The sequence below is a fragment of the Dendrobates tinctorius genome, unplaced genomic scaffold, assembly GCF_039654945.1.
Source record: "Dendrobates tinctorius isolate UK_male_01 unplaced genomic scaffold, ASM3965494v1 ptg000223l, whole genome shotgun sequence".
Taxonomy (NCBI): Eukaryota; Metazoa; Chordata; class Amphibia; order Anura; family Dendrobatidae; genus Dendrobates; species Dendrobates tinctorius.
Window position 1 is genome coordinate 1,738,394 of NW_027361890.1, and position 205,311 is coordinate 1,943,704.

General features: G+C 45.4%; 1 protein-coding gene across 2 annotated transcripts; it reads right to left on the minus strand.

Annotated features, from left to right (window-relative positions):
- Window positions 1–31,060: 31,060 nt before the first annotated feature.
- On the minus strand, window positions 31,061–178,132 carry LOC141059042 (protein-glutamine gamma-glutamyltransferase E-like). Of its 2 annotated transcripts, XM_073555251.1 has the most exons (14): window positions 178,044–178,132; window positions 160,254–160,442; window positions 153,766–153,972; window positions 150,128–150,246; window positions 144,436–144,564; window positions 95,624–95,798; window positions 85,507–85,642; window positions 83,224–83,327; window positions 79,460–79,702; window positions 78,409–78,723; window positions 53,303–53,365; window positions 37,917–38,074; window positions 36,087–36,220; window positions 31,061–31,395 (listed from the first exon to the last, which is right to left on the minus strand). In XM_073555251.1, the coding sequence occupies exons 1-14, from the start codon at window positions 178,048–178,050 to the stop codon at window positions 31,242–31,244; spliced, it is 2,133 nt and encodes a 710-aa protein (XP_073411352.1). In that variant the 5' UTR covers window positions 178,051–178,132; the 3' UTR covers window positions 31,061–31,241. The 2 variants fall into 2 exon arrangements, with proteins under 2 accessions (XP_073411352.1, XP_073411353.1); XM_073555252.1 differs by lacking the exon at window positions 53,303–53,365.
- Between the last annotated feature and the right edge of the window lie 27,179 nt (window positions 178,133–205,311).

Consider the following 205,311-nt stretch of genomic DNA (forward strand, 5'->3'; position numbering starts at 1 on the left):
GCATCTGTTAGATTTGTCTCAGGGCTCAGATACGGGTGGGAAGGCAAGCAATGACAGCTAAAATGTAAGCATGTTGGATGCAAGACATTCTTATGCAAAAGAACAGCATACCCAAAACATAAAATAATCATCATGAATGCCTGTCATTGTATCATTTCTGTTACACTGTTATGGAATCAGTTTGCCTTTTAAAAGTTTGTCCTGTCTGTCTCCCTGTAGCCCAGCTCTGATGTCAGTAACCCCTCCCTTCTCTCTCCTGTATTCAGTCTATGTCAGCCATCTTCATTCAGTGGGGAAAATAAGTATTTGATACACTATCGATTTTTCAAGTTTTCCCACCTACAAAGAATGGAGAGGTCTGTAATTTTTGTTGTAGGTGCACTTCAACTGTAAGAGACTAAAAATAAAAAACAGAAAATCACATAGTATGATTTTTTAATAATTAAATTGCATTTTATTGCATGATATAAGTATTTGATCAGCTACCAACTATCAAGAATTCTGGCTCTCACAGACCTGTTAAGTTTTATTTAAGGAGCCCTCCTACTCTGCACTCATCACCTATATAACAGACACCTGTCCACACACTCAGTCAATCACACTCCAACCTCTTCACTATGGCCAAGATCAAAGCGCTATCTAATGATACCAGGGACAAAAGAATAAACCTGCGCAAGGCTGGGATGCTCCAAGGCAATAAGCAAGCAGCTTGCTGAGAAGGCAACAACCGTTGGCACAATTTTTAGAAAATGGAAGGTACACAAGATGCCTATCTTCTTTCTTCAGTCTGGGGTTCCATGCAAGATCTTACCTCGTGGGGTAAGGATGATTCTGAGAATGGTCAGGAATTGGCACAGAACTGCATGGGAGGAACTGGTCAATGACTTGAAGAGAGCTGGGACCACAGTCTCAAACATTACTGTTAGCAACATACTATGCCGTCATGAATTAAAATCTTGCAGGGCATGCAAGGGCCCCCTACTCATGCCAGCACATTTCCAGGCCCTTTTGAAGTTTGCCAGTTATCATATGGATGATCCAGAGGAGTCATGGGCAAAGGTCATGTGGTCAGATGAGACCAAGACCAAAATAGAACTTTTTGATATCAACTCCACTCACCATGCATGGAGGAAGATGAGTACAACCCCAAGAACACCATCCCATCCGTGAAGCATAGTGGGGTAAACATCATACTTTGAGGGAGCTTTTCTGCAAAGTGGACAGGATGACTGCACTGTATTGAAAGGAGGATTGATGGGGCCTTGCATTGAGATATTTTGGCCAACAACCTCCTTCCCTCAGTAAGAGCATTGAAGATGCGTCGAGGCTGGGCATTCCAGCAAGACAATAATCCAAAACACAGCCAGGGCTACTAAGGAGTTGCTCTGTAAGAAGCATTTCCATGTCCTGAACCCAATAGAAAATCTGATCTGAAACTCAATGTTGCTGAGTGACATCCGCGAAATCACACAGGAAACGTCTGACCTCTGTAATTGCAAACATAGGTTTCTGGAAATGAAGATGATTCTCAATGTTGCCCAGTGACAGTGCCGAGACCTGAAAGATCTAGAGAAGATCTGTATGGATGAGTGGGCCAAAATCCCTGCTGCAGTGTGTGCAAATTTGGTCAAGATCTAAAGAAAACGTCTGACACCTGTAATTGCAAACAAATGTTTCTGTACCAAATATTAAGTTCTGTTTTTCTATTGTATCAAATACTTATTTCACACAATAAAATGCAAATTATTTATGTAAAAATCATTCAATGTGTTTTTCTGGATTTTTTTTAAAGACTGTCTCTCACAGTTATTTTTCCTATCGTGTGCGATTCATATCTACATATCTCTGATTCAGAATTGTCTTTTTACCTTCTGCTACTGCATCTACTGCAACTACTACTGCTGGTGCTTTTTATATATTGTGCATAATACAAGAATTTAGCATAAAAATAAACTTCTTCTAGAATCTACATACTTGAATCTGAAGTCAACTTAAATCTATGTGATGAAATCACTTTATATGAGTACAGGCTAATACTGTGTCTTGAGAGGCCCACACTCTCAGACTAGTTATGGAGTCGCATATGCCACAATGCCTACTTTTCTGTGTATGGGAACCAAGGACGTTGTGGTCACAGGGGAGCACTGGGAGAATGGTCTCAAGGAGTTTAAGCAGAAAGGGGTCCACCTCAGCTCCAGCCGTGCACCTCCAAGGGAGGACAAATACAATGGTAAATAAAATTGCGGTCAGTTGCCACCTGATGAAGACGGTGTTACCGTCGAAACGCGCTGTGGACTGAAGAAAAACTACATTGTCTTTGTGTTCCTGGTGCTCCTCTGACCGCGATTTTATTTACCATTACTTTTCTGTGTAGACATCCATACACATTGACAATGATTAGCTGACAGCAGAACGATGCTCCGGCAGATCGTTTGTCCGACAACAATCTCATCAGACTCGACCATAAACAGGACCACGTGCTCAGCAAGGCACTCCTGTGTTCTCTGTGAGAAATCCAACTTATCTCATGGAGAACAATGCTATCAACATATATCCCAGTCACCAGTTGACCACCTCCTGCAATACACATTAGAGAATTGGCCAAATCCATTGATATCAGCAGGCTCATCTGACATTAGTCTAACGTGTATGGGGGCCTTTAACTGGTTACTTGTGGAATCTGATTATGACCACATGTCCCCTATGAATCCTCTGATGCGACTGCATATCATCGCAAGATAAAACATGGTGTGACTTTTGTATAAATTGTGGAGAGACTGAAATTGGAAGCTGCATTAAAATGTAGGCCTTTTTGGGGTGAAAACCCTTAAGTAGTAAGTCCAGTCATTTTACAGTTTATTTCAAGTGCCGTAAGTATGTCCCGGAATACAGAGGTGACCTTGAAAGCAGGCAGGCACCATTATTTTTGTGTTTACTAATATGCGAATATTTGCGACAAGTTTAACATATTTATATATATATAACATGAACTGGCTTGTATATTTCACTTTTAAATTCAAGTAAAAGTTATGCTTTAAAAATTGACAACTGGACTTTAGCTGACATGAAATAAGTAAAAAATAAGACACACATACTTTATGTTGTATAATTTTATTTATATCCATTCTTCACATTTCATTGGTACATTGCAATGGCTTATCACTTATTATAGCCTTTCCTTTCCATTCCTTCATTCCTTTTTTAGTAAAGGTGCTTTCACATTGCAATGCAGCACTCGTTCGGTGTCAGTTTAGGTGGACAGCCATGTCTTGGTGGGTTTGCAATTGTGCCATACGCCTTACATTTTAGATATTGGATTGAACAGAGCACCATGTGATGTTCAAAGCTTGGGCTTTTTTTTTATAACATTACCATGCTTTATTCTTCTCCACAACGTTATCCCTGACTTGTCTGGTGTGTTCCTTGGTTTTCATGATGCTATTTGATCCCTAATTTTCTAAAAATAAAAAAACTAGTAGACCATCTCAAAACAGCTGTAGTTATACTGAAATCGACTTAATTTATTAACTATGTGACCTTTGAAGACAACTGTTCACTCAGGATATTATTTACAGATATCAGAGTACAGAGGGTTGAATACAAATGCACATCACATTTTTCAGACTTATATTTTTAAAATAATTAGAAAACCATTTGTCATTTCAATTACACTTCACAAATACTTGCAACGTTGTGTTGGTATATCACATAAAATCCCAATAAAATAAATTTAAGTTTGTGGATGTAACATGAAAAAAAGTTGAAAAGTTTACGGGGTATGAATACTTTTTCCATGCACTGTGTATATGTAAGCTGGACAACTTTACAACCGGCAAATTTGCTGTTGAAAATTTTGCAATCATCTGATTAATTTGAATAGTGCTGGCTGCACACTCATCCCTATTTACATTTATCTACTATATCCGCCTCCAATATGCATATACGCCCAAAAATTATGCACAGCAGATCGCACGTTTGCTCTGTCAGCATCGTTATAGTCTATGGCCCGTTGGAGTGTATGTGCAAATCCCGTTTTGCAGGGGGTTCAGACGTAATCCCCAATGTGGGTCAGAATGGATGCCTAAATGCATTTTAAAAGCACCTTTATCACAAAAGGGGACTGATGTCATATTGACAAAAAGATGGCTTTTCAGTCTTTTCCCTGTAAAATTTTTTTTACCCTTTTGTTTCAGTCGATGTTGGGTCTGTCTTTGTCAGTGGGCTTCATATCGAAGACGTGTATGTATGTGTTCTAAAATCTTAGCACTCTTCTTATCCAGAGATCAGTGCTAATAGAACAAGCTCCATTAGGTAAATGCAGCTTTAGATGGACAGATTTGGTAATTTAGCACTTTCTGTTTAACATTTATATTAATCTAAGGTTTGATTTCGTTTTCGGCTTAAGGCAGACCGACTTTCCTAAGCTTCTTGCGTTCTCTTTTTTTGTAATTTCCGCCCAACTTTCACTCAGGGTATGGGAATTGATCTCTTTATACCAAAATTATGTTTCAGTCTTCCTTGACTCAGCTTAAACCCCTGCTATAAGCCCAGCTATAAGACAATGATATAGATTTTTGTCTTCTCAGGTTTTGCAAAGTGGGCCTGTATTGTCTAGATCTCTATACTGTACATGCCTTATTGTCCACTTCTAATTATTGCCTTCTGTTCTAAATTCTGTCTACTTATTTTAGCCTGACAAAAATGTTGTATCTGAACTTTTTTATCCCACTGAGATAACTGATTGTTCTGGTCAATCTGGAAGAGCAGCAGAAATCCATAATTCAGGTGGGAGAATCTGCCCACAGGACAAATTTTAGCGTGCAGACAGATGGGTGTATTTCTCATACAAAGATCGCATTGCAGTTCATGGACTGGCACAGCACCTTGCCAGACCTGAGCATGATAGCATGAAGTATTTTTATGCAGCTGTCACTCTCAGGTCAGGAAAGCTGATGGTCTGTAAAAAGATCACAATGCGATTCCTGCGCAAGAAATACGGCCTTCTGTCTGCCCCTTTAGTCGTATATTGTACTATACAAATCTGGTCTCTATGGAAGAGTGGGAGGAAAAAAGCTATTTTGGAAAGGAAGTCATAAGTTTGCAAAAAGCCATATAAGGGACACAGCTAGCAGAAGTTTCTGGGCTAAATGCAAAGCGCTATTTGCGGTGGAAAGCTTATACTGAACATCACCCTGAAAACACCATCCCACCATTAAACAAGGTGGTGGCCGCATCACGCTGTTGGGATACATTTCAACAGGGACAGGGAAGCTGGTCAGAGTTGATGGGAAGAAGGATGGCGCAAAATACATGGCAGTCCTGGAGGAAAATACGTTAAAGCCAAAACCAGGAGTGGAACAGTCAGATGAAATGTATAATAGAAACATGTGCACCAGTTCTGCATATTTTACCCACTTCTGGTTTTGGTTTACAAATACTGAGGTAAAAAACTTGTCAAATACTCAATGTGTGCACGTGGACTTAGAGGCTGCAAAAGACTTGAGATTGGGAAATAGGTTCACTTTACAGCAGGACAACCCTAAACATAATGCTAGAGCTTAAATGGAATGGTTTAGATCTATGAATATTCATGTGTTTGAATGCAACAGTCAAAGTCCAGACCTAAATGTCATTGGTAATCTGTGACAAGACTTGAAAATTGCAGTTCACAGATGCCTCCAGCCATTCTCACTGAGCTAAAGCTTGTCGGCAAAGAAGAATGGGCAAACATTTCATCCTCTAGATATGCAAGGCTGGTAGAGACATATCCCAAAAGACTTGTAGAGATAATTGAAGCTAAAGGTAGTCCTACAAGTATTGACTTAAGGGGGGCTGAATACAAATGTGTGTCAACATTTTCAGATTTATATTTTTAATATTTAGAAAGCCATGTATTATTTCCTTTACACTTCACAAATACTTGCTACTTTATATTGGTATGTCAAATAAAATCCCAATAAAATACATTTAAGTTTGGAAAATGTGGAAAAGTTCATGGGTATGAACCGTTTTTCAAGGCACTGTATATTATGCATAATTTATGTTTCTATCAAAAGCATGGTAGCCAATCAAATTGCAGCATTTTTCTTTCCACAGCAGGTTTTGAAAGTTGGAGCAGTGATGTGATTACTGGATGTTTTTGTTAGAACAGTTTTTATTCACAAGGTTCAATGTTTTGTCCAAATAAGGCACAGAATAGACAGTTGACATTGGACTTCATAAGTCAGATTAACTTTTATTTACAGTCGGGAAAATAAGTACTTGAAACACTGACTATTTTGCCAGTATTTCCACCTTCAAAGAATGGAGAGGTCTGTAATTGTTATCATAGGTACACTTCAAGTGAGTCAGAATCTAAAAAAAATCCAGAAAATCACATTGTATTATTTTTAAATAATTAATTTGCATTTTATTGCATGATGTAAGTATTTGATACATTAGAAAAACAGAACTGAATATTTGGTACAGAAAGCTTTGCTTGCAATTACAGAGGTCAGATGTTTCTTTTGTGGGTAAAATTGAGTTTCAGATCCCTCCAAAGATTTTCTATTGGGTACAAGTCTGGAGACTGTCTAGGCCACTCTACATGGAAATGTATCTTACAGTGCCACTCCTTAGCAGTCTTGGCTGTATGTTTTACTGGTCATTGTCATGCTGGAAGTCCCAGACACGAACCATCTTCAATGCTGTTACAGAGGGAAGTAGATTGTTGGCCAAAATCTCAAGATACATGACCCCATCCATCCACCCTTCAATATGGTGCAGTCATCCTGTCCACTATGAAGAAAAGCACCTGAAAGTATGATGTTTACCCCACAATGCTTCACATTTGGGATAGTGTTCTAGGGGTTGTACTAATTCTTCTTCTTCCTCCAAACACACCGAGTGGAGTTGATATAAAAAAGTTAAATTTTGGTCTCATATTATCACACAACCTTCTCCCATGCCTCTGGATCAGCCAGATAGTCATCAGCAAACTTCAAACGGGCCTGGACATGTGCTGGCATGAGCAGGGGGTCCTTGCATGCTCTGTAGGATTTTAATTCATGACAGCGTAGTGTTACTAATGGTAATATTTGATACTGTGGTCCCAGCTCTCTTCAGGTCATGGACCAAGTCCTCCCATGTAGTTCTGGGCAGATTCCTGACCTTCTCAGAATCATCGTTACCGCACAATGTGAGATCTTGCATGGGGCCCCAGACAGAGGAAGATTGACAGTCATCTTGTGTTTCTTCCATTTTCTAATAATTGTGCCAACAGTTGTTGCCGTCTCACCAAGCTGCTTGCCTATTGTCCTGAAGCCCATCTCAGCCGTGTGCCGGTCTAAGATTTTGTCCCTGGAGTCCTAAGACAGATCTTTGGTCTTGATTATGGTGGAGAAGTTGGAGTGTGAATGATTGAGTGTGTGGACAGGTGTTTTATACAGGTAACAAGTTCAAACAGGTGCAATTAATACAGGTAATGAGTGCAGAGTAGAGGAGGATTTCTTAAAGAAGAACTAACAAGTCTGTGAGAGCCAGAATTCTTGTTGGTTGGTAGTTGGTCAAATACTTATTTCATGTAATGAAATGCAATTTAATTATTTACAAATTTACAAAAATCATATAATGTGATTCTTCAGTTTTTTACTTTTAGATTCTGTGTCTCACAATTGAAGTGTACCTGTGAAGCCTTTAACAGCTTTCTTCATAATTGTTTATTTATTGTCCTTCTGTGATTTCTTATGCTTGTCATTTATAATGCAACATCGCCACCTACTGGCTGTCTGTACAAACAGCTTTGGAGTTCATTCTAGTCTACTTCTCTTGTTTGATCTATCCGGCCACCGTAGTCTCTACCTTTGACCCCTGGGAGACATCATATAACCTTATTCTCCAGGAGCCATTTTAGTTTTTCATTCCATGTGGTACTGAAGCATCTCTCTGCCTCCCGGCTTACAGAAGCACTGTTGGTAAGGAGATTCAGGTTTTGACTTAGGACTATCTATACGTCAGCACTTTTGTGTTTCTCCTTTGTAGTCAGCATTAGTTAGATCTCGTTTCCGTTTAAATAGGAATTACTTATGTACATATCTGTGATTTCAGTTCATGTATTACTTTACTATGTATGTACCATGTACTAAATGCTCCTATTGTTGTTTCACAGTTTCACTCTGCTTCATTGCAATAAAAGTTGAATACGGAAACTTCTCCAATCAATGAGTTGCGTGAAGGGAGTTAGCTTTATGTCGATTTATGTACGCCTTACACATAAAGAGGACAGAACAGTGAAACGACGCTTCTAGAAGCTACGCAGTGCACCGAACCCAATCAGTACTATAGATCAGTGACGTTAGAACCAACATGTCAGCAGCAGAGGGAAGCCAATGTGAGACACGGTCACACGTCTCTGTCAACTCCGGAAGCTCGACTAGGTCAGTGACCAGCTCCGCAGTCGCCAGAGCTCGCGCGAGAGTCGAAGCCGCAAAGGCACGAGCGACCTTTTCAGAAGAGGAAAGACGATTGAAATTAGAAAAAGCACATCTAGAAATGGCATTAGACAAACTAGCAGCCGAGAAAGAAGTTGCAGCCGCCATTGCTGAAGCAGAGGCCTTACAAGAGGCCGCAGATGCGTCAGAGAAAGAACGTGACAGCATATCCTGTCACTCACAGCGCGTTCTAGACTATGTAACGCAACACGTTAAGATAGACGACAACTTGCACCCAAGAACTACACCAATTCCTGCCGATGAATTCACACAGAAACCTATTGCACTGAACGCAACCCTTATGACCCAAACTCCTTATATGGACCAATATGATCATCCCGTATACCGTGAACCCGCAATGCGGACGTCACCTAGATCAACAAACTTCCACAACATGAGCACAGGTTTCGAGAAAGAGAAAGATGATGTTTACTATGCAGATGAATGTAAAGATTACTACGGTCGACCAGCCCCGACAAATGACAACTCAATGAGTAGAGATCAAGGTATGCCTGACTTTCTTAAGTTTTACGCACAACGAGAGCTTATAACCAAGAGCCTCCTAAAATTTGACGACCGTCCAGAAGGTTATAGAGCTTGGCGTTCTTCATTTAAGAACGCTATCAGAGATCTCGAGCTGTCAGCAAGTGAAGAAGTTGATCTCCTAATCAAATGGCTAGGTAAAGACTCCGCAGAGCACGCAAAGCGAATTAGAGACATTTGCATCAACCACCCTAGTAGAGGGCGAGCCCTTATATGGGAAAGACTCGATGAATGTTTTGGATCACCAGAAGTGATAGAGAACACTCTCTTCAAAAGGGTTGAAGACTTCCCTAAGATTTCTAACAAAGGGTACCAGAAGCTGAGAGAACTAGGGGACCTGTTAATGGAGCTCCAAGTCGCCAAATCTGAAGGTGACCTACCAGGTCTCACGCTGTTAGACACTTCACGTGGGGTCAACCTCCTAGTGCAAAAGTTACCTTATAATTTACAGGAGAGGTGGATCACCCAAGGCTCAAAGTACAAACAACGACATGGTGTTTTGTTTCCCCCCTTTGCCTTCTTCGTAGAGTTTGTGAATCAACAGGCAAAAACCCGAAACGATCCTAGCTTTGATCTGTCTCCGCTTGACGCTGCTTGTCTTAAAGTAGGTAAACCCACATTACTTCGCAGCGGGAAAGGCATGCCAATAGCTGTCCACAAAACTAGTGTATCCTCATCAGACTCTTTACACAATCCTCTACCCTTAGAGGACCCAGAGAAGCCCCATGCAAGAGACTTAAGCAAAGAGTGCCCTCTACACAACAAACCCCACTCACTACTAAAGTGCCGAGGATTCAGGAGCAAACCCCTGAAAGACCGCAAGATATTTCTTAGAGAAAATCGCATTTGCTTCAGGTGCTGTATAACAACTGCTCATTTGGCAAAGGACTGTACAACAGAAGTCAAGTGTGCCGAATGTGATAGCAGAGAGCACAACACAGTATTACATCCAGGATCAGCTCCTAAGTTCCTTACTCCTCTAGACCAGGCTACGGACCACGGCGGGGAGGAAGACGCCACAGCATCTCCCGAAGTGATGCCCCAATGTACCCAGGTTTGTGGAGAAGGCCTCAGTAACAAATCATGCTCCAAGATCTGTCTTGCTGTAGTCTATCCCGTTGGACAGAGAGAAAAAGCGGTAAGAATATACGTCATCCTCGATGATCAGAGCAACAGGTCTCTTGCTAGCTCAGCTTTCTTCGACATGATCAAAGTTGAAGGAAACACCTTTACGTATCTGCTCAAGACGTGCACAGGTGTGAGTGAGATGGCGGGGAGAAGAGCAACAGGCTATCAAATTGAATCTATAGATGGAGAACTATCTCTACCTCTGCCTACGCTGATTGAGTGCAATCAAATCCCAAACAACAGAGAAGAGATCCCTACTCCTGAGGCGGCATTACATCACAGACACCTGAGAGCCATAGCCGACCACATTCCTGCACTATACCCAAAGGCTCAGATTATGCTTCTGCTAGGAAGAGACATTATAAGATTACACAAGGTGAGGCAGCAAGTAAACGGCCCTCATAATTCGCCATATGCGCAGAAGCTCGACCTAGGCTGGGTCATTATAGGCGACGTCTGCCTAAGGGATTTTCACAAACCAACCACCGTGAGCTCTCTGTACACAAACTCGCTAGAGAGTGGACGCCCATCCTTTTTGCCACCCTGCCCTAACAAGTTCCTATTTAAAGAGAATCTTAGTGGCCCTGTGCATCTTACCTTTAACGAGCGAGAAGACTACTCTGGTGGTACAGTCAACGACCATCTAGGATGTACAGTCTTCCACAGAACAAAGGAAGATAACAAGATAGCCCCTTCAATCGAGGATAAAGCCTTCCTAAAGATAATGGAGCATTAGTTTCTCCAGGATGAGACAGGAAGCTGGGTCGCACCACTCCCTTTCAAGACACAAAGGCGTCGCCTCCCTGACAACAAGAGTCAAGCACTAAAACGCTTTACTTCTCTCAGACACAACTTTCAGAGGAGACCAGACATGAAAGAACATTTTTTACTGTTCATGAAAAATATATTTGAGAGAGGGCATGCAGAAGTAGCTCCACCTTTAAAGGAAAAGGAAGAATGCTGGTACCTACCAATCTTCGGAGTCTACCACCCTAAGAAACCAGGACAGATTCGGGTAGTCTTTAATTCTAGTTCCCGTTATGAAGGCGTCTGCCTTAATGATGTTCTCTTAACGGGGCCAGATCTTAACAACACCCTCCTTGGGGTCCTCATCCGATTCCGTAAAGAAGCATTTGCCGTCGTCGCCGACATACAGCAGATGTTCCATTGTTTCTTAGTGAAATCAGAGCATCGGAACTTCCTAAAATTCTTCTGGTTCCGAGAGAACGATCCTACCAAAGACGTCATAGAGCATCGTATGAAAGTACATGTTTTCGGCAACAGCCATTCCCCTTCAGTTGCTATTTATGGACTCAAACTGTCTGCACAGAAAGGAGGGGAAGACGTCAGGCGCTTCGTAGAAAGAGACTTTTACGTGGACGATGCCCTAAAGTCTTTTCCATCAGCAGAAGCCGCTATCAATTTGCTCAAAAGGACCCAGGACGTGTTAGCCCATTCAAATCTCAGACTACATAAGATTGCTTCAAATAGCGAAATTGTTGTGCAAGCTTTCCCCAAGCAAGATTGCGCTAACGATCTGAAAGATCTAGACTTGCCTACAGATTCCATCCCTGTTCAACGGAGTCTGGGGCTCAATTGGGACCTCAATACTGACACCTTTATTTTTCAGGTTGTCCGTGATCAAAAACCATTCACAAGACGCGGCGTCTTATCCATGATAAACAGCTTATACGATCCGCTTGGGTTTGCAGCACCAGTGACGATCCAAGGTAAGGCTCTGCTCAGAGAGCTAATTACAGATACGTGTGACTGGGACACTCCACTCCCTCTTGAAAAGGAACTGTTGTGGACAGTGTGGAGAGATTCTCTAGAGGTATTGTCAAGCTTACGCATACCCAGACCATACGCACTTGTCCCTCTTGATGAGGTCCAGTCTAAGAGACTAACATCTTCTGCGATGCTTCCGAAAAAGCAATTGCTGCAGTAGGTTACCTCAAAACTACAGACATTGGAAATCGAGCTCATATCGGCTTTGTAATGGGCAAGATGAAGTTGGCACCACGTCTGGAACTCACGATACCGAGACAAGAGCTTTGTGCTGCCGTCCTTGCAGTAGAACTATCTGAACTGATTGCAGCAGAAATAGACGTAGATCTCGAAGATACAATGTTTTATACAGACAGTAAAGTAGTGTTAGGCTACATTCACAATGAGACCAGGAGGTTTTACATCTACGTAAGTAATAGGGTCCAGAGGATCAGAAAGTCAACACAACCTACCCAGTGGCACTATGTGTCAACTAACCTAAACCCAGCAGACTGCGCCACGAGAGGTGTAGCAGCGTCTCGCCTCAGAGACACTATGTGGCTCACAGGACCAGTATCGTTATACGAGACAAAACCTGAAACTCTGGAAAGAAATTCATTTGAGTTGCTAGAACCAGAATCTGACATAGAAATTCGTCCTCGAGTCTCTACACTTAATACTAGAGTTGAGCGAAACGGGTCGAAAAAATTCAAAAGTCGCCGACTTTTGGCAAAGCCGGGTTTCATGAAACGAAACCCGACCCTAGGATGAGGTCGGCCACGAGGTCGGCGACTTACGCACCAAAGTCGCGTTTCAAAAGTTTGTTTTGCGCTCTTTTTCAGCCAATCAGGATCCACGGACACTGTGGGCAACGTGATGACATAGGCACGGGTCACCACCATCTTTCAGAAGGGCATGCAAGTGATTGGCTTGCTTTGGTGGGCGTCACAGGGGGTATAAAAGGGCGTGCACGCCGACCGCCATCTTACTTCTGCCGATCTTAGTATAGGGAGAGGTTGCTGCTGATTCTGTAGGGAGAGTGTTAGGCAGGGAAGAAGACAAAAAAACTGCTTCTGCTGCTAGCGATTTGGCCTGCACAACACACCAGTCACTGTGTGTGCAGTGCAAGGGGAGGCTATATAGTGGTGTATCAGTGGTGTCGGTTGTTGGGCTGCCTTCTAAGGCTTCCTGACATTCCTGCATTGCTGTTTACCCACTGCTCCGCAAACTGCTTTTTTAAAAGCAATCCCAATTTTTTTTTTTTTGTCCTGCTGAGAAGAAAAAAAAACTGCTTCTGCTGCTAGCAATTTGGCCTGCACAACACACCAGTCACTGTGTGTGCAGTGCAAGGGGAGGCTATATAGTGGTGTATCAGTGGTGTTGGTTGTTGGGCTGCCTTCTAAGGCTTCCTGACATTCCTGCATTGCTGTTTACCCACTGCTCCGCAAACTGCTTTTTTAAAAGCAATCCAATCTCCCTTATCCTCTAGTCACTTTTGTCACAGCTGTGACATCGAGCCTGTCACATAGCGCTCAGATATTCATTGGGCCTCACACAATCCAAAAGTGTCCAGTGTCCAAAAGTGTGTGCAGAGATTCAAAATCTCCCTTATCCTCTAGTCACTTTGGTCACAGCTGTGCCATCGAGCCTGTCACATAGCGCTCAGATATCAGTGGGCCTCACACAATCCAAAAGTGTCCATCCAGTGTCCAAAAGTGTGTGCAGAGATTCAAAATCTCCCTTATCCTCTAGTCACTTTGGTCACAGCTGTGCCATCGAGCCTGTCACATAGCGCTCAGTTATCAGTGGGCCTCACACAATCCAAAAGTGTCCATCCAGTGTCCAAAAGTGTGTGCAGAGATTCAAAATCTCCCTTATCCTCTAGTCACTTTGGTCACAGCTGTGCCATCGAGCCTGTCACATAGCGCTCAGATATCAGTGGGCCTCACACAATCCAAAAGTGTCCATCCAGTGTCCAAAAGTGTGTGCAGAGATGCAAAATCTCAATTATCCTCTAGTCACTTTGGTCACAGCTGTGCCATCGAGCCTGTCACATAGCGCTCAGATATCAGTGGGCCTCACACAATCCAAAAGTGTCCAGTGTCCAAAAGTGTGTGCAGAGATTCAAAATCTCCCTTATCCTCTAGTCACTTTGGTCACAGCTGTGCCATCGAGCCTGTCACATAGCGCTCAGATATCAGTGGGCCTCACACAATCCAAAAGTGTCCATCCAGTGTCCAAAAGTGTGTGCAGAGATTCAAAATCTCCCTTATCCTCTAGTCACTTTGGTCACAGCTGTGCCATCGAGCCTGTCACATAGCGCTCAGATATCAGTGGGCCTCACACAATCCTAAAGTGTCCATCCAGTGTCCAAAAGTGTGTGCAGAGATTCAAAATCTCCCTTATCCTCTAGTCACTTTGGTCACAGCTGTGCCATCGAGCCTGTCACATAGCGCTCAGATATCAGTGGGCCTCACACAATCCAAAAGTGTCCATCCAGTGTCCAAAAGTTTGTGCAGAGATTCAAAATCTCCCTTATCCTCTAGTCACTTTGGTCACAGCTGTGCCATCGAGCCTGTCACATAGCGCTCAGATATCAGTGGGCCTCACACAATCCAAAAGTGTCCATCCAGTGTCCAAAAGTTTGTGCAGAGATTCAAAATCTCCCTTATCCTCTAGTCACTTTGGTCACAGCTGTGCCATCGAGCCTGTCACATAGCGCTCAGATATCAGTGGGCCTCACACAATCCAAAAGTGTCCAGTTTCCAAAAGTGTGTGCAGAGATTCAAAATCTCCCTTATCCTCTAGTCACTTTGGTCACAGCTGTGCCATCGAGCCTGTCACATAGCGCTCAGATATCAGTGGGCCTCACACAATCCAAAAGTGTCCAGTGTCCAAAAGTGTGTGCAGAGATTCAAAATCTCCCTTATCCTCTAGTCACTTTGGTCACAGCTGTGCCATCGAGCCTGTCACATAGCGCTCAGATATCAGTGGGCCTCACACAATCCAAAAGTGTCCAGTGTCCAAAAGTGTGTGCAGAGATTCAAAATCTCCCTTATCCTCTAGTCACTTTGGTCACAGCTGTGCCATCGAGCCTGTCACATAGCGCTCAGATATCAGTGGGCCTCACACAATCCAAAAGTGTCCATCCAGTGTCCAAAAGTGTGTGCAGAGATTCAAAATCTCCCTTATCCTCTAGTCACTTTGGTCACAGCTGTGCCATCGAGCCTGTCACATAGCGCTCAGATATCAGTGGGCCTCACACAATCCAAAAGTGTCCAGTGTCCAAAAGTGTGTGCAGAGATTCAAAATCTCCCTTATCCTCTAGTCACTTTGGTCACAGCTGTGCCATCGAGCCTGTCACATAGCGCTCAGATATCAGTGGGCCTCACACAATCCAAAAGTGTCCATCCAGTGTCCAAAAGTGTGTGCAGAGATTCAAAATCTCCCTTATCCTCTAGTCACTTTGGTCACAGCTGTGCCATCGAGCCTGTCACATAGCGCTCAGATATCAGTGGGCCTCACACAATCCAAAAGTGTCCATCCAGTGTCCAAAAGTGTGTGCAGAGATTCAAAATCTCCCTTATCCTCTAGTCACTTAGGTCACAGCTGTGCCATCGAGCCTTTCACATAGCGCTCAGATATCAGTGGGCCTCACACAATCCAAAAGTGTCTAGTGTCCAAAAGTGTGTGCAGAGATTCAAAATCTCCCTTATCCTCTAGTCACTTTGGTCACAGCTGTGCCATCGAGCCTGTCACATAGCGCTCAGATATCAGTGGGCCTCACACAATCCAAAAGTGTCCATCCAGTGTCCAAAAGTGTGTGCAGAGATTCAAAATCTCCCTTATCCTCTAGTCACTTTGGTCACAGCTGTGCCATCGAGCCTGTCACATAGCGCTCAGATATCAGTGGGCCTCACACAATCCAAAAGTGTCCAGTGTCCAAAAGTGTGTGCAGAGATTCAAAATCTCCCTTATCCTCTAGTCACTTTGGTCACAGCTGTGCCATCGAGCCTGTCACATAGCGCTCAGATATCAGTGGGCCTCACACAATCCAAAAGTGTCCATCCAGTGTCCAAAAGTGTGTGCAGAGATTCAAAATCTCCCTTATCCTCTAGTCACTTTGGTCACAGCTGTGCCATCGAGCCTGTCACATAGCGCTCAGGTATCAGTGGGCCTCACACAATCCAAAAGTGTCCAGTGTCCAAAAGTGTGTGCAGAGATTCAAAATCTCCCTTATCCTCTAGTCACTTTGGTCACAGCTGTGCCATCGAGCCTGTCACATAGCGCTCAGATATCAGTGGGCCTCACACAATCCAAAAGTGTCCATCCAGTGTCCAAAAGTGTGTGCAGAGATTCAAAATCTCCCTTATCCTCTAGTCACTTTGGTCACAGCTGTGCCATCGAGCCTGTCACATAGCGCTCAGATATCAGTGGGCCTCACACAATCCAAAAGTTTCCATCCAGTGTCCAAAAGTGTGTGCAGAGATTCAAAATCTCCCTTATCCTCTAGTCACTTTGGTCACAGCTGTGCCATCAAGCCTGTCACATAGCGCTCAGATATCAGTGGGCCTCACACAATCCAAAAGTGTCCATCCAGTGTCCAAAAGTGTGTGCAGAGATTCAAAATCTCCCTTATCCTCTAGTCACTTTGGTCACAGCTGTGCCATCAAGCCTGTCACATAGCGCTCAGATATCAGTGGGCCTCACACAATCCAAAAGTGTCCAGTGTCCAAAAGTGTGTGCAGAGATTCAAAATCTCCCTTATCCTCTAGTCACTTTGGTCACAGCTGTGCCATCGAGCCTGTCACATAGCGCTCAGATATCAGTGGGCCTCACACAATCCAAAAGTGTCCAGTGTCCAAAAGTGTGTGCAGAGATTCAAAATCTCCTTTATCCTCTAGTCACTTTGGTCACAGCTGTGCCATCGAGCCTGTCACATAGCGCTCAGATATCAGTGGGCCTCACACAATCCAAAAGTGTCCATCCAGTGTCCAAAAGTGTGTGCAGAGATGCAAAATCTCCCTTATCCTCTAGTCACTTTGGTCACAGCTGTGCCATCGAGCCTGTCACATAGCGCTCAGATATCAGTGGGCCTCACACAATCCAAAAGTGTCCAGTGTCCAAAAGTGTGTGCAGAGATTCAAAATCTCCCTTATCCTCTAGTCACTTTGGTCACAGTTGTGCCATCGAGCCTGTCACATAGCGCTCAGATATCAGTGGGCCTCACACAATCCAAAAGTGTCCATCCAGTGTCCAAAAGTGTGTGCAGAGATTCAAAATCTCCCTTATCCTCTAGTCACTTTGGTCACAGCTGTGCCATCGAGCCTGTCACATAGCGCTCAGATATCAGTGGGCCTCACACAATCCAAAAGTGTCCAGTGTCCAAAAGTGTGTGCAGAGATTCAAAATCTCCCTTATCCTCTAGTCACTTTGGTCACAGCTGTGCCATCGAGCCTGTCACATAGCGCTCAGATATCAGTGGGCCTCACACAATCCAAAAGTGTCTAGTGTCCAAAAGTGTGTGCAGAGATTCAAAATTTCCCTTATCCTCTAGTCACTTTGGTCACAGCTGTGCCATCGAGCCTGTCACATAGCGCTCAGATATCAGTGGGCCTCACACAATCCAAAAGTGTCCATCCAGTGTCCAAAAGTGTGTGCAGAGATTCAAAATCTCCCTTATCCTCTAGTCACTTTGGTCACAGCTGTGCCATCGAGCCTGTCACATAGCGCTCAGATATCAGTGGGCCTCACACAATCCAAAAGTGTCCAGTGTCCAAAAGTGTGTGCAGAGATTCAAAATCTCCCTTATCCTCTAGTCACTTTGGTCACAGCTGTGCCATCGAGCCTGTCACATAGCGCTCAGATATCAGTGGGCCTCACACAATCCAAAAGTGTCCATCCAGTGTCCAAAAGTGTGTGCAGAGATTCAAAATCTCCCTTATCCTCTAGTCACTTTGGTCACAGCTGTGCCATCGAGCCTGTCACATAGCGCTCAGATATCAGTGGGCCTCACACAATCCAAAAGTGTCCATCCAGTGTCCAAAAGTGTGTGCAGAGATTCAAAATCTCCCTTATCCTCTAGTCACTTTGGTCACAGCTGTGCCATCGAGCCTGTCACATAGCGCTCAGGTATCAGTGGGCCTCACACAATCCAAAAGTGTCCAGTGTCCAAAAGTGTGTGCAGAGATTCAAAATCTCCCTTATCCTCTAGTCACTTTGGTCACAGCTGTGCCATCGAGCCTGTCACATAGCGCTCAGATATCAGTGGGCCTCACACAATCCAAAAGTGTCCATCCAGTGTCCAAAAGTGTGTGCAGAGATTCAAAATCTCCCTTATCCTCTAGTCACTTTGGTCACAGCTGTGCCATCAAGCCTGTCACATAGCGCTCAGATATCAGTGGGCTTCACACAATCCAAAAGTGTCCAGTGTCCAAAAGTGTGTGCAGAGATTCAAAATCTCCCTTATCCTCTAGTCACTTTGGTCACAGCTGTGCCATCGAGCCTGTCACATAGCGCTCAGATATCAGTGGGCCTCACACAATCCAAAAGTGTCCAGTGTCCAAAAGTGTGTGCAGAGATTCAAAATCTCCCTTATCCTCTAGTCACTTTGGTCACAGCTGTGCCATCGAGCCTGTCACATAGCGCTCAGATATCAGTGGGCCTCACACAATCCAAAAGTGTCCAGTGTCCAAAAGTGTGTGCAGAGATTCAAAATCTCCCTTATCCTCTAGTCACTTTGGTCACAGCTGTGCCATCGAGCCTGTCACATAGCGCTCAGATATCAGTGGGCCTCACACAATCCAAAAGTGTCCAGTGTCCAAAAGTGTGTGCAGAGATTCAAAATCTCCCTTATCCTCTAGTCACTTTGGTCACAGCTGTGCCATCGAGCCTGTCACATAGCGCTCAGATATCAGTGGGCCTCACACAATCCAAAAGTGTCCATCCAGTGTCCAAAAGTGTGTGCAGAGATGCAAAATCTCCCTTATCCTCTAGTCACTTTGGTCACAGCTGTGCCATCGAGCCTGTCACATAGCGCTCAGATATCAGTGGGCCTCACACAATCCAAAAGTGTCCAGTGTCCAAAAGTGTGTGCAGAGATTCAAAATCTCCCTTATCCTCTAGTCACTTTGGTCACAGTTGTGCCATCGAGCCTGTCACATAGCGCTCAGATATCAGTGGGCCTCACACAATCCAAAAGTGTCCATCCAGTGTCCAAAAGTGTGTGCAGAGATTCAAAATCTCCCTTATCCTCTAGTCACTTTGGTCACAGCTGTGCCATCGAGCCTGTCACATAGCGCTCAGATATCAGTGGGCCTCACACAATCCAAAAGTGTCCATCCAGTGTCCAAAAGTGTGTGCAGAGATTCAAAATCTCCCTTATCCTCTAGTCACTTTGGTCACAGCTGTGCCATCGAGCCTGTCACATAGCGCTCAGATATCAGTGGGCCTCACACAATCCAATAGTGTCCATCCAGTGTCCAAAAGTGTGTGCAGAGATTCAAAATCTCCCTTATCCTCTAGTCACTTTGGTCACAGCTGTGCCATCGAGCCTGTCACATAGCGCTCAGATATCAGTGGGCCTCACACAATCCAAAAGTGTCCAGTGTCCACAAGTGTCTGCAGAAATTCAAAATCTCCCCTGTCCTATAGACACCTTGTACCTTGTTTTACATTACTATATAGTTTGTTGGATTTTGTCTACATTTCTACCAAAAATGAGGAAGGCTGGTGGAAGAGGCCGTGGAATTGGGCGGGGGTTGGCAGCTGGTAATGATGGTGTTGGTGGTGGATCTGATGGTAGTGGCAAGAGCAAAATAGGACCGAATGCAGGAGGTGCTGACCCTGCATCATCGTCTGGCTACATAAGGCCTCGAACGCTTAGTTTTCTAGGAGTTGGCAAACCGCTTTTAAAGCCAGAGCATCAGGAAAAAGTTTTGTCTTACATTGCTGACTCAGCCTCCAGCTCTATCGCCTCCTCTTCTTCAGTTGTAAAAAGTAAAAGCACCTAGTCGTCATTGGAGGCTCATGTTCATGAACCACACCTTTCCTTGTGTCCTTCACCCCAACCAAGATTGAAGGATGATGCAGGCCATACTACTGATTACTCAATGGAGCTGTTTTCACATACCATGCCTGGATTATCAAGTCAAATGGTGAATTACCCAGGCCAAGATGAATCTGACATGGAGTGCACTGATGCACAGTCGCTGATGGATGATTCTGCTGGTACATTCACTCAGAGCACTACATTGTCCTCGCAGTGTACAGAGCCAGATTCTGACCCTGATGAGACTCAGGTGCCCCTTCCCGCACACTATACCACCATACACGGTGACACAGAGGAAGGTGCACATGACATAGAAGAGGAGGTGATGGATGACCCAGTTGTTGACCCAGATTGGCATCCATTGGGGGAAGAGGGTGCTGCTTCCAATAGCTCAGATGAGGAGCATCCACAGCAGACATCGACATCGCAACAGCTGTTATCTGGCAGGCCCGGAGCACTCCAAAGACAGGTTCCAAACATCAAAAGAGTTGCTGGACAACTTGTCCAGAGGGTCAAAAGATCACAGCGTGCTAGGCCGCAAAATGTCTGCCAAAGTAGGAAGAGTGCAGTGTGGCACTTTTTTGAACAAAATCCTCATGATCAGGCCAAGGTTATCTGTAAGAAGTGCGCATTGACCTTTAGCCGAGGGAAAAATCTGAAAAATTTGAATACCAGTTGCATGCTTAGACATTTAACCAGCATGCACTTGCAAGCGTGGACACAACACCAAACCTCAAGTGCCACATGTGCAACTGATCACAACGAAGGTAGTCAGCAACGCTACATTGTTTCCCCCACTGTAAGCCCACCGGTTAGCACAGCAGCAAATGTTGAGGTGTCGTTGCAAGACCACAGCAGTCAGGGAATCCCACTGTTATATCAACGAAAGACTGATTCTAGGCCATCAGAAAGAACACCAACTCCATCACCATCATTAACCCTCTCTCAGTCCGCCCTGTCCACCGCTACTTCCACCATATGCAGCTCTCAAGTCCAGCTCACCCTCCCAGACACTTTGAGTAGGTCAAGAAAGTACTCAGTCTCTCATCCGCGTACACTGGGTTTGAACGCCCACATTGCCAAACTAATCTCGTTTGAGATGATGCCCTTTCGGTTGGTGGAAAGCACAGCTTTCCGCGAACTCATGGCCTATGCAGTACCACGCTATGACCTACCCAGTCGCCACTTCTTCTCTCGCAAAGCCATCCCAGCCCTCCACCATCATGTGAAAGACCGCATTGTCCATGCACTCAAGCAGTCAGTGAGCGGAAAGGTGCACCTCACAACTGATGCATGGTCCAGTCGGCATGGCCAGGGCCGTTACGTGTCCATCACTGCGCACTGGGTTAATGTGGTGGATGCAGGGTCCACAGGGGACAGCGGTGGTGAGACAGTGCTGCCTAGCCCACGGTATAGGAAACAGTTGGCTGTAGGCGTTCGACCCTCCTCCTCCTCCTCCAGAAGCGAAAGCTCGTCCACAGAGCGCAGTCGTACGAGCACTCCATCTGCAGCTGCCACTGTTGCACACGATGTGTCCCCCTATCGAGCAGCTAGTGGAAAGCGTCAGCAGGCTGTGTTGCAGATGATGTGTTTGGGCGACAGACACACCGCCGAGGTGCTGGCCGAGTACTTGAAGCGACAAACTGAGTCATGGCTGGGCAGTGTACATCTTGAGGCAGGCAAGGTAGTTAGTGATAACGGCCGTAATTTTGTGGCAGCCATAGCCCTTTCAAAACTCAGCCACATACCTTGCTTGGCTCACACCTTGAACCTGGTGGTGCAGTGCTTCCTCAAAAATTATCCGGAGTTAACAGCCCTGCTCCAGAAGGTGCGAAGACTGTGCGCGCACATCCGCCGGTCGCCTGTACACTCCATTCGTATGCAGAAGCTGCAGCGATTGCTCCACCTTCCCAACCACCGCCTCATTATCGACATTGCAACAAGGTGGAACTCCACCCTGCACATGGTGGAGCGGCTGTGCGAGCAGAGGCAGGCCATAATGCATTTGTGGGAGGATACACGGCCAGGCACTTTGAGAGCAGACATGGAGTTGACAGGTGTGCAGTGGTCGAAGCTGAAAGACCTTTGTAAAGTCCTTCAGTGTTTTGAGGAATGCACACGGCTGGTAAGCGCAGACGACGCCATCCTAAGCATGAGCATCCCACTTATGCGTCTGCTCATGCAAACTTTGACGCACCTTAAGGAGCAGGCGTCTGCAGCCAATGTTGATGAGGAGGAAGAGGAGGAGGGAATCCTTGATGACATTCAGCCATTGTCTGCTCAGGGACCTCTCCTGGACGAGGTGGAGGAAGAAGAGGAGGAGGAGGATGATGATGGGGATGATTACTTAGGGGAGGAGGATGCATCTTGTGGGGCAAGTGAAAATGTTGGCGTGGCAAGGTCTGGTACAGGGTTTGTGCGTGACTGGAGGGATGTGGATTTGCCAGAAAGTGCTCCTCCACCCAGCACTCGCAGTGCATCATTGACACCGGGAACATTGGCCCACATGTCAGATTATGCCTTGCGGATCCTAAAAAGGGACCCCCGCATTGCCAAAATGATGAACGATGACGACTACTGGTTGGCCAGCATCCTGGATCCACGCTATAAAGGCAAATTACAAAACATCATGCCACAGGAGAACCTTGACCTAATATTGGCTAATAAACAAGCAACTCTGGTAAATCGGTTGCTTGAGGCATTCCCAACACACAGCAGCGGTGATGGTTCTCACACGAGCCGTACGGGCCGGGGGCAGCTTGGCAGAGGTGTTCGTGGTGCACACAGCAGAAGTGGCGTTGGAGACAGGGGTTTCATGACAATGTTGTGGACTGATTTTTCAAATACTGCTCACACAACTGGTAATACTGCATCGATGGAAAGTGACAGGAGACAGCAGTTGTCAATTCTGGTTACAAACTACTTTTCCTCCCATATCGATGTTCTCCCACACAGGTCATTCCCCTTTGACTATTGGGCCGCTAAACTGGACACCTGGCCTGAATTGGCCCAATATGCATTACAGGAGCTCGCTTGCCCAGCTGCAAGTGTGCTATCGGAAAGAGTCTTCAGTGCAGCTGGATCAATCCTGACAGAAAAAAGGACCAGTCTGTCAACCCAAAATGTGGATGATCTAACCTTCATTAAAATGAACCACGCATGGGTTTCCAAGGATTTTGTCCCACCTTCCCCTGATGACACATAGGGTGACAGAAAAATGGCTTGCTTTGGTCCACCTCTTCCTGGTACTTCACCTATTTCACCTTTTGCATCAGCTGAATGTCCAACATCAACATATGCCACTTTCTAAAACTCCCTAACTGTGCTGCCTCCCCCCCATGGCCGGGGTCACCACCTAGCGCACGACACCGTGCGAGTGCCGTTGCCATGGACAGGTGGGTAGGCCGACTCTTGGGCGCGGGCACTGGCACAGGGTCCCTCATAGTGCAATCAAGTGTCTCTGACGGTGGTGGTGCACACCCGCCGTCAGACACACCGCTGTACTATGAGGGGCCCAGTGCCAGTACCGACGCCCACGAGTGGGCCCCCCTTGCTTGGGCAGGACCCCAGCATTTGCAATCTTTACCTCTCCCTGCTCCTCCGCTGTGTAATCTGGGCCGTCAAATCCATACTGTGCCTGACACCGTCTGAGCCTGCCTCCTGATGTATAGACATATATTTTGAATGTGTACGCTATCCATACATGTTATCCGGGGATACGGTACCCTTTCTAACCTTTGTGCAATCACGTGCAATCCATACTGGGCCTAACACCGTCTGAGCCTGCCTCCTGAGACATATATTTTGAATGTGTACGCTATCCATACATGTTATCTGGGGATACGGTACCCTTTCTAACCTTTGTGCAATCACGTGCAATCCATACTGGGCCTAACACCGTCTGAGCCTGCCTCCTGAGACATATATTTTGAATGTGTACGCTATCCATACATGTTATCTGGGGATACGGTACCCTTTCTAACCTTTGTGCAATCACGTGCAATCCATACTGGGCCTAACACCGTCTGAGCCTGCCTCCTGAGACATATATTTTGAATGTGTACGCTATCCATACATGTTATCTGGGGATACGGTACCCTTTCTAACCTTTGTGCAATCACGTGCAATCCATACTGGGCCTAACACCATCTGAGCCTGCCTCCTGAGACATATATTTTGAATGTGTATGCTATCCATACATGTTATCCGGGGATACGGTACCCTTTCTAACCTTTGTGCAATCACGTGCAATCCATACTGGGCCTAACACCGTCTGAGCCTGCCTCCTGAGACATATATTTTGAATGGGTACGCTATCCATACATGTTATCCGGAGATACGGTACCCTTTCTAACCTTTGTGCAATCACGTGCAATCCATACTGGGCCTAACACCGTCTGAGCCTGCCTCCTGAGACATATATTTTGAATGTGTACGCTATCCATACATGTTATCCGGAGATACGGTACCCTTTCTAACCTTTGTGCAATCACGTGCAATCCATACTGGGCCTAACACCGTCTGAGCCTGCCTCCTGAGACATATATTTTGAATGGGTACGCTATCCATACATGTTATCCGGAGATACGGTACCCTTTCTAACCTTTGTGCAATCACGTGCAATCCATACTGGGCCTAACACCGTCTGAGCCTGCCTCCTGAGACATATATTTTGAATGTGTACGCTATCCATACATGTTATCCGGAGATACGGTACCCTTTCTAACCTTTGTGCAATCACGTGCAATCCATACTGGGCCTAACACCGTCTGAGCCTGCCTCCTGAGACATATATTTTGAATGTGTACGCTATCCATACATGTTATCCGGGGATACGGTACCCTTTCTAACCTTTGTACAATCACGTGCAATCCATACTGGGCCTAACACCGTCTGAGCCTGCCTCCTGAGACATATATTTTGAATGTGTACGCTATCCATACATGTTATCTGGGGATACGGTACCCTTTCTAACCTTTGTGCAATCACGTGCAATCCATACTGGGCCTAATACCGTCTGAGCCTGCCTCCTGAGACATATATTTTGAATGTGTACGCTATCCATACATGTTATCTGGGGATACGGTACCCTTTCTAACCTTTGTGCAATCACGTGCAATCCATACTGGGCCTAACACCATCTGAGCCTGCCTCCTGAGACATATATTTTGAATGTGTACGCTATCCATACATGTTATCTGGGGATACGGTACCCTTTCTAACCTTTGTGCAATCACGTGCAATCCATACTGGGCCTAACACCGTCTGAGCCTGCCTCCTGAGACATATATTTTGAATGGGTACGCTATCCATACATGTTATCTGGGGATACGGTACCCTTTCTAACCTTTGTGCAATCACGTGCAATCCATACTAGGCCTAACACCGTCTGAGCCTGCCTCCTGATGTATAGACATATATTTTGAATGTGTACACTATCCATACATGTTATCTGGGGATACGGTACCCTTTCTCACCTTTGTGCAATCATGTGCAATCCATACTGGGCCTAACACCGTCTAAGAATGATAGATGGGGCCCACCATACACTGGAACATTCCAAAGGTGGACATCAGACACTGGAGCAGCATTTACAGGGCCCATTATACACTAGAGCATTAGAAATGGGGCCCATTATGTTTGGAGCATTATTTGGGCCCATAAGACAGTAGAGCTTCATCCATGGGGACCAACATATACTGTAGCATTATGTGGAGCTCATCATATACTGTTTCAAACATTATATGGGACCAATGATTCTGTATGGAGAAATAGATGGGCCTCGTCATGAGATGTAAAAAGTGAGGTATTTTTCATTGTACTATACCGCTATTTCTCTGCCGTATCGGAGCATGATGAGTTGTGGTATGTGTTAAAGGGGCGCTCTTTCACCCAGGGCACATGAAAACCTGGAGCCAGCCCTCCCCCCCCACAGTCTGTAGCCAAATAACCCCCATTTTTCAGTGCGTAACTTGTATTATGAAGTTAATTAAGGTTGACAAGCTTAAGTAAGAAGAATTGATGCTTTTGGCATTCAAATGGGCACTGTTGGTGTGTTTCCTGTCCTCCTCTCACTGCCGACTTTTATTCCCCATTGACTTACATTGGGTTTCGTGTTTCGGGACGACCCCGACTTTTCCCTATAATCGGACGATCTTGCTCGACCCGACTTTTGGAAAAGTCGGGTTTCACGAAACGAAACGCGACCCTAAAAAACCAAAAGTCGCTCAACTCTACTTAATACAGTTGTTTCAGACAAGCAACTCGGTATTGGACGTTTCAACAAGTTTTCTACCTGGCGGTCATTGTGTAGAGCTATAACCCATCTACGTCACATAGCTAGATCCTTTAAAGCTGAATCACCACAGTCAGAACATTGCAAAGGTTGGCATTGCTACCGCAGACCTTGTACCTCAGATGAACTCTCACAAACTCAGGACTTTATTATACAATGTGTTCAACGAGAAGCTTACGCGCAAGAGTTTGAATGTTTAATGAACCAAAGATGTGTCTCCAAAGACAGCCATCTTAGGAGACTCGACCCATTCTTGGATAAAAACGGATCGCTTAGAGTGGGAGGTCGCATTTCAAATGCAAGGATAGAGAGCAACCAAAGCTACCCATTAATACTCCCGAGTAATCATATTGCGTCCTTACTTGTGCAACACTACCACGAGCAAGTTAAACATCAAGGTCGTCTGTTCACCGAGGGAGCTTTACGCACTGCAGGCTTCTGGATAGTGGGAGCAAAAAGACTCGTGAGTAGTGTAATCTTCAAATGTGTCACTTGCAGGAAGCTTCGTGGTACATTCCAGTCTCAGAAGATGGCTAATCTTCCAAGGGATCGATTGAGTACAGAACCTCCATTCACAAACGTCAGTCTAGATGTGTTTGGCCCTTGGTCTGTCATCGCACGGCGCACCAGAGGAGGTCATGCCACCACCAAACGCTGGGCGGTTATATTTACTTGTATGAGCATTAGAGCCGTGCACATAGAGGTGATTGAATCATTGGACACCTCTAGCTTCATAAACTGTCTTAGACGTTTTATTTCCATTCGGGGACCAGTAAAACTTATCCGTTCTGATAGAGGAACCAATTTTGTCGGAGCCTGCAGAGAACTGAAGATCCCTTCAAACATTGACGATGAATGTGTAGGAAGATATCTCGCAGATCAAGGTTGCAGGTGGATGTTCAACCAGCCACACTCCTCTCATATGGGGGGCTCATGGGAACGCATGATTGGCATAGCCAGAAGAATCTTAGACTCAATGTTCTTACAATTAGGGACTTTGACTATCACACACGATACCCTCATAACATTCATGGCTGAAGTGGTAGCTATTATGAACGCCAGACCCTTGACCTTGATATCCAATGATCCAGAAGATCCTCTTTTGCTCACTCCTGCTACTCTGCTCACCCAAAAGGTTGGTACAGTTGCTGCACCTACTGATGAGTTTCCTTCAAAAGACCTATACAGGTGCCAGTGGAAGAAAGTACAAACTCTTTCTAATACCTTCTGGGAGAAATGGAAAAAACAGTACATTTCTGTTCTCCAGCCACGAGACAAATGGCAGGTTGACAAACCTAACATGCAGGTTGAAAGTGTTGTCTTAATCAAAGACCCTCAATCAAAGAGAAACCAATGGCCTCTAGGACTGGTCACCAAAGTGTTCCCGAGCGAAGATGGAAAAGTTAGGAAAGTAGAAGTGAGAGTTTGGAAGCAAGGTCACTCAAAACTTTTCTTGAGACCCGTTACTGAATTGATCCTGTTAGTTTCCCCTAAAGTGTGTTGAAGTGATATCTTCAAGACATCAGACGGGGAGTGTGAAGCCTTTAACAGCTTTCTTCATAATTGTTTATTTATTGTCCTTCTGTGATTTCTTATGCTTGTCATTTATAATGCAACAGCGCCACCTACTGGCTGTCTGTACAAACAGCTTTGGAGTTCATTCTAGTCTACTTCTCTTGTTTGATCTATCCGGCCACCGTAGTCTCTACCTTTGACCCCTGGGAGACATCATATAACCTTATTCTCCAGGAGCCATTTTAGTTTTTCATTCCATGTGGTACTGAAGCATCTCTCTGCCTCCCGGCTTACAGAAGCACTGTCGGTAAGGAGATTCAGGTTTTGACTTAGGACTATCTATACGTCAGCACTTTTGTGTTTCTCCTTTGTAGTCAGCATTAGTTAGATCTCATTTCCGTTTAAATAGGAACTACTTATGTACATATCTGTGATTTCAGTTCATGTATTACTTTACTATGTATGTACCATGTACTAAATGCTCCTATTGTTGTTTCACAGTTTCACTCTGCTTCATTGCAATAAAAGTTGAATACGGAAACTTCTCCAATCAATGAGTTGCGTGAAGGGAGTTAGCTTTATGTCGATTTATGTACGCCTTACACATAAAGAGGACAGAACAGTACCTATGGGAAAAATTACAGACCTCTTCATTCTTTGTAGGTGGGAAAACTTGCAAAATTGTCTGTGTATCAAATACTTCCCACATTGTAACATAAACTGTCTGTATAGTGGACAATGTATGTAAGCAAAGAGCTTAAGAAATAAAGGACATGTAGGAGGCTATAGGCATCAAATCCTAGGTCCACGTGCCTATGGCATTTACAGAATTTAGAAAAAAAAAAACCTAATTTTGTACTAAAAAACATACACTGTGTACAGTACAGTACATACTTGTTAAAAATCCCATGTCTTAGCTTTTTGCTGATGCAGTTACTGTATATTCTTGTTGCTCACCATATTGATTCCTGTAACAACCGAATAAAAGAAGAAACTGGCTTACCCCCTCCCCTCTTCCCCATTCTTATCACCCCCTTCCCAGTGTCATTATAGATGTCATTTTCCCAGCACTTTTACTTTTCACTTTCATAGTTTGCAAGTAGAATTTAGCGCAAAACACATCTCTGAAGAGTTTACTCACTATAGTTATCTGTCAGGTGGAGCTGAGTTGTTGGGAAGTTTGCATTTGTGTGACAAAAATAAGCAGCATCATGAGGGCTAACTTGACTGAAAATTAAAATAATAACTTTACTGAAACTAGGAGAGCCATAGACATTGCCCCTTACAACCTGTACTTTAGTGTCTTGGTAGGTGGCTTCCTCACCAGGGGTTTAGTAACATGGTAACATAGTTAGCAAGGCTGAAAAAAGTCATTTGCCCATCCAGTTCAGCCTATTTTCTGTCAGAATAAATCCCCATATATACGTCCTTCTGAAGAACCTAATCACTGTAAGGTACAATATTGTTATGCTCCAGGAAGACATCCAGGCCTCTCTTGAGCCCCTCGACTGAGTTCGCCATCACCACCTCCTCAGGCAAGGAATTCCAGATTCTCACAGCACTAACAGTAAAGAATACTCTTCTATGTTGGTGGAAAAACCTTTTCTCCTCTAGACGCAGAGAATGTCCCCTTGTGACAGTCACCTTCCTTGGTATAAACAGATCCTCGGAGAGATATTTGTATTGTCCCCTTATATACTTATACATGGTTATTAGATCGCCCCTCAGTCATCTTTTTTCTAGACTAAATAATCCTAATTTTGCTAATCTCTCTGGGTATTGTAGTTCTCCCATCCTCTTTATTAATTTTGTTGCCGTCCTTTGTACTTGCTCTAGTTCCATTATATCCTTCCTGAGCACCGGTGCCCAAAACTGTGCTCAGTACTTCATGTGCGGTCTAACCAGAGATTTGTACAGAGGCAGTATAATGCTCTCATCATGTGTATCCAGACCTCTTTTAATGCACCCCATGATCAAGTTTGCCTTGGCAGCCGCTGCCTGGCACTGGCTGCTCCAGGTAAGTTTATCATTAACTAGGATCCCCAAGGTCTTCTCCATGTCAGATTTACCCAGTGGTTTCCCATTCAGTGTGTAATGGTGATAATGATTCCTTCTTCCAATGTGTATAACCTTACATTTATCATTGTTAAACCGCATCTGCCACCTTTCGGCCCAAGTTTCCAACTTTATCCAGATCCATCTGTAGCAGAATACTATCTTCTCTTGTATTGACTGCTTTACATAGTTTTGTATCATCTGCAAATATCAATATTTTACTGTGTAAACCTTCTACCATATCGCTAATAAATATGTTGAAGAGAATAGGTCCCAACAACGACCCCTGCGGTACCCCACTGGTCACAGCGACCCAGTTAGAAAATATACCATTTATAACGACCCTCTACTTTCTATCACTAAGCCCATTACTTACCCATTTACACACATTTTCCCCCAGACCCAGCATTCTCATTTTGTGTACCAACCTCTTGTGTGGCACGGTATCAAACGCTTTGGAAAAATCAAAATATACCACATCCAATGACCTTGGTCCAGTCTATAGCTTACCTCTTCTTAAAAACTGATTAGATTGGTTTGACATGAGCGATTCCTCATAAACCCATGCTCATATGGCATTAAACAGTTATTCTCATTGAGATAATCCAGAATAACATTCCTCAGAAACCCTTCAAATATTTTACCAACAATAGAGGTTAGACTTTACTGGCCTATAATTTCCAGGTTCACTTTTAGAGCCCTTTTTGAATATTGGTACCACATTTGCTATGCGCCAGTCCTGTGGAAGAGACCCCGTCGCTATAGAGTCTCTAAATATAAGAAATAATGGTTTGTCTATTACAAAGAGGCCTGAGTTTACATAACAGGTTTGGGCCCCTTCTTTGAGCCATGATGAAAAAGAAATCTTGCCAACTAGAATATTAAATTAATGTTACTGAAATTCAAAGCACAAATTAGCAGAACTGAAATCATTTATAGTGATATAGCACTGTGTTAGTGGAGGACTAAAGATAAACCTTCTGAGCTGCAAGTTCAATGTCACACTTATGGTGCCATAGTGTACTGTAAGATGTCTGTTTGGCTCTGTACAGTTTCTATGTATGTCGTTTTGACCCATTTCCTTAGAAATTATGGCCATGAGTCTTTTTCATGGCATGACTACCAAGATGGGAATGTTACCACCGCCATCTATTCTTCCACAATCAATTTTCATCTTAAAATCCAGTTTGGGAATGAATGCTCTAGTTATGCATGATATCAATGAATCCAGTAAACAAATAGTTTTTCAATTTTTATTGCAGTAAATTAATATTTATAAAAACCATAACCTCTGTAAAAACAGCAGTAGGAATTCATGTGATTTCTTAAACTTTATAGGAACAATTTTATGACTGTGCAGCAAGATGCAAATTTGGCCCAGGATAAGATATGAGAACATAACATCTAAGGGAAGTTACTATTAGGAGTTCTCAGTCACATTTATGGATAGGAAACCCTTGACATCAACAAGCTTATCAGATGTGAAGTTCAACAGCAGCTTCTTTACTCCAGACACGAAAGGGTTAATGTCTAAAGTAACCTTCATTGTCTTATCAGGCTCCAGGATGTCAAAACTAGAGAAATGGAAAAATATATATTTTTCATTGGGTCAACATCAATCATCTTGGCTAAACATGCATATTATTTCAGCCGAGGAGAGTAGCCTTCAGACACTTCTGGTGTTATATCCAAAAGGAACATAAGACTTTGACATGAAAAATTGCTCCTCGCAACAGTCTCTGGGTTAACATTTTTGCCAGGTCCAATAAATATATAAATATTAAAAATTACAGGTTGAAAAACTAGACCAAGGCCTTCTGCATAACCCCTCTTGTAAGAAGACAAAATTTTATTGGAACAATAATAAAATTACCATAAAAACAGATTACAAAAAATGGAGACACAATGCACAAAAAATGCCACCTAAATAAGGTAAGCAGGCTAAAGCATGTGAGAGAAGCCCATAGGAAAATGTTTAAATGGTCTGTGGGAAAAATAACTTCAATCAGATATACAAACAGCCGGCTCAATCAGCAAGAGTATTGTATGTAACAGCCTTCCATGATATAAATAAGTCCCAAAATATAAATGCACAGCAGTATAGGCTAGAATAAATATAGCTCAAATGAGCAGCAATTAACAGAAATAGTCTGGGAGAAAACCAGCCAAAAAATGTGTGACAAATTGGGAGAACTGAAATAAATTATAGAGGAAAAGTGTTGCCTACATTACCTCAGATGGTGGCGGTACACCGACACGCGTTTCGCTAGGTGCTTTTTCACTCCCCTTGAAAAAGCACCTAGCGAAACGCATGTGGAGATACCTGAGGTTGTATGTCTGAGGTTATTTTTCCCACAGACCATGTAAACATTTTCCTATGGGCTTCTCTCGCATGCTTTAGCCTACTTACCTTATTTAGGTGGCCTTTTTTGTGCACTGTGTCTCCATTTTCTGTAATCTGTTTTTATGGTAATTTCATTATTGTTCCAATAAAATTTTGTCTTTTTATACCTTTATGTCACATAGCTTCTCTCTTTTCCTTTGATTTATGCTTAATTTTTGAAGCTGCCGCTAGGCATTTATCCTTTTTGGGGCCTCTTGTAAGCAGAGTTATCTTTGAGAGATTAGTTCATCATACAGTAACATTATGCCATGTGGTCATCCTATTTGAATACCCTATACTCTATGAAGTAAGTGTCACATCGCCGTCAGACACAGGGACTGCTGTCCCTGCCTCGGCCACTGGGAGGCGCCGGACTGTCATGTCGCCGTCAGACACAGGGACTGCGGTTCCTGCTTCGGCCACTGGGAGGCACCGGACTGTTTCGTCGACGTCAGACTCGGGGACGCCTGTTCCTGCCTCGACCACTAGGAGGCGCTGTGGTTCCCCCGTGGGTGGTGGTGACAGAGAATGGGCTCCTGCGCAGGCATCTGGTGGGCGCAGGCTCCGCTCCTCTGTCAGTCATGAAGGGATTGGTGCATCACCATCTGGCCTGGTCCGGGGGCTGTCAAAATGACGTAATCAGACTGTGAGCCTGTGAGGGATAGCCTGATCCTTCAAATACCTGCGTCTGTCCAACGTACTGACCTGATGTCACTTGAACTGTACCACAGTATGACTGGAAGCAATGGGAAAGCTAAAAAGAGGGTAGCTTATATCCAGTTAGAGAGCAACTTGAGGGTTCACCATACTGTGGGGTGTGACACAGACTCGGGGGGTGACTGTAACTCTATGAAGCAAAGGGAGTGCAGTAAGGAAGGGCCCAACAAGGATGGCAAATCCTCCCATCACCAAAGAAGCAAGAGCCAAAAAAAAGTGAAGTGTCATTGCCAGTAGCAACAGCTGGGGCTGAGACAGATATGGTGCTATCACAGGAACTGACACAGTGTAATGCCAATGCTCCACAAGACGAGGTTATGGAGATGGAGCCAGCCAAGCAGATGGTGTGGGTGTCCTCTACGGGTTCTAAGCTAGCAGCTGATGGTCGGTCAGTGGATGGCGCTATAGGAGAAGAAATCCTGGAAAGCACTGATGGAGCAGGAGTCCACAATGCTCAGGGAAAGCAAACCAATAGTAGATCCACCTCTAGGGAGCCTGGAAACGAAAATAGCGCCATGGGTGAAGAAGTGGAGAAGACAGTGAGTGAAAAGTTGGAGGGAGTGAAAACCTTGGAAGGTGACACTGCTGAGTCCCAAGAGAGGGTTGAAGGTGACACAACTGAGACCCATGAGAAAGCTGAAGCTGCCATTGCTAAAACCCAGGTGAAGACCAAGGGTGCAGAAGTGCAGAAAATCACCAAAGAAGTGGGGCCTAAAGCAGGTACCTGTTTGAGTGATAGAAGCTCAACCAGTACAGAGGATGGAAGAAGCGAGCTAAGGAGGATCAAGGAGACTATACAAGCCCATTTGAAGCTGGAGAAGCTTCGGAGACAGGCTGCTGAGGGCCGACTGAGTGCGTTGGAACTAGAGACTAGAGGTGTCCGAGCTGAAAGGCTGCCTGTCAGAAAGCCAGGCGATGAATACGTCAGCCCTGAAGAAAATGGAGCGGCAAGTGTCTGTTCTGGCCAACCGACTCGAAGAGTTGGAAGTCCGGAGAGAGCAGATGCCGGAAACTGACCCAGATGATTATCTCAGTGCAGTGGAGAAGAGTGAGACTCCCTTGTGCAAGTTCTTTGCATAGGTTCCGGAAGACCTGAGAGAAGAGTGTGCCAGAGAGTCAGTGCATGACAACTTTAAGAAGGCTGTGGAAGCCTGTAGGGTGTACTGGTCCCCAGAAGCTAAACAGCTGGAGATCTGAAGTCACAGTGGATCGAGTGGCTATCCCGAGGGACATGCACTGAAGGTGTGTTCGCATGAAGCGGTTGATCAGGTGGAAGAATGAAGAAGCCGCTAGGCGGCTGCAGCTTATGAGGGAAGCTCAGCATTTATTACAAGATATTGTCCAGGTGCCTAGTACTATGCTGAGAGAAGTCATCGGAACAAATGAACCACTCTTGCAGGAGATGGTAGATAAGTCCGGAGTGACCAGATACCCAGGGAAGTGGGTATGGTTCTGTTCCTCATGGAGGGGATAGGGCAGAGTCTTGGTAATATGCGAATTCTCCTCAAGTATACGGTGGCTCACCTCAAAGAAGTACAGCAGTTAAGGCTGGAAAGAGCGAGGATCGAGAGACAGTGTCGCTCCCAAAGATGGAAGCCATCTTTAAAGCATGGTATCCAATGACGTGGAGGTCCTCCCAGTAAAAGAAGGGCCACAGCAGAAGCTAGAGACAGGTGGTGCAATGGGTCTGTAGGCGATGGAGGAAAACGCCATGTGAGAGCTTTCCTGAGGATATTGGGCATACTACGTTGAGGCATAAGGAATTCCCTGTTAAGCCCATGCTGAGGGTATTAGACAAGAAACCTGATAGTATATGCGACAATACCGAGTCAGTCCTGACCATAAAGATGGAGTGAAGTGAATCACATTACTATAATGATCGCCGGTGGCAGGGAAGGTCTAACCAAGTCACGACTCGGGATTGTGAGATGACAGAATCTGGTGCCACATTTGTTGCAAAAAGGAAGTTGTGACAGTGACGGATGGTAGCTCTCTAAAGAATCGGGTGATGATGACGGATCAGGTTCCAAGAGAGAATGCTAATAGTAGATAGAGGAGATCCCCTCGAGTGGTAGCTCGAGACAACAGGAACATCTTTTCTCGGTTTTTCTGGTTTGAACAGAGGGGGAGGGTATATGATGTACCAGCTAGTGGTATACTGAAAGACAGGTGTGTATCGCACAAACAGAAGTCTGCTGCGATCTGAATCCAGGACAGGTTGCTAGGTCATGTAGTCCCAAAAACCTGTATGTTAGTAAAGGGCTGGATTTAAGGGTTAACCAGAAGTGATGGGTGGGTCTGGTTAACCAAACACCTCCCAGGGGGTGTGCTCCTGTGACATCAGGAAGGTCCTATATGTGTTTCCTGTTTGGAGCACATGGGATAACCATGTGTGAGACTGGAGCTGGCTGGAGCTCCTGAAAGTCTGGACTACTGACAGGAGCTATATGAAGCCAGGCTGGGAAACCTGAGAATCTGTTAAGCAGGTAACTCAGAGCCTGAGGAATTGTGACCTGACACTGACAGGCACACCTGAAATGGACTGTATGTCGGTACTGTGTTGTTCAACTGCCGATAGTGGTTTATGATTATATAATAAACCAAGACTGGACTGAGGAAAAGGCTACTGTGCGTTTGAATATCGCTGACATGTGAGTGTTCCCCAACCCACTGAGTGATCGCTACATCACATTTGCTACAAGCAATCTCTTGATATTGAGGGTGAAACAGCTATTTTTCTGCTAAGTCAAGTGAATATTTGACTAGCAATTATGGTAGCTGCTATGGCCGTATGCCACGTCTCGGCCACCACTTCTGACATTATCAGTATAACATCCTGTTACAAAGTTCTTATTTTAAGAGACTAAATTGGAATTTTTATTTTTTCATTTTGGATGTAAAACAGATGTCATATTGATGTAAAAAATATACATGTAAATGACATACAGGCCTGAACGGACATACAGAACACCAATCGCGATGAAACGTCATCTATTTTTTTAAGATGAAAAATGAAAGGTTTTTGCTATGCTGGTTTGATTTTATCCTAATGCCTTACATGCAACACAACCATAGATAATCACTGAACCTATAAATGCCACAACATTTAGTTGGCATAGTTTAATAATTATAGTAACTTGGTACCACTAATAGAACAGTACTCACCTCTTCTGTACTTCATTTTTTATTAAGCCACTGCCCTCTGCTGTAAGCACACAGTTCTTCAAAGGAGTAGGTAATGGGTTGGTAAGTTTGACCTCAACAGTCACTGGTTTACCCAACACAGCTGTCCCCAAAGCCTAAAAGGAGAGGAATGCTTGTGAAATTGTTGTACATCTTGTCCATACATTAATTTAGCATTTGGAGTGGTATATCTTCACCAGAAAAAAAAATAGGCCCAAAGACCAGGATAACTTCAAATGGTGCTGTCCTCTACTGAACATCATGGCTCCTCATATCTGGGCCTTGTTAGTGTGTCAGAACTTGAGTCCAGCAGATGATCACAAGTGTTAGTTCAACACTATATATAAGAACTTGTCCTGTTGAAAATGGTATCCGATTTGCAGGCAGGAGGTCAAAGAGCAAGAGAAGCTGATCAGAGTGATACATGTTTTTGTGGGAAAAGTTTCCCTAAAACTTCCATTTTATTCACCGAAATCCATGATGTTTGAGTGAGTAGGACCGCCCTTTGGACTCATAAGCACTCATAGGCAACAAACACCTGATATTCCAGTGAATAAAATACAATTTGTATTGAATCTTTTCCAATAAGACAATGCAATATATCATTCTTCTTCTCTATTATCCCTTGCTGTCCACAGATCGGACTGCATGTAGAATGTGACAGTTTCCGTTAAATGCTCTTACTATATAAGCTTATTTTCTTTTTTTTAAGGTACTGTCTTAGCTAAACTCCATGTAATAACTACAAGTCATCTGATTTTACATGAGAACAGGTTTACGAGGATTCAAATCACCCCAGTCTATAGGATACTATTAGGGTCCCGTCACACCAACCGATGCACCAGAGATCCCGACAACGATATGACCTGGTCAGGATTGCTGGTGCATCGCTACATGATCGCTGGTGAGCTGGCAAACAGGCAGACATACCAGCGAGCAAGACCAATGAGGACGCTGGTATTTAAGGTAAATATCGGGTAACTAACCGCGTGCGTCGCTTAGTTACCCGCTGTGTACCTTGGATACCAGTGTGCTTGCGCTGAGAGCTGGTATCCAAGGTAAATATTGGTAACTAAAGGGGGTTTTACACTAAGCGATATCGCTAGCAATATCGCTAAAACGTCACTGGTTTTGTGACGTTATAGCGATATTGCTAGCGATATCGCTATGTGTGATACTTACCAGCGACCGGCTCCCCCGCTGCTCATCGCTGATCGCGTGAGAATGTCCGGCTCCATTTCTCGTCGGGCGCTTCCTGCTGTGACGTCCAGCGACGCGTGGAGGCGGGCGGGAGGACGTCTTCATCGCTGTGTGTGAAAGGTAAGTATCGTGCGCTGCGTCGCTGCTGCATCGCTGTGAGATCTTTCTGTATGAAAGCTCACTAGCGATCATTTAGCGATGCACCAGCGATCCTGACCGGGTCGGATCGCTGGTTGGATCGCTGGTGCATCGCTAAATGTAAAAGGGCCTTAAGTGCTGCGCGCTTAGTTACCCAATATTTACCTTGGATACCAGCTCCCAGCATCTGCTTACAGCGCTGGGAGCTCGCTGATCGTTGGTCTCCCGATGCCACACACAGCGATGCGTGCTGGCAAGCGAGAGACCAACGATCAAAAAATGGCTCAGGACATGCCTGCATGATCAGCGATACCCGGCAGGGGGGTCGGTCGCTGATGCGTGCCACACACAGCGAGATCGCTGATGCGTCACAAAATCAGTGATCTCGCTAGAGATCTCGCTATGTGTGACGGGCCCCTTACAAATGCAAAGAGCTCCTGCAGAGAGCCTTAGGTATGAGAGCAGGTATTGTACCTTAGTTTCAAGCGGTGGTTTCTTCAAAACAATGTTATTTTCTACAAACAGATCACCCCAGTTTTCGATCTGACATACAGCTGTCACATTAATCGCACTATCTGTAGTTAATGCATCTTCATATTGGGAATATGCAATGTTTATAGGAATTTCCTTCTCTGTAAAAAAAAAGTTTTATTATTTTTCAATATGTTATCACTTTGGTTTCCATAAATGTGTTAAAAGTTAATTATTCTTACAGTGATATTACATTATTACATATGTTAGCATACTGACAAACAGATTTAAAGGGCTTGTCCACTACTAGGAAAACCCCTTCTTGAGCTAAATATTTGGCCCCAATAAAATAAAAAAAAAAATAGAAAAGCCTGTTCCAGTGGTGTCAGCACAGTTCCGGGTCTCTTTTGCGGTTGTTATGACACGTGAGCCTAGCGCCCAATCAGCGCTGGTGACGCTGTCTCCGCCTTTTGTCGAACTGAACATGAAGATTAAGTCAGGGCTACCACTGAGCTCTGACTTCCTCTTCTTGTTCAATTTGACAGACAGCGAGGACAGTGACGCCAGCACTGATAAGACACTGGGCTCCCGTGTCACAACAACAGAACAGGAGCCCTGGGAAGAACGAGTTCCAACCCCACGGCAACGGCGCTAGCATGCGAGGTGAGTATAAGCTTTTTTATCTTATTGGGGCCAAGTGTGGGGTATTAGAAGGGGTGTCCAAGTAATGGACAACTTCTTTAAGCCTCACTATAATACTACTGAATCTTATACAGAGTGATAAGGGCTACCACAGAGGTACATGAGAACTTGACTTTGCCAAAGAATTGCCCCATCTTCACATACATTTGATAGAAAATTAATTTTTGAATACTTCATCAAACTGCTTCATTGGGTCTTATAAATTGTCAGATTACTAATATAAAACACAAAGTTGCAAAAAAAATGTATGATTTTTGGCATTTTCACAACAGTTTTGGCCAAAGTGGGCAGAGATGGGGCATTACAGGGTGCGGCACAATCAATTATTGAAAAGTAACATTCTCCTGCACGTCCATCTTTAAGACTCGTGTAAGGTTTTACTCACTCTGCTGCAGGTTGAGGAAAGCACAAGAAGCGATTTTCATAAAAATGTCTGTCAGGTTTATTTTCTCCATAAACCTGCTTAAGTTTAACCAAACAAAAGATGGCCTTCTGTGGCACAAAATGGAAACAAACAGAAAAACAAACAGTTCATATAGCACAGTGAGTACGCCCACTCAGGTCAGTGTCTCAGCAAAACACACACTGGAAGCCTCCATGTCTCCAGTCACAGACCATGTGACAAACAACAGCATCCATTAAATAGGTTGTAACCACACCCAGAGGTGAGGTATGTGGGTAGCCAGACCTGCCCATCTCTCATAGCTACCCTCAACCCAGACACAGGTAAAACAAGCAAACCTCTTAATGCTTTCATGCACTAGAGAAAAATACTCCCGGTTACATCACAGAGACAAGCCATCTCTGTGACACATTCCTCCCATCGACTATGCGACCAATAGCCACACTACATACCTCCCCCTCTTCCTAAAGCCGTGGTGCTTGTCAATTTCTCCTATCAGACAAGGGATTCTCGAGAGGGCATCGGCATTAACATGTAGCTTCTCTGCTCTATGTTCTACATGGAAGTTGAAATCTTGCAGGGCTAAGAACCAGTGGGTGATCCTAGCACTTTTACCCTTTGTTTCTCTCATTCATCTAAGTTGGGCATGGTTGAATACCAATCTAAACTTACGTCCTACCAGAAAGTACCATAATGTGTCCTTCGCCCACTTTATGGCCAAGCACTCCTTCTCTATGACTGAATAATTCCTCTCACATGAGGATCGCTTCTAACTCAGGTAGAGAACAGGGTGCTCCTCCCTGTATATCTCCCGGGAAAGGACTGCTCCTTCCCCAATATCTGAGGTGTCTGTTTGGAGTATGAACTCTTTCTTAAAGTCAGGGGCCACCATAACCGATTGCTTACACAGAGCCCCTTTCATTTCTTGAAAGGCCATCTCTGCCTCTTCAGACCATTTTACCATTACTGATTTTGTCCCTGTAAAGAGGTCAGTCAGGGGTGCGCCATCACAGCGAAGTTCGGGATGAACCTCTTGTAGTATCCCACAATCCCCAGGAAGGCTCTAATTTGTTTTTTGGACATGTTTGAATTGCCTCCACTTTACTGATTTGGGGTTTGATCTTGCCTCGACCCACTACATATCCCAGGTACTTGGCTTCTTTTTTCCCCAAGGCACACTTCTTCGGGTTTATTGAAAACCCTGCCTTCCTTAGAACATCAAACACCACCTGGACCTTTTCCAGATGACTCTTACAGTCTGGGCTAAAGATAACAATATCTTCCAGGTATGCAGCGGCGTATTGCTTATGGGGTGCAAGGATTTTATCCATAGCACTCTGGAAGGTCGCCGGAGCCCCCTGCAGTCCAAAAGGCATCCGTACATACTGGAAGCATCCGTCCGGGGTAGAAAATGTCTTCTCCTTGGCTTCCTGTGCCAAGGGGATCTTCCAATAACCCTTCGTTAAATCCAAGGTGGTTATGTACCTTGCAGGCCCAAGTCTCTCGATAAGCTCATCGACACGTGGCATGGGATATGCGTCAAACTTAGAGACCTCATTTAACTTCCGATAGTCATTGCAGAACCTCCATTCACCATCAGGTTTTGGGACCAGGACAATCGGGCTCAACCAACCACTCTTGGACTCCTCAATGACTCCATGTTTTAACATACGCTCCACCTTCTTGAAGATAACTTCTTGACTTGCACATGTGGCTCCAACAGAAGTTTGTGTTCTACGACGCTTGTGCACCCTGGTAATGCCAAGACTAGGTCCTTGTTCCTCTAGAGCAATTCCCCACACTGCTGTTTCTGGGCCTTCGACAGCATCTCTGCTATAGCGACACCTCCAACCTCGCCTTCTGACTTTCCCAGCAAGCACGGAATTTCAGTTGGCTCTCTGTCTTGCCATGGTTTGATGAGGTTGACATGGTAGATCTGATATGGTTTCCATCTCCCTGGTTGGTGAATCTTATAATTTACCTCACCAAGCTTCTCCAAAACATCATAAGGTCCTTGCCATTTGGCCAAGAACTTGCTTTCCACAGTAGGAATCAGCACAAGAATTCGGTCTCCCGGAAGAAACTGCCTCACTCTGGCTAACCGGTTGTAGACCCTGGCCTGAGCTTCTTGTGCTTGGAGGAGATGTCCTTTTACGATGGGCATCACCTTTGCAATCATCTGCTGCATCAGTGCCACGTGCTCAATGATGCTTCTGTGGGGCATGACTTCGGCTTCCCAGGTTTCCTTGGATATATCCAGGAGACCTCGCGGATGTCGGCCATACAAAAGTTTGAAGTGCGAGACCACCATAGAGGCCTGTGGAGCCTCACAGATGGAAAACAGCAGATACAGTAATAGATAGTCCCAGTCTCTACCGTCTTTTTCTATGGCTTTCCTCAGCATGTATTAAACCTCTCAACAAGGCCATCTGTCTGAGGATGGTACACTGAAGTCTTCAACTGGGAGATTTGCAGGACCTTGCATAACTCCCTCATCACCTTACTCATAAAAGGTGTTCCCTGGTCGGTCATGATTTCATTCAGTAAACCTGTCTGGGATAATCACATGGACCAATTTGCGGGCTATACTCTTCGTGGAGGAGTTTCTCAAGGGAATTGCTTCAAGATAGAGTGTGGCATAGTCCATGATGACCAATATATACTGAAGACCTTGAGCAGATTTAACCAAGGGACAGACCAAGTCCATGGCAATTCTCTAAAATAATGGGCAATGGCACGAGGGAACTCCAAAAGTGAGAGGTGGGGGCAGTCAACTGACTTGTGGGGCAGGACCTTGCAATAGTTTAATATTTCCCGGTGCCACTCAGGCCAATAGAAACTCTGCATGTTGTCCCCCCAAGATGTGTGACTAAGCCATGTCCAACACCATCCGTCTATAGGGGCCTGGCACTATTAACTGTTCCACCAGCTCCCCCTTCACTTTCATGACCCGATATAACCCCCCACTCATCATAAAATAGGGAAAACTTGTGTCAGCCCCCAGCTCCTGTGCAATCCCTTTTATGATGGCAACAATATTAAATGCTTCCATCAGAGCTGGGACCCTATGTTGGACAGTCCCAAAATTGTCACTGGTCACCCCTAACTCTGGAATGTCAGAAACAGGGGACACCTGCTCCTCATCCTCCACAAAAGGGAAAACCATCTGCCTCTGGGTATGGTAATACCTTATTAGAGCTCACTGGTTTCCAAATCGCGCTAATGAACTCAAAACCCTTCCCCCACAGATCCCAAAATAAAAAATAGTCACGCCTATAATAATAGGGTGCAACAAGTCCAGAACAACGTCGACCTCGCTGGCCATTTTAATGTCCACTCTGGCCATAGGGTATTCCTTGGCGTCACCATGTATGCACCGAACGCCATCTTTTTTCCCTGGGATCAGTTGGAGAGGAAACGTGGTCCTCACAAGGGTCACCAGACTCCCGGAGTCTAACAGTGTCGTTACCTCCCTCCCGTTCACCTTCACGGGCCACGCTTGAGGCCCTTTGTTGGGTGGAGAGTTTACACTGCAGGTCGGATATGCACAATATGAACAGCAATATCCTATGCTGCAGTTCATCTGCTCAGAGGTCAGGGGACAACAGGCGGCTATATGGCCTGGACCATGGCAACTCCATCAAATATCACCTGTAGAGACCTTGGGCACCACCTTCCCTGCCATTTTGGACCTTGGACACCCCACCCCCTTTTGAGCCTTTGCCTCCTGTTGGGACCCCCAGTATGGAGTGTACTGCTTTCCCACGGAACTTCAAACCCCTGGTATCTATCGACCAGTCCATCGGCATTCTTGGGATCACCCTGGGCAACCGCAACTAAAGTCTGCATAGGTCTCGGCAGGGAGTGCACAAACTGGTCCATCACCACCCGTTCTACCATCTGCGCAGGCATAGAGGACTCTGGCTGCAGCCACTTCTGGACCAGGTGCAACAGGTCAAACATTTGAGACCGCAGTGGTTTGTCCCGGTGATACGCCCAGCGGTGAACCCGCTGCGCCCTGAGAGTCATTGATACCCTCAAGCGTGCAAGAATCTGTTTTTAGCTTGCCATACTCTTTGGTGTACTGCAAAGCTAAATCATAGTACACCTTCTGGGGTCCTCCTGTCAAGTATGGCACCAGTACCTCTGCCCACTGCTTTGGCGGGAGTTTCTCCCTCTCGGCGACCCTTTCAAACACTATAAGGAAGGCCTCAACATCATCCCCGGGAGTCATTTTCTGCAAAGCCCGCCTTCCAGACATGGGAGACATCAGCTGGACCTGCGGTTTGGTGCTCGTCCTGCCCTGGATGGCGGTTGCCAGAAGCTGCATCTGCTGCCATTTGTCCTGCTGGCTCTGCTGGATCTACTGTAATAACAGCCTGTTGGTCTCTTTCTGTTGCTGCTGCGACTGGACTACGTTTTTCAGCAGGTCCTCCATTTTGTCTGGCGATGCTTGCTGGCTTGCAACAGACTTAACCCAGGACATGCAGTTCTTCGTGTAGCAGTTGCATGTCTCTGCTGGATTGCTACCCGCATGTCTAACACCACTTGTAAAGTTTTACTCACTCGACTGCGGGTTGAGGTAAGCACAGGAAGTGGTTTTCATAAAAATGTCCCTCAGGGTTATTTGCTCCATAAACCTGTTCAAGTTTAACCAACAAAAGATGGCCTTCTGTGGCACAAAATGGAAACAAACAGAAAAAACAAACAGTTCATAAAGCACAGCAGGTCTGCCCGCTCAGGTCAGTGTCACAGCAAAACGCACAGTGGAAGCCGCCATGCCTCCATGTGACAAAGAACAGCCTCCACTAAATAGGCTGTAACCACACCCAGAGGTAAGGTATGTGGGTAGCCAGAGCCGCCCATCTCTCATAGCTATCTACAACTCAGACCAAGGTGAAACAAATGAACCTCTTAGTGCTGATATTTTTCTATCTACTGGCTAACACGGTACAAAGATATACATCTTCCCTCTTAGTGCTGTCATGCAATACAGAAGAATACTCTGGGTTACATCACAGAGACAAGCCATCTCTGTGACATGTACCTCCCATCGAATATGCGACCATTAGTCACACTACACTGGCATAAGATTAGGAATTGTTACTCTAGTCAAAGACTGGAGCAACATTTCTGGTGAGGCACATGGAAGTGCATGGAAGTGCATGCCAGTGATAAGATGCACCATATACATAAAGTGGCATAGATGTCTTAATGAGGATTTTTACAGGATGAAAAGATTGAAGTGGCCAATAATGATATTGAGAAAACCGAACTTTTAAATTTCTATTTTGCATCTGTGTTCTCAAAGAAAACAATTGTAACATCAACTGATCTTGACTGTGCTATCAAGAGAATAAAAGAATCCACATTATCTATAAATAGATGGTGAGGGAACACAACTAATTTAGATGAATGAAAAGCTCCTGGTTCAGATGAATTACTTCCTAGGGTACTGAAAGAGTTAGCAGGGGAAATTGTGGAACCACTAGCCAAATTCTTTGAAAAATCCTAGCGATCAGGAGAAGTCACAGAAGATTGGAGAATGTTGTCTCTGTCTTGAAAAAAGGAAAGAAGATGGAGCCAGGAAATTACAGGCCAATGAGCCTTACTTCTATACCAGAAAAGATCTTTGAAAAAATTATTAAACAGCATGTATGTTAGTACTTGGATAAGATTACAGTAATTTACCAGAGCCAGCATGGGTTTGTTTAAAACAAGTCATGACAGACTAATCTAATTTCCTTCTATGATGGAATCACTGACTGAGTGGACCAGGGAAATGCGGTATAGTATATCTCGACTTCAGCAAAGCATTTGATAAAGTATCTCATACTATCCTTATTGAAAAAAATGACCAAGTATGTGACTGACAGGGTTATGGTTAGATGGATTCATAACTGGCTCAGTGATCGTACTGAAAGCGTAGTAATAAATGGTTGCACATCCAATTGGAAGAGTGTTTCAAGTGGAGCACCACAAAGCTCTGTCCTGGCCCCAGTGTTGTTCCACATTTTTACAACTGATCTAGATAAGGGAACTGAAGGTAAACTAATCAAATTTTCAGATGATGCAAAGCTAGGAAGGATAGCTAACACTAGAAAGGGAAGGGAAAGGATTAAGTAGGATCTAGATAAGTTTGAATAGTGGGGAGTGGCAAATAGAATGATATTTAACAGAGAGAAATGCAAAATTCCACATATGGGCAAGAAATACAAAAATTATATCTACAGAATGGGAGGAATAGAACAAAGCAACAGCACATGTGAAAAAGACTTGGGTATACTGATAGATCACAGACTGGACATGAGTCAACAGCATAATGCAGCACCAAAAATGCAAACACAGTTCTAGGTAAAAAAAAAAAAGCATAGTCTAGATCATGTGAAGTAATTATTCCCCTCTACTCTGGTCAGGCCTCATCTGGAATACTGTGTCCAGTTCTGGGCACCACATTTTAAAAAAGATATTGAAAACCTGGAGAAAATTCAAAGAAGAGCTACCAGGATAGTGAGCGGATTGCAATGTATGTCCTACGAGGAACGGTTAAAGGATCTGGGAATGTTTAATTTGCAAAAAAGAAGGCCAAGAGGAGACTTAATAGCTGTCTACAAATATCTGAAAGGATGTCACAAAGTAGCTGGATTATCCTTATTTTCATTTGCTCATGGAAATACAAGAAGCAATGGAATGAAACTGAAAGGGAAAAGATACCGATTAGATATTAGAAAAAAACTTTTTGACAGTGAGGGTAATCAATAAGTGAAACAGGCTGCCACGAGAGGTGGTGAGTTCTCATTCAATGGAAGTCTTCAAACAATGGCTGGACAGACATCTGTCTGAGATAGTTTAGTGAATCCTGCATTGAGCAGGGGGGTGGACATGACGACCCTAGAGGTCCCTTCCAACTCTAACATTCTATGATTCTATTCTGATGACACCCAATTACACACCTCTTCTACTGACATCACCCCTAGCTTAATACAAAATAAAAGGATTGTCTGTCCATTATCTCCAAAATTGAACTTCTCTTGTTTCTTCCCTCTACTAACTTACTTATGTCAGATATTGCAATTGTCTTGGATGGTTCAACCATAACTCCCAAGCGACACACTCACTGTCTTGGGGTCATATTTGAAACAAAACTTTCCATTATTTCCTTTATGCAATCTCTCACTCACTTGAGTTACCTGCATCTTAAAACATCTCCAGAATCCATCCTTTTCTCACATTTAAAACTGCAAAAACTCTCACTGTCACTATTCTTCATTCTCGCCTGTGCTATTACAACTGTGTACTGATCAGTCTCCCTCTAACCAAACTCTGTCCTCTCCAATCCTTCCTGACTTATGGATATGGGACGGACCCCTACTCCATCTTAAAACCACCATAACTACAGTAAACCTAGGCACTAGAATAAATACACAACACATTATTTTGGTTGTCAAAATGGCCACAGCTTTATTTAAATCACAGGATTAAAACAATCACAGTAGGAGTCAGGTGAAGTGCTAGTACATTGGGATTCACAAGTACTGTGATATCCCCAGCTGTCTGACATACAGAACCAGGACAGACAGCCATAAAGGGGCGGCATGCACTGGCTTGCCATTCAAGCAGAGCCAGTAAACTTTCAGGGCACCAATGACCCTATTATCCTCACTCCTGTGCTTAACCACTGTGCCCGCCCCTGATTGAAGTTACCATTACAATGTCCTTGAGGCTGGCCACCAAAGCCGAGCCTGTTCACCACCATGAGGTTTTACATCCTCTATTAGTTAAAATGAGTCCACCTTAACTTGTCTGCAACTTCCACCTGACTCCTAAACCGCCACCAGAGAGGCCATTTGACACCTTAAATGGACTCGACCCCCATCAACCATGCCTAATAAAGCCATCAACCATTTCTACATGCTATGGAAAGACTGTGCACACAAGTAATAAAAAATAAAATTCCAGAGCTCCGACAGATTAATTTTATCAATGCCATGCTACCAAGTTATGATCGATAATACGGTAGCTACAGCAAAATAACAGTTGCTAAACATCCTGCAATGAGGATCCCATAATGGGGAATGTGGAAAGTAAACCATAATTAAGGTCGTAGCTACAATCTGAATACCTGTATAATGACATCTGTCATGCCTCAAAAAACTATTATACTGCATGCATTGTAGCCAGCTCTAATAATTCACCAATTCACAGATTTTAGTTCTAGAAACCAACCATTATTTACAGTAGCTGTGCAGTAAAATTTCTTAAACCCACTTACTATCACTACCCGAAAAGTGCTGAACATATCAATAGAAAGAAATTATAAATAGGGAGTAATTAAAAACTATACACAATATAACATCAACATTATAACCGACCATAAAATAACATTCAGAATATCTGGAAGTAGTAATTTAAATAAACCTAAAGCAGAAAAAGTCTACAAAGGCATTATTAATAACCCTGCCACGCCATTGTTAATTGTTTTTCATGCACTTGATAACATTTACTGTTGACCTCTCCAACTGGGTCAAAGGCATTGGGAATAGGCATATTGCCCTTCGTGTTAATGCACTTGATTACTTTACCCTTAGCCGCTCCCACTGGCTCAAGGGCACCGGGAGTAGGCATACTGCCCTTTGTGTTAATGCACTAGATTATACCCTTAGCCACTCCCACCAGCTCAAGGGCATCAGGAATAGGCATACTGCCCTTTGTGTTAATGCACTAGATTATAACTTTAGCCGCTCCCACCAGATCAAGGGCATCGGGAATAGGCATATTGCCCTTCATGTTAATGCACTTGATTACTTTACCCTTAGTCACTCCCACTGACTCAAGGGCACACAAATTAGGTACATTGCTCTTCAGTTTCATGCACTAGATAACTGCATTGTCCAGACGACAACCTTGAAAGAAACATGGAAAGAAGCATGGCTTGGTCAATATAAACAGTCAAAAACCGTGCCTCGGCATTCTCAAGTCACATGAAAAAAGAGAGAGGGTCCTTGAAGCTATAGATTGTATTGAAAAGCATGCCTACCTTGTTTTCTTCTCCCCTCCAGCCGCTGTTCCTGGCTCAGAAGAGCCAATTTATTCTGTAGGCATGCAAAATATGATTGCCAGGACCCCTGGGACTTTACCCTAACAGGGTCTTATAAAATATAAATGCTTCTGGAGACCAGGGGGCCATACCGTGATGGTCACCCCTCCATACCAGGGGGCCATACCCGAGATGGTTACCCCCTCCACACCAGGGGGCCATAGATGAGATGGTTACCCTCCACACCAGGGGGTCATACCTAAGATGATTACACCTCAAAACCAGGGTGCCATACCTGAAATGGTTACCCTTCCAAACCCAGGGGGGTCATACTGTGATGAACACCCCCCCAAACCAGAGGTCCATACTTAATATGGTTACCCCTACTGACCAATTTATAAATAACTTCAAGGACCCACTAAAAGGAAAACAAATAACTGTTTTTTTTTGTTTGTTTTTGTTTTTTAAATTTTTAATTCATGTTCTTATTAAAATAAACATAAAATAAACATCAAATCATGAATAACATTAATACGCTGGGGGGAGTCCTTGAAGCTCCCAAATCTGGTGATTACCAAATATAAAATGTACCAGCAATTACTCCCAGCCATTACCCCACTAGCTTGGGCGCACCATAGCCACAAGGGTTCCAATGTTCACTTGAACTTCCTGGGGATCCGACAAACCCTTGCCGAAACTCCCCTCCACCTTTCACCAGGTCCAGAACCATATTAACTTCCAAAAAGAGGAATCCATATCCCAATGGATCCCCCAGACCAATTTCTAACCAACTTCAAGGATCCCCCCCCCAACCACCAGGCTCCAGGTAATCCACTCAGGTCTGTGCTATCCGCCATCTTAAGTAACATAAAATAAGCACTTGGTGGGTATACACCGATCCCTTTTTTAAAAAAAAATTATTATTCAAGCCTTTATTAAAACAAACATACAATAAAACATCAAAGCATAAATAATATTAACACGCTGGTAGGAGTCCTTGAAGCTCCCAAAATCTGGTGATTACCAAACATAAAGTGAACATAAACTGTACAATTACTCCCAGCCGTTACTCCAATTGCTCGGGAGCACCATAACCACAAGAGTTCCAATGTTCACTTGAATTTCCAGGGGATCCGACAAACCCTTGCCGAAACGCCCCTCCACCTTTCACCAGATCCAGAACCGTACTAAATTCCAAAAGGAGGAAACCATATCCCATTGGATCCCCCAGACCATATTTAACCAATTTCAAGGACCCCTCCAACCGCACAAGATGTGGGATAAGTGAGGGTGAAAACCATGCAGGTTTACAACCAAGGTATACAACAGGTTAATAATGGGAAATATCCCATTGTAAGGTCCGAAATAGACAGAGATGGGCAACTCTGTGTTATATGCTGTAACAATAAATGAGAAGCCGCCTGCTCCTCTACAGCAGTTACAGACAGACTCTAATCACCAGCTGCGCATAAATGGTAAGAAATATAATATGTAGGTCTAATATAAGCTGCCTGCAGCCATAGGTGTGTGAGCAGAAAACTGCAAGTTCTGTATCCCAGTCAGTCACTCTACTACATACACTTACAATAGATGAGAGACAGGGCTGAAAACTAGGCCCATGATGTGTCCTCCAGAGCAATGTGCAGCCTCACACTAGGAGTGCCCACTCACTGCCCGCCATGTGCTGAGTTATTAGTGCCCACTCAAATGTGCCGAGTTACTCCCCGATTATTTATTTTACACATGATAAAACATAATCCATTCTGGCCTGTGCTATCCACCATCTTAGGTAATATAAAATAAGCTCTTGGTAGGTACACTCTGATCATGCAACATACGAGGGGGAGGACTAAAGGCAGCAATAGCTACAGAGATCAAGCACTAAGCTGAAAGTCATGTCCAGATTATATGTACAGCCAGGAAAATAACCTGGAGACACAGGATGTCTATACCCAGCACGATCCGTATATAGCAGAGTGAGGAGTGATATCATGTATACAGACCTGTGGTACAGGCTAAGTATACAGCACAGGAATAGAGCCTTTACACATATACCACATCGTGAGTAACCTAGTTACACTGGATCTGTACACCCAGCCTCACAGTATGTAACAGAGATGAGGTCACATACAGATCATCAGACTCCATAACTGGGAAGGGGGGATAATCAGCACACAGCAGGATCAGTATACAGTGCACTAACATGAAGTGCAGCCTCTCATCATCATACATATACCATCCCCCGACTGCTCCTCTCTCACTCTCACCAGTGTCTCTAATACAGGTGATTGCCCAGCTCCACCATTGTAATGGCAGACACTGCTCTGTCCTATCATACATAAACCCAGAACTCATGAAGACTCTGTATAATACAGCAGTAATGTGGTATATATCAGAAATGTCTGCAGGGAGGTCACACAAAAGCTACCTCTGCAATAAGTGAGGGAACATGGCAGCTAAGTGAATTTCTGAGGTAATCTTGATCCCAGATATGATGTAGGTGCTGATATTACCCTGGTACACACTACACCATGTCTGAGGTGAATGCAGAGTAGTATATCAAACATGTCTGCAGGGAGGTCACACGGAAGCTCACAGTCTGTGAGGAAAATGTAGCAGGCACATGAGGGACATGGCAGCTACATGAATGTCTGAGGTAATCTTGATCCCAGATATGATGTAGGAGCTGATACTACCCTGGTACACACTACACAATGTCTGAGGTGAATGCAGAGTAGTATATCAAACATGTCTGCAGGGAGGTCACACGGAAGCTCACAGTCTGTGAGGAAAATGTAGCAGGCACATGAGGGACATGGCAGCTACATGAATTGCTGAGGTAATAATGATCCCATACATAATGTAGGTGCTGATACTACACTAGTAAATGATGTCCGAGGTGAATGTGCTCCTATCATCTGTCGTGTGAGGTGATAACCCCAGTATTATACTCCATGAAACTGCAGACATGCGTCCTCCTGTTCATCCTGTGCATGAAAGAGGGAGAGACACAGATTTCCTGTTCTATATAAGCCCCACCCTCCTAACAGTAACCCCCCAGACACAGACATACTGGGCTTCTTACTCTGAAAGCAACATCACTCGTGCTTAAAATCTATACCACTATAACAAAAAAAGCTGCAGGAGTAAAGGTCCACCCATCCCCAAGTCATGTCCTCCTCTGCCTATGACTCCAGTGGTTTCTTGAATGCAGCAGCCAGGGTCATGTTTCTGTCCAGTTGCTATACCGATGCCTCCACCTTGTGTCAGTGATTGCATTGGTTGCCCATTCGCTCAAAAATACAATACAAATTTATCTCTCTAATCCACAAAGCTCTCCACAGATCTGCCGCACCAGATATCTCTTCCCTAATTTCTGTCTACCACCTTACCCTCATTCTCCGTTCTGCAATTGATCTAGAACCAACATCCTCCATAATCCGAATCTAGCACCTCCATCGCCAAGACTTTTCTCATTATGCTCCAATTTTCAGGAAAGCACTACCCCAAACAATCCAACTATTATCTAGTTCCCATATTTTTAAGCATGCTTAAAAACCACATCCCTTTAGACAAGTCTCACTTCACTAATCTAACTTTGCCTTCTTCCAAATTCTAAATATTCCTCAGAATATGGTCCCTCTTATTGATCTGTCTCCACATCCTCCATGCACCCAATAGCACTTGGTAACTCTACTTAGACAGATACTGGCTGATGATTGTATTATACAGCTTATTTCAAATGTCCTATTAATTATGATTGCTGGACCAAGAGCAGCTGCTATAAGCCCACGCCAGCACTTTGATTGACAGCTTGCTCTGCACACGCATTGCACAGTGACCTGTCAATCAAAGTGCTGGGGCATGCTTACCGCCACTGCTCATAATATAATGAGCAGTGATTGTTGTCATTCCTTGCATGTCCTGATCACCGAACGCTAGCAGATGCCAAGAGGAAAAAAGATAATTTTTTCCTGTTAGCGCAATTTTTAGTGATGCGTACGGCCAACATTGGAATGCTGTTAACCTCCAGCTTACCAGAGCTTGTGGCTTAGTAACTTAACCTCCTGCCTGTAATGTTAAGGTTGTGGGTTCAAATCCTTGGGATATTCAGACTAAAGAAAACATAACCAGAGCTTGTGGCTTAGTAACTTAACCTCCTGCCTGTAATGTTAAGGGTTGAGTTCAAATCCTTGGGATACCCAACCTCCAGGTTAAGCCTATATCTGCAGGTTAGCAACATTTGGGTATATGACAGATTCAATTTAACACATATTCATGGTTTGTTTCACATGTGCTTCTTTACTATTTGTTTTCCTATGCGTACTTTTGTGATCTTGCTGCCTAGGGCCCCATCACACTAAGCGACTCACCAGCGATCCCGACAACAATATCACCTTGTCAGGATTGCTGGTGTGTCGCTACATGATTGCTGGTGAGCTGCCAAACAGGCAGCTTCACCAGCGATCAGGACCAGCGACACGCGGATTTTGAAAAATGTATTATGTATTGTTATAACTATATGTCCCGGAGTCAATAGTCCCTTGTTGTGCTCTAATTTTTGCCCATGTACTGTCTATGGTCATCTTTTGACTCTAATCTCACTGTGTCCTATATCTTGATTGTCTTTAATAAAACCATTTTGTATTTTTGTAAATTTTGGTATTGGACTTTTTTTCGCTGTTTTTTCTTTATATCTTATATATAAGGTGATATCATTGTTGGGATCGCTGGTTAGTGGCTATGTGTGATGGGGCCCTTAAGCTACACCATACAGCCCTGGAAGTTAGCTCAATATACTGTAGCTGTGTGTCTATTATCTAAGCTATTTTATTGTTATCTCTTGTTACAATATTTGCATAGAGATAAAGATAATTATACAAGAAAATACTACTACATATGTAGTCTAATGGCAAATCCTTTCAAAGTCATCTTCTATGATAGCAATAGAAATTCCAAGCAGGTAGACAGTTGCAGTCTTTGAAGGACACTAATCACCTGAATCCTCTGATACAACACTGTTGAAGAACAATGTATTTTGCCATTAAGGCCCCTTGAAAAATGACTGATTAGAACAGTGGGTATAAATGGAGAAGTAATTAATAGCATTTGGTTCATTTATTCGACTCATCTTATGCCATATCTTCTATTTTGGATGGAAATGTGTTTTCAGTTTTCATTTCCCAAGTAATTTATTAATTAAGTTAGTTTATACAAAAATGCAAAACAACATGTAAAAATACTTACCAAACTTTTTTTTCCGTTTGCTTGGAATACAAGATATACAAGCTGGTACTGCCTGCCCATTACCTATTGCATGATAAGGAGGTTAATTACCTGAAATAACTTATTATACCAAGTGTTATGTTTTTAATGTGATTTCAATGACAAAAAACAGTACAATAACAGATTCTCAGAACATATTTTCATATTTTAATAAGGCAATATCTGTGCTGCCTTCTGACCAAAGGAAGTGAAAATTTCAGGAAATGTTATATTTTCTGATTCCTTAATGTCTACAGGCAGCAGTTACAAGTAGAGTTTAGTTACTCAGAGTCCTGTTGCCGAATCTTGCTTAGCATGTGTTGCACACCCTGAGATTTTGTTGCTTTTTATCTTTGATTTGGATTCCATAGACAAATGGTAAAGAATTTTTGAAGAAAATGTTCTCTTTTGTCAGAGCTGTAAATCTTTGTCCATTGATTGCTAACATCTTGAGTTGATGCTTTAAACAGGAATAAAGTTATTTTCTTCCACCTAATGGAAACTTATCCAAGTCTGCATAATTAGCATCTTAAATGAGTTAGAAATCATACAGTGCTTCTTGTCATGCAGTTTCGAAAAGCCAAGATCAAAATCAAGTGTCATCTTTCAGAGAAGCAAGATGCTATGTTTCCAAATTATCCAAACTTTTCAAAAGCACCAAAAAAAATCAAGACTTGATATTGAAATCTCAGATAGCGTATATTTGACCTTTTCTTCATCTTCTTTTGTTTCATTAGTTCTCTCTCTCTTCATTGATTTTCCAAATTTCACAAAAATGTAGCATGTCTGCAAAACTATCAATTTGTCCCACCTTGAACTTCTAAGGCACCAATATACATTAGATTAGCATCAGCTTAAGCACACCAATTTTGGAGCACTCGGCTGACAATTTTTAAGTGCATGGAGGTCTATCAACTCTCCTCCAATAGGTGATGTCAGATGATATAGGATCCATCTTTTCCATATTTTTCTTGGCAACATAAACTGCCATCTCCGGTACTCTGGCAGTGGCTTTCTCATAAAGAATACAGGAGCTTTCAGCAGTGCGAACGCTCCAATGTGTGGAGGATTTTGAACTGTGCTCCTGTGTATGGAACAGTTATTGTTTATGAGGACCCTAAGCCTAATTTATCACTGTTGAGCTGAAACACGATATCAAAAGACATAAAAGCTAAATTAACAATTATAGGTCCTCAAGGCATATAATTTTTGTTCCTCTACACTGGCCATACAAAAGAGATCAAAGCCAAGAAACAACATGATTTAGGCAAGTTGAAGTATGTAGTGTCAGCCCCACAATTTCCTTTTAGTAGATAATGATGGAAAATAATATTAACGCTCATACTGCTTTGTTCCTTTGTACTTGTCATTTTTATTCCAATCATTTAGAAACACCTTAATAAAAAAGAGAAAGCAGAGGCTGGCCTTTGTCTCTTGGCTCTTGCTCTCCTGCCTGTCAATCTGAAACGAGGCATAACAGAGCAGTGGCTTTCACTTCAAACCAGGCAAACCATTGAACAACTGCTGGAGAAGTACATGCAGGAATATGAGGGATTGAAAATCCAATACCTATTGCCCTTGCAGAATGCTGACAAAGAGCTGCTGGCACATTACAGCTTCTGGACATTTTTATCTGAAATTGGCACCAAAAGCAATTTTAGGTTGTTCAAAATGAAGATGCAAGATCAAGTTTTTCTACAGGTTGTAGGCGAAATCACACTTAAGCTTCACGATTGAAATCAGCTCAGGTGTTTTGTAGCATCTTATTCATCACTTCGTACTGAAATAAAAAAGTATTCATAGCTGAGTGTGAGTGTAGATGTTCATGGAAAAATGGGAAGAGATTGTTGTTGGATGAAAAAGACTTCCAGTAAGCTATTATATGCAACCACCTTAAAGCTTGACAGATTCATTGGTCACACCTATAGTATTTAATCACAATTTGTACATTTCTTTGTTGTATTCTAGAGAGAAATATTGTGTGGCTACCTGCCATATGATGTATCTTCAGCAAAAATAATTATGTATGCTGCCAGGCTTGGCCTGGCCCACAGGCTAACATGTGAATCCTCTGGTAGGCCCCTGTACAGGAGTAAGCCACTTATCCCCTTAATATAAGCAGTAGTTGGCCCAATACATTTGATTAACTATGTACAGACGAAAGCAGCTGTTCATCATGCATTTAACAAACTACCCATCTTACTATTATATAGAAGAATAGGTAAATTAGTGAATGAAGTTAATGTAATGTTTGCATATAGACAAACAGTGAGCCCCAGAGTCAATAATACTGGTAGGCCCTTGCCACCAAAGTCTGATACTATATGCTGCATTAACCCCTTCCCGACCTTTGATGCCACATAGGCATCATGAAAATCTGTGCCAATACGACCCATGACGCCTATGTGGCGTCATGAATTGATTGCCCCCCTGCTGGTCGGGTGACCGGGGTCACTGAACGGTCACCCGACCCACAGGTATGGTGGGCTTTGTACTTCACCACAGGGGGAGGTGGCTTAGCCCCCATTTGGCTACGATCACTCTGATTGGCAGTTAAAAGTGAAAAAGCCAATCAGAGTGATTGTAATATTTCACCAATGAAATTTGGTGAAATATTACAATCCAGCCATGGACGATGCTGCTATAGCATCTACCATGGCTGGAGACACCGATAAGACCCCCCCACCGACTGACGGCGCCGATCGGCCGCCGCCACTGACTGACGGTGCCGATCGGCCGCTGCTGTCATGATCTGCTCCCCCCACCTTCCCTCTGCTCCCCCCACCTTCCAATCACCCCCCTCACACTGCACGATGCCTCCAAAGTCCCTCTGGCTGTCCCGGTGTCCCGCTGTCCCGGATCATGGGCGCCGCCATCTTGGAAAATGGCGGCGCATGCGCAGTGCACCCGCCAGAATCTGCAAAGCTGCAGATTCATTTGTTTATTTTGATCACTGTGATAAACGCTCACAGTGATCAAAATGAAAAAAAAGTAAATCACCATCCCCCTTATCACCCAAATAGGTAGGGACAAATAATAAAATAAAGAACATATTTTTATTTTTTCATTAGGGTTAGAATTTGGGTTAGGGTTGGAATTAGTGTTAGGGTTGGAATTAGGCTTAGGGTTAGAAATAGGGTTAGGGTTAGAATTAGGGTTAGGGTTGGAATTAGGGTTAGTGTTAGAATTAGGGTTAGGGTTGGAATTAGGGTTGGGATTAGGGTTAGGGTTGTAATTAGGGTTATGGTTGGAATTAGGGTTAAGATTAGGGTTAGGGGTGGGTTGGGGTTGGGATTAGGGTTAGGATTTTGGTTAGGGTTAGAGTTGGGATTAGGGTTAGCGGTGTGCTGGGGTTAGGGTTGTGGTTAGGGTTATGATTAGGGTTGGGATTAGGGTTAGGGGTGTGTTGGGGTTAGGGTTGGAGATAGAATTGAGGGGTTTCCACTATTTAGGCACATCACGGGGTCTCCAAACGCGACATGGCGCCACCATTTATTCCAGCCAATTTTGTGTTCAAAAAGTCAAACAGTGCTCCCTCCATTCCGAGCCCCAACATGTGCCAAAACATTGTATTATCCCCACATATGGGGTATCAGCGTACTCAGGAATAATTGCACAACAACTGTGGGGTTCTACTTTCTCCTGTTATGCTTGGGAAAATGAAAAAATTGGGGGCTAAAAAAATTATTTTTGTGGAAAAAAAATTATTTTTTATTTTCACGGCTCTGCGTTATAAACTTCTGTGAAGCACTTGGGGGTTCAAAGTGCTCACCACACATCTAGATTAGTTCCTTGGGTGGTCTAGTTTCCAAAATGTGGTCACTTGTTGGGGGTTTCCACTGTTTAGGTACATCAGGTGCTCTGCAAACGTAGCATGACGCCCGCAGACCATTCCATCAAGTCAGCATTTCAAAATGTCACTACTTCCCTTCCGAGCCTTGATGTGTGCCCAAACAGTGGTTCCCCTCACATATGGGGTACCACCCTATCAGGACAAACAGGACAACAATTTTTGGGGTCCAATTTATCCTGTTACCCTTGTGAAAATAAAAAAATAGTGGGCTAAAAATCATTTTTTGAGGAAAAAAAATATTTTTTATTTTCACGGCTTGCATTATAAACTTCTGTGAAGCACTTGGGGGTTCAAAGTGCTCACTATGCATCTAGATAAGTTCCTTAGGGGGTCTAGTTTCCAAAATGGGGTCATTTGTGCGGGAGCTCCAAAGTTTAGGCACACAGGGGCTCTCCAAACACGACATGGTGTCTGCTAACGATTGGAGCTAATTTTCCATTCAAAAAGTCAAATGACGATCCTTCCCTTCTGAGCCCTGCCATGCGCCCAAACAGTGGTTCCCCCCATATATGGGGTACCAGTGTACTCAGGACAAACTGGACAACAACTTTTGTGGTCCAATTTATCCGGCCACCCTTGGGAAAATAAAAAATAGCGGGCTAAAAAATCATTATCGAGGAAAAAAATATATTTTTTTATTATCATGACTCTGCGTTTATAAACTTCTCTTTAGCACTTGGGGGTTCAAAGTGCTCACTACACATCTAGTTAAGCTCCTTGGGGGTTCTAGTTTTCCAAAATGGAGTCACTTGTGGGGGTTTCTACTGTTTAGGCACATCAGGGGCTCTGCAAATGCAACATGACACCCGCAGAACATTCCATCAAAGTCTGCATTCCAAAATGGCGCTCCTTCCCTTCTGAGCTCTCCCATGCTCCCAAACAGTGGTTCCCCCCCACATATGGGGCATCAGTGTACTCAGGACAAATTGCACAACAACTATTGTCGTACAATTTCTCCTGTTAGCCTTTTGAAAATAAAAAATAGCTGGCTAAAAAATCATTTTTGAGGAAAAAAAAGGATTTTTTATTTTCACTGCTCTGCGTTATAAACTTCAGTGAAGCACTTGGGGGTTCAAAGTGCTCACCACACATCTAGATCAGTCCCCCGAAGGAACTTGTTTCCAAAATGGAGTCACTTGTGGGGGAGCTCCAATGTTTACGCACACAGGGGCTCTCCAAACGTGACATGGTGTCCGCTAACGATTGGAGCAAGTTTTCCAATCAAAAAGTCAAATGGCGCTTCTTCCCTTCCAGGCCCTGACGTGCTCCCAAACAGTGGTTTATGACCACATATGAGATATCAGTGTACTCAGGAGAAATTGGCCAACAAATTTTAGGATCCATTTTATCCTATTGCCCATGTGAAAATGAAAAAACTGAAGTTAAATAAAATTTTTGTGAATAAAAGTACTTTTTTTTTTACGGATCGATTTGTGAAGCACTTGGGGGTTCAAAGTGCTCACTATGCATCTAGATAAGTTCCTTGGAGGACCCATTTTATCCTGTTACCCATGTGAAAATGAAAAAATTGATGCTAAAAGAATATTTTTGTTGGAAAAATTAAAATGTCAATTTTTTCCTTCCACGTTGCTTTAGTTCCTGTGAAGCACCTGAAGGGTTAATAATCTTCTTGAATGTAGTTTTGAGTAGCTTGAGGGAAGCAGTTTTTAGAACGGTGTCACTTTTGGGTATTTTCTGCCATATAGACCCCTCAAAGTGACTTCAAATGTGAGGCGGTCCCTAAAAAAATGGTTTTGTAAATTTTGTTGTAAAAATGAGAAATCGCTGGTCAACTTTTAACCCTTATAACTTCCTAACAAAAAAGTTTTGTTTCCAAAATTGTGCTGATGTAAAGTAGACATTTGCGAAATGTTATTTATTAACTATTTTGTGTCACATAACTCTCTGGTTTAACAGAATAAAAACTCAAAATTTGAAAATTGCAAAATTTTCGCCAAATTTCCATTTTTTTTCACAAATAAACGCAAAAATTATCAACCTAAATTTACCACTAACATGAAGCCCAATATGTCATGAAAAAACAATCTCGGAATCGCTAGGATGCGTTGAAGCGTTCCTGAGTTATTACCTCATAAAGGGACACTGGTCAGAATTGCAAAAAATGGACTGGTCATTACGGTCAAAATAGGCTGGGTCATGAAGGGGTTAACAGAGAAAGGAACTCTCCCCTTAACCATAGGTTTGAAAATTCACAAGGTTTTAGGTACAGGGGTTGTAGAGGGACAGAAGTGCTTTAAGACGATACTACTTCCTTCGGGGACATGTTTCAGATTTCCATTGAGTCCCTGAATTTGAATTCATACCTTTTCGATGTCATTCACTTATACATCAATTAATATGTCTGGTCTATAAAGAATTCAACTCTAAATGTGAAAGATATTTAATGGTCCAAAAGGAAACCAAGTGTACAGAAAAAATTGAGATTATGATGCCCACCACACATTTGCTTGAATGAATAATTTCCTCCATATCAGACTGATTGTCGAATAGTTTGCCATGAGATGAAATCGTCCAGAAGATATCCACTGGTTTTCTACTCTTCATTGTGAAAGGTTTGAGAAGGATTACTACCACAGGGACATAGTATAAAAACTACCTGGTACACCTATCTGTTGTTTAAGATCCAAGCAAGGCTATCATATTCAGAGCATCCTTCAGTCTCCAGAAACTCCTTATTTTGTCCAGTGTGTCCAAATGTCTTTTCCACACTTATGATAGTAATGTAAAAATGTATGCAGAAGTACTGTTTCTCATATTTATTCCTGTCTACCACTTTTAGTTCCCAATTTTAGGCCAGATAAGGCTTAGCTCACTTCTAATGCAGGAGGCTACTAATGGAAAATTTTCCTCTGTCTTCGGGTTACATAAAATTTTTGGCCCTGTCACCAGCATTGCAGCTTGGAAGAAAATGGTGCACATTATAAAAGGTGTTCTCGTCTACTCTAAGAGCTAGGCGAATAATGTTGGAATGGGATTTTTTGGGTATGAGACATAGCAATGGCAACACCGTTTCTAGACTTGTATGCACTGTCTTAAGACATTAAGGAAACAACTTGCTTTTTTTCCAAGGTTCAGAAGGGCATATTAGATGTCTTACCTTTTAGATTTTAATACTGTTAAATCTGCTGATGCAATATTTCCATTAATATAGAATAGATTATGAAAAAGAGCCTGCTTAAAACAAACACAAACATAAACCTTGAGCATGATTTCTAAAAAGACACAAATGCACTGTATCCTTCTTTCTGTTCTGTAAATGTACAGGGTGGGCCATTTATATGGATACACCTAGATAAAATGGGAATGGTTGGTGATATCAACTTCCTGTTTGTGGCACAATACTATATGGGAAGGGGGAACTTTTCAAGATGGGTGGTGACCATGGTGGCCATTTTGAAGTCGGCCATTTTGGATCCAACTTTATTTTTTCAATGGGAAGAGGGTCATGTGACACATCAAACTTATTGAGAATTTCACAAGAAAAACATTGGTGTGCTTGGTTTTAACGTAACTTTATTCTTTCATGAGTTATTTACAAGTTTATGACAACTCATAAAATATGTTCAAAGTGCTGCCCATTGTGTTGGATTGTCAATGCAACCCTCTTCTTCAACGCTTGACACATTGATAGCAACACCGCAGAAGAAATGCTAGTCTAAGAGGGTCAAATTCCCTGTAGGAATGCTCGGACCTGACACTCATAATGTGGTGGAGCACCATCTTGCTGGAAAACTCAGGGAACGTGCCATCTTCAGTGCATAAAGAGGGCGACACATCATCATGTAGCAATTTCAGATATCCAGCGGCATTGAGGTTTCCATTGATGAAGAATTGCCCCACTATCTTTGTACCCCATATACCACACCATACCATCAATTATGGATGCCAGGTCCGAGCATTCCTACATGAACAGTTTCCTGGAAAGTGGATTGGTCATTGTGGGCCAGTTGAATGGCCACCAAGGTCTCCCGATCTGACCCCCTTAGACTTTTATCTTTGGGGTCATCTGAAGGCAATTGTCTACGCTGTGAAGATACGAGCTGTGCAGCATACGAGCTGTGCAGCATCTGAAACAATGGATACTGGAAGCCTGTGCTAGCATTTCTTCTGCGGTGTTGCTATCAGTGTGTAAAGAGTGGGAGAAGAGGGTTACATTGACAATCCAACACAATGGGCAGCACTTTGAACACATTTTATAAGTGGTCATAAACTTGTAAATAACTCATGAAAGAATAAAGTTACATTAAAACCAAGTGCATTATTGTTTTTCTTGTGAAATTCTCAATAAGATTCATGTGTCACATGACCCTCTTCCCATTGAAAAAATAATGTTGGATCCAAAATGGCCGACTTCAAAATGGCCACCATGGTCACCACCCAACTTGAAAAGTTTCCCCCCTCCCATATAATAATGTGCCACAAACAGGAAGTTGATATTGCCAATCATTTCCATTTTATTATGGTGTATCCACATAAATGACCCACCCTGTATTTAGTGTATAAAACCCAGTCTGGGCTGCCCATACTACATATACTAAGTTTATGGTAATATTAATAGAGATTAGTAAATACAACCAATCAAAAGGGACAATTATTGCCTGTAAAAAAGCTGAAGCAAGTAATGCAGCAACCTTTTTGTGGTGAATCTGGAAGGTGGGAGTACACCACAACTCACAGCATAGCTATGGAGACAGGTAGATACATCTTTAAAACACCAAAGAAACTGTACAGACAATGTGTGACATACAACAGTGAAGATGAGTGTATGAAGAAAATAAAATAGCACCAATGTAATTGATGAGAGATATAGGAAAGAAATAGGAGCTATTTATTATGAGGTTACTTTGTCACTACTAAGGTTGTGTTTGCAATAAAGAGTTTGAAAGGCATTGGATAAGTCATAGGAGACCTCAGAGTGTTATATACATCATTTCATGGAAATTGGAGCTTTTACAGGACTTTCAAACTGCTGTGAATTGATTTGACGACAATTATATTTACAAAAAAATTCAGAGAAGCTGACAAATTCAATTTTCAAAAGATTCAGTCATTTCAAAATACAAACCTTTACCAATTACAAACAATTAACCACAATATTCACTATACATGCCACAGGCTTGTATAGTGGTTTGAATGGTTTAATGAAATACCATAGATTCCATTTTCAATGCAATCATCTAATGGTAAAGGAGTGTTTTTGGCCCACTTTAAAACCTTGATTCCCCAGTGACTCTTAAGTAGTTGATTTTTTTTTACATGATATAGAGGAGTTAATGGTTTGCTTTTAAATCCCTTTAAATGCCTTTAAGACTTCAATTGCCTTTTGCCTAATATTGCTATGTATTATTCTTATGTAGACTGCTAGTCTCTGTCTTCAAGGAAACTATACTTGTTATCATATTTGTTCTCAACAACATGTTCTGGGTACATTGTAAACAAGGTATGACCCTGAGTTGATGGTGGGGGCCAAATGAGCTCCATAGAGTCACATATTGTTGTAAATGGTATAAAAATATTGCCTTTTGCTGCATTACGTCAGATAAAGTGATTTGACCACGGCTTGTGTGTTGAAGTCTCTTTGTCTCCAAGCGCTTGCAACAGAAAGGGCGAAAAACCTCACAATTCGGACTCACTGGTGATCTGGCAGAACTGACTTTGGTCAGAACGAAAACAGCTACGACATACAAAATTCAATTGGTTAGAATTATGTGTGCCATTGAAATGGTATCAAAAATTGAAAGTCCACCTATCTATTTGCAGTGTGATTTTTTAATATACTTCAGAGACTACTGCGGCAAACTTACCAATCAAATTCCCACCCCAACTACCTCTAGTTGTCCTAACAAGTTACATCGGATTCATTCCAAAATAGAATGGATTGTCTGGCATAGAAAACATTTTTTTTTTAAATAAAACATTAAAAATGTTAAGTTATTACTTTCAAGAAAGATGGAAGGATAAAGGGTTACTGCAAAAAGGTAAGTAGTTAGGTAAACCTGTTCATACATTGATTTAAGTCAAGGGTACACACACTATCTGCAGCCCCCAACATCTGATCACAGACATGCTTGTTTGGCAGCTGCTTACATGTATTATCCATGTCATACAAGAATAATTAGAAAAAGCACGCACTACAAAGTACTGACTTTAGGGGGGTGAATAGTTATGTACACTTGTAGTGGGGGAAATAAGTATTTGATCCCTTGTTGATTTTGTAACTTTGCACACTGATAAAAACATGAATAGTCTATAATTTTAAGGGTAGGTTAATTTTAACATTGAGAGATAGAATATCAAAAATAAAATCCAGAAAATTACTTTGTATAAGTTATATAAATTTATTTGCATTTTGAAGTGACAAATAAGTATTTGATCCCTCTGGCAAACAAGACTTAATACTTGGTGGCAAAACTCTTGTTGGAAAGAACAGCAGTCAGACTTTTTTGTAGTTGATGAGGTTTGCGCACATGTCAGGAGTAATTTTGGTCCACTCCTCATGCAGATCATCTCTAAATCATTAATATTTTGAGGCTGTCACTTGACAACTCGGAGCTTCAACTCCCTCCATAAGTTTTCTATGGGATTAACCCTTTTACCCCCAATGGTGGTTTGCATGTTCATGACCAGGCCAATTTTTGCAATTCTGACCACTGTCCCTTTATGAGGTAATATGTTGTGAATTCGCTTTCTGGCCTACCTCTGGTTACTAGTGAAGGTAGTGGAGCTGGTTGTATTGACAGAGGGGTCACGAGTTCTCTTTCCGGGCTCCCTCTGGTGGTTACTGGTGGTAATGGAGCTGATCTAATTAACAGAGGCCTGCCACCTGATAATGAGGAGGATGACTGGAGATCTGGAGTTTCTGACTGGATTTAAGACAGCCGATTCCCTCTATCCCTGCTGGTGATTTTTTCCTGCCTCCTGAGGTCTTAGTTTCCAGCTCAGTCCCTGCATGCTCAGCTAAGTGTTCTTTTGCTATTGTTCACATTTGATCTGGTTTTGTCGATTTCAGTTTTGTGTGTTCAGCCAGCTCCGGCTGTGGCTGTGCTGAATTTCCATTCTTATGTTACTGCTTGTGCCAGTTTGTTTTTGTCCCTTATTAGATTGGCCTCTTTTTGCTCTGCTTTCAGAATATACCAGTGTGCTGATATAGTAGGCGAAGTCTAGTGACTTCAGTATTTTTCTATCAGACGTGTTGGGCATTTTTTGAACCAGGTTTTTTGCGTGATTACAGAGTCTTTCCATTCCTGTCCTGTCTAGTTAGTGTGGGCCCCATCATTTGCTCAGTCTATTTTCCTACCTGCGTTTGTGTTTTCATCTTGTCTCACCGACAATATATGTTTGGGGGCTATCTATTCCTTTGGGGTCTGCTCTGGGGCAATTTAGATTTCCCCATTTTTGCTTTAGGCTTATTTAGTTCTCCGGCTGTGATGAGGCGTCTAGGATCATCGTAGGTACGCTCCACGGCTACTGTTAGTTGTGTAGATAGGATCAGGGGTCTGCAATCCACTTAGTTACCAACCTCTCTGGTTTTCTGTGGCTTAGCTTGGTCTTGCTTTCCTCCTCGGTGAACCAATCATAACAGTAATAACTCTGGAACGCTTTCATGGATCCCGGTAATTCTGACATTGTTTTCTCGTGACATATTGTACTTCATGTTAGTGGTAAAATTTCATTCATATAACTTGCATTTATTTGTGACAAAAATGGAAATTCGGCGAAAATTTTGCAATTTTCCAACTATGCCCTTAAATCACAGACATATGGCACACAAAAAACTTAATAAATAACATTTCCCACATGTTTACTTTACATCAGCACAATTTGGAAACCAAAATTTTTTTGTTAGGAAGTTATAAGGGTTAAAATTTGACCAGCGATTTCTCATTTTTACAACACCATTTTATTTTTAGGGACCACATCATATTTGAAGTCACTTTGAGGAGTCTATATGATAGAAAATACCCAAAAGTGACACCATTCCAAAAACTACTACACCCCTCAAGGTGCTCAAAACCACATTCAAGAAGTTTATTAACCCTTCAGGTGCTTCACAGGAATTTTTCGAAGGTTTAAAAAAATGAACATTTAACTTTTTTTCACAAAAAAATTACTTCAGGTCCAATTTTGTTTATTTTACCAAGAGTAACAGGAGAAATTGGACTTCAAAAGTTATTGTGCAATTTGTCCTGAGTACGCTGATACCTGATATGTGGGGGGAACCACTGTTTCGACGCATGGCTCAGAAGGGAAGGAGCGCCGTTTGACTTTTTCAACCCAAAATTGGCTGGAATTCAGATCGGACGCCATGTCGCATTTGGAGAGCCCCTGATGTGCCTAACAGTGGAAACCCCCACAAGTGACCACATTTTGGATACTAGACCCCCTAAGGAACTTATCTAGATATTTGTGAGAACTTTGAACCCCCAAGGGCTTCACAGAAGTTTATAACGTACAGCAGTACAATTAAAAAAACATTTTTTCCACAAAAATGATCTTTTCACCCCCAATTTTTATTTTCCCAAGGGTAACAGGAAACAAAAAGTTATTGTGCAATTTGTCCTGAGTACGCTGATGCTCTATATGTGGGGGTAAACGACTATTTGTGCACATGGCAGAGCTCGGAAGGAAAGCAGCGCCATTTGACTTTTTTGGCTGGAATTGAGATTGGACGTCATGTTGCGTTTGGAAAGCCCCTGATGTTCCTAAACAGTGGAAACCCCCCACAAATGACCCCATTTTGGAAACTAGACCCCCCAAGGAACTTATCTAGATGTGTGGTGAGAACTTTGAACCCCCAAGGGCTTCACAGAAGTTTATAATGTACAGTTGTAAAATTAAAAAATCATATTTTTTCCACGTAAAATGATCTTTTCACCTCAAATTTTTATTTTCCCAAGGGTAACAGGACCCCAAAAGTTATTGGGCAATTTGTCTTGAGTATGCTGATACCCCACATGTGGGGGTAAACCACTATTTAGGCGCATGACAGAGCTCGGAAGGGAAGCAGCGCCATTTGACTTTTTTGGCTGGAATTGAGATCAGATGCCATGCCGCGTTTGGAAAGCCCCTGATGTGCCTAAACAGTGGAAACCCACCACAAATGACACTATTTTGGAAACTAGACCCCCCAAGAAACTTATCTAGATGTGTGGTGAGCACTTTGAACCCCCAAGGGCTTCACAGAGGTTTATAACATCTGGGCATGAAAATAAAAAAATCATATTTTTTCCACAAACATGATCTTTTAGTCCCCAATTTTTTTATTTTCCCAAGGGTAACAGGAGAAGTTGGACCCCAAAAGTTGTTGTCCAATTTGTCCTGAGTACGCTGATATCCCATATGTGCATGAAAACTACTGTATGGGCACGTGTCGGGGCTTGGAAGGGAAGTAGTGACATTTTGGAATGCAGACTTTGATGGAACGGTCTGCGGGTGTCGTGTTACCTTTGCAGAGCCTCTGATGTGCCTAAACTGTTGAAACCCCCACAAGTGACCCCATTTTGGAAACTAGACCCCCCAAGGAATTTATCTAGATGTGTGGTGAGCACTTTGAACCCCAAAGTGCTTCACAGAAGCTTATAACATAGAGCCATAAAAATAAAGAAACCAATTTTTTTTCCACAAAAATGATATTTTTGCCCCCAATTTTTTTATATTCCCAAGGGAAATAGGAGAAATTGGACCACAAAAGTTGTTGTGCAATTGGTCCTTAGTAGGGGTAAACCACTGTTTGGGCACATGGCATAGCTTGGAAGGGAAGGAGCACTGTTTGACTTTCAATGCAGAATTGGCTGGAATTGAGATCAAACGCCATGTTGCATTTGGAGAGCACCTGATGTGCCCAAGCAGTGGAAACACCCCCCAATTCTAACTCCAACCCTAACCCCAACACACCCCTAACCAAAATCTCAGCCCTAACCCTAGCCCTAACCCTAATTCTAACCCTAGCCCTAACCATAGCCCTAGCCCTAACCTACCCTAAAAGACGCTTTTTATTGTAAAATAGTTTTTGCATCACATTTTGAGAGCTATAATTATTCCATATTTTGACCGACCGAGTCATGTGAGGTCTTTTTTTTGCGTGACGAGTTGACATTTTTATTGGTTCCATGTTCGGGCATGTGACATTTTTTTGATCACTTTTTATTCCAATTTTTGGGGCACAGAATGAGCAAAAACCAGCGTTTCATAAATTTCGTTTGGGGGGTGCGTTTACACCATTCCGCGAGTGGTAAAATTGATAAAGTGGTTTTATTCTTCAGGTCAGTATGATTACAGCGATACCTCATTTATGTCTTTTTTTATGTTTTGGCGCTTTTATGCAATGAAAACAATTTTATATAAAAAAAATATATATTTTTGCATCGCTTTATTCTGCAAGCTATAACTTTTTTATTTTTCACTGATGATGCTGTATGGTGGCTCATTTTTTGCGGGACAAGATGATGTTTTCAGCGGTACCATGGTTATTTACATCCGTTTTTTTATTGCGCATTATTGCACTTTTTGTTCAGTGGTATTATGATAAAGCATTGTTTTTTGCTTTGTTTTTTATTTTTATTTTTTAAGGGGTTCACTGAAGGGGTCAACTAGTGGGACAGTTTTATAGGGCAGGTCGTTACAGATGCGGAGATACTAAATATGTGTACTTTTATTGATTTGTTTTTTTTTTAATTTCCAAAAAATGTATTTATTAGGGAATATTTTTTTCAATTTATTTTTTTAGGGATTTGTTATAAATAATTTTTACACATATTTTTTTTCTTTATTTTATTGTCCCGGGGGGGGACATCACTATCTAGTGTCAGATCGCTGATCTGACAGTCTGCACAGCACTCTGTCAGATCAGCGATCTGACAGGCGCTTCTTCAGGCTTTCTTAGTGCCCTCTCTCATCAGGCACTGAGGAAGCCGCCTCCTTGCAGGCCCCGCCCCCGCGGTCATCTTGGATTCGGGGGCCTGCAGGGAAGGAGACCCTGGGAGCAGCGCAGCACATTGCGCTTCTCCGGGAGTCTCAGGGAAGCACGCAGGGAGCGCCCTCCCTGCCGATGCTTCCCTAATCCCCTGTACACTGCGGTCATGTTTGATCACAGTGTGCCAGGGGTTAATGTGCCGGGGTGGTCCGTGACCACCCCTGGCATATAGTGCCGGGTGTCAGCAGTGATAATCAGCTGACACCAGGCCGCGATCAGCAGCACCCCCACACCCAGGAGCAGCACTGATCGCTTAGACGTACTATCCGTCCCTGGTCATATGGGCCCAGGTACTGTGGACGGGATAGTACATCTGATGTCAGAAAGGGGTTAATGTCTGGAGACTGGCTACGCCACTTCATGACCTTAATGTGCTTCTTTTTGAGCCACTCCTTTGTTGGCTTGGCTGTAAGTTTTGGGTCATTGTCTTGCTGGAAGACCCAGCCACGTCCCATTTTTAATGTCCTGGCGAAGGGAAGGAGGTTGTCACTCGGGATTTAACGGTATATAGCTCCATCCATTCTCCCACTGATGCGGTGAAGTAGTCCTGTGCCCTTAGCAGAGAAACACTCCCAAATATAATCTTTTCACCTCCATGCTTGACAGTGGGGACAGTGTTCTTTGGGTCATAGGCAGCATTTCTCTTCCTCCAAACAAGGCGAGTTGAGTTAATGCCAAATGGCTCAATTTTTGTCTGATATGACCACGGCAACTTCTCCCAATCACTCACAAAATCATCCAGGTGTTCATTGGCATATATCAGACGGGACTGCAAATGTGCCTTCTTGAGCAGGGGGACCTTGCAAACACAGCAGGATTTAAAAGCTTCACAGTGTAATGTGTTACCAATGATTTTCTTCATGACTGTGGTCCCATCTGCCTTGAGATCATTATCAAGTTCCCCCTGTAGTTTTATGCTGATATCTCACCTTTCTCATGATCAAGGATACCCCATGAGGTGAGATTTTGCATGATGCTCCAGACTGTTGTCGATTGACAGTCATTTTGTATTTCTTACATTTTCTTATTATTGCACCAACAGTTGTCTCCTTCTCACCCAGCATTTTACGTATGGTTTTGTAGCCCATTCCAGCTTTGTGCAGGTCTATGATCTTGTCCCTGACAGCCTTAGAAAGCTCTTTGGTCTTGACCATGCTGTAGAGGTTAGAGTCTGACTGATTAATTGAGTTTGTGGACAGGAGTCTTTTATAAAGGTGACTATGTAAGACAGCTGTCTTTAATGCAGGAAAGTTGATTAGGAGCGTCTAACTGGTCTGTAGGAGCTAGAACTCTTAATGGTTGGTAGGGGATAAAATACTTATTTCTCACTGCAAAATGCAAATAAATGTACGGTATATAATTTATATAATGTGATTTTCTGGATTTTATTTTTGATATTCTATGTCTCAATGTTAAAATTAACCTACCCTTAAAATTATTGACTGTTCCTGTCTTTGTCAGTGGGAAAACTTAGAAAATCAGCAAGGGATCAAATACTTATTTCCCCCACTGTAAATTTTTTTCACTTCAGTTCACTAACTTAGACTATTTAGTGCTGATGTGTCACAAATCGGATTACAAAAATATTTAAACACAAGTTGTAATGTAATAAAACAGTTAAAAAGACAAAGGGGAGGAATACTTTCACAAGCCACTTTAGACAAGTTAGGACTCTCCTACTCCTTTCTGGAGTGCCATACAGTGGTTGATATGAGAGGCCAAACATACATGAGTGCTGTTCTCTTCATAGAAGTTTTTTCCAGTTTTATTCACATTAAATTTGTAGGTCATCGATGTCAGATTATGCTCAGACGTCAGACACCTCCACCAATTAGTTGTTTGCAGGTCTTGTGAAGGACAAAAGTAGAGTATGTAAGGAGAAGCACCGGACCGCGAGTACCTGCACTGTGTCGGGTCCGGAACTGCTGAGGTTGTGTCCCTTGTTGTCCGGGGAAAGGCTTAAAAACTCAGAAAGAACCCCTGACCTGGCAGCAGGGGGCGTGCCCAAAGAAAAGCTTGAGCGGCAGTAGTTAGCTTTGGCGCGGGCAGACATCGCGCTGCAGGCTGAGCAGTGTGCTTCTTCCCCTGAGCACCCGTGCTGCATCACTCTGCGCCCGTCCATCACCCGAGTGACTAGGAGAGACTGAGCAGTTGGGTGTCCTGCCTTCACCCGACTGAGAGCTGCCGTGTCCTCCGCAGCTGTGAGCAGAGTGCCTGGGCCGCTGAAAGAGAGCCATGCACCAGATAGACTTTTGTGGCCTGACCAGCCAATCCTTGTGGATCATCCTACGCTGGACCCTGTAAGTGATGTGGCCCTGTTTGCCTCGGCCACGCCAACCTATGGACTAGGGGCTCAGCGGAAGCTACCAGAGACCGACCGCTTCCACCACAAGAAGCACTGTTGCGTGAAAGACCCCACTGGAACCACACCACTCCATCTGCTGCTGGTGCCATTGTCTCCCAAGCTTCAGCTAAGGACTGAGAGGCCTTTGATATGATAAGTAATTTCAGGAACTGCCATGGTTACTTTTACTGCTCACTTTTGTTGCTTCTTATCTGCCATGGTACTGTTTAACTTCCATTTAACTGTTTATCTTCCTACAAGGATTTTAACCCATGTTATATTAAATCTATTCAAGTTGTTAACCCTTGCTCTTCCTCTCTCGCTTCACTGCATCCTGCAATCTGCTGACACTTGGCATAGTCAGGAGGATGCAGTTTTCAAGCGCAGAGACAGCAGTCAAAGTGGCCGGGGGTGCCCCAAGGGCCAGCTTGCCATTGGGGAGCCATGCTCAGCAATCTCCCAAAATTTGCCCGGAGTAATTCATTGTTGTGGGACTGGACCGAGTGTGTCAATGAATGCTGAGAATGCACCCTATGATACCTGCTATGCAAGCAGAAACTGCTGTGATGGCCCTTGATGGAGAAGCCAGATGTTCTGTGATGTTTCGGCCCCCACATGAGCAAAACACTTTTACTATGGTGTTGCAGATCCTGGATGAGATGGTTTGTGATCCTACAAACATTGGAGAATTGTGCATGCGCCTGTTCAACTATGAACAGAGTGAGGGGGGAGCCTATGATCCAATATATGAACGCTTTGCAGAATATACATGCAGCAATTGCTAAGCGGGATGATGTGGGAGTGGGGTCCCCTGATGTGATCTTGAGGGACCTGCTGAAAGCCAGACTCAGAATCCCATTGCTTAAACAGGCCTTGCGAGAGTCCTTGCGCATTAATCTCTGCATGTGTTTTCTAGAAGTAGGGGCAGAGGCACACACGCGCGAGCAGTGTGCTTCTTCCCCTGAGCACCCGTGCTGCATCACTCTGCTATGACAGCCTAGGCAGGGAAGGTCCGGAGTGGGGAGGTACCTGCTTCATCAGAAGCTAAGCCAGGATTGGTCAGAGAGATCAGGAAGGAAATCCAAGGAATGCGAGAAGAGTGGTCTGATATCAGAAAGATCCCTCCTGTAGCACTAGATCCAACCAAAGACAGAACTGGCCCTGAGTCCCATTTGCCTGTTGCACCACGTTAGGATCTGAGACAGCCTAAGACAGAGTAGCAGGCGATCTGCTTCAGGTGTGGAGATGTTAGACATTATCATAAAATTATCGTAGGCATCCCATAGAATGTAAGTCTGCAAGGACAGGGTCCCCTTCCCTCTGTACCAGTCTGTCATTGTAAATTTGTTTACTGTTAACGATATCTATAACTTTGTATGTAACCCCCTTCTCATGTACAGCACCATGGAATTAATGGCGCTATATAAATAAATAAATAAATAATAATAATAATAATAATTATGCCCGCGGGTGTGCGAAGCATGGAAGGCGGCTCACGCGTCAGCCGTTAAACTAGTGGGCTCCGTGGCTGGGGGGATGACAGCTGGAGCCAGAACAGCCAAGAAGGAGATAAGGTAGTCCCAAAAGTTTAGTTTCCCTGAGCCCTCTTGTATAGGCCAAATTGAAAGGTCAGGCCGTCTCTGTTTAGTTGACACCAGTTCCCAGGTCACAACCATGCCCAAAGCATACTTCAGACATCATTTTTCAGGGGCTATACGGCCCGAGTGGGGCCCTGTAATTAAGCTGAGGGTGGCTAACCAGTTATCCATCCCAGTCGCAGGGGTGGTCTGTATGCAAGCGACAGTATGCGGCATAGATGTGGGCCGAAAAGGGATAGTGCTACTGGCCAGTGGCTCCGATGACGGTCCTCAGTGACCTTGATGTGTTGACCAGTGATGAATGTGTTGAAAGAACTTGGAACCCTGCTAATCAGTAGGCCACCTTTCTAGACAGTTGGAGCCCCCAAACCCCTCAGAGGAAGGTATTCCAGCAATTGATGCGAGTCGCCCAGGCACAAGAAGCATTCCATGACGGGAAGGTCCTAGGGAAGGTAGTAGTCCCTGCAGCCGCCAAACTTGTCCTACCAGTGCTTACGCTGCCCGTACGAGCCTGCACACCACTTGAAGGAGTGGAAGTTCAGATTGAGCCAACTGCAACAGACAAGATACCCAGGTACTCCTTGTTGCTCGAACCTTGGCCAGTGTTCGCGACGGTAACGTAGTGGTGCGGTGTGTCAACCTTGGGGAAGAAAGTCTGACTCTCTCGTCTAGAAGTGAGGTGGCAGAGGTACTGGGAATGCCCAAAGAATTAGTACCACCAGAGGCTGTGCAGTTAGCAGTGAAACTGGGAGACCTGTGGACTGTAGCTGTCACTATGACCCCAGAACAGCCACCTGGGAGTTTGAGAGAGGGATGCTGGATCTTGAAGCAGATGTGGATCGAGTTGTCGAAACTCTCCCCACAGCAAGTACAACAGGCGGAGAACATGCTGAAGCGCTACCAGGATGCTTTCACCAGTCATGAGGAGGGCTTCGGGTGCACTACTGCAGTAATTCATGAGATCCCTACAGGGAGTGCCACCTCTAACCGAGAGAGATACCGTCAAATTCCACCTCAAATGTACCAAGAGGTTAACGATGTGCAGGCCTTTCTAGGGCTCACGGGATATTACTGGAGGTTCATAAAAGACTTCACTCACATCTCCAACCTGTTGCTAGAACTACTCAAAGGAGTGCCATCTGGAGTGAAGAATCAAACTATCCAGTGGGGAAGCAGTCAGGAGGAAGCCTTCCCGGCTTTAAAGATGGCTTTGGTGGAAACTCCAATACTGGCCTATGCTGATTTCTCACAACTGTTCATCTTGCACACTGACGGAAGTCTACATGGACTGGGGTCCATGCTCACCCAAGTACAAGATGGAAAAAACGAGTGATTGCCTACGCGAGCCGATATCTCCACAACTCGGAGTGGAACCCTGACAACTACAGTTCTTTAAAATTGGAGCTGCTGGTGCTGGTATGGGTGATGACGGAAGTTTGCTGAATACCTGTCGTGGTCCGAAGTTTTAGTGAGAACTGACAACAACCCGCTGGCTCACCTAGAAAACGCCAAACTGGAAGGCCTTGGAACAGCGATGGGTGGCCCGCATGGCGAAATACTGGTATAAGATTGTGGGTCGCCCTCCCAGGGCTGTGGGGTACTCGGTACCGGGCCGGTATTAGCGGGATGTGTCACAGCAGTGGGGACCCGGTCCGTGGCCCTGGGCGCCCAAGTAATGGGGGAATGTAATGATTTGAATGAATAGTTCGTGACGCCACCTGTGGTGTTCGGCAAGTGAGATGTTAGGCTGACGCTGCATGCAGATCCTCTGGGGCTGGTGGTGTGTTGCAGCCAAGATGGTGAAGCTCCCCACAGGTGGAGCTGTAGCCCCAGGGCAGTGTAGATGTGGGGGAAGAGGAGAGGCACACGCGGTGTAGAAGCTGGTACCCAGATGTAGCGGGGCTGGATGCGTGGGCGCAAGAATGAATGGAGGACACCAGGGCTTGCAGTTCCAAAGCTTTACTCACAGTCTGTAGTATACACAGGTGCCTGCCTCCGTGCCGTGTCCTCCGGGTCAGGGACTCAGTCAACCTCCAGGCAAGATGGAATGCTCCCTTCCAACGCTCCGCCAACATGTGCCTTTCTGAACGTCTCCTCTATAGTGCCTTTAAGTGTGAAGTACTCCCAGTACTGAGTTACACTGGAGTGCCTCCTGACAGATCTTCCCAAGAACTCTACTTGTACGGCAGACAGCTGTAACCTGCTTCGGGGACTCCTTACTCCTGAATCCTGGCTCACTATCAATGTTGCTGTTGTGCCCCCAAGTCTTAGATGGGAGTAGTGCATTTACAGCCCACTACTCCAACGGTGTCTGCTGTAGAACCATTAGTGTCCATACAACCTCAGGGACCGGGCCCCGGCCTTGCGCTTAGAACTTCTAGGCAGGGTTCTTCCTCTAACCCACGTCCTCTCAGTTCCCTTTTACTTCTTCATTCCGTTCTAATCTCTCTCTCTTATGGAAGATCAGGTTTCAGTTCAATGTCTTTCTCCTTCTTTCCTTTCCCGTGCCAGCAGACCCAGGTCACTCAGGTCTGCTGCAGCACCTCCTTCCTCCATCCCTCTCTCAGGGATCTTCTTTCCTCACTCCTCTCTGAGTGGCTTCCTCTCTCAGACTGACCTGTAATTCTAAACCTTCCCGCTCTTTTATGTATTCTCAACTCCACCCGCCTCCCAGCATGTTTCGTGTTCCAAGCAGGGAGCCACCAAAGGTGCTCTGCTACTCTCTAAGCAAGGAGCCACAATGTGGCTTTGCTGAACTACCATGTGGTGTGGGATGCGAGTGTTAGAGCGTGGTCAGGAGCCTCCAACTTACCTGGATGGTGTGGTACCACACCTCAGGAGGAGGTGCGGTACCTCTGTGGCGACTGAAGCCTCAGGGGCGCCACAATTGCATATCAGAAAGAAGCTGAAAACACTCCTGCTGATGCCTTATCCAGAGTGAACCACAAGCATTCAGGCCGAGATCTAGATGAAGAATTGGAGGCAGAAGAGTTTCCGAGCTTCCAGGACTTCTCCCGGTCACTGGCAACGACACAGGGACAGATCGGCGAGGCATCCGAGGAACAGGTGCTCGGGCGACCTCGAGATGATTGGGTACAACTACAGCAGGAGAACAAAGAACTTGCTCAGCGGGTGGCAATGAAGCAGCTCTCCAGTTGAGAAGAAAGACGTGCTCTATCTCCAGGGGCTCTACAGATTCTCAGACAATGGGAAAGGCTCCAGCTGAAAGACCAAGTGCAGTTGGTGCGTGAGTTGGGGGTCGCTTGGCAGGTGGTATTCCGTGAGAAGTTGATCAGCATAGTGGCCATGGAGGCTCATGAGAGGGATGCTCACTTCAGCACCGAAAAAACATTTCAGTGGTTGCAGAAGTTGGTCTACCATCCTCGACTGAAAACTGCAGTAGAGGAGGCCTGTCAGCGATGCCGAAGCTGTGAATTGGCAAAAACCCCAGAACAAAGGGCTCCCACTCAGACCATCTACTCCTCTGGAGTTGATGATGATCGACTACTTGACTGTGGGTCCTGCTCACCTCGGCTATGAACATTGTCTGGTCATGACTGACCACTTCACCAAGTTCGCAGTGGTTACCCCAACTCGGCATCAGACTGCTGAGTAAGCTGCGCATGCTACCTGTTGAGACTTCATCCGAGTATACGGCTGCCCAAAGCGAATCCATTCTGATCAAGGTGCTTGTTTCTAAGGCCGAGTGTTGGAAGAATTGCACAGTATATACCAAATCGAGAAGTCAAGAACAACACTCTATCACCCTCAAGGAAATGGAGCCTGTGAGCATTTTAACCAGACACTGATTCAGATGCTGAGAACTCTGGAGGAAGAACGGAAGGCCCGTTGGCCTGAATATTTGCCTGAATTGGTCTGGGTGTAGAATAACCGGGTGCACTGCAGAACAGGATACACTCCGTACACCTTCCTGTTCAGGCGGAAGGGTTGAGAGATCACAGAGTTGGGGCTGGATCCAGAAGAAGACTACCCACGGACGGGGGTGTCTTCCTGGGTCAGAGAGCACAGACATTGGCTGCAGACTCTTAATCAGCTGGTCCAAATCAAGATCCGAGAGCTTGAACATCGTGAATCACCTCCCCTCTGTGGATCAGCTCTTAAAGTGGGAGACCGACTGTTGGTTCGGGACAAGAGGCCATGGGGCAAGCTGGAATACTGGTGGGAGATAACTCCATACTGGGTGAAATGCTGGGTTGACAATGCTGGCCCGGTATATGAGATTTAACCTGAAGGCAAGGAAGAGGCGCCTACTCGAATAGCTCACTGCAACAGGTTGCGTTCCTGCCTGTCATGGGACCCTGTGGAGGAAGAGAGAGAAATCGACCTTCCCAAGGCTCCTGACTATGAAGAAGAGGAACCTCTTACCCCTTCTTCAGACTTAGGAGGAGCCCAGGCTGCCAGTCCAGGGGAAATAGGGCGACCAGAAACTCCGAAAATGGCTGTTCCCGAGGAACCGAGCTCCCCCTCATCTTCCATTACTCAAACTGACTCCACCACCCAACTTAACTTACGCCGCACTGAATGAACCACGGTGGGCATACCCCCTACTTGCTATGACCAGGATCAATTTATTTGGCAATGGATCATTCAAGAAATAGAAGAGTGCCAGTGCTTACTGCAAGAACACTCGCCTGCGGAATGGCGAGCTAAAGGAGAGGGGGAGTGTAAGGAGAATCACAGACACCTCGGGTATCTGCACTGCACCGGGTGCAGAACTGCTGAGGTTGCATCCCTTGTTGTCAGGGGGAAGGCTTTAAAGACCAGACAGAACCCCTGACCTGGCAGCAGGGGGCGTGCCCAAAGAAAAGCGTGCATGGCAACTTTGGCGCAGGCAGACAGCGTGCAGCAGTCTGAGGAGTGTGTTCCTTCCCCTAACCACCCGCGCTGCGTCACTCTGCACCTTCCAGTCTCTGCCATCACTTGAGTGTCTAGGAAAGACCGAGTAGTTAGGTGTCCTGCCTTCACCTGACTGAGAGATGTCGTGTGCTCCGCAGCTGTGAGCACAGTGTCTGGGCCACTGAGAGAGAGCCGTGCACCAGATAGACTTTTGTGGCCTGACCAGCCTATCCTTGTGGATCATCCTACGCCGGACCCTGTAAGTGCTGCGGCCCTGTTTGACTTGGCCGCAACAACCTATGGACTACGGGCTCAGCGGAAGGTACTGGAGACCAACCACTACCGCCAGAAGATGGACTGTTGCATTAAAGACCTCACTGGAACCACACCGTACCATTTGCTTCTGGCGCCATTGTCTCCCAACTTCAGCTAAGGACTGAGAGGCCTTTGATACAATAAGTGATTTCAGGAACTGCCATTATTATGTTTACTGCTCACTTTTGTTGCTTATTATCTACCACTGTACTGTTTAACCTCCCTTTAGCTGTTTATCTCCGTGCGAGGAGTTTAACCCCTGTTATATTAAATCTGTTCAAGTTGTTAACCCTTGCTCTGCTTCTCTCGCGTCACTGCATCCCGCAACCTGCTTACAAGTGTGCAGAGTGTGGACTCCACATCTCTGTATACTGTATATTGGCTGTTCTCAGGTATCAAAGCTCAACTCTTATTGAAGTGAATGGGAACTGAGCTGCAGTGCAGAAAAATGGCCACTACAGTGTACAGATTCTGCTCCCTATACTATTTATTTCCAGACTCTGCTGGTCCTGAAAACAGCTGACTGATGAAATTTTCAGGTATTATTTTCCACTAATATTGATAACCTATCCTCTGAATACTTTATTCTCGGTCAACCCCTTTAACTGTAATGGAGAGAGCTGCATTCAGGATCTCATTCCTCTCTGGAGTACAAGAAAGGGAGAAGGTGAACCCTCAATTTCTCTACGGCTGGAAGTTTTGGACATTTAGGCATATATTTTCAATAGGGCTGGGGTCACACTTGCGAGAAACTCACACATGTCTCGCACTTCAACACCCGGCACTGCCACCGGCACTCAGACCGGAGCGTTTAGCTGCATAGAAATACATGCAGCCGCACTCTCAGTTCCCGAGTGCCTGCGGCAGTGTCGGGTATTGAGGTGTGAGGCACGTGCGAGTTTCTCGCTAGTGTGACCCCGGCCTAAGTCATAAATGTCTAGTTTTAATACCCCTTTACGGTTGATTGCAGTCCTTGAAATTGGTTCAGTCTGGCAATGTGGCCCTTAGCTGAAAAGGTTATACACCCTGATTTAACTATCACTATGCATTTCACACACAAAATTATAATTTATAAATCCGAAAACTTTTTTACTTTTTCAATTAAAAGATATTATAGAAATACAGTACCTTCATTTGGGCCTAGAGTCACAGTCACAGATTGACTAAAGACCTTCCGTCTCACAGCCTTGTTGTAAACAATGGCAGCTGCACTGATATTGACACTGACATTTGTGGGTTTTGCTGTTAAGTTCTTGAGGTTCAGTATTGCTTCAATGTCATCTCCAACCTTGGGGGACCCAGCAAATGATATCTCTCCAGAAACCTCAACTTCACGGCTTGGGGCTGACCTAGGACGTCCATCTGCAGAGAATGCTACAAATCCTGGAGTCAAACCAATCAACCGCAGAGCTTTATTGTATGTTTGCCTCTCTTCAGATGAACCTGGAGGTAGAAGGGATATTAGTACTTCCTTATTCTACATTATTGATATCCAGCCTGTGACTTTTCAATTTGTGGGAATGTAGAATTATACTAGCATGCTGGGAGTTGTAGTTTCCCAAAAGCTGTATAGCCACATTGTCACTCTGCAGCGATACAGGTAGATGCAAGGTCCACTAGATAGGAATAGAGTGAATGGAGGAGTGCACAAAGCAAGAGCAGACCAGCAGTGCAGCAGCGAGGCTACCACCAGGTGGCAGCAGAATAGTGAAACAAGCCGGGTCGATATTAATCTGTAGCGCAGTACCAAAGGAATAAGCAAGCACAAAGTCAGAAACAAAACAAGTGGCTCAATACAGGTCAGGAGCAGATATTCCAAAGAAAATAGACAAACAGCAGGTCTGGGTCCAAGCCAAGTCAAATACCAGGGAGTCAACACACGAGAAGGGGAACATAGACTTGGGATGGGAAGAGGGAAATAAACAGACACGGGTACAGTCTGCAAAAGCAGCTGGACAAATCAGTGCAAGCAGAGTCAGCTACACACGCCGTAGGCAGAAATTATAACTGACATCACCTGCAGGATGCAGTGGAGAGAAATAGCTGGCCTGAAGCCAGAGTGAGGCAGAGAAAAGTTAACCCTTGACATTATCAGACCGGGAAAGAGATAGGATGCAAAACCTGGCTTGGATCAAGACACACATGATTGGTCTTGTTATACATAGTAATATTGCAGTACCTTCAGCATTCTTGTATTCACTTGTGATATTGACGTAACTATCACTTCCCACAGCCTTTGTGCAAATGAGTTGACCAACTTTTGTACGATTTGTTCCACCCAAGGTTTTTCTATTATCCCGCTGTACAATTACTTTAATCACATCTGCATTTGTTTCCGAAAACACAAAGCGAGTATCATATGGCTTATCCACATCGCCTTCTTTTACTGCACGTTGAGATGTAGGACCTAGTTGGAAAATGCCTATAAACAGAAATTTGAATCTTATAAAAAAGTTGCCATTCATAGAAATTGATATTAAGCAAGCATCTTCAAAGATACATAGTATCTGTAATATATCAAAGCCTTGTTAGGTATTTCCCAACTAAACTTAATGGCAACCTGTCAGCAGGATTGTGCACAGTAACCTACACACAGTGTCAGGTTGGCGCCGTTATACTGATTAAAATGATACCTTGGTTGATGAAATCTGTCTTGTGGTTATTTTTGAATCTTTATTTTCAGTTTTGCTTTATTTTTTAATCTTTATTTTCAGTTGTGCATTAATGATATGCTCGTGCCCCGAGGCGGCCTGTGGATGGGGCTTCGTGTGGTGCTCTAATTAGGTATTTATAATGCAGACTGCTGACAGGTCACCGATCCCCCTAGTTTACATAATGAATATATGTACATACTGAAAAAAACGCTTCTGCAGGCAGACACTGACCATAGCACCTGCACTGCAGCATAATCGCATGTTTACTGTGTTGTTAATAAATGTGCTTGAAGTTATCATGAGGAGTATAAAAAAAATTAATTTTAAAATGGTGCCCGCCACGCCTGCGCAGTAGTACCTATCTGAGAATCTGAAACATTATAAGAAGGGCTGTGCAGAAAATTATACAAGCATAAATTACAACTCTATCAGCGATCGCTACTGTGCAGGTGCGGGCGGCGCCATCTTGGAGGAGGAAATTTTGTTTTCTTCTCTAGCAAGATGGTGCCACATGCGCAATAGCAGCTATTGAATCACCTCTATATACACAAATAGCTGCTACCGCGCAGGCGTGGCGGGTGCCATTTTAAAATTGATTTTTTTAATATACTATCAGGATAACCTCAAGCACATTTATTATTAACACAGTACGCATGCGATTATGCCCCAGTGCAGTGGCCACGGATGGCACCTGCCTGCTTTTTTTTTATAATGTACATATGTTCATTATGTAAACTAGGAGGCAGGTCAATGAGGGATCGGTGACATATCAGCAGTCTTCAGTATGAATACCTAAATCAGAGCACCACATGAAGACCCCCTCCACAGGCCGCCTGAGGGCACGAGCATATCTTTAAGGCCGGGATCACATTGCGTTATGGCAGTCCGCTAGACGGACTGCGCTACACAGTGGCATAACGCGGTGTAATGCAGTCCGTTAATGCTGCCATTGACCCCCATTGTCGGGCGCATCGCGCGATATGCCATCATTCAGTGACGGAGCCTCGGACGTGGGCTGCAGCGTCTGAGGCTCCGTCACCGCTAGCGCAGATGAATCATCTGCGCTAGCGGGTATAGCATAAATCGATTGCGTTATGCTATACAGTTAACGCAGCCCGTCAACGCTATGCGTTGAACGGGCTGGGTTAACGCAATGTGAACCTGGCCTAATTCAAAACTGAAAATAAAGATTAAACAACAACCACAAGACGGTTTCCATCACCAGGTATCATTTCAATCAGTATAACGGCACCAACCTGACACTGTGTGTAGGTTACTGTGCACAATCCTGCTGACAGGTTCCCTTTAAGAATGACTCATTTCCTAGACATATTAAAGAATGAACGCTTTCAACCTCTTCATAGGAATACCATCCCAGACACACCATGTGTTATATACTGCTCAAAAAAAATAAAGGGAACACTATAACATAGGATGTGGTATTTTAGTGTTCCCTTTATTTCTTTTGAGCAGTATACATCGTAGCTCTAATTCTATCAAAAATATAACTGCTCCAAGTAAGCTAAAACAACAGACACACAAAAAAATGTCCAATAGGATTTCTCTTTTCCCGCTGATAAGAGGAAACTTTAGAAGTGGTATCCATAAATAGAAATGTTGTAACTATATAGTACACCGAGGATCCACTTTTACTAGTACAAGCAAAGGTGACATTTTTGATATTTCTACTTTTATGACTTGTTCATCGTCATTTATTATTTATTTAATGAAGTGTTCATGTAGTTTACAGTAAAAGTACGTGGGGTGGAAAACCCATCTCCATACCAGGATCATTTTGCGAACAGGATGCCTTACTCGCTTATGCGTAGCATATGCATTCTCACAGGGACAAGCAATACGTTGTTGTTCTTTCAGTTGCGCGACAGCATGGGATCAATTTGCTACTCCTGTAAGATGTTTTAATAATTTATTTCAGTTGTCACGGTAATTTAAATGTTGATGTTTTATTCAAATAATGTATTGTGGGAGTGGCCTGTGTATCCATTTCCTTTGTGTTTGCGTCTTTATGTAAATAGCAGATGACCCTTTATGTCTCTATCTTTGTCAATTGAAAAAAGAGTGCTTGAGCCCAGAAACCTGTTGCACTCTGAGATTTTAATAAAGAAGTTTTTAATCACCTTGCCCCAGGTCTGTTTCGGAGTTTATTTGGAAATTACCCAAAACACACTTGGATACTTTGTTGTTACCACTTGGCTTTGTTCTTTGACAAGCTCAGCCATGGAACCAAGACAGAGGCTGCATAACTATTCCTGCATTTATTTTCTCTTAGCACAACCTCCCAAGGTGAACAATTTTAATTTATTTATTTGTTGCCAGTACTTAATCACCCTGTGTGTGCTCCTTGTTTGTTTTGACTTTTTGCCTATGTCTCCTGTCTCCTGATTATTTGCAATGTGTAACTCCCGCCTTAAATTTGGACACAATAGCTCCCTCTAGAGGACTGGAGAGGTACTTGATTAATGAATATATTCTAGCTCTGGTTATGCTACCTCTCCTGCTGCAGCTGAAACCTAAGGACAGTATAGACTTGTTGGATGGGGAAGCCTGCAGATGAATATGCTTATCATGGCCATAAGTGTCACAAAAAAAGAGCAAAGGAACTCACTGGCAAGTGCCCGTGCATCTGCCATGGCACTATACATTTCCTGAGATGGTTGCCATCACTTTAGTGCTGATTTGTGTGCTGCAATAATTGAATGCATATGGTGGTAGTTATTGTATATTTTTATTTATTCTGAGTACCAAGCTTCCTAGTTTCAAAAGTCCAACATTCAGATTCGAGACCTCGTAGTGATGCCCTGACCTGAACCAACTTTCTCATATATGCCTAGGAGAGTGTTGAGTTCAGGTTAGGAGAACTATAGACAGTCTGGACATCGTGTCTGTACTTGGACTGTGAATGGCAGACAGGTAATACCAATCATAGAATTTTTACTAAACCACAGCAGCATGGAGTCCTGCTACTAGGTAATGCAAAGAGTGAGCAATCATTTCCCAAACTTTTGTGTAGCCCACAATGGGTTAGAATCCAGATTTGGGTAGAGGAAATTGTATAGAGAGCATTACCATCCGTAAAATTTCTAATTTTGGGCTCAGTGTATCCATAGAAACCGATATGTCTTAGATTGGTATTAAACTAAGAGAAGGGAAAAGCAAGCTGGCCATTTCTCAGTCCATGTGTTCTTCTATCTCTCAGTAAGACATGAAAATACATTAGGTAGACAACCCGTTTAAGGGCACTTAAGGTGCTTCAGTGTTTTTATTTTACCGTCACTCATTTCTTGTGGTGTTGAATCAAAGATTTGCCATCCACTATAATAGGCACCTAAATCAGGCCGGTTCATCCAACCTTCATCCCAGCAATGGAAATTCCTAGAAAAGATCATTTTTGTCATTATCTCTGGAAAGAGAGTGCATTGGTCAGCTTCGTTTAAACGTTATTGTATGTTAGCAAAGTTATGACTGTGTCCAAATATGACAAATTTAAAATATATTTCTTAGGGTCATGAACAAAACTGCAGGTGGTATTGCACAAATAGCATGTCAGAATGTGTTATGAGCAATTGCAGAGAAACCTACCAAGACTGGCACCAAACCAGCAAAGGCGAGACTCCAGACACACTTAACACAAGCTGGCCCCGCTAGGTGAGCCTTAAAGGGCTGGGATAGTTTTAACCCAGCTACTAGAAAATAGGAGGGGGACATTACCAAGCTTGCTGTTGCCAGACAGGTGACATGGCCGGAGCCTAGTCGAGAACAGGTAGGTGCCTCTGCTACAAACCCTAGGAGTGTAGCGCATAGAGAAAAGGAAGTGAACTTTTGTTAGGCGTCAGGTTCCTGCAACTGCACAGCAGGAATCCAGAGCCTTGCATTCAGCAGTCTCCCATTCTCCTCAGACCGCTCAGGAGCCTGCACAGCAATCTTGGCATTCCAGACGCTCTGCTCAGACCAGCTCTGTGGGTCTGGTTGTTGCTGCCACCTCTGGGCCAGCAATTGTAGCGCAGTCTGCTCTGCAGCAAGCCACTCCAGAGGCTAAGTCCTCCCGTCGCGCTACTGGGCATGGTCACGAGACGATCTCCCACTGGAGATCGGGAGTCACGTGCTCAGGCCCTTCTAGAGATCTCATTGGTCTGTCCCAGAGATCTGGAAGCTTCCGGAAGGTCCCGGCTATAAAAGGGTCGCATGGCCGCTCGGCCATGCGCTAGTATAGACTCTAATTGCTACTGTGTGAATGTTGATGGATGTATGGACTGCAAATGACTCATTAAGATTCCCCTGCCTCTGATATTACGAGTGTGTATAGGGATCTAGTAATAGAGTCAGCGCCAGTCAGTGGCAAGCTATAGGCCACAGTACTCATCCACCACAGTACTAGCGTCCGACAGTGTGCCTGCTTCCGGGCATTGTCGTATAGCGGCAGTGTCTGTCGCCGCGCTGCAGCTAGCAGCTTCTCTTGGCGTGCGCGGTTGCGATGCTGCACGCACGGTAGGTCTAGACGGACGCTGACCCTGAGTCTGGGCCTACTCTTGTGACCATATACCGTGCGTGCACACTGCTGAGACCTGTGAGGTCAACAGGCTCAGCATTTATGTTTATGCCTTAGGCGCTTCTGTGATTATAACAGAGCTCGCCAGCAATCGCAGGTGATGTTCAACCCGTGTGTGCCATACCGCCATATTGTGCGTCTGCCATTATATAGCAGCAGTTTAACACCTCTGCACGGTGGATCCCGGGCGGCGAACGCACTTTCTGTTATTTAATATTTAGTGCGTTCCGCCGTCCCTAACAACCTTAAGGCAAACCCTGAAGGAAAGTGACCAAAACTGCAAGCACCACTCCACCACAACTTTTATAAAATGCAATAAATAGCAAAGACCTGAGCTGGGAACCGGGATAAATAGCCTGCCTGATGCTGAAGGAAACAATTATGTGTTGAATACTTCCCAAATACCCCCAGTTAACCAATCACTGCTAACTTAGACAGCAGGATAAACACAATCCCACCACTGCCTAGTACTAAACACAGCAGTGTCCTGCGTTGCCTGGCAACCTGGTAAACATAGCATCCCATGTTCCCTGGGTAGTGAAATTCGTGGGAGATACGGTTTCCCTTGTCCCCACAAATCCAACTTCTCCAGAATGCAAAGCTCCATAAGAATGGGACCATCTCCTTGCACGCATAGTAGTTCTACCTACAGGGTGAATAGACCCCTTCCTGATAATCAGGGAAGGCAGGTAGTGAACCCTCTCAGGGTCAGCAGGACAATATAGCAGGACAATAGCGGTGCTTGCGACTGGAGATGCGTAGTACCAGACCCAATCCATTCCCAGGTGGGAGGACAGAAGCACAATTCCTAACAGTATGGAGGCATAAACGAGTAGGACTCCTCCATTCAGGACCTGGGACCTTTTCTATTCACCATAAAAAAAATAGATGCTATGGCTCCTACTGTTAACCTACAGTATATGGGAGCTTCTGAAAAGTGACATGTAAATTCATTAACTCTCATTTTGTAAAGAATGGTATACTACAAAGTAATACCGCACTTACCATATACTATCTTCACTTTCTTCCACGGGATCACCATACACATCATAGTATTCCTCAATACTTAAGTTACCGTTTGAGTCATGGGCAGAACTATAGTTTGTAATTATTCGACAGGGTAACCCAAGTGCCCTGCTGACTGTAGAGAAAGACAATTATAAGATGAGAGCATAACAACTGTTCAGGATGTAAATCTTAGGGTATACAATAAAATATATGTTTTGTCTATCTAAAAGTGTGCCATATGTAGAGAATGATCTGGACCAAAAGGGTATTATGATACTAGACATATATTGTTACAGGTATCACATGTTTGGGCATTATTATGTAGCATGCCATTGGATAGTCTAACCTTGTTGAAAGTACATAATCACGCTATTTATACTTACAGATTGTAAGGTAAGGGGCAGAGTTTGTGTGTACCAAGACTACCACCCTGAAGACGCCAATTTGCTTGAACGTCTTCAAAAGGCAAATACAGATGCTTGGGCGAAACGATTGCATTAGGGTGGTAGCCTTGGTGCACACAGACTCTGCAGACTACTATCTGTAGGTAAAAATATTGCGCAAACATGCGACACCTATCTAAAAGGGTGGTTAGATGTCTTAAATGTCCTTAATATCTAATTGCACCCCCACCAGAATTTTTGGAATTTGATATATTATAAACTATTATACATCTCTCCAGGCCCGGATTTAGGGGGGGGGGCCCAAGGGGCCCGGGCCCTGGACCACCCAGCAAGCGGGGGCCTCCCACCAATATAGGGATAAATATCTCAAATCTTGTAATCTGTGATTGGAAACATTCACAAGAACGTATAAAAAGTCATGAGCAGTCAGCGGAACATCTGAACTCTACAATTGCTTTCAATATGAGGTTAAAAGTGATTGGGCGAATTGATACGGAGCTAACACAATTGGTCGAGGCTCAGGAGCATTATTGGAGGTCAGGATTGAAACGAGTAGTAAATGTTATTCAGTTTATTGCCGAGCATGGCTTAGCATTTAGAGGAGATAATGAATTGGTGGATCACCAAGAAATGGAAACTTTCTGGGCATTCTTGAACTCATCACCCAGTACGACGACTTTCTTGCACAGCATAACAAAACTCAAGCCAATCGCGGCAAGGGTCATACAAACTACATGTCATCTACAATTATGGAAGAAATTATCAATGTAATGGGTGAACAAGTCCTCAGAGAAATTATTTCTTGAGTCAACAAATCAAAATACTACTCCATCTCTTTGGACTCCACACCCGATGCAGCTCACATTGACCAACTAACCCTTATATTGAGGTATATGGAGAAAGATGGTCCTGTGGAACATTCATGGCAAATAAAGGCCATGGCACTCAAGACATGTTCAGTGCCTTGTTGGAATGTTTGAAGAGACATGACCTAGACCTGGGAAATTGCCGCTGTCAAAGTTATGACAATGCATCTGCAATGAGTGGCAAATACAACGGCCTGCAAGCCAAAGTGAGAGAGAGAAGAACAATCTTGCATCCTGGATTCCATGTATGGCACACTCTTTAAATCTGGTTGCTAAAAATGCTGTAGAAAGTTGCTCGAGTGCTGTACATTTTTTTGACTTCCTTGAAAAACTGTTCCTCTTCTTCACAGTTTCAATGCATCGGCATCAGCTCCTGACTGAGGCTTTGAAAAATATTGACTCAGCAACAGCATTGACTCGCAAACGTGTCACAACAACATGTTGGTCCTGCAGAGCTGATGCTACTAAGGCCCTTAAGCATGACTAAAGCATGATTAAAGATGTACTTAAACAGATTGCTGATGACTTTGAAGAAAAAAGCTGTGTATGGTGTGAAGCAAAAGGACTGTTAAGACAAATGAATCAGCTTGAAATTGGTATTAACACCACCTTCTGGAATGATATCCTGCAAAGAACAGATGCTACCAGTAAAAATCTACAACATGCAAAACTTGATCTAAACACTTCTGTGGTGTCACTGACTAGCTTAAAAAACTATGTTGCATCAAAGCGTGACTCCTTCAAAATTTATGAGAAGCAAAGCTAAGAGCTGTCTGGTTCACCTGAGTATGTTCAGAAGATAACTCGACACAGGCGCTGAAACATGTGTGTCACGCCGCCTCCGCATACTCAGTCGGCCTCTGCTCCCACGCTGCAGCTCCCCGCCGCCCGACAGCCACAGCAGTCCCTTCTGACAGGCTCTTGGCCGACGGGGTCTCTGCATGCAATGCGCATGCACCATAGGCCGCGGCCGCGCCTCCCTCCTGTTAATTGTGCTCCGGCAATGCCCTGACCCGGAAGCACCTACGGACCAATGACAGACGTGACAGGGCCATATCAGGCCGCTCCCCCCTGAGGGAGGCGCCTGATCATTGTGTTTGCTAGCACACTGGGCCCTGTTTCCTCCTGTGCTCTCTGCAGTCTTGCAGTCCTGCCTTCTGTGGTCCCTGCAGTAGCCCTCAGTCTGGTGCTCCACGGGTCCAGCTATCTACAATCCAGTCCTGCCTCCGGTGTTCCTGCTCCACCCTGCTATCCTCACTCCAGTCCTTCAGTCCTACTCCAGTCCTGCCTCCGGTGTTCCTGCTCCACCCTGCTATCCACATTCCAGTCCTACAGTCCTACTCCAGTCCTGCCTCCCGTGTTCCTGCTCCATCCTGTTGTCTGTGCTCCAGTCCTGCAGTCCTACTCCGGTCTAGTCTCCAGTGATCCCGCTCTGTTGTCTACGCTTCAGTCCCACACTCCTACTACAGTCCGTGCTGAGCCGTCCCTCTCAGTATTGGCTATCGTGGTACCCAAACCCCTGGGCCTGCTCCTAACGATCCCTGTATAGGGGTCGGCTCCACCTGGCAGCTTGCCTGGGGCCCCTCGGTGCCACAGTCCAGAGGGTCCACTCCTGGAGATTTGTCTCCTGACCAGCCATGGTAATAGTACGATCAGGTCATGGACTCCGCCGCTACTACTGCTGCTACCCAGAAGGAGTTGCTCTTTTTGCGGGAGAATCAGGGATGCGTCATGTCTGTCATGGAAGTCTATGGACACCCATTTGTCTGCCCTGCAGGTGGCTGATCCTGGAAATGCCACTCAACTGGCCAGTCTTCAACAGGAGCTGGGTCAGCAACGAGATACTCAAGCCCATATTCTGAGTTACATGGCCTCTTTTGATAGCCGCTTGTTGGTCCTCCAGTCTGCCACCGTGATCCCGACTCCTCCCCCCGTGTCTACAGCTCTCCCGGCGCCCCGCCTCGCCAAGCCGCCGCGGTTTACTGGTGATCCCAAACTCTGCAGGGGGTTCTTAAATCAGTGTAGCCTCCATTTTGAATGGTTGCCTCAGCAATATCCCTCTGATCGGGCCAAAGTGGCCTTTATTATGTCCCATCTGGAGGGAGAGGCCCTGTCTTGGCTGAATCTTCTCTGGGAACGTGACGATCCCGTTGTCTCGAGTCTTCCGGTCTTCTTGGATACTTTTCGCAGGGTTTTCGACAAGCCTGGTTGGTTAGCCTCTCTCACCGAGTCTCTTTTTAACCTACATCAGGGTTCTCTCACGGTCGGGCATTATGCGATCCGCTTTCGCACTCTCGCCTCTGAGCTCGGCTGGAACAACGCGGCTTTGGTAGGGGCATTCTGGTGCGGCCTTTCGAGCAGAATAAAGGATGAACTCACGGGCCGGGATACCCCGACCACCTAGGAGGACCTTATCTTGCTGGCCACCCACATTGACCTACACTTCCAGGAGCATGCCCGGGAGTCAGTGAGAGACAGGAGGTCCACCAGGCCAGCGTCCTTTTCCATCCGGTCTGTCAGTTCCCGTCCTGCTGGGTCCTCGTCTCCCTCCTCGGTCAAATCCATGCAGGTAGATCGCCTCAAGTTGGCCGAGTTGCGTCGGAGAGAGACGGGCACAAGGCCTATGCCTCTATTGCGGAGGCTCGTCACACTTTGTCTGTACCTGTCCTGAGAAACAGGGAATCTCCTCCACCTAGGTCAGGTAAGAGAGGCCTCTCTAGCTGCTAATGATTCCTCTCAACCTCTTACTATATCTGTTATTTTGGTTTCAGGGGAGAGACGTGGGTCCGAGGTGGCCTATGTGGATTCGGGCTCGGCAGGTAACTTCATCCGGCGTGAAGAGGTGGACAAATACCAGATTCCCGTGGTTACCCTATGTAATCCTCACCTGATTGCCGCAGTGGATGGCAAACCGCTACAGGAGACCGTCACCTTGGTCACTGAGGAAGTGGAGTTGCAAGCCGGAGCCTTAGATCAAAAGAAGATAGCCTTTTACGTTCTGCCCAAGCTCTCCCATGCGATTCTATTCGGTCTTCCATGGTTAAGGACTCATCAGCCTGCCCTCGACTGGTCTTCAGGGGAGATACTCCACTGGGGGCACCCATGCCAAGCTCGCTATCTGACTCCTGTCCGTCTAGCAGATGCTACTCGGCCACCCCCAGACCTTCCGGGCCTTCATTCAGCCTACAGTTCCTATGCTGATGTCTTTGATGAGAAGGAAGCAGAGGTTCTTCCTCCACACTGGCCTTTTGACTGCCCAATTGAACTAGTCCCCGGTTCAACCCCGCCAAGGGGCAGAATCTACCCCCTGTCTCCCGCAGAGACGGTAGCCATGTCCGAGTACGTCCGGGAGAACCTCACCAAAGGCTTTATACGGAGGTCCTCCTCGCCTGCTGGAGCCGGGTTTTTCTTCATCAAGAAAAAGGATGGATCTCTATGGCCGTGCATTGACTATAGGGGCTTGAACGAGATTACCATCAAGAACAGGTATCCTCTTTCACTCATTCCGGAGCTGTTTGACTGCCTCAGAGGGGCTCGGGTCTTCTACAAGCTAGACCTCAGGGGAGCCTATAATCTGGTCCGTATCTGCGTATGTGACAAGTGGAAGACAGCTTTCAACACTCGAGACAGCCATTACGAGTACCTGGTCATGCTCTTTGGTCTCTGTAATGCTCCTGCGGTGTTTCAAGAGTTCATCAATGAGATCTTCCGGGACCTCTTGTACTCCTGTGTGGTCATGTACTTGGACGACATCCTCGTCTCCCCTCTGGATCTCTCGTCCCACAGAAAGAGAGTCCGTCGGGTGTTACAGTGTCTTCGAGAGAATCACCTGTATGCTAAGATAGAGAAATGTCTCTTTGAACAGACCTCTCTGCCGTTTCTGGGATACATAATCTCTGACGCTGGATTAAAGATGGATCCCGAGAAGCTAACTGCCATTCTCAAATGGCCTCGCCCCGTCGAAGTAAGGGCGATACAACGGTTTCTCGGATTCGCCAATTATTACCGGCAATTCATCTTTCACTTTTCTGCAATAACAAGACCTATTTCTGCTCTCACCCGTAAAGGGACTACTCCCAATGATTGGACTCCTGAGGCGGAGGAGGCCCTTCAGACCCTAAAATGGACTTTCTCAACGGCCCCGGTGCTGCATCATCCCGAGAGCAACCGACCCTTTGAACTCGAAGTGGACGCTTCCTCGACAGGTGCCGGGGCAGTATTGTCCCAGAGATCCGCCTCCGGTTGTCTGCACCCCTGTGGTTTCTTCTCTAAGGCCTTCTCTCCATCCGAGTGTAACTACTCAATCGGCGACTGGGAACTCCTGGCCATAAAGTTGGCCTTAGAAGAATGGCGTCATCTCCTGGAGGGGGCTGTCCATCCCCTTGTAATCTTCTCGGATCACAAGAATCTGGCCTATCTTCAGTCTGCCAAGAGACACAACCCTCATCAGGCCAGATGGTCCTTATTTTTTGCCGGATTTGACTTCGAGCTCCGTTTTCGCCCCGGCAACAAGAATACCAAAGCCGACGCTCTGTCCAGGGTCTTCCAGCCACACGAAACAGTGGAGGAACCTTCGCATATCCTTGACCCCACTAGAATCATCACAGTGGTTCCAGTGAACTGGCTTCCTCCACCTCCTGGCAAGACTCTTGTGCCCGAAAACCTCAAGCTAAAAGGTCCTTCTATGGGGGCACTCCTCCAGACTGGCCGGCCATGCCGGAACTAAGAAGACCCTTGCCCTTATCACGCATCACTACTGGTGGCCCACGCTTCGCCAAGATGTGCTCGATTTCGTTGCCTCTTGTCTCTACTGTGCAAAAAACAAAGTGCCACGACGACCTCCGTCTGGCTTGTTGCTTCCGTTGCCCGTCCCTGCGGTTCCTTGGGAAAACATTGCCATGGATTTCATCACTGACCTACACCGTTCTTCTGGCTGTACAGTCATCTTGGTGGTGGTGGATCATTTCTCCAAGATGGCCCACTTCTTCCCTGTGCCCGGTCTCCCCTCGGCTCCTGAGTTTGCCAAGGTTTTCATTCATCAGCTCTTCAGACTCCATGGACTACCTCAACGCATTGTGTCTGACTGAGGGGTTCAGTTCACCTCCAAGTTCTGGCGGGCACTTTGTAAGCTCATGAACATTTCCCTCGACTTCTCCTCTGCCTACCATCCACAGTCCAATGGGAAGGTGGAGCGTACCAACCAAACGTTGACTGGGTACCTACGTCATTTCTCCAACGCCCAGCAGAACGGCTTGGTTGACTTACTCCCCTGGGCAGAGTTCACCAATAACAATTATGCTGGCAAGTCCTCGGCCAAGTCGCCGTTTTTTAATTTGTGTGGGCAGACATCCTGGTGTTCCCCTTCCGATAACCCCTGCCTCCGAGGTACCAGCGGCCAACGCCTTGTCCTCTGAATTTTCCAAGATCTGGGCTGAGACCAACACGTCACTCAAGAGGGCCGCTGATCGGATGAAGAATTATGCCGACATGAAGACATTGGATTCCCCCCGTATCATGTCAGGGACAAAGTCTGGCTCTCGTCCAAATTTATCCGGTTGAAACTGCCTTCTTACAAGTTGGGTCCACGCTACATTGGTCCGTTTGAAATTCTGGGACGTATCAACGAAGTCGCCTACAAATTGAGGTTGCCTGCTTCGCTCCGGGTCCTGAACACCTTCCACGTCTCTCTCCTGAAACCTGTGATACTGAATCACTTCCATTCCATGTCTGATCCTGGTTCTCAGCTGGTTGGTGCCGATGATGTCTTTGAGGTGGAGGACATCATCGCCATGAAGAAGGTTAGAGGTAGGACTCTTTTTCTTATTGACTGGAAGGGCTTTGGTCCTGAGGCGAGATCCTGGGAACCTCAGGAGAATATCAATGCTCCCTGTTATGATGGAGTCACCTTAGGAGGCAGACACAAAAATAGAAGCTACGTCCAGAAAACCAGAGAAGTTGGCAACTATCAGATTGCAGACCCCTGAACCTATCAACACAACTAGCAGTAGCCGTGGGGGGTTCCTACGGAGCCCTAGACCCCTCGATCACAGCCGGAGAATTAAATAGCCTAAAGACAGAAAAGGAAATCTAAACTGCCCCAGAGCAGACCCCAAAGTAAAAGACAGCCCCCAACATATAATGACGGTGAAGCAAGATGAAAAAACACTCACACAGATAGAAAGATAGGCTGAGCAAACGATGGGGCTCAAGCTAACTAAACAGAACAGGAAAGGAAGGTTGCTGTCTGCAATCTGCCAAAACCCTATCAAAGACATAAGCCAACTGGCTGATATGGAAAAAGACCCTGAAGCAGCTAGGCTTCAAAAACTATATCAGCACTCAGGTATTTTCTGAAGACAGAGCTAAAGGAATTCAGCTCACCCCAGCAGGGAATGGCAGAAATCCAGAAAAACAAAGCAAAACAAAGTCAAAGCACAAATGCAAAAAGCTGAGCAGAAAACTTAGCTTTAGAAGAGCAGGAATTCAGACTGGTCTCCAAGGATCCCTCAGAGAAATCACCCGCAGGGCAGAAGGGCGTAGGCGGCCTTATATCCAGTCAGTAACTCCACTCAGCCAGTCATCATCATTAGTCTCAGGTGCATGATAATCAGGCTCACTACCTTTCTTTTGCCAGAAGAGGGAGTTCATCGGGCCTCAGTGGTGGAGGGGAAAATGAACTCACAACAGCTCCCCATATCCTCAAGAGATTTTTTGCTAATCAGCCATGGCGGTCCCTTCTGACAGGCTCGCGGCCGACGGGGTCTCTGGTACCCGAACCCCTGGGCCTGCTGTTAACGATCCCTGTATAGGGGTCGGCTCCACCTGGCAGCTCACCCGGGGCCCCTCGGTGCCACGGTGAAGAGGGTCCACTCCTGGAGATTTGTCTCCTAACCAGCCGTGGTAACAGTGTGTCTCAATCCATTGAATTATGGCCATATGGAAGAAGTACAACTCAGCCCTTCTGAAAAATGCAGAACAGAAACTTTCTTCATTGATCAGTTTATCGCTTCTCTTGACCAATGCCTTCAAGAATATAAAGATATATTAAGCAAATTTAGCTTTTTTAGCCATCTGAAAGAACTGTCTTCAGACGAGCTTAAGGCCACAGCAGAGCAACTCGTTAGGTCTTATTCAGATGACTTGGACATTAAATTTATCAATGAACTTGTCAGTTTGTGACATCTGCCAATTTATTCACAGAAGAGGAGCCAAAAGATATCAGCACTGAACTTTTCATGTACAAGTTTATCATGGAAAAGGGTGTGAGGGACACTTTCCCAAATATTGAGATAGCTCTAAGGATGTATTTAATTTTGATGTTAACAAACTGCAGTGGTGAGCGGTCCTTCTCAAAACTCCAATTAGTTGAAAACCGATTAAGGACATCCATGAAGCAGAAACAAATTGTAAATTTGGCTATCATGAGCATCGAATCAGATATACTGCATGAATTGGACTTTAGTGGCATCATTAGTGATTTTGCAGCACAAAAATCAAGGAAAGAGCCTGGATTGTAAAAAATGACTAATTTTACCTGAATTACTCTGCGTAAATGATTTTTGTAAATAAACTTGCGTTCGTTTCATTTTGTGTTTTTGCAATACATATTGCAACACCTTGAAAAATGGGCCTCCCTCCAAAATGGGCCCCAGGCCACCCACCTCTTAAATCCAGCCCTGCATCTCTCCCTAGATTTTTATTTTAATTTAAATTTCAATGACATTTCGTTTGAGAGGAGTTTCACAAGAGTCACCATCAGGAGTCTGGGTCTGCACTCTATCACCCTGCTGAGAAGAGGACGTCATCATTGGATGATGCAGTGGTCACTTACCATAGTTTCTTTCATCACCACCCTCTGAAGTGGGAAAAACGCGATGGATCTAAAAGTGTGACTGACTGTCAGAGAGACATGACAGGGTGAACAGGTGTCTAGCAAGTTGTAATTTCTGAGATTGATAGTTGACAGGCAGCTACTTTCAGATATTAGATAAAATGATATTCTGATGCAGAGATTAAACTGAGAAATAAACTGCATATAGGTTTCTCTTTTCTAGTTGGAAAAGAACAACAAGTCAGGGACAGCAATATATCTTCATTTATATGGATGAGCACATCCGAGTGGCCAAGTTACCCCTTTAGAAAGCTATGGTTTTACCCTAGTTGGTGAAAGACATATTACATGGTCAAACTTGCTAAACTTTTTTATTCAAGTGAGATTTGAGGAAAAGAGGAGTCCTTAGCCCCCGAAATGCGTTACAAGGACTTTTATTGTAATTTCATATGTCTAATAAATTTACTTTAAAAGTAGTGTATATTGTACGGGGAGTATTAATGGAGGAGCACCAAGGATCCAAAGGTGGACAAACAACTTAAGCATGGATACCATAGCTATTTGATCCTGAGGATGATGAGCGATCCAGGAAAGGAGTTAGTTGAGTTGTGTTACTACCCCTACAGTAGGGTAAGTCACCCTTGAACCCATCTAGTTTTTATGATACTTTATGGTAGTTTTACTTTGTCTTTTTGCGCTGGATATTGTCCTACTTATCCAATTATCCAGGCACTTACCGTCCACAACAAGTATCTGTTGGAATTGGATCTATACCAGTTATAGTTATCTCCAGTTTGGATGTTCTTTGGAGAATGATAGTATTGGATTGTTGAAAGCTAACCTGGCCCTTATGTAATAATCAATGTCCAGTGACCATGGAGCTTCCTCTTTACATCAGGTAAGTGTAAATTTACCCCATTGGATTATAACTATCAACACTCTGGGAGCGCTGTTTCAATTTTTACATTTTCAATCAAGATGTGATTTCTCTCCTCTTTGTAGAGTGTAATTACCTGTGCAGAGAACGCCAGCAAACACCCAGCATTGCCCATATCTAACTGGCTGTTTTTTCTGATACCAAGACTTCAGTATACTGGTACTGCCATTCCAAGCACCAGGGTTTGTTCCATCAGAGTATTCTCCACTCCAATTTCCCTGTACTACACCATTATCATCTTTACTGTTCACCTGGAAGGAATAAAGATTTGATTGTTTGAGTTCACTGTAGACCAGTTAGACGTTCCTGTCACCAGATAGCCCTTACCTTTTATTGTCAAATAGAACAAAAATTACACTTAAATACATTTTATTCAGAGGTCTTAACAGACAAGATACAGCAAAAGAAAACCCTGCCCAAACCAGCTTTTAATGTAGGTTTATTGTGTATGCATCACATAATTAGATGAAGCTAAACCATGCAATATATTTATATAGCTAGCAGAAATGAAATGAGCACAATAGAAAGCCATTCTGGGAAGCCTTGTAAATGTAACCCACCATTGTGATCAACTAATATATTCACAGGAAAATGTGTGGAAAAAGTAGCATTAAATTGCGCTCTTTAAACTCAACTCCAAGAAGTATAATTTCTCCATGCGGAGAATGACATGCTAAGCATGCCGAGATGAGGAGACTTAAAGCTGCCATGCTCCTCTGGGAAATATGCAAATTGTCTCTTCAGAGAGGGAGATGACTAGAACTCTAGTGCCACCAATTGGAAGTAGCAATCCTAAAAGTCAATATCGACTCTTTAACGAGCCTTAGTTACATGTCATGTAACTAAGGCTCGTTAAAGGGTCGACATTGACTTTTAGGATTGCTACTTCCAATGTGTGGCACTAGAGTTCTAGTCCTCTTTCTCTCTGAAGAGACAATTTAAATTCAACTGTAATTCATGACCCTATAGTCCTTTAGAGGCAAGAGTGTTACTTTCTATGTAAATTTCTATTTAATATCTTCCTACAAAAGATGTACCTTCCTTTATATATTAATTGTGCTTTTCTAACAGCAGTAGGACCTACTGTAGCTCAGAAATTGTGATCACTCCGAGCCCAGTTGTGACAGATGCACTTCTACAGTAATGGTTGTTTAATACTTTTGATGTTGCTATCAATACATAGTGCATCTAAGGCTGGGTTCCATCCAATGTTGTCATATTCATCCAGCAATAACAAAAATGATGGATAGAAACTGATAGAGAAACACATCCTACAGTTTGCAACGATATTGTAACCACTTGTCTACCACATCACTTTTTACTCTAAACAGGTTCAGGCATCTAATCACAATGTGTCATGTAATGATGGGATCCAGACTAGGACAAGAGTATAGGGGTAAAAGATAAAAAAGCCTAAAAACAGCTGATACATTTTTGCACCAGTTTTGTGCCGTTGAGTTACACAAGGCTTAAAAAATTTAGTCTGATGCAACAGATATATGTTGCTAGGCGTCAGATTCCTGGCACTGCACAGCGGGAATCCAGAGCCAGCCATCCTGCGGTCTCCCATTCTTCCTCAACCGCTCCAGGTGTTGCTCAGCAAACACGGCGAGCCAGGCTTGCTGCTCAGACTCACTCTGACAGCCTGGATGTTGCTGCCACCTCTGGTGCAGCAGTGGCAGCGCAACCTGCTTTGCAGGGAACCGCTCCTGAGGCTAAGTCCTCATGCCGTGCTACTGGGCATGCCCGCAACTTGACCTCTCACTGGAGAGCAGGGGTCACATGCTCAGGTCCTGCGTCGGATCTGATTGGTCCTTCCCAAGCTAATGGAAGGTTCCGGAAGCGCATCGCTATAAAAAGCCCGCAGGGCGGCTCGGCGATGCGCTAGTGTAGACTTTTCTTGCTATGTGTGTGAATGGTGACGGATGCATGGACTGGTGGCTGACTCATTATGAAACCCCTTCCCTCGGATAATACGATTGGTGACAGAGTGTGTTCTTAGGTCAGCACCAGGTAGAGGCAAGCTACGCCACAGTGCTCCTTCGCCTACACTAGCATCCGTCGGTGCCCGGTCCTCGGCGCCGACACTTGCGGCTATAGTTGCTGCTGCGCTGCATTAACAGCAGCTATTGGTGTTCGCGGCTGCGACGCCACACGCTAACTCCTGTGATGATAACAGGGCCAGTACCTTTGTATATATTTCTGGCAAGCGACTCTGTGTCTGAACAGAGCCGCTCCTAGCGTTCGGGTGACGTTAACCCGTGCGCACTACGTCACCTTCTGGTGCATCTGCCATTGCCCAGCAGCGGTCTTACCAACTACCGCACGGTGGACCCCGGGTGGCGAACGCACCTCTTATTATTTTATATCTGGTGCGTTCCACCGACCATAACATTACACTAACGCCAAGGTCTGGCTGGCAATGGCAGACGTGCAGCAGCTGCAGCGCTACATTCGGCAGCTGGAGAGCAGGTTGGCGGCTATCGAGAGCACCAACTCAGCTGCAAATGCTGCGCTAGCTGCCGCCCAGACGGTCGCTGAGGCCGTCTCACGTGTACCCACACTCTTGCCCTCGCCGACAATCTCTTCCCTCCCGCTCCCCGATAAGTTTTCGGGTGAAAGCGCCACCTGTAGGGGATTCGTCAGTCAGTGCTCCATTCACCTGGAGTTGCTGGCTGCACGGTTTCCTACAGAGCGGGCTAAGGTGGGCTTCATTGTCTCCTTATTGTCTGGCCGGGCATTGCAGTGGGCCACGCCATTGTGGGAACGTGATGATCCTGTGGTTCAGGGGCCTGCTCAGTTCCTCGCGGCTCTGAAGCAGGTCTTCTTAGGACCACGGGTCACGCACGATACGGCTCTCCAACTGTTGTCGTTAACACAAGGGTCACTCTCGGTTAGCCATTATGCTGTCCGGTTTCGGACATTGGCTTCCGAACTGGAGTTGCCGGACAAAGTATTAGTCCCAGTGTTCTGGAGAAGCCTAGCTGAGCACGTCAAGGATGCTCTAGCTACCCGAGATATTCCCACAACTCTGGAGGAATTGATCGCCGTCTCCACCCGTATTGATCTCCGGTTCACGGAGCGCGGGTTGGAGAGGACTCAATCCAGACGTAAAATTAACCTGGCTCCCACCTTTACCGAACCGCTGAGCCATTCCGCACAGGAGTCTCCCTCCACCGAGCCCATGGAGGTATCTCGCACCGGCACTAAGCCACGTCAGGTGCGGGGCTCCGTGTGCTGTTATCACTGCCAACACTTTGGCCACTCGGCTGGCACATGTCCTCAGCGGCCAAAGGGACGACCCCGTTCCATGGTTGTAGGTGGTGGCCAGTCCCAGATGGAGTCCTTTTCGCCTAAGCCGGTATTCCGGGGTACCCTAGATAACGGTTCCTCCACCTGGGAGGCAGAGGTCACTCTGGATTCCGGGGCCGAGGGGAACTTTATGTCCTCGAGTTTTGCCCAGAGTCACACTATCCCTCTGGTATTACTCCCACAACCTCTGACCATCAGGGTGGTGGATGGGGCACCATTGCCGTCTCGAGTGACCCATCAGACGGTCCCACTCGGTCTCGCCATGTCCCCCGCACATCGGGAGACCCTGTCCTTGCTTATTATGCCTCATGGCATCGATCAGGTACTCCTTGGGGTTCCCTGGCTTCGTTGTCACTCCCCTCACATTGATTGGGCTTCGGGGAGAATATTGGGCTGGAGCAAGGACTGCGAGGGTAGGTGTCTCAGGGACAGTCTTCAGGTAGCGTCTACGGAGCTGCCTACAGACCTCTCCACGCTCCCTGAACCTTACCATCAATATGCGGACGTCTTCTCTAAGAAGTCTGCGGAGACACTCCCGCCGCACCGTCCCTATGACTGCCCGATTGACCTCCTGCCAGGCACAGAACCTCCTCGAGGTTGTGTTTGCCTCCGTCTCCGGGAGAGATAATGGGTAATGTCCCAATACATCCGGGAGAACCTGGCACGGGGCTTTATCAGGAAGTCGGTGTCACTGGCCGGGGCAGGCTTCTTCTTCGTTCAGAAGAAGAGCGGAGAGTTACGCCCTTGCATCGACTACCGGGGTCTCAATGCCATCACAGTAAAGAATAAGTACCCTCTCCCGTTGATCTCCGAGTTGTTCGACAGGTTGCGTGGGGCGCGACTCTTTACTAAGCTAGACCTACGAAGGGCATACAACCTGATCCGTATTCGCGAGGGAGACGAGTGGAAGACAGCTTTTAATACTCGGGATGGCCATTATGAATATCTGGTCATGCCCTTCAGCCTTTGTAATGCGCCCGCTGTCTTCCAGGACTTCGTCAACGACGTCTTCCGTGACATGCTTTCTACCTCGGTGGTGGTCTATCTGGATGACATCCTCATCTTTTCGCCAGATTCGCCCACACACCGGAAAGATGTCTGCAGGGTATTTGACCGCCTACGGGCGAATTCCCTGTTCGCCAAGCTGGAGAAGTGTCAGTTCGAGCAGGAGTCCTTGCCATTTCTGGGCTACGTCATCTCGGCCCAGGGGTTGGCTATGGATCCGGCCAAACTGCAAGTGGTTATGGACTGGCAGGAACCCCATTCTCTTAAAGTGGTGCAGCGCTTTTTAGGGTTCGTTAACTATTATCGCCAGTTTATACCCCACTTTTCCACCCTGGTAGCTCCTTTGGTTGCTCTCACGAAAAAAGGAGCTAATCCTAAGGCGTGGACCGAACAGGTTTCTAAGGCTTTTTCCTCCATAAAGTCCCACTTTGCAGGCGCTCCTATTTTACACCGTCCCGATGTGGATAAGCCGTTTATCCTTGAGGTAAACGCTTCTTCCGTCGGTGCAGGAGCAGTCCTTTACCAAAAGGATGCTCAAGGTTCGGAAGCATCCCTGCTTCTTCTATTCTAAGACCTTCTCACCGGCGGAGAAAAATTACTCCATCGGCGACAGGGAGCTGCTGGCCATGAAATTGGCTTTTTCCGAGTGGAGACATCTCCTGGAGGGAGCCCGGTTCCCCTTTCAGGTCTTCATGGACCATAAAAACCTGGTCTATCTTCAGACGGCCCAACGCCTGAATTCCCGTCAGGCCAGGTGGTCGCTCTTCTTTTCTCGCTTCCGCTTCACCCTACACTACCTCTCCGGGGAGAAGAACGTCCAAGCAGATGCCCTCTCACGCTCGGTGGTCTCAGCGGAGGAGGGAGAAGTGGAGCCTCGGTTAATTCTCCCTCCGGAGAGTTTTACGACTGTGGCTCCTATCGCTCTCGAGTCGGTACCGCCAGGCAAGACCTTAGTGCCCCCTTGGCTACGGCCAGAGGTTCTTGCCTGGGCACATGCCTCCAGGCTAGGTGGCCATTTTGGTAATAAACGGACCACCGAACTCCTGGCAAGGTCATATTGGTGGCCGCATATGGCTCGAGACGTCAAGGCATACGTGAAAGCATGCGTCTCGTGTGCCCGGAACAGGCCCTCTAGACAGAGGCCGGCGGGGCTCTTGTTTCCCCTGCCAGTAGCGGATAGACCATGGGAAATGGTGGGCATGGACTTTATAGTTGGCCTGCCCAAGTCCAGTGGCAGTACGGTCATCTGGGTGGTTACCGACCATTTTTCCAAAATGGTACATCTGGTGCCACTCGCACGCCTACCCTCCGCCCGAGGTCTGGCCGTCCTGTTCATTAAGCATGTATTCCGTTTACATGGTATGCCGGACAAAATCGTAAGTGACCGAGGTCCCCAGTTTGCGTCTCGTTTTTGGAGGGAGCTCTGCAGCTTACTCAGCATCGAGCTAAATCTGTCTTCCGCCTACCATCTCGAGACGAATGGCTTGGTTGAAAGGGCCAATCAGACCTTGGTCACCTATCTACGACATTTTGTCTCTGCCAGGCAGGATAACTGGGCATCCTTGCTGCCTTGGGCTGAGTTTGCCCTAAACAATGCGGTGGCCGATTCCACTGGTCAGACGCCCTTTCTCCTAAATTATGGTCAACACCCTCGCGTCCCTGTCCCAATGCCGGTGTCCTCCGCTGACTCCAAGGTGGCAGGCTGGGCAGTGGAGGCCCGGGACATTTGGGATCACACGCAGGATGCTATCCGGGCATCTAAAGAAAGGATGAGGGCGTCCGCCGACACGCATCGGCGACCCGCACCAAGCTTCTCCCCTGGCAACATGGTGTGGCTCTCCACCCGGAATATCAAACTGCGGGTCGAGTCTCCCAAATTCGCACCACGTTATATTGGACCGTTCAAGGTCCTCGAGCAACTTAGCTCAGTGGTCTACCGCCTGGCTCTTCCTCCACATTTGGCCATATCGGACGTGTTTCATGTGTCCCTCCTCAAACCAGTTCACATGGTCCGGTTTTCTGAACCATCCACCGGGTCATCAGACTTATCGTCTGACGAGTTTGAGGTTAACGCCATCGTGGGGCGCAGGTTTGTCCGTGGCAAAAAGTTTTATTTGGTGGACTGGAAGGGTCATGGTCCCGAGGCTCGGACCTGTGAGCCAGTGGAGAACATTCATGCACCGCTCCTGATCGCGGCTTTTGAGCACAGTGAGGCTCAGAGGGAGGGTAATGTTAGGCGTCGGATTCCTGGCACTGCACAGCGGGAATCCAGAGCCAGCCATCCTGCGGTCTCCCATTCTTCCTCAACCGCTCCAGGTGTTGCTCAGCAAACACAGCGAGCCAGGCTTGCTGCTCAGACTCGCTCTGACAGCCTGGATGTTGCTGCCACCTCTGGTGCAGCAATGGCAGCGCAACCTGCTTTGCAGGGAACCGCTCCTGAGGCTAAGTCCTCATGCCGTGCTACTGGGCATGCCCGCAACTTGACCTCTCACTGGAGAGCAGGGGTCACATGCTCAGGTCCTGCGTCGGATCTGATTGGTCCTTCCCAAGCTAATAGAAGGTTCCGGAAGCGCATCGCTATAAAAAGCCTGCAGGGCAGCTCGGCGATGCGCTAGTGTAGACTTTTCTTGCTATGTGTGTGAATGGTGACGGATGCATGGACTGGTGGCTGACTCATTATGAAACCCCTTCCCTTGGATAATACGATTGGTGACAGAGTGTGTTCTTAGGTCAGCACCAGGTAGAGGCAAGCTACTCCACAGTGCTCCTTCGCCTACACTAGCGTCTGTCGGTGCCCGGTCCTCGGTGCCGACGCTTGCGGCTATAGTTGCCGCTGCGCTGCATTAACAGCAGCTATTGGTGTTCGCGGCTGCGACGCCACACGCTGACTCCTGTGACGATAACAGGGCCAGTACCTTTGTATATATTTCTGGCAAGCGACTCTGTGTCTGAACAGAGCCGCTCCTAGCGTTCGGGTGACGTTAACCCGTGCGCACTACGTCACCTTCTGGTGCATCTGCCATTGCCCAGCAGCGGTCTTACCAACTACCGCATGGTGGACCCCGGGCGGCGAACGCACCTCTTATTATTTTATATCTGGTGCGTTCCGCCGACCATAACATATGTGAACCCAGTATAAGGAGTATAAACAGATATTGCAAAGAGAAGTGTTAAATAGTGTTGAGCGATACCATCCGATGTAGAGAAATATCGGATCGGATTGGATCGGACCGATACAAAAAAGTATCGGGAATTGCCGCTTCTGATACCGGAAGTCCCATTCAAGTCAATGGGACAGAAATATCAGACTGAAAAAAAACCCCCTTTCTTTCCTTGCACATCCAGTTTGGGAGGGGGAAGAGTGTGGGCGGTGCGTGGGTGGACACTGTGCGTGTCTGTGTGTGCGGGCGGGGTCTGTGCGGGCTGTCGGTGGTCTGTACGGGCCTCTCGGGGGCCTGTGCCAGCTCTCGGTGGTCTGTGCCGGCTGCCGGGGGCCTGTGCCGGCTGCCGGTGGTCTGTACGGGCCTCTCGGGGGCCTGTGCCGGCAGTCGGTGGTCTGTACTGGCCTCTCGGGGGACTGTGCCGGCAGTCGGTGGTCTGTGCCGGCTGCCGGTGGTCTGTACGGGCCTCTCTGGGGTCTGTGCCAGCTGCCCGGGCCCTGTGCCGGCTGCCGGTGGTCTGTACGGGCCTCTCGGAGGCCTGTGCCGGCTGTCGGTGGTCTGTGCCGGCTGCCGGGGGCCTGTGCCGGCTGTCGGTGGCCGGTATGGGCCTCTCGGGGGCCTGTGACGGCTGTCGGTGGTCTGTGTGGGCCTGCTGTGGGTCTTGTATGTGTGCAGGCATCGTCTGATGGGACTACAAGTCCCATCGGGCAATGCCTGCTACACTGACAGTGATTGACACATTAGCTAATGATGGGACAGTAGTAGTCCCATCATGCGGCTAATTTGTTGAATGTAAAAAAAAAATATATATATACATACTACATACATACTACATATATACAACATTCATACAACATACATACATACTACATACTACATACATACTACATACATACTACATACATACTACATACATACTACATACATACAACATACATGCAAACTACATACTGCATACATGCTACATATATACTACATTCATACTACATACATATATACTACATACATACTACATACATACTATATATATACTACATACATACAACATACATAAAAACTACATACTACATACATGCTACATATATACTACATTCATACAACATACATATATACTACATACATGCTACATATATACTACATTCATACAACATACATATATACTACATACATGCAACATATATACTACATTCATACAACATACATATACACTACATACTACATACATGCTACATATATACTACATTCATACAACATACTACATACATGCTACATATATACTACATTCATGCAACATACATATATACTACATTCATACAACATACATACATACTACATACATGCTACATATATACTACATTCATACAACATACATATATACTACATACTACATACATGCTACATATATACTACATTCATACAACATATATATATATATATATATATTACATACTACATACAGTACATGCTACTAGGGTTGAGCGATACCATCCGATATTCAAAAGTATCGGATCGGAATGGATCGGCCCGATACACAAAAAAGTACCGGGTATCGCCGATTCCGATACCGGAAGTCCCATTAAAGTCAATGGGACAGAAATATCGGAATTAAAATTACCCCTTTCGGGAGGGGGGGAGAGTGTGGGCGGTGCGTGGGCGGACACTGTGCGTGTCTGTGTGTGCGCGTGGGGTCTGTGCGGGCTGTCGGTGTTCTGTACGGGCCTGCCGGGGGACTGTGCTGGCGGTCTGTACTGGCCTCTCAGGGGCCTGTGCCGGCTGTCGGGGGTCTGTGCCGGCTGCCGGGGGCCTGTGCCGGCTGCCGGTGGTCTGTGCGGGTCTCTCGGGGGCCTATTCCGGCTGTTGGTGGTCTGTGCCGGCTGCCGGGGGCCTGTTCCCGGGGGCCTGGGAACTTTCTCACACAGCTTTTGCCATAAAGTGAGACTAGGGACTATTTTTTTACAGTGGCGGAGGAATACAGTGCGGAAGGATACCTACTTTCCGTCATTGGATTATTGAAGCCCCTAGAGAGCGGTTGCATCAGCTGATGCTGCTGTTCTCCACGGGAAATCGGCATGGGACCCTCGTGGATTTCTGCGGATCAGAGAGTATATTGCTTGTTTGTTATTTTCTAATTTCTTTCATAGATGACACTGGCTTCGGGGATCAAAGTGACAAGTGATGGTGAGTATGAACTCTATGTTATATGTACTGTATGTCTATATGTATGTATTGTATGAATGTATGAATGTATTGTATGCAGTATGTATGTAGTATATATGTATGTTGTATGAATGTAGTATATATGTAGCATGTATGTAGTATATATGTATGTTGTATGAATGTAGTATATATGTAGCATGTATGTTGTAAGAATGTAGTATATATGTAGTATGTATGTTGTAAGAATGTAGTATATATGTAGTATGTATGTTGTATGAATGTAGTATATATGTAGTATGTATGTAGTATGTATATATTTTTTTTTTTTTACATTCAACACATTAGCCGGATGATGGGACCACTACTGTCCCATCATTGGCTAATGTGTCAATCACTGTCAGTGTAGCAGTCATCGCCCGATGGGACATGTAGTCCCATCGGACGATGCCTGCACACACACAAGAACCCTGGCAGGCCCGCACAGACCACCGACAGCCGGCACAGGCCCCCGAGAGCCCCGTACAGACCACCGGCAGCCGGCACAGGCCCCGGGCAGCCGGCACAGACCACCGACAGCCGGCACAGGCCCCCGAGAGGCCCATACAGACCACCGGCAGCTGGCACAGGCCCTCGGCAGCCGGCACAGACCACCAACAGCCGACACAGGCCCCCAAGAGGCCCATACAGACCACCGGCAGCCGGCACAGACCACCGACAGCTGGCACAGGCCCCAGAGAGGCCCGTACAGACCACCGGCAGCCGGCACAGGCCCCCGGCAGGTCTGTACAGACCACCGACAGCCTGCACAGGCCCCGCCCGCACACACAGACACGCGCAGTGTCCGCCCACGCACCGCCCACACTCTTCCCCCCTCCCGAAAGGGATTTTTTTTAATTCCGATATTTCTGTCCCATTGACTTTAATGGGACTTCCGGTATTGGAATCGGAATCGGCGATACCCTATACTTTTTTGTGTATCGGGCCGATCCATTCCGATCCGATACTTTTGAATATCGGATGGTATTGCTCAACCCTAGTAGCATGTATGTAGTATATATATATATGTTGTATGAATGTAGTTTATATGTAGTATGTATGTAGTACGTAGTATATATGTATGTTGTATGAATGTAGTATATATGTACCATGTATGTACCATGTATGTAGTATATATGTATGTTGTATGAATGTAGTATATATGTAGCATGTATGTAGTATGTATGTATGTTGTATGAATGTAGTATATATGCAGCATGTATGCCCCTCTTATTCCCCAGCACTGAAATGGCTGCTTGCACATTTCTCTATGCTTTGTGCAGGCGCCGATTCCATTATTGCCCTTACAGCGCTCCCCTTTCAAAAATGGCCGCGGTCACTTCCGCTTGCATTGCGCATGCGCTGATTGCGTCACGGACCACGTGACATTTCCCCTCCTCCCTCCCGACCACCGTCTGACGTTTGACTATGCGGGGCCCCGTGATTTGTCAGCGTCAGCGGTGTTTGCCATGCTGGGATGGGTGGGTGTGTCTAGTGCTCCCGGGCGTGATTGGTGCTTTCATTTTCATTTCCCCCCCGTGATTTGCCAGAGCCAGCGGTGACTGCCACGCTGGGATGGGTGGGTGTGTCTAGTGGTCCTGGGCGTGATTGGTGCTTTTATTTCCACTTCCCCTATATAATGGGCCCATACCAGCATTAACACATGCCCCCTGAGGAAGGCACAATTGCCGAAACGCGCGTTGGGGTACGGCCGTGGTCCCTTTTGCTGCTCCTTCATTGTGTAAGTGTTCCCCAGATTACTGTTTTTTACGCTTCTGTTTGACATTATTTTGTTAGGGACTTTTCCCTTTATTACATGGTCACGTCCATGGGTGAACACTACCTATGTCTAGATAATGAGGCACTTTACAATGATGATGTATTTTTCATGATTATTTATTTGGAGCAGCCATTGTCACCCGGCCTGTCGTTTCTTGCCAATGTCACTTTTTAGCCATGTTCTGCTTTTTTCACCCTTCAATAAAACCTATTTTGCACTTTACCATGCGATATTAGAATTCTTTCACTGCTTTTCGTTTAGTTGTTATATTTAATATGCAGTGTGTTCTGCACTGTCCATTTATGTGCTGGAATCTTGGTTGTGATTACCAGCACATCTAGATCATTATGATTTTGATAAACCACTCCAGCACATTTTGCTGTCTTTCGCTTTTACGATTTACTCTTACTGTGTTATGCACAGGTTTCTTGGTCAGCAACATGGATTTTCGAGCCAGAGAACAAACCTGGCTGTCCCAAATGGATCGGGTGTTCAGCGGCAACACGGCTGATTCATTACAGACTCCGGATTTAGGATTGGAGGACAAATTTTCTGTGATTAAAAACATGCTCCTCAAGAGGTCTAAACTTTGGTGGAATAGGATTTTTTTGGACAAATATGTAACCAATAAAATGATCCCCAGAGGCCTGAGGGTCAAAATTATTCCGTCCTTCCCCATAGATGATGAGAATCTCATCACCAAATGGGAGGAAACATGTAATGCATGTTCGGTATCTCTGATGAGGTTTCTTATTGAACATAATACATCAGTGATTAACAGTCTTGATACCACAATTGATACGTCTTTAAATGAATTCCGTATCTTATGTCCATCTGATAAAATGCTCAAATTTGAGACAGATTTAGATAAGACTATGGACTCCCTTGTTAAAAAGATTCAGGATTCCCAAGTTTCCAAATTTAACAGGGATTCTAAAGACTATTCATCCAAGAGGGTTTACTTATGGAGACAGAGTGTCATTCAGCCTTCCTCACGTAAGGCTTCATCTGCTTTAGCTATTTCCTCCATGAGTGGGCGGTCCGATTTATCCTCTACCTCTTCAGTATCTGCTTCCAACAATGAGATGGCGAGATTACGGGACCACACGTTTCATCCCTATAAGCGGAATCTGGTCTCCTCCGGACATGACAACAAGGTGATTAATCTTAGTGGCGCTTTGCTTTCTGCGGCCGATCTGCGGCTCCTCAGTAGGGGACTCTCTTTCTCTCCAGCTTCTGGATTCGATCTATTTGATACCATAAAGGATCTCCACATATTTGCGCGATCGTTGCTATTTAAGAGATATTTTCATTCCAATAACATGCAATCCCTGTTTCCCACAGAGGAGGAACAGGTGGCGTTAACCATACTGGAGGAGTTGGCATCTGGAAATGAGAATGATGGAGGTAAGATTCCCCCGTCTATTCGACCAAAATCCAAGAAGTTCCCCCCATTATCCTCTTGTGCCACCACTGACATGTTCGTACGGGTGGTCACAGAGGAGTTCTATAATATTCCTCGGTTTGTCACCAATGACAACATTTCTCATGAGGAGAGATGTAGGCTGAGATCACTTCAAAATATACCTGGGGTTCTTATTAAACCAGCTGACAAGGGTGGTAATGTCGTCCTGTGGCCGGTAGATATGTATGAGAAGGAGGCATTTAGACAACTTAACAACACTGTCTGCTATAAAAAATTAACGTATAATCCTCTCTCTGCATACTCCGCTATGCTGGAGACCATTCTCAAAGATGCCACACAGGACGGCATTATCACCAATGAGCTATATAATGCACTAATTGTTCCTGAACCCAAAGTCTCTACCCTATATCTTCTCCCCAAAATACACAAGAGCTCCTCTGTGCCACCCGGGCGGCCCATTGTCTCGGGACGGGGGAACTTCTTGGAAAATATTAATAAATGGATCGATTTCCACCTACAACCCCTTGTCACCAGCCTTCCCTCTTTTCTTCGGGACACAGGTGATTTGTTGCGCAGGGTCGACGGGCTGTGCCTTGGGGGTGATACTCTTTTGGTCTCGGCAGATGTGGAGTCCCTGTATACTAACATCAAACATATTGATGGCCTTAGGGCTGTCAAATACTTTTTAAGTACTTCCAGCCTATGTTTAGGCATAAGGGACCTCCTGCTGAGACTACTTGAGTTCACCCTCACACACAATTTCTTTGTGTATAAGGGGTTCTTCTACCTGCAGCTCCAGGGGACCGCGATGGGTGCGGCCTATGCGCCCTCCTATGCGGGTCTGTTCCTGGGGCTGTGGGAGAGGGACCTCTTTATGTCAGATGAGGGTCTCTCAATGTGCCGTGTCCCCTTTTGGACACGGTACATTGATGACATTTTCTTCGTCTGGCATGGCACACCCGTCGACCTTGAACAACTCATTACTCTCTTGAATGGCAACGATCTGAATATTCATCTAATGTTCTCCTATAGTGGGGAATCTCTGGACTTTTTAGATGTTACTATTAAGAGGGACCATGCTGGGGTCCTGCAGACGGACATTTTCAGGAAGGTAACCGCCACTAACTCTTTGTTACATGCCAGTTCTAGTCACCCCAAGCATATCATCGGTGCCGTCCCCGTGGGGCAGTTCCTGCGACTTTGTAGGATCTGCTCCACGGACGATGACTTCTTTCGGCAAGCCGAAATCTTGCGTCAACGGTTTCTGGTACGTGGCTGTAGCCACAGGTCCATTAAGCGGGCCTTTAATAGGGCTAAGTATGCTTCCCGTCATGACCTTCTATATCGTCCAGAGTCTGTCCAGCATCAAAAAACAGACGGGACTATTAGGTTTGTTACCACGTTTAGTTCTAGGTCTAACCAGGTACGTATGGCATTACAGAGAGCTTGGCCGATTCTTCGGGTTGACCCAGTAATCAACCAGTTTTTATCACAAAGACCATCCATGTCCTTCAGGCGCTCTAAGAATCTTAGAGATTATTTGGTTTCCAGTCATTATATTATCCGTAAACCATTGACTTTTTTGGATAATTTTGTTTCTGGGGGTGGCTGTGTCCCGTGTGGTGGCTGTGTGGCATGTCCCAACATAATACGCGGTAATTCTTTCTGTGACTCTAGTGGGACCAATATGTATGACATTCGTCAGAGAATAACTTGTACCACTAGATATGTCATATACCATGCTACCTGTCCTTGTGGCCTGATCTATATTGGCCTTACAACACGTCAGCTTAAGGTAAGAGTGAGGGAGCATGTGCTGGGGATTCTAGCGGCACGCACACACGAGGATCCTGCCACCCTTAGAACTATACCATGTCATTTTTTAGATCACCATGATTATGATGCTACCTCATTGAAGGTTAAAGGCATCGATGCGCTTAAAATCGATATTCGAGGCGGGGGTCTATCAAAAAGACTCAGCCAGCTTGAAACCAGGTGGATCTGGCAACTTAAGACTGTTCATCCACATGGCCTCAATGAGAGCCTTTCTTTTGCTCCTTTCCTTTAATCCAGTTATGTGATATTGGTCTGTGGTTTTAGCATGTTTTTAATTTGTTTCTTATTTTCATTATAGTAACTTCGTGTTTTTGCTGTTCTTCGGCCCTTCATGTGAATGAATACTCCAGCTCTTTTGATATGGGGATGCGGCGCTTAAGGACCCTTTCTATACACCCCACCTTTATTTACTGGATATTTTCATTGGACTACTTCTTTTTTTTTGGCTCTATACTTGGGCCATCAAATATGTCTCTTATATATGTTCTTTTTTTCTTATGTTGGCACATTTCTCTTTTATGTATATTTGTTCTATGTGGAGCTAGGATCCAATATTGATATATGGACATTTCTTATCCCTATTTTTATTTTTTTATTTTTATATATATTAGCTATTTATCTATATGGATTATATACTGATATGTATATTAATTATTCATTGTCCATCTTGTTCATGTTATTGTTCTTTTGTTGGTCTGCATTTATTATCCATTGTCCATTTTTTTCATTCTTTTTTTCTCTATAATTCCATTTATTTGTATTGGATGGCATTTACCCTGTCTCTGCCCCTCTTATTCCCCAGCACTGAAATGGCTGCTTGCACATTTCTCTATGCTTTGTGCAGGCGCCGATTCCATTATTGCCCTTACAGCGCTCCCCTTTCAAAAATGGCCGCGGTCACTTCCGCTTGCATTGCGCATGCGCTGATTGCGTCACGGACCACGTGACATTTCCCCTCCTCCCTCCCGACCACCGTCTGACGTTTGACTACGCGGGGCCCCGTGATTTGTCAGCGTCAGCGGTGTTTGCCATGCTGGGATGGGTGGGTGTGTCTAGTGCTCCCGGCTAGTGTTGAGCATTCCGATACCGCAAGTATCGGGTATCGGCCGATATCAGCGGTATCGGAATTCCGATACTTAATTCCGATACTTTTTTCATATCGGATTCCGGGATCGGAATCGGAATAGGAAGTTCCCATCATGCTATGAGCCTGCTTGCTTTGATTAAGCCAATGGGAATCCTCCGAAGTGTGGGCACATCCTGTTAGGCATGTAGGCATGTTAACTATTGGCATGGCTGTGATTGGCTGCCGAAATGATGTCATGATGCACTATAAAAGCCACCGCAGCCGCCATTTCTGGTCACTCTGCTGTGAATTCAGTTAGGGACAGGCTGCTGTAGAAGACTGTGAGGGACAGTTAGAAATAGCGATTCTAAAAACAATATTGTGCTTTATCCAGGCTACATAAACCACCACTGTAGCTTGCTTTTCCCTAGCAGCGCTGTTTTCACAGCTGTCTGCAAGGGCTGTGTGAGTGCAGCTCACGCTGTGGAGTGGGTCCTGCAGCCACGTCAGGCTGTAGGCCACCCAGTGTGATCACTGCTGCCTCATACATCTTTTATTTTTTGAGCTGCATTTTTTAAATAATTTCAATCTAGTGTGCTTCCATCCGTATCCATATACGTTGGTTGCAAACACTAGTAGTAGACAGCGGAGCCTTTCTGCAGCCTTTCAGTGCTAGTGTCCACTTTGCTGCACTGTTCACGGCTGTCTGAGAGGTCTCTGACTGTGTGTGAGTGCAGCTCATGCTGAGTAGTGTGTCCTGCAGCTACGTCTGGCTGTAGGACGCTCAGCGTGCGTCACTGCCTCACACATATTTTTATTTGAGTGCAGCTCATTTTTTCTTCTATTAGTGTGCATCCATCCGTCTCCATCTACGGTGGTTGCAAACACTATATAGGAGTACACAGCGGAGCCTTTCTGCAGCCTGTCAGTGCCAGTGCCCACTTAGCTGCACTGTTGACGGCTGTCTGAGAGGTCTCTGACTGTGTGTGAGTGCAGCTCACGCTGAGTAGAGTGTCCTGCAGCTACGTCTGGTTGTAGGACGCTCAACGTGCGTCACTGCCTCACACATATTTGTCTCTGAGTGCAGCTCATTTTTTCTTCTCCTATTAGTGTGCATCCATCCGTATCCATCAACATTGGTTGGTTGCAAACACTATATAGGAGTAGATAGAGGAGCCTTTTTTTCTGGCTTGTGCCCTGCCGGCGCAGCCAGATTAGTATTACCCAATTTTTTTGGAGCCTCATCTTTTGCATTGTAGGTTACCTGCCTGCATTGTAATAGCTCCAAAAAGTTGGTGATACTATCAGTTTCAATTCTTTGTTCTCATACTTTGAGTTTGTTTCAAACAAAGAAACCACATAAAAAGTTCACCAAACACTACATTTTGAACTTGTGTAGGCCACATCAGCTCCTATTAAAGTCTAGTCCACACACACACACTTCATAAAATTAGTGTTTCTTGTACCTGTAACCAGCTGTTCAGGAATAAGCACACTAAGGCCCCCCTTTGTCCTTTTTTGCCTATCTTAAGCAGTCTTGCAAGATGAAGAAGGCAGGGAGTAAGGCGCGGGGGCGTGGGCGTGGGCGTGGAGTTTCAGCAGGGAGAGGACGTGGGGATTCTGCAGGGAGAGGACGTGGGGATTCTACAGGTAGAGGACGTGGGGATTCTGGGCCTGCTGCGGGCACCAGTGGATCAGCATCCCCCAGTTTTAGCAGGCAACAGTCCTTTATGCGCAGCTTTGTAGGACCTCAACGTACCCCACTGCTGCGGGAGGAACAAATTGAAGCCGTTGTCGGATGGATGGCAGCTAACGCATCGACTTCAATTACTTCCGCATCCTCTCAGGGTCAGAGCACCGAAGAGCAACCATCTGTCTCTTCACCACCTGCCAAAGTGCCCAGGCAGTCAGAGAGACATGGACAGGAGCCATCACAATCTCTACTTCTGTTCTCGGAATCTGTTGGCTTGGAAAGAGGGGGCCAGCCAAGCAGCATTCCTGAATGTGAAGAAGAGGGAGTATGCAGTGATGCGCAACTTCTTTGTCCCTCTGAATCTGAAGAGGCGAGTGGGCCAGTGCCTATGGTCAGCACACCTCAGTACGCATCAGATGATGACGAGACTCAGTTGCCACTTTCTGGTGCGTACGGTGCTGGCGAGACAACCCCGGAGAAGCAGCTGTTTGAAGAGGGGAGGGAAGATGATGAGGTCCTTGACCCATCATGGCGTGAGCAACAGGAAGGTGGTGGGAGCAGCTCGGAGGAAGAGATTCCCCTACCGGCCAAAACAGGAGGCAGAGGGAGGGGGAAGACTTGGTTGCCTGTACCCTCCACTTCGGCACCCGTTAGGAGCATTCCTCCTTCCAAAGGCAAACCGGGCGCTCACAAGAGTTGCAGTGCGTGGTCCTTTTTTGACACAGTTGCAGATGACATTTGCTTTGTCAAATGCAAGCTGTGTCATCAGAGAGTCAAAAGAGGGAGAAATGTCAGCAACCTCAATACCACAAATATGTGGAAACATGTGCGCACCAAGCACGAGTTGGAGTTGCATAGACACCCTCAAGACGTAGGCCAACGTACAGCACCACCTACCACCTCTTCAGTTCGTGTTGGGCCCTCTTCCTCCAGCTCACACACTGCTGGTTCGGCTTCCTCACAGGATCGCCAAGGAAGAACCTCTGCCACTGTTGTCCGGAGACCCTGTCAGATTCCACCCATAACAGCACGTTCCCATCCATCACAGCCATCGGTAGCACAGGCATGGGATAAAAGGCGCCCTTACTCGGCAAACCATCCCCGAGCACAGTCTCTGAATGCTGGCATTGCCAAACTTCTGGCAGTTGAAATGCTGTCATTCAGGCTGGTGGACACTGACACCTTCCGGGACTTAATGGCATTGGCAGTCCCCCAATACAACGTGCCCAGCCGCTTTTATTTCAGCAGGCGAGCCGTCCCTGCCCTGCAGAAACATGTTGAGGGCAAAATAAAACATGCGCTACTAAACGCCGTTAGTAGCAAGGTCCACCTGACCACCGATGCGTGGACCAGTAACCATGGACAGGGACGATACCTTTCCCTCACTGCCCACTGGGTCAATGTTGTGGAGCCGGGTACGGATCTGGAGAGTGGCGCTGTACGTGTTCTTCCAACGCCACGGATTGCAGGACTCCAGTCTGTACACATAGACTCCTCCTCCTACTCAAGTTCCTCAGAAACAGCAGAGCAGGAGCCTGTTACGACCGATATGAGCACAGCCGTGGCCAAACGTCAACAGGCTGTACTCAAATTAATTTCTTTGGGGAATCGAAGCCACACAGCGCAGGAGCTCTGGAATGCTATCAAGCTGGAGAGCGATGTGTGGTTTGGGCCAGCGAATCTCCAGCCGGGCTTGGTAGTGTGTGACAATGGCCGAAATCTGGTGGCAGCTCTTGGCCTAGGCAACCTCACACACATCCCATGTCTGGCACATGTTCTTAACTTGGTCGTGCAGAGCTTTCTGAGGGACTATCCGGATCTTGATGCACTGTTGCACAAGGTCCGCATAGAGTGCGCTCACTTGCGACGTTCCAGCACGGCAAGATCGCGCCTCGCTGCTCTGCAGCGACGATTTGGCCTTCCAGAACATCGCATCATATGTGACCTACCCACCCGGTGGAATTCAACGTTACATATGTTGGAGCGGTTGTGTGAGCAGCAGGCAGCAGTCATGGAGTACCAGCTGCATCAGGCGCAAACAAGTCGCACTGTGCGCCGTTCACACTTCAGCACCATTGAGTGGGCCTCTATGAAGGACATCTGCCTCGTTTTGCGTGCCTTCGATGAATCCACGCGGATGGCGAGTGCAGATGATGCACTAGTCAGCATGACTGTCCCCCTTATCTGCCTGCTTCAACAAACACTGCAAGCACTAAGGGATGAGGTTTCAGAAGAGGTGGAGGATGAGGAGTCCCAAATGCCATCTGCTTCTGGACAGTCTGCGCTACGTGTTTCCTCACAAAGGCCTAGGCAGGGGACACTTTGTGAGGAGGATGAGGAGGAGTCGATGGAGGAGGAAGACATCTCTCCAGAGGAGGGAGGTACACAAACCTCTACTCAGTATGTACAGCGAGGGTGGGGTGATGCAGAGCAGGTCGAGGTCACGCCTCAAACAGGGGACAGCGGTTCTTTGGCAGTTGGGAGTCTGCAGCACATGGTTGATTTCATGCTGCAGTGCCTGAGAAACGACCGCCGCATCGCCCACATTCTCGTCTCGGCTGATTATTGGGTGTACACCCTCCTAGATCCTCGCTACCGGGACAGCGTACAAAGGCTCATACCAACGTTGAACCGGGAGCGTAAAATGCGGGAGTACGAAGAGTCACTGGTGCAGTCCATAATGTTTTCCATTCCACCCGACAGCATTGTTGCAAGTGCTTTACAAAGCAGCTCTGTGCGTCGAGGCAGTGGAGGAAACTCTGCACAAAGAGGGAGCAGAGGCAGTGCCGCAGCACAAGGCAAGACCACTATGGCCCAAATGTGGCAAAGTTTTGTGTGTCCACCACAATTGTCTACACCATCAGCGACGCCTCGAGTCAGCAGGAGGCAACGCTTCCGTCAGATGGTGTCAGACTACATGTCTTGCCCTGTCGCTGTACTCCCGATGGATACTTCCGATATTATCGGAACGTGTCTTTAGTGCCGCAGGTGGTGTACTAACAGACCGTCGCACGCGACTATCTTCCGATAATGTTGACCGGCTGACTTTTCTGAAAATGAACAAGGCCTGGATCTCCAAAGACTTTGCCATTCCTCTTACAGACTAAATTAGTGGTTGGCAACTGTATCCAGGTCTGCTGGTGTGTTCATTTTTCTACCACCTGAACTATAATCCCTGTGCTTCAACACAGCCAGTTGTCGCTCAGATGTGTCGTCTGCACAGAGAAACACACTAGCTCCTGTGTTACTGGGGTTCAGTAATGCCAGCTGATCCCCTGCTGTGTGGACGGCAGAGTCACCAGCTCCATCAACATTCAAACCACTACTGATTTTTAACCGTGCCCAACTTAGGTCTCTGGCTCCACTGTCTCTACTATTTCCCCTGACCTCCAACCCCGCCATCTACATCTCTGAAGTGGCGTCAGCACAATCTACACTTGTTCCTGTGTTCCTGTGGCTCAGTCCCATCAGTTTATCCCCTGATGTGTGTCCGGCAAGGTCTCCTGCTCTGTCCACATTCCCATAACCAGTAGTGGGAATGAGGACAGAGCTGGCGAACTTGCCGGACAAACATCAGGGGATCAACTGATGGGACTGAGCACCAGTAACACAGGAACAAGTGTAGATTGTGCTGACGCCACTTCAGAGATGTAGCTGGCGGGGTTGGAGGCCAGGGTAAATAGTAGAGACAGTGGAGCCAGAGGCCTAAGTGGAGCATGGTTAGAATCAGTAGTAGTCCACAACCTCCATAAAAACCGCTGCCCATTGGCCTCTGCATGCGGCATGCGTAATCCTGGGCACCAACAGCGTCAGTTGGTGTTCAGAAGTGTCGTCTCCACAGAGCCAAACACATTCGTTCAAGTGTTAGTGGGGTTCAGCACTGCCAGCTGTTCCCCTGCTGTGGAGATGGCAAGTCTCCTGCTGCCTTCACCTGCCCAAATCCAGTAGGCCCCAGCCTGCTCCTCGCCTAATCCTGGGCTCCAACAGCGTCAGTTGGTGTTCAGAAGTGTCGTCTCCACAGAGCCAAACACATTCGTTCAAGTGTTAGTGGGGTTCAGCACTGCCAGCTGTTCCCCTGCTGTGGAGATGGCAAGTCTCCTGCTGCATTCACCTGCCAAAATCCAGTAGGCCCCAGCCTGCTCCTCGCCTAATCCTGGGCTCCAACAGCGTCAGTTGGTGTTCAGAAGTGTCGTCTCCACAGAACCAAACACATTCGTTCAAGTGTTAGTGGGGTTCAGCACTGCCAGCTGTTCCCCTGCTGTGGAGATGGCAAGTCTCCTGCTGCCTTCACCTGCCAAAATCCAGTAGGCCCCAGCCTGCTCCTCGCCTAATCCTGGGCTCCAACAGCGTCAGTTGGTGTTCAGAAGTGTCGTCTCCACAGAGCCAAACACATTCGTTCAAGTGTTAGTGGGGTTCAGCACTGCCAGCTGTTCCCCTGCTGTGGAGATGGCAAGTCTCCTGCTGCCTTCACCTGCCAAAATCCAGTAGGCCCCAGCCTGCTCCTCGCCTAATCCTGGGCTCCAACAGCGTCAGTTGGTGTTCAGAAGTGTCGTCTCCACAGAGCCAAACACATTCGTTCAAGTGTTAGTGGGGTTCAGCACTGCCAGCTGTTCCCCTGCTGTGGAGATGGCAAGTCTCCTGCTGCCTTCACCTGCCAAAATCCAGTAGGCCCCAGCCTGCTCCTCGCCTAATCCTGGGCTCCAACAGCGTCAGTTGGTGTTCAGAAGTGTCGTCTCCACAGAGCCAAACACATTCGTTCAAGTGTTAGTGGGGTTCAGCACTGCCAGCTGTTCCCCTGCTGTGGAGATGGCAAGTCTCCTGCTGCCTTCACCTGCCAAAATCCAGTAGGCCCCAGCCTGCTCCTCGCCTAATCCTGGGCTCCAACAGCGTCAGTTGGTGTTCAGAAGTGTCGTCTCCACAGAGCCAAACACATTCGTTCAAGTGTTAGTGGGGTTCAGCACTGCCAGCTGTTCCCCTGCTGTGGAGATGGCAAGTCTCCTGCTGCCTTCACCTGCCAAAATCCAGTAGGCCCCAGCCTGCTCCTCGCCTAATCCTGGGCTCCAACAGCGTCAGTTGGTGTTCAGAAGTGTCGTCTCCACAGAGCCAAACAGGTTCGTTCAAGTGTTAGTGGGGTTCAGCACTGCCAGCTGTTCCCCTGCTGTGGAGATGGCAAGTCTCCTGCTGCATTCACCTGCCAAAATCCAGTAGGCCCCAGCCTGCTCCTCGCCTAATCCTGGGCTCCAACAGCGTCAGTTGGTGTTCAGAAGTGTCGTCTCCACAGAACCAAACACATTCGTTCAAGTGTTAGTGGGGTTCAGCACTGCCAGCTGTTCCCCTGCTGTGGAGATGGCAAGTCTCCTGCTGCCTTCACCTGCCAAAATCCAGTAGGCCCCAGCCTGCTCCTCGCCTAATCCTGGGCTCCAACAGCGTCAGTTGGTGTTCAGAAGTGTCGTCTCCACAGAGCCAAACACATTCGTTCAAGTGTTAGTGGGGTTCAGCACTGCCAGCTGTTCCCCTGCTGTGGAGATGGCAGTCTCTCCTGCTGTCTCCGCATTACAAAGACAGTAGGCCTCTGCCTACACCCTCCTATTTCCTGGGCTTCAACACAGCCAGTTGTAGTTCGGAAGTGCCGTCCACACGGAAAGAGATACTTGCTCCAGTGTCTCAGTGGGGTTCAGTAACGTCAGCTGATCCCCTGCTGTGTGGATGGCAGTCTCTCCTGCTGTAAACTCATTCAAAATACAGTAGGCCTCTGCCTACACCCTCCTATTTCCTGGGCTTCAACACAGCCAGTTGTAGTTCGGAAGTGCCGTCCACACGGAAAGAGATACTTGCTCCCGTGTCTCAGTGGGGTTCAGTAACGTCAGCTGATCCCCTGCTGTGTGGATGGCAGTCTCTCCTGCTGTCACCTCATTCAAAATTCAGTAGGCCTCTGCCTACACCCTCCTATTTCCTGGGCTTCAACACAGCCAGTTGTAGTTCGGAAGTGCCGTCCACACGGAAAGAGATACTTGCTCCCGTGTCTCAGTGGGGTTCAGTAACGTCAGCTGATCCCCTGCTGTGTGGATGGCAGTCTCTCCTGCTGTCACCTCATTCAAAATTCAGTAGGCCTCTGCCTACACCCTCCTATTTCCTGGGCTTCAACACAGCCAGTTGTAGTTCGGAAGTGCCGTCCACACGGAAAGAGATACTTGCTCCCGTGTCTCAGTGGGGTTCAGTAACGTCAGCTGATCCCCTGCTGTGTGGATGGCAGTCTCTCCTGCTGTAAACTCATTCAAAATACAGTAGGCCTCTGCCTACACCCTCCTATTTCCTGGGCTTCAACACAGCCAGTTGTAGTTCGGAAGTGCCGTCCACACGGAAAGAGACACTTGCTCCCGTGTCTCAGTGGGGTTCAGTAACGTCAGCTGATCCCCTGCTGTGTGGATGGCAGTCTCTCCTGCTGTAAACTCATTCAAAATACAGTAGGCCTCTGCCTACACCCTCCTATTTCCTGGGCTTCAACACAGCCAGTTGTAGTTCGGAAGTGCCGTCCACACGGAAAGAGATACTTGCTCCCGTGTCTCAGTGGGGTTCAGTAACGTCAGCTGATCCCCTGCTGTGTGGATGGCAGTCTCTCCTGCTGTCACCTCATTCAAAATTCAGTAGGCCTCTGCCTACACCCTCCTATTTCCTGGGCTTCAACACAGCCAGTTGTAGTTCGGAAGTGCCGTCCACACGGAAAGAGATACTTGCTCCCGTGTCTCAGTGGGGTTCAGTAACGTCAGCTGATCCCCTGCTGTGTGGATGGCAGTCTCTCCTGCTGTCACCTCATTCAAAATTCAGTAGGCCTCTGCCTACACCCTCCTATTTCCTGGGCTTCAACACAGCCAGTTGTAGTTCGGAAGTGCCGTCCACACGGAAAGAGATACTTGCTCCCGTGTCTCAGTGGGGTTCAGTAACGTCAGCTGATCCCCTGCTGTGTGGATGGCAGTCTCTCCTGCTGTAAACTCATTCAAAATACAGTAGGCCTCTGCCTACACCCTCCTATTTCCTGGGCTTCAACACAGCCAGTTGTAGTTCGGAAGTGCCGTCCACACGGAAAGAGACACTTGCTCCCGTGTCTCAGTGGGGTTCAGTAACGTCAGCTGATCCCCTGCTGTGTGGATGGCAGTCTCTCCTGCTGTAAACTCATTCAAAATACAGTAGGCCTCTGCCTACACCCTCCTATTTCCTGGGCTTCAACACAGCCAGTTGTAGTTCGGAAGTGCCGTCCACACGGAAAGAGATACTTGCTCCCGTGTCTCAGTGGGGTTCAGTAACGTCAGCTGATCCCCTGCTGTGTGGATGGCAGTCTCTCCTGCTGTCACCTCATTCAAAATTCAGTAGGCCTCTGCCTACACCCTCCTATTTCCTGGGCTTCAACACAGCCAGTTGTAGTTCGGAAGTGCCGTCCACACGGAAAGAGATACTTGCTCCCGTGTCTCAGTGGGGTTCAGTAACGTCAGCTGATCCCCTGCTGTGTGGATGGCAGTCTCTCCTGCTGTAAACTCATTCAAAATACAGTAGGCCTCTGCCTACACCCTCCTATTTCCTGGGCTTCAACACAGCCAGTTGTAGTTCGGAAGTGCCGTCCACACGGAAAGAGACACTTGCTCCCGTGTCTCAGTGGGGTTCAGTAACGTCAGCTGATCCCCTGCTGTGTGGATGGCAGTCTCTCCTGCTGTCACCTCATTCAAAATTCAGTAGGCCTCTGCCTACACCCTCCTATTTCCTGGGCTTCAACACAGCCAGTTGTAGTTCGGAAGTGCCGTCCACACGGAAAGAGATACTTGCTCCCGTGTCTCAGTGGGGTTCAGTAACGTCAGCTGATCCCCTGCTGTGTGGATGGCAGTCTCTCCTGCTGTAAACTCATTCAAAATACAGTAGGCCTCTGCCTACACCCTCCTATTTCCTGGGCTTCAACACAGCCAGTTGTAGTTCGGAAGTGCCGTCCACACGGAAAGAGACACTTGCTCCCGTGTCTCAGTGGGGTTCAGTAACGTCAGCTGATCCCCTGCTGTGTGGATGGCAGTCTCTCCTGCTGTAAACTCATTCAAAATACAGTAGGCCTCTGCCTACACCCTCCTATTTCCTGGGCTTCAACACAGCCAGTTGTAGTTCGGAAGTGCCGTCCACACGGAAAGAGATACTTGCTCCCGTGTCTCAGTGGGGTTCAGTAACGTCAGCTGATCCCCTGCTGTGTGGATGGCAGTCTCTCCTGCTGTAAACTCATTCAAAATACAGTAGGCCTCTGCCTACACCCTCCTATTTCCTGGGCTTCAACACAGCCAGTTGTAGTTCGGAAGTGCCGTCCACACGGAAAGAGACACTTGCTCCCGTGTCTCAGTGGGGTTCAGTAACGTCAGCTGATCCCCTGCTGTGTGGATGGCAGTCTCTCCTGCTGTAAACTCATTCAAAATACAGTAGGCCTCTGCCTACACCCTCCTATTTCCTGGGCTTCAACACAGCCAGTTGTAGTTCGGAAGTGCCGTCCACACGGAAAGAGATACTTGCTCCCGTGTCTCAGTGGGGTTCAGTAACGTCAGCTGATCCCCTGCTGTGTGGATGGCAGTCTCTCCTGCTGTCACCTCATTCAAAATTCAGTAGGCCTCTGCCTACACCCTCCTATTTCCTGGGCTTCAACACAGCCAGTTGTAGTTCGGAAGTGCCGTCCACAAGGAAAGAGATACTTGCTCCCGTGTCTCAGTGGGGTTCAGTAACGTCAGCTGATCCCCTGCTGTGTGGATGGCAGTCTCTCCTGCTGTAAACTCATTCAAAATACAGTAGGCCTCTGCCTACACCCTCCTATTTCCTGGGCTTCAACACAGCCAGTTGTAGTTCGGAAGTGCCGTCCACACGGAAAGAGACACTTGCTCCCGTGTCTCAGTGGGGTTCAGTAACGTCAGCTGATCCCCTGCTGTGTGGATGGCAGTCTCTCCTGCTGTCACCTCATTCAAAATTCAGTAGGCCTCTGCCTACACCCTCCTATTTCCTGGGCTTCAACACAGCCAGTTGTAGTTCGGAAGTGCCGTCCACACGGAAAGAGATACTTGCTCCCGTGTCTCAGTGGGGTTCAGTAACGTCAGCTGATCCCCTGCTGTGTGGATGGCAGTCTCTCCTGCTGTAAACTCATTCAAAATACAGTAGGCCTCTGCCTACACCCTCCTATTTCCTGGGCTTCAACACAGCCAGTTGTAGTTCGGAAGTGCCGTCCACACGGAAAGAGATACTTGCTCCCGTGTCTCAGTGGGGTTCAGTAACGTCAGCTGATCCCCTGCTTTGTGGATGGCAGTCTCTCCTGCTGTAAACTCATTCAAAATACAGTAGGCCTCTGCCTACACCCTCCTATTTCCTGGGCTTCAACACAGCCAGTTGTAGTTCGGAAGTGCCGTCCACACGGAAAGAGATACTTGCTCCCGTGTCTCAGTGGGGTTCAGTAATGTCAGCTGATCCCCTGCTGTGTGGATGGCAAAGTCTCCTGCTGCCTACACAGTCGTACCACTACTGATTTTTAACCGTGCTCCAATTAGGCCTGTGGCTCCACTGTCTCTCGTATTTCCCCTGTCCTCCAACCCTGCCAGTTACAGCTCCGAAGTGGCGTCTGCACAATCCACACTTGTTCCTGTGTTACAGGTGTTCAGTCCGATCAGTTAATCCCCTGATGTGTGTCCGGCAATGTCGCCTGCTCTGTCCACATTCCCATTATCGGAATGTGGACAGAGCAGGCGACATTGCCGGACACACATCAGGGGATTAACTGACCGGACTGAACACCTGTAACACAGGAACAAGTGTGGATTGTGCAGACGCCACTTCGGAGCTGTAACTGGCGGGGTTGGAGGACAGGGGAAATACGAAAATCAGTGAATCCACAGGCCTAAGTGGAGCTTGGTTCAAATTAGTAGTCTACAACCGATCTTAAAATTTCTTCAATGCAGCCTAAGCCTGCTCCGTGCTTGTCCCTGGGCTTCAACACAGCCAGTTGTTGCTCGGAAGTGCCGTCTTCACAGAGTAAAACACTAGCTCCTGTGTTTGTGGGGTTCAGTAACGTCAGCTGTTCCCCTGCTGTTTTGATGGCAATCTGTCCTGCTGCCTCCCAATTGACAGCACATCAGGCCTCAGCCTGCTAAGTGCTTGTCCTGGGCTCCAACATCGCCAGTTGCTGCTCATAACTGACTTTGGCACGGGTACTCCCTCCTGCCCAGCTTGGTTCCAGCCCTGCCTGCTGTTTCCGGGAAGTGTCAATGTCAGTTTGCCACCCCAAGTTGCCATGTCGTGTTGCGGTTGGGTTAGCCGAGGCTAGGGTGCCAGCAGTTTAGGTGCTTCCTATGTGGACTGCGGGTTCTGGTAAGAAAGGTTTGTTCCATAGTGCCAGTAGGACAAGCACCCCCTGTAGGACTGTGTGATTCGGTAACTGCGGCCAGCTTGCGGCATGCCAACTTTGCTTTTCAGGGGTAACTTCTGATACCCCTCCGGGTTCCAGCACCGTCAGCTGGTTCTCATCAGAGCCTTTGGCCTAGGTGCCTCCATCTCGGTATCCGAGTTCCAGCAACGTCTGCTGGTCCTTGGTAGTGCTTTGTAGCACAGGTACCTCCTGCTTAGTAACCGGGTTCCAGCACCGTCAGCTGGTCCTCGGTTGTGCCATTGGCTCTTATTCCTTCTGCTGCCCCTCCGGGTGCCAGCACTGTCAGCTGGTCCTCGCTATTTCCATTTGCTCTTGCAGCTTATGCTACCCCTCCGGGTTCCAGCACCGTCAGCTGGTTCTCGTCAGAGCCTTTGGCCTAGGTGCCTCCATCTCGGTATCCGAGTTCCGGCAACGTCTGCTGGTCCTTGGTAGTGCTTTGTAGCACAGGTACCTCCTGCTTAGTAACCGGGTTCCAGCACCGTCAGCTGGTCCTCGGTTGTGCCATTGGCTCTTATTCCTTCTGCTGCCCCTCCGGGTGCCAGCACTGTCAGCTGGTCCTCGCTATTTCCATTTGCTCTTGCAGCTTATGCTACCCCTCCGGGTTCCAGCACCGTCAGCTGGTTCTCGTCAGAGCGTTTGGCCTAGGTGCCTCCATCTCGGTATCCGAGTTCCGGCAACGTCTGCTGGTCCTTGGTAGTGCTTTGTAGCACAGGTACCTCCTGCTTAGTAACCGGGTTCCAGCACCGTCAGCTGGTCCTCGGTAGTGCCATTGGCTCTTGTTCCTTCTGCTGCCCCTCCGGGTGCCAGTACCGTCAGCTGGTTCAAGAGGACAAAGAACAGGAAGACAACCACCAAGATGCAGAACAACAAGAGAGAGAAGACAAAGAAGCATAAAAAAAACAAAGCAGAAGAACATTAAGCATAAGACTAATACTCTGAGCAAATGATATTATCTTATTTATAAGCAGAAGAAGACTAAGCAGTGTATGGGGGTGAGTCCGTTCCTCCTCGTGGTGCCCCTGGAAAAGGCCTGCTTCTGCAGGCCAAACTGAACGCGGACAAATCCTGTTGTAAATCTTTTGTGACAGGCAGAACGGAAGGTGTAAACTTCTAACTTTTCTAGATAACAACTACAGGAATGCCTGACACAAACAAGAATATGATGAAGAAGAATAGGAAGAAGATGAAGAAGCTGAATATGTAGAATAATAATTGTTGAATAAGAAGAATATGAAGAATGTAAGAAAAGGAAGAAGAAGAAGAAGAAGAAGAAGAAGAAGAAGAAGAAGAAGAAGAAGAATGTAAAAAAAGGAAGTAGAAGAAGAAGAAGAAGAATGTAAAAAAAGGAATAAGAAGAAGAATGTAAAAAAAGGAAGTAGAAGAAGAAGAAGAAGAATGTAAAAAAAGGAAGTAGAAGAAGAAGAAGAAGAATGTAAAAAAAGGAAGTAGAAGAAGAAGACATACATGTCTGGCAAAATATAAATGAGGCTAACATAGTCAATATCTTTGTAACTCCTAACATCTTTAAAAAAAAAAGTTTAATTCCTGCTATTCCATTTGATTGGGCTAAACCTCTATGGCTTTAATGTCTCCTCCACCTCCCACAATACATTCTACATTATTCTTAGTTGTTTTTCTTCATGTAGAATTAACCTACAAGGAAAGAAAGGTTTTTTTTTAATTCCGATATTTTGGCCCCATTGACTTGCATTGGTTCCCGGTATCGGAATCGGCGATACCGATACTTTTTTTTAAGATCGGCCGATCCATTCCGATCCGATATTTTCAAGTATCGGCTGGTATCGCTCAACTCTACTCCCGGCGTAATTGGTGCTTTCATTTTCATTTCCCCCCCGTGATATGCCAGCGCCAGCGGTGACTGCCACGCTGGGATGGGTGGGTGTGTCTAGTGGTCCTGGGCGTGATTGGTGCTTTTATTTCCACTTCCCCTATTTAATGGGCCCATACCAGCATTAACACATGCCCCCTGAGAAAGGCACAATTGCCGAAACGCGCGTTGGGGTACGGCCGTGGTCCCTTTTGCTGCTCCTTCATTGTGTAAGTGTTCCCCAGATTACTGTTTTTACGCTTCTGTTTGACATTATTTTGTTAGGGACTTTTCCCTTTATTACATGGTCACGTCCATGGGTGAACACTACCTATGTCTAGATAATGAGGCACTTTACAATGATGATGTATTTTTCATGATTATTTATTTGGAGCAGCCATTGTCACCCGGCCTGTCGTTTCTTGCCAATGTCACTTTTTAGCCATGTTCTGCTTTTTTCACCCTTCAATAAAACCTATTTTGCACTTTACCATGCGATATTAGAATTCTTTCACTGCTTTTCGTTTAGTTGTTATGTATGTAGTATGTATGTATGTTGTATGAATGTAGTATATATGTAGTATGTATGTATGTTGTATGAATGTTGTATATATGTAGCATGTATGTAGTATGCATGTATGTTGTATATATGTAGTATGTATGCAGTATGTATGTATGTTGTATGAATGTTGCATATATGTAGTATGTATGTAGTATGTATATTTTTTTTTTACATTCAACACATTAGCCGGATGATGGGACTACTACTGTCCCATCATTGGCTAATGTGTCAATCACTGTCAGTGTAGCAGTCATCGCCCGATGGGACTTGTAGTCCCATTGGACAATGCCTGCACACACACAAGACCCCAGGCAGGCCCGCACAGACCGACAGCCTGCACAGGCCCCCGAGAGGCCGGCATAGGCCCCCGGCAGCCAGCACAGACCACCGACAGCCGGCACAGGCCCCCCCGAGAGGCCCGTAAAGACCACCGGCAGCCGGCACAGACCACCGACAGCCGACACAGGCCCCCGAGAGGCCCGTACAGACCACCGACAGCCAGCACAGGCCCCCTGCAGCCGGCACAGACCACCAAGAGGCCCGTACAGACCCCCCGCAGTCGGCACAGACCGCGCATCATGATGCGCACAGACCGCGCATCGTGGTGACATCATTTCAACAGCCAATCACAGCCACAACACTGGCTCATTACATTGTGGGGACTTCCGATTCCGGTATCCGATATTGAAAAAATATTTGCAGTATCGGAATGCTCAACACTAGTGTTAAATACACAAAACAAAAAATGAAAAGTGAAATTATATATTTAAAAAAAAATCATAAACAAGATCCAAGTACACAAGATCCCATTCTGGGGCCGAAAATTCCACTGTCTGTCCCAATCCAGGTGATACCCATTGTCTCCCAACTTTTGGTTGTCCCACAGCAAATATATCTCCTCCCTGTATAGTCTGTAGTGATAGTCCATACTTCGAATCGCAACTGTAGCACATGTCTTTCGCTCCAGCTGGCAACAACAGTCGTTAAGATACTTCCTCACATCCAGACAATAGTTATCTTGACAGTAGCATGTATATCAAGATCCGAACTCCAATCTCAATAGGCCATCTGTAACACCGGCGTCCCTGCATGCTGCCTCTTTCACCTAGCAGGGACGCCGACTCACTCACCGCTAAGGCCCCTTTCAAACATCTTCCCACCTTCCTCATCGACTGCTGCCCAGGCTGGGTGCAAGGCACGCAAAATTCCCAGGCATGATTCTTAGAGCGCGCACTCCCTCCGTCCTTCTTAAAGCAGCTACTGTCCTAAAGTGCCCCCAGCAAATGACTGGGAAACACGTATTATTTAAGGCACCTCCACATGCATGGGGCTTCCAGTGCAACATTGCTTGCTAGTCCCCAGGTTGCTAGTTCCCACTGGTGTCTGTCTGTTCCTAACCTCCATGCCAGTACTTGCCTTGTCAGTCTGTTTTACAACTGGATCCACCAGCAGCAACCGTGCTAGTCTGTATATCAGCCATATTCACCAGCATCTGCCTTGCCAGTCTGTACATAAGCCGGATCCACCAGCACCTGCTGTGCCAGTCTGTATCTCACCTGGATCTGCCAGCACTTTCTGTGCCAGTCTGTTTATCAGTCAGATCCACCTGTACCTGCCGTGATTGTCTGCATATCAGCCGGACCAACCTCCTGCACCTGCCATGCCAGTCTGTATAGCAGTCGAACGCGGTGCACCTACTGTGCCAGTCTATATATTAGTCGAACCCACCTGCACCTGCCGTGCCAGTCTGTACCTCAGCTGGATCCACCAGCACTTTCCATGACAGTCAGTATATCAGTCAGACCCTTCTTCACCTGCTGTGCCAGTCTTTACTTCAGCCGGTCTCATCAGCACTTGCCATACCAAACTGTGTAGCAGTCGTACCAGTTTGCCAGTGCCTGCCAGCATCAGCTGTCCTTCCAGGCCATTTCACCAACCAGTCCCTTGAGGGTCAGCTGCCATGCATCCATGGTCTGCCCTGGAGTAGCACCTGGTGCTCATTGGGAGCCAAGCCTAATTCCATCATCAGGGGCTCTAGTCTGCCCTGGAGTAGCACCTGGTTCTCATTGGGAGCCAAGCCTAATTCCATCATCAGGGGCTCTAGTGAAAAATCAGGTGCTGAACTAGCCACGCCCCTCCAGGTTCTCCTTGGACTAGGGGAAGAGTCTTGAGGAGATCATTTGCATATTCCCAGTGCCTTCTGGGATAAGTGAAGAGTCTCCGCGAGCTCAACGATCACTGGGTTTTGGCCGTTGCAGCTGAAAAGAGGAAATCGGAAAACCAGGGGAAGAGTCTTGAGGAGATCATTTGCATATTCCCAGTGCCTTCTGGGATAAGTGAAGAGTCTCCGCGAGCTCAACGATCACTGGGTTTTGGCCGTTGCAGCTGAAAAGAGGAAATTGGAAAAACCGCGCGCCTATCGGCGCGTGAAATTTGGCTCATCTTTCATCGTTTTTAAGAAATCTCAAGATGGAAGAGGCCAGGAGCCATTTGGTGAGCTGCATTTCTTGCTACATGTTCACAGATTTACCAGTGGAAAAGCCAAACTTCACATGCCACAAATGCAAGCTTGTGTCCCTGTTGGAGGAAAAGTTGCAAAATCTCGAAGAGAGGTTAGCTACGTTGAAGATCATTAAGGAAGGTGAAGAGTTCTTGGACAGAGCAGAATTATCTCTTCATGTTACAGAAAGAGAAGAAATTCGAAGTGCACCTGAAGAAACAGAGGAATGGAGACATGTGACCCAGAGAAGCAGGAGGATCAGGAGGCAGTCAGCACCCATACTGCTCAGGAACCAGTACCAGGCTCTAACGCAGGAAAACGATGAAGAAATACATCAGGATAAGACTTTGCCAACAAACAGCAACCTTGTACGCCCTCAGAGTCCTCCTGGATGGAGAAAGAAAAATGTTGTGAAGAAGAAACGGAGAGTGGTGGTCATGGGGGATTCCCTGCTGAGAGGAACAGAGGCCGCTATCTGCAGACCGGATATGACTACAAGAGAAATGTGCTGTCTTCCAGGTGCAAAAATTAAAGATGTGTCTGACAGGATATCAGGACTCTTCAGACCTACAGATGACTACCCATTCCTGCTACTACATGTGGGGACAAATGACACCGCAAGAAACGACCTGGAAATCATCTGCAGAGACTTTGAAGACTTAGGCAAGAAAGTGAAAGAACTGGGAGCGCAGGTGGTCTTCTCTTCCATCCTCCCAGTGGATGGCCACGGAACAAGGAGGTGGAATAAGATTCTGCAGGTGAACAACTGGCTACGTCGATGGTGCCGTCAGCAACGATTTGGATTTCTGGATCACGGAGTGAACTACTTATACGATGGACTACTTGCTAGAGATGGGGTGCACCTTACGAAGACTGGAAAGCATGTATTTGGAAGTCACCTTGCTACACTTGTAAGGAGAGCTTTAAACTAGAACAACATGGGAAGGGAAGCAAAAGACCAGAAAAAGCCATACACCTGACAAATGCTATTGAGAACTCTGCTATTAGAAGTGGAAAGGAAGAACAAAGACGAAAGAATCTAATTAATAAAAATATTGGAGAAAGAGAAACCAATCACAAACTAAAATGTTTCTATACTAATGCACAAAGCATGGGCAACAAACAAGGAGAATTGGAACTACTAACACAGGAACAGAAATATGATGTAATTGGAATCACTGAAACTTGGTGGGACAATACACATGATTGGAATACAAGACTAGAAGGATACAACTTATTTGCAAGAAACAGACTTGATAAACGAGGAGGGGGTGTCGCATTGTATGTTTGAAACGCGTATATCTGCACAGAGATTGAAGCTTCAGAGACTGGGAGTTCTATGGAAACTGTTTGGGTAAGAATACAAGGACAGAACAATGGAAAGGACACCATTGTAGGCATTTACTACAGGCCACCTGTGCAAGCCGAAGATATAGATGAACTCTTTATGCATCAGATGGCCAAGTTCTCCAAAAAATATGACATAGTTGTCATGGGAGATTTCAACTATCCAGACATTTGTTGGGAATCTCTCTCAGGCAAAACTAACAGGTCAAGGAAATTCTTATCCTCTCTTGCTGACAACTTTATCTTCCAAAAGGTAAGGGAGAAAACAAGGGGGACTGCTACCTTGGATCTAATCCTTATAAACAGGGAGGAAATGGTTGAGGAGGTAAAAGTGGCTGGGACCCTAGGAGGTAGCGACCATGCTATTTTAGAATTTTGGATTACTAGAGGTGGAAGATCTGTGAAGACTCAGACGTCAAGGTTAGATTTCAGAAAGGCAGATTTTAAGGGATTCAGAAAGAGAATTGGAGGGATCCAATGGCTGGATATCCTTAAAGACAAAAATGTCCAGGAAGGATGGGAAATCTTGAAAAATGAAATTCTCAAAGCACAGTTGTTAACAATTCCGAAAAGAGGGAAGAATAGGAAGCATTTAAGGAAACCAGGATGGATGAACACAGAACTTAAGCACATGCTAAAAAGGAAGAAAAAAATGTTTATAAAATGGAAAGAGGGAGACATATCTAAAGAAGAATATAATGCTGTCTGCAGAACCTGCAGGGCACAAATCAGATTAGCTAAAGCTGAAAATGAACTGAGGCTTGCAAGAGATGTCAAAAGCAATAATAAAGGATTTTGGGGATATGTCAAAAGTAAAAGAAAAGTCAAAGATGCTATAGGATTTTTACAGGATGAAAATGATGAAATGGTAAGACAGGATGTTGAGAAGGCTGAACTTTTAAATTCCTATTTTGCATCTGTTTTCTCTCAGAAAGGAAATGCAACATCAACTGTTATTCACTGTCCTATTAAGGGAATAGAAGAATCCAGGATATCTATAAACAGAAAGATAGTGAGGAAACACTTAGCTAACCTAAATGAATTCAAGTCTCCAGGTCCAGATGAATTACACCCCAGAGTACTGAAGGAGATAGCAGAAGAAATTTTTGAACCCCTCTCCATAATCTTTGAAAATTCTTGGAGAACAGGAGAAGTGCCAGAAGACTGGAGAAGAGCAAATGTTGTTCCTATCTTCAAAAAGGGGAAGAAGGTGGACCCAGGCAACTATAGGCCGGTGAGTCTGACTTCTATACCAGGAAAGATCTTTGAACAAATTATTAAACAACATGTATGTCAATACCTGGATAAGAATGAAGTGATTAAACAGAGTCAGCATGGGTTTCTAACTAATAAGTCATGTCAGACTAACTTAATTTCCTTCTATGACGGTATCACTGATTGGGTGGATCAAGGAAATGCTGTAGATATAGTATATCTTGACTTCAGCAAAGCATTTGACAAAGTCTCTCATACAATCCTTATTGAAAAAATGACTAAGTATGGAATGGACAAGGCAACTGTTAGGTGGATTCATAACTGGCTTAGTGATCGGACCCAAAGAGTGGTCGTAAATGGCTGCACATCCAGTTGGAAGAATGTCTCAAGTGGGGTACCACAGGGCTCTGTCCTGGGCCCTGTATTGTTCAACATCTTTATCAACGATTTAGATGAAGGAATTGAGGGTAAACTGATTAAATTTGCTGATGACACAAAGCTAGGAGGGATAGCTAATACTAGAGAAGAGAGAGAGAGGATTCAAAAAGATTTAAATAAACTGGAGAAGTGGGCAGCAACTAACAGAATGGTTTTTAACAGGGAGAAATGCAAAGTACTACATCTGGGCAATAAAAATGAAAAAAGCATATATAGAATGGGAGGAATAGGGCTAAGTGACAGCACATGTGAAAAAGACTTGGGTATACTAATAGATCACAGACTGAATATGAGTCAACAGTGTGATGCAGCAGCAAAAAAGGCAAATGCAATTCTAGGATGTATTAACAGAAGCATACAGTCTAGATCACGTGAAGTCATTATTTCCCTCTACTCCTCTTTGGTCAGACCTCATCTGGAATATTGTGTCCAGTTTTGGGCACCACATTTTAAAAAAGACATCAACAAACTGGAGCAAGTTCAGAAAAGAGCGACCAGAATGGTGACCGGTCTGCAAACCCTGTCTTATGAGGAAAGGTTGCAGGATTTGGGAATGTTTAGTTTGCAAAAGAGAAGACTGAGAGGAGACTTAATAGCTGTCTACAAATATCTAAAGGGCTGTCACATTGTAGAAGGATCAACTTTATTCTCATTTGCACAAGGAAAGACTAGAAGCAATGGGATGAAACTGAATGGGAAGAGACACAGATTAGATATTAGAAAAAACTTTTTGACAGTTAGAGTGATCAATGAGTGGAACAGGCTGCCACGAGAAGTGGTGAGTTCTCCTTCAATGGAAGTCTTCAAACAGAGGCTGGACAGACATCTGACTGGGATGATTTAGCGAATCCTGCTTTGAGCAGGGGGTTGGACCAGATGGCCCAGGAGGTCCCTTCCAACTCTACAATTCTATGATTCTATGATTCTATGGATCACAGCACGGTAGTTACACCACTCTCGTTAAGCCATCCATACAGGGGCACGAGGACTTCACCAACAGATCCTTGCCCATATATTTTACAAAAAGGAAAATGGGCACCCTGCATGGTTAGCATCTAATAACACCCCTTTTTAAAAGTATCATGCTTTTTGTAGTCAGCCAAGAGTCTTTCAATTCTTGTTTGAGGGATTTTCATCCATTTTTTCTTGGAAAATTCTCCCAGTTCTGTGAGATTTCTGGGTCATCTTGCATGCACTGCTATTCTAAGGTCTAGTCACAGATTTTCAATGATGTCCAGATCAGGAAACTGTGAGGGCCAATATAAAACCTTAAGATCTTGCCTTTTGAGATAGTCTGCTCTGGATTTTGATGTGTACTTAGAATAATTCCTCTTTTGTAGAAGCCATCCTCTTTTCAACTTCAGCTTTTTTACAGATGGTGTTATGTTTGCATCAAGAATTTGTTGACATTCCATTGAATCCATTCTTTTCGCTATCTGTAAAATGTTTCCCAAATGTTCCTACAACATTACCCTAAAGCATGATTGAGCCACCCCATGATTAATAGTTGATAACATGTTCTTTCCTGAATTTCTGTGCCCTTTTTTCTCCACTCATACCTTTGATCATTTTGGCCGAAGAGTTCTATTTTAACCTCATCAGTAGAGATGGGCGAACCCGAACAGTTAAGTTTGGCATCCGTGCCGAACATCAACTATTCACCAGGAAGTCCTTGCTACTGTTTGGTTTCGCCCCCCCCGAACATCATGTGCTTGTCGCGCTGTCATGTGCATGACAGCACAGCAAACATTGCTTCTGTGCGGCAGTAAAATTATCTCTGCCGGTCAGACAGCCGCAGTTCCCATGATGTCAAATGTCAGCATGAGCATGCAGCTGTGATTGGAGGAATAAAGTTTACCTCCAGTCTCTGGTGTTAGCTTATGGGACTACTGCTCCCATCAGCTGACACCTGCTGCCGCAAATAACAGGGAGAGCATGAGCGGCTGATCTGAGTATTCATCAGCTGGCTGCTGCACTTTAAATAAATAATTACAAAAAAACAAGTGGGTTTCCCTGTATTTTGGCTCTCACTGTTATTAGTGGTAGCAGGCATCAGCTGATGGGAGCAGTAGTCCCATCAGCTGACACCATTGACTGGAGGTAAACTCAGTGACCAGTGACCGTGGCTGTCTGACCATCAGAGATAGTTTTACCGCCAATCAGAAGTGGTATTTGCCGCTATGTCATGCACATGACTGTTAGGGGCTGACAAACGCACCAAATAATGAAGATGGCATAAGGCACGTTCGCAGCCCGGGGTCCTCCGTGCAGAGATGGAAAACTGCTGCTCAGTAATGGGGAAGGCTATACGGCAGGGATGGCAGTGGACACACGGAAGACAGCCTCTGTGGCTGCCTGAACAGCGACCGTGGTAAGATCCACAGCTGACGTTGAGCGCTCGAGAGCCGCCAACCTGCCCCCCAGCTGCTGGATGTACCTGTGAAGTCGCTGTTCGTCCACAATTACTAGCCAGACCCTGGCGCTAGTATAATGTTAGGGGCTGTCGGAACACACAAAATAATGAAGATGGTATAAGGTGCGTTTTCAGCCCAGGGTCCACCATGCAGAAATGGAAAACTGCTGCTCAGTAATGGCGGAAGCTATACGGCAAATAATAAGTGAACACACGCGGGTTAGCATCACCCAGTGTGTACAGGAGCGAGTTCTGTTCCTTCACAGAACCGCGGTGCCGCACAAAGTAAATACCGAAGCCTCTTAAGCTCACAGGGCTCGGCTGAATGAGCGCTATGATACGGACACAGGCCTCTGCCCCAAGGACATGAGGTGGGAGTCCCTCTAGTCCGTTAGCGCTCGGTGCCACAGCAGCGGTGCCAGCAAGAGAGGAACTGAATATATTTAACACACTAAGTGTGCACTGCACCGCTCTGGCGGATGCCACAAACCACCCTGACTGGGTAAGGAAAGCGCTACCTGCGCACGGCACCACGCTGGCAGATGAAGCTACTTTGGTGCCTTGTGCTGGATGGCACAATATGGCGCTAAGAGAAGTGCTGTGGACAGGAAGCACTGTGGCGCTAGACTTAGCCACTGCAAGGCGCTGACTTAGACTAAGATACCCTACAACATGCGTATCAAAGGAAGGGGTTTCATAATTAATCAATCACCAGTTCCATACATCCATCATCACACATACAAGTTACAATAACTGTCTATACTAGCGCATTGCCGAGCGGCCATGCGAACCTTTTATAGTAGCGTCCTTCCGGGACCTTCCTGATGGTCCAATCCGAGCTGGAGAAGGACCTGAGCATGTGACCTCCGATCTCCAAAGAGAGATTGTCCCATGGGCATGCTCAGTGGACTGAAAGGAGGACTTAGTCCCTGGAGTAGCTCGCTGCTGACCAGCATGTTTTGCTATAGCTGGACCAGAGGTGGCAGCAGCAACCAAACCCACAGTGCTAGTCTGAGCAGAGCGCCGGGATAGACGAGTCTGCTGAGCAGCCTCCTCTGCAGCCGGAGAGGAATGGAAGATTGCCGAAGGCAAGGCTTGGGATTCCTGCTGTGCAGCAACAGGAACCCAACACCTAACATTACTCCCCCTCCTAGGGCCCCCTCCTCTCTGAGCATCACTACGTTCAAATGCAACAGCGAGAAACAGAGCGCGGATATTCTCCACTGGCTCCCAGGTCCGAGGCTCTGGACCATGACCATTCCAGTCCACTAAATAAAACTTTTTTCCACATGCCGCCCTGCATCCCACAATGGCATTAACCTCAAACTCGTCCGAGGACAGGTCTGGTGTCCCGGCAGATGACTCGGAGTACCGGGACATGTGGACAGGCTTAAGGAGGGACACGTGGAAGGTGTCAGTGATAGCCAAGTGTGGTGGAAGGGCCAGACGGTAGACCACAGGATTGATCTGCTCAAGGACCTTGAAGGAGCCAATGTAGCAAGGTGTGAATTTAGTGGACTCGACCCCCAGCCTGATGTTATGGGCGGAGAGCCACACTAAGTTGCCAGTAGCAAAGGTCGGAGTGAGGCGCCGGTGCGTGTCGGTGGAGACTCTCATTCTCTCCTTGGAGGCCCATATGGCATCCTGAGTGCGATCCCAAATGTCACGTGCCTCCACCGCCCAGTCTATCACCCTGGAATCGGTGGACAACACGGGCATAGGGATAGGGATGCGCGGATGCTGGCCGTAATTAAGGAGGAATGGGGTCTGACTGGTGGAATAGGCCACAACGTTGTTCAAAGCAAACTCCTCCCATGGTAGCAAGGATGCCCAGTCATCCTGCCTGGCCGAGACAAAATGTTGTAGGCATGTGACCAGGGTCTGGTTGGCTCTCTCTACCAACCCGTTTGTCTCAGGATGATAGGCCGTGGAGAGATTTAGCTCAATACTGATCAGATTACAAAGCTCTCTCCAGAATCAAGACGCAAACTGGGGACCCCGATCACTGACTATCTTGTCTGGCATGCCATGCAAGTGAAAGACATGCTTAACGAACAATGCTGCCAGGCCCCGTGCAGAAGGTAGCCGCGAGAGTGGCACCAGGTGCACCATCTTGGAGAAATGGTCAGTGACAACCCAGATAACCGTGCTGCCACTGGACTTGGGCAGACCCACTACAAAGTCCATGCCAACCATTTCCCAGGGCCTGTCTGCCACCAGCAGGGGGTAAAGTAACCCAGTGGTCCTTTGCTGAAAAGACCTGTTCTGGGCGCAGGAGACGCATGCCCGAATGTAGTCTCCAACGACCCAGGCCATATGCGGCCACCAATATGTCCTCGCCAGTAGCTCAGAGGTCCGCTTCATCCCAAAGTGTCCACACACCCTGGATGCATGAGCCCAAGAGAGGACCTCCGGTTGCAAATGGGCCAGGACAAATGTCTTGCCCGGAGGCACCGTCTCAAGGGCGACTGGAGCCACAGTCCTCAGACTGTCAGAAGGGACAATTAACCGAGGCTCCTCATCCTCCTCCTCCGCTGACACCATGGCGCGAGAGAGGGCATCGACCCGGACGTTCTTCTCACCGAAAAGGAAGTGAAGGGTGAAGTCGAGCGGGAGAAGCAAAGGGACCATGTAGCCTGGTGAGAATTCAGCTGCTGGGCTGTCTGTAGGTATATCAAGTTCTTATGGTCAGTGAACACCTGGAAAGGGAACCGAGCCCCTTCCAGGAGGTGTCTCCACTCCGAGAAGGCCAATTTCATTGCTAGCAACTCCCTGTCCCCGATGGAATAGTTCCTCTCCGCCAGTGAAAAGGTCTTGGAATAGAAGAAGCAAGGGTGCTTCCGACCCTGAGCGTCCTTCTGAAAGAGGACCGCTCCAGCACCAACGGAAGAGGCATCCACCTCCAAGATGAATGGCCTATCTATATCGGGGCGATGTAGAATGGGAGTGTTAGCAAAGTGGGACTTGATGGAGGAAAAGGCCATGGAGACCAGTTCCGACCATAACTTGGGGTTTTCTCCCTTCTTGGTGAGGGCAACCAAGGGAGCTACCAAGGTGGAGAAGTTGGGAATGAACTGGCGGTAGTAGTTCACGAACCTCAGAAAGCACTGCACCTCTTTGAGGGAGTAGGATTCCTGCCAGTCCTTTGCCACCTCCAGTTTGGCAGGATCCATAGCCAAACCCTGGGCAGAGATAATATAGCCTAGGAAAGACTCCTGCTCAAACAGGCATTTCTCCAACTTGGGGTAGAGGGAGTTAGCTCACAAGCGGGCGAAGACTTTGCCAATCTCTCTGCGGTGGGAGTCCATATCTGGAGAGAAGATGAGGATGTCATCCAGATAGACAACCACCGAAGTGAGAGCACATCCCGAAAGATATCATTGACAAAGTCCTGGAAGGCGGCCGGCACATTACAAAGACCAAAGGGCATGACCAGATACTCATAATGGCCAGCCCTGGTGTTAAAAGCCGTCTTCCATTCGTTCCCCTCACGGATGCGTATCAGGTTATAGGCCCCCCGCAGATCTAATTTGGTGAAAACTCTTGCTCACCGTAATCTATCGAACAGTTCCGTTATCAGGGGCAGAGGACACTTGTTCTTAACAGTAATAGTGTTGAGACCCCTGTAATAGATGCTGGGACGTAGTTCTCCATTCTTCTTCTGGATGAAGAAGAATCCCGCCCCCACTGGTGACACTGACTTCCTAATGAATCCTCTTGCCAGATTCTCCCTGATGTATTGAGACATGGCCTCTGTCTCCGGGAGAGATAAAGGCTAGACTCGACCCCGGGAGGGCTCAGCACCCGCAAGAGGTCAACAGAACAGTCATAAGGGCGATGAGGTGGAATGGTTTCTGCCGCCTTTTTGGAGAACACGTCCGCATACTGTCGATAGTGTTTGGGGAGCGAGGAAAGATCTGCGGGGACCTCAGTGGAGGCAACCTGGATGCACTCCCTCAGACATCTACCCTCACATGATTTACTCCAACCAAGAATTTTCCCTGAGGACCACTCTATATGGGGAGAATGATACCGCAACCAGGGGACCCCTAGAAGGACCTGGTCGATACCCACGGTCATGACGAGGAGGGATATCGTCTCCCGATGAGATGGAGACACCGAGAGTATCAATGGAGCGGTCTGGTGGGTAATCTGTGAAGGCAGAGTCGCGCCGATCACTACTGTGACGGTGACTGGCTTAGATATCATAAACAGTGGTATTGTGTGCCATTGAGCGAAGGCAGATGACATAAAATTGCCCTCAGCTCTGGAATCCACGCAAACCTCCACTTCCAGAGTGGAAGAACCAAACCCAAGTGTCCCCTTAAAGTACAGCTTGGAGGAAAATGCCGCAGATTCTAGTGAGCCGACTCCTACGGCCACTAGATGTCAGCGTTTTCCCGGCCGCTGTGGGCACCGGTTGGCAAGGTGACCAGACTGCTGGCTAACATGACAGGTCACAGGAGCTCAAGCGGACCGGGGCCTGGATCCCGTACGGGAAGCCACCTGATGCTCGGACGCCCGATCGGGAGATTCTAGAGGTTTAGCAAAACTGGGTGCCAACCTAAACCTCTGCCTACACTGGGACCATTCCAACCTTCGCTCGGCAAAGCGAAGGTCTATACGGGTGGAGACGGTGATAAGCTCCTCCAGTGTTGCGGGAATCTCCCTGATGGCTAGGGCATCCTTCACATGGTCAGCCAGACCTCTGCAGAATGCCAGAATGAGGACCTTCTGGGCCACTCCAACTCAGAGGCCAGCGACCGGAACTGGATGGCGTAGTGGCTGACCATGGACGAGCCCTGTGACAATGCCAGCATCCGGATCGCGGTGTCATGGGTGACTCGTGGTCCTAGGAAGACATGCTTCAGAGTGCCCAAGAACTGCAAGGCACTCTGCACCACATGATCACCACGCTCCCACAGCGGTGTGGCCCACTCCAAAGCCCTGCCCGACAAGAGGGAAATAATAAATCCCTCCTTAGCCCACTTGGAGGGGAATCGTGCAGCCAGCAGCTCCAGTTGTATAGTGCACTGGCTCCGGAAACCCCTACAAGAAGCACTATTGCCCGAGAACTTCTCGGGCAGCGGGAGATGGGACAAAGTCGGGACAGGGATGGCAGTGGACACACGGAAGACAGCCTCTGTGGCTGCCTGAATAGCGACCGTGGTAAGATCCACAGCTGAGGTTGAGCGCTCGAGAGCCGCCAACCTGCCCCACAGCTGCTGGATGTACCTGTGAAGTCGCTGCTCGTCCACAATTACTAGCCAGACCCTGGCGCTAGTATAATGTTAGGGGCTGTCGGAACACACAAAATAATGAAGATGGTCCAGCCCAGGGTCCACCGTTCAGAAATGGAAAACTGCTGCTCAGTAATGGCGGAAGCTATACGGCAAATAATAAGTGAACACACGCGGGTTAGCATCACCCGGTGTGTACAGGTGTGAGTTCTGTTCCTTCACAGAACCGCGGTGCCGCACAAAGTAAATACCAAAGCCTGTTAAGCTCACAGGGCTCGGCTGAATGAGCGCTAGGATACGGACACAGGCCTCTGCCCCATGGACATAGGGTGGGAGTCCCTCTAGTCCACTAGCGCTCGGTGCCGCAGCAGCGGTGCCAGCAAGAGAGGATCAGAATATATTTAACACACTAAGTGTGCACTGCACCGCTCTGGCGGACGCCACAAACCACCCTGACTAGGTAAGGAAAGCGCTACCTGCACTGGATAGTTAGCACTGTGGCGCTAGACTTAGCTACTACAAGGCGCTGACTCAGACTAAGATACCCTACAACATACGTATCAAGGAAGGGGTTTCATAATGAGTCAATCACCAGTTCCATACATCCATCATCACACATACAAGTTACAATAACTGTCTATACTAGCGCATGGCCGAGCGGCCAGGCAAACCTTTTATAGCAGCGTCCTTCTGGGACTTTCCTGATGATCCAATCCGAGTTGGAGAAGGACCTGAGCATGTGACCTCCGATCTCCAATGAGAGATCGTCCCACGGGCATGCTCAGTGGACCGAAAGGAGGACTTAGTCCCGGGAGTAGCTGACTGCAGAACAGCATGCGTTGCTATAGCTGGACCAGAGGTGGCAGCAGCAACCAAACCCACAGTGCTAGTCTGAGCAGAGTGCCGGGATCGAGGAGTCTGCTGAGCAGCCTCCTCTGCGGCCGGAGAGGAATGGGAGACCGCCGAAGGCAAGGCTCGGGATTCCTGTTGTGTAGCGACAGGAACCCGACGCCTAACACAAGACAGCATGGCTAACACTGGATGTTCGGGTCCGGGTCCCTGAACCCAAATTTTTTGTAACTGTTCGGCTGAACCTGCCGGACATGAACATCCAAGTGTCCACCCATTTCTACTCATCAGTCCAGAGGATTTGTTTCCAAAATGCATTAGGCTTTGTTTAGATGTTCTTTTGCATACTTCTGATGCTGAACATTATGGTGAGGATGTAGGAGAGGTTTTCTTCTAATGACTCTTGCATATTTGTGCAAGTGTCTCTGAACAGTAGAACAATGTACCACAACTCCAGAGTCTGCTAAATCATGCTGAAGCTCTTTTGCAGTCAAGCTTGGGGTCTAATTTGCCTCTCTAGCAATCTTAAAAGCAGTTCTCACTGAAATTTTGCTTGGTCTTCCAGACCTTATCTTGACCTTCACTTTTCCAGTTTACTGCCATTTCATAATTACTTTTGGATCTGAGGAAATCGCAACTTGAAAACCCTTTGCTATCTTCGTATTGCCCTCTCCTGCTTGGGGGTCCTCCACTATTTTCATTTTTAGAGTGCTAAGCAGCTACTTAGAAGAACGCATAGCTGATGTTCTTTGGCACAAGGTTAGAGCAAGCTGAGTTTTTATAAACTGGGAAATTTGCATCACCTGGCCTTTCCTAACAATGGTGGTGAGCAAGCAATAACCCTAAGAGATCCTATCCCTGAGATAATAGGGCAGCCGCACCGCTAATACACCCACGGCACAACAATCCAATATGTACACCAAAACCCTGCAGGCATATGCACCTAGACTTTTTATTGCCTAAAATACAAAGGAAATGTGTCATCTTTAACTTTAGCCTTTTTAGAGTTTTAGAGATAATTTAATCTTCAACTTGCTTAACTGTTCACAATAACAGTAATTTTGATGAGGGGTGCTCAAACTTTTACATGCCATTGTAAATAAAATCATAGAATCATAGAATGGTAGAGTTGGAAGGGACCTCCTGAGTCATCTGGTCCAACCCCCTGCTCAAAGCAAGATTCACTAAACCATCCCATATATAAGTCTGTCCAGCCTCTGTTTGAAGACTTTCATTGAAGGAGAGCTCACCACCTCTCCTGGCAGCCTGTTCCACTCCTTGGTCACCCTAACTGTCAAAAAGTTTTTTCTAATATCTAATCCGTGCCTCCTCCCATTCATTGCTTCTAGTCTTTCCTTGTGCAAAGGAGAATAAAGATGATCTTTCTACAATGTGACAGCCCTTGAGATATTTGTAGACAGCTATTAAGTCTCCTCTCAGTCTTCTTTTTTGCAAGTTAAACATTCCCAAATCCTGTAACCGTTCTTCATAGGACATGGTTTGCAGACCGGTCACCATACAGGCCGCTCTTCTCTGAACTTGTTCCAGTTTGTTGATGTCTTTTTTCTTATTCAAATTTTTTATCGTTTTACTATTCCATATGGTTTGTTTGTTTCAACCTGTTGATATGTTTGTTTTTGTTGTGTATTGTTTGTTTTTGTTGATGTCTTTTTCAAAATGTGGTGCCCAAAACTGGACACAGTATTCCAGATGAGGTCTGACCAAAGAGGAGTAGAGGGCAATAATGACTTCATGTGATCTAGACTGTATGCGTCTGTTAATACATCCCAGAACTGTATTTGCCTTTTTTGCTGCTGCATCACACTGTTGACTCAGGTTCAGTCTGTGATGTATTAGTATACCCAAGTTGCTTTCACATGTGCTGTTGCTTAGCCCTATCCCTCTCATTCTGTATATGCTTTTTACATTTTTATTGCTCAGATGTAGCACTTTGCATTTTTCCCTGTTAAAAACCATTCTGTTAGTTGCTGCCCACTTCTCCAGTTTATTTATATCTTTTTGAATCCTCTCTCTCTCTCTTCTCTAGTATTAGCTATCCCTCCTAGCTTTGTGTCATCAGCAAATTTAATCAGTTTACCCTCAATTCCTTCATCTAAATCGTTGATAAAGATGTTGAACAATACAGGGCCCAGGACAGAGCCCTGTGGTACCCCACTTGAGACATTCTTCCAACTGGATGTGCAGCCATTTACGACCACTCTTTGGGTCCGATCACTAAGCCAGTTATGAATCCACCTAACAGTTGCCTTGTCCATTCCATAGTCATTTTTTCAATAAGGATTGTATGAGATACTTTGTCAAATGCTTTGCTGAAGTCAAGATATACTATATCTACAGCATTTCCTTGATCCACCCAATCAGTGATTCCGTCATAGAAGGAAATTAAGTTAGTCTGACATGACTTAATAGGTACAAACCCATGCTGACTCTGTTTAATCGCTTCATTCTTATCCAGGTACCATTCTGTTACTTGCTGCCCATTGCTCCAGTTTATTTATATCTTTTTGAATCCTCTCTCTCTCTTCTCTAGTATTAGCTATCCCTCCTAGCTTTGTGTCATCAGCAAATTTAATCAGTTTACCCTGATTACCCTGATTGCGTATATAAATAGTTTGGAGAGGGGAGGAAGGGGTTGAAGTCCTGCTGACAGATTCCCTTTAATGGATAAGGATGGGAAATGTATTTATTTTCTTGATAACCTGCATTTACAGAAAGGAAATTTCAACTGAGACAAAAGGTGTCTGATGGCTGCAGAGCAACCTTAACTTTAATTTGTTCTAAGTTGTCTTTATCACAAAATACCATAATCCTCTCTGTGTTTTTCATGCAACCATTGTAAAATATTGAAACAGCCTATTGAAAATGCTGGGAAATCACTGAGCATTTCCTCCTAGGGCTTAGCATTAAATATATGTAATATGTGAAGTTCACATCCAAGAACAACACATAAAAATGCCAAATTGCAAGCTTCAACAGCATATTCAAATCAATATATTTCCTGCAAAGACTAGCTTTAGATTAATATTCATGTTCAAAGAACTGTGAATGCTAAACCGTCACCCAAAGTGTTAAAATTGGGGGGGAATTTTGGAATTATTGTCCTTTGTGGCTGTTCCTAAGGCCACATTCTCATGTTCAGTATTTTACCTCAGTATTTGTAAGCCAAAGCCAGGAGTGGGTGATAAATACAGAAGTGGTGACGTGTTTCTATTAGGCCATGTGCACACGTTCAGTATGTGGTCAGTATTTTACCTCAGTATCTGTAAGCCAAAACCAGGAGTGGGTGATAAACCCAGAAGTGGTGACGTGTTTCTATTAGGCCATGTGCACACGTTCAGTATGTGGTCAGTATTTTACCTCAGTATTTGTAAGCCAAAACCAGGAGTAAAATACTGACCAAATACTGAATGTGTGCACATGGTCTAATAGAAACACGTCACCACTTCTGTATTTATCACACACTCCTGGTTTTGGCTTACAGATACTGAGGTAAAATACTGACCAAATACTGAGCATGTGCACATGGCCTAATAGAAACACGTCACCACTTCTGTATTTATCACCCACTCCTGGTTTTGGCTTACAGATACTGAGGTAAAATACTGACCAAATACTGAATGTGTGCACATGGCCTAATAGAAACACGTCACCACTTCTGTATTTATCACCCACTCCTGGTTTTGGCTTACAAATACTGAGGTAAAATACTGACCAAATACTGAACGTGTGCACATGACCTAATAGAAACCCGTCACCACTTCTGTATTTATCACCCACTCCTGGTTTTGGCTTACAGATACTGAGGTAAAATACTGACCAAATACTGAATGTGTGCACATGGCCTAATAGAAACATGTCACCACTTCTGTATTTATCACCCACTCCTGGTTTTGGCTTACAAATACTGAGGTAAAATACTGACCAAATACTGAATGTGTGCACATGACCTAATAGAAACATGTCGCCACTTCTGTATTTATCACCCACTCCTGGTTTTGGCTTACAAATACTGAGGTAAAATACTGACCAAATACTGAATGTGTGAACATAGCCAGAGTTGCAGACTCAGCTGCCACCCCTGTTTCCCGAAACTTGCACACTTACTTAGTGGTGTGATTAAAGTACCGTAATATGAAGTAACACAAGGGATATCAAAAACTACCAATATCATTAAAGGGAATCTGTCACCGGAAGCTGGTGGCCTATGTAAATGGCCTGTGTCCGGTCTGATGGGTGGAGTTTCTTCTTCTTTCTCCACCCTATCCGTGGCCCCCATCCACGATCTTTGCCGGTATTAGAGAAGTTCAACTCCATAGTTCGCGCGTGTGGAAAGCAATCTTGCTTCGCGCACGCGCAGTATGCTTTGCCCTACTGCGGGCAAAGCTGAAAATCATTACTGCGCATGTGCCGGTACACTGTGCCCCGGAACACTGTGTTCCGGGACATAGTGTAGAAGAAAGAAGAAGAAACACCGCCCTTCGGACTGAACACAGGCCATTTACATAGGCCACCAGCTTCCGGTGACAGATTCCCTTTAACTACCAGTTCACAAAACTGCCATTGGTTCGGTCACTTACTATGGCACTCAGGACCCTGCAGATATATACAGGGTCATTACGCTGCCTTACATCCTCTTGGGGATTTCTTCTGAAGCTTAAGGTTGAATCCAAAAGAACAAAGGCAATATAGAGAATATTGTCCTGAAACTAAATAGAGAAATAAGAGAGAGGTTAATGCAGTAGAATTAGCATCACATCATACAGTAAGCTGAGTGGTGGCTTTATAAAACCGCAATTTCAATGACTTACTCCATAATGTTTTAGAAAACAGCTAGAAAAATGTTCTGTTCTGGGGGGAGGTAGATGTCAATCAACAAAATTTGTGTTGTCGTTAATTAGCTCTTGGTCTGGCTAATAAATAGCTTAATAACATGTGCAGAATAGCTGATTCAAAAGTTAGAAGAATCTTTTATCTGGGATGTCTGATGAGGCCTAATGGTGCAATTGCCAGAGTGGCTGATGGGCCCTAATGTTCAGTTCTTAATGGGGGTATCCAGACTTTCAAAACTGATGGCCTTTTCCAATCTGGTTTGCCAACCGTCCGTAAATTTAACAGACTTTAAAAACCTGATGCTTTTTTCTGTTGCCCCTAGCATCAGGCAGAAAAAAGCACTGTTCATGAATCTTTTTAATTTTCCCACAGTTTGTACTGCACGTGTGTGAAAAATGCTGTCATGAGCAGTACAAGCAGAAGAGTGACCAGAGCTACACAAATTACCTGGGACTGCTGGAAATGCACCCGATTTTCTCAGGCAAGAATGGTAAGCATGTCTAAGGTTCACGGTCAGACTTGTCTCCTGCCTCTTCACTACGTCTTACACCTGTTTGAAGCAGCCTCTGAGCAGTCAGTGAATCTGACACTTCTTCCTTCTAAGAAGGCTGACGGCTGTTTACCGATGCTCACATTGGCAAACACATCAATCCTCCCTTCACCATCTCCTGTACTGAAGTGGCCTTACTGGAGAAGTGCTGCAATGGCTCATTCAGAAGCAGTACAGTAGCTGCAGAGTGAATGCTGCCTGATAGCTGCTACGTCTGAATAGGCCATGAATAAACTCCCCCCCCCCCCTGTTCTCTAATTAAAAATATATATATCTGAGTGTACAGTTATGTGAATGTGGTATATATATGTATGTATATGTCAACAGTGGTTTAACCCTTTAGTGACAGAGCCAATTTTGACCTCAATGACCAGGCCAATTTTTACAAATCTGGCCACTGTCACTTTATGAGGTTATAGCTCTTGAACACTTCAATGTATCCCACTGATTCATATTGTACTTCATGTCACTTGGTAAAATTTATTCGCTATATCACGCGTTTATTTATGAAAAAAATGGAAATTTGGCAAAAATGTTGAAAATTTTGCAATTTTCAAACTTTTAATTTTTGTACACTTAAATCAGAGAGTTGTGTCACACAAAATAGTTAATAAATAACATTTCCCACATGTCTACTTTTTTGTAAGGATGTTATAAGGGTTAAAAGTTGACCAGCGATTTCGCATTTTTCAAACAAAATTTACAAAACAATTTTTTTTAGGGACCACCTCACATTTGAATTGAGTTTGTGGGCTCAAAATAGCAGAAAATACCCAAAAGTGACCTCATTCTGAAAACTGCACCCCTCAAGGTGTGTAAAACTACATTTAAGAAGTTTATTAACCCTTCAGGTGCTTCACAAGAACTAAAGCAATGTAGAAGGAAAAAAATGAACATTTTACTTTTTTCACAAAAAACATTAATTTGGAACCAATTTTATTTATTTTTGCAACGGTAACAGGATAAAATCGACCACAAAATTGGAAATCAGACGCCATGTCACGTTTGGAGACCCCCTGATGTACCGAAACAATGGAAACCCCCCAATTCTAACTCCAACCCTAACCCCAACACATCCCTAACCATAACCCTAACCACAACCCTAACCCCAACACACCCCTAACCCTAATCCCAACCCTAACCATAACCCTATGGGCTGAAAACTTATGTCCATGTGATATTTCAGTTTTTCTTTTTTTAAAAAATTAGCAAAAATTTCTACATTTATTTTTTTCAGTCAAGCTGGGGTGCAGATTGTACATGAATGAGAAATTTTTTTTTTGAATTTACCAAATGGCTGCAATTAAACAAAGAGTGACAATTTACAGGGTTCTGAATACTTTCCGTACCATATTATATATATATGTAACAAAGCCTTCAATCACATGGAGTGCCTCAAAATTTAAATCCTAAACTTGGAAAAACCCTTTATGGCTGCTCAAAGTAGCACAAACTACATGTGTCCTGGGTCACTTTAGAGAAATGGCCACACCATTGGTACCACCATTGCTCCATTCTGTACTGCAAGTGAACCTGCTTGATGCCTTAGCTATGATATGCAACATCCAGTCTCTATACAAACTATTATAGGTTCTTTACATGATATTGGGCTACTAACCAGACGTCCACCTACAGATGCTCCATTGACCTCATACCACCAATCTCAAAGGCTATCACAGTGCAGAGCAAGATGGCAATGAAAGCTGGAATAGAGGTCTATCCTCTTCAGCAATAAGTTCTATTTTTATTCTAGAATGCAATGATAACCAGAGATTGACCTGGAGACCATGTGGGCAGAACATGAAGATGCCTTCACGAGGGGACATCACATTAGTCATACTCCTGGGATTATGATTTCAGGAAGCATAATTTAGAGTAGCTGGACCCCTCTTGCTTTCATTCCAGGTGAACTAACAGCCCGGCTTTACATTTGATGTGATTTGGTCATGAAATCAGTGGTGTGGCCATTTCTCTTAAGTGTCACTGAAGCCATAGCCATTATTTAACATAGCAGACCACATATTGCAGGAGCTACTATGAGCATTCTTTGTGGCCTAAACCTGCTCCTGTGGCAGCAGAGTCTACGGACATGTCTGACATCGAGTTAATCTGCAACGTCATTGGTTGGTGATTACACAGGAACTGCCAGCAGTGGATCTGGATGACTTGCCCAAGTGTATTCAGTGCTAGAACTTTCCACAGATGAACATTAATAACCTCAGTGATAGCAGCCAAGACTGTAAGAGCCGGTATTTCTGCATGAGGCTCAGACTCTAGACTTATTTAAAAAAAATGTACTAAAAATGCTGGTTTTCATATTTTCATAATTTGCAGATCAGTAACGTCTCCATCCTGTGATTTCCATAACTCCTCAAGTTTTCAATATTGATGCTGCAATTTCAATGTAGTGGAGTATAGTAAACTGTAGATCTGTGTATATAGCGCATAGTGTGGACTCTACAGCTTAAATTATATACATAGGCACAGCTTCACACTATAATATACTGTATACATACAGCGCTACACTATATAGTATGTCATAGTATATTGGATAAAGCTTTGCATACAGTGTATAGAGTGGACAATATTACAGTATACAGTGGAGAGTTGTGTACACTGGGTGTAATTATACACTGCAAAGTACCAATTCTCCTGTATCTTTGTATATATATATATATATATATATATATATATATATATATATATAATGCACAGCACCACTTCTCCTGTCCTTTAGATATACACTGCAAAGGAGCACTTCTGTCCTGTATACTGGGAGTAATTCTCAGTATCTGTATTATTATGTTTATATACTGTCACAATTGATGCTGGGACTATTGGCGCTCACCAGGTCCCTAAAACTACAGACCTCCTCTTCTACCGCTGTCCCTCGAATTACTCCTGAATATGGAGATGCTGGGTTCTAGTGCCTTGCTATATTCTTATATCAAACCCCTATCTGTCCCCTGCCCCACCCAGTGTAGTGGAAAGCTAAAGTGTATATGAACACAATAACCAGACAAACAAGGGAGGACGGATAGGGATAAATTAAATTACCAACCATACAAATACACACACCACAAAACATAGTGGGACATAGGTGAGCTAAAGGAAGGAGAAACCAAATAGGAGAGTGTCACGGTGTGACTCGACCCCAACAGGTCGTTGGTCAACGGACAGCGCAACTCACACACAACTGGATGGAAAAGGTGAAAGGAAGGCCCTAGCGAAAGGGAATGAGGGATGGTCACCACCTGAGCTCAGCCTGAGCCTGTCCCTGCGCTCCCCTAACACCCTATGCAGGTCCTTCCCCCTGCCGCTGTCAGGAACCTAATCCCTAATGTCACCTGTCTCTGCCCGGGCTAATGCACTGGCCGGCAAGGAGCACTAGCCTTTGCTACTGCAGGTAGTACACACAGGGGAAAGTGTGTGTCATCCCCTGACCTTACCTCCACTGTACTACAGAACGCCAGTGACTGTTTGTCCGCAGTCTCCAACATCATGTCCGCTCTCTAGCTGAAACTCAACCTTTCCAAAACTGAACTTCTTCTGCTCCCGCTGTCTACTAACCTCCCTAAATCTGACATTTCCCTCTCTGTGGGTGGCACCATAATAGCACCCTGGCAGCAGGTGTGCTGTCTGGGTGTTATGTTTGACACCAATCTCTCCTTCACCTCCCATATACAATCTCTTGCCCATTCTTGCCGCATACACCTAAAGAACAACTCTAGAATCCGCCCTTTTCTCACCATAGAAACAACAAAACCCTCATTGTCACCCTGATCCTCTCCCACCTGGACTACTGTAATGCTTTATTAGTTTCCTCCCCCCGCACTCGACTTTCTTCAGTCCATCCTTAATGCAGCAGCCAGGGCCATCCATCTGGCTAATCGGTAGTTGGATGCGTCAGCTCTTCACCAGTCATTACACTGGCTGACCATTCATTATAGGATCAAATTCAAAATACTTGTTCTCACCCACAAAGCTCTCCACAGTGCGGCACCCCACTATTTCTCCGCCCTCATTTCTGTCTATCGGCCTAGCCGATCGCTGCGCTCTGTAAATGACTTTCGACTAACCTCTGCACTAATCTGTACCTCCCATTCCTGACTCCAAGTTTTCTCCCGCGTTGTGCCAATTCTCTGGAATGCTCTACCCCATGAAATTTGTTCATAGCAGCCTATCACATTCCCTAATCAAATTCATTTTGTGTGTAAGTGGGCGTGTGTAGCCCATTCACTATCTCCATCTATCCCCCACTCCCTCAAGATGGCAGGACCATCATTGTAAATACAACACTGTAAATACACACCTGTACTTTGTATCTCCCCCACCTCATTGTAGATTGTAAGCTGTCTCGAGCAGGGTTGTTTTATTTTGCTTTAATCATTGTATTATTGTTAACGTTGTTACTTATGACTGTTGTGTTTGAAACTGTTAAACTGTAAGGCTCTGCAGAATATGTTGGCACTACATAAATAAAGATTATTATTATTATTATTATTATTATTATTATTAATTATTATGTGGGGGGCTGTGGGGACATCAAGGACATCATACTGTGTGGGTAGCTGTTGATCAAGGTACAAGGGCTGAATAATAGAAGCATATAATTTGTAAACTTGATAAAAAGCAGTGAATTGCAAGGTTTTCATTAGCAGCTAGTGGTAAGAATACACATTATAATAAGACCTAACATGTATTAGCAGTAGAAGGCACTCAGCAGACTTAATTCTGATCAGTATTAAGTAATACAATTAGTTTGACTCTCCGAAACAGTCACGGTCTCTTATGAGGCCTTTTGGGAAAATTAATTGCCCACTCCTGCTCTAAAGCAAAAGACCAACTTGCTCAATAGCATTTTTAACCCCGTAGTCACTGCTATTTACCTGCCCATAGTTCCAGGGGGCTGCAAATGGATTTGAGGGTTCACCAACACAAATAAGGCCAAACTCTTGCAAAACATATTCATCTCTCTCTGCTTGATTTGCTAGATACACACTGTCACCTGAAAGAAAATGAAGATTGCGTGTCATCATTACAACAAGCCGGACCTGTTTTATATTTACCTGTAATGCATTTGTCAGGGAGTTTGTAAAAGTACAAAAGCCATGACAAATGTTTTCAACACTGAGTCATAGATCCTGATGGACAGCAGGAATTAGGATCACGTGAAAGTATATATTCCTGCCTTAATTACTGTACAGGTATGGAGATTGAAGCGAACCCTCACTGGCAAATGAGCACAGTCTGTGTCACTGATTATTGTGTTGACAGGCTGGGTATTGCAATGGGAGGGCACAAAGTATGACACACCAACTGGAATCTGAACTGTAATTTAAGTGTAAATGTGCTTCTCTTATGTCACTAAATTAATCAGCATTACTGTCAAACAAAGTTGACAAACCATACATTATACAGTATGTTTTTTTTTCATGCAGTTGGATGTTTAATTTATCTTAAATCTAAGATGATAGTTGTTAACAAGGAGAAATTCACACAATTTTCTTCTACTGTACATTGTACTTGGATTAAGTGGCACAACTGATCCAAGGTCAACAGGGCAGTCTAAAACCACATTTGAGAATGTCAACCATGAAGGAGTCTCTTTATAATTGGTGGCACCAGATATCCAGTTTCCTTGTGACTGAAGGTCCACACACCTTACCAGTCATGATGGAAGTGACATGACATGATAATGTGTGTAATCTTTAAGGTTAAGCGCTAGATCCAAATCTCCTGGCTGCATCATGGGACCTCAAATTATATAGGACATAACATTGTAGATGGTTCAAGCAGAATAATGGCATCCCTTAAGCACATCAGTAATATAACAATACAGCTTGACTTGGCAGAGGCTAACAACACAGTGAAATCTTCAACTTACAGGTTGCAAGATGGACAAGAGGTGCCTCAAGAAGGTTCTAGAGGTCAGAATTGCTACAGTGGCAGGGCTCTTGACTGAGGGATGATTTGTATTTTATTTGCAAGTTACAATGGACTCCAGTCATCTAAGGATCAACAGCTACCTGTAGCTAACTCATTCTTCCTGGTATCGCACACAAGTCATAGACTTCCTCTTTACAAGACAGTGACCTTTTAAAGGTGTCAAAAAGGAACTGCCTCTTAGGTTTTGATACCTCTTAACAGAACCTGTAGTGCCACAATGTGTCTCACATCCTTTGCATTGCGTACGCAGGTACAGTCTATAAAATAAATATATATATATAGTATATATATATGCTGTATATATATACACACACACAGTAGGTACAGAAAGTATGCAGGCCCCTTTAAATTTTTCACTCTTTGTTTCATTGCAGCCATTTGGTAAATTCAAAAAAGTTCATTTTTTTTCTCATTAATGTACACTCTGAGCCCCATTTAGACTGAAAAAAAACAGAAATGTAGAAATTTTTGCAAATTTATTAAAAAAGAAAAACTGAAATATAACATGGTCATAAGTATTCAGACCCTTTGCTCAGACACTCATATTTAAGTCAAATGCTGTCCATTTCCTAGTGATCCTCCTTAAGATGGTTCTACTCCTTCATTGGAGTCCAGCTGTGTTTAATTAAACTGATAGGACTTGATTTGTAAAGGCACACACCTGTCTATATAAGACCTCACAGCTCACAGTGTATGCCAAACCAAATTAGAATCATGAGGTCAAAGGAACTGGCCAAGGAGCTCAGAGACAGAATTGTGGCAACGTACAGATCTGGCCAAGGATACAAAAGAATTTCTGCAGTACTCAAGGTTCCTAAGAGCAAAGTGGCCTCCATAATCCTTAAATGGAAGAAGTTTGGGACCATCAGAATTCTTCCTAGATCTGGCCATCAAGCCAAACTGAGCAATCGTGGGAGAAGAGCATTGGTGAGAGAGGTAAAGAAGAATCCCAAAATCACTGTGGTTGAGCTCCACAGATGCAGTAGGGAGATGGGAGAAAGTTCCACAAAGTCAACTATCACTGCAGCCATCCACCAGTCGAGCCTTTATGGTAGAGAGGCCTGACGGAAGCCTCTCCTCAGTGCCAGACATATGAAAGCCCGCACAGAGTTTGCTAAAAAACACATGAAGGACTCCCAGCCTATGAGAAATAAGATTCTCTGGACTGATGAGAAGATAGAACTTTTTGGTGATAATTCTAAGCGGTATGTGTGGAGAAAACCAGGCACTGCTCATCACCTTCCCAATACAATCCCAACAGTTAAACATGGTGGTGGCAACATCATGCTATGGGGGTGTTTTTCAGCTGCAGGGACAGGACGACTGGCTGCAATTGAAGGAAACATGAATGCGGCCAACTACAGAGATATCCTGGATGAAAACCTCTTACATAATGCTCTGGACCTCAAACTTGGCTGAAGGTTCACATTCAAACAAGACAATGACCCTAAGCACACAGCAAAATTAGCAAAGGAGTGGCTTTAGAACAACTCTGTGACCATTCTTGACTGGCGCAGCCAGAGCCCTGACCTAAACCCAATGAAGCATCTCTGGAGAGACCTGAAAATGGCTGTCCACCAACGTTCACCATCCAACCTGACGGAGCTGGAGAGGATCTGCAAGGAAGAATGGCAGAGGATCCCCAAATTCAGGTGTGAACAACTTGTTGCATCATTCTCAAGAAGACTCATGACTGTACTAGCTCAAAGGGGTGCTTCTACTCAATACTGAGCAAAGGGTCTGAATACTTATGACCATGTGAGAGTTCAGTTTTTATTTTTTAATAAATTTGTAAAAATTTCTACATTTCTGTTTTTTTCAGTTAAGATGGGGTGTAGAGTGTACATTAATGAGAAAAAAATGAACTTTATTGAATTTACCAAATTGCTGCAATGAAACAAAGAGGGAAAAATTTAAAGGGGTCTGAATACTTTCCATGCCCACTGTATATATATTTTGTAGAGAGAATCTGTCAGCAGATTGTTGCTATTTGGTATTAGAGTAGCATGATGTATCACAGAGACCCTGGTTCCATTGATGTGTCACTTACTGGGCTGCTTGCTACAGTTTCAATAAATTTAGTGTTTTGTTAGCAGGACATTATCACTAAAGCACTTACTGTTTTCTGCCATGTAGTCGTCCTGCTCTGTGTAACCCCGCACCACCACTTTCTGTCTATGCAAAGTGAACACAGAAAGCTGTCAATGAGTGATGGGGTGAGGTTATACAAAGCTCAGTATTCAGAGAACTGCTAAATCTACAGCAGAGAAAGCAGTGATTTTATCAAAACTGCACCAAGCAAACCAGTAAGTGCTACAATGCTAGAATCATGGTCCCTATCGCTACATCATGTGACTCTCATATTACATCACCTGGTGACAGATTCCCTTTAATAACCATACTTACCATCCTACTCAAATCTTTAGGTTACCAGTTGTGAATAGAAGAATGTTGTTGAACTATTTAATGTAGAGAGTTTATTCAAGGCATTCTCTTCTCCATATCCATTTGGTTCATCTTCAGTCTTCACCCTAGAATGTCCTCTATACTATTTCAGACTTCAAGAACCACATCATACCTGAAGCCCAGGGGTTGAAGATCAGCATAAACTCTCCAATGCGCCTATTTCCTCCATTAGTCTGCATATTCAGAACATAGCGCCCAATTACAGCATCATTTGGAGTATTAAAAGTCACTGTAATAGATGATGATGTAACTCTGCTTCTTCGTGCTGCCCAGCTGGTCCCTGAAGAATCTGTGAAACTGTACTCAAGAAGAGAACTACCTGCCAAAGTAAACATTAATAGTTAGTTTTACATTTCTTGGTTTTAAAAGCTAAAATGTTTGTCATGATTACCTCTATAGGTGTGTGTGGACACAGTGAGTGACAGTTCAGTCATCCAATCTAAAGCTTGAGTGTGCTGAGCTATCAGTATGGTGATGTAGAGCTAATCTGTCCAGTTGGAGGCTGGGGCGTGCTGAGTTGTCAGTGTTGTGAGTGACAGTGCAACCGCTCATTCAGGTTCGGTTTCCTTCATGTGTTTCCTGCTAGGAGCGATTGTCTAGCTATTTAGCTGGCTCTCTGCCTCCAGTTAAGGACACTTGTAGCTTACCTCAAATGGTATGTGCTTGCTCTGTGCTATGAGTTTTTATATTCTAATCTTTGTTGTCCGACCTTTGATTTGCCTTTGACCATCCATTTAGGCCCTTAGACTTCATCCATTACGTTCCTGAGGTTCTGACCTCAGACCATGACCTGACTACTCCTCTGTCTTTCCCCTCAGTTTACATAGAGCTTTTTTGATATCTGAGGGTCCCGTTTCACATAGCGACGCACCAGCGATCCCGACAACGATACGACCTGGTAGGGATCGCTGGTGTGTCGCTACATGGTCGCTAGTAAACTGCCAAACAGGCAGATCTCTTTAACGACGCACCAGTGATCCCGACAACAATACGACCTCTTAAGGATCGCTGGTGTGTTGTCACACAGCAGCTATTCTGAACGATTCCAGCCTGCGTCCCTGAGTTCTGCGTTGCCAGCGAGGTCGCTAGTCGGCGTCAAACACAGCGATGGATGCTGGCCAGTGGGATGCCGACGATGAAAAAATGGCCCAGGACATTCGAGCACGATCAGTGATATCCAGAAGGGGGGCTGGTCGCCGCTTTGTGTCACATGTAGCGATATCGTTGGCAAGATCGCTGTTGCGTCACAAAATTAGTGACGCATAAGCGATCTCGCTAGTGATATCGCTATGTGAGATGGGGCCTATACTCTGGACCTCTTGACTACCCTGCCTCATTGCTTGTCTAGTATTACAATCTTGCAGTGAAATGTACAGTGTGTATATATCTGATTAAAAACATATGTGACATGCACAAGTGTGAACAAGTCGGTTAGACAATGCTCACACCACCCAATGGCTGAAACACAAAAAACCACAAAATGACAAATTTGCAAAAAATACTCTGCAGTAAAAAACATGACAGTAATCAGCAAGTGCTGTATAACGAATACAGGGTATTTAGTCGATACGTTTTTTGCAAAAAATGTATACCAAGCCGCTTCACCACGTCACAGTAATCCTTCACGAAGCAGTCCCTATCTAATGTATTTAAAACCTGAACATGTGAACAGTGTCTAAATGAACAGGATACAGACAGGCGCCTCCTAGCATATGGGCTTTTTGCAAATTTGTCATTTTGTGCTTTCTTGTGTTTCAGCCAAAAAAACATATCGACTAAATACCCTGTATTCATTATACAGCACTTGCTGATTACTGTCATGTTTTTTACTGCAGAGTATTTTTTGCAAATTTGTCATTTTGTGTTTTCTTGTGTTTCAGCCATTGGATGGTGTGAGCATTGTCTGACCGACTTGTTCACACTTGTGCATGTCACATATGTTTTTAATCCGTTTTTTCCTTGCTCAGCATGGTTTGGGAGACCCCACCCCTCTCCTGTGTGACATGCACATAAATGAGCTGTCTTCCACCACAAGCCCATATGCTAGGAGGCGCCTGTCTGTATCCTGTTCATTTAGACACTGTTCACATGTTCAGGTTTTAAATACATTAGATAGGGACTGCTTCGTGAAGGGTTACCGTGACGTGGTGAAGTGGCTTGGTATACATTTTTTGCAAAAAACTTATTGACTAAATACCCTGTATTCGTTATACAGCACTTGCTGATTACTACCATGTTTTTTACTGCAGAGTATTTTTTGCAAATTTGTCATTTTGTGTTTTCTTGTGTTTCAGTGTGTATATATATGTATGCAGTATATATGTAAATGCCTTATCATGTCTGTCTGTAACCGAAATCCTGCTGCGCTGATTGGTTCAATCTGTCTTTTAACGGATCCGCCAAGATTTTGCCGTCCGCTGAGCGGACAGGACGGACAATGAAAGGTTTTATCTCTCTCTCTCTCCCCCCCAGGCAGCGGTTCCTTTAAAATTCTTCCTTCTCCGGATCCGTCAAAACAACGGACCGGTGGCAAACGTTGTGGTCAGTACAGGAACGGATCCGTTGTCCGCCATTTTAGCGGATTTTAACTGACAGAAAAAACTGATGTGTGAAACAGGCCTTAATCTGCCGCTGGTCATATTCTAGAGTACCCGATGCTTAAGAATCGGGCCAGCAGGTAGTATATATGTATATACTGTATATATATATATATACACACACACTGTATACTGTATGTACACTGAAGCAGTAGTTTTTCTACTTCTTAAAACCCTGAAAATACAACCGTGCCCAAGAAGCATCCCTATTTTTTAGTATTTCTTTAATACAGAAATACAGAAAACTTTTAAACATCCTGTACTATTTAGGAGTCAGAGCACATACCCACATGTCTATAAGAAAGTAAAAAAAAAGGAAAGAAAGTAAAACATTTTTTTAACCACTTCACAATGGGGCCAGTTTCCATTTTCATTTTTTTCTCCCCTTCTTCCAAGAGCCGTAACGCGTATTTTTCTGTCTGCATTGACATATGGGGGCTTGTTTTTTGTGGTGTAAGTTGAACATTCATTTTACCACATAGTGTACTGGAAAATGGGTAATAAAATTCCAATTGAGGAGATGTGAAAAAAAACGCATTTCTGACATTGTTTTTTGGGGTTGTTTTATGGTGTACCTTTTGTGGTAGCACTGATTTTGCAATATGATTCTGCTCATCAGTACAATCACCGCGACACCAAGACACCAAACATGTACAGATTTTTTCATTGCTTTAACCCCTTTCCGACGTAAGGTGTAATAGTAACCTGATGTCGGACTCCCTCTCTTTTATGTGGGCTCCAGCGGTGAGCCCACATCTTTCCCGGGACATGTCAGCCGTTTTGAACAGGTGACATGTGGTCAGAATAGCCTCAGGTGGAATCACGATCCACCTGTGACTATTAACATGATAAATGCCACTGTCAAACGCTGACAGTGGCATTTAACTTGTGCTTCCGGCCATCAGGTCGGAAATCCACACACTCGTGACCCCAGTCACGTGATCATGGGTCACAGGTTCGTAGGCAAGACAACCAGAGGTCTCCTGGAGACCTCTAAGGTTGTCACTGCTGGCTTTCTGTGAGCGCCACCTGGTGGTCGACACTCATAGCAATTGAGTAGTTCTACTACATAGAGGAGATGTGATCATCAACTGTATGTAGGAGAGCCGATCGGGCTATGGCAGCTTCTAGTCTCCCATGGAGACTATTGAAGCATGCCAAAAGTAAAAAAAATGTTTTTACAAATATAAAAAAAATAAAAAAATATCAAATTATCCCCCTTTCGCCCCATTCAAAATAAAACAATAAAAAAACCTCAAACATACACTTATTTGATATCGCCACATTCAGTATTGCCTAATCTATCAATAAAAGAAAAGGATTAACCTGATCATTAAACGGTGTAGCGAGAAAAAAAGTCAAAACCCCAGAATTACGTTTTTTGTGGTTGTCGTGACATTGCATTAAAATGCAATAACGGGCGATCAAAAGATCGTATCTGCACCAAAATGGTATCATTAAAAACGTCAGATTGCGAAAAAAAAAAGCCCTCACCGAACCTAAGATCACGAAAAATGGAAACGCTACGGACATTGAAAAATGGCACAATTTTTTTTTTTCAACAAAGTTTGAATTTTTTTTCACCACTTAGATAAAAAAGAACCTATACATGTTTGGTGTCTATGAACTCATAATGCTCAAAAAAGCTCAAAAAGATCAAAAAAATGACCATCACATCCAAACATAGACTAGGTGTGAACAGGTGCTCACCCAGAGTCACAAACTCATATATAATCAAACAAATAAGGCAGCACTCTTTAGCGTCATAGCTTGCAAACATGAAATATGAAAATTGAACTGCATTACTGCACTTCCAGGTACACATGAATTGGCCAATTTATGCGCTAAACATTCTCAATTTTTCATCTTTCTAGTGCAGTAATGCAGTTTAATTTTCATATTTCATGTTTGCAAGCTATGGCTCTACAGAGTGCTGCCTTGTTTGTTTGATTATGAACTCATAATGACCTGGAGAATCATAATGGCAGGTGAATTTTAACATTTAGTGAACCTAGTAAAAAAAAAGCCAAACAAAAAACAAGTTTGCACTTGGAATTTTTTTCCTGTTTTCCAGTACATTATATGGTAAAACCAATGGTGTTGTTCAAAAGTACAACTCGTCCCGCAGAAACAAGCCGTCACATGGCCATATTGACAATACTGAAAAATGAAAAATTTATCGCTCTGAAAAGAAGGGGAGCAAGAAACGAAAATGCAAAACCGAAAAAAGCTCTGGTCATGAAGGGTTTAAATGATCAAAAAAAAATCAGACATTTGAAAAATAAATTTTTTTCTGTTGTGTCGCCATTTTGCAAGAGCCATAGCATTTTTATTTTTAAATCGATGGGGCTGTCTGATGGCTTTTTTTTTGCAAAGTGAGACAAAGTATGAATATACTCGAGTATAAGCCGACCCAAGTATAAGCCGAGGCACCTAATTTTGCCACGAAAAACTGGGCCAACCTATTAACTCAAGTATAAGCCTGGTATGCATTGTGCCCTCATTCCTGTCCTGGTATGCAGGGCTCCCCGTCCCTGTCATTGTATGCATGGCTCCCTTGTCCCTGTAATTTTATGCATGGCTCCCCTTGTCATTGTCCTGGTATGCATGGCTTCCCCATCCTGTTCTTGTGTGCATGCTTCCTATTACATAAAAATAAAAGAAACATCGTGCTCACCCACCTGCACGCCCTCGCAGCATCTCATTCAGATCATGTGGCACCGCTCATTAAGGTAATGAATATTCCCTCCACGCCTAAGGAGGCATTCATTACCTTAATGAGTGGGGCCACATGATCGCTTGGCACAGGAAGAGCTGCTGGGAGCCGGAACCAACGAGATGCAATGCGCACAGGAGGGTAAGTAGGATGCCTTCTGGAAGCCAGCTGCTGCTTCTGTCACTGTGCGCGCTGTAAGGAAAATAATATTCATTTCTCTTTAGCAGCGGCACAGGTTTTAGCTGCAGATGCCATCTCCTGCTTCTGTGACCGGCTCTTCCACCTCTCCCCCTCCCCCGCCCCCGCCCCCGCCCCCGCCCCCGCCCCCGCCGGCTCCTGCCTCTGGCACCGGCTGCTCTGCCGCTCCCCCCTGCCAGCTTTCTGGGACAATTGACTTGTGTATAAGCTGAGGGGGGGCGTTTTCAGAACAAAAATATGTGCTGAAAAACTCGGCTTATACATGAGTATATACGGTATTTGCTATTATCATATTTGGGTAGATGTTATGTTTTGATTGCTTGTTATAACATTTTTTTGTGGAATTGCAGTGACCAAAAAAATTTAATTTTGGCATTCTTGAACATTTTACACTTACAATGTTTACTGGTTAATTATTTTTATATCTTGATAGATCATATGTTATCTGAATGTGGCAATACCAAATATGAGGTTTTTAATTTTTTTTTAATATCTTAATTTTCAATGGAGGAAAGTGGGGGTGATTTCAACTGTTTAGGTTTTTATTATTTTTTCATATTTTTTTCAACTTATTTTTTTACTTTTAACTGTCCCCTTCGGAGGCTTGAAGCTGCAATCATTTAATCGCTTGTCTATATACGGCGATGCCTCAACATTGCTGTATATAGCAAAAATCACAGTCTCATTTGAAGTCCAGCCACAGACAGGGTTTCAAAGAAGCCCCATAATGACAAACACGAGGGTCATCAGCAGACCCCCGGCTGTCATAGCAACCTATTGATGACCCATAAATCACATCACGGGTGCGCCGATGGCTCATGGAATGATGCGCACCCATGCTGTGCATGTTAAAACCAAGAATTTGTCGGTTTCAGACCAGGAACTGTAGGGTATGAATGCAGCATACATAATGAACACTGTTAGTCATTGGTGGGCATGGGAACCTACCTCTTTTTTTTATAAAGTGAGTAAATATGCAAGTATATGCAAATATTCAAATAAATATGCAAAAAAAAAAATATAAAGCACACTCAAAATTCACTCCAAACCGTTGTAACACTTAACATGTTTATAAAATAAGATTCTTACCTCCTGATGAAGTGGCAAGAGTAGCTACAAACTGCAGTCTATCGTCATCTTTTATAGGCCCACTGAAGGTCAGTGACACCTTGAATTCTTGACCTCTGCGTACAACAAGGTCATTGCCCATGTACGCACTACAGTGGTGAGCGGATTTATTCTCATTTACATGAAAGTCATAGTTGCTTAGTTGAAGAGCTGAAAGACAAAATACGACATTGCATGTACAGTATGTCACAGCAGAATTTAGTGTAATGATTATCATTATTGTCAACTAATAATCGGTAAAATAAGTCATGATACAGTTAGTCGCCACATTGTTTCATGTCTCATGGTTGGATCTTTTTACTGTAAACTTGTTAAAAATGTTAGTCAATCCCACAACTTCTCTGACCATTTGACCATTAATAACAGCTATATTATAAAGTTGTCAATGTGGGATTCTTCATGCGTCAATAATAGTAATTATATTGTAGTAGTGTCCATGAGTATAACATAGTCAGAGTGACATCATATGCTTACTTTAGGGATTGGTGCAAAATACCTCTTCTTATATATTTTCCAGTATGAGCCTTACAGTACAATGTAGAATATCTTGCGGTATGAAACCACAAGAGAAATAAAGTTTGGGAAAGGGGTATGACTATATAAGAACTCAATAGCGCAAGTCAAACTATTTTCACAGTGGCTGATGTATAGTAAAAATCTAAATTATTATTTTTTTATGTATGCTCCATATGGCTGCCAGATAGGACAAATGCACATTATTTTAATTATTCTGCAATATAACTTTTCAGTCTGTATCGCATTATTTGCTTGGTCTCTAGGTATAATTTAGTATGTAATCTGACATCTGTCATGGAAGTCACAGATTGAACATGAGTCAACAGTTTGATGCAGCAGCAAAAAAGGCAAATACAATTCTGAGATGTATTAACAGAAGCATACAGTCTAGATCACATGAAGTCATTATTGCCCTCTATTCCTCTTTGGTCAGACCCCATCTGGAAAACTGTGTCCAGTTTTGGGCACCACATTTAAAAAAGACATAAACAAACTGGAGTAAGTTCAGAGAAGAGTGACCAGAATGGTGACCGGTCAGCAAACCATGTTCTATGAAGACCGGTTACAGGATTTGGGAATGTTTAGCTTGCAAAAAAAGGAGACTGAGTGGAGACTTAATAGCTGTCTACAAATATCCATATTCAAACTTCCATACAGGAATGTTAATTCAATTTAATGATAATGATCGCCGCCATAATACAAATTTGAATTAACACTCCTGTATGGAAGTTTGAATATGGATAGAGGTTATCGTGGTTGTTGCCACTTGCGGCTGAATAGTAGGTTACTTTAATGCATACTTTTTGCCCTTATCTATATGCAGTTGCGACGCCCGCTAGGGCCGGGAGCACTCAGTCCGGGCCAGTCATTTCTTCAGGGGATGTCACGGCAGCAATGACCCGGTCCGTGGCCCTGGGCAAGCAATAAAATGTAAGGGGGAAGTTTATAGGGGATTAAGTCGTGACGCCACCCGTGGTGTTCGGCAATAGATGGCCGACGCTGCAATTCAGGTCCACTGGGGCAGTTGGTGACGCAGCAGAGATCTTACAGCTCTCCACGGGTAGAGCGGGCCCCAGAGCAGTTATAGATTTAATTTGATGATGGTAACTGTTGTTGTGCATAGATAAGGAAAGTGCAGGCATGTGACACAGTAAATAAATCTGAGGACCCAGCAGGGTGCAGTCCTCACACTTTACTCATAGTCTTTAGGTTACAATCAACAGCCAAGTTCTGTGTCCTCCAGGTCAGAGATCCAGCCAGTTCTCGGGTAGTTTGGGTGCACTTTTCCAGGACCCCCTTCTTGTGTACCTGCACAGGTCGTTTCTCTTTGCTGGCTCACGCCCTCCTGCCCTGCGCCTCACACAGTGTCCCAAGCCAGCAGCCTCAGGTCCTGTCAGGCAACGATCTACTGGTCCCCTTGACCCTATGTGGCTGCCTTTTTAGCAATTGTGTGTGGATCTGGCTGCTGCACATACAACTAATACAGCCTCCGGTTAGCTAGCTGAGTCCTACAGTCTCTCCACTAGTCTGGGACCGGTCCGCACTGTGACCTTGTCCCTCCACCCGACTACGGTCAGTGTGGATTCGAGCGCCACGGGTGGATTCTTCACTTCCCTGGCTCCTAGGATCGCTTCTCTTCACTGGAGCCCGTCTCTGTCACTCCTCTCCTCTCTTGACACCTGCTCCAACTCACTCCCGTTTCCATGACACCTCTCCACTACCAACTGTCAGCTTTATCTCCAGCTGTCCTACCCTTATTTACTTCCTCCACACACATCCTCAACCTTGTTCCCCCTGGCCTGAAGAGGTGTGGTGTTGGGTGCTAGTGTGTGGGTACTGGGTAGTGCTCCCTCCTTACCCAAGAATGGGATACCACACCTCTGGCTGAGGTGACGAACCTCTGTGGCGATTGGACCCTCAGGGGTGCCACACAGTGATTTACATGAGTTTTGACAAAATATATATACAGACTTTTTTAAGATGTTATGCTCACTGTCACATGTCCAGGTCTGCGCATCCCATTGCATAGCACACATTTAGTGTGTGCTGATTTCTGTACATTCCATTCCCCCTCACCAGTGTCTACTGAATTTCAACAATAAAGTTTGTGATTTTTCTGAGTAATATTGACCTTAGTATCATCTTTTTTTCATGTGTTTATGGTAATGATAGGTTCCTACAGTCCCATTGTATGCACATGGTTTCTTTATATGATTTATTGCTATTGTGTACCATGTGTAAACATCATATAAGCTGATATTTATTTTCTCACTATAATTAGAGGCAGCAGGTGTCAGATGATGGGATCAGTAGTCCCATCAGCTCACACCAGTGACTGGAGTAAACTTTATACCTCCAATCACAGCTGACCGCTCATGCTGTCTTTTGACGGTATGGGAACTGTGGCTCTCTGACCAGCGTTGTCATGCACATGACAGCGCAGCAAACACTGGATGTTTAGGCCCCCCATTCAAATGAATGCGGTCCGGGTTCGGGTCCGGGTACTGTTCTGGTACCCGAACCCAAACTTTTTATATCTGTTCGGCCGAACCCGCCTGACCCGAACACCCAGTTGTTCGCCTATCTCTACTTGTTAGGTATTTTACTATAATGTTTCTATAGATTAGTTTTATAGATGGCTTTTGCATGTACTGAGGTTTGGATTGAGGGTTAGATTGTTGTTCTGGTTGTATTTTTTGTAAAGAATGAAAACAGGTTTATAGGTCTCATAATGAAAGATCTGGATATACTTTTCCATTTATAATCTCTGTTAGTCAGGTCACTTGATTTTTGCTACACCTATTTGAAAGAAAATTTGGTTCTTTTAATTTATTAGCTGCATTTAGTCATCATCACAAGATACTAAAAGCTTAACCCCTTTACCCCCAAGGGTGGTTTGCACGTTCATGACCGGGCCAATTTTTACAATTCTGACCACTGTCCTTTTATGAGGTAATAACTCTGAAATGCTTCCATGGATCCTGGTGATTCTGATATTGTTTTCTCGTGACATATTGTACTTCATGTTAGTGGTAAAATTTCATTCATATAGCTTACGCTTAATTGTGAAAAAAAACTGAAATTTGGCGAAAATTTTGAAAATTTCGCAATTTTCCAACTTTGAATTTTTATGCCCTTAAATCACAGAGATACGGCACACAAAAAACTTAATAAGTAACATTTCCCACATGTTTACTTTACATCAGCACAATTTTGGAACCAAATTTTTTTTTTTTATTAGGAAGTTATAAGGGTTAAAAGTTGACCAGCGATTTCTCATTTTTACAACACCATTTTATTTTTACGCACCACATCACATTTGAAGCCACTTTGAGGGGTTTATATGATAGAAAATACCCAAAAGTGACACCATTCTAAAAACTGCACCCCTCAAGGTGCTCAAAACCACATTCAAGAAGTTTATTAACCCTTCAGGTGCTTCACAGGAATTTTTTGAATATTTAAAAAAAAAAATGAACATTTAACTTTTTTAACTTCGGTGCATGGCAGAGCTCAGAAGGGAAGGAGCGCCGTTTGACTTTTTCAATGCAAAATTGGCTGGAATTCAGATTGGATGCCATGACCCCATTTTGGAAATTAGACCCCCCCCAAGGAACTTATCTAGATGTGTGGTGAGAACTTTGAACCCCCAAGGACTTCACAGAAGTTTATAACGTACAGCGGTACAATTAAAAAATCATATTTTTTCCACAAAAATGATCTTTTCACCCCCAATTTTTATTTTCCCAAGGGTAACAGGACCCCAAAAGTTATTGTGCAATTTGTCCTGAGTACGCTGATACCCCATATGTTGGTGTAAACAACTATTTGGGCGGAATTGACTATTTTTTTGGCTGGAATTGAGATCGGACACCATGTCGCATTTGGAAAGCCCCTGATGTGCCAAAATAGTAGAAACCCCCCACAAATGACACCATTTTGGAAACTAGACCCCCCAAGGAACTTATCTAGCTGTGTGGTGAGAACTTTGAACCCCAAAAGGCTTCACAGAAGTTTATAACGCCCGGGCGTGAATATAAAAAAATCATATTTTTTCCACAAACATGATCTTTAGTCCCCAATTTTTTTATTTTGCCAAGGGTAACAGGAGAAATTGGACCCCAAAAGTTGTTGTCCAATTTGTCCTGAGTACGCTGATGCCCCATTTGTGGGGGTAAAACACTGCTTGTGTGCATGGCAGAGCTTGGAAGGGAAGGAGCACCGTTTGACTTTTTCAGCGCAGAATTGGCTGGAATTGAGATCAGACGCCATGTTGCATTTGGGGAGCCCCTGATGTGCCTAAACAGTGGAAACCCCCCAATTTCTAACTCCAACCCTAACCCCAACACACCCTTAACCCTAATCTCATCCCTAACCCTAGCCCTAACCCTAGCCCTAACTCTAACCCTAGCCCTAACGTTTTTATTGGTACCATTTTCGGGCATGTGACTTTTTTGATCGCTTTTTATCTGATTTTTGGGATGCAGAATGAACAAAAACCAGCATTTCATGAATTTCTTTTGGGGGGTGCGTTTACACCGTTCCGCTTCCGGTAAAATTGATAAAGCAGTTTTATTCTTCGGGTCAGTATGATGACGGCGATACCTCATTTATGTCTTTATGCTTTGGTACTTTTATGCAATGAAAGCTATTTTATATAAAAAGTAATTATTTTTGCATCGCTTTATTCTGCGAGCTATAATTTTTTTATTTTTTCACTGATGACGCTGACTTGTTTTTTGCGGGACAAGATGACGTTTTCAACGGTACCATGGTTATTTATATCTGTCTTTTTGATCACGCATTATTGCACTTTTTGTTCGACGGTATGATGATAAAGCATTGTTTTTTTCTTTGTTTTTTATTTTTATATTTTAAGGGGTTCACTAAAGGGGTTAACTAATGGGACAGTTTTATAGGGTGGGTCATTATGGACGCGGCGATACTAAATATGTGTACTTTTTTTATTTGCAAAAAATGAATTTTTTAGGGAATTTTTATTTTTTTAATTTATTTAGAGATTTTTTATAAATTATTTTTGCACTTTTTTTTTTAATTTATTACATTGTCCCTGGGGGGACATCACTGTCATGTGTCAGGTTGCTGATCTGACACTTCACACAGCGCTGTGTCAGATCAGCGATCTGACATGCGCTGATGCAGGCTTTCTCGTGCCTGCTCTCTGCAGGCACTGAGGAAGCCGCCTCCCTGCAGGCCCCCGAAGGCCACCGTGGCCATATTGGATCCGGGGACCTGCAGGGAAGGAGGCCCCCAGAGCAGCACAGCACATCACACTGCGCTGGGGGTTTCAGGGAAGCACAGAAGGAGCCCCCTCACTGCCGATGCTTCTCTCATCCCCCGGAACACTGTAATCATGTTTGATCGCAGTGTGCCAGGGGTTAATGTGACGGGGCGGTCCGTGACCACCCCTGACACATAGTGCCGGGTGTCAGCTGTGATACACAGCTGACACCTGGCCGCGATCAGCTGCATTCCCCCCCGGGGGTGCCGCTGATCGCCATGACATACTATCCTGTCCTTGGGAATTAAGTCCCAGGTCACATGGACAGGATAGTACGTCTAATGGCAGAAAGGGGTCAACCCCCAATGGCCTGAAAGGAAAAATGTTTATATGTGAGAATCCAGATCTGCCACAGTTCTAAAAATGGATCGTGACGTTGGTGACATTGGGGAGTTCATGTACTAAACCCCTTTAATTAACTTTAAATACCTTAATTTGAATTTAAATATTTTCTTCATAATAGTGGTGAATGTGCATTCACACTACAGTCCACTTATTGTCTATTGTGATGAAAGAAAAAAAAACCAAGTACTGCTCTCGACATCAGAATCTCTGTCATTCACATTAACACTGAAGAAGGTGGCAGTCAGTAAGCTTGACTCACACTCCATTCATACTGTGGATTTATATTTCCTGTTCTCATGATTGGGAACTACAAAACTGTGGATAGATGATAGGTTGTAATTTTAGTACACCTTCAAGGCTATTTGTGGCACATACAGTGGGGAAAATACGTTTTTTATACACTGATTTTGCAAGTTTTCCCACCTACAAAGAATGGAGAGGTGGGTAATTTTTTTTTAGGTACACTTCAACTGTGAGAGACAGAATTTAAAAATATCCAGAAAATCACATTGTATGATTTTTACATAATTTATTTGCATTTTATTGCATGAAATAAGCATTTGATATAATAGAAAACAATTTAACCCCTTCATGACCCAGCCTATTTTGACCTTAACGACCTGGCCATTTTTTGCAATTCTGACCAATGTCCCTTTATGAGGTAATAACTCAGGAACGCTTCAACGCATCCTAGCGATTCCGAGATGGTTTTTTCGTGACATATTGGGCTTCATGTTAGTGGTAAATTTAGGTCGATAATTTTTGCGTTTATTTGTGAAAAAAATGGAAATTTGGTGAAAATTTTGAAAATTTTGCAATTTTCAAATTTTGAATTTTTATTCTGTTAAACCAGAGAGTTATGTGACACAAAATAGTTAATAAATAACATTTCCCACATGTTTACTTTGCATCAGCACAATTTTGGAAACAACATTTTTTTTTCGTTAGGAAGTTATAAGGGTTAAAAGTTGACCAGCAATTTCTCATTTTTACAACAAAAGTTACAAAACCATTTTTTTTAGGGACCACCTCAACATTTGAAGTCACTTTGAGGGGTCTATATAGCAGAAAATACCCAAAAGTGACACCATTCTAAAAACTGCACCCCTAAAGCTACTCAAAACTACATTCAAGAAGATTATTAACCCTTCAGGTGCTTCACAGGAACTAAAGCAACATGGAATGAAAAAATGGACATTTTAATTTTTCCAACCAAAATTTTCTTTTAGCATCAGTTTTTTCATTTTCACATGGGTAACAGGATAAAATGTATCCTAAAATTTGTTGGGCAATTTCTTCTGAGTACACCGATACCTCATATGTGGTCATAAACCACTGTTTGGGCGCACGGCAGAGCTCAGAAGGCAAGGAGCGCCAATTTACTTTTTGAATGGAAAATATGCTTGAATAATTAGCGGTTGCCATGTCGCGTTTGGAGAGCCCCTGTGTGCCTAAACATTGGAGCTCCCCCACAAGTGACCCTATTTTGGAAACTAAACCCTCCAAGGAACTTATCAAGATGCATAGTGAGCACTTTGAACCCCCAGGTGCTTCACAAATTGATCCGTAAAAAAAAAAAAGTACTTTTTTTTTTTCACAAAAATTTTATTTAGCCTCAGTTTTTTCATTTTCACATGGACAACAGGATAAAATGGATCCTAAAATTTGTTGGGCAATTTCTTCTGAGTACATTGATACCTCATATGTGGTCATAAACCACTGTTTGGGCACACGGCAGGGCCCGGAAGGGAAGGAGCGCCATGTGACTTTTTGATTGGAAAATTAGCTCCAATCGTTAGCGGATACCATGTCGCATTTGGAGAGCCCCTGTGTGCCTAAACATTGGAGCTCCCCCGCAAGTGACCCCATTTTGGAAACTAGACCCTCAAGGGAACTTATCTAGATGTGTGGTGAGCACTTTGAACCCCCAAGTGCTTCACAGAAGTTTATAACGCAGAGCAGTGAAAATTAAAAATCATATTTTTTTGCTCAAAAATGATTTTTTAGCCCACCATTTTTTATTTTCACAAGGCTAAAAGGAGAAATTGAACCACAAAAGTTGTTGTGCAATTTGTCCTGAGTACACTGATACCCCATATGTGGGGGGGAACCACTGTTTGGGAGCACGGAAGAGCTCAGAAGGGAAGGAGCGCCATTTTGGAATGCAGACTTTGATGGAATGTTCTGCGGGCATCATGTTGCGTTTGCAGAGCCCCTGTGTGCCTAAACAGTAGAAACCCACACAAGTGACCCCATTTTGGAAACTAGAACCCCCAAGGAGCTTATCTAGATGTGTAGTGAGCACTCTGAATCCCCAAGTGCTTCTCAGAAGTTTATAAATGCAGAGCCATGAAAATAAAAAAAAATTTTTTTCCTCAAAAATGATTTTTTAGCCCGATATTTTTTATTTTCCCAAGGGTAACAGGATAAATTGGACCCCAAAAGTTGTTGTCCAGTTTGTCCTGAGTACACTGGTACCCCATATGTGGGGAGAAACCTCTGTTTGAGTGCACGGCATGGCTCAGAAGGGAAGGATCGTCATTTGACTTTTTGAATGGAAAATTAGCTCCAATCGTTAGAGGACACCATGTCGTGTTTGCAGAGCCCCTGTGTGCGTAAACTTTGGAGCTCCCCCACAAATGACCCCATTTTGGAAACTAGACCCCCTAAGGAACTTATCTAGATGCATAGTGAGCATTTTGAACCCCCAGGTGCTACACAGAAGTTTATAACGCAGAGCCGTTAAAATAAAAATATTTTTTTTTCCTCAAAAAATAAATTTTTAGCCTGCTATTTTTTATTTTCACAAGGGTAACAGGATAAATTGGACCCCAAAAGTTGTTGTCCAGCTTGTCCTGAGTATGCTGGTACCCCATATGTGGGGGGGACCACTGTTTGGGCAGACTTTGGGGCTCGGAAGGGAAGTAGTGACGCTTTGAAATGAAGACTTGATGGAATGGTCTGTGGGCGTCATGTTACGTTTACAGAGCCCTGATGTACATAAACAGTGCAAACCCCCACAAATGACCCCATTTTGGAAACTAGATCACCCAAGGAACTAATCTAGATGTGAGGTGTGCACTTTGAACCCCCAAGTGCTAAACAGAAGTTTATAATGCAGAGCTGTGAAAATAAAAATTTTTTTTTTTTTCCTCAAAAAATTATTTTTAGCCCACTATTTTTTATTTTCACAAGGGTAACAGGATAAATTGGACCCCAAAAGTTGTTGTCCAGTTTGTCCTGAGTACACTGGTACCCCATATGTGGGGGGGGGCACTGTTCAGGGACACGTTGGGGCTCGGAATGGAAGTAGTGACGTTTTGAAATGCCGACTTGATGGAATGGTCTGTGGGCGTCATGTTACATTTGCAGAGCCCCTGATGTACCTAAACAGTGGAAACCCCCCACAAGTGACCCCATTTTGAAAACTAGACCCCCCAAGGAACTTATCTAGATGTGTGGTGAGCACGTTGAACCCCCAAGTGCTTCACAGAAGTTTATAGTGCAGAACCGTGAAAATAAAAAATCATTTTTTTTCCACAAAAATAATTATTTTAGCCCCCATGTTTTTATTTTCCCAAGGGTAACAGGAGAAATTAGACCCCCAAAGTTGTTGTGCAATTTTTCCTGAGTACCCTGATACCCCATAAGTGGGGGTACACCACTGTTTGGGCACATGTCGGGGCTCGAAATGGAGGGAGCACCGTTTGACTTTTTGAACGCAAAATTGGCTGGAATAAATGGTGGCTCCATGTCGCGTTTGGAGACCCCGTGATGTGCCTAAACAGTGGAAACCCCTCAATTCTATCTCCAACCCTAACCCCAACACACCCCTAAACCTAATCCCAACCCTAATCATAACCCTAACCACAACACTAATCCCAACACACCCCTAACGAAATCCCAACTCTAACCCTAACCACAAGCCTAACCGTAACCCCAACCCAACCCTAATCCCAATTACAACCCTAACCCTAATTCCAACCCTTAGTCCAACCCTAACCCTTAGTCCAACCCTAACCCTTAGTCCAACCCTAGCCCTAACCCTAACCCTAACCCTAGCCCTAACCCTAGCCCTAGCCCTAACGGAAAGATAAAAAAAAATATTTTGTTTTTTTTATTATTTGTCCCTACCTATGGGGGTGATAAGGGGGCGGTGATTTACTTTTTTTTTTATTTTGATCACTATGAAAATTTATTATAGTGATCAAAATAAATGAATGAATCTGCAGCATTGCAGATTCGATTCGGCGCACTGCGCATGCGCCCGCCATCTTCTAAGATGGCGGCACCCATGACGCTGGATGGCGGGACACCGGGACGGATAGCGGGAGATCGGAGGCACAAAGGAGGGTGAGAGGGGGTGATCGGAGGGTGAGAGGGGATGATCGGAGGGCTGGGGGGGGCGGAGGGAAGGCGGGGGGGCAGATTATGACGGCGGCTGCCGATCAGTGCCGTCAGTCGGTGTGGGGGGGGGGGTCGGGTCTCGGTGTCCAGCCATGGCCGATGCTATTTCAGCATCGGCCATGGCTGGATTGTAATATTTCACCAATTTTCATTGGTGAAATATTACAATCGCTCTGATTGGCAGTTTCACTTTTAACAGCCAATCAGAGCGATCGTAGGCACGTGGGGGCTAAGCCACACCCCCAGGTGTTAACTCTGAAGGGTCCTTTCTGTGCGGGTCGGATGACCTTTCGGTGACCCCGGTCACCCGACCCGCAGGGGGGCAATCAATTCATGACGCCACATAGGCGTCATGGGTCGTATTGTCACGACTTTTCATGACGCCTACGTGGCGTCAAAGGTCGTGAAGGGGTTAATAATTAGTACAGAAACCTTTGTTTGCAATTACAGAGGTCAAACGTTTCCTGTAGTTCTTGACCAAGGCTTCACACACTGCAGCAGGGATTTTGGCCCACTCCGCCATACAGATCTCCAGATCTATCAGGCTGGGCAACCTTGAGTTTCAGCCCCCCCAAAAGATTGTCTATAGGGTTCAGGTCTGGAGAATGGCTAATCCACTCCATGACCTTGAAATTCTTCTTACAGAGCCACTCTTACGGTTCTATTTCAGTCTCCTCTTACCATATGACCTTCTCTCATGCCTACTCTGGATCATTCCGATGGTCATTGGTGAAGTTCAAACGGGCTTGGACAGGAATGAAGATTTTATTCCATGATGGTATAGTGTAATGTTTGAGACTGTGGTCCCAGCTCTCTTCAGGTCATTGACCAGGTCCTCCCTTGTAGTTCTGGGCTGATACCTGATCCTGATCTTTCTCAGAATCATTCTTACCCCGTCAGATGAGCGCTTTCATGGAGCCCCAGACCGACTAAGATTGACAGTCATTTTGTGTTTCCTCCATTTTCTAATAATTGCACCAACAGATGTTGCCTTCTCACCAAGATGCTTGCCTATCATCCTGTAGCTAATCCTAGCCTTGTACAGGTGTGTAATTTTGTCACTGTTGTCTTTAGACAGCTCTTTGGACTTGGCCATGGTGAAGAGGTTGGAGTGTGATTGACTGAGTGTAAGGACAGATGTCTTTTTTGCAGATAACGAGTTCAAACAGGTGGCATTAATACAAGAAATGAGTGCACAATAAGAGAGTTTCTTAAAAAAAAAACCTATCAGGTCTGTGGCAGCCAGAATTCATGCTGTTTTGTATGTGATCAATAATTTATTTCATGCAATAAAAAATGTAATTATTTAAAAATCACAGTTGAAGTCTACCTACGATAAAAATTGCAGATCTCGCCATTCTTCAGTCACTAAAAACAGTTATAAAGGATCGGATATCCTATAAGCTTAAAGGGAACCTGCCATGTACAAAAACGCTATTAACCTGAAGATATGACGTTAATCTACAGGTTAATATCATTCTAAACTTGCTGGCACGTGCACTGAGAAACCTGCTGCTGGGAGGAAATTAACTTTATTGCTGGAGACTTGATAAAATCCACGATAAGTTTTATTCACATAATTTCATGATAAAACCATAAAGGGGAAAACAGACCCCCACGCCTGACGCGTTTTGAACCTTACACCAGGTTCTTCCTCAGAGACATGTCTCCAGTGCCGGATCTTCCTTCTCTCTTCATGTTTGCAACACATGGTGGTCAGCCATTTGATCCCTAGGCACGACCGGCTTACAGGACTATTTTGGTGAGCACAAATTTCCCTTTCCCCTTCCTAATTTTCTAACTTTATTGCTCCTGGCAGCATTCAGCTTTCAGTCATAGGGGTGCGATCATCACAGGTTCAATCACTGTTCAGTATACAGTGAGCAGTGGCTGTAACCACACCCCCGGCACTGACTGTCAGCCAACTCAAATGCAGAGCAGTGCCGGGGATATGGTTACAGCTGCTGCACTCTATGCACAGCACAGTCCCGCACAGCCCGGCACAGTCCCGCACAGCCCGTCACAGTCCCCGCATAGGTCAGCACAGTCCCGCACAGCCTGGCACAGTCTTCGCACAGTCCCCGCCCTGCACAGTCCCCGCCCATTAATTGCCTTTACCATAGACTTACATTGGACTTGTTACGAGTATTAGGAGGTACTCGTAACGAGTACAGCGAGTCCGAATACTACACTACTCGCTCATCCCTAGCGTTTATTTATGAAAAAAATGGAAATATGGCGAAAATTTTTTAAATTTTGCAATTTTCAAACTTTTAATCTTTATGCCCTTAAATCAGAGAGATATGTCACACAAAATACTTAATAAATATCATTTCCCACATGTTTAGTTTACATCAGCACAATTTTGGAAACAATTTTTTTTTTTCTTAGGAACTTATAAGGGTTAAAAGTTGACAAGAGATTTCTTATTTTTACAACAAAATTTACAAAACCATTTTTTTAGGGACCACCTCACATTTGAAGTTACTTTGAATGGTCTACATGGCAGAAAATACCCAAAAGAGACACTATTCTAAAAACTGCACCCCTCAAGCTGATCAAAACCACATTCAAGAAGTTTATTAACCCTTTATGTGCTTCACAGGAACTGAAGCAATGTGGAAAGAAAAACTTTTTTTTTACAAACATTTTACTTCAGAACCATTTTTTTTTATTTTCACAAGTGTAAAAAGAGAAAATGAACCTCAAAATTTGTTGTGCATTTCTCCTGAATACTCTGATACCCCACATGTCAGAGTAAACCACTGTTTGCGCGCACGCCAGAGCTCGGAAGGGAAGGAGTGCTGCTTGACTTTTTCAATGCAGAATTGGCTGGAATTGAAATCGGACGCCCTGTCATGTTTGGAGAGCTCTTGATGTGCCTAAACAGTGGAAACCCCACACAAGTGGCACCATTTTGGAAACTAGACCCCTTAAGGAACTTATCTAGATGTGTGGTGAGCACTTTGAACCCCCAAGTGCTTCACAGAAGTTTATAATGCAGAGCCATGAAAATAAATCTTTTTTTTTTCTCAAAATGATTTTTTAGTCCTCTATTTTTTATTTTCACAAGGGTAACCAGAGAAATTGGACCCCAAAAGTTGTTGTCCAGTTTGTTCTGAGTATGCTGGTACCCCAGATGTGGGGGGAACCACTGTTCGGGCACACGTCATGGCTCGAAAGGGAAGTAGTGACATTTTGAAATGCAGACTTTGATGGAATCTTCTGCCGGTGTCATGTCGCGTTTGGAGAGTCTCTGATGTGCCTAAACTGTTGAAACCCCTCACAAGTGACACCATTTTGGAAACTAGACCCCCCCAAGGAACTTATCTAGATGTGTGGTGAGCACTATGAACCCCCAAGTGCTTCACAGAAGTTTATAATGCAGAGCCATGAAAATAAAAAATCTTTTTTTCCTCAAAAATGATTTTTTAGTCCACTATTTTTTATTTTCACAAGGGTAACAAGAGAAATTGGACCACAAAAGTTGTTGTCCAGTTTGTTCTGAGTATGCTGGTACCCCATATGTGGGGGGGGGAATGACTGTTCGGGCACACGTCGAAAGGGAAGTACGGTAGTGACGTTTTGAAATGCAGACTTTGATGGAATCTTCTGCGGGCATCATGTTGCGTTTGCAGACCCCTGAGGTTCCTAAACAGTGGAAACCCCCCACATGTGACCCCATTTTAGAAACTAGACCCCCAAAGAAGCTTATTTAGATGTGTGGTGAGCACTTTGAACCCCTAAATGCTTCACAGAAGTTTATAACGCTGAGCAGTAAAAATAAAAAATCATTTTTTTTCCACAAAAATGATTTTTTAGCCCCCAATTTTTTATTTTCCCAAGGGTAATGGAGCACCCCACAGGGCCTTAGGTGACCCGGTACCAGGCCGGTCAGGTTCTTTAAAGGGGATGTCACGGTGGCAGTGACCAGGTCCGTGGCCCTGGGTGTCCAGTAAAAATAGAGGATAATTATGTGGTGTTTGGTTGTGACGCCACCAGTGGTGTTCGGCAATGGGTGGGCGACGCTGCGGCTTTGGTCCACTGGGGCTGATGGTGACACAGCAAAGATGGTTCAGCTCCCCACGGGTAGAGCAGGGCCCAGGGCAAATATATTTGATTGTTCAGATGGTGGTGAACGTTGGGGTGCAGAGAATAAGTGAAGGACACAGAGAAGTGCGGTTTTCTTTACCTTTTACTTGAAAGTAGTTGCAATCTGGGGTACCACATTACAATTGACAGATGGAGTCCGGCTTGCCTGGAGGCATTCAGGTGATCCACCCTGCCAGGTGGGGTTGGGGACCTTCCTTCTGCACTCTCCTTTTTGGGTCCCTGCTGCTTGTAGCTAAGCTGCAGCCCTCTCCTGCGTGATGATTGCTAACCTGTATTGCAGACAGCGTGAGCCTATATCACGGGCACTGTCTTGTTCACTGTCAGCCCCGGACTCTTGGTCTGCTGCCGTGCCTTCAGGTGTTCAGTGTGACCAAGGAACTTATAGTCCCCTGCACTCCAGATTTGGCTGTCAGGACGTACAGCTCCTGCCCAGCCAAGGACTCTGGCGTCCCTTTTTTATCAGCGCTTCACTCTGGGATCAGCTATACGCAATTTTAGTTCCCCAGAGCCCTTTGTCTCTGCTCCTGACCCTTCCCTCTCCACAGACCAACTCTAACTGTCTTGTCATGAGCTCCAACTGCTCCCGTTTCCATGGCAACTCTCTTGTTTGCTCTCTCATCTGTCTTCTTACTGACTCACTAACCCCACCTGCTGGCCAGAATTTATAAGGAAGCTCCTCTTTCTTGCCTGCAGCAGGAATTGACATGTACACTGTGTTACTTGGCATGGGGACCCCCCTGCATCCAGGCATGACATCACCTCATAGAGGGAGACAATGTCACCGTGGCAACCGGACTCTGGGGTGCCACAGTAACAAGAGAAATTAGACCCACAATGTTGCTGTGTAATTTGTCCTGAGTACGCTGATGCTCCATATGTTGGGGTAAACCACTGTTTGGGCACACATTGGAGCTTGGAAGGGAGGGAGCACGGTTTGACTTTTTGGATGCAAAATTGTCTGGATTGAATGGTGGCACCATGTCGCATTTGGAGACCCCCTGATGTGCCTAAACAGTGGAAACCTCTCCCAGCCCTAACCCTAATCCAACCCTAACCCTAATCGCAACCCTAACCCTAATTCCAACCCTAACCCTAACTTTAGCCCCTCACTTTAGCCTAACTCTAACCCTAATGGGAAAATGAAAATATGTATATTTTCTTTCATTATTTTTCCCTAACTAAGGGGGTGATAAAAGGGGGGTTTATTTACTATTTGTTTATTTTGATCACTGTGGTAGGATCTATCACAATGACCAAAATGAACCAATAGGAAAAATCTTCCTATTGTTGTCGGGTGGCGGCTTACAGATATCGGCGGTAGCACTGCTCATGCTCCCACCATTTTCTTACTGGAAGAGGACCCCGGTGGTCATGGGGGAGGCCTGGAGACAGAGGGTCACCGGGAGGTACCGGAGGGGGATCAGGGTCCCTATTTCTCTCTCCTCTGATGTGCAATCACATCAGAGGAGAGAGAAATTAAATGGCACATTGGACTTTTTTTATGCAGTCGCTGTTATATGGTTAATAACGGCGATCACAAAGCTGGGGTCGGTCAAAACTGACCCGAATCATGTTCTCTGGGGTCTCAGCTACCCCCGGAAGCCGAGACCCAGGAGAAAATCCTTAACTTCCGCCATTAACAGGCGTATCAGCAGTCGTTAAGGGGTTAAGAAATCTAAAATTAAATATTCACCTTTGTGTTTTTCTTTAGCTCCAAACATACTAATAATGTAAATAGCATTAGTATGGTTAGCATTTACATAAATGCTCCTGTAAAGTTAATTATGGAGTATAAAACAGACAATATTTGTTTTACAAAATGATTACGAGTTTAATGATATTTACATTTCAGGCTGACTGAATGGCTATTATTAGCAGAAAAAATAATAGTTACAAATTCTAATGGATATGCTAATTAAATATGTAAATTAGAGCGAATATGTCACCAGGTTTTTGCTACCCCATCTGAGAGTAGCATGAAGTAGAGGCAGAGACCCTGATTCCATCGAAGTGTCAGTTACTGGGCTTCATGCTGTAGTTTTTAGCAAATCACTGTCTTATCTGCTGCAGATCTAGCAGTTGTCTGAATACTGAGCTCTGTATAACCCCGTCCATATCACTGAATGACAGCTTTCTCTGAACACTGCACATTGGCAGAATGACGCCAATGTGAATATGGAGGAGTACAGGGCAAAAGATTTAGAAGTCCTCTAGTGATAATCTACTGTTGATAAAAGTATGTTCTTGTGTACTATATTCTAGGCATTATAGGCAAGGTGCCCACATTACACATTGTATTTATTTTACTCAATTATATAGCGCCATTAATTCCACACAGCTTCACAGACATTATCGGCACTGCCTCCATTGGGGCTCACAATCGAGATTCCCTATCAGTATGTCTTTTGAGTGTAGAAGGAAACTGGAGTACCCTGAGGAAACCCACACAAACACGGGGAGAACATACAAACTCCTTGCAGATGTTGTCCTAGGTGGGATTTGAACCAAGGAACCAAGCAAGGCTGCAGTGCTGATCACTGAGCCACTGTACAGTAACAATAAGGACAACATGTAAGGACAGCATGAACTTAACTCAACAGGGTTCAAACACAATCTACTTTTTCCTCCTCCCATTATATCTGACCAGACATCATATAACAGCCATTCAATTAAGTGGGGCTGTTTATCTGACGCAAAAAATACTCTTAGTGAGTGTCTTTATTCTGGTTCATACAGATAGGTGTTCCTAAATTGAGTTCCCCCAAAATGGTTTAATAAAAGATTAATAAAGGGGTTAGATACATGGCCTCCATTAACCACCAAGACCTACCAATATTTCAGACATAAAGATGTTGACAGTATAAAACTACAATGACCATAACAAGCAACTCCACATCATTCTTATTATCCACATATACATGCAAGCCTTTGTGAACCAATTTCATGGATAATATTTGATGCACACAAAAAAATGCATAACTAAATTCCTAGGACAACAGAGCTCTCACCAGAAATCATCCACAATTCTCCCTTTAGCTAAATGTTACTTTAAAACCGACTACACGTACCTGTCATGATGTCTCTGTAGTGGAACTTCTGAGTATCTGACTGTCCTGTGTGACTCCGACAGGCACAGCTACCATATATAGGAATGCAGCCTCTCCTAGTATTTTAATTGCTATTATTGCTAATGATCTGGGTGGATCCCTGTATTTTATTGTCTACTTAGTTACTAGTATTCACGGCGTCTGTTTAGTGATGACTTTTGACTAGAGGAGTGACTTTGGTCGGATCGGGTTTCAGGAAACAAAATTTGTTTCAGATGAAACTGGTCCAACTAGGGCAAAAAAAGTCAGAGTTTCGTCCGAAACCCAACCCCAAAGCAAGTCAATGGGGAATAAAAGTTGGCAATGCCGACTTTTATTTCCCATTCACTTGCATTGGAGTCGAGTTTCGGACGAAACGCCGACTTTTTTTGCCCTAGTCGGACCAGTTTCATCTGAAACAAATTTTGTTTCATGAAACCCGATCCAACCAAAGTCGCTCAACTCTACTTTTGACACGTGCTTCTGTATACTAAATTGCATTATACAAATGTAGAAGACCTGAGATTATCAAAAATCATTAGATCAATATAAATAAAATGTGGTTTTCCATAGGACTGGTTCATTAAACTATCAAGCTGTCACAGGCACTCAATAAAAGATTAACTGTACTATATCCCTAGGTTACATTGTAGCACATCCAGTTAAATGAGAATTCCATAAAATTGTAGTTAAGGAAAATGTAATGGCATGCAAATGATGAAAAAATGGAAATATTTAAAAACATCTAAATTTTTTTGTACCGAGTATGAGAAATACACGCACTTACAAGCCTGGGCATTATATCAATGACATTATTAATGATTATCTGAGGAATATTCTACAACGCTGAATGAACGTGGCCATACAAATCATCAAGATCCGCTGCTGGCAGCTCCCTTTGCAATTGCCTACCAATGATGGCCTAGATGTGTCAATATGAGACAAGTTCAAAGATGTTGCAGACCATGGTAGTATGTCTAGGCCATGCAGACTTCTCTTAGAAGCACGAGAAATATGCAGTCTGATGTTGATGTGTTGAAAAATGGCTCCTGAAACACTTTCGCAATCCCTTGTGAAGGCCTCTTGAAGGCGAATTTCATGTAGTCTCAAGTCCAAGACAAAAGAAGGACTCATTAATTAATTGAATAGACCTCTATTCCAGCCTCCATTGTTGTCTTGCACTGTGTTATGAGTACCCATGTGGTGCGAGATCAATGGAATTCAATTAACTCAATATCTGGCTCATAGCATGTTGTGCAAACACCTTCTGATGGTTTGTGCAGATACAGTCATATGTAAAAGTTTGGGCACCCCTATTAATGTTAACCTTTTTTCTTTATAACAATTTTGGTTTTTGCAACAGGTATTTCAGTTTCATATATCTAATAACTGATGGACTCAGTTATATTTCTGGATTCAAATGAGGTTTATTGTACTAACAGAAAATGTGCAATCTGCATTTAAACAAAATTTGACCGGTGCAAAAGTATGGGCACCCTTATCATTTTCTTGATTTGAACACTCCTAACTACTTTTTACTGACTTCCTGAAGAACTAAATTGGTTTTGTAACCTCATTGAGCTTTGAACTTCATAGCCAGGTGTATCAAATCATGAGAAAAGGTATTTAAAGTGGCCACTTGCAAGTAGTTCTCCTATTTGATTCTCCTATGAAGAGTGGCATCATGGGATCCTCAAAACAACTCTCAAATGATCTGAAAACAAAGATTATTCAACATAGCTTTTCAGGGGAAGGATACAAAAAGTTGTCTCAGAGATTTAACCAGTCAGTTTCCACTGTGAGGAACATAGTAAGGAAATGGAAGAACACAGGTACAGTTCTTGTTAAGCCCAGAAGTGGCAGGCCAAGAAAAATATCAGAAAGGCAGAGAAGAAGAATGGTGAGAACAGTCAAGGACAATCCACAGACCACCTCCAAAGACCTGCAGCATCATCTTGCTGCAGATGGTGTCACTGTGCATCGGTCAACAATACAGCGCATGCATAACGCCTTTTTGTATGACCAAACAACTCAATCTTTGTTTCATCAGTTCACAGGACCTTCTTCCAAAATGTATCTGGCTTGTCCAAATGTGCTTTTGCATACCTCAGGTGACTCTGTTTGTGGCGTGCTTGCATCGCTTGGAAAGTGATTGACAGGTTGGTCACACTCGTCAAACATAGTGTTTGACAAGTGTGACCAGCTTTTTACTATTCAGGCCGCCTATACGGCATCAATAGTAAAAGATAGAATGTTAAAAATGATAAAAAACTAAAAAAAAATTCGGGGTATATTTACCTTACGACGTCCCGCGCAGTCTCAGCGACGCTCCCATTCCCAGCGATGCCTTGCGAGACCTGTAATGAGTTTTGTCTCACGTTGCTATAGCGATCTCACGAGACCGCTAGAGTAACGCGAGACTACGTCATCACAGGACCTTGCCGCAAGGCATTACTGGGAACACTGAGGCCCGAGAAGGCTGCGCGTGACACCGGAAGGTAAATATACCCCGATTTTTTAATCTTTTTTTTACAGGGGTATGGTACCCAGGGCCTGGAGGACAGTCTCCTCTCCTCCACACCGTGGGTACCAACCGCACATGAGACGCTTAACTTCCCGCATGGTGGGCATAGCCACATGCGGGAAGTAAGCGGTTCTCATGCATTCCTATGGGTGCAGAATCGCGGCAATTCTTTGCGATTCCGCACAAAAGAATGAGCATGCTGCGTTTTTTTCCGCGATGCGATTCCACCGTGGAAAAAAGCGCAGCATTAGCACAGCATGTGCGGAATGCCATAGGAATGCATGGGGTGCGTTCTGTACGAGTTTTTTTAAACATTTTCGCAGTGTTTTTTCGCGCCGAAAATCGCGGCAAAAATGCTTAAAAATCGCATCGTGGCCACACAGCCTTAATGTGTTTTTGGGTGAATTCCGTGCACATTGCGTGCGAATGTGTTTTTTTTTAGACAGGTTGGACGCACCAAAAATGCAACAGGTTGCATTTTGTACACCTGGGCACACACTACAAAAAAATGCATGTACGTACAAACTCGTACAAACGCATGACAATGCGCACCCATGTTAAATATAGGGGAAAAAATGCATGCGCATGTATGCGCAAAAATGCAGCGCAAAAAACGCAAGTGTGAAACCAGCCTTAGACAGACGTTAAAGCGATTGTCTAATAAAGTTTCTGCCTATTTTTAAAAATGCCAAAATTCTTATTCAGCGACTGTATTACTATTGTTGCTTATTAATATTCATACTAATATGTCCAGGCAGAAATATATTGCACAACCTATGGATAAGAGTTGCTTTATTTCAGAAAAATAAACACATTTTTTGTTCTTATGCTATTGGACCTGTTAAAGCAAAATTTGATAATTTTTCTATGTTCTTGTGGCTGATATATTTACAGTATTTAAAAAAGTCACAACAAGGAATTGCTGCTATAGTGTTTACCACCTATAAAGTAGTTTCTTAGACACCGATTGTAAACTTGTGGTTTGGTGCCAAGTCACAGAAGTGCAAAGAGGTGTGTGGTGCCAAGTAAACCTGCAGGTGGCAGATTAAGGCCTGGAGAAGCATTGGTGAAATGGATCCAGGGATAGATTGGAAAGCAGACATTGCATTGTTGGACACTTGGCATTCTTTGCAAGAGCCAGTGAATGAGGGTCATCACTCTGATATCACTGCTGATTTGTGCTGAACTCCATAGATGCAGCCTGTTTACCTGCACCACAGAGCAGTGAAGAGATGAGGCAGCAAGTACAAAACCTCTTCACTAGCATGGACTAGAGAGGGGGCTGACAAACTAGCAAATAATGGGGGCAAACTGGACATTTGGCTACCATGAAAATAAGTTCTGCCAATGTTCAAGATGAAATGGGTTCTGCTGCTTTTGTTACCTCTGCTAGGGGTAAGGGGGGAAGTAGGCATCATGGTCACCCTTTATATTGTGACACAGGTATTCGGATGCAGTGACACAGAAGCACAGAGCAGGGGTTAACAATGACTCGTTGAGGATGAGGGGTACAAAGGGAAAGAATAACTCAAAATGGCAGTTTGTATATATCAACTTCACTTAGCCTGACTCGGTTGTCCTTCTATTTTCCTGAGTTGATTGGTTGGTTGCCGGATGACGCCGATGCTGAGTTCTTCCAGCTTCCCCACCTAACAAGTCGATCTCACTTCTGGCGGTAGCGGGCGGTCATCATTCTTACCTTCAGAGCCCCTAGTCCCTTATGCTGCAGTGCAGCAAAGAGGAATCCTCCACTTGGCGTGCGTTCCTTCACACATCCGCTGAAGCCTGAGAGTCCTTGCCGCACCCGGCCGTAATTGCTGTTATGCGGCCTATCTTTCCCCGCAGCCCGGCACCGGTCCTCACTGTCTCCTCTCTCTGGTGGGAAGCCCCTTTCTTTTCCCTTGCAAACCCTTCTATACCACCCTGGCTCACCACGCCCCTTCTACACAGGTCAAGGATCTGCTCCATCTCATATCTCCTTCCCCCTGCAACAGTAGGTTTGACTCCAGCAGTTTCAGACCCCATGCTCTGTCAGCATCCACAGCCCGGTCTTCTCTTCTACAATATAATAAAGAGTACTCTGTACTGCAAAGGAACACCGATAAAAAAAAACATGCCACATCTTTTTTTTTAGAATGAGTGTCATGATCCATGCTGGATCAGGACTGAGATAAAGCACAGGTAACCTTTTTTTTCTGTGCTTAGGTTTGGCCATTAGGATTATTGCACTGTGGTGTCTTTTGCTCTAAATTTGCCCCCCAGTGGTGGTGAGTAGAGTTGAGCGACTTTTGGTTTTTTAGGGTCGCGTTTCGTTTCGTGAAACCCGACTTTTCCAAAAGTCGGGTCGAGCAAGATCGTCCGATTATAGGGAAAAGTCGGGGTCGTACCGAAACACGAAACCCAATGTAAGTCAATGGGGAATAAAAGTCGGCAGTGAGAGGAGGACAGGAAACACAACAACAGTGCCCACTTGAATGCCAAAAGCATCAATTCTTCTTACTTAAGCTTGTCAACCTTAATTAACTTCATAATACAAGTTACGCACTGAAAAATGGGGGTTATTTGGCTACAGTTGTGGGGGGGGAGGGCTGGCTCCAGGTTTTCATGTGCCCTGGGCGAAAGAGCGCCCCTTTAACACACAATACCACAACTCATCATGCTCCGATACGGCAGAGAAATAACGGTATAGTACAATGAAAAATACTTCACTTTTTACATCTCATGACGAGGCCCATCTATTTCTCCATACAGAATCATTGGTCCCATATAATGTTTGAAACAGTATATGATGAGCTCCACATAATGCTACAGTATATGTTGGTCCCCATGGATGAAGCTCCACTGTCTTATGGGCCCAAATAATGCTCCAAACATAATGGGCCCCATTTCTAATGCTCTAGTGTATAATGGGCCCTGTAAATGCTGCTCCAGTGTCTGATGTCCACCTTTGGAATGTTCCAGTGTATGGTGGGCCCCATCTATCATTCTCCAGAGTATAGTGCTCCCCAAAAATTGCTGTCCCAACATTGAAAACAATCAAATAAGTCTCCTCGCTAGGGAATCCCTGTACTTGTCTGGACTCCTCGTCGTCCCCATCTTCCATCTCACTGCACAGTATTTCAACTTTGCAAGTGCTGTGATCCTGAGCAAGCAGGGGGGGCCCACTCGTTGGCGACGGCACTGGCACAGGGCCCCTGATAGTACGGTGGTGTGTCTGATGGCGGGTGGGCCGAACCTGCACTTTCATCTGCAGCTTCCTCTTTGTCACCGTGTAAGATGGAACTGTATATGGGAAGGGTAACCTGAGTTTCATCAAGGTCAGATTCAGGCCGGGTAGCGTGCGAGGGGAATGTAGTGGTCTGGGTCAATGTACCAGCAGATTCATCGAGCAGTGGCTGGGCATCAGTGCACTTGTGTCGCCCCCAGGAGTACGGTCGCCACAGTGGCATTACCTTCTTCCTAGGGAGTGTGATGTCATGCTTGGGAGCAACGAAGGATCTCTCTAGCAGGTTAACTGATTGGGTGGCGTTATTCCCACGAGTCATGACCCTCCAAACAGCGTTCATGAAGGCAAAGTGTTTGTTTTACGTGGGCAGTATGGTTGCAAAGCTGAACCTTAAAGGAATGTCCAGAAGGGCACCACCAGGAGTGGAGCCTACGGTTAAATTCGACTCCACCTGGGAAACCTCAACCATGCCAGCTACAGAACAGATGCACACTTTGCAAGCTTAATTCCGTTAACGAACGAGACTCCGTCATGCCCCGCGGTCCGAGTCCGGCTTACTAGAGGGACACGTGAGGCTCTGGCACATGAGATTGGCCAATGACTGGTGTGTCATGCCCTTACATGTCCGTGGCTGCATGTGCGCTACACTGAAAAGGCCAGCGTTTGTCGCTTACAGATGCAGATAACCCGCTGAACAACGTTAGTGATGGGGATCACTGATTACAATTATTACCCGCGAACAATGATTTCCCAGTAAGTGCAGGTCAACCGCAGTTCCGGAATTAGGCCTAACCGTCATTACTGAAAAAATGAAAAACTTACGTATGCAAACCACAGGTGCTGTAGCTTGCTTAACAGCTCGCCAGCCGTTCTCACGCCCAGTATGGATTACACGTGATTGCACAAAGGTTAGAAAGGGTACCGTATCCCCAGATAACATGTATGGATAGCGTACACATTCAAAATATATGTCTATACATCAGGAGGCAGGCTCAGACGGTGTTAGGCCCAGTATGGATTGCACGTGATTGCACAAAGGTGAGAAAGGGTACCGTATCCCCAGATAACATGTATGGATAGCGTACACATTCAAAATATATGTCTATACATCAGGAGGCAGGCTCAGACGGTGTTAGGCCCAGTATGGATTGCACGTGATTGCACAAAGGTGAGAAAGGGTACCGTATCCCCAGATAACATGTATGGATAGCGTACACATTCAAAATATATGTCTATACATCAGGAGGCAGGCTCAAACAGTGTCAGGCACAGTATGGATTTGACGGCCCAGACTACACAGCGGAGGAGCAGGGAGAGGTAAAGATTGCAAATGCTGGGGCCCTGCCCAAGCAAGGGGGGCCCACTCGTGGGAGTCGGTACTGGCACTGGGACCCTCATAGTACGGCGGTGTGTCTGACGGCGGGTGTGCACCACCACCATCAGAGACACTTGATTGCACTATGAGGGACCCTGTGCCAGTGCCCGCGCCCAAGAGTCGGCTTACCCACCTGTCCAGGGCAACGGCACTCGCACAGTGTCGTGCGCTAGGTGGTGACCCTGGCCATGGGGGGGGGGAGGCAGCACAGATAGGGAGTTTTAGAAAGTGGCATATGTTGATGTTGGACATTGAGCTGATGCAAAAGGTGAAATAGGTCAAGTCCCAGGAAGAGGTGGACCAAAGCAAGCCATTTTTCTGTCACCCTATGTGTCATCAGGGGAAGGTGGGACAAAATCCTTGGAAACCCATGCGTGGTTCATTTTAATGAAGGTTAGATCATCCACATTTTGGGTTGACAGACGGGTCCTTTTTTCTGTCAGGATTGATCCAGCTGCACTGAAGACTCTTTCCGATAGCACACTTGCAGCTGGGCAAGCGAGCTCCTGTAAGGCATATTGTGCCAATTCAGGCCAGGTGTCCAGTTTAGCGGCCCAATAGTCAAGTAGTTTGTAACCATAGTTGACAACTGCTGTCTCCTGTCACTTTCCATCGATGCTGTATTACCAGTTGTGTGAGTGGTACTTGAAAAATCAGTCCACAACATTGTCATGAAACCCCTGTCTCCAACGCCACTTCTGCTGTGTGCACCACGAACACCTCTGCCAAGCTGACCCTGGCCCGTACGGCTCGTGTGAGAACCATCACCGCTGCTGTGTGCTGGGAATGCCTCAAGCAACCGATTTACCAGAGTTGCTTGTTTATTAGCCAATATTAGGTCAAGGTTCTCGTGTGGCATGATGTTTTGTAATTTGCCTTTATAGCGTGGATCCAGGATGCTGGCCAACCAGTAGTCGTCATCGTTCATCATTTTGGCAATGCGGGGGTCCCTTTTTAGGATCTGCAAGGCATAATCTGACATGTGGGCCAATGTTCCCGGTGTCAATGATGCACTGCGAGTGCTGGTTGGAGGAGCACTTTCTGGCAAATCCACATCCCTCCAGTCACACACAAACCCTGTACCAGACCTTGCCACGCCAACATTTTCACTTGCCCCACGAGATGCATCCTCCTCCCCTAAGTAATCATCCCCATCATCCTCCTCCTCCTCTTCTTCCTCCACCTCGTCCAGGAGAGGTCCCTGAGCAGACCATGGCTGAATGTCATCAAGGATTCCCCCCTCCTCTTCCTCCTCATCAACATTGGCTGCAGAAGCTTGCTCCTTAAGGTGCGTCAAAGTTTGCATGAGCAGACGCATAAGTGGGATGCTCATGCTTAGGATGGCGTCGTCTGCGCTTACCAGCCGTGTGCATTCCTCAAAACACTGAAGGACTTTACAGAGGTCTTTCAGCTTCGACCACTGCACACCTGTCAACTCCATGTCTGCTCTCAAAGTGCCTGGCCGTGTATCCTCCCACAAATGCATTATGGCCTGCCTCTGCTCGCACAGCCGCTCCACCATGTGCAGGGTGGAGTTCCACCTTGTTGCAATGTCGATAATGAGGCGGTGGTTGAGAAGGTGGAGCAATCGCTGCAGCTTCTGCATACGAACGGAGTGTACAGGCAACCGGCGGATGTGCGCGCACAGTCTTCGCACCTTATGGAGCAGGGCTGTTATCTCCGGATAATTTTTGAGGAAGCACTGCACCACCAGGTTCAAGGTGTGAGCCAAGCAAGGTATGTGGCTGAGTTTTGAAAGGGCTATGGCTGCCACAAAATTACGGCCGTTATCACTAACTACCTTGCCTGCCTCAAGATGTACACTGCCCAGCCATGACTCAGTTTGTCGCTTCAAGTACTCGGCCAGCACCTCGGAGGTGTGTCTGTCGCCCAAACACATCATCTGCAACACAGCCTGCTGACGCTTTCCACTAGCTGCTCGATAGGGATACACCTCGTGTGCAACAGTGGCAGCTGCAGATGGAGTGCTCGTACCACTGCGCTCTGTGGACGAGCTTTCGCTTCTGGAGGAGGAGGAGGAGGAGGAGGAGGGTCGAACGCCTACAGCTAACTGTTCCCTATACCGTGGGCTAGGCAGCACTGTCCCACCACCGCTGTCCCCTGTGGACCCTGCATCCACCACATTAACCCAGTGCGCAGTGATGGACACGTAATGGCCCTGGCCATGCCGACTGGACCATGCATCAGTTGTGAGGTGCACCTTTCCGCTCACTGACTGCTTGAGTGCATGGACAATGCGGTCTTTCACATGATGGTGGAGGGCTGGGATGGCTTTGCGAGAGAAGAAGTGGCGACTGGGTAGGTCATAGCGTGGTACTGCATAGGCCATGAGTTCGTGGAAAGCTGCGCTTTCCACCAACCGAAAGGGCATCATCTCAAACGAGATTAGTTTGGCAATGTGGGCATTCAAACCCAGTGTATGCGGATGAGAGACTGAGTACTTTCTTGACCTACTCATAGTGTCTGGGAGGGTGAGCTGGACTTGAGAGCTGCATATGGTGGAAGTAGCGGTGGACAGGGCGGACTGAGAGAGGGTTGATGATGGTGATGGAGTTGGTGTTCTTTCTGATGGCCTAGAATCAGTCTTTCGTTGATATAACAGTGGGATTCCCTGACTGCTGTGGCCTTGCAACGACACCTCAACATTTGCTGCTGTGCTAACCGGTGGGCTTACAGTGGGGGAAACAATGTAGCGTTGCTGACTACCTTCGTTGTGATCAGTTGCACATGTGGCACTTGAAGTTTGGTGTTGTGTCCACGCTTGCAAGTGCATGCTGGTTAAATGTCTAAGCATGCAACTGGTATTCAAATTTTTCAGATTTTTCCCTCGGCTAAAGGTCTTTGCGCACTTCTTACAGATAACCTTGGCCTGATCATGAGGATTTTGTTCAAAAAAGTGCCACACTGCACTCTTCCAACTTTGGCAGACATTTTGCGGCCTAGCACGCTGTGATCTTTTGACCCTCTGGACAAGCTGTCCAGCAACTCTTTTGATTTTTGGAACCTGTCTTTGGAGTGCTCCGGGCCTGCCAGATAACAGCTGTTGCGATGTCGATGTCTGCTGTGGATGCTCCTCATCTGAGCTATTGGAAGCAGCACCCTCTTCCCCCAATGGATGCCAATCTGGGTCAACAACTGGGTCATCCATCACCTCCTCTTCAATGTCATGTGCACCTTCCTCTGTGTCACCGTGTATGGTGGTATAGTGTGCGGGAAGGGGCACCTGAGTCTCATCAGGGTCAGAATCTGGCTCTGTACACTGCGAGGACAATGTAGTGCTCTGAGTGAATGTACCAGCAGAATCATCCATCAGCGGCTGTGCATCAGTGCACTCCATCAGATTCATCTTGGCCTGGGTAATTCACCATTTGACTTGATAATCCAGGCATGGTATGTGAAAACAGCTCCATGGAGTAATCAGTAGTATGGCCTGCGTCATCCTTCAATCTTGGTTGGGGTGAAGGACACAAGGAAAGGTGTGGTTCATGAACATGAGCCTCCAATGACGACTCAGTGCTTTTACTTTTTACAACTGAAGAAGAGGAGGCGATAGAGCTGGAGGCTGAGTCAGCAATGTAAGACAAAACTTTTTCCTGATGCTCTGGCTTTAAAAGCGGTTTGCCAACTCCTAGAAAACTAAGCCTTCAAAGCCTTATTGAGCCAGACGATGACGCAGGCTCAACACCTCCTGCATTCGGTCCTATTTTGCTCTAGCCACTACCATCAGATCCACCACCAACACCATCATTACCAGCTGCCAACCCCCGCCCAATTCCACGGCCTCTTCCACCAGCCTTCCTCATTTTTGGTAGAAATGTAGACAAAATCCAACAAACTATATAGTAATGTAAAACAAGGTAAAAGGTGTCTATAGGACAGGGGAGATTTTGAATTTCTGCTCACACTAGTGGACACTGGACACTTTTGGATTGTGTGAGGCCCACTGAATATCTGAGCGCTATGTCACAGGCTCGATGGCACAGCTGTGACCAAAGTGACTAGAGGATAAGTGAGATTTTGAATTTCTGCTCACACTAGTGGACACTGGACACTTTTGGATTGTGTGAGGCCCACTGAATATCTGAGCGCTATGTCACAGGCTCGATGGCACAGCTGTGACCAAAGTGACTAGAGGATAAGTGAGATTTTGAATTTCTGCAGACACTTGTGGACACTGGACACTTTTGGATTTGGATAAAATGACTAAGTATGGAATGGACAAGGCAACTGTTAGGTGGATTCATAACTGGCTTAGTGATCGGACCCAAAGAGTGGTCATAAATGGCTGCACATCCAGTTGGAAGAATGTCTCAAGTGGGGTACCACAGGGCTCTGTCCTGGGCCCTGTATTGTTCAACATCTTTATCAACGATTTAGATGAAGGAATTGAGGGTAAACTGATTAAATTTGCTGATGACACAAAGCTAGGAGGGATAGCTAATACTAGAGAAGAGAGAGAGAGGATTCAAAAAGATTTAAATAAACTGGAGAAGTGGGCAGCAACTAACAGAATGGTTTTTAACAGGGAGAAATGCAAAGTACTACATCTGGGCAATAAAAATGAAAAAAACATATATAGAATGGGAGGAATAGGGCTAAGTGACAGCACATGTGAAAAAGACTTGGGTATACTAATAGATCACAGACTGAATATGAGTCAACAGTGTGATGCAGCAGCAAAAAAGGCAAATGCAATTCTAGGATGTATTAACAGAAGCATACAGTCTAGATCACGTGAAGTCATTATTTCCCTCTACTCCTCTTTGGTCAGACCTCATCTGGAATATTGTGTCCAGTTTTGGGCACCACATTTTAAAAAAGACATCAACAAACTGGAGCAAGTTCAGAAAAGAGCGACCAGAATGGTGACCGGTCTGCAAACCCTGTCTTATGAGGAAAGGTTGCAGGATTTGGGAATGTTTAGTTTGCAAAAGAGAAGACTGAGAGGAGACTTAATAGCTGTCTACAAATATCTAAAGGGCTGTCACATTGTAGAAGGATCAACTTTATTCTCATTTGCACAAGGAAAGACTAGAAGCAATGGGATGAAACTGAATGGGAGGAGACACAGATTAGATATTAGAAAAAACTTTTTGACAGTTAGAGTGATCAATGAGTGGAACAGGCTGCCACGAGAAGTGGTGAGTTCTCCTTCAATGGAAGTCTTCAAACAGAGGCTGGACAGACATCTGACTGGGATGATTTAGCGAATCCTGCTTTGAGCAGGGGGTTGGACCAGATGGCCCAGGAGGTCCCTTCCAACTCTACGATTCTATGATTCTATGGATTGTGTGAGGCCCACTGAATATCTGAGCGCTATGTCACAGGCTCGATGGCACAGCTGTGACCAAAGTGACTAGAGGATAAGTGAGATTTTGAATTTCTGCCGACACTTGTGGACACTGGACACTTTTGGATTGTGTGAGGCCCACTGAATATCTGAGCGCTATGTCACAGGCTCGATGGCACAGCTGTGACCAAAGTGACTAGAGGATAAGTGAGATTTTGAATTTCTGCAGACACTTGTGGACACTGGACACTTTTGGATTGTGTGAGGCCCACTGAATATCTGAGCGCTATGTCACAGGCTCGATGGCACAGCTGTGACCAAAGTGACTAGAGGATAAGTGAGATTTTGAATTTCTGCAGACACTTGTGGACACTGGACACTTTTGGATTGTGTGAGGCCCACTGAATATCTGAGCGCTATGTCACAGGCTCGATGGCACAGCTGTGACCAAAGTGACTAGAGGATAAGTGAGATTTTGAATTTCTGCTCACACTAGTGGACACTGGACACTTTTGGATTGTGTGAGGCCCACTGAATATCTGAGCGCTATGTCACAGGCTCGATGGCACAGCTGTGACCAAAGTGACTAGAGGATAAGTGAGATTTTGAATTTCTGCAGACACTTGTGGACACTGGACACTTTTGGATTGTGTGAGGCCCACTGAATATCTGAGCGCTATGTCACAGGCTCGATGGCACAGCTGTGACCAAAGTGACTAGAGGATAAGTGAGATTTTGAATTTCTGCTCACACTAGTGGACACTGGACACTTTTGGATTGTGTGAGGCCCACTGAATATCTGAGCGCTATGTCACAGGCTCGATGGCACAGCTGTGACCAAAGTGACTAGAGGATAAGTGAGATTTTGAATTTCTGCAGACACTTGTGGACACTGGACACTTTTGGATTGTGTGAGGCCCACTGAATGTCTGAGCGCTATGTCACAGGCTCGATGGCACAGCTGTGACCAAAGTGACTAGAGGATAAGTGAGATTTTGAATTTCTGCAGACACTGGACACTTTTGGATTGTGTGAGGCCCACTGAATATCTGAGCGCTATGTCACAGGCTCGATGGCACAGCTGTGACCAAAGTGACTAGAGTATAAGGGAGATTTTGAATTTCTGCAGACACTTGTGGACACTGGACACTTTTGGATTGTGTGAGGCCCACTGAATATCACAGCGCTATGTCACAGGCAGAAATTGGCTAGTGTATCACAAACTACAAGGTGTATGTAGAATTGGGCAGAGTAGGAATCTCCCTAGAGTGCAGGTCTGTAAGAACGGAACATGTCCTCGACTTATTCTCACAGAGTGACACAGATAGCTTCACTGTGGCTGTGATAACAGCCGTTACACGGTACTGTGTGAGGAGCGTACACCGCTGTATGGTGTGAAAAAATGCACGCTCAGTACCTCAGCAGGACAAAAAAAAAAAATTGGGATTGCTTTTAAAAAAGCAGTTTGCAGAGCAGTGGGTAAACAGCAATGCAGCTGTCAGGTAGCCTTAGAAGGCAGCCCAACAACCAACACCACTGATACACCACAATATAGCCTCCCCTTGCACTGCACACACAGTGACTGGTGTGTTGTACAGGCACAATCGCTAGCAGCAGAAGCAGTTTTTTTTTCTTCTTCGCTGCCTAACACTCACCCTACAGAATCAGCAGCAACCTCTCCCTATGCTAAGATCGGCAGAAGTAAGATGGCGGTCGGCGTGCACGCCCTTTTATACCCCCTGTGATGCCCACCAAAGCAAGCCAATCACTTGCATGCCCTTCTGAAAGATGGTGGTGACCCGTGCCTATGTCATCACGTTGCCCACAGTGTCCGTGGATCCTGATTGGCTGAAAAATAGCGCAAGACAAACTTTTGAAACGCGACTTTGGTGCGTAAGTCGCCGACCTCGTGGCCGACCTCATCCTAGAGTCGAGTTTCGTTTCATGAAACCCGACTTTGCCAAAAGTCGGCGACTTTTGAAATTTTTCGACCCGTTTCGCTCAACTCTAGTGGTGAGCATCATTGCACTCTGTTTCTTTAGTTAAGTGCACATGATTAGATTGCAGGTGTGATTGCTGGCTCTGCTATAAAAGAGTCACAGGTGTTGCAATCAGTGTTGGTGATAGTATTCATTTCAACCATCCTTGGTGGAGGAAGGAGCTGGAGAACGTTCCTTGCAGCACTGTCTTAGCCCTGGTGTGGAAGGAGTCATAGGGGATTTCCTTAGCTCTGACAGAGTTTGGTGGCAGCATTTCAGGAGGAGAGCTGCATTCTGGTGGTGGACGCTCTTGCCAGGAGCAAGGGCACAGAGTAAAGCTAAGTGGTGTTCCCCTGTTTGTGTTTTCCCTTCGTGTGTATTAGTACAGCGGTGGGGCCAGTGCCTGCACCACCCAGCTCCCTAGCAAGGGAAAGGTGTAGGGTGTGCTAGGGCGACAGGTATCCTGAGCGGCGCCCGGTGCGGAACTGGCATAGGGAACGCTAGGAGCATTAGGGACACTGACTCAGGGGAGAGCAGGAGGTCTCCACGTCCCCTTTCCCTATCGCAGGGCCCACCGTTGTAACTGTTGTCCCACCCCCTTGTCTTGTTGTTTACAGTTACCGGCCTGCGGGCCGTGTCACACAGGGCAGCTTTACGTGCCGCGTCGTGTTGTTTCAGTTACCAGCCTGCGGGTCGCGTCACACAGGACGGGTCCACGTGACAGAGAGCATATGGAGGATATAACCTATTGTATGTCTATACTGTGCAGTATGTCACAGCCTTCTGTCAAAGATATGTCAGGAGTCTTCCCAAAGTACACCTCCAGCACATACTCTAAGGGAAGTGTCAGCTGGTCTTACAATTCAGGTTATGATCCAACACAATGCTCAGACTGGTTATCGGCTCTCCTGACCCGAGTATGACAGTATGTATTTCTATATAGCTGTTACACTCAAGTTTGGAGAGCCAACTGCCAGTCCAAGCATTGCATTGTATCACAGTCCAAGTTATAAGGCCGTCTGACTCTTTTGTGAACAGGGTCTTAGATTATGTAATGGAGGTTGAAACAAATGGGGGACCAGGCAGGACCTGTAATACTGTGACATACAGTATTCCTGTCTATAAAGCAAGTCTGTGCCTAATGTAGAGGCTGAAAAAAAATGAAATTGCTATCTAAATGCAGTTATGTGCCACAATTGGTTAAAAAAACTGGTACTGGTGTCAAAATTATATTGTTGGCCGTTAATATGAAGATAAGAGTCAAACTACTAGGTTGAGACTTTTATGGATTTTTCCTTTAAAATCAATGTGGTTTAATCACGAGTGGACACTGTCTGCAGAGGGCCCCTGTGCAAGAAATATGTATGGGCCCCCCTCCATACCACAATTAACATATACAAAACATATACAAGAACAAATTTACAGTATCAAGCCTAAACAATAAACTGAAGTTCCATATTTGACAGAATATAGCGCACAGCATCCATGTAACCAGGATATAATATGTGCATATGATTAGCAGTACTCACTGTCAATTACTTAGTGGGTCCGAGAGAGAGAGACTAGAAGGAGACAAAGCACAAATAGGTTTTATCTGGGAAAACAAATATGGAGGAAAATAGCACAATTGGGATCACCTGGTTTTGGTTGTGTGCACACAACCATTAAAACTTCTTCATGCTGCTGCAGACCCACGAGTGGATGATGCATAGACAAAGGAAAAAAAGAGATGGGTTGATTCTGCACTACTGTAGGAAGAAGAATGATGGATGCCAATCTATATAGTATGTGATTTATTCGTCAACATATTTTGAAGCATATAGCTTCTTCATCTGGACAACCACAATTAGTAAAAGAAGATGCAGAGGCCCTTGACACTGTCATTTGCAGAGTTAAGCAAAGAGGCCCCCCTCTGTCTGCAAATGACAGCGGAATGGGCCCCTGCCTCTCCTCATAGTGTTCCTGCTGTGGCTGTCTCTCTGATGGACCAATCATCGTCGGTAGTTGTGTGGCGCCCCTGAGGGTTCAGTCGCCACAGAGGTACTGCACCTCCTCCTGAGGTGTGGTACCCCACCATTCAGGTAAGGTGGAGACACCTGACCATGCTCCAACACCTGCATCCCACACAACATAGTAGTGTAGCGAAGCACCCTTTGGTGGCTCCCTACTTGGAACATGAAGCGTGCTGGGTGGTGGGTGGAGTTTAGTCTGCACCAAAAGAGCGGGAAGAGTTTAGGATTTAGTCAGTCTGACAGAGTCAGTGGAAGAGTGAAGATCCCCAGAGCGGGATGGATGAAGGAAGTGCTGCAGCCGACTTCAGTGACCTGGGTCCGCTGGCACAGGAAAGAGACATTGATGGAAAGACTGACTCTCTCCATAAGAAGGAAGGATTAGTACGGAACATGAGGAGAGGAGGACTAAGGATTAGGGTTAGAGAAGAACTCTTCCCAAGTTCACAGCGCAAGGCCGGGGTCCGGTCCCTGAGGTTGTATGGATACTGATGGTCCTGCAGCAGACACAGGAGGAATAGAAGTTGTCACCACTTTATTCCCAGACAAGACATGGGGGCACAACAGCAACGATAGTGAGCTGGGACTTGGTAGCATGGAGTCCCCGAAGCAGGCTACAGCTGTCTGCCGTACAAGTAGAGTTCGTAGGAACATCTGACAGGAGGAACTCCAGTGTAACTCAGTACTGATAGTACTTCATTATAGGCGCAAAAGGGAGACGTTCAGAAAAGGCACATATGTTGGCGGAGTGTTGGAACAGAGTACTTCATCTTGCCTGGAGGTTGACTGAGCTCCTGACCTGGAGGACACGGCACGGATGCGGGCACCTGTATACACAACAGACTGTGAGTAAAGCTTTGGAACTACATACCCTGGTGTCCTCCACTTATTCCTGCGCCAACACACTTAGCCCTGCTACATCTTGGTGCCGGACACTACACTCTCTCCCTTAACACCTACCTTCTTCATCTATTCTGCCCTGGGACTACAGCCCTACCTGTGGAGGGCTACACCATCATTGTTGCACCACACCATCTGTCCCAGAGGATCTGTCTGCAGCGTCGGCTTAACGTCTTCATTGCCGAACACCACAGGTGGCGTCACGAATCATTCACTCATTTCACTAGAATCATAGAATCATAGAATCGTAGAGTTGGAAGGGACCTCCTGGGCCATCTGGTCCAACCCCCTGCTCAAAGCAGGATTCGCTAAATCATCCCAGTCAGATGTCTGTCCAGCCTCTGTTTGAAGACTTCCATTGAAGGAGAACTCACCACTTCTCGTGGCAGCCTGTTCCACTCATTGATCACTCTAACTGTCAAAAAGTTTTTTCTAATATCTAATCTGTGTCTCCTCCCATTCAGTTTCATCCCATTGCTTCTAGTCTTTCCTTGTGCAAATGAGAATAAAGTTGATCCTTCTACAATGTGACAGCCCTTTAGATATTTGTAGACAGCTATTAAGTCTCCTCTCAGTCTTCTCTTTTGCAAACTAAACATTCCCAAATCCTGCAACCTTTCCTCATAAGACAGGGTTTGCAGACCGGTCACCATTCTGGTCGCTCTTTTCTGAACTTGCTCCAGTTTGTTGATGTCTTTTTTAAAATGTGGTGCCCAAAACTGGACACAATATTCCAGATGAGGTCTGACCAAAGAGGAGTAGAGGGAAATAATGACTTCACGTGATCTAGACTGTATGCTTCTGTTAATACATCCTAGAATTGCATTTGCCTTTTTTGCTGCTGCATCACACTGTTGACTCATATTCAGTCTGTGATCTATTAGTATACCCAAGTCTTTTTCACATGTGCTGTCACTTAGCCCTATTCCTCCCATTCTGTATATGCTTTTTTCATTTTTATTGCCCAGATGTAGTACTTTGCATTTCTCCCTGTTAAAAACCATTCTGTTAGTTGCTGCCCACTTCTCCAGTTTATTTAAATCTTTTTGAATCCTCTCTCTCTCTTCTCTAGTATTAGCTATCCCTCCTAGCTTTGTGTCATCAGCAAATTTAATCAGTTTACCCTCAATTCCTTCATCTAAATCGTTGATAAAGATGTTGAACAATACAGGGCCCAGGACAGAGCCCTGTGGTACCCCACTTGAGACATTCTTCCAACTGGATGTGCAGCCATTTATGACCACTCTTTGGGTCCGATCACTAAGCCAGTTATGAATCCACCTAACAGTTGCCTTGTCCATTCCATACTTAGTCATTTTTTCAATAAGGATTGTGTGAGAGACTCTGTCAAATGCTTTGCTGAAGTCAAGATATACTATATCTACAGCATTTCCATGATCCACTCAATCAGTGATACCGTCATGGAAGGAAATTAAGTTAGTCTGACATGACTTATTAGTTACAAACGCATGCTGATTCTGTTTAATCACTTCATTCTCATCCAGGTATTGACATACATGTTTAATAATTTGTTCAAAGATCTTTCCTGGTATAGAAGTCAGACTCACCGGCCTATAGTTGCCTGGGTCCACCTTCTTCCCCTTTTTGAAGATAGGAACAACATTTGCTCTTCTCCAGTCTTCTGGCACTTCTCCTGTTCTCCAAGAATTTTCAAAGATTATGGAGAGGGGTTCAAAAATTTCTTCTGCTATCTCCTTCAGTACTCTGGGGTGTAATTCATCATGACCTGGAGACTTGAATCATCATCATCCACACGCTCAACATTTCCCTTTTACAATGGACGTCCAGGGCCACGGACCGGGTCACAGCTGCCGTGACACTTCCCATTGAAATAATCGGGCCCGGCTCCGAGTACCCCACGGCCCAGGCCCCACACTCTGGGGGTGATCCAGTTGCATAGCAGTACGTCCGCCCCTGGATTTAATGCTATTTAATATCTGTGGCTTGGAGGTTGACCATAAATGCTTACCTTATGAATAACGCACATAAGGAAAAAATTCCAAAAAATGTAAAAAAAAAAACACATTTGAAAGGTTGACTCACCAAAACCCTGACTAATGCACTAGCAGGATGCAGCAGACCTCCATTGATAAAGGCTGGGGCAGCACAGGTGCAAACCACTGATGAGAACAGCCAGAAACCGAAGAGGGTCTGGCTGCCTAGTGGAAAAAATGCACCCAAATAGGGCTTGCATAGGACATCAGTCACACAGATAAGTGTGGTGCAAAGTGTCTGAACAGCCTATTAATGATGTCCATAGTATTATCAGACGGGCTGCTCAGCACTATATATATGCATTACACAGAAAAAACCAAGCCAACATGAAGAGGTCTAGCTGCATCCTGCAAAAATGATAAAAAGTGCAAAAAGATAAAAAGATATGGAGTATTAGTTACTGTTTTGGCCAAAGCAGATTAGCTCACAAACCAACGTCAAGGGTCCCCAAATTTTGTGAGTCCCTAACACTAAATCTGAACAACGCACATAAGGAAAAAATTCCCAAAAATGCAACAAAAAAAAAAAAAAAAAAAACACATTTGAAAGGTTGACTCACCAATAGAGTTGAGCGACTTTTGGTTTTTTATGGTCGAGTTTCGTTTCGTGAAACCGGACTTTTCCAAAAGTCGGGTCGAGCAAGATCGGCCGATTATAGGGAAAAGTTGGGGTCGTACCGAAACACGAAAAACAGTGTAAGTCAATGGGGAATAAAAGTCGGCAGTGAGAGGAGGACAGGAAACACACCTACAGTGCTCATTTGAATGCCAAAAGCATCAATTCTTCTTACTTAAGCTGGTCAACCTTAATTAACTTCATAATACAAGTTACGCACTGAAAAATGGGGGTTATTTGGCTAAAGTTGTGGGGGGGTAGGGCTGGCTCCTGGTTTTCATGTGCCCTGGGCGAAAGAGCGCCCCTTTAACACACAATACCACAACTCATCATGCTCCGATACGGCAGAGAAATAGCGGTATAGTACAATGAAAAATACTTCACTTTTTACATCTTATGACGAGGCCCATCTATTTCTCCATACAGAATCATTGGTCCCATATAATGTTTGAAACAGTATATGATGAGCTCCACATAATGCTACAGTATATGTTGTTCCCATGGATGAGGCTCCACTGTCTTATGGGCCCAAATAATGCTCCAAACATAATGGGCCCCATTTCTAATGCTCTAGTGTATAATGGGCCCTGTAAATGCTGCTCCAGTGTCTGATGTCCACCTTTGGAATGTTCCAGTGTATGGTGGGCCCCATCTATCATTCTCCAGAGTATACTGCTCCCCAAAAATTGCTGTCCCAACATTGAAAACAATCAAATAAGTCTCCTCGCTAGGGAATCCCTGTACTAGTCTGGACTCCTCGTCGTCCCCATCTTCCATCTCACTGCACAGTATTTCAACCTTGCAAGTGCTGTGATCCTGAGCAAGCAGGGGGGGCCCACTCGTTGGCGACGGCACTGGCACAGGGCCCCTGATAGTACGGTGGTGTGTCTGATGGCGGGTGCGCCGAACCTGCACTTTCATCTGCAGCTTCCTCTTTGTCACCGTGTAAGATGGAACTGTATATGGGAAAGGTAACCTGAGTTTCATCAGGGTCAGATTCAGGCCGGGTAGCGTGCGAGGGGAATGTAGTGGTCTGGGTCAATGTACCAGCAGATTCATCGAGTAGTGGCTGGGCATCAGTGCACTTGTGTCGCCCCCAGGAGTACGGTCGCCACAGTGGCATTACCTTCCTCCTAGGGAGTGTGATGTCATGCTTGGGAGCAACGAAGGATCTCTCTAGCAGGTTAACTGATTGGGCGGCGTTATTCCCACGAGTCATGACCCGACAAACAGCGTTCATGAAGGCAAAGTGTTTGTTTTACGTGGGCAGTATGGCTGCAAAGCTGAACCTTAACGGAATGTCCAGAAGGGCACCACCAGGAGTGGAGCCTACTGCGTAATTTGACTCAACACGGGCAACCTCAACCATGCCAGCTACACAAAAGATGCACACATTGCAAGCTTAATTCCGTTAACGAACGAGACTCCGTCATGCCCCGCGGTCCGAGTCCGGCTTACTAGAGGGACACGTGAGGCTCTGGCACATGAGATTGGCCAATAACTGGTGTGTCATGCCCTTACATGTCCGTGGCTGCATGTGCGCTACACTGAAAAGGCCAGCGTTTCTCGCTTACAGGTGCAGATAACCCGCTGAACAACGTTAGTGATGGGGATCACTGATTAAAATTATTACTCGCGAACGATGATTTCCCAGTAAGTGCAGGTCAACCGCAGTTACGGAATTAGGCCTAACCGTCATTCCTGAAAAAAATGAAAAACTTACGTGTGCAAACCACAGGTGCTGTAGCTTGCTTAACAGCTCGCCAACCGTTCTCACGCCCAGTATGGGTTACACGTGATTGCACAAAGGTGAGAAAGGGTACCGTATCCCCGGATAACATGTATGGATAGCATACACATTCAAAAGATATGTCTATACATCAGGAGGCAGGCTCAGACGGTGTAAGGCCCAGTATGGCTTGCAAGTGATTGCACAAAGGTGAGAAAGGGTACCGTATCCCCGGATAACATGTATGGATAGCGTACACATTCAAAAGATATGTCTATACATCAGGAGGCAGGCTCAGACGGTGTAAGGCCCAGTATGGCTTGCAAGTGATTGCACAAAGGTGAGAAAGGGTACCGTATCCCCGGATAACATGTGTGGATAGCGTACACATTCAAAAGATATGTGTATACATCAGGAGGCAGGCTCAGACGGTGTAAGGCCCAGTATGGCTTGAAAGTGATTGCACAAAGGTGAGAAAGGGTACCGTATCCCCGGATAACATGTATGGATAGCGTACACATTCAAAAGATATGTCTATACATCAGGAGGCAGGCTCAGACGGTGTCAGGCACAGTATGGATTTGACGGCCCAGACTACACAGCGGAGGAGCAGGGAGAGGTAAAGATTGCAAATGCTGGGGCCCTGCCCAAGCAAGGGGGGCCCACTCGTGGGCGTCGGTACTGGCACTGGGCCCCTCATAGTACGGCGGTGTGTCTGACGGCGGGTGTGCACCACCACCGTCAGAGACACTTGATTGCACTATGAGGGACCCTGTGCCAGTGCCCGCGCCCAAGAGTCGGCCTACCCACCTGTCCAGGGCAACGGCACTCGCACGGTGTCGTGCGCTAGGTGGTGACCCCGGCCATGGGGGGGGAGGCAGCACAGTTAGGGAGTTTTAGAAAGTGGCATATGTTGATGTTGGACATTCAGCTGATGCAAAAGGTGAAATAGGTCAAGTCCCAGGAAGAGGTGGACCAAAGCAAGCCATTTTTCTGTCACCCTATGTGTCATCAGGGGAAGGTGGGACAAAATCCTTGGAAACCCATGCGTGGTTCATTTTAATGAAGGTTAGATCATCCACATTTTGGGTTGACAGACGGGTCCTTTTTTCTGTCAGGATTGATCCAGCTGCACTGAAGACTCTTTCCGATAGCACACTTGCAGCTGGGCAAGCGAGCTCCTGTAAGGCATATTGTGCCAATTCAGGCCAGGTGTCCAGTTTAGCGGCCCAATAGTCAAAGGGGAATGACCTGTGTGGGAGAACATCGATATGGGAGGAAAAGTAGTTTGTAACCATAGTTGACAACTGCTGTCTCCTGTCACTTTCCATCGATGCTGTATTACCAGTTGTGTGAGCGGTACTTGAAAAATCAGTCCACAACATTGTCATGAAACCCCTGTCTCCAACACCACTTCTGCTGTGTGCACCACAAACACCTCTGCCAAGCTGACCCTGGCCCGTACGGCTCGTGTGAGAACCATCACCGCTGCTGTGTGCTGGGAATGCCTCAAGCAACCGATTTACCAGAGTTGCTTGTTTATTAGCCAATATTAGGTCAAGGTTCTCCTATGGCATGATGTTTTGTAATTTGCCTTTATAGCGTGGATCCAGGATGCTGGCCAACCAGTAGTCGTCATCGTTCATCATTTTGGCAATGCAGGGGTCCCTTTTTAGGATCTGCAAGGCATAATCTGACATGTGGGCCAATGTTCCCGGTGTCAATGATGCACTGCGAGTGCTGGTTGGAGGAGCACTTTCTGGCAAATCCACATCCCTCCAGTCACGCACAAACCCTGTACCAGACCTTGCCACGCCAACATTTTCACTTGCCCCACGAGATGCATCCTCCTCCCCTAAGTAATCATCCCCATCATCATCCTCCTCCTCTTCTTCCTCCACCTCGTCCAGGAGAGGTCCCTGAGTAGACCATGGCTGAATGTCATCAAGGATTCCCTCCTCCTCTTCCTCCTCATCAACATTGGCTGCAGAAGCCTGCTCCTTAAGGTGCGTCAAAGTTTGCATGAGCAGACGCATAAGTGGGATGCTCATGCTTAGGATGGCGTCGTCTGCGCTTACCAGCCGTGTGCATTCCTCAAAACACTGAAGGACTTTACAGAGGTCTTTCAGCTTCGACCACTGCACACCTTTCAACTCCATGTCTGCTCTCAAAGTGCCTGGCCGTGTATCCTCCCACAAATGCATTATGGCCTGCCTCTGCTCGCACAGCCGCTCCACCATGTGCAGGGTGGAGTTCCACCTTGTTGCAATGTCGATAATGAGGCGGTGGTTGGGAAGGTGGAGCAATCGCTGCAGCTTCTGCATACGAACGGAGTGTACAGGCGACCGGCGGATGTGCGCGCACAGTCTTCGCACCTTATGGAGCAGGGCTGTTAACTCCGAATAATTTTTGAGGAAGCACTGCACCACCAGGTTCAAGGTGTGAGCCAAGCAAGGTATGTGGCTGAGTTTTGAAAGGGCTATGGCTGCCACAAAATTACGGCCGTTATCACTAACTACCTTGCCTGCCTCAAGATGTACACTGCCCAGCCAAGACTCAGTTTGTCGCTTCAAGTACTCGGCCAGCACCTCGGCGGTGTGTCTGTCGCCCAAACACATCATCTGCAACACAGCCTGCTGACGCTTTCCACTAGCTGCTCGATAGGGGGACACCTCGTGTGCAACAGTGGCAGCTGCAGATGGAGTGCTCGTACCACTGCGCTCTGTGGACGAGCTTTCGCTTCTGGAGGAGGAGGAGGGTCGAACGCCTACAGCCAACTGTTTCCTATACCGTGGGCTAGGCAGCACTGTCCCACCACCGCTGTCCCCTGTGGACCCTGTATCCAGCACATTAACCCAATGCGCAGTGATGGACATGAAACGGCCCTGGCCATGCCGACTGGACCATGCATCAGTTGTGAGGTGCACCTTTCCGCTCACTGACTGCTTGAGTGCATGGACAATGCGGTCTTTCACATGATGGTGGAGGGCTGGGATGGCTTTGCGAGAGAAGAAGTGGCGACTGGGTAGGTCATAGCGTGGTACTGCATAGGCCATTAGTTCGTGGAAAGCTGCGCTTTCCACCAACCGAAAGGGCATCATCTCAAACGAGATTAGTTTGGCAATGTGGGCGTTCAAACCCAGTGTACGCGGATGAGAGACTGAGTACTTTCTTGACCTACTCATAGTGTCTGGGAGGGTGAGCTGGACTTGACAGCTGCATATGGTGGAAGTAGCGGTGGACAGGGCGGACTGAGAGAGGGTTGATGATGGTGATGGAGTTGGTGTTCTTTCTGATGGCCTAGAATCAGTCTTTCGTTGATATAACAGTGGGATTCCCTGACTGCTGTGGCCTTGCAACGACACCTCAACATTTGCTGCTGTGCTAACCGGTGGGCTTACAGTGGGGGAAACAATGTAGCGTTGCTGACTACCTTCGTTGTGATCAGTTGCACATGTGGCACTTGAAGTTTGGTGTTGTGTCCACGCTTGCAAGTGCATGGTGTTTAAATGTCTAAGCATGCAACTGGTATTCAAATTTTTCAGATTTTTCCCTCGGCTAAAGGTCTTTGCGCACTTCTTACAGATAACCTTGGCCTGATCATGAGGATTTTGTTCAAAAAAGTGCCACACTGCACTCTTCCAACTTTGGCAGACATTTTGCGGCCTAGCACGCTGTGATCTTTTGACCCTCTGGACAAGCTGTCCAGCAACTCTTTTGATTTTTGGAACCTGTCTTTGGAGTGCTCCGGGCCTGCCAGATAACAGCTGTTGCGATGTCGATGTCTGCTGTGGATGCTCCTCATCTGAGCTATTGGAAGCAGCACCCTCTTCCCCCAATGGATGCCAATCTGGGTCAACAACTGGGTCATCCATCACCTCCTCTTCAATGTCATGTGCACCTTCATCTGTGTCACCGTGTATGGTGGTATAGTGTGCGGGAAGGGGCACCTGAGTCTCATCAGGGTCAGAATCTGGCTCTGCACACTGCGAGGACAATGTAGTGCTCTGAGTGAATGTACCAGCAGAATCATCCATCAGCGGCTGTGCATCAGTGCACTCCATGTCAGATTCATCTTGGCCTGGGTAATTCACCATTTGACTTGATAATCCAGGCATGGTATGTGAAAACAGCTCCATGGAGTAATCAGTAGTATGGCCTGCGTCATCCTTCAATCTTGGTTGGGGTGAAGGACACAAGGAAAGGTGTGGTTCATGAACATGAGCCTCCAATGATGACTCAGTGCTTTTACTTTTTACAACTGAAGAAGAGGAGGCGATAGAGCTGGAGGCTGAGTCAGCAATGTAAGACAAAACTTTTTCCTGATGCTCTGGCTTTAAAAGCGGTTTGCCAACTCCTAGAAAACTAAGCCTTCGAAGCCTTATGGAGCCAGACGATGACGCAGGCTCAACACCTCCTGCATTCGGTCCTATTTTGCTCTTGCCACTACCATCAGATCCACCACCAACACCATCATTACCAGCTGCCAACCCCCGCCCAATTCCCCGTCTCTTCCACCAGCCTTCCTCATTTTTGGTAGAAATGTAGACAAAATCCAACAAACTATATAGTAATGTAAAACAAGGTAAAGGGTGTCTATAGGACAGGGGAGATTTTGAATTTCTGCTCACACTAGTGGACACTGGACACTTTTGGATTGTGTGAGGCCCACTGAATATCTGAGCGCTATGTCACAGGCTCGATGGCACAGCTGTGACCAAAGTGACTAGAGGATAAGTGAGATTTTGAATTTCTGCAGACACTTGTGGACACTGGACACTTTAGGATTGTGTGAGGCCCACTGAATATCTGAGCGCTATGTCACAGGCTCGATGGCACAGCTGTGACCAAAGTGACTAGAGGATAAGTGAGATTTTGAATTTCTGCAGACACTTGTGGACACTGGACACTTTTGGATTTGGATAAAATGACTAAGTATGGAATGGACAAGGCAACTGTTAGGTGGATTCATAACTGGCTTAGTGATCGGACCCAAAGATTGGTCATAAATGGCTGCACATCCAGTTGGAAGAATGTCTCAAGTGGGGTACCACAGGGCTCTGTCCTGGGCCCTGTATTGTTCAACATCTTTATCAACGATTTAGATGAAGGAATTGAGGGTAAACGGATTAAATTTGCTGATGACACAAAGCTAGGAGGGATAGCTAATACTAGAGAAGAGAGAGAGAGGATTCAAAAAGATTTAAATAAACTGGAGAAGTGGGCAGCAACTAACAGAATGGTTTTTAACAGGGAGAAATGCAAAGTACTACATCTGGGCAATAAAAATGAAAAAAACATATATAGAATGGGAGGAATAGGGCTAAGTGACAGCACATGTGAAAAAGACTTGGGTATACTAATAGATCACAGACTGAATATGAGTCAACAGTGTGATGCAGCAGCAAAAAAGGCAAATGCAATTCTAGGATGTATTAACAGAAGCATACAGTCTAGATCACGTGAAGTCATTATTTCCCTCTACTCCTCTTTGGTCAGACCTCATCTGGAATATTGTGTCCAGTTTTGGGCACCACATTTTAAAAAAGACATCAACAAACTGGAG

Excerpts from the sequence above, each read along its gene's own strand:
- LOC141059042 (XM_073555251.1), bottom strand. Across the intron at positions 150,247-153,765 it reads CTTCAACCCCTGGGCTTCAG|GTGACAGTGTGTATCTAGCA; the intron begins GTATGATGTGGT and ends ATTTTCTTTCAG. Across the intron at positions 36,221-37,916 it reads AACCACCGCTTGAAACTAAG|GCTTTGGGGACAGCTGTGTT; the intron begins GTACAATACCTG and ends CTCTCCTTTTAG.